At 37.3% G+C, this 288,358-nt stretch overlaps 4 protein-coding genes across 5 annotated transcripts; all 4 read left to right on the plus strand.

Moving 5' to 3' along the window:
• Window positions 1-3,196: 3,196 nt before the first annotated feature.
• Window positions 3,197-107,169, plus strand: LOC105393137 (scavenger receptor class B member 1). Its single transcript, XM_038121528.2, has 14 exons — window positions 3,197-3,456; window positions 22,461-22,516; window positions 70,367-70,590; window positions 95,037-95,128; window positions 95,437-95,597; window positions 99,354-99,492; window positions 100,118-100,245; window positions 100,584-100,668; window positions 101,035-101,168; window positions 103,712-103,833; window positions 104,392-104,526; window positions 104,950-105,068; window positions 105,431-105,562; window positions 106,115-107,169. Exons 3-14 carry the CDS (start codon window positions 70,455-70,457, stop codon window positions 106,631-106,633), a joined length of 1,902 nt encoding a protein of 633 aa, XP_037977456.2. The 5' UTR covers window positions 3,197-3,456; window positions 22,461-22,516; window positions 70,367-70,454; the 3' UTR covers window positions 106,634-107,169.
• A 4,836-nt stretch (window positions 107,170-112,005) lies between these two features.
• LOC105393138 (DENN domain-containing protein 2A) lies at window positions 112,006-191,408 on the plus strand. 2 transcript variants are annotated; one of them, XM_048631966.1, is made up of 12 exons: window positions 112,006-114,198; window positions 158,561-159,016; window positions 182,036-182,141; window positions 182,472-182,938; window positions 183,513-183,652; window positions 184,175-184,271; window positions 184,793-185,217; window positions 185,668-185,842; window positions 186,724-186,861; window positions 188,754-188,903; window positions 189,520-189,660; window positions 190,159-191,408. In XM_048631966.1, the coding sequence occupies exons 1-12, from the start codon at window positions 112,471-112,473 to the stop codon at window positions 190,357-190,359; spliced, it is 4,224 nt and encodes a 1,407-aa protein (XP_048487923.1). In that variant the 5' UTR covers window positions 112,006-112,470; the 3' UTR covers window positions 190,360-191,408. The 2 variants fall into 2 exon arrangements, with proteins under 2 accessions (XP_048487923.1, XP_048487924.1); XM_048631967.1 differs by lacking the exon at window positions 112,006-114,198 and adding an exon at window positions 147,810-147,917.
• LOC125491053 lies at window positions 160,000-161,862 on the plus strand. Its single transcript, XM_048631968.1, has one exon. The coding sequence runs from the start codon at window positions 160,543-160,545 to the stop codon at window positions 161,740-161,742; it is 1,200 nt and encodes a 399-aa protein (XP_048487925.1). The 5' UTR covers window positions 160,000-160,542; the 3' UTR covers window positions 161,743-161,862.
• Window positions 191,409-235,046: 43,638 nt separating the features above from the next.
• On the plus strand, window positions 235,047-286,640 carry LOC119694658. Its single transcript, XM_038121432.2, has 14 exons — window positions 235,047-235,223; window positions 249,567-250,800; window positions 265,145-266,345; window positions 266,434-266,564; window positions 266,906-267,123; window positions 267,435-267,616; window positions 267,884-268,101; window positions 268,391-268,837; window positions 270,510-270,667; window positions 271,897-272,047; window positions 272,417-272,552; window positions 284,299-284,462; window positions 284,812-284,890; window positions 285,279-286,640. Exons 2-14 carry the CDS (start codon window positions 249,571-249,573, stop codon window positions 285,977-285,979), a joined length of 5,016 nt encoding a protein of 1,671 aa, XP_037977360.2. The 5' UTR covers window positions 235,047-235,223; window positions 249,567-249,570; the 3' UTR covers window positions 285,980-286,640.
• Window positions 286,641-288,358: the final 1,718 nt, after the last annotated feature.

A 288,358-nucleotide genomic window follows, 5' to 3' on the forward strand; every position in this document is an offset into this window, starting at 1 on the left:
CTACTGTGTAATTAATTACAATCATAGTTACATCAAATAAATTATGAAAAGTGAAGTTGATAACAAATTTACAGTGTGTGTTCTTTTGCAATCGAATGTCTCATTGGTTATGTGTTTGTGTAGGGTGACCATGTTTTTGATTAAGGTAAAACTTTCCACTTTACTTTAGACTTTAAACATAAATATTCGAGATTCAGATGTTTTTTTTTCTTAGAAACGTGCTTGGTTAGACTAATACTAACCCCCATTTCCCGCTCAAACGCATTCTAGTTAACACCCTGTATTTATATATCTCTCTTCAATCGTGCCAATTATTATACCTGGATAGCTCATCCGATAGTGTAATTTTTGCACGTACCATTGAGCTGTTATTGTAATCATAGCAAATCGCCATACTTACTACATAGTTTGCTGAAGATACAGTGCAGAAAGATCAAAGTGATATTGATATTGCAATAGCGATCGATAGCTGTGCATGTGCATATCACGTGTTTATCCGAATTGTGTAGTTAAGATGATATATATCTCATTCATTCAGAGTAAATTAATTAAACAAGGTTGTCTGGTAGAGATTTCTATAAACAATTATTATTTTTTGGTACAATTAAAGTGTATGTAAATGTATTGTGTATCTGAGTATATTTATTGATTTATTATTTAATTTTATTATACAATTTAGAAAAGAAATATGTATAATCATGTGGACAGTATTTTCTACCAGTTACAGAGCAGGAGTTCTTTAAAAAAACGCAGAGGCTGTGTCACTGAGGAGAAGAATTGACGAAAGAAATCATAATAATAAAAAAGAAAACTTCTCTAACGGCCTTTCCAGTGCGACGCGGATGACCTACGGGCCTAGAAAAAAAGAAAGAAAGAAAGAAACATTTATTTGACACACTGAACAATAAAAAGAGAAACAAGAAAGAATACTTTACAAGAAAGATACAATACAAACAAACAAGGTTGCTGTCCAGAGCGTCAAAAAGGCACCAGCTCAGCGTGTGCTGTGGCTTAAGTCTCTTGTGAAGGCAATAACATCGTGAGGAAACCTTCACATCTAGGTATGTGAACCCACCAACCCGCAGTGGACCAGCGGGAAATGGCTTGTACAGCTAACCTTGGCTTATGTTGGCAGTGTGGACCTTGGGAATATGCACAAAGGTTCCATTCAAGAGAGCCAGGTGCAGGTAGGTAGTTACACATCCACAGAGAATAGAATAGAATAGAACTCCTCTAAGAAGAGTTAACCGAAAGGCTTTTAGAGCTTTCTAAGTGTAGTGGGATGGACGACCGAATGGCGTAGTAGTTAGTGACCTGACTACTGAGCCGAAGGTCCCGGGTTCGATTCCCGGCTGGGGCAGGTATTTGTTTAAACACAGATACTTGTTCTCGGGTCTTGGATGTGCCCGTAAAATGGCAATAGGCCCGCCCCCTATTACATTGGGACTAACATAACACTCTGGCAAAAAGTGGGTGCAGCAATGCACCTCTGCCTACCCCGCAAGGGTATACATTAGTACAAGGCGTGAGTGTGTGTGTGTGTGTGTGTGGGATGGTCACTTCTGTCGAAGAACCGATGACCGACTAGGCAAACGTAGTGTGGGACGCCCTCCAGCTAGATGGGGTGATGAATTGCGAAAGGTGGCTGGATATGATTGAATGCGGAAAGCTAAAGATCGCATCCAGTGGCGTGCTTTGGGAGAGGCCTTTGTCCAGCAGTGGACTGCTGTAGGCTGATGATGAAGTGTATCTATTTCTCTGCTCGCCACTGCACCGACACTCAGACCTATACGATACGTGTAAACACGTGTGTCTATTTCGCAGTGTCACCTCAAATTATAGAGTAATATATCTCTAATCTGCGGCGGACGCATCGTTCTACTCATAATTACGATAATAATGAAATAATGTTCTTGTTCTCGTTTCCTGGATGTAATTACCTCGATGGTTATGTCGCTTTTTTATACCTAGAACTTTTTTTTTCGCTATCTTATTTTGTCGCGTCGGAAAAATAAAGTTGTTATAAGTTGGTAGCTTATATACAGGTGTTGCAAAAAGGGTATACTAAGCCGAAAGCTACATGTGCAGCATGGTATACGAGTATCTAAGCCCGAAAAGGAAATCAGAATTTCAAAATTAGTGAAAAAAAATAATTATCATTGAAACTTGTCGGTCACATGACTTTTTACTATGTAGAATGCCTTTTTTTGGTAGGTCGAAAGAAGCTAATTTTGCATAAGAAAGAAATGCCAGTATCAAAAACCTCTATTAGAGATTAGCAACATACCACCAAAAGTCTAACCAAAAAAAAAGGTGCATTTGCAAGACTAGACTCTTTTTCTTAAATTCCTAATAAGTTATTGGTACCTACATGCCGAGATTCGATCCCGCATCTCTGGAGTGCGAAGCGGGCGCTTACCGGGCTGAGCTGCCACCGCTCCTATAGCGTGGCTATTACAAATCTTTTAATCTTAAAGCTGAATTGGCCTTGGGCCCGTCCATATCTGCCGAAGAACCCAGGACCATTGAGATAGAAGTTTGCACGGATATAGACCACGAACAGGCAATCGCAGCGTGGGAGGCCCATCAGTTCACATGACCTTGGTGGCCAGTTGCTGGATGAGGAAAACCGAGGACAGTGTTCTGGCGTTCCTTGGGAGATGCCTATGTCCAGCAGTGGATAATAACGGGATGATGATGATGACACACCATCTTGTCTCGTATTACGAGTATTGTTAATCTAAGATGTTGACCTTCAGGGCTGATGATGATGACACAAGACATCTACCTTGATGGGTGTCAAAATTAAAACAAGATGGTCGGTGCACCAGTTTTAAAATTATGTAGTGGTAGAGGTAACTAAGAAAACCAAAAATGTAATAAGTACTTAAAGAATACGTTTTTTATATAATAAATTTTGAGTGAAACAGTGACTCAGCATTTATTATTGAAAAACCATAAAGTGAATATTTCTAAACCTACCGTTACTGTGAAAAAAGAAGAAAAGAATGAATAAAAACAGTGAACATCTCATAGCCAGCCAGACACTTCATTTTACAACTTTCAGCCAAGAGAAATCTTCCGCGCCACAAATTCAGAAGCTTACAATAAAAAAGAAAAAAGTGAGGTGCAATTAAAAAAAAGTGCAGTGACGTTTCGCGTATCCACTTATAATAATGATTCAGTGAATGGCCGCAGAGTTCGCTAGGCTACGCTATGCAGTCGGGCTCTAAAGCCCGAATTGGCAGTACGCATTCAACCCATAGCCACGCGCGCGTAAAAAGCATATAAAAAAAAACTAACGACCGCGAGTTTCAAAATTCGAACGCGCGTTTTCCAGTGACAGTTCATAGAGAGCAAAGTTTTTTCTTTTTTACTGTGAGTGAATAGAATTTGAGTGTCAAAGTGCCAATAGTGCAGTGATTTTTGTCGAGTTTTTTTTGGATCTTAATTCGGGTAAGTCATAATAAGATTGCGTTGTGTTATGTCAGACGTTGGTTTTTGATAATTTGCTTTCACTTGCCGGCTAGTGGTGCAATGAGAGGGAAACAGGGCCAGTGGGTCGATGGAAAGTATAGTTGAAATACTCTGGGAGGCTGCATCTTGTCATAATAGCCACCTGCCATGAATTTGTAATGGCTCTATTCAATGTTTTTTTTAATAATTCTGGAGCGGAGTTTAGAAAATGATTTATAGTATTTTTTTGTAAAAAGGAAAACTTTAGGTTTATATACGGTAATTGTAGCCAGTAAGTGCTACTTCTGACTCAGTTATTACTTATTATTAAAATAAGCACACAATATCTATAATTTAAAAATAAACTTCATAATTTTACACAGTTAATTACTGTGCTTTTATGTATAAACTTACGAATTCAAGATGCAATTGAAATAAAGGTTTTCAGATAATAAAATTAAGATAAAACCTATTATAATGTATTAAGTACTTATTAATTATCGTGGGGACATCTCACACTCTGCCGTCCGTCCCCTAACTAGGCAGAGCCTGTGATATGGGTATCGGACAGCTGATATATTAATGTTTATCTTATAGGTTTAAATAGTGAGTAACATACTTAAATGACTAATTTATAAAATTTATTTATTTTATATTTAAATAAAAATATAAATAGGTTAATTTATAACAATTTATGCGATGTCACACAATGAAAGATTTAAATGCCTAATAATGTATCTTTTTATGAAACCAGGAAAAATAAGATCTCATTGTAGATAATATGATGTACTGATAAAACATTATGCATATAGCCACTTCTACATAAATATACCTAGATGAATATTGTAAGTACTTGCCTGCAATGAAAAAGTTCCAGTGAACTGAAAAAAAACTTTATATTTAAAAAGTTAATTAGGTACGAGTATATTAATTAATTTTAGCAAATTTAACCTATAAATTTTGGAAATCCTGATTTACGGACAACCTTATAGAGTTGAATTACAGTTCAAATTCTCATAGCACTAAAATCAGAATTTGTGCCTTCAGAATCGACATAATTCTCGCTCTAAAAAATTAAGATATCTAAAGAGGATTTAACAAATACCTACAATGAGCTTTATGTGTATGTGTAGATTTCGTGCAGATGTTTGAATAGTCACGATAAATGAGAAATAAAATTATTACTGTCATTGTCTACTACAAACATTCAGACGCAACAGAATTATCAGACCATTGAAAAAATCACCCTGTATAGGCATTATTCAGCTAATCTTTTCTGACTGCAAACTTATCGCCTGTTTCCCAGTGTCTTTGTTGAGATTACCTATTTGTGGCATAATACTTAAGCAATAGGTATAAATATTTTTATGTACATAATTGCACCACAACTACCTCACAATCATATAGACTCACTCTCTTCCATTCAAAGGTTGTCTGGTAGAGATTGCTATAAGCAATAAAGATGCCTCTTTGCATTGTTTTATTTTTAAGTTTTGTTTTTTTAAAAATATTTGTTCTTGATGCAAATAAAGTGTATTGTATTGTATCGAAATCATATATGCAGTCTCTAAGTTTAGTTTAAGACGGTGACGTGACTTTTAAGGCATGATTTTTCCGGATGAAATAGTTTAAGTAGGGTGGTAACCAATAGGCTTTGTTAACTATACCTACATAGCTTACGGGCCGCTATGAAAAAAACCTTGACACTTCTATATAATATATTTTTATAAAATAAATCAGAAAGTATATAATGAGTCCATTGCTCGAAGGTTGCCAATAAAATATATTATGTAAAATTATGCAAAATTATCAGGTATTTGGTAACATGGATCGTGGGGGATTCTGTAGAACAAGTTCAACGAATAAAAACAGCTGTTTTTAAGCTTAATGAAGTAAAAAAATAAAGTTCAAATGGTATATCTTTATAGATAGGTATGTAATAATAATAGTTTAAAACATGCGAAAGCATGGCCGTCTCCACAGGCAAGAGGATCGAGACGATTTGACGTTTCGCGCGCTCTCAACCATAGACTAAAATTGCTCTCAACCACTCGGCGATAATATCGTGTCCTGACCTGACCCCTTAGCATGAATTTTCATCGTGAACGTGAAGTAGAATTCATCGAGTCATTTTGTATGAAAATATGAACAGCGCCCCAGAACTAAAATTTCCCCACAAAATTCATCGAGAAATTTCACGTCACGTTCACGATGAAAATTCATGCTAAGGGGTCTGGATTTGATTCGTGTGACGTAGTGCGACACACAGAACTATTATTTTAGAAATAAAATTGCATAATTTACAAGCGTTGGTCAGTGAACATATATTCAGTATCAATTGCCGTATGAAACTGAGAACACTTAACTGATTTTAACTCACCATCTCGAGAAGTTACCTACGCCAACATAAAGTTCTATAAGTAACTATAAGTACCTGAAAAAAACCACCCGTTACTTAGATGTCTGTAAAACTTTAAACTCAAACCAGTGCACACCAAACACAAAGATTACAAAATAGAAATCGCATTGGTGTCCTTATTACTAAAACGATTATTTCACATTTTAAAGTATCTAAACAGTGATCTAACCGCACAGGTAAGCTGATTTTCGTCATCTACCACGATAAATCGAAGGCAGTTACATATCTGATATAATTAATCTTTAAGCCAAAGCAAGAAAATCAGAGCAAAACCAAAATTAACACAGATAATTTTTGCTTTGGTTAAAATTGATTTAAAATGGGCTTTAAGCACTATGCATATCTATTTACTTTCTTAAAATATGTAGGTATAATATAAAAATAAATTTGGATTAAACACTAAAGAATAACCACAAATAAAAAAGACACGTGGACACATAATTTTTTTACCGCGAATTTCCAAAGTCACAAGCACAAAAGTTATTCATTATGACACCCTGAGTAACCTCATTTCATCTTCCTAGGTATACCCTTTTTTGGATTAACACCTTCGGTATTTATTAGAAGGAATATGTTGTGGTGTGTGTGTGTTAAATGACTATGTCACGTGTAGATAATTTTAACGTTAAATTATATTTGATCCAAGCTCTCGTGTCACATAGCTCTGTTCTAAGTTAATTATTTGAATAATTGCTTCTTAGTAGACCACTTAGGTACAGGCACTTGAAGAGATACTAACCATAGATTACATACACCTAATGGCGTTAACTACGTGACTTATGAGGTGTGGGTATTCACCATCATCATCATCAGCAGCCCGTAGTCCTTCGTCGTCACCTGCTGGACATAGGCCTTCCAAAATACACTCACGGGCAATGAAAAGGTTCCACTCACAAAATGCCCACACCAAACGACCCCATTTTTTACAGACATTTAATTTAAAAAAATAACAAAATATTACCTTTTCTAGTTGGTAATATGCTGATGCTCTGTTAAATGTACTTCAATGTTGCAAAAGGCGTCATTAAACTAGACTTTTCCGTTTAGACGTAATTTGATGTTAGACGACCGAATGGCGTAGTGGTTAGTGACCCTGACTACTGAGCCGATGGTCCCGGGTTCGATTCCCGGCTGGGGCAGATATTTGTTTAAACACAGATATTTGTTCTCGGGTCTTGGATGTGCCCGTAAAATGGCAATAGGCCCGCCCCCTATTACATTGGGACTAACATACACTCTGGCGAAAAGTGGGTGCAGCAATGCACCTCTGCCTACCCCGCAAGGGAGTACATTAGTACAAGGCGTGAGTGCGTGTTTTTTTTTTTTTTTTGATGTTTTTCTCAGTGGAACCGTTTCATTTCCCGTGAGTGTAATGTATTTACACTGAACTGGTTCATTGCCCGCAAGTGTAATTAATTACCTAGTATAGTCAAAATTATATTGTGTTTACATTAGAGAAGTCTTAAATATTTATTTGTCATTTATCTAATTGTTAAATATAGTAATAGAAAAAATAGGCACAGGTCGAGTGCCAACATCAAAGTAATACCTAGTGATTATTGTTCCAGGCACCCCGTTTAATTCTTTTGTATGAAAAAACCATTTTGAAAGGAAAATAAATAAATTCAATTACGTTACTGTACAAATACATTATTTTGTACATTTATCATTACTGCTTGATAAAGTCTCAATTAGTGTGTCCTATAGGTTATGACCTACGGGGCTGAAACGTAGACACTTGCAGTGGGACTGGTTCACAAACTGAAGGTCACTCAGCGAGCTATGGAAAGAGCTATGCTTGGAGTCTCTCTGAAAGATCGCATCCACAACGAAGTGATCGTCCAGAGAACTAAAGTCACCGACATAGCTCACCGAGTTAGTAAGCTTAAGTGGCAGTGGGCTGGTCACATCTGTCGAAGAACCGATAACCGATTGGGTAAACGTGTTCTGGAGTGGAGGCCGCGACTATAGACAAACATAGTATACCTAGGACGCCCTCCGGCTAGATGGGGTGACGACTTTCGAAAGGTGGCTGGTAATGTCATCATTGAAAGCACATGCTGATACTATAGATCTCTAATATGGACGTAGGTAAAATTTATAAGACCGTTGGCTGTGGTAGCTCAGTCGGGTAAGCGTCCGCTTCTCACGCCAGAGATGCGGGTTCAAATCTCGGCGCTGACATGTATGAGTTCTTTATTGGAATTTAAGTATAGGTATATAGGTACCATCGAAAACATCGTGAGGAAACCTGCATATCTAAATTTAGCACATAATTAGATAACTATATGAAACCACCAACCCACAGGTTAATATTATAACTGTGCTATTAATTTACTTTATAGTGCTGTACTAATTAAGCGTGTATGTCTGTTACTCTTTCACGCCAAAACTACTGAACGGATTTGAATGAAATTTGGTATGCATACGGTCTAGACCCTGGGAAAGAACATAAGCTACTTTTTATCCCGGAACCCCCACGGGAAAACTTTTTAAGGGGAAGCGAAGCTCTCGTCAACAACTTGTAGAATATAAGACCCGTATTTCTGGGAGAGTTACGAAGGTTACGTTTATGTTATTAACGATAGGAAGATGACTTTACAGAGAACGTCAAGACAAGGCAATCCACTGAAGGAAATCCCAAATTGCATACTTCACATTGCATCGTGGGGAATAAAATGTCATTACAAGTGCAGTTAGCTTGATGAAGTACCGATGTGATATGTGATAATATGAATGTAAATTGTGATTGAATTCATTGTTTTAATTCGCAAAATGTACATTCATTCGTAATTTAGAAAAATTACAAATGGTACAAAGTTTAGATTTTTACAATCGTTATTTTTATTGGAACAGTTTATGGCTTAATTAAGCATTTTAATAGTGTCATTAATTTAATAGTAATGTAATAAAAAGGCTTATACCCAGCAGTGGGCAGATACGGGCTGAAAATGATGTAATAAAAAAACAAAATATATATATTTTTTTATTGAAATTTTTAACAGCCTTACTAGGAAATTTTACAGCCTGCCTATAAGGAGTTTTGTTTCAAAGGAAGTGTGGGAAAAAATATGTGAAATTAAGACAAAACCTATCCTTACTACGTAATACAGAGACAGAGACTCAAATTACTGTCGCATATTGTTTTTTTGGGATTCAAGTGGTTTATTTTGTGGGAGTTTATCATTGAACTACCAAACTCTTTGAGATGAGCCCTTTCATACATATTTTTAAGGGAGCGTTTCTTTATTGGTACCATAATATTGATGGAAGTTATACCTAATGTTCTTTAAAGTAATTGATATAACTTATTACATACTAGCTGTTCCCGCGCGCTTCGCTTCGCCTTAAAAAGTTTTCCCGTGGGAATTCCGGGATGAAAAGTAGCCTATGTTCTTTCCCAGGGTCTAGAACGTATGTATACCAAAATTCACTCAAATCCGTTCAGTAGTTTTGGCGTGAAAGAGTAACAGACAGACAGACAGACAGACACACAGTTCTTTACTTTCGCATTTATAATATTAGTTAGGATTTCATAATCTGAAACCTAGTGCGATGGTTATAATTTATTGTTCACTACATTATTATTATATTGAAATTAAGTCGTTATAACATCAAACATACGTACTGTTTAAGTCGGCAGATATTAGATATTTTAGCTGTAAAGTGAGTTTTGCAATTATAGCTAAGTACAGTCAGCTGCATAAGTAGCTATACACTTTTGAACCTTGTCAAACTCACTAACTGCCTATTTAGTAGGTAGTTTGATACGGTACAAAAGTGTATAGCTACTTATGCAGCTGACTGTACCTACATGTACATACTCGTTGGTCTGTAAAACTTGCGAAATTTAATACAATACATGTTAATTGTAGTTTTTCAGATATTCGACAGAATACCGACTTAATTTATTTATTTTAGTAGCTAACTAACTATAGTTCCATGCTGTCGGATGGGCATGTAAAGCAGTCGGTCCTGCGCCTAGCTCTCTCCAGTCGTGTCGGTCAATCCGTCCCATTGGGTTATGAGAGTGATGGAACAGAGAGTGCTCCTGTGTACTGCGCACACACTTGAGCACTATAATCTACTCCTGCGTAGATGGCTGATCTCAATTGAGATTGGCCGCCGTAGTCGAAATTCGGCTAGGAGGACATTATTATCATTATCATTATAACTATAGTTAGACCTTAGGCGGGTGGCGGGTAGTGGTTGGATGAGGAAGGCCGAGGACCGAGTGTTGTAGCGCTCCTTGGGATAGGCCTATGTACAGCAGTGGATGATTATTGGCTGATGATGATGAACTATAGTTAGTAATGTTTTACAACAATTGCTATTACTGCTTAGGTAGACCAAAATCCAATTCCATTTCGTCAAAAAAAATTATACCTACTATTCAATACACATTAATAACTCAAGTAGAACAGTCCTAAATCCTAACTAATATTATAAATGCGAAAGTAACTGTGTCTGTCTGTCTGTCTGTCTGTCTGTTACTCTTTCACGCCAAAACTACTGAACGGATTCGAATGAAATTTGGTATACATATGGTCTAGACCCTGAGAAAGAACATAGGCTACTTTTTATCCCGGAATTCCCACGGGAAAACTTTTTAAGGCGAAGCGAAGCGCGCGGGAACAGCTAGTTAAATATAAAATTGAATAGAAAAATATCAATCAAGTTTCAACCACCGGTGGCGTTAAATGCCACTTTTTGCTAACGTGCTAAATTACAATTATTTGTTGCATGTCTAGAAGTGTGTCAGTGGTGTGCATCACAAAAACTCTTCGGTGCGAGACCGACTAGACCGTCAGAATTGAACCTTCTAACGTTATGTCAAAGTTAAATTCAATTCAATTCTAAATTTAAATAATTTATTTCAGAATAAAAGTCCATAAATTAATACAGGCACAATAAATATTCGCGATCAAATTAAAATAATACACATAAAAATATATAAGTATATAAATTTCTGAAAATAATCTACACTATATTGCTTAAATAATTAAAATAATATTTTAAATGAAAGATTTTTTTTAAAACTTTGGCTTTTTAAACAGTTACTTACACCCTGACAGAGAATAGAATAGCATATATATAATAAATAAAACTAGCTCTTAACTAGGTAATATTATTAAAATTTAATCATTAATCTGATGTGTGCACTCTAGGTGGTTATAGGAATGAAATGTAACTTCATATTTATTCATAATAATTAAAAGACATAGAAAAACATAATTATACAAATAGCCCCCCCCCCCCCCCAGGACGCACCCGACCCAAAGGTTCCCATGACGCTGGCAGCATTACCGCGCTGCACTGCGAGGGAGATCCTCTGCATCAAGTACGCCCCAGAGCGCTTGTCATGTCCTCGATCCCTAAGACGACGCCCTAACTCTTTTATGAATGCCCTGCCCTGTGTTCCCCAGACCCCAGTTGTCTCCAATGCCAGGGGAACGAATGCGTATGAGGCCATGAGTGCGTGGTATTTGCCACATTTCTGCCTTGCCGCTGCCTCCGCTGCGGCACCAGCGGTTGCTGCAGTGAAGACTACGTGTGACTGCGCAAAAGTGCAGACACATGTCGCGTCCCACAACAGAAATCGCCCTCTTTCCCACTTCATATTGTATATGTTTGGAACTCTGTATTCTTATAACTGTTTGTGTACCAATATAATAAAATTAAATTAAATAAAATGTGGTCCATTCCATGCGGTCGATCGGGAACCAACCCGAAAGACTCGGTATTGCCAATCGGCCAATCACACGATACTAAATCAGCAAAAACGTTTTGTTTGTTTGACCTAGCCTTATTATTGTAACTTGCAACTGTTCATCATTCTTGGTGCATTGCTCAAATACCAACGTAATTAAAAATAACTTAATATTTTAATAAATTGAAAAAAGGGTGACTCAGGGTTCTGATAGCCTCTTTCGGCTGACTATACCAATTTTGAACATTCTTTTTAAATACGGGAGTAAGATTTTTTTTACTTTAATAATTTTTTTGCCATTAAGTAAGACTAATGACTAAGGAATTTTAGGGTGACTTGCACAAGAAAATTATAAACGTATTTAAATCTATCGCTGTCTTGCTCTGTCACTATACTGTCAAAGCAAGCGAGCAATAGATTTAATTTGACGACCGAATGGCGTAGTGGTTAGTGCCCTGACTACTGAGCCGAAGGTCCCGGGTTCGATTCCCGGCTGGGGCAGATATTTGTTTAAAGACAGATATTTGTACTCGGGTCTTGGGTGTTGATATTTATATTTAGTATCTATCTATCTATGTATTTGTGTAGATATATCAGCTGTCCGACACCCATAACACAGGTTCCGCCTAGCTTGGGGTCGGATGGCCGTGTGTGAGATGTCCCCACATATTTATTTATACGTTTAAATTTCTTGTGCAAGTCACCCTAAAAGTGTGGTCAACTAATGACCGTTACAATTTAAAAGTCTTACCCTAATTTTGGAAGGCTCCTTTCGATCTTGTGACACGTCGCGTCGTTTAACCAATTTTTTTAATACAAATTTTGTAACATATCCTTGAGATTTGATTGTACGCGCGATCACGCAATTTCTGCATTAAAATATACAAGAATATATGGAATTATATATAGTACATACTATGTTTTTTTAGTTACAGCTGTAATGGCTACTTCTGATTGGTTCAAATAATTGGTGCTCCTATACAGGGTATAAATGTATGTACTAAATACACTCAAACACAAAAAACACGCACTCACGCCTTGTACTAATGTACTCCCTTGCGGGGTAGGCAGAGGTGCATTGCTGCACCCACTTTTCGCCAGAGTGTTATGTTAGTCCCAATGTAATAGCGGGCGGGCCTATTGCCATTTTACGGGCACATCCAAGACCTGAGAACAAATATCTGTGTTTAAACAAATATCTGCCCCAGCCGGGAATCGAACCCGGGACCATCGGCTCAGTAGTCAGGTCACTAACCACTACGCCATTCGGTCGTCTAAGTACACTCTACTAAATACACTCACGGGCAATGAAATAGTTCCACTCATAAAGTGCCGTCACCAAACGACCCCAATTTTATCAAACATTTAATTTAAAAAAATTAACAGAACGTTATTGTTTTTGTTGGTAATATCCTGATTCTCTGTTAATGTACTTCAATGTTGCAGAAGGCGTAGTTAAGCTAGCATTTTCCGTTTAGGAGTAATTTGGTGTTTTTCTCAGTGGAACCTTTTCATTGCCGTGAGTGTATTTATCTATTTAAGTAATAATATTATTATGTCAATGTTACATTTTAAATAAGGAAAACTATAGGTACTTAAGTGGTCACGCATACAACATAATTTATTGACAATGACAAATATTCACGGAAGAAGGTGATGACAAAGATGAAAATGATGACAAAGATGAAAATGAATAATCATCCTAGTAAGTACTAAATCATAAAACCATTATTTTTATCAGAAATGTAACTGTACATCAATTTGTTTTAAACCATTATCTGACAGATTTTAGTACACGGGCAATGAAATGGTTTCACTCAGAAAAACAACTTTGACGACCGAATGGCGTAGTGGTTAGTGACCCTGACTACTGAGCCGATGGTCCCGGGTTCGATTCCCGGCTGGGGCAGATATTTGTTTAAACACAGATATTTGGGTCTCGGGTCTTGGATGTGCCCGTAAAATGGCAATAGGCCCGCCCCCTATTACATTGGGACTAACATAACACTCTGGCGAAAAGTGGGTGCAGCAATGCACCTCTGCCTACCCCGCAAGGGAGTACATTAGTACAAGGCGTGAGTGCGTGTTTTTTTTTTTTTTCAGAAAAACACCAAATTACACCGAAACGGAAAAGGCAAGCATATGGTGCCTTCTGCAACATTGAAGTACATTTAACAGAGAATCAGGATATTACCAACTAAAAAGGATAATATTTTGGTCAAATTTTAAATTAAATGATTGAAAAAATTGGGCGAAATTTTGTGTGTGGAACTTTTTCATTACCCGTGAGTGTAATTTTTGTTAGATAGTGTAAAAAAACGAAACATTCGCGAAAAGCAAAATTTGATTCTTCATAAGACTACGTGTCGGTCACGTCACTTTTAACGATGAGGAAAAATAGCCCTCAGTGCGCCTTTCTCAGCTATTGGAACACCCAGGCTTGTTACTCCAGTTTACTCGGGAGCTAGGCTGGCTGAGCTGAAATTAGGGGGATACGTACAAAGGTTCCACTCGAGAGAGCCACGTACAGGAACTTCGCCCCATCTCGGAATAGTATAGACTAGAATATGGTATAGCCCACGGGTTTCGGCTTACTAAACCTCTGCAAATCCCAGTGTTGTATATTATAATTGTATATTTTTATATATAATTGTATATCTCTCTTTAATTTCTAAAACTTGCATAATAGACAGCAATACGTGGACTTTGGAAACAGATACTCAGAACCTTTTTCAACATACTCAGGAGTAAATCAGGGTAGCAACATGGGACCATTAGAATTTATTATAATGATCAATGACCTTCCCGAAATCCTGATGGACGCTACTTGTCTGTTGTTCGCAGATGACCTCAAACTGTTTTTAGAAATTAGAAATGAAGAAGACGCGATTAGGCTACAGCAGGATATTGACAGGGTCGTAGCATGGGGTTGCGACAATAAGCTAGAGTTTAATGGTTCGAAGTGCGTGCAGATGACGTTCAGCCGAGCTCGCGAGCCGCTGCGACACCAGTACACGCTGGGCGGCGGCGCGCTGGCGCGGGTCAGCTCCGTGCGGGACCTGGGCGTCAAGTTCACCTCTACTCTGTCATTTAGTGATCACATTGTGAATATATGTAAAGGTGCTTTTAAAACTTTAGGTTTTGTGCTCCGTAGCTGCCAGGGCTTTACAGACATACGTACTGTGAAAGCCCTGTATAATGCGCTAGTTAGGAGTAAATTAGAAAGCAACGCAGTCATCTGGGCTCCGCATGAAATTAAATATAATCTCATGTTGGAGCGTATTCAAAATAAATTTTTAAGGTATCTTTACCTAAAAATGTACGGGGTGTATCCGGGCTATCCTTTGCTGTACCCATCTTTATTTATACTAGGTATGGTTGGATACAGCAAGATTGAAGTTAGGAGAGACCTGGCTTTGACCAAAATGGTATTTATGGTGTTTAGAGGATGGTTGTGCAATCCCACTGTGCTGGAGAGCATCGGGCTCGCGGTGCCGGCGGGCGGGCGCGGGCTGCGGCGGCGCGCGGGCCGGCTGCTCGCGGTGCCCACCGCCCGCACCAACCTGCTACATGACGCTCCACTCACTAGGGCTATTAGGCTAAACAACAAGGCATCTGAGAGGACTGACATTCTCACATGTTCTTTGGGTGAGTTCGCAAAGGTTATGTTTCATATGTTATGTGTTGATTAGTTTATTGTTTTTTTATTTTTAGTTGTTTGTGTCTTTTTAAGAAAGTTTTTTGTTGTGTTTGTTATTTTTCTTTATTATTGTGTTAGGTTTATCCTGTAAGATAATATAAGTAGTTAATAAATAAATAAATAAATAAATAAAAAAAATAGCTCCTAAGTATCTGTGAATAGTCTTATTCAATTCAAGTGTGATGAAGTGTGTATTGTATGTGTAAGGAACCGCTCTGTGACTGTTATTATGACATAACTTATGAAAATGATTGCACAGTACTCTTCGTGTACATCATAATCATAATAACTATAAAATATAGACGACCGAATGGCGTAGTGGTTAGTGACCCTGACTACTGAGTCGATGGTCCCGGGTTCGATTCCCGGCTGGGGCAGATATTTGTTTAAACACAGATATTTGTTCTCGGGTCTTGGATGTGCCCGTAAAATGGCAATAGGCCCGCCCCCTATTACATTGGGACTAACATAACACTCTGGCGAAAAGTGGGTGCAGCAATGCACCTCTGCCTACCCCGCAAGGGAGTAAAATAGTACAAGGCGTGAGTGCGTGTTTTTTTTTTTATATAAAATATAATACACTCGCAACCAATGATAAAGTTCCACCCAAAAAATGACGACATTACTTAAATGGCCATTATTTAAAATATTATATTTATTTGAACACAATTTTAATGTTCTGTATTGGTAGCCTTTTCGGCCAAAATCTAAAATAAATTCTTCATTCTGGGTACTTCATTCTTAGTGCTAGGTTCTAAAAAAAGGCTGTATCTTGATGAACATTTCGGCTGTCCAATTTCAAAACACAGTAAGCGCCAACTTAAAAAAAAAACGGGTCTTTGATTTATACATTATTTTAGGCGATTCCGCACATTCCTGCATTGTCAGAATATCAAAAAACGGCTTAGAAACGAAAATAAAATTTCTAAAAACCTAGTAACTCCACCCTGCGAAATCAAAAATGCCACGAAAACCATTTTAAAACACAGTAAGAGCCACCAACCATTTTAAAACACAGTAAGTGAAAATTACTTACTAGGTTTTAAAATTGTCAATGGCGCTTACTAGGTTTTGAAATGGTCAGCAAAGGTCAATTTTTGCCCGTTAATTTTAGTAAGTCACAAATGGCATACATTATTACAAACACTTTTTTCGAAAAAATATCAGATATTTCAGAACCTGTATCTTTGAACCAATGAGACCTAGAGAGGTGAATTAAAAGTAGAACATAAGGAAATTTTGTGTTCTTTATAAAAGCCATAGAGACCTTTCTCGTCAGAACCTTTCTACTAGCCCTATTTTGCATAAACCAAAAAAAACTCAAACATTGTAAACTAATTTTAGCTCAAAATTTAGGAAATATAGTCTAATTTAAGGCAGCCATAAATAATGTTCGTGTCAGACATGCCTTCTTAATATGGCTATTTGGTTCATTTAGATAAAACTTAAAAATATGCCGGTATTTCAGCTATTACTTGGTGCGGTCGTGTAAAAGTGCTGCAAAATTTGATTTATACTATGTGAAGGATCCAAATCATATAAAAAAATAAAAAACATATAAATTATTACGTTATTATTGCAATTTCAATATACTTTACTTGTCTTAAATTACACAATAATGGCTCTTACTAGGTTATAAAATGGTCAGTGAGGGCGGTTTTAGGGTGAGAAAACCATTTAAAACCTAGTTAGTGTTTTCTTTTGTGCATTACAGCAACAATATTAGTCAAATTTAAATGAAATAGTATTATATGTAAAGCCTAGGTTCTGCCGGTTATTTTAAGCTTACATTCGTTTAGATATGTATCATAGTTTTACCAGGGCATTGAAATGAAGGGACAAAAACGTTTTTTGGCTCTCCTGAACATTTTGTCTCTTGGCTGTTACTGTGTTTTGAAATTGGACAGCCGATTTATGTATTATTACTTTTTGTAGAGAAGTTATGATTTTTTCATGTTGAGCACGCAAGACACCCGCAATACATTACCTACCTACCTTTCAAGAGTAGGGGGGCATAATTATAGGTATATCGTGGTTAAACTATAAGTAATTACCTAAGTAAAATCATTGCAAACTAAGAACTCGGCGAGTTTCCTAATTACCAAATTATTTTAATTTATGATAAGCGTATTTTAAATATTGTTATTTTAACGAGGTAATAGAAAAACGTGTGATCTTTGCAATTAAATTAAGTTATCTTTATACGAAATCTATTCGCCTTCATTATATAGTACCTATTTGTAAGAACTAGGTAAATAGACATATTTTTCTGGAAGTCAAAAGTGGTTAAGTCGAGAAGGGGGGACTCCGGGGTACCTAACTCCCAACAACTTTTGTTATACGACTGTTAACAATTAGGTTTAGGAGTAATTTTATGATATTGTCACAACTATTTCATTGCTCGTGAGTGTTTAAAGAAGAAAACGGATTGAGTAATGGGAAATTTTAAAAAGCGATTGTAATTTACCAACGCATTTTGCGTTTTTTTTAATCATATATATAATAAGTGTACAACTGTAATATTTTTCCCAGTCTGCAGTGAATAACCACTTTTCTTGCTGACACTGCCCAGCCTGCATATAATGTACTATGTACCCTACTTAACCCGACCAGTTCAATATAAACATCGATTCACTTTCGTCGAGGTGGTTGTGGCGCAACACTTAGGTATGCTCGATAGAGTAATGGTTCCAAGCAAATTATCGATATTTTATGTCGATTTTTATATTAATATACGCTCTAAAATGTTACGATTCCCCCGTTAAGTAATCCATTAAATTTGCTATTATTGTTATTTCAATCAATGGTTTTTAATAGCAGCTGCAGCACTGCACTATTACATGCAGCATGTCTAAATCCTAACTAATATTATAAATGCGAAAGAAACTGTGTCTGTCTGTCTGTCTGTTACTCTTTCACGCGAAAACTACTGAACGGATTTGAATGAAATTTGGTATACATACGGTCTAGACCCTGGGAAAGAACATAGGCTACTTTTTATCCCGGAATTCCCACGGGAAAACTTTTTATGGCGAAGCGAAGCGCGCGGGAACAGCTAGTGAACCTATATGTCTTTCAGAATCGATAATTTCGATACGTCCGTGCGTATCGAGTACCTATGCAGTTGAAGATGAAACCTTAATACTCGATACTAAAATATCGATACTACCCCTACACTAGTCGTCCACAAGAGATATGACATACGGCGATTAATACTTCTCTATAGGTGCGAATTATTTCGCATTTAGTATACACTCGGTACATACAAGAAGCGTCCGTAGTCGAGCGGGCCTCAGTGATCGTAACTGATCACTCAATTCAATGGAAGGAGACCCGTGCCCCAGCAGTGGGGACGTTATGGGTCGTGATGATAAATGTTTTAAAAGGGTCCTCTTGGAGTCGTCACGAGTTTTTTAAGTGGATCAACAGTTAAATTTTACGTTGCTTAAATGAGATTCTATTCTATTCTATTTCTGAAGGGGAAGTCAAAATTATGTTATTAATATCGTACCTGTTAGGATGTGTAAACCCGATTGGTCACTGCGGGGTCATTCTATATGACGAAAATTGAAGTTTTGGAGCGTTGCTGCGCGAGCCACGACTCTATCTCGTTGTATTAAACGTGCCGATTGCACGACAGATCTTGTTGTTTTGTTTTTTGCCAGTAGGTATAGAGTAACCCCCTGGTTCCGTGGCAGTGTTACATGTTACATGGTAACCTCGCCACGCGGACGATCTTGAAATGGCGAGGCTAACTAGTTATTTTGTCAAATATGATTATTATGTTAACGTTCCGATTTTATTCGAAAGTGAAATAGGTGAGGTCAGAAATGCGTCTTTTCGGTTTTTTTTCCTTTGTGTACGTTTTCAAGGTGTATACCGGAAGAATCGGTTTAGAAGAACACCAGATGAAAAATTCCGTCGTAACTTTAAATCGATGGGAGTTTACTTTGAGTGAGTCGAGTTTCATGTATAACTATGGGACCTGTGCCTGAAATAAAATGATTTTATTTTATTTATTTTTTTTTATTTTTTTTTAAAAGCTTCGCTTCGTCTTATAACGCCCCGTGGGGAATTCAGAGAGATAATCTCAAACACACATTTTTGAAGTTAGTTTCTTGCAAAGACTTTTGAGTTTTTGACACACGCCTCTAAAAGTGAGTGGCTACGAGAATAGGAGCAGAGAGGGTCAGGAACTCATAAAATTCCATAAGAATCGATAATATGAGTACTAGTATATATTATGTATTATAAAATATAATGTGATAAATTAATATTATTCATGCTCACTAATTCTAAAAGAGTATTAATTAAATGTGCTTAAATTAGGCCTAAAATCTAAATATTAAAATGTCAACGCTATATATTTTATTAATAGGTAAATATATATTCATTTCATGGAAATTATTGCCTGGAGAAATTTTACAAGGTTAAGCTATTTTTAGATGCATTTCAAACCGTGTTTTTATTCAATTGAATGACGTGTTTATTATTAATTATTACTTTAGTCGGTAGACCGCCGACCCGTTGGTCCGATGACATTAGGAGAGTGACTGGACCAAACTGGATGAGAGTAGCACAGGACCGTGGGACTTGGCATAACATGGCGGAGGCCTATACCCTGCAGTGGGTTGACATAGGCTGATGATGATGATGATGATTACTTTAGTAAGTAGGTATTTACTCAAAAACTATTATAGCTAGGTAAGGTATATACATATTGGTAGTAATAGGTATCTAAAAATCCGTTAAACACTTCCTTCCTTTTCACTTTTTGACGCTCTGGACAGCAACCTTATTTGTTTGTATTGTATTATTTTCTGTTTTTTTTTTCATATATATTTTTTGTAGTATTTTTTTTCTTTTTTGTTTCTGTTTTTATTGTTCAGTGTGTCAAATAAATGTTTCTTTTCTTTTCTTTTCTTTCTTTCCCGACATCATAACTACACTCACGTGCAAAGAAACAGTTCCACATACAAAATACAGACTCCAAATACATTTTTTTAAAACTTTTTTATAAAAATTGAAAAAAAATGTTCTTTATATTTTTTGTTGTTTATTTTTATTTTATTATTCTGATGCACCGTTAAATGTACATACATATTACACAAGGCGTCATTAAGTTAGTTTTTTTCCGTTCAGGAGTTATTTGATGCTTTTCTGAATGGAACTTTTTCTTTGCCCGTGAGTGTATATAATGGCCAGTTAGACTCTCATGAATGCCTAAAAATCAGACTTAAACTCAGATACCTACAGCTCTGTCCAGTACGATTGCAAAACCAAATGCCAGCGTTTAGCGGTTTGCCGCCTGTCTTTATGCAATAGCGGGACCGGTTATAGCATTTTTGTATGTCTATTTCAGCACACTTCACACTCGTGGGTTAGCAGGTCGCGGGGGTATCTAGGTGGCTTCTTACTCGTAATAGACATGATTTTGGAAGTGTCAAGGTCGATATTTGATAATAATATATAATATAATAATATAAACACTCACACCTTGTACTAATGTACTCCCTTGCGGGGTAGGCAGAGATTGCAGAGATTGGCTGCACCCATTTTTCGCCCGTGTTTATGTTAGTCCCAATGTAATTGGGGGCGGGCCTATTGATTATAATAATACTTAATAACTATATGGGGACATTTCAGACACGACCATACGACCCCAAGCTAGGCAGAGCCTGTGATATGTCGACGTACGTACTTGAGGATAAATATCTGTCTTTAAAAAAATATCTGCCCCAGCTGGGAATGGAACCCGGGACCTTCGGCATAGCATTCAGGGATTTTGACGAAACTTTAACCTTCAGAAAAACGGGGTGTTGCGAGTTTTACGTATTTTGGTATCTGTTAAGTGAACCAGGGTAGTGGGAAATGGACCATGAGTATTTATGTCACATGTTAATGGCCACAGCTTATCATCATCATCTGCCTTCCTCATCCAGCCACTACCGTCATCAACATCATCATCAGCATATAGCAGTCCACTGCTGGACATAGGCCTCTCCCAAAGCTCGCCACTGGATGCGATCTTTAGCTTTCCGCATCCAATCATAACCAGCCACATTTCGCAAGTCGTCACCCCATCTAGCCGGAGGGCGTCCCACACTACGTTTGCCTAGTCGCACCTATCTATTAGGTCGCATACAAAATAATAGCAACAACTACAATAAATAATTCTCCACATCAATCTAGAATGTAAATGCGTTAGAAAAACGAACCTTAAAGTGAACATTCTAAAATGAAATAGCAGAATTTCCCAACGGCTTGGCGCAGTGGCGCATGTCCGGTATTTCAGAACCTCCGACAAGCCACCTCTGCAGCGATTACAAGATTCGAAACCTCCGTTTACGTTGCGTATCGTCAACTGTCACAGACAAAATGTAAGGCAAATTTGTTATAGTGCCACAAACTTATCTGTTCCGGTGACAGCTCAAATAAATGTCTAATATTTCATAATTCTATAAGATTTTATGTTTGTTCGTATTGTTAATTCGCTCTTGCGGTGTTAATAAACCCATCTAATCTTTATATACAATTCATTAGTAAGTAATGAGATATGGATAAATTTAGTTCGCTCTCACCGGAACAGATAAGTTTGTGGCACTGTAGTTCCAAAAGTAACATTTGTTTTTCCATGTTAGGTCTAATTTCGCCAAACTTACTTACTTACTTACTTATAAGTCTATATCCTGTGATCGCACCTCTGTTGGCACAGATGGCCACTCTAGCTAACGAATAAACTAACCAACGTTAAAACATTCCGACATTCAACACTCAAAGTAGCATAACTTTTGAACGGCTAAGCCGATTTTGATAAAATATGGCTCCAGTAGTAGACAGTAGGTACAATATGTTTTTTTATTATGCTGCCTCTCGTTAATTCATAATGATGTTGTACTTATGTGGGAGCTGAAACTTGATATTTTTATTATTGTTTAAATGGACAAACCCAAGGTATACACTCACGAGCAATGAATAGAATATAATAGAATAGAATAAATCTTTATTCAAAGAAAACAACTTATGCTATGAAAAAGTATGTGACTGATTTCCAAAATTCTTTCACCGTTATAATGCTACTTACATTATTTCTGAAAGGTTTAGGTTGTTTTTATCCCAAAATTCCCACGGGCAAGCATTTGCTCGTATATTAATCTGTTTGTCTTCTTTTTCAGATTCACATTTCGGATTTGGTGTTACACTACATTTTGTGGCCTGGTTGGACGAAAACGTGAGTTACTTACCTACTTATATATTTTTCACAAGTACGCATTTTATAAATTTAGGTTATAAACATAATAATACTTAAATTCTTACCTAAGCAAATATTTGCTATTGTATTAAATTATTAAAATAGTGTCCAATATAGTTTTTTGTTACCTACGTCATCGGTAGTGTAAATCAGTGTCAATATTTGTCAAACGTATCACGTATCCTAACTAATATTATAAATGCGAAAGTAACTGTGTCTGTCTGTCTGTCCGTCTGTCTGTCTGTCTGTCTGTCTGTCTGTTACTCTTTCACGCCAAAACTACTGAACGGATTTGAATGAAATTTGGTATACATACGGTCTAGACCTTGGGAAAGAACATAGGCTACTTTTTATCTCGAAATTCCCACGGGAAAACTTTTTAAGGCGAAGCGAAGCGCGCGGGAACAGCTAGTTATGTATAAATCGCAGGTACTTGTATAATTATTTATATAAAACACAGAATGCTGTGTTCAAAAATCTTCTCATAAGCTCGTGGGAATTTATCCCATTTAACTATGTCGTGTGATTTTCTAATTGAACTTTCTAACTTTTATCCCTACACACACACACACACACACACTCACGCCTTGTACTAATTTACTCCCTTGCGGGGTAGGCAGAGGTGCATAGCTGCACCCACTTTTCGCCAGAGTGTTATGTTAGTCCCAATGTAATAGGGGGCGGGCCTATTGCCATTTTACGGGCACATCCAAGACCCGAGAACAAATATCTGTGTTTAAACAAATATCTGCCCCAGCCGGGAATCGAACCCGGGACCATCGGCTCAGTAGTCACTTTTATCCCTAATCCCTAGAAATACCAAAGGTACCTTTATTTTTTGGCAATAAAGCATATTTTACTTTTACTTTACCTTTATAATGCACCTTTTGACAACAAAGCGGAATATATTTTATTTTATTTATTATAGATAAACCAACAGCATACTTTATTATTACAAATTTAAAAGATACATTGAAAGAATGTCTTACATCTAATACGTTGATAATAAAAAAAAAAGTATAAAAGTTTTTTCCCAACAAGATATTTTTGGAGTTAGTAAGAATAGATTTATTTTAACATTCAGCAACATGCATCACTTAACTATTCAATTACTCAATGTAATAATAAGTGTCCGAATAGTATTGGTGAAACGTGATGAGAATTTAATTGTAAGTCTATTGCCAGTTTCCAAATAATAATTTACCTAGTCCGAAGTTAAACCATTAAAAGTAAGTGTCCACCTGAGACAGCGGTGGTAGCTCAGTCGGGTAAGCGCCCGCTTCTCACGCCAGAGATGCGGGTTCGAATCCCGGCGCTGACATGTACCATGAGTTCTATGAATTTAAGTACAATGTATACCATCGCTCTTACGGTGGAGGAAAACATCGTGAGGAAACCTGCATATCTAGCACATCTAGATATGTGAACCCACCAACCCGCAGTGGACCAGCGTGGTGGGAAATGGTCCAAGCTTAGGAAGGCAGTTTAGACCTTGGGGATATGCACAAAGGTTCCACTCGAGAGAGCCAGCTGCAGGTACTTACACCCCCACTGAGAATATAATAGAATAGAATAGATAGGTGGACGCTTTCGTTAAAGCTGCGAGCCAGAAAGCTAAAAGTATCAATTATTTATCCATGCATTTGCACTATCATCAAAACCGAATGTTTTAAAAGATTCAATGATTTTACTTTGCTAGGCAATGTAAAAATTAGTGAAAAAACATTTATTCTCTCCACTTAAAGATGTAGAAAGACCAATTAAAACTTAACATATTCCACCTGTTTTCAAAAGTATTGCAAGTGCTGTTGCAAGATGTAATTAATTGCAACATTTTGCCCGCTTTTCGAGAATCAGAGTCCAATTTTGTTTATAAGACTACTTTCTAAAATTATAGTGACGGTTTATTTATTTATTTATTTATTTATGCTTTTATTGCACAATTTACAAAAGTAGATGTACAATGAGGTGGACTTAATGCTAAGAGCATTCTCTACCAGTCAACCTGCAGGAGGTTCAGGAGCAGAAAGTAGGGAAGTGCAAAAAAATAACAAAAATCACAATCAATCAATGAATCTCACAAAAAAACCTACACAAAATCTACCATAATTATACCTACATATATAAAAAAAATATATATAAACCTATACCTATACGGTTTCGTATAAAGGATTAATTTGACAACCGAATGGTGTAGTGGTTAGTGACCCTGACTGCTATTCCAAAGGTCCTGGGTACAATCCCCGTTCGGGGCAGATATTTGTTTAAAAACAGATATTTTTTTGGTCTTGGGTGTAAATAGTCATAGCTACTATAGGTACATAGCTGTTAATATTATTTTATCAGCTGTAAATAAATAAGTAAACAAATAAGGTATCCGATACCCAAACCCATAATACAGGCTCTGCCTTGCTTTGGGTCGAATGGCTGTGTGTGAGAGATAATGTCCCTTTTGTTGTTTATTCTTCTTATAGTGCTTCTCCATCATTGGAGGTTGGCAGTCAGCTCTTTGCAGCGCTCTCTATTCCTGGCTGTTTTAAATAATTCTTCCACGGTTTTTACACCGGTCCACTCTTTGATGTTGCACAGCCACGTCAATTTTCTCCTTCCAGGCCTTCTTTTGTTGTTTATTTATTTATAATTATTATTTACATTGCCTGACTTACTCTCAGGTACAGAATTATAATTAGATTTTTTGTAGGTACATATAATTAATATATTATGTTGTACAAGCAAATACAATTTTCTTGAATGGAAAAATACAAAGAGCAGCCAGGTATGGTATAAAATAATATAGTTTATTGAATTATAGTCTTCCTCGGTCTAATAAGTGTAATATACTTTAAGTATTGTAATTTTCTATGGTGTGAATTGATGCGCTGTTAAACATGATTTTATTATCTATTGTCTATTACTAAATAATATGTATTATTATGTTATTCACATTTAATATTCTCTTAGATATGAGTAGTAAGTACCAAATTTATCTTCGCTTTTACACAATTTATGTGAGTTCTTTTTCTTTCTTTATCGAAAAAGTGCAAAGTTCTTACCTGTAAGAGGGTGATACAAAAGTGGAATAAATCAGGGTCACCCCCTTTTGGCTTACGAATATCCTTTTTGTAACAACATGTATATATATCAAATGCCGTCCCCATACACTAAATAAAAATCTATATCTATTAACTATGTATAATTTTATTTTAGGCATGTCTTAAAAAGCTTGGAACTAGGTTTAAACTGCTATACCCAGGCCCCTTCACACGGTTTCTCACAAGTGTAAAAATGACAGATACCTAGTGACAAAACTTTGAATTGCCCGTTTTTGATAGTGTTATCTGGCGGATTTCATTATGTTTTTGTCGACAAACTTTTTTGGTCACTGCCAAAAACTTAAAAAAAACCGTCTGCAGATTATTTTATCCAATGCAAGATCTGTAAAAATGTATTTTTTTTGGTCTGACGGGTTTTTTTAATTTGTCAGTCTGTCAACAATTTATCTTTGTGGAGTGCCTCTCAAGATTTGAATCTAGAATAATTTAAGAGCATACCTCGTTGCTTAAGTACTAAGTAGGCACTGCGGCAAAATTATTTAAATATCTACGTTAGGTAACTGTTTCGGCAGCAGTCGTAAAGCCTATATAGTCATATACCTACATATTATTATAATATTCATCATCATATCATCACGACCCATTACGTCCCACTGCTGGGGCACGGGTCTCCTTCCAATGAAGGAAGGGTTATAATATTATCATATTATTATTATAAGAATTGTAAACCAACTAGTTATAAGTCTTTTTTTGAAAAGATGGCTCAGGAGTTTCTTGCCTCCGTTCTTCTCCTAAGATGAATGTGTGGATAATTGTTGCTATTTCACGGGAAAACGACTGGAAAAAAATGATCTATTTTTGGTATATATGAAAAGCCCCTGGATAGGTTACTTTTTATCCCGTAATTCACACGGAAACACTTTATAAATCGCTTATCAGTTCGCGGGCTACAGCTAATCATTAATAAATACCTATATTATAAAAATTACAAATTATTTATTTCAGAAGATGATATTATTATGTAAAATACAACATCCAGGCTTACTGCTCCAGTTTACTCGGGAGCTAGGCTGGCTGAGCTGAAATCAAGGGGATATGTACAAAGGTTCCACTCGAGAGAGCCACGTACAGGAAATTCGCCCCCTCAATACAATAGAAATTTTCTATGTCTTTTAATTGATAAAGTTAAAAGAATAGAATATGTAAAATAAATAATCTTAAAATAACCAGTGTAAGTATATATTACATACATGTTTAGTAGGTATAACAACCCGTAAATTCCTAAACTAATAAAAAAGTAGGTACCTATACTTAGGTACCTACGTAACGAATCCGAAAATTTTCCTTCCTATTTTTAAATGACCGGTTAATACCTACCTACTAAAGAAATTCTGTCAACGTAACATTTTGAAGTTCAAGTTCGAGCGTTCGATAACGACTTCAAATTGGAGGGGTCACTTTACCTTCGAAGTAACTTGTTTCACAGAACTGCTGCGCCTACCACGATTCTATCTCATTGTGTAAAGTAATCAAATAACCATGGAAGTAGAAAAAAAAAAAAAACACGCACTCACGCCTTGTACTAATGTACTCCCTTGCGGGGTAGGCAGAGGTGCATTGCTGCACCCACTTTTCGCCAGAGTGTTACGAGATGTTAGTCCCAATGTAATAGGGGGCGGGCCTATTGCTATTTTTCGGGCACATCCAAGACCCGAGAATAAATATCTGTGTTTTAAACAAATATCTGCCCCAGCCGGGAATCGAACCCGGGACCATCGGCTCAGTAGTCAGGTCACTAACCACTACGCCATTCGGTCGTCAAGTAGAAAAAAGACGGAAGGAATCTCTCGAAAACTAAAAATGAGGCACAGCAATGGCGGCGACATCAGACTGTGTAGGTGCGACGTGATTGGCGCACGGCGGCCGACTGACTTACTTTGAGTGTGAACGTGTGTGGGGCGGGCTCGTCGCAACAATTAAATCGACTTACTTTGGGTGCCTCACTTTTTATTTTTAGCGAGATTCCTTTCGTCTTTTTTTCTACTTCCAAGAAAATAACATACTGATTGCAATATAGAGGTGAGATATTGGTGGTGGACGTCCAATCGTCCATAGATAACCTAACTAGGTAACATTAAGAACCCCCGACATTCAACACTAAAAGTCGCATAACTTTTGAACGGCTGAACCGATTTTCATGAAACATGTCTAAGTAAGAGTGACCCTCTAGGACCATTTCGCCTCATCTGTTCTCAGAGCACGTTTGACGATCTCAATTTATTATGGAGCTACTAACACATTTATTATCTACAATAGGGAATATGCACGTATTTTTTTATATTCTTATTGGATAGTTCTACATCGCTTTATTATAGTAAAAAAAAATCAACGCCTAATAAAATAATTAAGTCATTTTATATTTGACCTTTATTTGATTCACATGAATATTCCCTATTCCTTACTTAAGCTGCAAGCGTGACATGCATAGTTTCGGATTACAGACAAACAGCTGGGAAACACGCGCCGAAATGAGACCTGAATGGCGCCGCGATATTCAAGCTGGCATGGCGAAGCATGATGAAGACTGGCTTGAAAATCTAAAGCAGAAAAGAATTCGCCGTGCTATGTCTCCTCCGTTGGAATCGCGTTACGTCTGCAACCATTGTGGCAAAAAATGTCGTGCTGCTATTGGACTATACAGCCATCAACGACGGTGCGGCCGTCGTAACCCATAACCCACGAGCGCTGCAACAATCATCTATATAGATGCTGTGGCCAATGATGATGATGATGATTACTTAAAAGTGTATTTATACCGCGTTTCAGCTAATATGATTCCTGTGACGTTATAGTGACGCGTTTTGAGTTTACGGCTTTATAGATGGGATCATAATGAATTTTAATAAGTTTGTCTTGTTGTATGACTTATCGTATGAGTCATATCTAATGAAATATAATTAATTGACACAGATTTCATATTCAGATACATACAAAATTGTATACTGTCACAGGAATCATCTTATTTAAAACGACGTAAGTGTGAACGTCTTAATGATAATAAACGGTGGTGATATTGCAGCGACGTTAGACGTTTGGAATTGTAAGTAAATAGTACTTATTTACTAGAATCTATAAAAAATATTAATTATTCATTCATGTATCGATTTGTTATTGTGTGTGCGTTTTTTTTCCGGCTTAAGAAGACGAATTCAAGGCAAACTAATTTAATGGAGGCTTACAGGCCTTCTGAGGTTTCCCTGTTCACTATAAAACTAGTAGAATATCATGGAGATCTTCTATTAATAGAATTTTAATTAAAATGTTGTGCATTCCATTCACTAGCTGTTCCGCGAGCTTCGTTTCGCCTTAAAAAGTTTTCCCGTGGGAATTCCGCGATTAAGAGCATATTTGTTAATCCAGGGTATCAGCTTACTCCATACCGAATTTAATTGAAATCGGTTCAGCCGTTTTGCCGAGAAGAAGTAACAAACATGCACATACACACACACACACACATACTCAGTAACTCAGTAAGTATTTATAATATTAGTAGGATTTGTTTCCCTAACAAACATGTTTCTGCTGTAAAGTTAGCTTTGTCAGACTCTACTCTCCTTTACATAGAAACTAGGTAAATAAGATTAGTAGCGATGTAACTAATCATTGTCTAATCTCAGACAGTAAAGGATATCGCAACCTCGAATTATGTAAGAATATACCAAGGGCTGATTTCACAATCAAACTGACTTCCTCTACAAGCAATCACTAGGGGGCGTTCTGGTAATCCATATTGAAAAGGGCATTTTTTGCACATGCTGATTAAAGGTAATCAAACACCGTCTACCTATCGGTATCGTACGTATCGGAAAAAACGGATTTAGGTACATAAATAGGATGAAGAAACGTCGTCGGCAATGCCGATGGAGTGGACGCACTTGTGTGATTTTTCTATACCAAGAATACTGAATGCGATGCGTCCGTTGCATACGATCCCGAAAGATGGACGCTTACTTTTAACAACACCGATACTTTTTAAGTAGGCCTTACACACTTCGGTGTATTGGAGAGGTATGTCTGTGCATCGATGCGTCGACCAAATGGTCAGTGTCCGTGGCTGCTACGCCGAAGGTCCTGGATTCGGTCCCCGGCCGGGGCAGACATGGCAAGTCAGATGGTTCTGTTTGTGCACCTATAAAATGATGCACTCACCCCCGTGAAGGTGGTAATGAATAGCAGAATTGTGCCATGATTACAAAGGCATTTGACCGTGATATAGTTACAGTAATTTTTTTTATAGTTTCTGGTCTACTACTTCAAGATTATGGCTATTTTACACTTCTTCAGGGTCAGTTAGGGAAAAATATTAAGTATATTAAATTTTGGAGATGCAATACTAATGAATCGTCTTCTTTATAAAGTTCTGACTTAAGGCCTGTTTCACAGTGTCTGGATAACGGCTACCTTTGGGATAAAAGACATGCTGTCAGTTTCTAAGACATAATTTACAGACAGGTGTATTTTAGGTTTTATCCCACAAAAGTAGCCATTAGCCAGACATTGTGAATTTCCAATGTTCGGTGGTGGTACCCCACAAGTGTACTTGCTAAAAATAGAGGCCAAATATAATAATCTTTTTAAAAAATCGGTGAAGGTTAATCTAAATAGGTGATACTGATTGATAATTGCGCTGAATTCATTATAATTAAGGGGCATTCTTGCGTAAAGATTCAGACATGCAAGCTTTAAACATAAGACTGACTGAAGAAACTCTGAAAATATAGATATATGTGAATCATCACGACCCATTATGTCCCCACTGCTGGGGCACGGGTCTCCTTCCAATGATGGAAGAGTGTAGGCCAAGTCCACCACGCGGGCCTAGTGCGGGTTGAATGGGCTCTAGTGCGGGTTGGTGGACCCTAGTGCGGGTTGGTGGACATATATGTGAATATGGAAATGAAATGGAATACCTTTACATGTAAAGGTATCCCACCTTTCGGCATCGTACACAACGGACGCCTCGCATTCAGTTATTCATTGTATGTATTCTTTTCATTCAGTATTCTTCGTATAGAAATTCACACAAGTGCGTCCACGTCGTTTCTTCATACATTTATGACAATCCGTTTGGTCTGATACGTACGATACCTTGGTGGACCTTTATCCGACACATTAGCAATTATCAATCCCTAATCTATTAAACAGTCTGTCAGATCGATACAATTTATTTCAGCTTTGACTGACAGTTCCTATTGTTAATGTGCGTTATCCTGTACAGACAGTATCAGACAACTTATCCTGTGGGTTGACTGGTAGAAAATGCTTTTAGCATTAAGTTTACTCTTTGTACACTGATTTATATATTTGTGCAACAAAGGATTAAATAAATAAATAAATAAACTAATCGTGTGACCACGGTGACAAACCCTAAAAAAGAAAACAATTACCAAATTTTGAAAAAAAATAAAATTTTGTTTCTTTGTGTTTAATGAAATTTGCACAATATTATTTATTTGATATTTGCCTGGCCGATGCTGTGCGTAAAATAGGGATGGGAATCTTTTAGCAGTGATGAATCGATGCTTTCACTAAAGGATGAAGTCATAAATATCAAGAAGGTATCATCAGCAAGCGAATTAAATATAAAATCGTTCACTGAAAGATATAAATACTATGCCTCTTCTTCTAATGAGTGGCAACTTTGTCTGTCCTCGGCCTTCCTCAACGAGCCACTACCTACATACTTATTTGGTGTCACTTTCAAATGCCGTAACTATTTTATTTATTTTTTATTAATGCACAAAATGACTTCCTAGAATCATAAATAGAGGCCATCATGTTTTTTTTAAATTCATACGTAAGTACAGACAAAAAATGTCTAGCATATGGATGACATAGGTAGGTATTTACTGTCAAGGTATAATTTTGTAAGTGTCAATAAAGTCAGTCAAAACTGGATTTTGTAAAAAACTAGTTTAGTGAAATATCTACAAAAAGTGCAATTGTTTTGTTACGTTGATAAAACAGGTTCCATTAGTTTTAAAGACCGGACAGGAGGGCAGTTTTAAAGTACGGGTTGGACTCGAGCATGTAAGGTTCCGTATAATTCATTATATCTATAACTATTCTATTCTATTATTCTCTATGGGGGTGTAAATACCTGGCTCTCTCGAGTGGAACATTTTTGTGCATATCCCCAAGGTCTAAACTGGCTTCCTAAGCTTGGACCATTTCCCAACACGCTGGTCCACTGCGGGTTGGTGGGTTCACATATCTAGATGTGCTAAATCTAGATATAACTTGGTTTCCTTACGATGTTTTCCATATTATATCCATATATTTACCTTAAACTTGAAAAGATATAGAAAGTTATGCCACTAGAAATCATATGAGGGATACATGTTTTTATCTTTTTAACCCTAAAAATGTCAAAGAATTTAAAGTTATGCCAATTATAATATGTTATTCATGATCGCGATCTTCAAATAACTTGTTTTATTCGGCTCATTAACCCCAGTTTCCTTAAAACACGTGTATATACATATATTCGTCATCCCCAAAGTTAAAAATAAAGATTAGATTATTGCATCGAAAACATTATATAATGTACATTATATAATATTTAAAACAAAGTATTCTCCATCAATACCTTACCGACCTTACCTTGTCCAAATTCTATATTAAACACTCCTTCTATTTTTGGTCGAAAGCAAACTTTCAAAAGCGATAGTTTTTATTTTCTCGACTGTCGACTAGTCGGAAACTACCCCATCACTAGCAATAATGCCACCGGCAGCTATGGGCATTGCGTGGAGACTGCTCAACCGGGTCAAGGCCGGCGCACAGGCCTGCGATTGGCCGAGCTCCTCCCATATTTGCGTTCAATATTGCATTGCCGGTTTTTTTTTCAACATCGAGAAAGTGGCCAGTGTCATTTGGCGGGATTTTTGTCTCGTCACGTTGGCGGCATGCGTTTTTTGACAGGTTGTGTTTTTTAAGGATACAACATTGGTAACTCCGCGAAATAATAATAAAAAAACTGTTACTTCAGTTAATTGTTAATTAGTCTTCAATTAATTCCGTATTCAAATACCCAGTTCCTCACTTCAGTAAAGTCCTGCTCAACTACAATTCAGCCAATCACACCGCTGCATTCCATAATCAAAATGCGCTAAACTTGAAGTTCTCAGGTGTGAAACTGATAGTAAGAATATACTGGGCTGAGTTAATTATGTTTCGTAACATAACCTTAGTCTAACGGAATTATAATTGAATCTACGCGAGAATGTGATTTAATATCTTTTGGACAAACTTAGGCTCTGGTAGGAACCGTCATAATATTTATTTTTGAATAGTAAGTGACATACATACATAAGTACCTACATATGCTCACGACTGTAATAATCCCTGAAGGAGTAGTCAGAGGTAACTCGCAAGCGAGTCACCCGCTTTTCGCTGTAAATTTGTACTCACGTGATAGGTCGCGAGCCGTATAGCCGTTTTTGAATGAGTGCAATACATTGAAATTGTCGGGTAAGTGGGCAACCCGACTCTGTCAGATGTTTTCAAGCCGCCCGAAGGCCTCTGACTAAGCTTAACGACTGCTGCCGAAGCAGCAACCGGAACCCACGGCTTAACGTGCCGTCCGAAGCACGGAAGCGTCCAGAAAAGAACCACTTAAAATCGGTCACCCATCCAATGGCTGACCGATTTTAAGTGGTTCATTTCTGGACGCTTCCGTGCCAGTTGTTGCTTAACCTAAGTTACGATCACTGAAGCTAACTCGACTACGGACGCTTCAATAGTAAGTTATTAGGGGAAAATTGCTTACGCGCTGTCTTGCTTATTCTTTTTTCAGGGTTTTCCAAAGGTCGTAGATTAAAATGTGTTCAGAATGATGAACTGAATCACCCCCTATCAGCTTACTATACCATTTATGCAACAGCCTGTACTTATTTATGTTGGTTAAAGGTAAACGTCCACCTTTCGGTATCGTATGTAACGGACGCATCGCATTCAGTATTCTTTGTATAGACATTCACACAAGTGCGTCCACTTTTCATTGGCATTGTCGACGCCGTTTATCTATACATTTACTGATCCGTTTGGTGCGATACGTACGATACCGATGCACGGGGGGACGCTTAGCTTTGAAATACAATAAAATTATGCATAATATGCAGTAAGAAGAAGAAGATGTGTTTAATTGTAATGCCACAGCGAATTCGATGCAATAAAACTTTCAAATATTTAATTGTTAAAGTATCTACTATTGCTATTGTATAAACTATAAAGTAATAAAATTGTAATCATTTGCATGTATTGCCATACGAAAATGCTACAAACTTACAACTAAGCATTATAAATATGAAAGTTTGAGAGTTTACTATGTTGCATGTCTGATAGTTATTATAACTATACTGTAATTTTATCTCTGTTCTCTCATGATCTTACAATCACACGATTTTGGCATAGACAAAAGTGTGGCGTGGGACGCCCTCCGGCAGGACCGACGAGCTTAGACAGGTCGCCCAAGTGGTCACCCAGCCACTACCGGCTACCTGTCTAAGGTTGTCGCAAGGCTGAGAATGATTGCGGGCAGTTGACGATAAGGACACGCTTTTACTGATGGTAACTGTGGGGTTAACACACACACACACACGCACTCACGCCTTGTACTACTGTACTCCCTTGCGGGGTAGGCAGAGGTGCATTGCTGCACCCACTTTTCGCCAGTGTTATGTTTAGTCCCAATGTAATAGGGGGCGAGCCTATTGCCATTTTACGGGCACATCCAAGACCCGAGAACAAATATCTATGTTTAAACAAATATCTGCCCCAGCCGGGAATCGAACCCGGGACCTTCGGCTCAGTAGTCAGAGTCACTAACCACTACGCCATTCGGCCGTGGGGTTACCACCACCGAATACTAGCAATTTACAATCCATAAGCAGCGTCGTTCCCGTGTCAACATCTATCAGAGTCGCGAGCACAAGTTTCGATCCTCCGTTAACGTTGCGTATCGGCAACTGTCACTGTCAAAATGTAAGGCAAATTTAGTTCCAAAAGTGACATTTGTTTTTTTCCATGTGTTAGGTGGAATTTCACCAAACGCTTAACGTATTTAGTAGCATGTCATACGTCTGTCAGTTAGTACAAAATGTATTTAAAATTTGATTTAAATACGTTTAGCGTTTGGTAAAAGTGCCCCTTCGTGTAGATTCGAAAATAGTATCGAATCCTATGCTCGCTGCACTGATTCAAGTTACTTACGTCAGATTTGACAAGCTATTGTAAATTGCTAATGTTCGGTGGTGCAAACCCCACTGGTCCATTTTTTTTGTGATACAAACATGCTCGTGAAAGTTTCAGAAACACTACACTATGAATATAGTTATCGATATACAGGGTGTTGCAAAAAGGGTATACTAAGCCGAAACCAGCTTGTGCAGCATGTTATATTTAAGCCCGAAACTGAAATATGAATATATTTTTTCGCGATATTTGATTCATTCAGATTAGTATACCCTTTTTGCAACACCCTGTAGATATCGCCCATTATAGTTTGTGTTTGCTATAGCATTCTATCTCAGTGCTGCCATCTATATAATTAGAGGCTGTGATAGAACTTTCGTATAAATTAATGGAACATCGTATCTGCAGATGAGTCATTTTGATACAGCTTTTATATTATTGTATACTTTTAATAAGTATAAAATGCTACTTTCTAACCTGTAGGAAATTCAGGGTCATAATTATATACTTACCGATGTTTTGAGTGATTTTAAAAGTCAGTTTCATTTTACTGTTATAACTATAAAGTTATAATTGTATTATACTGTTAATTTGCAAAAAAAAATATACATACAGAGTATACAGACAAATTGAAAACCTTATAATTTTACTCCTATTTTTTGTTTAAAACGGCGAGTGTCTTTACGTTTTTTTTATCAAAAATTAATGATAGGGCTGAAGACAAAATACATACTTTGATCCATCTGTCCTGTACTCTGTGAGTAATCTCGTCATTTGCTAAAGAAACCGATAACTTTCTCAATCCACCGCTCTACAACAACTATTAGCTGTATACGAGTGTTATATTAGATTTAATTGAGCGAAAGTGATCCCGAGGTACAAGGTCACTGAACTTGAAATGCCGAGACCACTATTATGTTTGCGTAATGTCTTAGATCATCGGAACCAGTACCTATATCATTTTATGATAGACACTAGCTGTCCCCGCGCGCTTCGCTTCGCCTTAAAAAGTTTTCCCGTGGGAATTCTGGGATAAAAAGTAGCCTATGTTCTTTCTCGGGGTCTAGACCATATGTATACCAAATTTCATTCAAATCCGTCCAGTAGTTTTGGCGTGAAAGAGTAACAGACAGACAGACAGACAGACATACAGACAGACACAGTTACTTTCGCATTTATAAATAATATTAGTTAGGATTAGGATATATTATATATAGTAAGGAAGTAAGGATCAACCGTTTGAAACGAGATATACGGTGACGTTTTATCAGTGCGCTTGCCCATCGGCATTTATCTATTCTATACAATTGAAGCGTCCGCGAGCGGGCTTCAGTGATCGTAACTGATCACTGAAGAATATTTTATGAATACGGAGGTATACAGTGCCACAAACTTATCTGTTCCGGTGACAGCTCACATAAATGTCTAATATTTCTTAATTTTATAAGATTTTAAGTTTGCTCGTATTGTTAATTCGCTCTTGCGGTGTTAATAAACCCATCTAATCTTTTACAACATACAATTCATTAGTAAGTAATGAGATATGGATCAATTTAGTTAGCACTCACCGGTACAGATAAGTTTGTCACACTATAGTTACCCTGTATTTACCTCTACAGTCATACAGGCTCAAATGTCAACAGATTAATGATTTTACACAGCCAAGCGTAGTTTTACGAAAGCTTACTCAACTATTTCGTTCCACGGCCGTCGCTCACGCGATCAGCTGACCGCAAATATTTGATCTAACGGGCCGTAGTTGACTGGTAATGTTTTAGGCAAATATTATTTTTATAGTCGGTTTTCGCAAGTATATTTTGATTTATCTCTACGTGGTTCAGTGATCTGAGGCGCGATCACAGGATTCGATTCTATTTTCGAATCTACACAAACATATGGAAAAAGAACAGTATCGTCAACTGTCATTGACAAAATGTAAGGCAAATTTGTCAGTTCCAAAAGTGACATTTGTTTTTTCCATATAATGTGTAGATTGAAAAATATTATAGAATCCTGTGATAACTGCACAGTATGTTTATACTTACTGTGGGTGAGTGTGTGATAGTGTAGGATACAGGCTTTTCCCACGGATACCAAATGGCTTTTGCCATAGCTTTCCTAACTCAGCCAAAACAGAACTCTGTTGAAGGAGGTTGTTGATGGTACAAGTCAGCGCCGAGATTCGAACCAGTAGAACGCGAGCTCGCGATCATGATTATTGACAGAAGAACGAATAGGCGATCCCTTTACGTTACGCTTATAATATGTGCTGAGACCCTTACCCGAGTGAGTTACTACCACTCTAGAGGTGATAGGTGGTCCGCTCCGCTTACAGTCGTCGAAATATAATAGGCCTGTTTGGACAGCTACAAATTGTATACGATGACAGCTGGTGTCAAATCAAAATCATTAAAAATCTAAACAATAAGTAACTTTTGGTGGATCAAAAGTTCTGTTTTCCTTTCGACCGTTAAATAATAAGCCAGATTATGTGTCTTTTTATGTATTTCATCAAGTAAATCAAGAGTAAATAGCAAATTTGTGTAGCTGTCCAAACAGGCCTTTTATATTTTTCGACGACTCGAATGTAGAGACAAGATACATTTCTGCATGACTTCGATTGTTGCATTCCCAACAGATCTATCACCTGCTCAGGTTTAACGTTTAAATGGGAGTGCTGAACATTACTTTCGTCCCGTTATCATTAACTGCAGACTAATTTTATTGCATCGATCTAATTACACTTTAGATTAACAATGTACGAAACTAGATGGTGTGTTATAATCAAAACAAAGCAAAAAACTGTTCGCATTTTGTTTAGGGTAAACTACCCAATTATTGACACTTTAAGACGAGTCGTCTGCAAAACTGGCCATAAATACGCATAAAATATTAGTATTGTGGTATTTTTTCCGTAGCGGTCTCAGGTGTATATTCATTTATAATATTTTTGACAAAACAAAGACCCTATAGTCTTAGTTTTTTATTATCAGCTATAAATTTGAAAGAACCCCTATTTCCCAATTATTGACACGGGTTTTCCAATTTATGACACCTCCTGTACCAATTATTGACATGCTTGATATTAGGTAATAAAAACCGTTTTAAACAGGAATTAAACCTTTGGGAGGGTACCATGGGTCCGGTTCTCTATTTGGTATATCACGGTGATATATTGAAACACCATAAGTGTCACATACCATAAGTCATCAGCTAGTTATCTGACATACCATATATACTGCATCTAATGCTTATGCTAGCAGACTAGTCCCACTGAGTTAGGCTGCTTCGCCTCATGATCTCCTGGGCATTTCTCAAAGGTTCCAGCTAGTGCGTCCTGCTGCTGGTGCCATATGGTTCAGAAACGTGGTCACAGCTGGGCTAACAGGTCCACCGATATAAAGTCATAATGCGGACTGAACTGGTGTAATCAATCCATCAGAGATCCAATGTGAGATGCCAATAGGCCTGCCACCCAAGAAGAAAGACAGTTGGAGTAATCGAGTTCTCGAGTGGAGGTAACGAACAGGCAAGCGTGACATAGCATGCTTTTTGGCCGTCAGGACCGAGGCTGATCTTAGACCTGGTAAGTACTTGCTGAAAGAGAAAGGCCAAAGAAAAAGTGTGGTGTAGCTGTGTCGCATCTTTATTTTGATGAAGAATCATGAATATGCCTCTGATATCTCCAGTTTATGCTCGCAGAACTACACGTAGCATCCTTGAGGGTTGGCCTGTAGATAAACATGTTCAAAACTAAGGTAATGTCCAGTGTCCCAATCGAAACGAACGATACAGCTGGATATCATTAAATTTTGTGAATCTTAACACCTATCTTGATAATTGTTTACCCGCCGGGTCAGAATCCCAGTTTAAACAGATTACGAGGTGGATTCAGCTGGGTGGGAAGTGTGCAGGACACTTTTGGCCAGGCAAAATGATGACAGGTGGACGTAGAGCAGTTGGCAGGCCACGTGATAGTCAGACGACTTCATATAGGTTGCAGAAAGGCAATGAGAAGTGAAGCAGAAAAATTTTTTTCACCATAAAAATGGTAAGCTCCCATAAAAATATTTATCGTTTATGAGCGTAATTATTGACACTTTGCCTATATATAGACATGTCAATAATAGGGAAATAGATTACTGACACTATGTCGATAATTGGATTTCACTGTATTGACACTGTGTCATGAATTGGAAATTCGTGTGGGATAAATGATTAAATAGTGTCAACGTGATCATTATAGGATATACTACCGGAAAAAGCTAAAATATTAGCATGAAATCAAAAAACATTCCTTCCAATTATTGACCCAATATGTCAATATTAGGAAAATATACCAAAAGTGCTACCTATAATTGACACCACCTAAATTCGAAGTTAAAACCGAAAATAAGTGGTTTTTGAGGTAAGAAATGGAAAAGGAATTTTGTTCCCTTTTCAGTCCAAATAACAAATTTAACAATTTTTTTTAAGAAATACTAGCAAATTTATTCCTAAAGTAGCCACTGTCCTTTGCAAAAAGCGATCCAAGATGGCGGAATTTAAAGAAGCAACGGAGAGGCACGAATTGTCTATGTTTTATTGGTCAGCCATTGCTGTAAAAATGACTGCCGAGTGTTACCATTACAGAATAACTATTACTGCTGCATTCAAAGATAAATATAACTAAATAGAACGAAGCGTTGTCTTGTTTTCTTTAATTATTCCGCGCTGTGTCAATAAATGGAGGGGTGTCAACAATAGGGTAGTTTACCCTACTTCTTCTTCGTGTCAGCGAACATGCGAATTAAATTTGTCCAGACCAAAACGAAGCAGCTTTGATAGCATTCTGGTTGGCCTGGAGCAAGTCATCCCGAGTGCAGTTGAAAGGGCACAGAGGACAGTAAATGCTCCATAGTCTGGGGCGCGGTACCACAGTCGCATAGGTTGGTACCAACGGTATAGGCCCACTTGCAGAGATTGACCTTGCAGCAGCCTTTTTTGTTTACTGTTAAAACATTTCAAGTTCAGCCTTATGACAACAATTGTTGCAATGAATAAAGTCACAAATCTACTAACCGAACGGCATCCTAACTAATCCTAACTAATATTATAAATGCGAAAGTAACTGTGTCTGTCTGTCTGTTACTCTTTCACGCCAAAACTACTGAACGGATTTGAATGAAATTTGGTATACATATGGTCTAGACCCTGGGAAAGAACATAGGCTACTTTTTATCCCGGAATTCCCACGGGAAAACTTTTTAAGGCGAAGCGAAGCGCGCGGGAACAGCTAGTTTAAAATAAGAGCTCGGTGGTAGAAGACGAGGGGTATTATTTGTCGAGACTTTTCTTTTGCACTGACACCCCATCTTCTTTGTATTAAAATATAGTTTTTAACTTAAAGAAAGAAAGAAACATTTATTTGACACACTGAACAATAAAAAACAGAAACAAAGAAAAAGAATACTACAAAAAATTTATATGAAAAAAAAACCAGAAAATAATACAAACAAACACGGTTGCTGTCCAGAGCGTCAAAAAGGCACCAGCTCAGCGTGTGCTGTGCCCAGAGAGGCCACAGCGCTGGTTTTCAGCTGGCCCTTAGAGTTGTGACCTCAGTCACGAACGCGAGGTATATTAACTGTAGACTTACTTTATCGCTAAACCGAATCGATATAATTATACAGTGTGTTGTTTTTCGGACCCGACAAACTTTAAGGGTAACGAGTAATTTCATTGAGAACGCCCCCGATTTTTTCTCGATGAAATTACTTGTAGAATCCACCCTTAAAGTTAGTCGGGTCCGAAAAACAACACACTGTACCTATATTCTTGCATTCACTGTAAAAAATAAGTAGGTACTAACCTAAAGATTGATGCGATTATCATAACTGTATTGTACCCTTTTTTTCATTTCCCAGCTACGGAAGTAGGTACCTAGATACAATCAAACACTCATCAATCATTTGGAGAGTCATCAAAAGATGTTCGTCAAAAACACTATAGGTACTTATCATTTTTTTGTTCAGTTTTTAGCTTAACTGTACATTGCATATAATTCTCTAGTGCCGTGCAACAGGTCTCATTGAAGAGTCATTTTGAGGTTGTTGCCCGTTGGACCTTGCCATTGTGACAATTATTTGGATAGATTTAAAAATCCAATAACAAAAAACAAAACCAATAAGTAAAGTTTCCTGAGTTTTATAAATATATTTTTTGTTGAAATACTCAAGTAATCGCTTTAGAAAGGAGAAAAGCGCCCAAATATATTAGGTTCTGTAAAACATCGTTAGGTAAGGTTAGGTTAGGTTCTTCACGACCCATCACGTCCCCACTGCTGGGGCACGGGTCTCCTTCCAATGAAGGAAGGGTTTAGTCCTAGTTCACCACGCTGGCCTAGTGCGGGTTGGTGGACCCCAACACAAGCAAGCTTGTACTAAGAGAGTTGTCAGGTAAGTGGGCAACCCGACTGTCAGATGTTTTAAAGGCGCCCGAAGGCCTCTTAGGTTAGGTTAACCTAACCTATTAGGGTATGTAGGTACCTAATATTATATTATAGTAATATTTTTGAATGTTGGTTACAGCTGATTGGATAAATACCTATTTAAAAAATACTTTATAATTTAAAAAAAACCGGCCAAGTGCGAGTCGGGCTCGCGCACAAAGGGTTCCGTAGCAGCAAAATTACAGTTAAATCAACCTATCTCAAAAACTATAAGAGATACTTTGATCAAACCAAAAATCGTTGAAAGAGTTAATTAGCATGCATCACCTCTATTTTTTTTAGAATTTTATACCCCGTAGTTATAAAAATAGAGGGGGGGGGACATACTTTTTACGACTTTGAGAGCTGATATCTCAAAAACCGTTCACTTTAAGAAAAATGTTTTTTAGAAAACTTTATATCATTTTAAAAGACCTTTCCATTGATACCCCACACGGGTATGTACATCGAAAAAAAAAATTTCATCCCTCAGTTACATGTATGGGGGGCCCCACCCCCAATTCTTTTTTTTACTATTTAGTGTCATATTTTTGTAGCGGTTCATACAACACATATTCCCATCAAATTTCATCACTGTAGTACTTATAGTTTCCGAGTAAATCGGCTGTGACAGACGGACAGACGGACAGACGGACAGACGGACATGACGAAACTATAAGGGTTCCGTTTTTGCCATTTTGGCTACGGAACCCTAAAAAGGGTAAACAGTACCTACATGTAGTTTACCCGTACTACCAATCTTTCAAAATAAGTATAAGTATTTTTTAGAAAGAAAAGCGCTAAAAACTAGCTTTCAATATCATAAAAGAAGTGAAACACCAAGTTTTCGGGTTCAAACCCAAAGGCTCGGCGGTCATCCGCCGTGTTCCCACCTCCGCGACCCACATTCACATCCCATGCTCTCTACTCACTCAATTGACCAGACAAACTGTCTATCCACATCCACTCTTCAATGACAACGCTATGTTGGACTCTAAAATCACAGCCATAAAGGTCACGCGACAGTGCTGCTACAAAGTGAGTGGACGGACATTAGTTGACAAAAGACAGCTCAAAACGATGCATTAGAAATCTCTTGTACATTGTTGACATGCGACTATGTTTACATATGACTGGGAGGAAAAGTATCTTTTTTTTTAGTTGAAGTGATAGTAAAAGTGAACTGAGGTCTTTTGAAGTGGTGACATCTAGTGGCCACCATAATACTGTTTATTTTTATGTTGGTGTGGTGTATTTTTTTACTTGCTAGATCACTGATTTCAGGCACTAGACTCCGACTCAGTAGTCACAAAATACCAATGTGCTTTCAATAATTATATTTACTACTGTACTTACATGAAATACTTTCACTATGAAAAACCACAGTACTTAACTATTACTAAGCAGAATTATTTATCGTAAACTGATTTTTATAAACTTATACGCATGCCACTTCATAGAAATACATAATTATGCTCACGACTGTAATCCCCGATGGGTAATCGAAGATGTCTCACAAGCTAGTCACCCACTTTTCACTGAAAAATTTGCATTCGCGTGATAGGTCGCGAGCCGTATCGCCGTTTTTGAATGAGTAATATGCACTTAGGGTACACATCTAGAATCCTGATGAGGTTTCCTTACGATGTCGTCTTCTTAAATTTCTTATCTTTAAAGAATTCATTGGCAGGATTCGAACCCACAGCCTCGAGAATGAGAGCCGAGAGTTTATCCGTTACTACACCACGACTCTTCATTCCATTTCATAGATCCACCTAAATAATAACAATTCAACTACACAGATTTCGATGGGCAGTTATCTGTACATCAATCATAGACACAATAAAAAGACAACCGGCCGTCTTGTACTGTAAGTGTGTCATTCGGTAAAAAACGCTGAGTTCACCGCAAGGCAGTGTCTTGGGACCCAATTTTTTTCTCATACCTCTTACAATACATAAGTACAAAAAGGGTGATGGTGAATTGATCATTGAAAAAGTGTTAGTGGAAATGTAAATATGTTTTGTTGTAGGAGGTTCAATGCACGCTGTCCCAGTTTTATTTATAGTGTCATGAATTTGCTTTTTGGAGTTTTATAAATAGAATGTTATCATTTTTCCTGTACAAAGTCAATTTCAAATTGATAATAAATATTATGTTTTTAGGTAATGTAATTTTTAGGTATAAATAAATTGCGCTTATGTAGGAATGTAGTGAGGCAAATTGTTTTGTTTAAAAAAACAGTTAGATTTTACGATCACCATTCACCTTGCAACGAATAGAGGCTTTAATTGAGTGTCGAAACGCACCTTTCTTCGATGTATTTATTGATCAAATTGATTTATCGCTTCATCTTCGAAGATGGCACTTGCATTGTGCTTGGAAATGACAGCTATTTTGATTTTCAAGGTTAGTAGGCGCTGCGTACTTTCTCAAGTTTACTGTAGATATTATTATGAACTTTCATACTATGTAGGTACCTATTATATTCATACATGTTATTTGTTTAACTAAAGTGTTCTTCACAGACACTAAAAGTGATAAAAACACTGATTAGTACGAGTGTATAGTGCCTGTTTAGTACGAGTGAATAATAAATTTATTAATACACATAAATAGCTCGTAATTATATAGATAGCATCAAAAGTTAAACTTACTCGTACTATACTAACTTCGCTGTCACAGCAACCCGAAGTGGATCTCCGCCTCTGGAATTAAAGAACGACATTCAAAGGTTACGCAAATCCTTAAACGATTTAAAAAAAAATGCTTTGATTTTTAATTTAAATATGTTGTATGTAAATATTATACTTATGATGACACACACAGCTGTATAATCGTCATAATTTCATCTTATTACAAAATACACAGTTATAAATTTGACGCTATCAGGCAGAAAGTGTTAATTGTATAACTTCCATATTGACAGGTGATTGTCAATAAATTGTATTTACTATCGACAGCAGCATTGTATTGTGATATTTTAATAACGGAACGTTACCAATTCGTACATTGGTTATATGATATTTTTTTGTATAACTACTATACAGGGTATACTAAGCCGAAACCTACATGTGCATGGTATATCTAAGCCCGAAACTGAAATCAGAATTTCAAACTTCGCGAAAAAAAATATACAATACAATAATATACCTACATATAGAAAGAAAGAAAGAAAAGAAAGAAGGAAAAACTTTATTTGGCTTAGACAGCAATATTAATTTACAAAGAAAGATGCAATGAAATATAAATATAGGTACTTAATCTAATCAATCTAAATATATATAAGTATATAAATCTAATACTGAGAAATATATATAAGTATTGGTGATAGGCAATAAATAATATGCTGTCGTCGTCAAAACGGTGTCCACTCAGCTACTGCAGCGCCTTTGGTTGGTTTAAAGGACACTGCGCTGGTTTTCAGTGGAAGCCTATATATACAATAATATATACCATGTCATTGTGTATTTTTCAGTTTCTATAATAAACGGTGTCTTTGTCCGTCTTTCACTCAGATTACTTACTTACCAACAAGATGGTGTGTTACATACAAAACCAAAGCGAAAACTGTCGACATTTGATACCTAACTGTCAAACGGTTTTAAGTTCAACCTAATGACAATCATTGTACCAATGAATAAGGTTACAAATCTTCTACCCGAAGAAATCCTAACTAATATTATAAATGCGAAAGTAACTGTGTCTGTCTGTCTGTCTGTCTGTCTGTCTGTTACTCTTTCACGCCAAAACTACTGAACGGATTTGAATGAAATTTGGTATACATACGGCCTAGATCCTGGGAAAGAACATAGGCTACTTTTTATCCCGGAATTCCCACGGGAAAACTTTTTAAGGCGAAGCGAAGCGCGCGGGAACAGCTAGTTTTTTTTATAAAAGCTCAGTGGTAGAAGTGGGTATAATATTTGTCGAGGCGTTTCTTTTGTACTAACGCTCCATCTATTCTGTATTAAAATATCATTGGAATTAAGGACCAATGGGACGTCCCAACGGGCAACTACCCTCAAGGCCACGACCAATCAATGCCCTGTAAAATTGAAAAAATACGATAACCATTCTGCCCTTTTTCTTCGTAATAATAAAGATTATTTTAGCATGAAAATATATAGCGAGAGAAAGTTTATTTTATACAGTTTTAGTCATTGTGTCGGGTGACAGTGTTACGTTTTTATTAAGCATTTATTTAACGAAGATAAGTACATCTGTTTTGAACAAAACAAATGAATATACTTACTTATAACTTTATTCTCTGTAACAATTTTAGCGTCCCCAGTATTATGTATCACATACCTACATACTTATACCTACTTATATTTATTAAAAAATTGCCCTACAAAATGATTTTAGTCAATAAATTTATCTTAAAATAAACACTTGAAACAATTAAATTCACTCGCAAGCTATGAAAAAGTTCCATTGAAATTAGCACCAAACACACACACACACTCACGCCTTGTACTAATGTACTCCCTTGCGGGGTAGGCAGAGGTGCATTGCTACACCCACTTTTCGCCAGAGTGTTATGTTAGTCCCAATGTAATAGGGGGCGGGCCTATTGCCATTTTACGAGCACATCCAAGACCCGAGAACAAATATCTGTGTTTAAACAAATATCTGCCCCAGCCGGGAATCGAACCCGGGACCATCGGCTTAGTAGTCAGAGTCACTAACCACTACGCCATTCGGTCGTCAGTATACCTATATCGTATAAGTTTATCAGAATAATACCAACGAAAACGTAACTGTTTCATTAATATAATTCTAAATGAAATGGAGACAGGCGTGAGTATATGAACGAGTATATGTATGTAAATTAAATGCTTTAAAAATTTGCTGTGCTACCACAAAAAACTTTAAACACTGTTTAACTAGTGTTTAAAACGAAATTTGACAGATTTTGTAGGCGTTTGACAGCGCTAAACACCTGTTAAATACTGTCTAAGTTTTTGTGGTAAGGCCCTTGGTGTCTACGTTTTGTAAGTGGATCTTTTTCATTGCTCGTGAGTGTATAAAAATATTCGATTCGATGTCAATCCATTATTAAAATTATCAGTTTGTTATGTATTTATTAGAATGTATTTTGTTGTATGTATATTATTTTATATTATTATATTCCTATATATACCTTTTGTGACTACAAATATAAATGAATATTTATTTGTGATGGAAAATATCAATTAAAATCTATGTGAAGGATATTTATGTTAATTGGTGTGTGCTTTTAATACTTACATAAAATGTTTTCTTTCATCAAGATCAACTCTATGGTAAGTATTTTTTACTATAATATAATAACTTTCTTAACCGTAAAGTGTTTGTGTATCTGTGTGTATTGTATCTATCTGTGGTGGCGTAAATTCCAAACGGCTAAACAGACTAGATTTGTTTTTTTTGGGCCATAGCTAATGTTAACCCGAAATCGGCTTAGTCGTTCAAAACCCCACCACACTGTTTTTTTTTATAATTTACTACCATATGCGAAAACTATTAAATGGCTCTTAGATGCATCATATAAATGTAAACTGGTTAAGATAGCTGTAAGTTTTCCGAATACAATAAAATAAAACACGTTCACCCCAGTGCACAAAGTTTACACCCGTTATCTGGGTTTGATCACAAACAGCCACAACCGGCCACCTATCCAAGATCATCGGTCCAGCCGGAGGGCGTCCCACCTTTGCTGCTCCACTCGAGAATTCTCGGAATGCATCTCTAGAATGTAACATTGCAGCAACGCAACAGCAACTGTTATGTATTACATAAAGCTGTTACATAAGCGATCTACCCACTGACACACAGACACACAGAAGCCAGTTCTTATGAGACTTCCACGTTTTGTAATGATCTATAGAAAGGTCATTATCAAGAGAAGTTGTTTGTTTTGGCGGTGTCAATAGATGAGGTTACAAAATGGTTGCGAAAGTGTTGTAAAGTCTGTTTTTTAATCTCAGATACTAAATTGGCGGATTCTGATTGGTTCATCAACATTATGCCGCGATTAAGTGACGTATCGTTCTATTAGCGGGACAATCGATCATGTGACCTTCGAAAATGGGCGTTTTTTTTTGTCTTTTTTGTACAAATTAATATAACTAATTCAAAGAGCTGAGTGGTAGACGTTGGGTGTGATTTGTGGAGACTTTTCTTTTGCACTGACGCTCCATTTATTTATTTGATACTTTATTGCACAAATATGAAATATAAGTGTACAAAAGGTGGACTTAATGCTAAAAGCATTTTCTACCAGCCAACCTACAGGAGGTACAGAAAAACTAGTAGAAAGGTGCAACAAAAAAAAAAGTAGTTACTAAATTGGAAAAGCAAAAACAAAATAAAGTCACTTGATAATTAACTTAATAGATATACATAAAATATACATAATATACTATAAATTCGCTCCATCTAGTTCGTATTAAAATATCGTTGGAGTCAAAACGAAAATACATTCACGAAATAATTAGTGTCAAATTCAATACATTTTGGATCAGAAAATCGTTGTCAAAACAATTTCTGGATAGGTACAGTGCGACAAACTTATCTGTTCCGGTGAGAGCGAACTAAATTGATCCATATCTCATTACTTACTAATGAATTGTATAGTGTAAAAGATTAGATGGGTTTATTAACACCGCAAGAGCGAATTAACAACACGAGCAAACTTAAAATCTTATAGAATTAAGATATATTACACATTCATGTGAGCTGTCACCGGAACAGATAAGTTTGTGGCACTGTACTTACAAGTTATACATCGGATTTGACAAGCGAGCGAACTTTTACTATATAGGTACGGTGGTGGTAACCCCACTGGTGGCGCCTCCTAGTAACAGCCAGCTAGGTTGTGTTCCGTGCAAATGGCAACATAGGATGTTGCGATACCAGTCACATTAGAGTGGCACGGCCAGTTTCCGAAGGGACTAAATAATATCCTTTCATTTAGTTTGTCGGTTGTCTTTCGACATAAGGAATTAGCTAAGTGAATGGAAGTTAATTTATATGTTTTTCCTGCAGTTTGATACTAATACAGGTGGTAAATGCTATACGGAGACTGTCAAACCTATCAAGTATAAATATGATAAAAAAAAAAAACAAGCACTCACGCCTTGTACTAATGTACTCCCTTGCGGGGTAGGCAGAGGTGCATTGCTGCACCCACTTTTCGCCAGAGTGTTATGTTAGTCCCAATGTAATAGGGGGCGGGCCTATTGCCATTTTACGGGCACATCCAAGACCCGAGAACAAATATCTGTGTTTAAACAAATATCTGCCCCAGCCGGGAATCGAACCCGGGACCATCGGCTCAGTAGTCAGGGTCACTAACCACTACGCCATTCGGTCGTCATAAATATGATGTAGGTACTTAAGTCCAATCCCGTTCAAAAATTGGTCATTATAATCCTTAGATTAACAATATTAAACAAACAACAAAACTTACTTATGGATGCAATAAAAGATTGAGTATTGAGTATTGAGTATGTCGCATACAAAAACTGTTAAAGGAAAAAAACTGTTTGCATATTTGAAACCATTTTATCTTTAACTAGCTGTTCCCGCAAGCTTTGCTTCGCCTTAAAAAGTTTCCCCGTAGGAATTCCGGGATAAAAAGTAGCCTATGTTCTTTCTCAGGATATATATACTTACCAAATTTCATTCAAATCCTTTCAGTAGTTTTGGCGTGAAAGAGTAATAGACAGACAGACACAGTTACTTTCGCATTTATAATATTAGTTAGGATAATGACAACCATATTGTATCAATAAATAAAGTCATAAATCTTGTAACGTAACTAATTCACAATAAGAGTTCAGTGGCAGAAGTAAGGTGTTATTAAGGGTCAGCAATAGGCAATCGAGGGTTGGCATTGTCATAGAATTATGTAGTAAATGATGCTCTACAGCCTTGAAAAAAATCACACCGGTAGTCGAAGAGTCTAGCTAGGTGCTGAATCATTCGAATTTAAGTAAATGATTATGGATAACTGTAAATTAAATTCAGAATATGACGAAAAACCAGTAAATGACACTCCCGTATTGTAACAACTGTGTCGTAATCATCATGAATTTTCATATGATTTTTATCATATTATAAAGTTAAAGGCTTGGACTAGGCGCTTAATACCTTGTTTTTTAATAAACACACACTTATTTTGTGTAAATTAATCCCAAACTTGAGCAATTTTTTTCCCTCAAATCTTCATACAAATATCTATGGCGGTTTTCTGTGTTATAAAATAATAAACACAAGTGACGTTTGACTCAGTTGGCCGCTGGCCTCCAAAGAAGGGTCACGTCGGTTTAGGCAGCACTGACAGCTCGCGATCTTATCGTGTACAGATACAAAATCACTGCACATTGGTTGTCATTGCACTTTTTCAACTTTTATGACACCAACATAATTTGATTTGAAATTGAGGAAGCATAATTCTTCCAGTATATTCAATACATTAAATTAAATTAGATAGTGTGCAATATTCTCGTGACATTACAGTCTCGTAAAGGTCTGATGAGGAGCAGGAATATAGCGAATGGATCTAAGTGATGACAATACGCACGAACATTAGGTTAGGGATCAAAAATACAGTCTCTTGGTGCTGGTTGAGGTATGGTCTCGTGAGGATCTGATGAGGGCAGTAACACGGTGGTGGCTCAATTTTATTTCAAAGATGTTAATAGCTAAAAGCATCGAGTTTGGGCTATTAAGTATGTTTTTCAGAGAGAGAGAAAGAGATTTTATTTTTCCTCTGGATGTGTTAGGTTTACTGGGTTTACTAAGTTCATTCTGTTAATGGCATCAAGTTGTTATGTGTTCATAAGTAATAATTATTTATTAACAAAATGCTGTTGGTTCTCCACGAAAATGTAAAAATAAAAATAAAATAAATAAAAATAAATTCGTAACGTAAAATTGTCAATGACGGAATTTCTTCTATAGACAGTAGCCACAAAAAAAACAAACGATAGATGGCGAGATATGAAGATAAAGATACATTTATTCGACACATAGACAGCAACAACAAAAAAAATACAGATTTAAAGAAAACAAACACATACTTATACAAAACAACAAAGAAAAAAAAGGATACACATCTAACTGGAAAAAATATAAGCCCCAATTTACTTGTGTGGGACAGGGAGTACCATAATATTTTTTTGGGTTACTCCCCATCTATGCGAAATATCAGCTTGATATCTTTACCCGTTTCTGAGAAAAAGGGCGGTGACAGACGGACAACAAAGAGATCCTATAACGGTTGCTTTTTTTCTTTTGACGTTCGAAACCTTAAATTTAAGTAAAAATATTATGCTGCTACCAAAAAATGTACTTACAGGTATTGAAAAAGCGGTATATAGTACTAAACAAATTATAAACAAACAAAAAACCCGACTGCCCGCTAAAAATATGAAAACAAGTCCCAATGTTAATGGAAAGTATCGTAGGCGGGGACCAGCAGAGGGTTCACCATTTAGCTGAATGTTACTTAGAAAACGGCCTTGAGTGGCGGTCAAGTTGGTCCCCGCCTGCGATACTTTCCATTAACATTGGGACTTGTTTTCATGTTTTTAGCGTACAGTCGGGTTTTTCGTTTGTTTATAATTGTATTTTTTATTTGTAACTTTTTAGTTGTTTTTATTTTATGAAATTTTACGTCAGTATTTCATGATCATTTTTTATTTCAATAATTTTGGTGTTGTTATTTAAATACCTTCAATATGTATATTTTTATAATGTGAAAATCAAGCCCTTTCATTTGATACCTTACACGGCAAAGTTGAATTATTATTTTTTCGATCATCACGTTATGTCCTCTAGAGGGCGCTATGTACATTTTAATGGAACGTCACATAGCCTATAACTATCGCGCCATCAATACGCTTCTAACAATACCTCATACATCAAAATCTATCAAGCCGTTTAGGCTACAGGAGGGAACAAAGAAACAGACAAACATACATACTATACAATCAAAAAACATTACCCTCCTCTTTCGGCAGTCCGGTAAAAAGGAGTAAGACAGGCGGTCATTCTGAACTTTTGCTCTACGAGTTTTGGAAATTAACTTTGTTGGACATGTGACTTTTTACCATGGAAAACGAATATTTTTTTTCGCGAATTTGCAAATCTCGTAGAACAAAAGTGGTTCAGAATGACCCCTTTTTTTTTTTTTTTTTTTTTTTTTTAAAGATTTTATTATCACTCCACAGACTTTATGTCCGTGCCTTTTTGAGAGATCAATATATTGTGAGAGTTTGGTTGTTTTTTGTCTTCATCTTTTAACTACTCACTACTCAATGTGGAAGCTTATAATATATATATTTTATCTTTTATATATATATGTATACCTATATATTATTAATAATTTTTTTTTTTTGCACTCCTGGAGGAAAATCTACACAGACACCTGGGAAGGGGACCCAGGTAGTGTCGGCCTTTAACCGACTAAAAACCCCCAGTTGTGCATTTCTTGTTTTTTTTTTTTTTTTTCTTTTTTTTTTTCTTTGTTTCACACAGTCACACTTACAATTATAATGGCAACAAACATTTGAAGGGTAGGGCCAGTGTCAGCTGTCTTCAGAGAACTTAACAGACGCCTGTCAGTGGCCACACACTCCTTTTGTCATCGCTGTTGTTTTGCCTGGTGTTAATGTGTGACAGTGTTCTTAAAACTATCTTAATTTTATTGGTTAGTTCTTATACAGATAATATTAATTCATGATATACTATACAATACCTACATATCAAAACTATACAATACATGCTATATACTATACATAACAAAACTATAAAATACATGCAATACTGTTTGGCCGTCAATATAAAATTAAAATCAAAATTCTCCTATTCCGCTCCATTTTGCGTTGCCAAAAGCCTTGATTGCTGGGCAACGACCTCTTTGTCCCGATTTTTTATTGCCATCTTTAGGTTGTACTCGAGGATCCGTTTCTTCGGTGCTGTTATTGCCGTTTTAGCGAGGTTGCCGATAGCGTCCTCGGTGTCATCCGCATAGTAGGTGCAGGCGGAGGTGTGCCTCGACAGCGCCACTACTGCGTGAGGTATGCTATCGTGCAACTTTATTTTATCTTTTGTTTTTATGATAATGACGGATTCGTACGTCAATCCCTGTGCTTCGTGTATGGTGATCGTGATCCCGTTCCTTCTCCAAACCCTTGGCTGGTCAGGGTCTCTTTTTCTTCCTGTGTATGCGTCAGGAATAGAGTGTTGGTTTGGGATTTTGGAATTGCTGCGTCTGTAAACCTTTTCAGCTGCAGAGATTGGATACGCGCTGTGGCTGGGTATATGCCTGAGTATACTTCTCTTAGGGCGTATGCAACATCCATGGGGTTTCTGTATGAGCACAACAGCTCCTGGGTGATGTTTGCTACCAGTGTTGGGCGACTGTACCTTAGTTCGAATAGGTTCTCTCTGTCTATGTACGGTAGCTGGTTGATGGCTCCGATTAGAGCAATATCACTGGCACGGGACAGGCGGGCGGCAATTACGATTGCCCCGAAATGGTTCATCAGGGCCTCGTCAATTATCAGGCGTTGGCATCCGACATGTTCTCTAAAGCCGTTTACTAGGACTGATGCCATCGTACGTACCCTAGTTCTAACCATGTCCCCTATCCTATGCGCTAGCCTGTTTCGTATATCGACGGCCGCCTCAGTTGTCGTGGTGATAATGGTGTCTTTGCTCACATCGAAGTTATTTACCACCCAGGTTGTCTTCCCACATCCAGGTACCCCGTTCACCCAAGCGATGGTGGGCATCGTCCAGCTATTCCAGGTAGCGTTAATGGTTTCCGCTTTTGCTAGGATTTTGTCCTCTAGCATAATCCTGGTACACTGAGCTACGACCACCATTTGGTTGTTGTGTGGGAGAGTGAGTTTCGGGATGTTGCGTTCCCAGGGCACGAATCCGCATTCCTCGCTATAAGCCGCCATATACGCTCCAGTCATTTTGCCTCTGAGGACTTGGCAACTACTGTTATCGTATATGCAGGCTTCGGCCTCCTCGAGTAAAACTTTTAGCCGGCTTTCGTTCTCTTGCCTGTAGGTCTGCATGATGGTTTTGCAGGACAAGAGATTTACCTGCTTTGTGGCGGTTGTAATTGCCATAAATTCGATGGCGGCATTCTCTAGATGGTCGTTTGAGGTGGTAGCTGTTTTCAGCTTCGGTGGGACCACCTGGCCCATATCCGCTCGAGTAATTTTCCTCTGGGCAAGCCTTATTCCAGTTTTAGGTTCTCTGGAGATTTGGCGCCTCTCGGGTGTCCTCTGTGGTTTTCCTATAAGGCTTGAGGCAGACGGAAGGCAGAAGAGAATGACCCCTTGAGTCATCCCCTTTTGGCTTAGTATAGCCCTTTTGCGACACTATGTATTTACTTTGCTTTGTCGTCGGGGTTCAGTTGGCTGGAGGATGCCCGAAACTTATTATCTACACTTTAATAGGTACTTGTAGTTACCTTTCTACAAGTAAATACCACATTTGTTTGAGAAAGCTAATCGGGTTCCGAGTATAGAGTAAAGTGGCACCCCTATTAATTTCTACTCTTTCCTGGTGCCTACCAGTGTAAGTAAGAATTATACTTACTTACCCTAAAATCACCCAAAAAGCCCAAAATGTACTTGAACATAATTGTCAATAAAGTTGGCGAGTAAAAGTTTATCGACCCACTGTGCAAACTTACATGTGTGCGTGTCACTGCGTGTGCTGTGTGAAGAGCATTGAAAACCCAAAATTGGCGCGGCACGTCACCCTGTACGGGCCCTTAAATTACTTTTATACATACAGTTGTTATTAAAATGCCGAGAGGGTGGTAATTCAATGGGTCAGTCTAAACTTTTGTTCTTTCAACCTTTAAAAAGACTCTGAAAACTACTATTGGTAGTAAAATTTTCACTACATTTAAATAGCAGAGGTCAATTATTTCACTAGGAATGTTGTAGGTACATAGATTTAAAAAAACTTTATTCACTAGAATATTCTAGATACCTACTAAGTAACTCAAAGTCATAATCTAAGTTCTAGTATGTTCCTAATTTTATATTGTTTTTGTAGTTTTTGCCCACAAACGTATTCGACCTGACCTAAAGAGTGTCAAATAAAAGTTATTCAGTAAACAAAACGGAAAAAGGGGCGTGCCTCGTGTTAGGTACAACATAATTATTAAATAATGGTGTTATTATGTAACAAATTAGGTATTTACACGTGTTACTAGATACATACCTACTTTAAGGTAGCTACAGGCTGTTGTAAGATTAAATTCGTGACAAAAGTAGCTGCTCCCTACAGTAAAAGTTCACGTAATCAATCAAAAAAGGTTCTACCAAATTCGTAAAACAATATAAGTAAGTAACTAGCTGTTCCCGCGAGCTTCGCTTCGCCTTAAAGAGTTTTCCCGTGGGAATTCCGGGATAAAAGTAGCCTATGTTCTTTCTTAGGGTCTACACCATATGTATACTAAATTTCATTAAAATCCGTCCATTAGTTTTGGCGTGAAAGAGTAACAGACAGACCGACAGACACAGTTACTTTCGCATTTATAATATTAGTTAGGATTAAGCCTGAGTCACACCCTTTCAGCTTATTCTTACCTTTTTAACACCCTATACAAGTAAGAAGGTAATTACTTATAAAAACAGCATTGGTTAGAATATTATATAAGAGAGAGAAAAACACCTTAACTGAAAAATATGTTTAAGTACCTACATTTAACGGCGCATCAGAATATTACCTACCAATTAAAAACATAGAGATTTTGGTCAAATTTCCTTTAAAATGTTATAAAATTGGGGTTATTTGGTGTCAGTATTTTTTAAGTAGAACTGTTTCTTCGCCCGTGAGTGTATTATAGAGTTAGATTTTCTTTTTCGGTTTTTAGATGTCCCCGAATAATAATATAATCTATTTTTGATGACGTTGAATATCTTTTTGACTTTGCAATAATCACTGTATACTTACTTCTTAAAAAAACGTTAAGTATCAGTGATTAGATTAATTTATGAGTATGGAATCTTTTGAAACAATGCCCGGACTAACCACAATTCAAATTGAATTTAAAAAACGAAATAACATCACGACTTTGTAATCAAATGTCCAAATTTTAAACAAATATTTTTGACATTAGTGGTGTAAAAAAATGTTGTTTAAAATTCAGAATACCTATTAGCTAGGATATAAAATATAAAAAAAAAACTGACACTTTTCTACAGAGACATACGTATGTACCTGATGTCCTCCGGCCGATACGGCTACGGCGACTGCTGCTGGTTGGGGTTGCGCCTTAGATGCGCACGGAAATGGCTGATGTAGCCAATCTTCTTGGAGAAAGGTCGTCCTCACTCAGGACATGTTAGTGTTCCGTTCACATAGTTGTACGGTATGTCCACGGTTGGTCGGGACTTCAGATGTCACGTTTGCTATCAAGCTCTGCTCTCCGCTCAGCCTCAAAACCATAAATGTTTGCCTGGACAAGACGCCTCCATTCTGATCGATTTGTGGCACGCTCCTCCCATGTGTCCGGGGCTATGTTGCAGCGTTTCATATGCCTTTTCAGCACGTCCTTGCAACGGAGAAACTGGCCACCTTGCTTTCGTTTACCCTCACTGAGTTCGGAGTATACATTATGCGTTTCGCCAGTTTCTCATCAGACTTACGGAAAACGTGGCCACACCATCTTAGCTGTCGGCTCATCAGATAGGCTTCAATACCAGCAACACCAGCACGGCGCAGTACCTCAGTGTTACGAACGCGGTCGGTCCACTTGATGTTTAGGATAGACCTTAGGCATTTTAGGTGGGACCTATCTAGTGTTCGTATGTGTTTACCTACTACCTACCTAAGTACTTACATTATTTGACATACACATTAGTTTTAAGTTATAGATATTTTTGTTCTTTATTGTTATGACTCCCAATACACTATTCTCTAATACCTAATAAATTCTAGTTGTGTACCCTAAGTGCATTGTTTTCATATAAAAAGGGTGATACGGCTCGCAACCTATCACGTGAGTAAAAAAATTACAGCGAAAACGCTTGTAAGTCACCCGTGACTACCCCTTCGGGGATTACAGTAATTACGAGTATGTTATAGTGTGATTTTTTTATACATACATATACTTACATATGCACTCACGACTGTAATCCCCATAGGGGTAGTCAGAGATTTGGACCCACGGCCTCTCGATTGAGAGGACGAGGCCTTAACCATTACGCCACCACCGCTCCTATTATTTTTTATTGTATTATTAAGTTAATTCATTTTGAGGTTACAAAGCGAAAATCTGTTCGATAATTTTGTGTCTCATTATTTTTCCTATTACTATTTTTATTCTTTGACCTATTGAGGTGAACAATATTATCTATTATATAAATAATTGTTAGGTACATGCATCCACGCACTGTGACATTGACCGAATAAAGCTGAACTGGTTTATGTATATAATTTACACCTGTTTATGCCTTTTATAGGAAAACATGGATGCTAAAACAAATCTTAGGATAAGCCGTTTTCGATTAATTTTGAAGGGACACGTACAAAAACGTAAATCGGATCAGCTGTTTGGGAGCTATCCCGCAGACAGTCGCGTCGGCGGTTAAAAGGCCTATTTTGAAGACAATCATTATAATTTTAGCTCTTTTAAAAATATTTTATTTATGGATTATGAAACGTGAGATTTACATACACTTTGACAGTACTAATCATTATTAAATAAAATTTTAAGTGCCAATTTCTCCATAATCAGTTAGAGCTTAACCAGGAAGTAGTGGTTGACTATTGACACATCTGTCATGAATTTTATGTGGAGATTACGTTTAATTTATAAATCAATCCCTGTTGGTTAGATAACCGACTATGGAGAAATTGGCACTAAAGCGGTGCCTTCAGAATCGCTACAATTTAAAAATGTTGATTAGAATAGAATTCAAATCTGTGATTGAACTTTGCCCTGTCACCCCTTTATGTACAAAAGACAGTCTTATCACTTAAAGCGATTTCTTCCAAACAAACTTTTAAAGGCCATAAAAATAATGTCATATGCATAAAAACTATGCCATATCTATACAAACCCGGAGACCTACATCGCAATATATCAATGAAAATCCACCTAAGCTTTTCAATGTCACTCCAATTGACACATCAACTAGTTATAGACTTGCTAATCTATAAATTGCAATCTTGTAACCGTTTGAACTAATGTAACACCTAGACCTAACCGACCTTGACCCCGACCTAGCCATTTAGGGTTTTTAACCGTTTAGAACACGTGAAGCAAACGCGCCATATAAATATGAACGGACTAAAAACTCGCACTCCTTCTCCATATAAGGCTTTACACGGGGCGCAAGAGACGTAAGTATATGTCAAGACGTGACAAAAGTTTTCCGTCGCGATCGCTTTCAAAGTCGTGTGATGTGAGTGAACGCCACGCAAAACTTTTGTCACGTCTTGACATGCGCGTCTTGAGCCCCGTGCTAACCCTTCTGATGACGATAAACTGAAGGATGTCAATATAAATGAAGAATAAAAATCCAAGGCAGATATCATTGCTAAGTCATAAATTTTATAGCCCATAATAAGTTATAAATGTTATAATAATGTGAGATTCTAAATTGTTGTTAGTGTTCCGGTATTGAAAAAAATACAATTCAATTGCAAATTGTGTGAGAAAAAAATACTAACTTTGTTTACTTATTAAGTACTTAAGTAGATATTTTATAACGAGAAATCTTCTCTTTCCTTGAAATGGTATGAAATACATACTTCTATTTAGTCATATTTAAATACACTCACGAGCAATGAAAAAGTACCATTTACAAAATGACCCCAAATGGAACCAATTTGTAAATAAGAACATTTCATTAAAAATTCAACTATTCTATTCTATTCTCTGTGGGGGTGTCAGTACCTGCACCTGGCTCTCTCGAATGGAACCTTTGTGCATATCCCCAAGGTCTAAACTGCCTTCCTAAGCTTGGACCATTGCCCACCACGCTGGTCCACTGCGGGTTGGTGGGTTCACATATCTAGATGTGCTAAATCTAGATATGCAGGTTTCCTCACGATGTTTTCCTTCACCGTAAGAGCGATGGTATACATTGTACTTAAATTCAGAAAAGAACTCATTGGTACATGTCAGCGCCGGGATTCGAACCCGCATCTCTGGCGTGAGAAGCGGGCGCTTACCCGACTGAGCTACCACCGCTCCCAAAAATTCAACTAATTTTTGCTTGATAATATTCTATGCGATTTTAAATGTACCTACCTCAATATTGCAGACGGCGGCGGCGTCATTAAAATTTTCCGTTTATGAGTAACTAGCTGTTCCCGCGAGCTTCGCTTCACCTTAAAAGGTTTTCCCGTGGGAATTCCGGGATAAAAAGTAGCCTATGTTCTTTCTCAGGGTCTAGACTATCTGTATACCAAATTTCATTTAAATCCGTCCAGTAGTTTTGGCGTGAAAGAGTAACAGACAGACACAGTTACTTTCGCATTTATAATCCTAATCCTAACTAATCCTAACTAATATTATAAATGCGAAAGTAACTGTGTCTGTCTGTCTGTCTGTTACTCTTTCACGCCAAAACTACTGAACGGATTTGAATGAAATTTGGTACACATACAGTCTAGACCCTGGGAAAGAACATAGGCTACTTTTTATCCCGGAATTCCCACGGGAAAACCTTTTAAGGTGAAGCGAAGCTCGCGGGAACAGCTAGTATTATATAAGTTAGGATATGTTCTGCAGTGGATTACTACAGGCTGTTCGTTCGCCTTTTTTCACACTAGACCTTCAGTATTCTGCATTATGATGACATGATGACATGGCCGTTCGTATAATAACGTTGCATGATACTATTTTTTTGCATTTAATATTTTTCCACTGCATTCTTAAATGTGCAGAGTAAATGATTTACATAATATAATGTCTCAGGGTCTAAGGTCGTCTGGTCGAGGGGGAAAACCGACTGTCGCAATTATTACTTCTGTGATCACGTTCAGCACCCCGATCCGGAAAAAACAGAACAAACGTATATAGAATCGAGTGCGAGTGTCAAACACTCGCATTCTATTCGAAAGTACTGTCAACTAGGGCATGCAATACCGCAATACCGGTATTCGAAATACCGGTATTAGGGACAAAGTTAACGCTTTTTTCAATACCGGTATTGAAGTAATACCGGAATCGGACTTTTTTAGGCTATAATAAAGCGATTAAGATATAGTATTCCTATGTACTGTGAAAGCGCACTTGTTTCCAACCGTTTGATGCAGTTTTCGGCCGTTTGATATCTACTGTTGTCCATGCGTAAACGGACACTGGATGTAAAAATAATAATTTATTGTAAAATTTAAACTCTAATACTCAATTCTCGTAAAATCTATTACAAAAAACTGAATTTCATTGCTTTTTCTCGTTTTATTTTGACCTATACGACCTTTAATCCCAATATATGTCATATATTACAATACTGGTATTGAAAATAGTTCCGGTATTGCATGCCCAACTGTCAACCCATTTGGTAGCACGAACACCGGCATAATTGTATGAGCGAATGAGTCACATTCGATCCTAGATTTGACAGGACACATTCTATACCATTGTCGCATGCGTTCGGGATCGCGATTTTTTAGTTCCAAACGTGAACACGGTGGCACTATTTTTTTCCATAAATTTCTATAGAATCGACTATTGAATAGAATGTGCTGCGTTTTTTCCGGATCGGGGTGCAGGTGTATACCTAATCTATGGTTCAGTCAACGTTCAGAAGGGCTAGCACGGGGCGCATTTAAGACGTGATGAAAGTTCTCCGAATCGCTCTCGAGGCTGGGCGATGTGAGTGAGCGCGGTGCAAAACTTTTGTCACGTCATTCTGAACAACTTTTGTTCTACGAGTTTTGGGAAATTCACGAAAAAAAATATTCGTTCTCTGTAGTAAAAAGTCTGTATGCATATCAAACACCTGTCTACGTAGTAGTAGGTATAGTAGGCATATACCATGAGATCACGAAATTAATTATAATTCGTAAATCGTGGATATTATTCGTATAATCGTGTACAGTCAGTTGCAGAAGTGGTTCTAGAAAAATGTAAAAAAAACATTTCGAAACATCAATGATTAGAATAGCATCATCATCTGCTGGGCCACGGGTCTCCTTCCAATGAAGGAAGGGTTTTGGCCTAGTCCACCACGCTGGCCTACTGTGTATCTATCTATGTATTTGTGTAGATAGGATATCAGCTGTCCGATACCCATACAGGCTCTGACTAGCTTGGGGTCGGATGGACGTGTGTGAGATGTACCCACATATTATTATTATATTACTGTGGGTTAGGTTATAAGTTAGGCAGTATAAGTGAAAATAAGTATTACGAAAACAACATTTATAAATAAAACTATACAGAAAGGCGGTCTTAATGCCCAAAAACCCTTAACCTTATCAAATCGTTTTTACAGTGCCTGATTTCATGATCAACAACGGAGATGAGTACAATTTACTTAAGAAATCAAATTTATTAGGAATTTAAAATTATAAATAGAACTAGACACATAGAGATTAAAAAAAAACATAACCCTCCTCCTTCGGCAGTTGGATAAAAAGCTTCTAAACTAAAAAATTACTTATAGCTAACTAATACCTATATACATTGTGTAATACCTACATGTTTATCGGTCCAATGTTAATTAGAAAATAATTTACTTAAGATACAGATCGATTCAAGTGTCAAGACAAACCGTATGTTTATTGGCATTTTTATATAGCTAATCAATAAATGTATTGTATTATAAAAAAATAAAAAAAGTTGATAAAAGCAGCATAAATATATTAATTTGTGGTTGACTGTACGAAGGGAAATACCCGTGACGTTTTTTTTTCTCATCGGATGAGTCCAAGACTATTATTAATAGCTCCCTCCACGTTAACTGGTAAAATCAATTCATATCCTGTTTAGGTAAATTTGCATAATATTTATTACAACATACCTTATACCTACCTATATTTTACATAGAAATTATGTACTACACACACACACACTCACGCCTTGTACTAACGTACTCCCTTGCGGGGTAGGCAGAGGTGCATTGTTGCACCCACTTTTCGCCAGAGTGTTATGTTAGTCCCAATGTAATAGGGGGCGGGCCTATTGCCATTTTACGGGCACATCCAAGACCCGAGAACAAATATCTGTGTTTAAACAAATATCTGCCCCAGCCGGGAATCGAACCCGGGACCTTCGGCTCAGTAGTCAGGTACTACTACTACTACTACTTATTGGGTAACTGCCAGTTTCAATAACTCTATCTTTCGATGACTACTGTACTTCTAGTACAGGTTTGATAGATTGTCGAAAACTATAAAAGTTTCCGTTTTTTCGCATACAATCTGGCGCCTCTAGCGGAATCTATCATGAAACTTTTGACAGATAATGTATGCAGGTGACAGAAGAAAACCAGAACTTTTTTCGTTTACGTAAATTGCAAAACTCGTACTAGAGGCCCAGTAAACAAAATGCGGCCAGTTTTTTTTCTTTGTTTTTGTATTTTGTATGTGAATTATGTGATACTCCATATTGTTCGTAAGTATATTGTTAATACGACTACTGAGCCGATGGTCCCGGGTTCGATTCCCGGCTGGGGCAGATATTTGTTTAAACACAGATATTTGTTCTCGGGTCTTGGATGTGCCCGTAAAATGGCAATAGGCCCGCCCCCTATTACATTGGGACTAACATACACTCTGGCGAAAAGTGGGTGCAGCAATGCACCTCTGCCTACCCCGCAAGGGAGTACATTAGTACAAGGCGTGAGTGCGTGTTTTTTTTTTTTATATTGTTAATCTAAGGGAACGCTAGTACTCAATAGATACTGAATTGTCCTTCCAACAAAAACCTGTCTTAGGTTACTTGACCTGCGATTAAGTTTTTTGAATCATAAAAAAGAACGTAAGTAAGATTAACCGAAGCAAAAACATGACACTAACTTGCCAAAAAAAATCTAGATATTCAGGTTTGCGATCTAGATAACCTGAACGGATTAAAACTTCGTGAACCTGCGTTGTTCCTCATATTTTTTAATGTGGTTATACAAGGCAGTTAAGTTATGTAATTTTATAAGAGGTAATAAATTACATTGCAAAGTTTAATAACTGAAATTTCCGGTATGCAGAGGAGTGTATGTATGTTTATACCTATTATTATTTAAAACTAGCTGCCCATACGAGCTTGGCTTCGCCTTTAAATGTTTTCCTGTGATAGATCTCCCGGACCTAAAATATTTTTTTCCGTCCCTTATATGTATAGCAATAAAGTTAAAACTCTACTTTTTAGTTAAAAAAAATTTACATCGGAAAAAGCGGCTGTTGTCTCCGTAAAAACCATCCTAAGACTTTTTACCCCCATTTTACTCTTTTACATGTAAAATTTCGCAAAATATTTTCTTAGCGGGTTTCTATTATGTCATACAGGAACAATTCCTGAAAGTTTCAGTAGGATACGTTCAGTAGTATCAGCTGTGCATTGATTTTCAATCATTCAGACCTACAGTCCAACTATAAAGTCTTGAAAACGGAAGTGGATCCAAACTAACCCCCTTATTCAAAGATAAGTTACAGAACGTTTTTACTAATAAACTGTTTTGTCCCTCTCCGACTAAGTACAATTTGTTCTTTGACAGAGAGGGACAAAACAGTTTATTAGTTAAAACGTATTGTAACTTTTCTATGAATAAGGGGGTAATTGTTTAAGATCGTATTTAATCGATCTGCTATAAGTATTTATTAAAGGACAAATCCGTTAAAATCTATAATAAATCGGTATTTTATTTTTAAAATGTACCTATGTAAAAGTATGTCAATAACTGATGATCATCAAAAGTCTTAGCAAAATCTCATCTTTGATGTCGGGACTTAAAGGTTTGACTGTAAGGAAATTTATAATTATAGATTATTGATGATATAAAATATTGTAATTATATGCTGCAGGTTAAGGAACTCATAATAATATTTATTTAAACACCTATTTTACATAGAAGATGACAGGTAAACCTAAATCAATAACTAATAAAAACTTGCAAAACTAGTGATCTTTTAAAACAAAGGATTGTTCATTTCTATTTTACACACACGCATACACACAATAAATGGAGACCCATTTAAGTATGACACACCTATTTTTCGGTGATTAAAAAAATATATTAAATATTGTAAATATTATTAAGTCTAGAAGCATGTTTTCGCAAAACTTAAATGATGGGTGTATTGATGTCATTATATTTTTTCCTCAGTTTGACGTCAAAATATGATGCGTTGTTTATGCCGTTTTTCTATGGGATTAATTATATTTAATAGGAATTTATGTAATAAAACAAATTACCTATCGTTAACACCTTGATATTTGCAACGCACTGTGAAAAACAAAGTGCGTACCTGTCAAGGTTTTTTTCAATTTAAATATCATCATTGTAGGCTTCGTAATCGTAATATGCTCACGACTGTTATCCCCAAAGTCTTACGTCGTAGCCTACGTCTAGTACAGGTTTCATAGTTTGTCGAAAACTATAAAAGTTTACGTTTTCTCGCACACTAAGTGGCGCCCCTAATGGGAACTATCATGAAACTTTTGCATCAGATAATGCATGCAGATGACAGGAGAAAACGTAAACTTTTTCGTTTTCATAAATAGCAAAACCCGTACTAGAGGGTCTGGTTTGATGGTTTATCGAAAACTATAGAAATTTACGTCTCGCATACAAAGTGGGGAAAAAACATGAAAATTTTTGACTGGTAATGTATGCAGATGATAGAAGAAAACCTAATCTTTTTCATTTTCGTAAATTTCTAAACGCGTACCTACTACATAGTAGGTACCTGAGATGAATGAAAAGCATTGGGTGATAGTTAGACGGTCGAATGGCGTAGTGGTTAGTGGCCCTGACTGGTATGCCGAAGGTCCCGGGTTCAATTCCCGGCTGGGGCAGATATTTGTTTAAAGACAGATATTTGTACTCGGGTCTTGGATGTTGATATTTATATTTAATTTGTATCTATGTATTTGTGTAGATATATCAGCTAGGATGTCCGATACCCATAACACAGGCTCTGCCTAGCTTGGGGTCGGATGGCCGTGTGGAAGATGTCCCCAAATGTTTTTATTATAGCTAGCCGGACGGTCTCTGGCCATCTTAGCTGAAACGAAGTATATGTGAGAGTTATTGAGATAGGTCATGTCATCCATACTACCGCAATAAATTGTTTAGTCGTACCCTTTTCCATCCAAAGCGGTCATTTTGTACTGTTTTTTTGGTCATGGGGAAAGACGGCATATTCTAATTCATTATTATATATACCTATTGGCAGGTCCATCTAAACAGAATATATACCTGAGTAATTTTACAATTAAATATCTCAATATGCATTTTTTTATAAACAACATTACACTTTTTCGGTCGTAAAATGGGTTGAAATTGTTAAACTTTTCATTTAACGGAAAAACTAACTATGTATGTACTTAGATAGTTTTAATTCACCTATTTTTTGTAAATAAATTTTAAAAAGTCCAAGACACTCGTCTCCTTTATTCGATCAGGTAAAAACCTGACAGTAAAAAGTCTGTTACCAACTGGACCTTTGATTTATCCCAGTCATCCTTCATAGCGTGACTTCTAGCCGTATCTCAACACCTAGGTGGCTATCAAGCACTATAATACTAGATCTAGTCTACAATTCTAGGCCATTACACAACAAAGATACGTTTAAACGAATGACTCAGTTTTTACTGGAGAATATATCTATGCCTAGTTAATTATGTGTCAATTAAATTGTACACTTGAAGTACTTGAACCCGTAAGTATGTTATGCAGAATTGATTATAAAAAGCTGAATTATAAATTATGTATGGTATAGGATGTTACAAATGGTTTATCACAACTTTTAATGGTAGACTAATACTAACCTTTGCGAGCCGTATTCGCGATACCGACCGAAAAACTTATTTTTATTGTTACTACTTTTTATGGGATTCAGCCGATTAATAGGCTCATATAAAAAGTAGAGGTAGACCTAAAAACTGCTAAAAGAACATAGGGAAATTCTGATATTTATTTCAAGTTTTTGCAACAAAATTCAAAAAATAAGGATTACAAAATACAACAATATAACAATATTTTACCTAAACCACGTAACAACGCAGAAGGAAAAACAGTATATTTTTTTTCTAAACCGAATTGAAAATTAGTTTTTTTGTATAAATTGCACCAGTTAAACTAAGGGGTATTCTTATTATTTTGAAAGATGAACTTAGAGATTAGAACTTTGTCGGGTTAACCCGTTTAAGAGGAAATAAAAAAACAAAAAAAAGTTGTCCCATTTGCGTCATAGGTTAAGGGGATCCCTAAAGCTAAAATGCTAAAGTCGGCTTGATATACTTGATTAGATTGGAAAAACGGTGGCTTCTATCACATTGATAAAAATATATTTTGTAGCAGAGGGTATACTCAACATGTTAGTTGCTTATAAATTGGTGCAGGATTATAATAAGTATGTTAAAAAAAATTGCAAACACACCATGTCTTTTGCAATTTTTTGACTTATTATGAAAAAACCCTTGAAATCAGAGGGCCCATTTTCATGGAATCTTATATGTATGTGTAGGTAATTAAATTCTTAACAAAGTTACCTTAAAGAGTTGGATTTAATGGACCAGAAGTCAACTTTTTTTGCAAAAAACTAATAAATTCCGGTTTAAAAATGATGACACCGTGACAGATTTCAGATTTCTTCAGTCGTCGCCCTGGTGGCGGCCTGTTAGGAGCGATACCCACGCCATTTTATTTTTTATCAAATATTTCACAAAAACTGATTAAATCAACAAATTATGACTACAAGCATTATAATACATATGCATTTGCTATGGAAAGTTAATTTTCTAATCATTTTAGATGCAGAAAAGCCGAAAATTCTTAGAAAACATTTCGCCTTTTCGATTTGTTTACATTTTTTACTATAGAGTTACAGATGCATAGATAAAGGTAAACATTGCACATAATGACATTTATTAGATTCTCCGAATAAGAACTATACGGTCAATGCAGTATGCCAAAGCGCGAGCCTGTTTATATTCTGAGGGGTAATTTATTTTATTTTAACGGTTGTGTATGGTAGGTAAGCTACACAATATACAGGGTGTTGAAAAGTAAGTTCATAATTTGTTTTATTTGAAACCAAAAACCGTAGTTAATTAAAAATATATATATTTTAAGATGTGGTAGTCTGTACACTACAGGTTGTTAAAAATAAGTAAGTATTTTTAAAAATTGAAGATCTAAAATTTACATAATTTTTTAAATCTATTTAACAAGCTTTGCAAAAAAGCGGTTAAGTGCGACTGTATCTCGCCATGAAAAAAATGAAATGTTTACTGTAGCTATGAATTTTATGCGTTACAAGTGGAATAAAATACCGCATAATATTATGTATAACTATGTAAGAGCCTAGTTTTTAAAAAAAAACTCATAAGAAAATATTAAATACACAGGTTTTTTAACCCCTGAAGGAAATAGAGGGGTGTTATAAGTTTAAAGTAAGGGCTGAATTTTTAAATTAGGGTGATAGGTAATGTATATTTTTAATGATTTTTTCAAATAGATAAATGTTATACCATTTTTAAATTGCCATAAAATTACCTATAGTTATAGTTATAGAAAAGGGCAGGGCTACCAGTGCCCATTCGCCACTGCAACCTAAAAGATCTATAAATTATGACTCCCCATGCCGAGTCTCACTCTACAGGCCCAGGTCTTTTATAAACCTGATATTACCTATACAGGATACCTGTGCCGAAAGGGTTTGACTCAGGGGTTATTCTGAACAACTTTTGTTCTCCAAGTTTTGGAAATTCTCGAAAAATAAATTCGGTCTCTATAGTAAAAAGTCACGTGATCGAATAAGTTTCTATGTAAAAGGTTTTGTTACGTGAATTTTCAAAATTGTAGAAGAAAAGTGGATCAGAATGGCACCTAAATCCACTTTTGGCTAAGCTTTATACCCTTTTTTCAATACCTTGTATAAAATATCGTCAGCGTCACCTTAGATCGTAATCATCGTAACTCCTCGTGACCAAATTTTAGAGGAGACAAAAATACTGTTTTATTTGTCGTTCTAGTTGGCATACTACCCACCTAAAGTTTTTTTTAACTAGCCTAAAAATGATTTGTTTAGACAGTCTATCTTCCTGTTCAACCGCAGCCTGAGTGCCAGTGACTCAATGACTGAAAGGAGGCCATTAGTGCTCCTAAATAAATAAAGCAGGCCTGTAGATTATCTTTCAGTGTACCGACACATCTGATTGCTGTAAGAGCCTGATAAGCTCTTCGAACGAGTCATACCTCTGTGGTGGTACGGTTTCGACCTTTCGGACAGTCAGTTTGGCATCCGAAATGCGGATTCGAATAGTGGGTACAATACTTTGCGTTCGTTCACTGTCGGAGCAGGATAAGAACCACGGGCGAGTTGTTGCGCTGGCTGTTTGCTTAAAAATAGTAACCGCGTTCAACTCTATCCCCTAGAGGGCGAACCTTTAGGGCGGCTCTTGTATACCATCACTTGTCTTCTTATCTGCAGAAAATTGACAGAGGTCATAGGTGTCTAACAAGTACATTAAGGATGCGAAAAGAGAGGGTTTGTTTTCACTGAAGAAGTTCAGTTGCGGAGTTCCACAGCGGTAGGTCTTGGACCCCTCTGCTGTGGAACTTGGCATACAACGCGGTCCTGCAAATCAAGCTCGCAAACGGCGTTAGCACAGTGCATTTTTCTAATGTCACACAGGTCGTGAGGTAGGCTGAGAGCCTCCTTCGGGGATGACATCCCAATGATTCATTACGAAAAAATTGCTGCAGCTGTGCTCGCCATGCAGTGCATGGGCTACTTCCGAATCTGGGGGGCTGTTGCAAAGGAGTCCGTTGCCTCTATACGGTACGGGTTCCGTGCGATCTATGATCCTTCCGGGAGCACCTGTCTTGTCAAGTCGAAGAGAATGGCTCGTATTCGACGCAACCTGCAGTACTGGTGGGATTGGTTGGAGGACAGGACAGCAGGAAGCTGCAGCAGCCGTCATGCTGTGATTCGACGCATAGATGCAAAAAAAAGTTGAAAGTAACTTCATGTTAATAAAATATTAGATCTTAATTTAACAACATAACATTGAAAAAAAAATTAACATTGTTGAGTATGTTATTGTAATTTACTAAAGTAGTAATAAAAACAAAGGCTCGCACGTTGTATATGAGAATAAAGGGTATAATTACTAAGTTTTCTTGTTTAAAAATCACGGTTTGGGGTTTAGAGGAAAACAAATGGTAAAATGCGGAATACAGTTTTTTTTTCGAATAAAGAGGAAAACATGTGAATTCAAAAAACGTTTCTATTGACACCAAAGAGTACTTTTCGCCGAGAAAAGTGGAGTTACAATGTTTGCGATCTAAAGTGATGATAGAACTAGAACTTATTTTTTCAGTTCACCTGCTGTTGAGTGAAATCGTAATTAGGTAAATGACTCCTTGACATGAAAATAACTTTTTTTTTATAATCGTTATAACAAAACCGTTTTTTTTAATACAGCAATATTTGTAGGTGTACTTACAGTGAGCAAAAGAGCGCAGCAAGGTGTAAATTTTTTGGTTTTTAAGAAACAAAAATATATTTTCTATCATATCCCAAATACACATAAGTACTTAAAAAAAAATACACACTCTCGCCTTGTACTAATGTACTCCCTTGCGGGGGTACTTACATGTTATTATTTTTCTGGTGACCTCCCCATATCCCTTTGCCAGCTACGTAACCTTTTGTGACACCCTGTATATGCAGAGTTCTGCAAACTACTGTTCTGCTTTTGAAACACCAAAAAAAAAACAGGTCGTCTAACTAAAAGGTCACGTGACCAAAAAAAAATTATATGAAGAAGCGTTTTTTTCATGAATATAAAAAATTACGTAGGATAAAAGTTTTTCAGAGTGACGCCTGAGTAACGCCCTTTCGGCTAACTATACTTTTTTTATTACACGGGGGCAGAGTTTAATACAACACCCTGAACTATTAAACTCTGATAATATTTTCGCGATTTTTTTACATTCTGATTTCATTTCCTGGCTTAGAAATAACATCAATAACATGCTGCACACGTAGGTTTCGGCATAGTATTAAACCCTTTTTGCAACAACCTGTATAAATATCGGCACGGGTACGACTTTATATATAATTAATTATTAAATATTAAAAATACTTTCAAATAAAAATAAATATTTTCGTATCACAAAACAATATTACTTACTTAGTATATTTTTAACAAAGTGGCATGTCTTCACTTTTATGTTTTCGAGTACTATGTTAAAATTTCATGTCATTGTCCGTAGAACGCCCCGCATACCTCAACCCCCCCTCACTAGATTTGACAGATTCTGATTTTCTTCCAGCTTTAGTGACAGCCTTAAGTGCGACCACTCCATAATGGCATACGAAAAATTTAAGATGGCGAGCCGTGCATAATTTATTTAATACATAGTCTCTGCAAAAAAATATATTTAATTTTGCGCAGTAAATCAAAATTTAAGTTTTTTTATAGCAGACTGGACTACAACGTGTGATTAATTATTAATGTTTAATTTAGCGTAGCTTCTAAACGGATGAACCAATTTTCGATTTTCGTTTCATTTTTGTTAGTAAGTATCCTTGCTTGGCAGTGGAACACAAAATAAACCAAAGACCTTCTTATATATGAACCTGGTCATGGTCAGTTTATATATAAACTGACCAGGTCGAAACAAAACAACCAAACGAAATGCCTAGTAGAAATTGCTTTAAGCAATAAGGTCGCCTTATTGTGCTGTTTTATTTACAAATTGTTATATTATGCACTCACGACTGTAATCCCCGTAGGGGTAGTCAGAGGTGGCTCACAAGTGAGCTACCCACTTTTCGTAGCACATTGTTATATTATTGTAAAATTCTAATATCTCTTCTCCTTTGTTCCAGAACACCACAAATGCTTTCCCAACGGCTCCATCGAAATTAGCGTCAAAGGCGCATCTTCTTCGCTATCCCGGATAAAAAAGCCTCCACCATGGGGCACAAACAGTACCTGGCGGTAGGGCAGTCGGCCCGGAACCGGCTGTTCGGCCTCGCTCCACGGATCTCTGGCGATAAGCCCGCCGTCCCGCTGAATATGCTTATATCGCAGCAGGGGAAAATCAACCATGGTGAGTGTTTACTTTATTTACAGAGTGTGTTAAGTGCAGGGAAGTGAAAGAGAGTTTTTACTAATATCCGAAAGTCGTAGAAAAATAATGTACAGAATGACCCGCTGAATGAATTTTCGCTATTGCAACACCATTGTAAACACATTGTAAAGCTGTACATTGCCTAGAGTGAGTGCAAAACCAACACCGAAAGCCGCTATCTAGGGAATGCAAATCTTGCGAGATTGGGGCGCGATCTCGCAAGATCATGAATACAATACCGCTAGATCTCGTCGATTTCGAGATCTCGCGAGATTGGTAGTTTTGTGTGGTTTTTTTTCAAATCTTAGTCAAAGGCAGCAAACAGTTTGCCCACTGGGAACGCAGTGAATGTTTTGAACACAAATTGGTTGTAGAAAAAACCTCTTAAATTAGGTATCATCAAAAAGGTTGAAAAATGTTTATGATCGTATAAATTATATTTCCATAATAGATCGAAAAACTAATATTTATATAACTCAACGTAGTATGAGGAGCAAACACTCCGTGTTTTTTAATAATAACAACAAAAAGTTTATGCCTATTATAAGTTTTTTCTACACTCGTAACATTTAGTGGCATCGATCACCTTTTAATTTGTGTGCTCCTCAAATCCTAACTAATATTATAAATGCGAAAGTAACTGTGTCTGTCTGTCTGTCTGTCTGTCTGTTACTCTTTCACGCCAAAACTACTGAACGGATTTGGATGAAATTTGGTATACATATGGCCTAGACCCTGAGAAAGAACATAGGCTACTTTTTATCCCGGAATTCCCACGGGAAAACTTTTTAAGGCGAAGCGAAGCTCGCGGGAACAGCTAGTACTATTTAAATATGAATTAAACCTAGATAATACCTAACAATAAGCTAATAAGCGAATAAATAAGTAAGTAAGCACTTCACAAGTATGTGCTGTACATGTTTGCGTGTTTGGTTCATGTAATTCGACCTACTAATACATGCTAACTCAATAATTCTACTCAGGTTTGTCCCCGTTTCACCTAAGACTTAAGCCCCGACTTTTTTTTAATATTTTCATTCTTCTTCTTCTTCTTCTGGTGCCGTCTCCTATCGAAGGTTGGCAATCATCCTGCTGATTTCCGTCCTGGAGGCCGCCGCACGGAACAATTCTCCAGTGCTCAGCTGGAACCACTGGCGTAGATTTTGCATTTTAATATTTTCATACAGGGGTGGAATTATATATCAGTAATATACACTATGCAACTTTAATGCTGAGAATCATTCTGAAATCGCAATAAATGACTGTTCCATTCAATCTGTTTACTAGAATAGGTATTTAACTTTAAGTACTAACAAACAGCCGTTTTTTGTGTCTACTACATAATATCGATTAACATCAACATTAGCTTCAATAGTTAGCAGAAGATACAAATTGTTATTTTAATAGATACAGACGAGAAATTTAAAAAGTTACACCAGGCGTTCGCGAGATTGCGACAGTCAGATGGTCGGCTCTATGAAACCCGATCCGTTTACGTTTCGTTTATGTTTTCTGCGACCTTTAGCCGTTCAAAAGTTATGCGACTTTTAGTATTGAATGTCGGTGATTTTATCGTTGGTTAGGTTATATGTATTCCTAATAAGTGCTAGCAGCAGGGTCAAACGGGACCCCGCCCTACCAACTAATCCAGTTTCATCAAAATTGTAACGTGTGGTTGGTAATAGTAATTTTTGTTGCATTTCATTTCAACATATTCGGGTTTTGATTACAAAATATACCTATACGTGGAGTGGTATTTCTTAATTATTCATGCAATTTTGTCTAATGCATAATAATAATATAATACATGGGGACATCTCATACACGGTCATCCAATCCTAAGCTTGGCAGAGTCTGTAATGTGGGTATTGGACAGTTGATTTATTTACATATAATATTATATACTTACATATTGACACCCAAGACCCGAGTTCAAATTCATGTCTTTAAATTAATATCTGTTTCGGTTGGGATTCCTACCCGGGACCTTTGGCATCACTAAGCAAATAAACTATATAAAATATATATAACTACGTTTTGGCATAGCAGTCAGGGTCACTAACAACTTCACTACACTAGCATAGGGCCGTTGTGAGCATTTTATACTATGTATCATACACATGACAAAATCATAGAATAGAATACTACTTTATTGACTAAACAGGACACAAATAACAATTTATAATACAGTGGATACAACGCAATATATAGGCGGCCTTATCGCTAAAAGCGATCTTACCCAGGCAACCTTTCATATTTAGAGCTTGGCAGATAAATTAATCAAAAACTAAATAAACCAGAAACAAGCAATTCAATTTAATGTGTTAAAATGTGTTTGTATGATTTTATGGTGTTTACTGAATTTAAAATTTGCCACTAACCTTTACCGTTTTTGTATCATTTTTGTTTTCTATATTTTTCGCAAATCATAAATCTTTTATAGCACGAACCTTTTCAACTTGCAAAAATAAAAGGGCAAATATTACCATTAAATCATAAATTACAAAAATCAAATAGGAGGAAATATACAGTGCCACAAACTTATCTGTTCCGGTGACAGCTCACGTAAATGTGTAATATTTCTTCATTCTATAAGATTTTAAGTTTGCCAGTAGTGGTAATTCGCTCTTGTGGTTTCAATACACCCATCTAATCTATATCAATACATAATTCATTAGTAAATAATGAGATATGGATCAATTTAGTTCGCTCTCACAGGAACAGATAAGTTTGTCGCACTATACCTTTAGGTAACCAACCTAGCGCCGCCATCGTCAATGAAAAAATTACAAACAACAAATTGTTCTCTGTCAGAGAGTCACAGAACAGTTCAATAGCTAAAGCGTCCAGTAACTTTTTTATGAATAAGGGGATTAGTATCTTGTACATTTATAGCAGAAACATAAATTATACTACACATTTTATTAATTAAGTGTGCAAAACAACATTTTTAACACTGTTCAAAAAATATTTATGTCAGAGTACATAATTTATGTAGTCAACGTTAAAACCTATGACGACATTATTATTTATATGCATGTACCTACTTAGGTAGTATTTTTTAGATCCTAACTAAATTTAAATAATTTTTTTTGCAAACTCCGTGTTAGGTTTCGAGAATAACAGGTAAACTTAATAACCGAATATCATAAAATTATTTTGAACTAGCTGTTCCCGCCTTAAAAAGTTTTCCCGTGGCAATTCCGGGATAAAAAGTAGCCTTTGTTCTTTCCCAGGGTCTAGAGTCTAGACCGTATGTATACCAAATTTCATTCAAATCCCTTCAGTAGTTTTGGCGTGAAAGAGTAACAGACAGACAGACACAGAAGTTACTTTCGCATTTATAATATTAGTTAGGATATCAATGGTTGAATACGATGCTGCCTGACCGAATTATTATCATATTATGTTGGTATAGGAAGTAAACCAGTAGTCGGTTGCCTTGACACACATTATAAATGCTAGTATTAATAAGTAACGCGTGTTACAAAATATTGACACAGCTCCCGTACCACCACCGACACATTAGCAATCATTAAGCAGCGTCGAGTTCTCGAGTGGAGACCACGAACAGGCAAACGCAGCGTGGGACGCCCTCCTGCCCGCTGGACTGACGACCTTAGGCGGGTGGCGGGTAGTGGTTGGATGAGGAAGGCCGAGGACCGAGTGTTGTGGCGCTCCTTGGGAGAGGCCTATGTCCAGCAGTGGATGATTATTGGCTGATGATGATGATGATGAAGCAGCGTCGCTCGCTTATCAAACCTCTGTCAGATCCATACAAGTGACGTCAGATTTTCACAGCAAGCGATGGTTAACTGCTTATATGCTCGGTGGTGGTAACCCCACAGAATCACTAAGGTAGGTATACAATAACGAAACTTGCGAGCAATGAAAAAGTACCACTCACAAAATGCCGACACCAAAATGGGTCTCAATGTTTTTCAATAAAAAGAAAAAAAAATCTTTAACATTTTTTCTTAACAAACTATAAGTTGAAGCCTATGCATAACTTTTTTTTATATTAATAAAAATAATAAAAACAAATATTAATTATAAACATCTAATGCCATAAAAAATTGGGTAGTACCTAGCTAACATCTTCACAACAGTAAAAGAAGAATGGTAAAATTGGTGAACAAAAAACGAAACTTACTTAACCCAATTAGTGGCCAGCTAGACATTATTAGCAACAAGCCACCGGGCGTAAAACTGCTTATGTCATGCTGTACACACAGACTCATGATAGACTAGAATTTAAATAAATAAATAAACTCACGGGCAATGAAAAGGTTCTACTAAGAAAAATACCAATTTACTTCTAAACGAAAAAGGCTAGCTTAATGACGCCTTCTGCAACATTGAAGTACATTTCACAGAGCATCAGGATATTACCAACTGAAAACAAATATAATATATTGATCAAATTATTAATTAAATGTTTGAAAAAATAGGGGTCATTTGGCATCGGCATTTTGTGAGTGGAACTTTTTCATTGCCCGTGAGTGTAAATAAATTCTAGAATAGAATACTCTTTATTCGTACACAAAAAAGAATAATAAAATTAGCAAATGGTTACCTAATTAGTGTAGATTGGGTGTTATCGATCTCTGCCAGACATACCTTTTTACACTATAAGTTACAAGGCAATCCTGTATAATAAATACGTAGGTATTCTATTGTATTTTCCTTACTATGTTTTCGTTCACCATTATAAACGTCCTCCTGTACTAGTATTGTGCAGCGCTAAGTTATACTAAATATTAATATGTTACAGATTTTAAAACAACAACTTTTATGCAAAATCGCGAATATATACAGAAAAATAAAAGTGACGCCACCTGTACTTTCAAATCTGACAAGCCGTATCGTTGTTAATTGTTACAGAAGTTGCAAGGTAATTTAATGATCTAAATAAAACGGTTTTTTCTTTGTAGGTACTAATATTTTAAAAGTTTTCGAAATAAATTGTTCATTGATCATTGAATGCCATCTTTTGAGTTTTTCTAGATCAGAAACGTGTTCTAAATCTACTAACGCTATTTCTACTACTTTCTGTTCGTAAAAGGGATCTTTGTCTTAGGAGAAGAATGGAAGAAAGAACTTTCTGAGCCGTCTTATCAAAGTAGGTAGCTATACATACAGGGTGTTGCAAAAAGGGTATACTAAGCCGAAACCAGCATGTGCAGTATATATCTAAGCCCGAATTTGAAATCAGAGTAGGTATCTTAGGAGTAATTTGGTGTTTTTCTTAATTGATCTTTTTCATTGCCCGTGAGTGTAAATAAACAAACAAAAAACGTATTTTGACAGTGCCAGACAGCCATACATTTAAATACTTTTTAATGTTTCGTGTAAATCGTCCTCAGAAACGGCACACAGTCGCTATGTGTCGTAACTGTTACGGAGCAAATAAAGTGTAACTTTTTTTAAAAATTGCGTCTTATATTGGTTAGTCTGATTCGGAATGCGCCTAGAACGGAACGTACCTCGTTCAGTACGATACTGCCACCAAACCATACAAAAAACGCCAAATTTGAACACAAACTTGAAACAAAACGCATTCGCGAATGTCCAAAAACACACATTCGTTACATCACTATTACCTACCATCGATCAACCATCTCTTCCAGGCAACCTTGCTTGCAGCAATATGACACCTGCTATAACTGTTCAATCTTGACCGATGCTAATGGTATAATACCAGGTCAGTTTTAATATTATTAAAGATATCTATCTATCTATCTATCATGGCGAGCTGATTTTCCGCATTTAGCCTCCAAGGTGGGCCATTATGCGTGAAATACCTATGGGGTGACTAGCTATTAAGCCACCCAAGCTCACGCCAGAAAGCCAGTAGACGACCTAGGTTGCTCATGACTTCCCGGAGGGACCCCGGAGATCCGAGGATTTTTGATCGTAGTGTCTCCACGCCTTTGCAATGTAACAAGACATGGGAAGCTGTTTCATCTTCCTCCATGCAACTTCTGCAAAGAGGATTATTAAAGATATAACAGAACAAGGAACTTAGACTTGAGGCCGCAAGTTTGAGGACAGGTTAAGGAAAAACTTAGTTTAGATTAAGTACAAACAGACGTTTTAATTCAATTATTAAACCACTTTTTCTGCTGTACCTCTACACACCTACTTATGTTCGTGTATGTGCCTTTAGGTAAACATACAGGGTGTTGCAAAAAGAGTATACTAAGCCGAAACCAGCATGTGCAGCATGTTATATCTAAGCCCGAAACTGAAATCAGAATTTGAAAATTCGCGAAAAAAAAAATCATTTTCCAGAGAAACTTTGTTGGTGGCGTGACTTTTTACTATGGAAAAAAAATATTTTTTTTTCGCGAATTTTCAAATTCTGATTTCAGTTTCGGGCTTAGATATAACATGCTGCACATGTAGGTTCCGGCTTAGTATACCAATTTTGCAACACCCTGTATAGGGCTGTAATATGTAATACACTCACGAGCAATGAAAATGTTCCAGTGACATACCACCAAATTACTCCTAAACGGAAAAGGCTAGCTTAGTGACACCGTCTACAATATTGAAGTACATTTAACAGCGCATCAGAATATTACCAACTAATCGTTAATATATTTTCATCAAATTCTAAATTACACCTTTTAAACACAACCAAGTACATCCTACTAAGTACATTTGATGTTTATTACATGTTTTTAAAAGTAAACGATAGCTAAATAAAGTTAACATATTTTTTAACTACTGTACGTGTACCTACATAAATCCTAACTAATATTATAAATGCGAAAGTAACTGTGTCTGTCTGTCTGTCTGTCTGTCTATTACTCTTTCACGCCAAAACTACTGAACGGATTTGAATGAAATTTGGTATACATAGGGTCTAGACCCTGGGAAAGAACATAGGCTACTTTTTATCCCGGAATTCCCACGGGAAAACTTTTTAAGGCGAAGCGAAGCGCGCGGGAACAGCTAGTCGTTAATATATTTTCATCAAATTCTAAATTACACCTTTTAAACACAACCAAGTACATCCTACTAAGTACATTTGATGTTTATTACATGTTTTTAAAAGTAAACGATAGCTAAATAAAGTTAATATATTTATAACTACTGTACGTGTACCTACATAAATAATTTAATATTTTATACTTACGGACATAAAGTTAAAACATAGTTCATATAAAGTTACACCTTTTCCTTGAATACCTAAGTACTTTATTAAAACCATTAAAATAGTCGGATTCATAACTATATTTTTACCGCATTATTGCAAAGTGTAAAATATTTTATACTGGACAAAGAAACTCATCCTTCTGTGTTCCTTTGTAGTATTTGCTCACAATTATCAAACATTTTGTTTTTATTCATCGAGTACTATTTTTTTATAAGTAGGTATTCTTCGTTAGAATAAAAGGACCTTTGTCTTTGGAGAAGAACACAGGAGTGAAATCCCTGGACTGTCTTTTCTAAATACAACTTTAAACTAGTTTTACCCAATAAGTTAGGTAGGTATATTATACATTATATTATTATACATATTTATAGCTACTGACTATTTTAATTTAGGTTCATTTGTTTTAGAGCTCATTATATAATTTTATTTCTGTTTTATTAATAATTTTTATAATACTTATATAAAACTCAGTTAGTACTTACATTATTTATCTCAATGGGAGATTTTCAACCATAGACAAGCAACCATAGATTATAGATGACTTCATACTCAACAGCACTGCATTTTTTTTTAGCCGGCATCTAAATTCGTGGTCGAAATTCGGCCGTTATTATTATTATTTATAACTGATTCGAAAAAAGGAGGACGTTATTAGATAGATAGATAGATAGAGTACTCTTTATTTGTACACCAATAAATGATTAACAATTTTACATAGACAATTAACTAGGGTACAAAAGGCGGTCTTATCGCTTATAGCGATCTCTTCCAGACAACCTTTGGATGGATGGACTAGAGACATAAAAGGGGTATTAATTCGTTTACTATGTACCTACCTACCTATGTATTTTAATTTGGTTTGGCTTGGGGGATGATTTTGAAGCATAAGAGTTAGGTGATTCGTCACTACTCGTTTCAAGCACCCCAGGAAAAGGTAAGTCATACATAAGTGACACAACACAATGGTAGAACATTACGAAAATCACTTCCATTATACCATTTATACCCATCTTAGGCCCGGATCTCCTATTTACGCCGTAGTTCGCGTCCAGCGATACGCCGTAGGCCGCGTCACGATGCTCACTATAGAAATGTACTGATGCGGTCTCCCTCACACGCCGACGTTCGTTGGCGCGTAGACGCCGTAGGACGTTGATCGAAACGTTTACGCCAAAGTAGGACACCGCATATAGCATAAAATAGGAGACCCAGGCCTTAGTGACACGCACACACTACATCCTGGTGTCCTTGACGTCGGCATCTTCTGTACAAGCAATGATAATAAGTATTTTCTATAATTTCTTCCTCGTTATAAACCAGTGCCACTTTTAATATTAAAATTATGACTGACATGTCACATTGCGTTAAAAAAGTTGCAAAAATGCGGTAATAAAATGTATCCTATATAGATAGCCATAATTGAATTGGGTAAATAATGTAAATTTTCATATTTACAGCTTCTTATGGCTTTTTGCTGATTAAGAAAGGTTTTTTTTATGTAAAAAGTTGTTTTCTGACCTTATGCGAAATGCGAAAGAAATTCAATTAAGCTACTACTTTAGGTTGGCAAATTAACTTCGTACCTACTATCCATTATAGTTTCCGGTTGAATATACTTACACTTACGAGCAATGGAAAAGTTCAACTTACAAAATGTCGACACCAAATGATCCCAATTTCTATTTATTGTATAAGATTTAAATACTTATAATAAAACAGATCTATTTAATTTAATTTAATTTTAATTTTCTTTATTATGGGTATAATCTATTAGGAGTTATTGCGTAAAATATCCTACAAAAAAGTTTTAAAATTCGTATAATTTGTCAACCTGCTGCTGCATAGTTCCAGATTATTATTATTAGGGTCACTTTTACGATAAAAAAATTAATACCTACCTACATTTCGTGCTAATTGATAGTAACTTTTTGACAGGCGACTAAATACGTTTAGCGTTTGGTGAAATTCGTCGAAAATTCAAGTATACTCATTAAATCAAGCTCTTGTACTCGTATCTCGTATGTTAATGGGTTACCACCAGCGAATATTGGCACCAAATAACCTGACAAATTTTAGAGATGCATGGATGGTTAATTGATTGGTATGTAAATTTTTATGGCAAACGTACTAAAGAATACCTAACACCGACTATATTTAATAACTTACCACCTAATTTATTAAAACTAAGATGTTCTAAAAAAACTATAAAAAATAAAATAAAATATCATTTATTACAAGATGAGACCTGCAATGAGTATTATAAGTACACTAAATGCATATGTTCATTAAGTAAATCTATGTAATCTTTAATAATAACTTGTAATAGCATAAGTTACTAAATTTACACTAGTAATAGATATATATACCTATTAGTTGTGTAACTTACCTAATTTGTTTGTATAAATGCGAGTGGACGACCGAATGGCGTAGTGGTTAGTGACCTGACTACTGAGCCGATGGTCCCGGATTTGATTCCCGGCTGGGGCAGATATTTGTTTAAACACAGATATTTGTTCTCGGGTCTTGGATGTGCCCGTAAAATGGCAATAGGCCCGCCCCCTATTACATTGGGACTAACATAACACTCTGGCGAAAAGTGGGTGCAGCAATGCACCTCTGCCTACCCCGCAAGGGAGTACATTAGTACAAGGCGTGAGTGCGTGTGTGTGTGTGTGTGTGCCGGTGGTGATACGGTAGCTGTAGACATAAATGACCGTAGGTTCAACTCCTGCGCAAATTAATCGGTAGTGCGAATGGCCGCCATTGGTCAATATTTAATAAGGTGACTGCGTGTATTTCTGAACTCACTCCTTCCAGGAAATTCGACTCACAGACTAGCTTGTTTTCAATAATAACCTGTGGGGTTTTTTCCCAATCACCTTGTTAACGTAAACGATTGACCTTTGACATGTCACTCAAGCGAGATCGTAATTTAAAGTGAACTTTATAACTTATGTAGGCACTGTAAAGTACCTGATCAATTTCACATTGCATTCATTATGTATTTATTAAGGAGTTAAGTATATAGGAACCATAATTAAAGTATAGTGCAATAATAGCAGCCTGGTTCTGGGTTATTATTATTATTATTAAATTATTTATTGCACAAAATAAATTGGTACAAAGGCGAACTTAATGCTAGCAGCATTTTCTACCAGTTAACCTTTGGTGATGTTGAAAAAGTTAGACTCCGATTTGGAATCATTTTTATGGATTTTTTGGGTCAATTATTAAAATTATTATAGTTAACTAGCTGTATCCGCGAGCTTCGCTTCGCCTTAAAAAGTTTTCCTGTGGGAATTCCGGGATAAAAAGTAGCCTATGTTCTTTCTCAGGGTCTAGACCATATGTATACCAAATTTCATTAAAATCCGTTCAGTAATTTTGGCGTGAAAGATTAACAGACAGACACAGTTACTTTAGCATTTATAATATTAGTTAGGATTGTGCCATCTTTACTATCTTTATCATCTTTACTATCAAACAAACCCTTCCTTCAATGGAAGGAACCCGTGCCCCAGCAGTGGGGACCTGATGGGTAGTAATGATACTATCATACACAGAATGTCCCGTTAATAGTGAACCAAAGACAAAACGTTGGATACATTTTCAGGAATCCGAAACTCCAATTTAAATAAAATTATACCTAAAGCAGTTTGCATCCTGTTAACCCTTCATCTGTCTTATCTAACCCAAGACTATCTAAAAGCTAACAAAAACTGCAGATCCCTAAAAAGGGATATGGATCTGACCTTCTCAGAGCAGACAAAGTTCAGTGGATGCCCGTGACATTGTTTTATCATACTATTACAGTTCATTTGTCAATCCCTAGATGGCGTTGTATCATCATTTCGCGATTACCGTACACATATATTATTATACTCAACTCGTTTATAATTTATAATTAACAAGATGGATAATCAAGGTAAGGGGTTAACGACTGGCGTTGAAGGCGAATTGGATGATTAATCATGTGGCTGATAGTATTGTTGTTAACTGTTACCCGGCACGGAAGAGCCCTTATCGGTCACTTTACAGTATAAGTATATGTTATTATTGTTATTATTAACTTTTTACTAAAGATAAAATACTCTTTATTGCACACAAACAGAAACAGAGTTACAAAAAAGAAAAGAAAATAAATAGCACAATCGGCGGCCTTATTACTAAAAGTAATCTCTTCCAGACAACCAAATTGATAGGAAATAGAAAGAAAGAAAATGGGTATAATGTGAAAACCAGAGATATTTATAAACTACATTAAGGGCCCGTACAGGGTGACGTGCCGCGCCAATTTTGGGTTTTCAATGCTCTTCACACAGCACACGCAGTGACACGCACACATGTAAGTTTGCACAGTGGGTCGATAAACTTTTACTCGCCAACTTTATTGACAATTATGTTCAAGTACATTTTGGGTGATTTTAGGGTAAGTAAGTATAATTCTTACTTACACTGGTAGGCACCAGGAAAGAGTAGAAATTAATAGGGGTGCCACTTTACTCTATACTCGGAACCCGATTAGCTTTCTCAAACAAATGTGGTATTTACTTGTAGAAAGGTAACTAAAACTATTAAAGTGTAGATAATAAGTTTCGGGCATCCTCCAGCCAACTGAACCCCGACGACAAAGCAAAGTAAATACATAGTGTCGCAAAAGGGCTATACTAAGCCAAAAGGGGATGACTCAAGGGGTCATTCTGAACAACTTTTGTTCTACAAGATTTGCAAATTCGCGAAAAAAAATATTCGTTTTCCATGGTAAAAAGTCACATGTCCAACAAAGTTTCTATGAAAAAGGTTTTTTTTTGTTAATTTCCAAAACTCGTAGAGCAAAAGTTCAGAATGACCCCCTGTCTTACTCCTTTTTACCCGACTGCCAAAGGAGGAGGGTAATGTTTTTTGATTGTATGTATGTATGTTTGTCTGTTTCTTTGTTCCCTCCTGTAGCCTAAACGGCTTGATAGATTTTGATGTATGAGGTATTGTTAGAAGCGTATTGATGGCGCGATGGCTATAGGCTATGAGACGTTCCATTAAAATGTACATAGCGCCCTCTTGAGGACATAACGTGATGATCGAAAAAATAATAATTCAACTTTGCCGTGTAAGGTATCAAATGAATGGACTTGATTTTCACATTACAAAAATATGCATATTGAAGGTATTTAAATAACAACACCAAAATTATTGAAATAAAAAATGATCATGAACTACCTACCGACGTAAAATTTCATAAAATAAAAACAACGAAAAAGTTACAAATAAAAAAATACAATTATAAAAAACTAAAAACCTGACTGTACGCTAAAAACATGAAAACGAGTCCCAATGTTAATGGAAAGTATCGCAGGCGGGGACCAACTTGACCGCCACTCAAGGCCGTTTTATAAGTAACATTAAGGTAAATGGTGAACCCTCTGCTGGTATAATTTGTTTATATACCGCTTTTTCAATACCTGTAAGTACATTTTTTGGCAGCATAATACTATTTTTACTTAATTTTAGGGTTTCGAACGTCAAAAGAAAAAAAGCAACCGTTATAGGATCTCTTTGTTGTCCGCTGTCTGACTGACTGTCTGTCACCGCCCTTTTTCTCAGAAACGGGTAAAGATATCAAGCTTATATTTCGCATAAATGGGGAGTACCCCAAAAAAAATATTATGGTACTCCCTGTCCCACACAAGTAAATTGGGGCTTATATTTTTTCCAGTTATTTTGATGTGTATCCTTTTTTTTCTTTGTTGTTTTGTATAAGTATGTGTTTCTTTTCTTTAAATCTGTATTTTTTTTTGTTTGTTGCTGTCTATGTGTCGAAAAAATGTATCTTTATCTTCAAATCACGCCATCTATCGTTTATTTTTTTTGTGGCTACTGTCTATAGAAGAAATTCCGTCATTGACAATTTTACGTTACGAATTTATTTTTATTTATTTTATTTTTATTTTTACATTTTCGTGGAGAATCAACAGCATTTTGTTAATAAATAATTATTACTTATGAACACATAACAACTTGATGCCATTAACAGAATGAACTTAGTAAACCCAGTAAACCTAACACATCCAGAGGAAAAACAAAATCTCTTTCTCTCTCTCTGAAAAACATACTTAATAGCCCAAACTCGATGCTTTTAGCTATTAACATCTTTGAAATAAAATTGAGCCACCACCGTGTTACTGCCCTCATCAGATCCTCACGAGACCATACCTCAACCAGCACCAAGAGACTGTATTTTTGATCCCTAACCTAATGTTCGTGCGTATTGTCATCACTTAGATCCATTCGCTATATTCCTGCTCCTCATCAGACCTTTACGAGACTGTAATATCACGAGAATATTGCACACTATCTAATTTAATTTAATGTATTGAATATACTGGAAGAATTATGCTTCCTCAATTTCAAATCAAATTATGTTGGTGTCATAAAAGTTGAAAAAGTGCAATGACAACCAATGTGCAGTGATTTTGTATCTGTACACGATAAGATCGCGAGCTGTCAGTGCTGCCTAAACCGACGTGACCCTTCTTTGGAGGCCAGCGGCCAACTGAGTCAAACGTCACTTGTGTTTATGATTTTATAACACAGAAAGCCGCCATAGATATTTGTATGAAGATTTGAGGGAAAAAAATTGCTCAAGTTTGGGATTAATTTACACAAAATAAGTGTGTGTTTATTAAAAAACAAGGTATTTAGCGCCTAGTCCAAGCCTTTAACTTTATAATATGATAAAAATCATATGAAAATTCTTAATAATTACGACACAGTTGTTACAATACGGGAGTGTGATTGACTGGTTTTTCTTGATATTCTGAAATTAATTTACAGTTATCCATAGTCATTTACTTAAATTCGAATGATTCAGCACCTAGCTAGACTCTTCAACTACCTGTGTGATTTTTTTCAAGGCTGTAGAGCATCATTTACTACATAATTCTATGACAATGCCAACCCTCGATTCCCTATTGCAGACCCTTAATATAAAGTATAAACGATATGTAAATACCTACATAATTATAATAATACATAAAACCTACATAGTTAATAATAAATATATACCTATATGTCCTATAATAATACATAAATATTATTATAAATAAATAACTTTTTACTAAATACTTTCTCAAAAGGTGACTCTGATCAGACTTTGTCTCAATGATAACCTTAGCATCGTTTTTTTTTTGTTACAAATCTCCGACATTCAACACTAAAAGTCGCATAACTTTTGAACAGCTAATCCCAATTTGATAAAACATGGCTAAGAACACTCGGGATAACATTACCTATAGTATAAAAAAATATTTAAAAAAATTGGCTCAGCCGTTTGGGTGTTACGCTACTACAGACAGATACACCGACACATTAAAATTATAACAACCCTCATTTATATCGAAGGTTATAAATTAACATAACAATTTTATTCCGAACAGACAAATATAATGTAATATAAATATTTATAAACACTCACACCTTGTACTTGTACTCCCTTGCGGGGTAGGCAGAGGTGCATTGCTGCACCGACAGACACATAAACAGACGCAAATTTCACATTTCCAAAGCAAAAAAAGTACGAAACAATAGCGCAATTAGTACCTACAAAACAGAGCTTTCTATTTTTCCACGGAGACAAATGGAGATTACAATAATAAGGTCAAATTAAGTAACTTAATACACCTATCGATCTTAGATTGAATGTCGCAAGATAGTGGATCAAGAACACACATAAATACATACACACATACATAAAATCTGTGACGTTGAGAACTATGTCATACAATGGGAACATCTGTAGAGTAAGCAGAATATAGTGGGTTCGGTGCTGTGTTATTTAGTTTTAAGCATATTTTTTAAACATTTATTGAATTAGTACTTACCTACCTATTTTTTTATTGCTGAGACAACCAACTGGGGAGACAGACAAATATTTCCTATGACTTTGTCCCGGGAGACAGCTTACAAAATGACAAATTTCATAAAAAATGGTCCAGCTGTTTTGCCGTGAAAGAGAAACGAACATAAAATATCCATAAACATCCACTTACATACATCTTTAACGTTTTATTATCATCAGAACCTAGAAGGAAGGGTTTAGGCCTAGTCCACCAAGCTGGCCTAGTGCGGGTTGGTGGACCCCAACACAAACAAGCTTTAGCTGAGAGAGTTGTCGATATTTTCAATACCCTGTTCCTATACTGATGATAATTATCATAAATTATGTAACCGCGGCATCATAATATTGTATCAAATCTAGATTAGTAAGTATATGATTGTTATAAAAATAACTTGATATCTCTCCGCTTTGATTAACCCTGAATTTAAATTTGAATCTATCACGTTTTGTCACGTGAACTTTTAGTAGTATACAGGGTGTTGCAAAAAAAAAAAAAACACGCACTCACGCCTTGTACTAATTTACTCCCTTGCGGGGTAGGCAGAGGTGCATTGCTGCACCCACTTTTCGCCAGAGTGTTATGTTAGTCCCAATGTAATAGGGGGCGGGCCTATTGCCATTTTACGGGCACATCCAAGCCGAAACCAGCATGTGCAGCATGTTAAATCTAAGCCCACTAGATATAACATGCTACACATAATGCTGGTTTCGGCTTAGTATACCCTTTTTGCAACATCCTGTATAGATTTTATTTACGAATTTTCAAAAGCTCTACAAAATAAGTTTGTTCAGAATGACAAGTTGAGTTGGTTTGCTATTCCACAGTTACAACACTCTGTATAATATTAAAGATTGGCAATTCATCAACTATTCCTTATAAAATATTGAATAGGCGAATAGACAATGGGAGTTCTCAAGCTTCCTACTTATTTGTAGATAATATTGACTTTATATGTTATAACTATGTACTTATTGGTAGTGTTGTAAGAATTAGGAAAACTGTTTTTTTTATACAGTATGTTAAAAGAATACGTTACCCCCTATCGGCTTAGAATACCAGTTTTGTAACACCCTGTATAACAGACCCCTTAGCATGAATTTTCATCGAGAACGTGAAGTAGAATTCATCGAGTAATTTTGTATGAAAATATGAACAGCGCCCCTGGCGGTCGGTAGCAGAACTAAAATTTCCCTACAAAATTCATCGACTAATTTCACGTCACGTTCACGATGTAAATTCATGCTAAGGGGTCAGTTTTATCTCAGTGGAAAGCTTAGGTTTGTGGTTTTCTGACGTCACAATTTAAATTTATACTCAAAATTATGTATACGTAACATTCACAACTAACACATTAAAACTTAAACCAGATGACACAGTCATGGTTAAATCGTAAGCTACTCGTAATGTGGGAAAACCCATAACAATAAGCGTCACGTTTCTAAAGAAAATAAACTACTTATTTGATGTTTTATTTAAAACTAACACAGTTTTCTTGTAAATAAGGAAACAGGTATTAATTTTTCATCGTCAGGATTATCTGTTCAGTAAGGACGATGATTAATTCGTAATTTTCCTAATAGCTTGTCAACTAATTATTGAGGTTATTATGTTTATAGGTACTTATTACTTCAGAAACATAATTTTCATCATAATCTAATAAAGGCTATATAAAATTCTGAATCATAAAGTCATAATGAACAAATAATCGTGCATTATTTATATTCCTATCATGAACAATGAACATCTATTCTCTGGAATTGTCATTGGTACAACGTGTCCGCGGCGGGATTCGAACCCGCATCTCTGGCGTGAGAAGCGGGCGCTTACCCGACTGAGCTACCACCGCTCTGCTCTTTAGTTTAATAGGCGGCCTTTCAGTTAAAAGCGACCTCTTCCAGGCAACCTGTGTTTACCCCAGCACCTGGTCATCGGTTCTGCATCATATACGACCTGCCTATTACATTAAAACTATGTCGTTTACTTGAGTTATTTAGGGTGAAGCCCCATTGGTGCTTTGCGTCGTCGTCGCTATCACCTATTTTTATTGACCGTTCCTTTGATATGACGCGACACGACGCAACCCACCGCAACGCACCAATGGGGCATCACCCTTACGAATAACCTCAAATTGCGTCAGAGTTTTGTTTACAACTCCAAGATGCGGAAAACAATTTCTCCCAAATAACCTTAGTTAAATACCGGTAATGTTTGTTTTTTTTATTATTGAAATGTGTCTCAAGGCAGTCCACATTTTGAGTTTAAGTAAATATTGATACCTACGGATTTTTCCTAAGGTTAACTTTTTGGGTTTGACGTCAAAACTTTTTAATTCTGACCTTCGTAGTGTCAAGTTCTAGGTTACAGGCTGAAAGCTATGCTTGTTTTTGTTTTTTTAACATAACTATTATAGTGCCACAAACTTATCTGTTCCGGTGACAGCGAACTAAATTGATCCATATCTCATTATTTACTAATGAATTGTATATTTTAAAACATTAGATGGGTTTATTATAACCGCAAGAGCGAAATAACAATACGAACAAACTTAAAATCTTATAGAATTAAGAAATATTAGAGATTTATTTGAGCTGTCACCGGAACAGATAAGTTTGTGGCACTATATTTGTAAAATATATCGTCAATGGAAATATAGCATTAGGGTGCTTACAGCTTACATAGAGATTCGGGTTCCCCGTATCTACTATCAAGGAGCATTTCCCGGATTTTTTAATCTCATGAGCGCTTTCGCATAATCAGGTTAGGTAGATACAGGGAATCCGATTCTCTATATTGTAAGCACCCTTAGTCCGATGACAGCTCTCAGATCCATACATTTTATTTCTAATTTGTTTGTTTCCAAAGGAAAAATAAATATTAATGGAATTGTCTATGTTCAACCAAGATCGGAAAAGAAAGGTAGATATTTGTTCAAATAATGTACCCGGTCGGGATTCAAACCAGAGACTTGGCCACATTAACCGCTGCACCGTTTTGTCATCTCAATTGACTGTGTCAATTGGTATTAAGATACTAGTTAACCTCTAAACTAAGTTATTCCAAGTTAACTAGTCAACGTATGAAGGACGCATGAGTGGTCAATATTTGATACTAAACTATTGTTGATAACTTCCTAGTGGATGACTATGAGGAATATTAATTAGTATGATATAATGTTGCCTTTGCAAGATGTCATACTTCATAGGTATTGGTATTTTTTTATTTATTACACTCGCAAGCAATGAAATCTGACAGTCGGGTGGCCCACTTACCCGACAACTCTCTCAGCACAAGCTTGCTTGTGTTGGGGTCCACCAACCCGCACTAGGCCAGCGTGGGGGACTAGGCCTAAACCCTTCCTTCATTGGAAGGAGACCCGTGCCCCAGCAGTGGGGACGTAATGGGTCGTGATGAAGCAATGAAATGTTCCAGTGACAAAAGCTCAAAATTACTTCTAAACGGAAAAGGCTAGCCTAATGACGCCGTCTGCAATATTGAAGTACATTTAACAGCGCATCAGCATATTACCAGCTAAAAACGTAGATATTGATGTCGATTCTGAAGGCAGAAATTCTAAATTTAGAGCTGTCAAAACCTTAATTTCTTTGTTTAAAATTCGACTCTGTGATTGTTTCCGTAAATGTCATTTTATGCTAGCAAATTTTTTAGTTTGACAGCGTTAAAATTAGAATTTCTGCCTTCAGAATCGACATCATTGTGTTCGAATTTAAAATGAAATGTTTAAAAAAATTGGGTGTCGGCATTTTGTCAGTGGTTTCTTTTAATTGCTCGTAAGTGTACTTTAGGTACTCATGGGATCTCCTATACATATTTATGTGGTCGACTGTACCAGATAGTTATTCTATTCATGAATAAAATGTTTGTTTTAGTAATACACTTATTATCTTTTTTTATAAAGCGAAGTTAGAATGTCAGAGTGTGCGGGGTTCTACAGAAATTACTTAGCAACGACTATAAACTGCTTTCCCTTTTTATACCTGCATGTATGTATTTTTTACTTTCTAAGTATTGTATGTAGGTATACTTAAAATATTATGAATGTGGTATGTGCTTTCTCTAGTTAAGTAAGTATAAACCAAGTCTGTTTAGGTAGGTTCAAAGTATTATTACACTATAAAAAACTTGCCTACGTATTTCAAAACTACAACGCGCAAACTTAGTCCAAAATTTAATATAATACTCACCTTATATATTTTATAAAACGTATAAGACTAGGTCGTTCCAGGCCCTAGTCATAATTTAATTATTTAACGAAAGGTTGAGTGACATTATCAACTGTCCTTTTGCCTGTCATTTTTATCCGTAAAAAAAATAAAATAGTTTTTTTGTGTTAAATGATTACCTAGATAAGAACCTAGTACATAAATGAGGTAAGGATTAATCTGAGACCTAGGTACACCTAAGCGCTTATGTTTGATATCTAATCAGTCATTAAATACTATTTTCCTGCTGTCTGACGACAATTATTAGAAAAGTGTAGACACGTGAAAATGTCAAGGAAAAGTCAATGCTGTGGCTAAGGCCTTGGTCTCCTATTTACGCCGCAGGTCGAGTCCAGCGTCACGCCGTAGGCCGCGTCACGATGCTCACTATAGTAATGTACTGATGCGGTCTCCCTCACACGCCGACGTTGGCGCGTAGACGTAGTGAGCATCGTGACGCGGCCTACGGCGTGACGCTGGACGCGACCTGCGGCATAAATAGGAGACCCGGGCCTAAGCTAAAATAGGACACTAGACTTTTAGGCCTCATACCATACTCGGGAAACTAAGGTCCGGAGTGAATTTTATCAGTGTTAGTGGCACGCTATTTAAGCCTACTTGCTGAAATCCTAAAATAATTAAAACAATGGAACTACAAAAATAATATGCTTACCTTAAAATACAGGGAGTGGCAAACATCCTAACTTATAACTGTGTCTGTCTGTCTGTCTGTCTGTCTGTCTGTTACTCTTTCACGCCAAAACTACTGAACGGATTTGAATGAAATTTGGTATACATACGGTCTAGACCCTGGGAAAGAACATAGGCTACTTTTTATCCCGGAATTCCCACGGGAAAACTTTTTAAGGCGAAGCGAAGCTCGCGGGAACAGCTATCCTAACTAATATTATAAATGCGAAAGTAACTGTGTCTGTCTGTCTGTCTGTCTGTCTGTCTGTTACTCTTTCACGCCAAAACTACTGAACGGATTTGAATGAAATTTGGTATACATATGGTCTAGACCCTGGGAAAGAACATAGGCTACTTTTTATCCCGGAATTCCCACGGGAAAACTTTTTAAGGCGAAGCGAAGCGCGCGGGGACAGCTAGTATTATTATAAATGCGAAAGTAACTGTGTCTGTCTGTCTGTTACTCTTTCACGCCAAAACTACTGAACGGATTTGAATGAAATTTGGTATACATACGGTCTAGACCCTGGGAAAGAACATAGGCTACTTTTTATCCCGGAATTCCCACGGGAAAACTTTTTAAGGCGAAGCGAAGCGCGCGGGGCCAGCTAGTACCTTATAAAGGTGTTGCAAAATGTTATACTAAGCCGAAAGGGGGTGACCCAGGCAGGGAGTCATCCTGAGCAACATTGACTTTTGGAAACTCGCAAAAAATACTATTTTGCTTCTCCATAGCTCGCAACCTATCACGTGGGTACAAATTATGTACAGTGAAAAGCTGATGTCTCGTTTGGCATCTCTGACTACCCCTTCCGGGATTACAGTCGTGAGTATATTATGTATGTTTGTAAGTACCTACGTATGTTGTATTTTTTCTCTAAGTTCACGGATTTTTCTAACGGAACTCTAGATTTTTTCCAACGCGTTTTTCTGATACGAAACCGCAGGCGGCCATTATTGCGGCGCGTTTCTGCAATCATAATCATGATCAGTGTAATAATGTTAACCGCTAAACGACCCGTATACGACTCTCGAGGGTTACTCTATACTGACGAAAAACGAACGAACGAGAGCTGTCGTGCAATCGGCACGTTTAATACAACGAGATAGAGTCGTGGCTCGTGCAGCACCGCTCCGAAACTTCGTCATGTAGAATGACCCCCCTGTACAGACGAGGGACATTAGGATTTTGGAACTAGCGTTTTTCTCACATTTAAAAAAACACACGCACTCACGCCTTGTACTAATGTACTCCCTTGCGGGGTAGGCAGAGGTGCATTGCTGCACCCACTTTTCGCCAGAGTGTTATGATAGTCCCAATGTAATAACATTTTACGGGCACATCCAAGACCCGAGAACAAATAACTGTGTTTAAACAAATATCTGCCCCAGCCGGGAATCGAACCCGGGACCATCGGCTAAGTAGTCAGCTTCACTAACCACTACGCCATTCGGCCGTCTAGACATCTATAATGTCTGAAAATTACTTACTTACTACTAATTACTACGCCAACTACACTCGCGAACAATGAGAAAGTCCTGACTGATACGGACACCGAAAATGACTAAATTTTTTAAGCATTTCATTTCAAATTTGAACATTATTTTTACGTTTTTATTTGGTTTTGATGCGCTGTTAAATGTATACTTTTCAATATTGCAGACGTTGGCGCTAGCTTTCCAAAGTAATTTAGGCCCGGGTCTCCTATTTACGCCGTAGGTCGCGTCCAGCGTCACGCCGTAGGCCGCGTCACGATGCTCACTACATCTACGCGCCAACGTCGGCGTGTGAGGGAGACCGCATCAGTACATTTCTATAGTGAGCATCGTGACGCGGCCTACGGCGTGACGCTGGACGCGATCTACGGCGTAAATAGGAGACCCGGGCCTTAGTGCTATTGTCACTGGAACTTTTACCTTACTCGCGAGTTTATCAAAAATTCCTTAAAGTGTCAAAAGACTTGACTTTCTCAACATCTTGGACATTCTAACAACATCAATGCGTGTTTGCAAAATGGCGGAAAAGAAAATGAGCACAATCTCACTAAAATTAACGGAAATTACTCATCAGAACCACTTGGGGACTGACCAACTGTCACTGCCATTATTGCACAAGTACACTGAGTAAATCTTCACTTGCAAACCATGGATAAACGCATCACACTTATAGCACCCCTTCTTTCGATGGAGGTTAAATAACACCGTGAGTTTTGGCACGCTTACCTACAGTCAAACTAAATTGTAGATACCAAAACGTTTTAACCCAATTATTGTTCAAAAGTGTGGTCTTATCAAACGATCTCGTGCGAGTTTTTTCACCTATCGAGAAGTGAAATCGAAAACGCATATTTGTATGGCGCGGAGCTAGTACAGCTACTTACCGCTAGGTGGCGTGTCTCCCGCGCCATACAAATTTGCGTTTCGATTTCACTTCTCGATAGGTGAAAAAACTCGCACTCAGGGCCCTGAAAACAACTAGATTCTAGGTATTTTAAGTATAAGGTGGTGGTGTCTAAAAATATGAATTGGCATGACGAACATATTTACGTAGCAGTTTTGAGAAAAACGCTTTTAAACATAAATTACGATTATTTTTTAAATGGTGGTGCTAGTTAGCCCTATTATTTATTTATTATACTTTATTGCCTCTGTGGTCTAGTGGTAGAAGCTTCGCTTCATGACCCAGAGGTCCCGGGTTCGATTCCCGGGTGGAACCATCAATTTGTGTTTCTAAATTGTGGTTCTAAGTTTGGTTAGGACATAGAAGGCTGATCACCTGATGTCCGAAACAGTGAAACGATCCATGCTGTCGGATGGGCATGTAAAGCAGTCAGTCCTGCGCCTAGCTCTCTCCAGTCGTGTCGGTCAATCCGTCCCATTGGGCTATGAGAGTGATGGAACAGAGAGTGCTCCTGTGTACTGCGCACACACTTGGGCACTATAATCTACTCCTGCGTAGATGGCTGATCTCAATTGAGATTGGCCGCCGTGGTCGAAATTCGGCTAGGAGGACATTATACTTTATTGCACAAATATAACATAACTGTACAAAAGGTGAACTTAATGCAAAAAGCATTTTCTACCAGCCAGCCTACAGGAGGTACAAGAAATCAAGTAAAAAGGTGCAAAAAAATTGAAACAGGAAGAACTAAATATAGAGTCCTATTTGTAGTATATTTACAGTATAGCAAGCTCCGACATATTAAAATAGCAAAATGTCACAGGAAAATGTTTCACGTTACACAAATTGAGGTCTAACAAACGTACCTTGTATTGTACAGGCCTTTATTAACATTAAACTACTAATTTTATTTATTAATCAATAATTTATAACCCTTATAACACAACTATTCTTGTCATAGCATAAATATGAATGTCGTTTTTAATTGTTATAGCGAAACTGTATCGACATAGTTGTAGTGTGGTAATTATATTTTTTCCTTATACTTAACCAAGTAGTTACTACAGATCTTAGGATAAAAATAGAGGCTTGATTATAGAACACGTGACAAATATAATGCAATGGGTTAAAACGTGACAATCTAGTAGGCATTTTCATCCAATTAACGAATTATCCCTTTTAAGGTAAGCGTCTATCTATCGGTATCGCATATGTTAGACCAAACGGATTGTGCTAAATGTATGGAGAAACAGCGTCGGCAATGCTGATGAAGATGAATTTGTGAATTTCTATACAAATAATAGAAAGAAGAAAGAAAGAAAGAAAATACATTTATTTCACACACACACGGAAACAACACAAAAAAAATAATAAAACAAATAATAAAACAAATACTAATAAAAAAATAAAAAGAGGTGGTGCCGAGAGGTGGACGCTTATCTGAAAAGCGTTTATTAATATGTATTATATATATGTTATATTGTATTGTATATGTATTATATTTGTTATTTATTTATTTATAATAAAATTTGGTCCACCAAACCGCACTGGGCCAGCGCGGTGGACTAGGCCAAGTTTCCCTACGTTGAAAGGAGACCCGAGATGTGACGTGACTGTGATGATGAGAATTAAACTCTATAATGCACACTTATAAATGTGTACCTACGTAGACGAACTTAATGATTTATATCATTCTCTTCCAGTTAACCTTTGGTGTTGTGTAGAGAGTTACAAGACTTATTCGGTAGTGCAATAAGCTCGGATAGAATAGGTGCAGAGAAGTCAGGATTTGGCCAAATTTATACCTATAAGGTACTTACATAAGACTATTTTATTGTTTTAGGTGCATTACAACTACTTACTGTTAAGAAACCGAATTAATAGATTGAATGGCTCAGTTGGTATGATACAAGAAACCGAATTTTGGCAAATAAACCGTTTAGCGCCATCTACCGTCGAGTAGCAAAACCAACTTTTTGTTATATTCACAAAATTTACAGGAATCAAAACTTAATAAAATTAATATTAAAAAAAAAAATTTTTGTTTGTTTCAGGTCGATTAGCGGTGATCATGTTCAGCGTGTGTACGGTGGTGCTAGGCATCATCCTGTCATTTGTGCCATGGCTCGATTATATTATATTTAGGGTAAGTTCAACCAGTTTTTCAGTACCATTTAGGTTTATTCTATTCTATGCTCCTGGCTCGCTCGACTGGAACCTTTATACTTATAAGTACTCCTAATGTCAGACTACCTAACTAAAAATCTAAAGCTATGGTTCGATTAAAATTATTTTAGGATCTTCTCCAGCTTATCTCAAAATTATATTCTCGTCCCCACAAATTAAAGTTATTGAACAGAATATCTTAAAATCATATTATTATATCCTGATCCCCAGCTTATTCTCAAAATTATATTCTCTTCCCCATCTTATCTCATTCTATCCCCTCCCCAGGAACTTAAACTCTGGAACGGCTCTCTAAGCTACAGCTACTGGCAGCGGCCCGGCGTGACGCGGCTGACGAAGGTGTACATCTTCAACGTGACGAACCCCCAGGGCTTCATGGAGCACGGGGAGCGGCCGCGGCTGCAGGAGGTCGGCCCGTTTGTGTACAGGTGAGTAGAGATTATATGGGTTTTTTAAATATACCTACCGGATCCATCATCACGACCCATTACGTCCCCAGGGGGCACGGGTCTCCTTCCAATGAAAGAAGGGTTTTAGGCCTAGTCCACCACGCTGGCCTAGTGCGGGTTGGTGAACCCCAACACAAGCAAGCTTGTGCTGAGAGAGTTGTTGTTGTTGTGGTTCCGGCAATCCGACTGTCAGATGTTTTTAAGCCGCCCGAAGGCCTCTGACTAGGCTTAACGACTGCTGCCGAAGCTACAACCGGGACCCACGGCTTAACGTGCCGTCCGAAGCACGGAAGCGTCCAGAAAGGCACCACTTGAAATTGGTCACCCATCCAATGGCTGACCGTGTCAGTTATTGCTTAACCTCAGCGATCAGTTACGATCACTGAGGCCCGCTCGACTACGGACGCTCGACTACCGGCACTTTAGGAATTAACAATCCTAAACAGCTAGCCTGTCAAATATCAGTCAGATCTATTCAAGTTACGTCAGATTTAACAGGCAGGCAACTGCTTATGGATTGTGAATTGCTCATGTTCGGTGTTTATAACTCCAACGGAGGAAGTAGTGGTAGGCAGATTGCATTGATTTTTTATCCTTGCCGTTACCGATGGTTATATAGGCCTAAACACCACCAATGCGTAGATATGTCCAAGGCGGAAACGAGAAGAATATTCCAGTTCGGGTGATTATCTACCTTAAAAATGTTATATTATAGGTTTATCGTGTAGTGATTATAATGTGCGTGTGTGACTGTAGTCACGTATACCTTATTCCATTGGTAAGGTCCCAATCATAGAACAACGCAGATTCGGGATAAGCCGATTTTGATAAAATATGGCTAAGAACTCTCGGGGTACTGGGTTACCTATGATCCAAAAAACACATCGAAAATCAGTGCAGTTGTTTGGAAGCTACTTTACCAGGTTACCTTAGACAAATTAAACTTAGAAAACCCTTATTTTTCGTAGGGGATTATAACATGTGGATTACAGCATTTTGGCACACCTTGGAAATGCCTGATGATAATGACGATGATGCATCATAAAACCACTAAGAGAGACATATTTTATACCCAAGCCTTGCGTTGCGTTGCGTGTTGACAATAACGCGGTATAAAACCCAGCGAGGCTGTGTGTTCTGGCCTTATAACTTATGACCTAGGCTGTGGCAAGGTCTAGGTCGCAGCGGATTAGGTCATAACTGCTACAGTTTTATCTAATTGCTTTATCTTACGCTGCAATTGCACACTTTGATATGGGAAATCCACTCTGACATACAGAAGGGCAGGAGTCATTTTGTTTATGCACGTATTTTCTTAGAAGCCCTATGGATGATGGTCATCTTAACATGTTGGTGACAAACACTGTGTGAGTTTTTTCACCTATCGAGAAGTGAAATCGAAAACGCAGATTTGTATGGCGCGGAGCTAGTACAGCTACTTACCGCTAGGTGGCGTGTCTCCCGCGCCATATAAATTTGCGTTTCGATTTCACTTCTCGATAGGTGAAAAAACTCACACTCAGGGCGCAGAGCTGGGGTTAGCACCTTCACTCACTTGTCAAACATCTGTCAGATCCATTCCAATTGCGTCAGATTTGATAAGCCACCGACGCTGCCTTTGGATTGTTAATTGCTAATGTGTCGGTGGTGGTATGGTAGCTGAACTAGCGTTTTTCACCGTAGTGATAGCAGTAGTAGTGTAGCCAGTTATCAATTATGTTATGAGTTGCCCGAGCACAGGATTCGAAACCTCCGTTTACGTTGCGTATCGTCAAATGTCACTGTCAAAATGTAAGGCAAATTTGTTAGTTCCAAAAGTGGCATTTGTTTTGTCCATGTTAGGTGGAATTTCACCAAACGCTAAACGTATTTAGTAGCCTGTCATACGTCTGTCAGTTAGTACAAAATGTATTTACAATTTGATTTAAATACGTTTTGTGTTTGGTAAAATTAAGCGACCCTTCGTGTAGATTCGAAAATAATATCGAATCCTATGCTCGCCCCTCTGTTGTGAATTTTCAGGGATGCCATTTAACGATGGCATTAAAATTAAGTATAGCTTGTTACTACATTATTATTATTATTATGTATACTGGCTGAACCGGCTTATATTGTGCCTAGCTACTTTAAGTCACCTCGTCTACAAAAACTCATTCGAATTGGTTCATCATTAGCTACACTAGCTGTTCCCGCGCGCTTCGCTTCGCCTTAAAAAGTTTTCCCGTGGGAATTCCGGGATAAAAAGTAGCCTATGTTTTTTCCCAGGGTCTAGACCGTATGTCTACCAAATTTCATTCAAATCCGTTCAGTAGTTTTGGCGTGAAAGAGTAACAGACAGACAGACAGACAGACAGACAGACACAGTTACTTTCACATTTATAATATTAGTTAGGATTAGGATTAGGATTAGGATAACAGTTATACTTACATACATAAGTACATATCATAGTACATATAAGTATATTGTGTAACTAATTAAACATACAACTAACTCGTCTCTAGAACCTTTCAATGGGGGCTTAAAATGCCATTTAAGAAAGAGACTTCCTTTCATTCAATGGCCAAGACATCTATTTATAATCGTTACATTATATCATACATAAATACTGGTTTACCCTACTTAAGATTCATATATATCTGATTAATTTAGGGTCAAGTTCACACAGGGTAGATCCGCTATTGGTAGAAACCGTTTCACCGAATAATGTATCTGTCAAAACCCTTATTACATTGGAGTAAGGTTAGATTTTATTTGTTTCTTATGTTTTATTTGATGAAACGCTCTTTATAGCCAAAGCCAGGTCAATTTCTATTAATTTAATTATCTAGTGACTATATTTAGTTTTTCCTGTTTAATTTTTTTTTTTTTTTTTTTGCACCTTTCTACTTGTTTTCTTGTACCTCCTGTAGGTTGGCTGGTAGAAAATGCTTTTAGCATTAAGTCCACCTTTTGTACACTTATGTTATATTTGTGCAATAAAGTATTAAATAAATAAATAAATAAATAAATATACTACCATATACTTACTGGTATTTATAACACCAAAAACTCGTAATACTAGATTTTCTTTCTATGCGAATGTAACTATAAATCAAATAATAATATGTACTTAAATATAAAGGTAACCTTTCACCTTTCGGCATCGTACGCGTCATTAAGGTCGCCTTTTCCGTTTAGGACTAATAAATAAATATGTGGGGACATCTCACACACGGCCATCCGACCCCAAGCTAGGCAGAACCTGTGTTATGGGTGTCGGACAGCTGATATATCTACACAAATACATAGATAGATAGATACTAAATATAAATATCAACACCCAAGACCCGAGGACAAATATCTGTGTTTAAACAAATATCTGTCCCAGCCGGGAATCGAACCCGGGACCTTCGGCTCAGTAGTCAGGGTCACTAACCACTACGCCATTCGGTCGTCAACTACTAATTTGATGCTATTTTCACTGAAACTTTAACATTGCTCGTGAAGGTATATCAGCCTTCGGGTCCGATGGTCGTGTGTGAGATATCCCTACTCCCTACGATCTATAATGTATGGTGACTTTTGACGCTCTGGACAGCAACCTTTGTTTGTTTCGTTTACTTAGTTCGTTTTGTACTGTATTATTTTGTGTGTTTTGTTGTTGTTTTGTATCATTTTCAGATTTTTTGTTGTTGTCAGTGTATCCATCAAACGTTTTCTTCTTTATATTTATTTATTTAACCCGTTTGTTCCAGAGAGGACATGGAGAAAGTAAACATAAAGTTCCACGACAACGACACGGTGACCTACCAGCACAACAAGATCCTGCGCTTCGTGCCAGAGATGTCTGTTGACAAGAACCAGAAGCTGATCGTGCCTAATATTCCTTTATTGGTAACTATATACTATTGATAAAGTTATATAAGGGCGTTTGTAGGGCTAGCTAGCGCAGCTAACTGAAAAAAAAACTTACTTAAGGGTCAACGCAAGAACAACTAGCGCTACCAATTGAAAAAAACCATAACTTCCGTTTCAAAGCGGTTTTATTTTTCAGAACTGTCACGTTTTACGCCATCTTCTTATTAATTTCATTTTATTAGAACCTACGTCCCAATTACCCACTGGTAGGTACCTACTTACCATGAATCCAAAATCCACATTTGCTTTTACATTCCAGTACGTCTATCACAGGATTTGATACTATTTTCGAAACTAAACAAACATATGGAAAAAACAAATATTATCACTTTTGGAACTAACAAATTTGCCTTACATTTTGACAGTGACAGTTAACGATACTGTTCTTTTTCCATATTTATGTTTGTGTAGTTTCAAAAATAGTATCGAATCCTGTGTTAGACGTACAGGTAGTGGGTATTGGGAGGTTAGTTCAAAAAAATTAAGAAGAGTATTGCAAGTTTTTGGGTGTGCGTAAGGCCTGCTGAAACTCAAAGCTGTGAACTTTAACCGCATCTTCATTGTACCGTTTTCGTCTCACATGTACCTATGTATTTTTCAGACGGTAACATCGTTCTCCCCGAACCTGGCCGGCTTCCTGTTCAACTTGCTGGTGTCGGGGCTGGCGCTCACGTACCGGGACCGAGCCAAGCCCTTCGTCTCCGTCACCGCTGAGGAACTGGTGTTTGGGTAAGGATCTGGAAGATTCTAGATACAAGTAGTTTCAAAAGTGGTTTTACTATAGTAAGCAAAAATTCAGAATTCAAGTCATTCTGAAAGCCTAGCACGGTGTGCAAGACGTGAAAAAAATTGCTATGCACTCGGAAAACTTTTGTCACGTCTTACGCCCCGTGCCAGACCTTCAAAACAACTTTTGTTCCACGAGAAAAAACTGATTAGAATGACCGATCCCCATAGTTTACCTTACTATGCCACTTTTGAAACACCAGCCTAAAATAATAACTTCAGCTTGCAGATTTTTGTTTTTTTATAGACTTAACTAACTAAATTTTTTATTTATTTTTCAGTTACAACGACCCCCTAGTTTCGTTGGCGCATATTTTCTATCCTAAAGGGAAACGGCCGAACAGCCAAATGGGACTTCTTCTTGCTGTAAGTTTGTACATTAAGTATATTTATCAAATAACTATTATTTTTGACGATTGTGCGGTATTACTTAGCTGAGGCAGAGTAATTATAGATCGCCAAAATATTAACATCCTGTAGATATAGATTTATAAGCACTTATTTCATGCCGGTAAATAATGTATGTACTAATAATATTTCATAGTATTTTTAAGCATACAAAAAACTGGTAAGAATCTGTTATATTTTCAGAAAATGTAACTATTAGGAACAGAAGAGGCGATAACATGCCACCTTGTGGAACACCACCGGAGATATCGCTGAAAATATGACTCATCAATGTCACATGCACGCAATATGAATACTTAGGTACTATTTTCATTCCATTTTCAGAGAAACGGCACCTTAGATGAAGTCTCAACGATCTACTCTGGACAGAAATCCATGGAGCGGTTCGGCTACATCGACAAGATCAACGGCATGGACCACCTCCCCCATTGGAAGGACAGCCCTTGCAACGACATTCGGTATGTTTGAATTCTTCTAACGTAACGAGTAACGAGTCAAAAGTTTTGAATCGCGCTCACTCACATCGCGCAGCCTCAAGAGCGAGCGCGACGGGGAACTTTTGTCACGTGTTCAATGCGCTCCGTGCTAGCCCTTCTCAAGGCAGTATAAAATGGTAAAAAGTTGCCTTAGGTACAGTCTGAGGTATAGAAAGCTGGGCTCTGTCAGGTATCATGGTTACTCTATATAGGGGTCATGTAACTTTGCCCCAGTCTATAATTAATATACACCAATATGAAATGACATGGTTAATTTATTTAAAAAAAAGTACGTCATACTTTTTCGATTCTAAAAATAAGCTGCTTTGATGTTTGTTTAGGTATAAGGGTCCGTAAATAACCTCTGCAGTAGTCTGCAGTATTAAATTTCGTATTACACAAAAAAAAACATCATAATCCAATAACAATCGGTATTGACGGAGTAAGTAACACACACAAAAAAAATATAGGTATAAAAACTTCCCTGAGGCCAAGATCCACTTCGGGTCGCTGAGCCAGCGGAGTAAGTAAGTTTATGCCCAAGTGAAAGGAAAGTTCAATATTGAATTAACGAGTTCAAAAGTCATTGAATACAACTCATTTAGGTTCAAGGTGACTGAAGGGTAAGTCCCTTAAACTGGTTAAGAGTAGGTCTGAATACAGCCTTGCCAGTTCTTTTCCTGTGTTTAAGGTAACAATTGGCCTCGCAACTTCACTATAATAACACTCGTGAGCAATGAAAAAGTAGCTTAATGGCGCTGTCTGCAATATTTAAGTTCACTTTCATTTAGAATACTACCAACTAAAAAAGTAAATATTTTAATAAAATTTTCAATTAAGTACCTAGGTACTTACGTTTGAAAAAAATTAAGTTCGTTTGGGGCCGGTATTTTATGGGTAGACCTTTTTCATTGCACGCGAGTGTATTTTTATGACATTACTTTGCAAGATGCGACATAACGCTCGGTGATATCGAAATACATAGAAATGGAAACCAATAGTGACGTTGCGACACCTCGAGTCGTCTGCTGCAACTCCTGCAACGACTTGTCGTTGGCGGCCAATTGGCACCTTTATCGTTACACAGACATCCGTCAACAAACTTTCCGATGCACTGTGAAAACTTGGAATAACCATCATCATGACTCATTTAAAATACCTGAACTTAAAGGACTTGACATTTTAAGTGTTTATAAAAGGTATAATAATCCATCCTCTGCAAAACGGTGAGATTTTATTGTGCCTTGTTAAATTATTTTGGAGTTTTTAAGTGGTTAATCATTCAAAAATCAGATTTAAAAACCACTTATAATAAGTTCCTTCCGTTTAAACAGGAGTTATTTATTAAAATAACTTTAAGGAAGAGCATGATAACTTGAGTGTTTACTGCTTATAAGTTTAAATTTTAATATACTTACTTAGGTACTGAGGACTTTTTATTAGGTAGAGTACTAATGCAAATAATATTTTGCGTGTCATCATTATATTCATTATCATACTCTGAAGGACTGTGATGACAATGACAACACACTATTTTTGTCAATCTTTGTCTAGTCTCATGCGCAATGAATTAGTTCCAGTGACATAGCATCACATTACTCCTAAACGGAAAAGACTAGCTTAATGATGCAATATACTAGAGTACTAACATTTAATGGCGCATCAGGATACTAGTTACCAACTAAAAGCGTTATAAAATATAATGTTTGAAAAATGGGGGCTATTTTGACGTATCGTTATTTTAATGAGTGGAAATTTTTCGTTATTTTTATCTATCAGCCCGCCACTGCCAGATATAATCTCTGAAGCGATTTCTGAAGTGATTATTAACCCTCTTATTCATAAAAAAGTTACTGGACGCTTTTGCTAGTGAACTGTTCTGTCACTCTCTGACAGAGAACAATTTGTTCTTCGACAGAGAGTGACAAAACAGTGCAATAGCTAAAGCGTCCAGTAACTTTTTTATGAATAAGGGGGTAAGCTTTTACACTCGGCGGTAAAAAAGCTGACCCCTCTCTGTAACATTGTCACTCTTGTCAGGTTTCTTCTAAAGTAATTCTACAATTAGCTGTTTTAACTAATTATAATAAAAAAACTATATTTATATCACATTTAAACTTTAACTGATACATCCCACAAAACACAAAACCAAGTACATAATTGGTTTATCTGTGGGAAGAGAGTCGCACTTATTTTTCTACTCGTATCAAATGAAATATATATTTATTGCAATAAATGACATGTTACAGTAAGATGTTACACAGCACATTATGGACACAATGTTATTTTACCCATCAACCCATGGGTGGTGGGTAAAATCTCTAACTAACTCGGTGGAGAGAAACTCGTGGCATCCGCAACGCAGTTTCTAACTACTGCGGATGCTTAGAGCAATCTTACTTTTTTTCGAACAATTATTATCGTAAGTGACCATCATAATTGTACTTAAACTGTAACCTTTTATTTGATAAATATATATTTTTATTATTATTATTATAATTACCTATCTTACGTGTTTGTTCCAGTGCCTCCGAGGGTTCGTTCTTCCCTCCGCGCTCCATCACCAAGTCGGACCTGGTCTACGTGTATGACAAGGACCTCTGCAGGATCTTGCCGCTACAGTACCGCAAGGATATATACAAAGACGGTAAGCATGATAAAGCAAGAATAATAGTGATTATCAGCCCGTAATTATCCTCTGCTGGGCGATAGGTCTCTCCCAAGGAATCCCACGCCTCTCAAGACTCGCATTCCTAGAGAAGACAAAATAACATCATTTTCTTTCTTTCTTTCCTTCCTTATTCATATACTACTGGATACCTGTCTAAGGTCGTTGAACCAGCCAACTGGAAGGTGCTCCAAAAAGTAACTATGGTCATACCATAGACTAGTCATACCAAAAAGTTTGAACTCCACTTCAATATAACAAGTAGGTATACTCTAACCAGTAATCCTCATCTTAATTGTAAAGGTAACTCTTGAAGTAAGCGTCCACCTTTCAGCGACTCATCGCATTCAGTATTTTTTGTATAGAAATTCACACAAGTGCGTCCACTTCATAGGCATTTTCGACGCAGTTTCCCCATACATTGATGACAATCCGTTTGCTGCGATACGTACGATACCGATTGGTAACTTAATTACCTTTAAAACCCCCTCTTCACTTGCCACTTAAGTTTAGCTACCTCTACTTCACTGTCTGCAGGTATCCAAACAGGACTGTACACGCCTCCAAGTTCAACGTTCGATGATGCTGCAGTGAATCCTGACAACAAGTGCTACTGTCAGGGAGAGAAATGCCCTCCCCGAGGACTACAGAACATCAGCCCGTGTCAATATAGTAAGTACCTAAATAATACAATATACCTGATTCATCATCATCTCAGCCATAGGACGTCCATGCTGAACACAATCCTCCCCTAATATTTGCACCTTGCCCGATTGGAGGCGGCCCGCATCCAGCGTTTCACCTTGAACTTGACTAGATCGTCCGTCCATCTCACGGGGGGCCGCCCAACGCTGCGCTTGCCGTGGTTTCCACTCGTGAATGACATTATAAGAAGATTAGAGGTTCTAAGTTTGAACCTCGGGTGTATCTATATGCCGTTAAGTTTTAAGAGTGAACTCTAAACGCAATTTTATGATGCCTCTTATCCTTCATTCCATCACTTTAATAAATCTTTGAAACATTATGTAACAGTCACGTCAAACCAGAACGAAAATAACGACCCGTCTTCTGACAATATTTTTGATGTTATTCCAGATGCCCCAGTGTACCTGTCATTCCCGCACTTCTACGACGCTGATCCGTCGCTGCTGACCCCGTTTGAGGGTCTTAAACCAGAGAAGAAGAAGCACGAAACATACTTCATGATTCAACCTGTAAGTGTTACGATAACGTCTTTCGAACAACACTATTGGTCCAGGAAACGAATCCAGGAATGCCTATCATAAGCATCGCTCGCTTATCAAATCTGACGTAACTTGTATGGACCTGACATAAATTTGACAGGCGAGCGATGCTGCTATCGATTTTAATTGCTAATGTGTCGGTGGTGGGTGGTACGGTATATGTATCTGGACCTCGGTCTTCTACATTTAAAGTCCTTAGCCCACGGTCGTAGAGCATCATCTACGCTTACCGGTCCTTCGGTTCTTCGGCATATAAATACCTACTTACCCACTTATTATGGCCGACCAACTGCCATCTTCAAAACTATTCTTTATCTAAAATTTTGCTCCAGAAACTCGGGGTCCCTCTGGAAGGCTTCGTGCGGGTCCAACTCAACCTGAAGGTGGACCAGGCGCCCAACATCCGCGTCAACAACATCAACAAGTTCCCCAGCATCGTGTTCCCTGTCATGTGGGTGGAAGAGGTGAGGAATAAATAATAAATAAATATGTGGGGACATCTCACACACGGCCATCCGACCCCAAGCTAGGCAGAGCCTGTGTTATGGGTATCGGACAGCTGATATATCTACACTACACAATTACATAGATAGATACATATTAAATATAAATACCTATCAACACCCAAGACCCGAGTACAAATATCTGTCTTTAAACAAATATCTGCCCCAGTCGGGAATCGAACCCGGGACTTTCGGCATAGCAGTCAGGGCCACTAACCACTACGCCATTCGACCGTCAAATCTCATGTTAGATCTGATTAAGTTTCCATAAGTAACAGGGATTTCAGATTCTTGGCCATGATGTCCTTAGTCGATCACGTCTTCAACGGACTTAAAATCGTTATGCAAGCACCTACACTCTTTGTTTTTGTTGGTTTTTCTGATGACATAATTTGGCTTACACTATCCTTTTACCTATAAGTACATAACATATCCCTAAGAATATTACGCTACTAGTCCCAAAAATATCCTATGCCACTTGCGTTTTTTGACTTTATCAAACTTCTGTCCCAGGGTATCCACGAAGTGACACCGTCAATCTGGCGCTGGATGTACCTGGCCACAGCCATCGGGCCTGTCGCCGGTCCCCTGCTCACATACGGCATGATAGTCTTCGGGCTATTCCTGCTAACCATCGTCTTCTTGAGGGCCTACAAGAACTTCGTCATCGGCCAGAACTGCCCGAGGTCCATCGAGATTGTAGAGATCGGGAAGGAAACCTTACGCAGAGGATCTACTCTAATCGTCCATGGGTCCCATAAGCTTCTGCCGAACAGGACTGAGTCGATATACCAGCCATTGAGCCAGGAGTCAGTCCCACCGACCCCCTTGCCGCAAAGGGAGGTGAAAATGGATGATATGCGACTGCCTTCGTTTGAGACCCCCATGTCAAGAAGTCTGGACAATTTGCAAGGGCGGTTTTTGAGAAGCGAGGCGTTTTTCACCGCGGCTGACGAAAGCGAGTCCCTGATCCATTCTGACAATACGTTCATTCAATCAGAATTGCGGCGGTGTAGTTTAATTTTTAAATAGACAATCAAGATTGCGTTTGAAAATCGATATTTGACTGAGTGTTTTACGGGAGTGTACGTACATAGTTAGTTTGTAAGGTGAATATTTGCTCATAGTTTTTGTACCTATGTGTTTAGTGTGTAAAGTGCCTTAACAGGTGAATCTGTTTTTATGAACAAACTGAAACATATCTAAAATATACATATCTTTTATAATGTACTTCAGGGTAAAGCAAATGAAAATATTGAAGGTGCCTACTATAAAATTTAATAATACTTAAATGTTTCTTAAAGTATATACCGTTTAGAAACATTTAGATTTTACTAGAGTTTATCTACTTAGATAGAATGTTTGGAAATAAAACTTACGAAGAGTTGATATAGGTAGATAGTATACCTGCCCCTGAATCCATGAACATACCAACTATCATTTTATAAGAGACTTAAAAGGGTCATCGTGATACTGAAATCTTTACTTTCTGTCTAACACAGGGAGTTGAATTTTGGGTTTCACCATGACGTAACTCACAGTTCAGTCTATGAATTCGGGGTTATAAATTATATGTATTATACTGGTAACTACTGACCTCCCCATCTGAAGAGAACTGGTATGCTATTTTCTATAATAATTTCCTTAGCGTTTTATTTATTATTTAATTGGGATAAAACAACAGGGTTGAAACTAAATGTTATAAACATTGATTCCAATTATTGTTTAAATATTTTTTTTTAAATGTTACCAACTAAAATTGTAATTGTTATTTTCTATACATTCCTAAGAGTATTTTAAAATTAAAATTAAAATTACCGTCCAGTCTGTGAAATCAAATTTGTCATTTTATAACATTTTTGAAATTATTAATCATTGACGAAATTTTCTCAATTTTGCGTTGTAGCAAAATTTATATACTTATTACTTTTTGGTTTTGTTTTTTTAATATCTTTATTCATACTTGACAAACCTCTATTTTTACTAAATGTTGCTCTTAATATTAAACTAGTCTTAAATCAGTGTAGGTACATTAACTCAAAGATAGGGACGTAGTTAGGTAACATTACCTTAACTACTTAAAATTACTATTTTATCGATATTTAAAGCCTCGAGGGTAAAAGTGGTTACTTAAAAGAAAAAAAATCGTTACTTCGCATCCCAATCGTCAAGCTTGTGGATTATTTGTTTTCGCTACTCACCGCAAGGGGCGCGCGAGTCGTTTTTTTTTTCTCACAAGAGATTGAATCGAATTCACAAATTGTGAAATTATTAGTTAGTTACCTTGTGGCTGATTGATGTGAATTATCTTCTTATTTCAATACCTGTATGTACCGATACCGATGACTAATGTCTGGAGCAAAGAAATTTAACGAAAACGCAGATTTGTATGGCGCGGAGCTAGTATAGCTACTTACCGCTAGGAGGCGTGTCTCCCGCGCCATACTAATTTGCGTTTCGATTTCACTTCTCGATAGGTTAAAAAACTCGCACTCAGTAAGCTGACCCCGTCTCAGAATGACAATGCTACCCTGACGGTTAGGTCTCTTTGATCCAGACTGTGTAATTGAATTACCTACTTTGAAACTATATTAAGGTTTGTATTTTGTTTAAAAGTAATAGTCATCGGTAGCTAGTAGGTAAATAATTGAAACATTAGCAGTAAATAAATAATAAAAGTTGACTATTTAAGGCTGAAAAAGTCATTATAACCGTCAATATTCGATTAAACGGAAAATTGAAAAGGTATAGTGTGCGTCAATAAAGGAACAAATTTAAAATGGCGGTTAGGTATAGAGTTCGCCCGGTTTGCAAGATAGAGTTGCTACATAAGAAATGACTACGGTGTAGTAAAAACAGAAAATACAGGGTGTTGAAAATTCATGCTAAGGGGTCTCTGTTTTCTGTTTTGGGCTTAGATATAAACATGCTGCACATGCTGATGGTTTCGGCTTAGTAGACCCTTTTTGCAACAGCCTGTATAATTAATATTACATATACACCATTTATGATACATAAATTACGTAGTCCTGTCAATTTAGATAAGTTAGGTTCCTTTTTTATCGGAGCGTATGTCGTAAAAATCTTATTTTTAGAAGGTTTTTGTACGAATTTTCGTTGTAGGTTGTATACCATACTAACCCTGTGTGGGGAACCTGTGAATAGATCTAGGTATAACTAAGTTTATATCCAGCTCATGAAAAGGCTTTAAAGATCAAGACTTTTTTGAATTTATTGTATAAAGGAGGAGACAAATGTACATAGAAACTTTATTCTAATTTGATTAGATTAACGGCATTTTTTTTTATAATTGGCATTTTGTCGAAAAATCTCATTTATACTTAATAGAGATAAGTTTTAGGATTTTCGCGTTAACTGGCTTTGTCAGTACCTTTTTATTTATTTTTTACAAAATTGATTTTTTTAAAGCGACACTGCCAATTATAAAAATCTTGCACTAAATATAGCTACTTAAGTAGTCACTTATTCAGTAAATTTATGTCTTGGGGCCATTTAGTTTAAATTGGTTAGCCACTGTCATGAGTGCACCGAAAAAATAATATGTATTAATGATTTACTAAAGGCCTTTAAAGTTATTTTTAACAATTTGATATAGGTAAGTAGGTTATTATTTACCTACAGACTTAATGGAAAAAATGTTTAATTACCATGCTAATAGGAGGAAATACATTGTTATAAACTTTAATAGCATTTAGTCATGCCAAAGTATCTTACTACAAGGCCTAAAGATAAGAAATTACTGAATATGTATAATTATGTATACCTACTGTGTTAAAAAGGTAGATAAGGTTTATCTTTTACCCACCCTAAACCCTAAAATATGTCATAAATACCCTTATAAAAAAGCTACTTTTGGAAACAATGACTATTGTGCCGGGTTCAATCCAGCTGGAAGAATATAGTTGTTATAAGTTATTTTTTTCTGTCATTCTTATCTCCAGATCGCCTACCAAGCTTGGATATTATGGCAATAAGTATAGTGAACTGTTAACAGACTGTGTATTTTTGTACTTGCCGACAACAAAAACCATGTCACAAACACCTTATAAAACCCTTCCTTTTCTTCGGGGGGCAAAGAATAAAAGTACTTGTATTCTCTATAATGCAATTAGCGTTACCATTTGAAATAATGATTACTTTATCTACCTTTTTCTATAATATCCGATTCAAATGCTAACAACAAACTGTCGGATATACGCTTCGTACGTGAATTTTCTAAGGTAACAGATTGGAATTATGTATCGTTGATTTGAAACCTAATAGTATTTGAACCGGGTAATAAACTAATTATTGCCCGAGGTAGGCGGGTACACCTACAAATAGTAGGTTTAATAGATATTCCATAAGTTCCGGGGTTGCATAAGGACTTTTACATTTTAAGAACTGTACATAGAAAAAAATATTATAGACATGTATTTTTTGTATTGGATTATTGTTCATAATAAAAACATAAGAAAGATACCAGCTGTTTGAATCCTACTAATATTATAAAGGCGAAAGTTAAGTGAGTGTGTGTGTGTGTGTGTGTGTGTGTGTGTGTGTGTATGTTTGTTACTTCTTCACGTTAAACCGATTGTAATGAAATTTGGTATGGAGTTATCTGACACCCTGGATTAATGAACCGGCTACCGCAGATTTTTATCTTAAAATTCCCACGGGAAAACTTTTTAAGTCGAAGCGTAGCTTGCGGAAACTGCTAGTGTTTAGATATTTCCTTACCCGGTGACGTTTTCAACTACCAGCCTCTAAAAAGTCACTTCTCAAAATAGGGATGAGGTATGCAAGAGGCCTTCGGGCAGCTTGAAAACATCTGGCAGTCGGGTTGCCCACTTACCCGACCTCTCTCTCAGCACAAGCTTGCTTGTGTTGGGGTCCACCAACCCGCACTAGGCCAGCGTGGTTGACTAGGCCTAAAACCCTTCCTTCATTGAAAGACACCCGGGCTCCAGCAGTAGGCATGTGGTGGCTTATGATCATGATGATGCAATGAATTTTAGCGCTAAATTAAAAGGCGCCTAGGCACCTAAAGTATTTAAAAAGGGGAGGCTCATTCATCATCATACCACATGTAACAAGGCTCACAATGGCATAAGATAAAGGTAGACAATACCTACAATAAGAGAAAGAAGTGGACTCAGTCTAATATTTTTGTTCTACGACTGTTGGAAAATCATGTAATTCTTTCATGTTTGTTAGTTAAATAATTTGATGTTGCTATTCGACACTAGATGTCGCAAGCTATGCGAATTATGTAAAAAAACTAATTTATTTACTTTTGTTCAATTAAATAACATTTCATTTATTTTTTTAATATACCTACAATATTTTTAATTGCATCTAAGTACCTAATTATCATATTTTACTCCCTTGATTATAAAACACTGGTCTTATTATCAAGGGAATAACTGGTGGTTCACCACACTGGTGGTTCGTACTACTGGACACTAGATGTCGTGTTACTATTACTACCCTACTAAATTAAATAGGTAGGTTTTTATTTGCTTGTCTTTTTTTGTAGTCGGGTAACGTTGCACCTGTCAATCCTGTCAAACTGGAAGTTACATAAAGTGTTGCTAGAGTAAAATAATATAACTTTACAATGGGTAAGTGAACAATATTGAACAAACATGTAAATAAATTAAATTTATAGTTTACAGTTCATCTAAAAATCCATGAAAATAAAAACAGCGATTTAATTTAAAATTGTTTTATATCCACAACATTTATTAAGATAACTTTTGGTTAAATATAAACATTTTTTCATATATTTTTTATCCAGTCCTGTAAAAAAATTTAAAAAAAGTGGATGGATACATTTATGAACAGATTTGTGCGTAAAGGTCAAAAATCAAGCCAGCAGTATAAAATCATCATCATTATCATCCAATAATAATCCACATAGAAATGATAGATAATGGACATAGACCTCTCCCAAGAGCCGCTACAACACACTTCGGCGTCCAGCGGGCAGAAGAGCGTCCCACGCTACGTTTTCCTGTTCGTGGTCTCCACTCGAGAACTCGTCTACCCCAACGGTTATCGGTTCTTCGGCAGATATGACCTTGGCACTTCAGCTTGCGTATTTTGCAGCTATGTCGGTAACCTTAGTCCTCTTCTAGTTAGTATAAAATATTACTTTAAATAATTAATTGAGATCCATTTCCGTTTTTATGACTTTATAGATGGATTGTATGGTATCAGTTTTACTATAGATATTGATAGACATTTTCGCTAAAATGCTGATGAATAAGTGTTAGGTATATTATAATAATGTTTTTCTTATATACATGTAGCGCTACTTGTACACAAAAAAAATATATTTTTTTAATTAGCTATTTTATTTCAGCGAATTTTAGGAATTTTTGAATTGAAAATGGCAACACGGTTAGTTAGTGCCTGCCATGCCCTTCTCTGCAACGGAAACTTTTGATTGTTTACCAAAACTTTCTGCTGAACAAAAACAGTGATTTGATTTCATTCTAATGGTGCTAAATCTGGGATGCTTGGAGTTCGTGAAAAACTATGAACTTTAGAAGTCTTTAAAAGTGTTTACAAACCTCAGTGGAAGTTATAACATCTTGCGTTCTGTAAAAAAAACAAAAGCAGGTTCCTTCGGTGCAATTTGAAAACAGAACGATTATTTTTCGTTTTCATTGTGAATCGTGTGTCATTAATCTATTCAGCCAGCAGTTATTTAGATTTTTACCTTTTTCGGTCTTGTGTTTGTGTTTTACGAAGAAGAAAATTAATAAATTGCATTGCATTTATTCAGCTGTTGTTGACCGAACCTCTTTCTTTTAAGTAATTTCGGTTGCTGATCGCAAAATGCCTTCTGTTTTCTTGGAAAGATGATCTCGAGGTCAACAAATCGAGTGCAAGCCATAAAAAGTAAATTCGAAAACTTGAATTCAGATACTGAAGAACTAATCACTCGAACCAAGAGTGTAAAAGTGCCGATCAAACAGCTGAGCAAACAAGGCGAAGCGCCAGGCAGTTTCTTATACAAAAATGTGGTCAAAGATTACAACGACAAGGAAAACTCATCTCAAAACTTGGACATTTCACTTGAAGAGGAGAAAAAATGCTCTGACTCCGATACCAGTGACGATGCACTGAACCCTAACACAAGCTATTTACACACGAAATCTGATGTAAGAAGGAGTTTGTATGATGTAAAAAAGTCTTTATCGAGGCAGACCAGTGATCCAGGTAAGAAGCTTCACAGGAGTCATGCGTTCCGCTGTGATAGAACGCAGAAACTCAGCCCTAGCCCTAAGAGGCATGACAGCTGCAACGGACGGTCAGAAACCAGTGATTTCACATTGAGAGGAGAGAAACGGCTTAGCAAAGACAGACTTAGAAGACTTGGCAATGTGCTTGAAGGACAAATGAAGAAGGAAAATTTCAGTATCAGCGGGTGTTCGCAGAACACCGGTACACCTGAAAATGATGAGTCAAATGTCTCCATGCCGTATTGCTCAATATCTGACAAAGATGTGCCACAACACATTCTAGATCAGTATGCTAAAGTGATAAAGTCGAAAAATAAATCAGACTCTCCCATTGAAAATAAACAGGATGCGTTGAGCGACTCCGGTGTAAGTTCAGAAACAGAAAACTTAGATGAAGACCGATATCGGTTAAGAAAACTAAAGGAAAATGATTTCAGTTCAGATTCTAACTTGCCAGCAAAACTATTACAGCCACAATTGATTAATAAAGAGAATGAAGTGAATGTATCCAGTGAGACTATTCGTCTAGAGAAGAAAAACCCACATCTTGTGTTGACGGACACCCTGAAAAAGGCATTAAAGCAACCATTGCCCCCGGGGCCTCCTCCAAAAAAGCCACCTAGAGTGTTCGCCAACTCGCCAATACCGGAGGGGAATGAGAATGTGACTCCGGTAAAAAAAGACCCAAAGAAAATGCTAGAAAAGCTAGAGCAAGTTCTGCAGCAAAGGGAGAGCCTGCAGTCACTACAGAAGCCAGCCTCTTCTCTACATGAGGCCAAAAGTCCAACTCCTGATCATACAAAACCACCGCAAAACAAAAATATCAATGTATATGACATAGCAGAGACAAACCTTAGGCCTAAACCCAGTGAAATCCACTACTTATGCACCAACATCATAGACATAACTCAAAGAACTTTGCTACTGTCTAATGATAGTGCATCAAAGAACACTACAGATGCGCTAAAAAATTGTTTCACATCTTTAAATTGTGCCATGAATGCTAAGCATATTTCTACAGCGAGCTTACCATACACCAAATTATCAGATTCATCCCTAAATACCAATTCTCTTAGCAGTTGCTTTGGTAATACTGTAGACAAGAAGCCACCGTTAAGTTCGTTTTCAAGTGCAGTGAATAAAAGTGAATTTAATGTTCCAAAAGAGGAGCATATTTATGATGTTCCATTTGTGGGCAATGATGAGAAAAGTGAGGGTTTCAAAAGTGCAACTAGTGAGAAGCAGTTTCGTCACAGCAGTGTGAACTATGGTGTGGTGAAATGTGAAGTGAATGGGATGCTCAGTCGGAGTATGGATAACCTGAAGCTTGGCAGTTTTACAGAGGTAAGACATGAACTTAATAACAACTATTTTGTTTACAACATTTGATTGTAGGTATTATGTGTCCCCAAATACGTAGTCAGAGATGACAAGCAAGCGAGTCACCCGCTTTTCGCTGTACATTTGTACTCACGTCGCGAGCCGTATCGCCATATTTCCGTTAGTGAATGAGTACTTTTTACTGATGACCTTGGACAGGTAGCCGGTAGTGTCTGGATGAGGAAGGCCGAGGGCAGCCATTTTGGCGCTCTATGGCAGGTCAATATCCAGCGGTGGACGATTACAGGCTGATGATAAGGTGCATGATCAGACAGTACCGCCCACATGTTTAAGGTCGTCCAACCCGGCTGTAAGGCCTCCCGCGCTACGAATTTAATTTATCTGGTTCTGACGAATCGGACTGTAATTAGGTATAACGATGATGATAACGATAATTTTCTACTGACTCGACAAAACATAAGATCCAAAATCCCATCGTATAATTTAGCTAGGTACATAATGTACAGTAGAATAGAATAATATGCCAAGCATGAAAAAATATAAATATAAATGCCAACTATGAAAAAATGCAGTAAGTATATATATTTATATATACGATTTACGCACCAAAATTTAGTTCTAAAAGTGTGAAGTACAGTTTAAGTTATATGAAATAATGGTAATTTTGGTCATTTTTATCGAACTATTAGTGCGCCTATAGCGTCGGGTATTAACTATCCAAAAGGCCTAGCACGGGGCGCAAGACGCGCACGTCCATACGTGATAAAAGTTTTCCGTCGCACACGCTCCAGAAGCCGCGCGATGTGAGTGAGCGCGACGGAAAACTTTTATCACGTCTTGACCTGCGTGAAGTTAGCAGCCTAAAGTTAGCAGCCTATGAATATGCGACCAAATTAAGATGGTCACTTCACTCATCCTGTTCTTATTCAATTAAAACGTATGCAAAGGCTTACGTTGTGTATAGTAGTAGTACTATATGCAAATAAAAATGTAATACAAACCAATATTGTCAAAATTACCATAATTCTAACTTATTTAAATTAAAGTCAGCAGCATAAATCGTCCATTTGTATGGAGACACCTGGAAGTTGTCCAGATGCCAGCATTTCACCTAGTTTATTTTGTGTGTTGTTTCATAAGAAAAGGCCGACAGAAGTTTCATCAACATTGAAAGAGGATAGCAGGGGTAGCCGGGCCACTTTATAACTGATTTTGGTGAAAAATCGTCATTTTGTATGGAGACACCTGGAAGTTGTCCAGATGCCAGCATCTCACCTAGTTTATTTTGTGTGTTGTTTTATAAGAAAAGGCTGACAGAAGTTTCATCAACATTGAAAGAGGATAACATGGGTAACGGGACGAAAGAATGAAATAAAAAGTTAGCAGCCTAAATGGTGAATTTGTATGGGGGCACCTGGAAGTCGTCCAGATGCCAGCATCTCACCTAGTTTATTTTGTGTATATTCCCATAAACAAAGGCTGACAGAAGTTTCATCAACATTGAAAGAGGATAGCAGGGGTAGCCGGGCCACTTTATAACTGATTTTGGTGGAAAAACGACATTTTGTATGGAGACACCTGGAAGTTGTCCAGATGCCAGCATCTCACCTAGTTTATTTTGTGTGTTGTTTCATAAGAAAAGGTTGACAGAAGTTTCATCAACATTGAAAGAGGATAACAGGGGTAACGGGACGAAAGAATGAAATAAAAAGTTAGCAGCCTAAATGGTGACTTTGTATGGGGGCACCTGGAAGTCGTCCAGATGCCAGCATCTCACCTAGTTTATTTTGTGTATATTCCCAAAAACAAAGGCTGACAGAAGTTTCATCAACATTGAAAGAGGATAGCAGGGGTAGCCGGGCCATTTTATAACTGATTTTGGTGGAAAATCATCATTTTGTATGGAGACACCTGGAAGTTGTCCAGATGCCAGCATCTCACCTAGTTTATTTTGTGTGTTGTTTCATAAGAAAAGGCTGACAGAAGTTTCATCAACATGGAAAGAGAATAACAGGGGATACGGGACGAAAGAATGAAATATAAAGTTAGCAGCCTAAATGGTGACTTTGTATGGGGGCACCTAGAAGTCGTCCAGATGCCAGCATCTCACCTAGTTTATTTTGTGTATATTCCCATGAACAAAGGCTGACAGAAGTTTCATCAACATTGAAAGAGGATAGCAGGGGTAGCCGGGCCACTTTATAACTGATTTTGGTGGAAAAACGACATTTTGTATGGAGACACCTGGAAGTTGTCCAGATGCCAGCATCTCACCTAGTTTATTTTGTGTGTTGTTTCATAAGAAAAGGCTGACAGAAGTTTCATCAACATTGAAAGAGGATAACAGGGGTAACGGGACGAAAGAATGAAATATAAAGTTAGCAGCCTAAATGGTGACTTTGTATATGATTTGTATTTGTATTTGTATTGTATGGGGGCACCTGGAAGTCGTCCAGATGCCAACATCTCACCTAATTTATTTTGTGTATATTCCCATAAACAAAGGCTCACAGAAGTTTCATCAACATTTAAAGAGGATAGCAGGGGTAGCCGGGCCATTTTATAACTGATTTTGGTGGAAAATCGTCATTTTGTATGGAGACACCTGGAAGTTGTCCAGATGCCAGCATCTCACCTAGTTAATTTTGTGTGTCGTTTAATAAGAAAAGGCTGACAGAAGTTTCATCAACATTGAAAGAGGATAACAGGGCTAACGGGACGAAAGAATGAAATAAAAAGTTAGCAGCCTAAATGGTGAATTTGTATGGGGGCACCTGGAAGTCGTCCAGATGCCAGCATCTCACCTAGTTTATTTTGTGTATTTTCCCATAAAAAAGGCTGACAGAAGTTTTATCAACATTGAAAGAGGATAGCAGGGGTAGCCGGGCCACTTTATAACTGATTTTGGTGGAAAAACGACATTTTGTATGGAGACACCTGGAAGTTGTCCAGATGCCAGCATCTCATCTAGTTTATTTTGTGTGTTGTTGCATAAGAAAAGGCTGACAGAAGTTTCAACAACATTGAAAGAGGAGAACAGGGGCAACGGGAAGAAAGAATGAAATATAAAGTTAGCAGCCTAAATGGTGACTTTGTATGGGAGCACCTGGAAGTCGTCCAGATGCCAGCATCTCTCTAGTTTATTTTGTGTTTATTCCCAAAAACAAAGGCTGACAGAAGTTTCATCAACATTGAAAGAGGATAGAAGGGGTAGCCGGGCCATTTTATAACTAATTTTGGTAGAAAATCGTCATTTTGTATGGAGACACCTGGAAGTTGTCCAGATGCCAGCATCTCACCTAGTTGATTTTGTGTGTTGTTTTAAAAGAAAAGGCTGACAGAAGTTTCATCAACATTGAAAGAGGATAACAGGGGTAACGGGACGAAAGAATGAAATATAAAGTTAGCAGCCTAAATGGTGACTTTGTATGGGGGCACCTGGAAGTCGTCCAGATGCCAGCATCTCATCTAGTTTATTTTGTGTATATTCCCATAAACAAAGGCTGACAGAAGTTTCATCAACATTGAAAGAGGATAGCAGGGGTAGCCGGGCCACTTTATAACTGATTTTGGTGAAAAATCGTCATTTTGTATGGAGACACCTGGAAGTTGTCCAGATGCCAGCATCTCACCTAGTTTATTTTGTGTGTTGTTTCATAAGAAAAGGCTGACAGAAGTTTCATCAACATTAAAAGAGGATAACAGGGGTAACGGGACGAAAGAATGAAATAAAAAGTTAGCAGCCTAAATGGTGAATTTGTATGGGGGCACCTGGAAGTCGTCCAGATGCCAGCATCTTACCTTGTTTATTTTGTGTGTTGTTTCATAAGAAAAGGCTGACAGAAGTTTCATCAACATTGAAAGAGGATAACAGGGGCAACGGGAAGAAAGAATGAAATAAAAAGTTAGCAGCCTAAATGGTTAATTTGTATGGGGGCACCTGGAAGTCGTCCAGATGCCAGCATCTCACCTAGTTTATTTTGTGTATATTCCCATAAACAAAGGCTGACAGAAGTTTCATCAACATTGAAAGAGGATAGCAGGGGTAGCCGGGCCACTTTATAACTGATTTTTGTGAAAAATCGTCATTTTGTATGGAGACACCTGGAAGTTGTCCAGATGCCAGCATCTCACCTAGTTTATTTTGTGTGTTGTTTCATAAGTCTTCCAGGTGCCCCCATACAAATTCACCATTTAGGCTGCTAACTTTTTATTTCATTCTTTCGTCCCGTTACCCCTGTTATCCTCTCTCAATGTTGATGAAACTTCTGTCAGCCTTTTCTTATGAAACAACACACAAAATGAACTAGGTGAGATGCTGGCATCTGGACAACTTCCAGGTGTCTCCATACAAAATGACGATTTTTCATCAAAATCAGTTATAAAGTGGCCCGGCTACCCCTGCTATCCTCTTTCAATGTTGATGAAACTTCTGTCAGCCTTTGTTTTTGGGAATATACACAAAATAAACTAGGTGAGATGCTGGCATCAGGACGACTTCCAGGTGCCCCCATACAAAGTCACCATTTAGGCTGCTAACTTTTTATTTCATTCTTTCGTCCTGTTACCCCTGTTATCCTCTTTCAATGTTGATGAAACTTCTGTCAGCCTTTTCTTATGAAACAACACACAAAATAAACTAGGTGAGATGCTGGCATCTGGACAACTTCCAGGTGTCTCCATACAAAATGACGATTTTTCACAAAAATCAGTTATAAAGTGGCCCGGCTACCCCTGCTATCCTCTTTCAATGTTGATGAAACTTCTGTCAGCCTTTGTTTATGGGAATATACACAAAATAAACTAGGTGAGATGCTGGCATCTGGACGACTTCCAGGTGCCCCCATACAAATTAACCATTTAGGCTGCTAACTTTTTATTTCATTCTTTCTTCCCGTTGCCCCTGTTATCCTCTTTCAATGTTGATGAAACTTCTGTCAGCCTTTTCTTATGAAACAACACACAAAATAAACAAGGTGAGATGCTGGCATCTGGATGACTTCCAAGTGCCCTCATACAAATTCACCATTTAGGCTGCTAACTTTTTATTTCATTCTTTCGTCCCGTTACCCCTGTTATCCTCTTTCAATGTTGATGAAACTTCTGTCAGCCTTTTTTTATGCAACAACACACAAAATCAACTAGGTGAGATGCTGGCATCTGGACAACTTCCAGGTGTCTCCATACAAAATGACGATTTTTCACCAAAATCAGTTATAAAGTGGCCCGGCTACCCCTGCTATCCTCTTTCAATGTTGATGAAACTTCTGTCGGCCTTTTCTTATGAAACAACACACAAAATAAACTAGGTGAGATGCTGGCATCTGGACGACTTCCAGGTGCCCCCATACAAATTCACCATTTAGGCTGCTAACTTTTTATTTCATTCTTTCGTCCCGTTACCCCTGTTATCCTCTTTCAATGTTGATGAAACTTCTGTCAGCCTTTTTTTATGCAACAACACACAAAATCAACCAGGTGAGATGCTGGCATCTGGACAACTTCCAGGTGTCTCCAAACAAAATGACGATTTTCCACCAAAATCAGTTATAAAGTGGCCCGGCTACCCCTGCTATCCTCTTTCAATGTTGATGAAACTTCTTTCGGCCTTTTCTTATGAAACAACACACAAAATAAACTAGGTGAGATGCTGGCATCTGGACGACCTCCAGGTGCTCCCATACAAATTCACCATTTAGGCTGCTAACTTTTTATTTCATTCTTTCGTCCCGTTACCCCTCTTATCCTCTTTCAATGTTGATGAAACTTCTGTCAGCCTTTTCTTATGCAACAACACACAAAATCAACTAGGTGAGATGCTGGCATCTGGACAACTTCCAGGTGTCTCCATACAAAATGACGATTTTCCACCAAAATCAGTTATAAAATGGCCCGGCTACCCCTGCTATCCTCTTTCAATGTTGATGAAACTTCTGTCAGCCTTTGTTTATGGGAATAAACACAAAATAAAAAAGGTGAGATGCTGGCATCTGGACGACTTCCAGGTGCCCCCATACAAAGTCACCATTTAGGCTGCTAACTTTATATTTCATTCTTTCTTCCCGTTGCCCCTGTTCTCCTCTTTCAATGTTGTTGAAACTTCTGTCAGCCTTTTCTTATGAAACAACACACAAAATAAACTAGGTGAGATGCTGGCATCTGGACAACTTCCAGGTGTCTCCATACAAAATGACGATTTTTCACCAAAATCAGTTATAAAGTGGCCCGGCTACCCCTGCTATCCTCTTTCAATGTTGATGAAACTTCTTTCGGCCTTTTCTTATGAAACAACACACAAAATAAACTAGGTGAGATGCTGGCATCTGGACGACTTCCAGGTGCCCCCATACAAATTCACCATTTAGGCTGCTAACTTTTTATTTCATTCTTTCGTCCCGTTACCCCTGTTATCCTCTTTCAATGTTGATGAAACTTCTGTCAGCCTTTTCTTATGCAACATTACACAAAATAAACTAGATGAGATGCTGGCATCTGGACAACTTCCAGGTGTCTCCATACAAAATGACGATTTTCCACCAAAATCAGTTATAAAATGGCCCGGCTACCCCTGCTATCCTCTTTCAATGTTGATGAAACTTCTGTCAGCCTTTGTTTATGGGAATATACACAAAATAAACTAAGTGAGATGCTGGCATCTGTACGACTTCCAGGTGCCCCCATACAAAGTCACCATTTAGGCTGCTAACTTTATATTTCATTCTTTCTTCCCGTTGCCCCTGTTCTCCTCTTTCAATGTTGTTGAAACTTCTGTCAGCCTTTTCTTATGCAACATTACACAAAATAAACTAGATGAGATGCTGGCATCTGGACAACTTCCAGGTGTCTCCATACAAAATGACGTATTTCCACCAAAATCTGTTATAAAGTGGCCCGGCTACCCCTGCTATCCTCTTTCAATGTCGATGAAACTTCTGTCAGCCTTTGTTTATGGGAATATACACAAAATAAACTAGGTGAGATGCTGGCATCTGGACAACTTCCAGGTGTCTCCATACAAAATGACGATTTTCCACCAAAATCAGTTATAAAATGGCCCGGCTACCCCTGCTATTCTCTTTCAATGTTGATGAAACTTCTGTGAGCCTTTGTTTATGGGAATATACACAAAATAAACTAGGTGAGATGCTGGCATCTGGACGACTTCCAGGTGCCCCCATACAAAGTCACCATTTAGGCTGCTAACTTTATATTTCATTCTTTCTTTCCGTTGCCCCTGTTCTCCTCTTTCAATGTTGTTGAAACTTCTGTCAGCCTTTTTTAATGCAACAATACACAAAATCAACTAGGTGAGATGCTGGCATCTGGACAACTTCCAGGTGTCTCCATACAAAATGACGATTTTTCACCAAAATCAGTTATAAAGTGGCCCGGCTACCCCTGCTATCCTCTTTCAATGTTGATGAAACTTCTGTGAGCCTTTGTTTATGGGAATATACACAAAATAAACTAGGTGAGATGCTGGCATCTGGACGACTTCCAGGTGCCCCCATACAAATTCACCATTTAGGCTGCTAACTTTTTATTTCATTCTTTCGTCCCGTTAGCCCTGTTATCCTCTTTCAATGTTGATTAAACTTCTGTCAGCCTTTTCTTATGAAACAACACACAAAATTAACTAGGTGAGATGCTGCATCTGGACAACTTCCAGGTGTCTCCATACAAAATGACGATTTTCCACCAAAATCAGTTATAAAGTGGCCCGGCTACCCCTGCTATCCTCTTTCAATGTTGATGAAACTTCTGTCGGCCTTTTCTTATGAAACAACACACAAAATAAACTAGGTGAAATGCTGGCATCTGGACGACTTCCAGGTGCCCCCATACAAAGTCACCATTTAGGCTGCTAACTTTATATTTCATTCTTTCTTCCCGTTGCCCCTGTTCTCCTCTTTCAATGTTGTTGAAACTTCTGTCAGCCTTTTCTTATGAAATAACACACAAAATAAACTAGGTTAGATGCTGGCATCTGGACAACTTCCAGGTGTCTCCATACAAAATGACGATTTTTCACCAAAATCAGTTATAAAGTGGCCCGGCTACCCCTGCTATCCTCTTTCAATGTTGATGAAACTTCTGTCAGCCTTTGTTTATGGGAATAAACACAAAATAAAAAAGGTGAGATGCTGGCATCTGGACGACTTCCAGGTGCCCCCATACAAAGTCACCATTTAGGCTGCTAACTTTATATTTCATTCTTTCTTCCCGTTGCCCCTGTTCTCCTCTTTCAATGTTGTTGAAACTTCTGTCAGCCTTTTCTTATGAAATAACACACAAAATAAACTAGGTTAGATGCTGGCATCTGGACAACTTCCAGGTGTCTCCATACAAAATGACGATTTTTTACCAAAATCAGTTATAAAGTGGCCCGGCTACCCCTGCTATCCTCTTTCAATGTTGATGAAACTTCTTTCGGCTATTTCTTATGAAACAACACACAAAATAAACTAGGTGAGATGCTGGCATCTGGACGACTTCCAGGTGCCCCCATACAAATTCACCATTTAGGCTGCTAACTTTTTATTTCATTCTTTCGTCCCGTTACCCCTGTTATCCTCTTTCAATGTTGATGAAACTTCTGTCAGCCTTTTCTTATGCAACATTACACAAAATAAACTAGATGAGATGCTGGCATCTGGACAACTTCCAGGTGTCTCCATACAAAATGACGATTTTCCACCAAAATCAGTTATAAAATGGCCCGGCTACCCCTGCTATCCTCTTTCAATGTTGATGAAACTTCTGTCAGCCTTTGTTTATGGGAATATACACAAAATAAACTAAGTGAGATGCTGGCATCTGGACGACTTCCAGGTGCCCCCATACAAAGTCACCATTTAGGCTGCTAACTTTATATTTCATTCTTTCTTCCCGTTGCCCCTGTTCTCCTCTTTCAATGTTGTTGAAACTTCTGTCAGCCTTTTCTTATGCAACATTTCACAAAATAAACTAGATGAGATGCTGGCATCTGGACAACTTCCAGGTGTCTCCATACAAAATGACGTATTTCCACCAAAATCTGTTATAAAGTGGCCCGGCTACCCCTGCTATCCTCTTTCAATGTCGATGAAACTTCTGTCAGCCTTTGTTTATGGGAATATACACAAAATAAACTAGGTGAGATGCTGGCATCTGGACAACTTCCAGGTGTCTCCATACAAAATGACGATTTTCCACCAAAATCAGTTATAAAATGGCCCGGCTACCCCTGCTATCCTCTTTCAATGTTGATGAAACTTCTGTGAGCCTTTGTTTATGGGAATATACACAAAATAAACTAGGTGAGATGCTGGCATCTGGACGACTTCCAGGTGCCCCCATACAAAGTCACCATTTAGGCTGCTAACTTTATATTTCATTCTTTCTTCCCGTTGCCCCTGTTCTCCTCTTTCAATGTTGTTGAAACTTCTGTCAGCCTTTTCTTATGAAACAACACACAAAATAAACTAGGTGAGATGCTGGCATCTGGACAACTTCCAGGTGTCTCTATACAAAATGACGATTTTTCACCAAAATCAGTTATAAAGTGGCCCGGCTACCCCTGCTATCCTCTTTCAATGTTGATGAAACTTCTTTCGGCCTTTTCTTATGAAACAACACACAAAATAAACTAGGTGAGATGCTGGCATCTGGACGACTTCCAGGTGCCCCCATACAAATTCACCATTTAGGCTGCTAACTTTTTATTTCATTCCTTCGTCCCGTTACCCCTGTTATCCTCTTTCAATGTTGATGAAACTTCTGTCAGCCTTTTCTTATGCAACATTACACAAAATAAACTAGATGAGATGCTGGCATCTGGACAACTTCCAGGTGTCTCCATACAAAATGACGATTTTCCACCAAAATCAGTTATAAAATGGCCCGGCTACCCCTGCTATCCTCTTTCAATGTTGATGAAACTTCTGTGAGCCTTTGTTTATGGGAATATACACAAAATAAACTAGGTGAGATGCTGGCATCTGGACGACTTCCAGGTGCCCCCATACAAATTCACCATTTAGGCTGCTAACTTTTTATTTCATTCTTTCGTCCCGTTAGCCCTGTTATCCTCTTTCAATGTTGATTAAACTTCTGTCAGCCTTTTCTTATGAAACAACACACAAAATTAACTAGGTGAGATGCTGCATCTGGACAACTTCCAGGTGTCTCCATACAAAATGACGATTTTCCACCAAAATCAGTTATAAAATGGCCCGGCTACCCCTGCTATCCTCTTTCAATGTTGATGAAACTTCTGTCAGCCTTTGTTTATGGGAATAAACACAAAATAAAAAAGGTGAGATGCTGGCATCTGGACGACTTCCAGGTGCCCCCATACAAAGTCACCATTTAGGCTGCTAACTTTATATTTCATTTTTTCCTCCCGTTGCCCCTGTTCTCCTCTTTCAATGTTGTTGAAACTTCTGTCAGCCTTTTCTTATGAAATAACACACAAAATAAACTAGGTTAGATGCTGGCATCTGGACAACTTCCAGGTGTCTCCATACAAAATGACGATTTTTCACCAAAATCAGTTATAAAGTGGCCCGGCTACCCCTGCTATCCTCTTTCAATGTTGATGAAACTTCTGTCAGCCTTTGTTTATGGGAATAAACACAAAATAAAAAAGGTGAGATGCTGGCATCTGGACGACTTCCAGGTGCCCCCATACAAAGTCACCATTTAGGCTGCTAACTTTATATTTCATTCTTTCTTCCCGTTGCCCCTGTTCTCCTCTTTCAATGTTGTTGAAACTTCTGTCAGCCTTTTCTTATGAAATAACACACAAAATAAACTAGGTTAGATGCTGGCATCTGGACAACTTCCAGGTGTCTCCATACAAAATGACGATTTTTCACCAAAATCAGTTATAAAGTGGCCCGGCTACCCCTGCTATCCTCTTTCAATGTTGATGAAACTTCTTTCGGCCTTTTCTTATGAAACAACACACAAAATAAACTAGGTGAGATGCTGGCATCTGGACGACTTCCAGGTGCCCCCATACAAATTCACCATTTAGGCTGCTAACTTTTTATTTCATTCTTTCGTCCCGTTACCCCTGTTATCCTCTTTCAATGTTGATGAAACTTCTGTCAGCCTTTTCTTATGCAACATTACACAAAATAAACTAGATGAGATGCTGGCATCTGAACAACTTCCAGGTGTCTCCATACAAAATGACGATTTTCCACCAAAATCAGTTATAAAATGGCCCGGCTACCCCTGCTATCCTCTTTCAATGTTGATGAAACTTCTGTCAGCCTTTGTTTATGGGAATATACACAAAATAAACTAAGTGAGATGCTGGCATCTGGACGACTTCCAGGTGCCCCCATACAAAGTCACCATTTAGGCTGCTAACTTTATATTTCATTCTTTCTTCCCGTTGCCCCTGTTCTCCTCTTTCAATGTTGTTGAAACTTCTGTCAGCCTTTTCTTATGCAACATTTCACAAAATAAACAAGATGAGATGCTGGCATCTGGACAACTTCCAGGTGTCTCCATACAAAATGACGTATTTCCACCAAAATCTGTTATAAAGTGGCCCGGCTACCCCTGCTATCCTCTTTCAATGTCGATGAAACTTCTGTCAGCCTTTGTTTATGGGAATATACACAAAATAAACTAGGTGAGATGCTGGCATCTGGACAACTTCCAGGTGTCTCCATATAAAATGTCGTTTTTCCACCAAAATCAGTTATAAAGTGGCCCGGCTACCCCTGCTATCCTCTTTCAATGTTGATGAAACTTCTGTCAGCCTTTGTTTATGGGAATATACACAAAATAAACTAGGTGAGATGCTGGCATCTGGACGACTTCCAGGTGCCCCCATACAAATTCACCATTTAGGCTGCTAACTTTTTTTTTCATTCTTTCGTCCCGTTACCCCTGTTATCCTCTTTCAATGTTGATGAAACTTCTGTCAGCCTTTTCTTATGAAACAACACACAAAATAAACTAGGTGAGATGCTGGCATCTGGACAACTTCCAGGTGTCTCCATACAAAATGTCGTTTTTCCACCAAAATCAGTTATAAAGTGGCCCGGCTACCCCTGCTATCCTCTTTCAATGTTGATGAAACTTCTGTCAGCCTTTGTTTATGGGAATATACACAAAATAAACTAGGTGTGATGCTGGCATCTGGACGACTTCTAGGTGCCCCTATACAAATTCACCATTTAGGCTGCTAACTTTTTATTTCATTCTTTCGTCCCGTTACCCCTGTTATCCTCTTTCAATGTTGATGAAACTTCTGTCAGCCTTTTCTTATGAAACAACACACAAAATTAACTAGGTGAGATGCTGGCATCTGGACAACTTCCAGGTGTCTCCATACAAAATGACGATTTTTTACCAAAATCAGTTATAAAGTGGCCCGGCTACCCCTGCTATCCTCTTTCAATGTTGATGAAACTTCTGTCGGCCTTTTCTTATGAAACAACACACAAAATAAACTAGGTGAAATGCTGGCATCTGGACAACTTCCAGGTGTCTCCATACAAATGGACGATTTAGGCTGCTGACTTTAATTTAAATAAGTTATAATTATGGTAATTTTGACAATATTGGTTTGTATTACATTTTTATTAGCATATAGTACTACTACTATACACAACGTAAGCCTTTGCATACGTTTTAATTGAATAAGAACAGGATGAGTGAAGTGACCATCTTAATTTGGTCGCATATTCATAGGCTGCTAACTTTAGGCTGCTAACTTCACGCAGGTCACGTCTTGGCGTGTGCGTCTAGGCCTTCAATTATCAATTATCAATTAAAATACGCAACTTTAGTGCATTGTCCTCTCGAGAAGTCTGCTCTTTTCTAGATCAAAACAATGCAATCATAACTTATACGCCATCTTACTTTAACATGAATAATGAGCTCAGAGTGACTCACATATCTAAGTATAAACAAAGTAGGGTGAAGTTTTAGTATCGCTCCCTATTTGAATACAGCTGTGGATGAGACATACATTCCTCAAGAAATTGCTTTTATTTATAAGACTATGTTTCTTTAAATGCGTCGCGAATTGAAGCTGTTGTGGGGAAAGTTCGATTCCCGGCCGGATCCGATATTTATTTGGTAAACACTTTATTGTAACACACATTAAAGTATGCACAAGAAACAGAATGAAAGCAAATTCCATTAAGCAATTTCTTCCTGACAAAATTTTATTAAACATCCCGTAGTCGCAATATCGCGGCAAAAACAATAGATTTGTATTGTGTCTGACTTCATGGTATTCAACCGGTGCTCGAAAGATAAGCATTTAGGACTATGTAGGTCCATTCGCTTTTTAGGTGTCTATGTAGGTGTTTGTTCTCGGGTCTCGTATATTGTTTTGCGTTCCAACCAGCCTTCCAAGCGTGGTTATTAACCCTCCAGTCTTGGACTGCCTCCCATATCCTAATTGTTTACGGGCTGTGTGCTCCATATCTGGTTTCGTCTCGGGGGTCCAGGGTTCTATTCCCACGCAGCCACGCGTGAAGGCTTCCGCTGGTTGCGCGCCACTGACCCGCCACCGTAGAACTTGTACTTGCACTCACGCCTTGTACTAATGTACTCCCTTGCGGGGTAGGCAGAGGTGCATTGCTGCACCCACTTTTCGCCAGAGTGTTATGTTAGTACCATGTAATAGGGGGCGGGCCTATTGCCATTTTACGGGCACATCCAAGACCCGAGAACAAATATCTGTGTTTAAACAAATATCTGCCCCAGCCGGGAATCGAACCCGGGACCATCGGCTCAGTAGTCAGGGTCACTAACCACTAGGGCATGCAATACCGGTAATATTTTCAATACCGGTATTGAGTTCCGGTATTAGAACTCAATACCGGGATCCCGGTATTAATACCGGTATTAGACTTCCTTGTTATAAATGGCATATATTTTGATTAAAGGTCGTATAGGGCAAATACGGTTCTACCTTTTTTGGCATAAGATTTATTTGCCTAATCTCGTATTGCATAGTAACGTTTCGTCAAAGTCTCGTTACGCCGAAAATCGTATGGCATAAATCTCGTTTAGTAAAAAGTTATTTCACATAACATTGTTTAGCCTAATAATGGTATGGCCAAATCTTGAATAGCCTAATAATGCTATGGCATAGGTTTATACAAAGTAATAATATTCGTTTGGCTTTAACTTTGACGGAGCGTCTCCCTAAATAGCGCAAACTGGTGCCTTGTATTGTTTCCGCTGTTTGGAAAACGCTCCGCTCCGCTTCGCTGCGCTCCGCTTTGGTTTTGATGAACATGTGCACCTAACACGCTCCTCCTCGCTTTGCTCGTCGTCGCACCTATTTTTAGGTTTCGATCTCACGGGGTTTGTAATAATTATATTGGTCGTTAACTTTCGATTTTTTGATCATACAATATCGTGATTTTCGGGATGTAGGAGAAAAATACCACAATTTGTACATTTACTACATACTTAATTTATTATTTATTAAGATAACATTAGGAGAAACAAGATTATACATAGGTATAGACAAACATAAATTTGAGCAAACGAAACTTAGGTGTTCAAAGATTGTGCCTAAAGAGTTTTAGACGAAACGAGCCTTATGCCACATAAGTCTTGGCAAAGTGATGGTTCGGCCAAAAAAGTTTAGACCATACGAGTTATGCGAAATGAGTTTTGGTCAATAAAGATTATGCGAAATGAGCGGAACCCGGCAAATACAACAAGAAAAAGCAATCAAATTCTGTATTATGTAATATTCTTTACGAGAATTGAGTATTAGAGTTAAAATTTTAGAACGCATGGACAACAAGTAGGTTTCCAAAGGCCAAAAACCGCATGTAACGGTTGAAAACAAGTGCACTTTCATAGTATATAGGAGCACAAGGCTAACTATATCTTAATCGCTTGATTTATAGGCAAAAAAATGACCGATTCCGGTATTACTTCAATACCGGTATTAACTTTCAATACCGGTATTGAAAAAGCGTGGATTTTGTCCGGGATCCCGGTATTACGCAATACCGGTATTGCGGTATTGCATGCCCTACTAACCACTACGCCATTCGGTCAACTTTAAAACTATGCCATCTTATTATAAAACTTTAAATTAAACAAACAATAAATTGAAATACTAAGCTCTAAAACTAATTAACAACCTAAACTTAAAGATAACCTATAAATATAATACCTACTATTATAAAACTGCCTATCTTAATAAATATAGTTCTGGTTTTTTTAATGCACATTTTCCCGAGATTTAATATAAAGCAGTTGTACAAATCCGTGTTTAAACCAGAACTAGATTTAGTCTTGGTTTTAAAATAAGGGTGCAGTTTATGTTCAACTATCCCGCGCACGGGTCCGTTACCGACGTCGATAAACTCGTTTAATGCATGGCGAATCGGGATACTGAAGACTTCATCATCAACTCTCTGACCTTAGCACCAACACTATTAAACTACTAAGCAAGCATAGGCACGTTTACTTGAATCGTATATCATCATCATCATCATGATCAGACTACTATCGTTTACTGTCGGGTATAGGCCTCCTTTTTGTACGCCAATTCTTCCTATTTAAGGTCCTGTGCCATTCTGGTCCACAGCTTATATTACAATACCATTTCTCTAAATCCTACATCCTTCATGTATACATAGATTGGTAACTACTTAACAATCCTAACTAATATTATAAATGCGAAAGTAACTGTGTCTGTCTGTCTGTCTGTTACTCTTTCACGCCAAAACTACTGAACGGATTTGAATGAAATTTGGTATACATACGGTCTAGACCGTGGGAAAGAACATAGGCTACTTTTTATCCCGGTATTCCCACGGGAAAACTTTTTAAGGCGAAGCGAAGCGCGCGGGAACAGCTAGTAATATTATAATTCCAGTCACATCCGTAGCACCTCAATCTTACTGCCATAATAAGTAGCCTAACTTTCACAATTACTAAACATATATTTCACTGACTTTTACTACTTACTGTATGTGTATGTGTTCGAAACGACAAAGACATGATTGATAGTCTCTTGTGTGTACTACTGCTTTTATCGTGTGTCAATAATAATAATTTATTTATTTAAATTCACAACTTAGGCCTAATGTGTTAGTAACAATGTTCTTAAGCCGCGTACAGATCGGCCCAACGAACGCCAACGAACGGTTTTCATTGACCTTCGTTGCTGCAATCTGCGCTGTATTATGTATGATAAATATCCATCGTTGGGATAACCGTTGGCGTTCGTTGGCCCGGTCTGTACGCAGCTTTATTCTATGTTAGTATCCTAATTGCTTATACCCAGCAGTGGGCAGATACGGGCTGAAAATGATGATGATGATCCTAATTGCAATGTACAAAGATTGTTTTCTTCTTAGCATACCGGTGACTTAGACTTAGCAATTAGCTATATAGGGCGGAATTTTTTATTGCGTTGGAGAGCTCGAGAGTCGCTACATATACACACACACGCACTCACGCCTTGTACTAATGTACTCCCTTGCGGGGTAGGCAGAGGTGCATTGCTGCACCCACTTTTCGCCAGTGTTATGTTAGTCCCGATGTAATAGGGGGCGGGCCTATTGCCATTTTACGGGCACATCCAAGACCCGAGAATAAATATCTGTGTTTAAACAAATATCTGCCCCAGCCGGGAATCGAACCCGGGACCATCGGCTCAGTAGTCAGGTCACTAACCACTACGCCATTCGGTCGTCGTATATATGTCGCAGGCATCTGGTTTAATCTCCTGTTTGATTGAACCGCTAGCCCGTTCATTGGATGACGCTGTTTAGTTGTATGACTAGGCCGAACGTTGATTGCACAAGCGTCACAAAACGTCCAACTAGTTAGCTGACTTAAAATCAGTCAGGTGGTGAACAAAACAAATATGGCGTCTAACAGCTAACAGCTGACAAAAAAGCACCTATATTGTTAGTTTTTTATAAATAAATTAGCTTTAAAGTGCGTTATTTGTGTTAAAATAGTGTGACAACATGGATTTACCTATTATTACGCCGCGGGTGGATAGTTTCAAAGAAAAAATTGTGGCGTAACTGGATAATTATAAACAACAATATGAAGGTAGGTTTATTGTTATTGTTTAGTTAATTTGTGAGATAAGAGCTTTGTAACATAGTCTTTTTGTTGACTCTTGTCTGGTCATGTTCACCCTAACCAGGCATTACAAAGTTGCTATACTATATCCCATTCAACGACTCCGCTGAATGACGTTCAGTCAAGACGTCGAACGTTACAATCAACGACTTGACGAGTTGTCCTTTAGTCATACAACTGAATAGCGCCATCCAATGAACGGGCTAGTGGTTCAATCAAACAGGAGATTAAACCAAATGCCTGCGACATATATATACCTAGCTGCATACGCGCTGCACTAGATCCGCGCACTATAAATTTGAGTCGATTTTCGGTTAGTCGGTAAAGAAAAAACTACACTTGGCTCTCTGGACTAGGGTCTGACGTCGTGGTGAGAGGATTAGTGTCAATTTCTCCATATTCGGTTAAACCATAACCAGGTATTAATGGATGACTTTTGACACGTCTGTCAAGAATTTTATATGGAGATGACGTATAATTGATTAACCAATCCCTGGTCGGTTAGATAACCGACTATGGAGAAATTGGGTCTTAGCCAGTCAGATTAGTTGTCAGTTGCTGACTGCCCAGAAGCCAGATTCTCATTAGGGGTCACTATAATGATCATCCTAACTAATATTATAAATGCGAAAGTAACTGTGTCTGTCTGTCTGTTACTCTTTCACGCCAAAACTACTGAACGGATTTGAATGAAATTTGGTATACATACGGTCTAGAGTCTAGACCCTGGGAAAGAACATAGGCTACTTTTTATCCCGGAATTCCCACGGGAAAAGTTTTTAAGGCGAAGCGAAGCGCGCGGGAACAGCTAGTCTACAATATAGGTAATACAGTCGTTACTTTGTTTGTACCGTACATGTAGAAGATACGAGTAAATAAACTTTAATAAACTAATAAACTTTTGATTCTATCCCCAGAGCTTACATTGCTTTTTCAATGTCTTCCACAAGTGTTGTTACACAAAGAACAATGCTGCAACGATATAACTAACATTAAGAATAGTCTTGCCCTCTTCATTCTGCACAGAATAAGCAAAACTCAAACGAATATGAGCGTTATTGTGTAACTCGTAAGATTCCAGCTGAATTTCTTCCATTCGACACAGATGAACGTTTAGTTCTGAATTTATGTTAAACTAGCTGTTCCCGCGAGCTTCGCTTCGCCTTAAAAAGTTTTCCCGTGGGAATTCCGGGATAAAAAGTAGCCTATGTTCTTTCCCAGGGTCTATACCATATGTATACCAAATTTCATTCAAATCCGTTCAGTAGTTTTGGCGTGGAAGAGTAACAGACAGACAGACAGACAGACACAGTTACTTTCGCATTTATAATATTAGTTAGGATAAAACAGAGATGTTTATCGTTTTCTTAGTAGGTATGTTCTATAATTATAATAGTAGTACCTAATTAACTACAAAGCAGTGATAAATTAATAATGGGAGGAGCCAAAGTAATTGTAACTAGTAATTATAACAGTTTAAGTTTGTGACGGTGAGATTCAATTTTAAATAACATAATCGAAAGTTTCCCACCGAGTGGGTGCCCAGTGATGGACGTCGACGTCGCGGAAGACCCAGACGGAGATGGCGGGACGACCTCGACAGGTTTTTGCCTCAATGGCCGAAAGAAGCACAGGATCGGGAACGGTGGTCATCATCTAAGGAGGCCTTTGCCCAGCAGTGGGACACGATGCAGGCTACATAAAAAAAATTAAAAAAAAACGAAAGTTTTCAAAGTTTGTACACTCTAGGTAGATTCGCTCTTGGCACGCAACAACGTATTTTAACGTAAGTGTCAACGCAACGGACGCATCACATTCAGTTTTCTTTGTATAGAAATTGACACAAGTGCGTCCACTTCATCGGCATTGCCGACGCCGTTTCTCCATACATTTATATGACCATTCGAAAGATCGGTAGATCGGTTTTGCGTAGTTCGGTGCGATATGTACGATACCGATAGTATACAAATAATACTTACCTTAAAGTAGACAAAACTCTTTTTATCGTGATCCGCAGTTTACATCACATTCAGTAATGTTAGTGATATTAAAGACCATGGCATTAAACAGTATTGAACTTTTCCAGATAACCTCATTTCATACAGGATATAACTAATAAGCGTGAGTGTTATTTTCCTTGAGTTTCCAATCATTAATCACTATCAGGTTCTTGGTTGATCATTATTGTTAGTCATGTAATTCACGAGGAAAATATAGATCTAGAATAATACCAATGTTAGTGGATTAGACTAGTTTTAGATGAATAGATTATAGATACGTCACTAACAGTAGACTTTAAAGGTTGTCAATTTAGTCGAATAGCTACCTGCAGGGCAGATCTCATCCTTTAAGTCCTGTTAGGGCAGCTCACATTCAAAACACAATAAAATTTGTGGCCATTGTGAAGCGACTTTGCAATAAATTGTAATAATACCTCTAGACACGAAAGGCAAAAGGTTAAGAATTGAGGTCCTGCTCCCTTGCCACCACCGACACAGAGACAGACATATGAAATTGATTGTTGATTTCACGTATGACATCATGACATGTGCGATAATGCTACGGTGCGGTCCAATATCTAAGGGTGCTTACATAGAGAGACTGGGTTCCCTGTATCTACCCGTACCTACCGGTAACCTGCTGTTTATCTTTCTGTGAGTGCGCTAGAGGCTAGAGCATTTCCCGGTTTTAAATCTCTCACTTTCGCATACCTAATCAAGTTACCGGTACGGGTAGGTACAGAGAACCCGATTCTTTATGTAAGCACCCTTAGTGCCAAATCTCACACTACAATCAAACGAATCATAAAACCATAGCGGAAATTAAAGTGAGTTTCTGGATGAGTCAAATCAGAGTCTTCATTGTCTCGCAACGGCATGGGAAAGTCTAAATTATGACAAACACTTGTTATACATAATTGCTCTTTTAACACCCGTGTGAAGTAGATTTTTGTTACGCTCAAGTCTTTTAAATTATATATCTGGTTGGGCTGGTCTTTCGCTCAATTTAACTTATTGTAATGTTATTGTCACCTTCTTCGCTTGTTTTCTGAGTTGGACCATGTGTTATTTTAAAATGTTGAAAAGTACCTACCCATTTTGGGTTTAACCCTTTACCACGTTAGGCGTGGCTACTGGCTACTTATACCTACATACTGTCTTGTATATAAAACATTATTTCTAAACTTTAAATGGCTCTCCTAAACATTTTGGTATTGCTTAATTAATGCCCTTTTTTACCTTTCAACCGTGTCGTCAGTATAAATAGGTCATAATGAAAAAGTGTGGAGGTAATAATATGTGCCTTATATTATACTAGCTGTTCCCGCGAGCTTCGCTTCGCCTTAAAAAGTTTTCCCGTGGGAATTCCGGGATAAAAAGTAGCCTATGTTCTTTCCCAGAGTCTAGACCGTATGTATACCAAATTTCATTCAAATCCGTTCAGTAGTTTTGGCGTGAAAGAGTAACAGACAGACAGACACAGTTACTTTCGCATTTATAATATTAGTTAGGATAGTTAGGATTATATTCGCTTATATGTGCCTGTAGGTACATGGCCTGCCTAAGGGTTAATATTATTATACTCTCGTTTAACTTGTACTTTAACTATAGTAACATTATTGAAAATGATCCATTATTGCAACATTATACATATATTTGTTCCAAACGGATGTTTTGCCGCCGACTAAATGCATTTTTGAAATCCTATACGACTTTACTAACAAATGTTTTGCCAAACATAACTGGCCCTGTAGCACAGGGCGCTGTTAAGACGTGGTGACAAGAGTTCTCCGTCGCGCTCGCTCTTGAGGCTGCGCGATGTGAGTGAGCGCGATGCGAAACTCTTGTCGCATCTAAAATGCGCCCCGTACTAGCCCTTCTGATCGAGATATTGACATTAGCATGGCATTGCTAATATAATTCAATGATTATTCAATTGAGATTAAGTATCAAGAAGTTTCCTGTTTGACCTGAGATTACAACAAGATCATCGCGAAAAGTATTACATAATGTTATGATCGTAACAAACCAGATTTTAAACCACTATTCTTAAACCGGTAATGCTAAATAATATTTATTTTTAAGTAAGTATCAATAAGTATAATTTACATATTTTATTGGTAGGTATTTCTTTTATCTTATATACCAATGCGAATGTAATTTCAGTATACAGGATGTCCCATGCACATGAATATTTTATTATGCCAATCGAATATTTTTCTTCCAAGTAGCGTATTGACCGATTACAGGCTGATGATGATTAAAGCGTTACTGTCCGATGCCCTCATCTCCCAACCTAACAAGGGTTGGCTGGAAGAAAATGCTTTTTTGCAATAAGCCCCGCCCCGCCTTTGTACATTGTTAGTTTTCTTTTAATGTTCAATCTCCTTTTTTGATTGTAACTTTATAATGTACAATAAAGTGTTTTTATAAATAAATGATTTGCATCGATGTAAAATGGAAAAATTTCTTACTTGAGTCGTATCGTCAGCGTCAGTCGCTGACTAGGCGCGATGCGATGGACGTATTAGGTATTATAACGACAATCAGGTTACGGGAAGACTTCGTGCGGGGTAGGCAGAGGTGCATTGCTGCACCCACTTTTCGCCAGTGTTATGTTAGTCCCAATGAAATAGGGGGCGGGCCTATTGCCATTTTACGGGCACATCCAACACCCGAGAACAAATATCTGCGTTTAAACAAATATCTGCCCCAGCCGGGAATCGAACCCGGGACCTTCGTAGTCAGGGTCACTAACCTCTACGCCATTCGGTCGTCTACTTCGTGCACCCCGTGGAAATGTCATCTTATTTACTAAATACATATCGTTACTATGAATTGCTCAAGAAACCTCGGTGACGGAACCACTGCACTGCGTATCGGGCAGCCAATCGTTACGGGAAGGCATTCCTTCCGTCATAGTATTTATTATATGAGAGCCTTATTCTGGTATTATTATTATAAATTCTTTATTGCACATTCAAAAAAACGTACAAAGGCGAACTTAATGCTACTAGGCATTCTCTACCAGTTAACCTTTGGTGATGTCGAGAAAGTGATTGGTAGTGCGATAGGCTGAGAAAAGTTTTAAAATATAAAAATCAAGACACAGAGATATTATACTTACTTATGGACGTACTATGAATATATACAGGGTGTTGCAAAAAGGGGTTTACTAAGCCGAAACCTACATGTGCAGCATGTTATATCTAAGCCCGAAACTGAAATCAGAATTTAAAAATTCGCGATTTTTTTTTTCCATAGTAAAAAGTCACGTGACCAACAAAGTTTCTATGGAAAATTAAATATATATATATATATATATATATATATAAAATCTGTTTAAAATCAATCGTGGTATCGTACCACAACCGACACATTAGCAATCAAGTACCATTTAGCAGCATTGCTTATCTGTCAAACGCCTAGATCTGTACAAGTCACTTCAAATTTGACAAATAAGCACTGCTAAAATCGAGGCGGCGTAGAGGCGAAAGGTTGTCTGATAGAGATTACTTTAAGCAATAAGTCAGCCTTTTTGTACCTACTGTTTTATTGTATTATTTTATATGAGGGTACAAATAAAGCTTATTATATTATTGTAAATTGGCCAGAATAAGGTCCCTTATCATGTTTCATGCGGTCATGCAGGCGCCTGATGGTGCAGTGGTTAGCACACTAACTTAAAGCGTTATAGGTCTCATGTTCGAATCCCGGCGGCTGATGTGTCTAAATAATTTTGATGACATTAGACTGTACCTACATGTAGGAAGCTGACACCCGAGATTAGCATTTACCTGTATACAGTAAAAAATATAAAAATAAAATAAACACTTGTACTAATGTACTCCCTTGCGGGGTAGGCAGAGGTGCATTGCTGCACCAACTTTTTGCCAGTGTTTATGTTAGTCCCAATGTAATAGGGGCGGGCCTATTGCCATTTTACGGGCACATCCAAGACCCGAGAACAAATATCTGTGTTTAAACAAATGTCTGTCCCAGCCGGGAATCGAACCCGGGACCTTCGGCTCAGTAGTCAGGGTCACTAACCACTACGCCATTCGGTCGTCATAATTTACCTTTATACAAAAATTTTGACTAAACCTTTTAAGGCACAAAGCTCGCGGGCAAAAGCTAGTTCTTACTCGTTAAGGCGAGGATCGGATGTATAAAATGGAGATGTAATCATAATTAACTACAACCATATGGCCGCCCACTTTCTATTTAAAGATCAAACATTCAGAGAAACCAAATATGGCGAGAGAACTTCCTCATTATTCAGTTATTTTGGCCTAACAAGGTCTTAAAATACAAATTAAATTCGTGTCTACATAGTGATAGAAATTGGCCATGCTACCAATTTATGATATGTATTTTTTATAATTTATTTTGAAAATATAGACCATTTTAAGAAACTAATTTCGTTATTTTTGATTTTTATTCATTACAACTATTTTTAATATAATTTTAAAATTTGGCCGGCTGAATGGTTGTATGACGTCACAGAACGTACTAAAATATTGGTGCCTTTGCCTGCGCCACAAAAAAAGCAAGTGTCACTTAACGTCAGTGAGGTAGAATGTCATTGTCATCTGTCATCTAACTCTTAACCTACAAATAATACTCTGTGAAGCAATAATACTCACTGAAGAAATACTATCTCTTTTCTTGTTGTCATCGTAGTATCCACTGGTTATTATTTATTCGTAGTAGAGATTCAAAACAAGGTAGAAAATAAATAAATAAAATCAATAAAGAGAAATAAACACACGGGCACCTACTCTGTGCACACGGGTGACACGGGCTGTGAGGTTCACAGAGTACATGAGGTTTGCGTTTATTGACGTTTGACGTTTACTTTTGTTTTGTAGGCAAATGCATTTTGTGCATATATCCTAATCAGTATGTATATTATACTCTATGATCCTAATGTGACGTCATAGAAAGGACAAGTTAAGGTTATTAGTTTTTATTGAATAATTAAAAAAATAGAGATTTAATTTAAAATCTGATGACCAGAAATTGTACTGGAAGCATATTCCTCGAAACGGTTTTAAGCATTTCATTCTTGTTCAAAAAGTTAGCATGGCCAATTGAGATCATTTTTATTTTTATTTATTTATTACAAAATACCTACACCACTATTACAGAATTATTCTAATGCAGTAGTGCAGTGAAACAAACAACTAGGTATAAACTATAAAAACTTAACTAATTACATAATACAGCCAATGTTACTTTTGTGAACTCATTCAGGGAAACGGTGAATATATCGACAATATCCGCGGTGTCGTTTAGCAGGCGCAGGGCGCGCGTGATAATACCAGTACGTCTAGTACGGGTTTTGCAATTTACGAAAACGAAAACAGTTTACGTATACATTATCTGTCAAAAGTTTCAAGATAGTTTCCGCTAGAGGCGCCACTTTGTATGTACGAGAAAACTAAAAGTTTCTACCCAAACTATCAAACCCAGACCCCAGACGTACACTTAAAGATCAAAATGTGGTGTATTTGTGTAGCTCTAAATAAATGTCTTCTTTCTTTCTTTCAAAATAATCTGTCTGAATCTTTTACCCGGTGCGAAGTTAGCACTTTCGGACTCTAGCGTGGTAGGTAATCGATGACTTGCCATTATAAGAATATTGTGTAGTCTTCTCACATTGTGAAGAATGTCAGTAACTGTAAATAATGCGAATTACAGCTACCTGTATTTGCAGTCAGCAAAATATTCTTAGACTAGCTGTTCCCGCGAGCTTCGCTTCGCCTGAAAAAAAATCCCGTGGGAATTTCGGGATAAATAAGTAGCATATATATGATGTTTCCCAGGGTCTATACCATATGTATTACAAAATTTCATTCAAATCCGTTCAGTAGTTTTGGCGTGAAAGAGTAACAGACGGACAGACAGACACAGTTACTTTCGCATTTATAATATTAGTTAGGATATACCTACGATCAAACCAAACCAGCTTGGTTTGTCATACAAAATCAAAGCAAAAGACTGTCCGCATTTTGTTTGCTGTCAAACGGTTTTAAGTTTATTTATTTTATTTATTTGGTACACAAAACAGAATAAAATCATTAAAAATTAAGAATATAAGCATTGAAGTACATAGATCTAGATTTCATTTCAAAGCATGCACATAATTTGTGTAATTTAAATTTAATTAAAAATTTAAGTCGATATAAAATTAAAAAAAGTAATAATACTGACAATATTCTATTCAATTCAGTTCACAATCATTAAACCGAACTACTAGTCCGAGTCGGCGTTGTTCTATGACTAATTAATAATAAGATGTTATTTATCGAGACGTGACACTCCATCAAGTTTGTTTTAAAATTAAAAAAAAAAAAAAACACCCACTCACGCCTTGTACTAATGTACTCCCTTGCGGGGTAGGCAGAGGTGCATTGCTGCACCCACTTTTCGCCAGAGTGTTATGTTAGTCCCAATGTAATAGGGGGCGGGCCTATCGCCATTTTACGGGCACATCCAAGACCCGAGAACAAATATCTGTGTTTAAACAAATATCTGCCCCAGCCGGGAATCGAACCCGGGACCATCGGCTCAGTAGTCAGGGTCACTAACCACTACGCCATTCGGTCGTCCGAGTACAGTCATATTTAGGTTTATTCCAATGCCTACTGTTAGTGTTATATAACAATAGTATTTGGATTTCTTTCGTGAGATCAAGACGTCACTTTTTCAACACACTGACTGATGATTTCAATCAAAATTATTGACATTCCGAATCACACGTTTGAATATTACGATTGCTTCGATCATTTAAAATATCATCGTTGTATGATTGATGGTCGTTTAGCGTCAACTCATTGTTTTCCCCATAGACTTAGGCCCTGTTTCACAATGTCTGGTTAGGGGCTACCTGTGGGATAAAATACATGCTGTCACTGTCAAAAAAATAATATCAGACAGTGACAGCATGTATTTTATCTCACAGGTAGCCACTAACCAGACATTGTGAAACAGGGCCTTAGTATCTCAGACCCACTACAAACTTATCGATGGTCCTCCAAAGTAAAGAGGTACATCACTAGCTAATGCTCACACTGAAAAATCAGAATTGGTCACGCTTTATCGAGCTGTCAGTTCGTCTATACGCTAGTATATACTAACCCCCTTATTCATAGAGAAGTTACAAAACGTTTTAACTAATAAACTGTTTTGTCCCTCTCCAACAAAGAACAATTTGTTCTTTGACAGAGAGGGACAAAACAGTTTATTAGTTAAAACGTATTGTAACTTTTCTATGAATAAGGGGGTTAGTCTATGGTTTTCCCTAAAGTCTGTTTTTTTTTATCTCAGATAGGTTCGTAAACAGTCGATTGTTCCTCTAATAGAACGCGATATCACGATGTCAATAGATTGTTGATGAATCGTTCAGAAACTGCCAATTTATTATCTGAGATTTAAAAACAGACTTTAAAGGTGTAAGTTAGCAGCTCTCTGACACGACATGTCGTAACGACACTACCTACTGTTTACTGTATTTTTAACCACCGGCGGAAAAAGAGGGGTTTTGTAAGTTTAACAAACTGTGCCCTGTCGTTAGCCGCCGGATGTGTCCAACACAAATACAATAGAAACTGTTGCCACCTTATGTCGACCTTAACATAATCCGTAGCTTAGGTGGTATAATGCGGCAAGTTACTTGGCGACCCTCCTTGCGGGGTGAAAGAAGTGGCGGGGGCGAGGTAGCACGACATGCTTCACACGTAGAAAAGTGTGCCCGGATTAATCTCGCGATAGCTTGTAACTATTTCTGACGTAAGTAAAATTTTATTCTATGAGTGTTCCCGTAAATGTCATATTTACTTAGCTTAAAATTTATAGTTTGACAGCATTATATTCTATTCTATTCTATTCTCTGTGGGGGTGTAAGTACCTGCACCTGGCTCTCTCGAGTGGAACCTTTGTGCATATCCCCAAGGTCTAAACTGCCTTCCTAAGCTTGGACCATTTCCCACCACGCTGGTCCACTGCGGGTTGGTGGGTTCACATATCTAGATGTGCTAGATCTTGATATGCAGGTTTCCTCACGATGTTTTCCTTCACCGTAAGAGCGATGGTATACATTGTACTTAAGTTAAAAGAACTCATTGGTACATGTCAGCGCCGGGATTCGAACCCGCATCTCTTGATTGAGAAGCGGGCGCTCACCCGACTGAGCTACCACCGCTCCGACAGCATTAAAATTTGGATGTTTACCTTCAGAATATCTACCAATTTGAATTTATTTATGTAAAAGTGTTTTATTTTATCAATCAATTTCCATGTCACTTTCATGTTCACTCTCTGTTTGAACTTGTTCATCGTCGTCGTCATCCTCATCTTCATCATCGTTTTCATTAACTTCAATTATAAATCTAAGACAAAAACCAATTTATGTTTAATTTACAATAAATTATAAATAAACAATAACATACCTGTCCAATACATCGTCAAATACTCTATCAGATTTATAATATTCGTCTTAATTTTTTATGACATGGTCGTCACAATTTCTCCACTTTTTAGGCGAATAATTAGAGAAAAGCAACTCTAAGTCTTCTATCTCTTTATCTAAGTTAGAGTCAATCGACGTTCTTGCGAGCTCGCCTTTCACGTACCGCCACACAAGTTCAATAGGATTTAATTCCGGGTGGTATGGGGGTAGGCGAAGCACGATATGACCATTTTCTTTCAAAATTTCATCAATTTTGTATTTTTCTCTGTGTTTTGCTCATTAATTACTTTCATTAAATCACATAAATTTTGGTTGCTTTCCTAGTTACAAGAACTGACAACTGACGCACTGTCATATGGACTCTTCGTCTTTGTTGTTTACTTTTTCGTATCTGACTGCGCAGTACTAACCTTTAGCCGCGTAGCATGACTGATCCGGTACGCTGTTCTACAAGAAGCCCCTATATTGAGACATTATACGATTTCTTGTTTTTAACGTTATTTTGTTGACGAATTATAGATACCTAATAATAATATAATGATAATATTAAAAAGGCCTCAACACTCATCCTAAGACTAATGGTCTCAGGATCAATGATCTCATGTGGGTCGCACTCAAATTATGACAGACTATATAAGACATGTGGCCGCCTCGGCTGCGCGGCCGAGACTGCCGTAACAATGACATGCAGTGCACGCGTTGCCCTTCCCCGCTACCCTCCCGCTACCCGCTGTCGTCTTGGGTACCTCGTCCCCTCCGCGTCTTTCACCCCGCAAGGAGGGTCGCCAAGCAACTTGCCAATCTATAGTGAAGCTGCTTCCGAAGCTTTGGGCCGCGGGTTCGAATCCCGCCCAGGGCAAACATTTGTGTGATGAGCATTTGTGTTTGCCTTGTGTCTGGTTGTCGTATATCTATTTAATATTTAATATGTATCTATGTATCTGTGTAGATATATCAGCTGTCCGACACCCTTAACACAGGTTCTGCCTAGCTTGGGGTCGGATGGCCGTGTGTGATATGTCCCCACATATTTATTTATTTATAATCTAATATTTTAATATCAATAAGAGAATACGACTTCTAAGAGGAATTTCCATGCAATATTGTTTTATTTACTTTTCATTAAGACTAAACAACAGACAATATCATACGCTAGAATAAAGAATTTTGAATTTGAAAGAAAACAATACAGACAAACGTATCATGTTTTCAAAAGAGTTTGGACTTAGCATAATGCTTGTAAAAAATCCTTTCGATCTCTGCTGTAGATTCCAATATAATACAATAATCTTTATTTGCACACCATAAAAAAAACTTAAATCTAACTTAAATAACAATGATGCACAAATGGCGGTCTTATCGCTAAAAACGATCTCTTCCAGACAACCGTTGCAGGAAAAGAACTATTATGTTTAAAAGGGCATTTAGGTGTACTTACTAATAAATTTAAAAAGAAAAATACCTACATTAATGATTAATAAATATTTAACTTACTTTACTTTAACTATTAAAAATTTAATACCTACGCCTTTCACTCTCATCTTCATTCACTCATTGATTTAGCCTCAATTACACTAACTCATCATCATCAGCTCAGCTAATTGCTGATCAAGTGTGCAATTTTTCTAATTAGATAAGCGAAAGCGTACCTCTCAATATCTATTGTGTTGTGTGGGTAGTGAGGGAAAGTAATCGTGTTACATGTGTGTTCGAGGTAGTGATGCCGAAACATCGATGGTTTTGAATCACTCACAGTTGTGCTCAGTGTGACAGGGTGTTCAAGACGAATTTCGGACTTGCCAGCCACATAAGAGCACATAACAGAGTGTAGCAAGAGTCGCTGTTGTCGGATACGACGAAGAGGACATCATCATCATCATCAACAGTTTTGAATCTATTTTCGACCGCCAAAACGTGAACGAATACGAATACTAATAAACTGTTTTGTCCCTCTCCGACAAAGAACAATTTCTTCTTTGACAGAGAGGGACAAAACAGTTTATTAGTTAAAATGTTCTGTAACTTCTCTATCAATAAAAGGGTTAGTTTGTAGGGACTTATATAATAACAAAATAATTATTTTAATTATTCCTTACTATTCTTTAGTACACTTTGACCCCTCTTTGATCATAAAATAAATATCCTTCCACCCTAAGGTTGTCTTGAAAAAATCGCTTTAAGCGATAAGACCGCCAATTTTGTACATGTGTTAGTATTTATGTTAAGTAGTTAAGTTTATTTTATGTATGTGAACAAATAAATAATATTCTATGTATCTCACATCACGACCCATTACGTCCCCACTGCTGGGGCACGGGTCTCCTTCCAATGAAGGAAGGGTTTAGGCCTAGTCCACCACGCTGGCCAAGTGCGGGTTGGTGGACCCCAACACAAGCAAGCTTGTGCTGAGCGAGTTGTCGGGTAAGTGGGCAACCCGACTGTCAGATGTTTTCAAGCCGCCCGAAGGCCTCTGACTAGGCTTAACGACTGCTGCCGAAGCAGCAACCGGGACCCACGGCTTAACGTGCCGTCCGAAGCACGGAAGCGTCCAGAAAAGCACCACTTGAAATTGGTCACCCATCCAATGGCTGACCGTGTCAGTTGTTGCTTAACCTCAGCGATCAGTTACGATCACTGAGGCCCGCTCGACTACTGACGCTTCTATGTATCTATCGATAGACAAATTGGCCAATCGAGCGACAGCACTAGGTGGAGCATCGCCGTAACAAGTAGATTTTTTTGTTATTTCCAATGACTTGTTACGTTACGATGCCAAATAGATACGTTTCCGAGTGCAATCTATGACTAGTATGACAAGACTAGAACGTATATAAATCAAATAATTGCTAAAATGTTAGTAGATCTCAATCTGAAATATTTTTTTTAAACAAAATCGCATTGGAGTAGTCCATAAAATGTCGACATCAAATGGCCCCATAATTTAAACACAATATCTGATGCGATGTATAACTTGTTAAATATACTTCAATGTTCCATTTTGGAGTATAACTGTCGAAAGCATCTGGTTGAATCTCCTTTTTGATTGAACCACCAGCCCGTTCATTGGATGGCGTAGTGGTTCGTGACCCTGACTACTGAGCCGAAGGTCCTGGTTTCGATTCCCAGCTGGGGCAGATATTTGTTTAAAACACAGATATTTGTTCTCGGGTCTTGGATGTGCCCGTAAAATGGCAATATGCCCGCCCCCTATTACATTGGGACTAACATAACACCGGCAAAAGTGGGTGCAGCAATGCACCTCTGCCTACTCCGCAAGGGAGTACATTAGTACAAGGTGTGAGTGTTCATAAACAGCGTTCGCTCGCCTGTCATACATCAGTCAGATCAGTCAGCTCAACAATTGTTAATGGCTTATGTTCGGCGGTGATAACCCCACAGCAATGCACCTCTGCTCTGCCTCTCATATGTACAAAGAACCTTGCACCTTTGTGCAAAAGTTTAAAAGTGTGTTTTGGCGCAAATCCTAATCCTAACTAATATTATAAATGCGAAAGTAGGTAGGTAGGTAGTAACCTAACCTAACTGTGTCTGTCTGTCTGTCTGTTACTCTTTCACGCCAAAACTACTGGAAGGATTTGAACGAAATTTGGTATACATTTGGTGTAGACCCTGATAAAAAACATAGGTTACTTTTTATCCCGGAATTCCCACGGGAAAACTTTTTAAGGTGAAGTGAAGCTCGCGGAAACAGCTATGTATATTTTATAAATCAGTTATAACACTTATTCTTTCCACCAAGGTTATTGGGGCTGTGAATGAGTGCCCTAAAAAGTACATGAAAGAGAACGGGTCGCTATTTTTAGACTGCAGTGACGTAGGTGGCTTATTATAATTACTAGCAGCCCTTAAACAAGTTACTTTCAAGTCAGCTGTTTCAAAATAGAATGAATGAAAACGGGATTGAAATTTACTGTTGAATGCTTAGATTAACAATATAAAGAACAAAATGGAGTGTCAGTGCAAAAGAAATACCCACTTGTGGCACTGAGCTCTTATTTTGAATGAGTTGGGTTAGACTAGTTGTGTTTTTCTTGGTACAATGGTTGTCATTGGGTTGAACTTAAAACGGTTTGACAGTAAACAAAATAAGGACAGTGTTTGCTGAGATATTTGTTCTAGGGTCTTGGATGTGCCCGTAAAATGGCAATAGGCCTGCCCCCTATTACATATGGACCAACATAACACTGGCGAAAAGTAGGTACGGCAATGCACCTCTGCCTACCCCGCAAGGGAGTACATTAGTACAAGGTGTGAGTGTGTGTGTGTTTTTTTTTGCTTTGTTTTTGTATGTGACTCATCATGTTGTTCGTATATTGTTAATCTAAGGTATTAATCAAAGAATGTAGTGTTCTTATGTGCCTAGCCGTTAAAACGTCTAGGTTTAATTGGCCTTTAACAGTTTAAAATGTCCAAAGGAAATGTCGCAAAATACCAGTAAGTACAGTTCACGCCACGTTAAATAACAATTGCTGTTCAAATTTAACTCTTAAGACGGATGAATTAAGCACGGCTTACAGTGAAATAGTATTGCGATTGCAGGATGCAGGTAATCCCACTGTACAGTCACCAAAACAGATGCAAACTACTTGATCCTAAAACTCATGGGTGTAAGTTATGATTTTTAAATTTGGGGCACGCAAGACAGACGCAATAAGGCCGCCTCTTTGTACTGTTTTATTTTTAAGTTTTGTTTTTTATAATTTTTCTTCTTGGTGCAAGTAAGTGTATTGTATTGTATGTAATTGTCTTGCTGACTGTACTTGAAGTTTAGTTGTGCAATGTCGTCGTTATTGCGATACAGAGCTGTTTATTAGCAAGGATAAAACCTTCCATCCAGGGCCCAATTCTGTTGGACGGGCGGGCGTCGATGACGAAATACATTGCGATATGGACACATTGGGTAGACGAGTTCTCGAGTGGATACCACGAACAGGCAAACGCAGCGTGGGACGCCCTCCTGTCCGCTGGACTGACTGACTTAGGCGGGTAGCCGGTAGTGGTTGGATGAGGAAGGCCGAGGACCGAGTGTTGTGGCGACTTGGGAGAGGCCTATGTCCAGCAGTGGATGATTATTGGCTGATGATGATGATGATGATGGACACATTTTTTATTAATAAAGAAAAGTTAACAAGCAGATGGTAGAAAAAAAAAACATTAAATAGGTAGGTATTTACTTTTATGTCACAAAAAGAGACGATGGCAGACCCGAGTTCGCATTTATCGATGATGGTCCCATCGTTTCCAGAACATAAACTAAATGCATTTTTTTAAAATATTTTAACTTACAAAATAATATTACCTGCTACTACTGTACCACCACTACCACCGACACATTAGCCATAGCCATTAACAATCCTTAAGAGCGTCGCTTGCCTGTCAAACTACTGTCAGGTTCATTCAAATTATGTCAGATTTGACAGAGAAGGACGCTGCCATGCTATATTATGGTTGTTAATGTTTTATGATCGGTGGTGGTAATCCCACAGGTAACTTTAACTACTGTACTGTAGGAATTGTTGAAACAATGCAGAGCAATCTAATTTTAAAACAATGTTGTCACGAGTTTATCCTGTTGGTTTTTCCTTACATATTAATAACTAGTTTTTGTACGCGAGGTTCACTTCGGCTTAAATGATTTCCCCTTGGAAATATGAAAACATCCAGCAATACACTTACAAGAAACGAAAAAGTACATTTAACAGAAAACATCCAGTAGGAAACGCGAATTACCTACTCCTAAACGGAAAAGGCTAGCTTAATGACGCCATCTGCAATACTGAAGTACATTTAACACGCATTAGGATATTACTATCTAAAAAAGTTTATATATATATATGTTATAGGTAGTGTTATATGTTTAATTAAATGTTTAAAAAAATTAGGACCATTTGGTGTCGCCAATTCGTAAGTGAAACGTTTTTGAGTTTACTCATTACAAACATACCCACAAAAATACAAACGTTTCGTTTAGTGTAGTGTCTATAAAACACGTATACCTACAAAATACAAGCGAGTAATGTCATTAGCCTGTCAATTAGTGCCCGACCATGTCGTATTGTAGTAGGAAACTGTTCGCCGCGTGTGAATCTAAGAACGAATACTCGAAAACTGTTTGGTATCAAGAGCGATATGTTAAACAAGTACGTATTACGTTTTTAATATTATATATGATATAAGCAATAAGGCCGCCTTTTTGTACTGTTTTTATTTTTAAGTTTTTATTTTGTATGTTGTTCTATTTTGGTGCAAATAAAGAGTATTGTATTGTATTGTATTGTATGATACGCGATTGGAACCTATACATTATACAGAATGTCACAAAAGTGGTAGAGTTACCCCATAGTAAAAAAAGTCACGTGACCAACGCAGATTCTATAGGGAAGACAATTTCATTTATTCATTATAAAAAATTTAAACTAACACTACGAAGTGTATTTCGCGAATTGTTAAAAGTCGTAGGACAAAATATATTCAGAATGACCGCCTTGGTTTAGCTTTACGATTAGTGTATAAGTGTACCACTTTCGAATTCGTATTATACCACTTTTGCAACTGTATGTACCTACCTACATAAACAACAATCAGATAAATTGCTCTCAATTATGAATAATTGTCTTGTGACAGGCCAGCTATGCTAAGAATAAATAGCAGTACCATACTGGCCTGATTTATAATATTAATACAATATTCTGTGTGCAACTGTTTGTAAAAAAAAAAAAAACACGCACTCACGCCTTGTACTAATGTACTCCCTTGCGGGGTAGGCAGAGGTGCATTGCTGCACCCACTTTTCGCCAGAGTGTATGTTAGTCCCAATGTAATAGGGGGCGGGCCTATTGCCATTTTACGGGCACATCCAAGACCCGAGAACAAATATCTGTGTTTAAACAATCTGCCCCAGCCGGGAATCGAACCCGGGACCACCGGCTCAGTAGTGAGGGTCACTAACCACTACGCCATTCGGTCTTCATTTTTGTAGATATAGATTTATAATCATCATCATTATCAGCCATAATGTATGTATTAGTCGAAATGTCTGCGGTGCGGCGCTGACCTGGGAGTTCACTCTATAAGACCAAAAACTATTGCACGACAATTGTCGTCCGATCGATCGTGGATTTAGAAAGTAACCCCCGTGGTCCTTAGCAGTGCCGGACGCTAATACAAAAAAATATATACTCTAAAAATGAAGTAAAAAATCCACTACCACCCAATGACACATCATCATCATCATTAGCCTATAGCAGTCCACTGCTGGACGTAGGCCTCTCCCAAAGCACGCCACGGATGCGATCTTTAGCTTTCCGCATCCAATCATAACCAGCCACCTTTCGCAAGTCGGAGGGCGTCCCACACTACGTTTGCCTAGTCACGGCCTACACATCCACACCCAATGACACACATAACAGAATAAAATCCACATCTATGAAATAATTGTGTCACTACACTATCACGTGAAAAAAACCCAAACAAAAGACGGTGCATTGCAGTTTTGCAACCGTTACGTCTCTTTGTTTTTTTTGTTGTCGGCAGAATGCGACGCAATCTTTGCCGCGTGACTTCCGTCGATTAAAAAAAAAATATTTCCGCCGGTTCTGTGCAGCGATTATAAGATTTGAAACCTCCGTTTACTGTCACTGTCAAAAAGGAAGGCAAATTTGGAATTTAACATGGAAAAATTACACTTTTGGAACTAACAAATTTGCCTAACATGGAAAAATGACACTTTTGGAACTAACTAATTTACCTTACATTTTGACAGTGACAGTTGACGATACGCAACGTAAACGGAGGTTTCGAATCCTGTGATCATACCTCTGAACTATCATGTTGTTTGTACCGAACTGTAGCATAGAAAGTGAATATCCGTCGACCGGTTACCCCAACACCGGTTCTAGCGACGTAATATCTACCAGTCTAGAACTAGATAATGATCATCGGGATAAAAAACATCTCGATTCTGGTATAATGCTGATATAATCTACGATAGCGGATATATACACATATATTACGATGCGATTAAGTTTTTAACGTTTCTCAGGCTAAGTGCCAATTTCTCCATTGTCGGTTATCTAACCGACAGGGATTGATGTATAAATTAAACGTCATCTCCATATTAAATTCTTGACAGATGTGTCAAATGTCAACCACTAATACCTGTTTATGCTCTAACCGACTATGGAGAAATTGGCACTAAGATAGAGCTTGTGATTTCCTTTAGCCATTAAGTATTCACTTGCACCAAATATTATATCTGATTTAGTGTTTCGTTTGTTAAATAAATAGACTACAGACTGTAGACTATAGACGGTCGAATGGCGTAGTGGTTAGTGACCCTGACTACTGAGCCGAAGGTCCCGGGTTCGATTCCCGGCTGGGGCAGGTATTTGTTTAAAGACAGATATTTGTACTCGGGTCTTGGGTGTAGATATTTATATTTAATATGTATCTTTCAATTAATTTGTCCGATACCCATAACACAGGCTCTGCCTAGCTTGGGGTCGAATGGCCCTGTGTGGGATGTCCCCACATATTATTATTATAACAGATCTATACGAGTAGGTATTGATTCATTGCATCTTGGCTACTGCAGTCTCCAATCTTGGGCCCCATCCAGGCCTGCGCACTATAAACCTCGTTTCTTAAGACAAACATAAAGAATCATTCATTTGTCACAGACAAAACAACCAAAAATACAGTAATATTTATTAATTAAGTAATAGTCAAGGTCTAAACTGCCCTCCTTAACTTGAACCATTTCCCACCACGCTGGTCCACTGCGGGTTGGTGGGTTCACACATCTAGATGTGCTAAACTCATAGAACTCATCGGTACATGTCAGCGCCGGGATTCAAACCCGCATCTCTGGTGTGAGAAGCGACTTCCCGACTGAGCTACCACCGCTCCTCAACTAATATTTTTATGTCTATTTTTAAGTTCTTTGTAGTACCCACATTCAAGTGTACGGTATTAAATTTATATTAGGTTAATCAGTTAGTTGATAATACAGGTGTAATGGCCTTTAAATGGAATGATTAGATAAAGTAAGATAAAATATGATTAGATAGCTACATGTGTGCATACCCTACATTTTTATTAGTTACCTAGTTTAATTTTACCACTTATATATTACTTTTCACCTATGTAAGATGATTCCTGTGACTTTATGGAGAGTTTTGAGTTTTACGGATCTAGTGAATATATCCCATTTATTTGGTTCTACCTTTTTGGCATAAGATTTATTTGCCTAATCTCGTATTGCATAGTAACGTTTGGTCAAAGTCTCGTTACGCCGAAAATCGTATGGCATAAATCTCGTTTAGTAAAAAGTTATTTCGCATAACATTGTTTAGCCTAATAATGGTATGGCCAAATCTTGAATAGCCTAATAATGCTATGGCATAGGTTTATACAAAGTAATAATATTTGTTTGGCTTTAACTTTGACGGAGCGTCTCTCTATAGCGCAAACTGGTGCCTTGTATTGTTTTCGCTGTTTGGAAAACGCTCCGCTCCGCTTCGCTGCGCTCCGCTTTGGTTTTGATGAACATGTGCACCTAACACGCTCCTCCTCGCTTTGCTCGTCGTCGCACCTATCTTTAGGTTTCAAAGGGGTTTGTAATAATTATATTGCTCGTTAACTTTAGATTTTTTAATCATTCAATATCGTGATTTTCGGTATGTATGAGAAAAATACCCAGTTTGTACATTTACTCCATACTTAATATATTATTTATTAAGATAATATTAGGAGAAACAAGATTATACATAGGTATAGACGAACATAAATTTGAGCAAACGAAACTTAGGTGTTTAAAGATTGTGCCTAAAGAGTTTTAGACGAAACGAGCCTTATGCCACATAAGTCTTGGCAAAGTGATGGTTCGGCCAAAAAAGTTTAGACCATACGAGTTATGCGAAATGAGTTTTGGTCAATAAAGATTATGCGAGATGAGCGGAACCCCATTTATTTATTTATTTACTATCACACTACATAGCATTACAGTTAAAAAGAAAACCCTTAGAGCTACATAGAGGCACAATCATAATAATACTTAGTTAATCATAATATTCTCATATTTATCCATCAGACTCACAATTTTTTTACCCATAATCCATATTTAGATTCTATCGATTTCGTCCATCGAATAAATTTTCGTTAGATGCGAAATTCGCGACAGTGTTACTGTTAGTTCTTATTTGTTTACTTTTTGAATAATATTTTATGTCAAGTCAGTCCGTGACTTCACCCAGGGTTCTAGCTGAAAACCAGCGCTATGGTTTATCATAGCACCAAGCTGAGCTAGAACCCGTTTCTGCACCGGGAAGCAACACCCTTGCTCATTTTACTTTACCTTTTTTTTATTATTTGTTTTATTATTTATTTTTTGTGTTGTTTCCGTGTGTGTGTGTGTGAAATAAATGTATTTTCTTTCTTCTTCTTTCTTTCTTTGTTAATAATACACTCACGAGCAATGAAAAAGTTTCATTGGTAATATTTTGACGCGCCGTTAATGTACTCCAATGTTGCTGACGGCGTCATTAGTGCCAATTTCTCCATTTTCGGTTATCTAACCGACCAGGGATTGGTTATCAATTATACGTCATCGCCACATAAAATTATTGACAGATGTGTCAAAAGTCAACCACTAATACCTGGTTATGCTCTAACCGACTATGGAGAAATTGGCACTTAAGCTAGCATTTTACAATGCGACAAACTTATCTGTTCCGGTGATAGCGAACTAAATTTATCCATATCTCATTACTTATGAATTGTATATTGTAAAAAATTGGATGGGTTTATTAACACCGCAAGAGCGAGCAAACTTAAAATCTTATAGTATTAAGAAATATTAGACATTTATGTGAGCTGTCACCGAAACAAATAAGGCTGGGTTGCACCTTTTAACTTTAACTATTACAGACGTCAAATCTCTTGAAGATTGATCTGTCTCGCCAAGAGATTTGACGTTTGTAATAGTTAAAGTTAAATGGTGCAACCCACCCTAAGGGTTGAACACTTGTCCAAAATTAATAATGCACATGCAGATCTTCACATCCGAATCATTAAATCGTAAGAGCTTTAAAAATAACACTTGCATTTTGCACCTTGTTCGAAAGAAATAGGACTCAATATCATGTGTCACATAAATGAAAACAACCGATCTGTCAAAGATTCCTATGCGCATTATCAATTTTGGAGCACTGTAAGTTTGTGGCACTGTAGGTTTTAATTTGGTGCTATGTCACTCCAACTTTTTCACTGCGCGAGTGTATAAAGTTTCCGAGTTGCGACCGCAAACCGAGGCATAGGTTGTGACCTCCTTGCATAGATCGTCGGCCTTTTTGGTGAAGTTATGAAATTTATGTTGTCTATGATATGCCAATGCCTCCCAATGTTTTGTGGTTACAACTTTAGCATGTTAGGAATAGGATGAAATAAGTAAGTAAAATGGTTTGTGAAAAGTGACACTTTTTACTTGTTTTTTTTTAAGTTCAACCTATTTATAACGTTTTTGAAGTAAAACCTACCTATTTATAACCTTTTTGAAGAAAAATTGTGACATTATTCATTGGTATGAATAAAGTCACAATTTTTCTAACCGATCTCACCCTTACTAATATTATAAATTCGAAAGTAACTGTGTCTGTCTGTCTGTCTGTCTGTCTGTTACTCTTTCACGCCAAAACTACTGAACGGATTTGAATGAAATTTGGTATGCATATGGTCTAGACCTTCAGAAAGAACATAGGCTTTTTATCCCGGAATTCCCACGGGAAAACTTTTTAAGGCGAAGCGAAGCTCGCGGGAACAGCTAGTTCAAAATAAGAGCTCAGTGGTCGAAGAAAAGTGTTATTTGTTAAGAAGCTTCTTTTTACTGACACTCCATCGTATGGTTGACATAATAGACTGTATTAAAATATCGTTTAGAGCCTAAACTTTGACTGAAGGTTAACTGGTAGAGAATGCTACTAGCATTGAGTTCGCCTTTGTACAATGTTTTTTATTTGCAATAAAGAATTTATAATAATAACAATAAACTTTGAGAGCCGCTGGTTTACGTTAGATCGCGTGCTCTCGTATCTCGGAACAATAACTTACGGTAAAAAGTTTCAACTGGACATTAGCATGACCTCTGACTCTGACCTAGACATGGTCGGTCATTTCCTAGGTCGATTTTAGTTTACGTAGAGTTTTGAGGATGCCGCTGATTATTATTATTATTTCGTTTATTTTCCAAAACATATTATAATAGGTAAGTACAGTGGTCTGTGAAGTAGTAGTAAGCCGGGTAAGCGCCCGCCTCTCACACCAGAGATGCGGGCGATCCCAGCGCTGACTACAATGTAAACCATCGCAAAAAATCGTCGAAAAGTTCTCACCTAAATTCACTTTTACCAACTCCCCATATACCTATTTTACAAGTGCAACGAACTTCTAATAAGAAAACTCCCACGATAGTACTCTTACATCTCGCCTCTACCACAACGCAATAAGGTGTACGATGACCGTTGAGTGAATAATGGACCCTATTTCGTTGTTATAAAGAGTTAATGAATGGGTGCCATTGTGACCGTTACGATCGGTCAAGTAACAGGGCATAGGCTGTGATAGTTGTTGCTACTGTTGAAGATTAGTCAGACTTAGGCAGAAGAATGTCTACAGAGTGTAGATTTACAGGGTGTTGCAAAAAGGGTATACTATGTATTTTTATATTTGTGCAATAAAGAATTAAATAAATAAATATACTAAGCCGAAACCAGCATGTGCACTGTGCAGCATGTTATATCTAAGCCAGCTACGTCTTCGGAATTCCCTATATACTTACCGGTAGTTATTTTAAATATTAATCAAAACCGTATACTAAACAGAAAGAAATAATTATTTTTCTACAAAATGAGGACAATTCTATCAGTGGCATCTAGCGTCAAGTAGTGAAACTAATTTTCAACCTCAATCATTTACTAATAAATTACTTAATAATCATGAGTACTAAGTAATTAACGATACTAAAGCAGCGTTCTGCTAATAATTTTGAATTAAATATGTTTCAGAGCACATGCATTGATTTATTTGAATTAGCGGCCTTATCATTAAGAGCAAAATCTCTTACAGGCAACCTTCTGTGCACCTAAATGTTATCTTCCGAATCATGCAGCGCGTTTCTTAGTCGCAATGACTGTAGTTCTCCATCTTTTTTATCTGCTTCTGTCATGTCATGATACCAGAAATTAAAACGGTTCAATCTACGGTTTCCAAAGGCTTAATAAAAGAAGCTTCAATGATGTTTTGTCACGGACCATTAATTAAATAGCGTTCGTTGACCGGGTCCATTGAAGACTCTGGTCTCATTCTGAAATGATATTTTAATATACCTACTTATGTACTTAATAATTATGAAAGGCAAGAGCAGCATAAGGATTTTTATTTATTTATGAACACTTTATTGTACGTACATCTAAAAACAAAAAAATAAAATTAGAAGAAAATACAGACAATTTACATATAAACACTCACACCTTGTACTAATGTACTCCCTTACGGGGTAGGCAGAGGTGCATTGCTGCACCCACTTTTCGGCAGTTTATGTTAGTCCCAATGTAATAGGGGGCGGGCCTATTGCCATTCTACGAGCACATCCAAGACCCGAGAACAAATATCTATGTTTAAACAAATATCTGCCCCAGCCGGGAATCGAACTGGCTCAGTAGTCAGGGTCACTAACCACTACGCCAATCGGCCGTCAATTTACGAAGGCGGGCTTATTGCCAATACGCATTTTCTTCCAGCCAACCTGTTAGGTTAGGCTTTTGAATGTGGTGCTCGTCTCGTAGAATATTTAAAATAGAAGCTCATTTCATATCGCTGTGTGATAAAATCATTAAAATTATTTTATAAAAAAATAAGGTTTTCTCTGCATCATTTCTTAATTAATATGCCTCATGGGTCTATGTAATTAAATCCGATGAGTTTAGTTTTCTTGTTTGAGAAACCTGTGAAAGTCGTAAGGCTTATTGATATAACATTTCTGTCTTATCGGAATTAACCAACCAATTAATTACTTCGTGTGAACTGTAAATTCTGTATAACTGTACCTCTTTTTATGGAACCGGGAGGATAAAACGGAAAAGTCATCATACATCCATTGTGGCATACCAACCCCTGCACTCTTACTTTTTGGTCGTCAGAAACCGTTGATATTGATAGGGATCAATTGAGCGACAAATTAAACAAAAATAGGGTAAATCGTGGTATAACTGGCATGCGTCAGTAACTGGCACTATGACTATAAAAGTAAATATATTAAGCTTTTGGATATAGTAAGGCCATCTTTGATCTATCTACAGCAATCTCCAATCATTCATTGATATTACAGTTTAATTTTACACCGCTAGGTGGGTATTTTCCGGGGCTAGAAATTATCTCAGTCAAAGCGGCGAAGATCGCCAAAAAAATGCTCGTGTGTTAAGTTTTTATTAAGGAGACACCAACATTTGTATGGCCTGTTTTTGTGAAAATAAATAAGTTTTTTATAAAGTGACAATAATAAGGAAGTAGGGAAAGGTCTAAACAATATCATAATAGCCTGATTCACTGTGATTTTGGTTGCTTTCGAGTTATATTTGAGGGTGCTAGTTACTGAAATGTAATTTATATCTTCACTTAGTAACTGGCACCCCCCTGCCAGTTACTAAAATTTTGGGTTTTGTAATTTTAAGCTATTTTATGCCTTCTATCGACAGAAAATACGATTTAAAGTGCACTGTAAAAACCCCCAGTGTCTAGTTAGCTTTGTTTCAATAACTGGCACGGGGCTGCCAGTTACTTATTTGCATAGATTTTTCTATCGCACCAGTAACTGGCACTTACTGGTGCGGTAAACATTTATTTCATGTTTCTTTTCAGAAAAATCACTAAAATCAAGGCAATCATCATCAGCAGTCTGTAATTGTCCACTGCTGGACCTCTCCCAAGCAGTGACACTGCACTCTGTCCTTGATCTTCCTCATCTAGCCACCGGCCAGCTGTATAAGGTCGTTGGTCCAGCTAAAGGTATCCCCCACTACGCTAGCCTGTTTGTGATCTCCACTCTAGAGCTGGTTTGCCCCACTGGTCATCGGTTCTTCAGCAGCTATGGCCGGCCCACTGCCACTTGAGCATACTGATTCTAAGAGCTATATCGGTCACTCGAGTTTTCTTACGGATTACCTCATTTCTGATATGGTCCTTCAAAGAACCACCAAGCTTAGGTCTTTCTAATGCCCACTGATCGGTTTTGAATCGGACCAATCCAACCACGTCTTACCAGTAAGACGCACTGACTGAAGACCTTAGCCTTCAGGTTTTGTTGTGAAAATTTGTCAAAACTTGCCCTATCATATCAGTCCAATCCAGTAACATGTTGAATGCACCTTGCAGCTTAGACGAATAGTTTGTCAAATGTAGACATAATAATATTGTTGCTGCACTAAGGCCACAAAGCATTTTACTGAGTTTCTGCAGATTGCCACTGTGAAATGGCGATGTGAAAGGTGTTGAAGACATTTCCAATGCATTGGTAAACAGCTTCGGGATATAATTTAACACCCCCCTGTCTCCTCTTGTTTTGTGGTCCTGGACTTGGAAGGCATCTCATCCCAACACCTAGATATAACGAGGGGATTCCAGAACTGCCCAGGTTTCGATGTAATCAAAGGCTTTCTCATAGTCCTTGAAGAGCTTGATAGAAAGACGGTTCGTGATGACCTTATTCAATAACTTATACATGACTTATAAACAAAATCGGTCTATTCTTCTTTAATAAGGTCTTATCATCCTTCTTGAAGAACAACACCAAGTTCTTGCTCCACGCCTCCAGTGTTGTGCCAGTATGAAAAAGCGAATTGAAGAGCTTCTGAGGCTGTTCAAGGATAGTAATAGCTTTTAAAAGCGCTGTACTATCTATGTCTTTACCCAGAGCTTTGTCCTTTTTGAGCTGTTTGAGGACTATCTTAATCTTACCTCTGTCGACGTCTAGAAAATCGTTAGTGTGGTGGCGTGTTAATGGAGCTCTGTAATCAGTGAGCAAGTGAAGCTAAAAGCCGTAGAAACCTTAAATTTCCCCATGAAATTTCAGATTACAGGCAATTATACTACCGTCAGCAGTCTTCAACTTAGCCAGGTCACTTCTCCCAAGCTGCTGAATGAACACATCAAGGTCAACAAGCATTTGCTGTCTCCATTTCCTTTTCCAAATCCAAGGGTTTCTCGATTTGTTGCATCCATATGGACCCACGATTCGTCGCATACTTGTACTGTCATTTTGTCGTAGAAGTCGACCATTACACCGGTGATTTTGAGTCTTACCGGTACAGAACCTAGACAGGTAGTTGTACATTACCTAATATCAAATATATTATTGATTTTAGAGTACTTATTGACCTAATTGCATGATTTTTTAAAAGGTGCCAGTTACTGAAACATCATGTGACAGTTACTAATTTTTACTGCCAGTTACTAGGTTTTTTGGGGGTAGTGGATATAAACTTCATTAAAATCGAATATTAATCTTATATCTTTACAATTTATGCCTATAATTGTTCGTCGTCTTATTGCCAGTAATTCAAGCCTACCAGAGCTTAAATCAGGCCAATACTTTATTTTTTAAATATTTTTTTGTGTTGCAAATCGCTTAAAGTGCCAGTTACTAGTACTTTTACCCTACTACAAATCTTAGTGAAACTAAATAATAATTATAACCTGTGTAGGTACTAAAATGTATGTTTTGTCTTTGTTTCAGGACGAAAAGATATACGACATTCCGTGCAACTCGTCCCCAGAACCTGAAACGATAAGCAAACCAAAATTCGAATTCGACAAACTCCGTTCTAACTTTGAAACCGGTTTTCAGAACAGCGATACCGAAAAAACCGTTACCCAGAACAATGACTTCCAAACTATTGATAAAGGTATCAATACAAAGCAAACCGAGACCAACGAAACACTAGTAAAACCGGTACCGTTGAAGCCGAAACCGGTATTAGTGAAAATGGCGAGCGATTCGAAAATGTGCAAGTCATCGGAGAATTTGAGCGAAGAGTTTCGGACGGCGAGGAGGAATATTGAGAGGAAAATCGCTACCGAATCGAGAAGGTACCAGAAGAAGGAACGAAATGCAACCGCTTTGAATAGCGGTATTGGACTGTGCATCGCTAAAAGGGACAGGAAAGATCAGCTTGACGTGGACAGAGAAAATGTGAGTAATTTTTTTTTATTTAAAAATATATTGGATGGCCTAGGTACTTATTTACTTTTAGGAAAGAAACAGAACCAGTGGGGAAACAGACCCCTTAGCATGAATTTTCATCGTGAACGTGACGTGAAATTACTTGATGAATTTTGTAGGGAAAATTTAATTTTTGCCACAGACCGGCATGGGGCGCTGTTCATATTTTCATACAAAATTACTCAATGAATTCTACTTCACGTTCACGATGAAAATTCATGCTAAGGGGTTTGATCTGACGTAACAGGCAAACGACGCTGTCAGGATTGTTAATGTGTCAGTGGTGGTAGGGTAGCTGGAGGCATACTAAGGGTCAATTCAGACGTACCACAACCATACCACAGCCACAACCACACCACAACCACGCCGTGTTGTCGGGCGTTTGTATTGAAAATGAATAATCTAATTCACACGTCCCACATTGCCGTTGTCATCGACCACCTGTGTAATACGACCACATCGCAACCACATCGAGTCGGCAACGCTGCCACGCGGCGGCGGCACCGCGGCGACCTCCTCTCCCTATTAACTGCATACGACCACGTGGTTACCACATCGCAACGACAGAGACAACACAACCACATCGACATTTTGTTGCTGCCACAACGCAACTGCAAAAAGCCGCTGTCACACAATTCACACGTAACCACAGCTTGACCACTGAAGTAGCATAATTTATTAAACACTACTTCCATTTATTACTGCAACATCTCCACTTTAACTGCAACGTGACGCACGCAACTTGTGCCTAGTAAGCACCAATTGTTATTTATAAGATTATGTTAGATTTTGTACTGGGTTCACTTCTAATTATGGATTAAACACATCAAGACCAATCAGTCTCTTTTACTCGTGCGTCGGCCTTTATTAGATGGCGACCCTGCCTATCGAACCGAAGACGATACAAGGCAATTGTTCAAGACAATCTGAAGAACGAAAATAATCATGGAAAAACTCAATCAAAAGAAGAAGTTATCATTGCACAAAACGCGAATGGAGCAGCTTCTGCCTCGACAATCCAGCACCACACCCAGAAACTAGAAATAATCGAAATCCTGATTGGCGTAGCTGTATTTCTATTGATGGTGGCCCTCATCTACCACATCATTAAAAAGTGTAATAAACACTTCGTCCGTACAATTCAACGGGAGCTGAACCGAAACAACATCGCGACCATGTCCCGCACTGAACTAACCACCAGTGCCGTCTGAAGAAAGAAGGATAAGCAAGAGGAGTCCAGGGTATAGCCCGGCCCACTGGAGTCCAGGGTATAGCCCGGCCCACCCAGCAGCAGCCAAGCAGCCAAGCAGCCACGTAGATGTCCACCTCCAGCCGCCAGCCCGTGCGAGTGCGACGACCGAGGACCCGCCAACACGTGTTCCGGCCTACATAACAACGTCAGCGACCGACCGAAGGTATCGAAACTAACATGATACATTAATTTTCAGATATTTAATTTAATTTGTGTAAAAGTAGACTAGGCATAATGTTATAGTATGTCCCAGCAATTAAAAGAATTGCATCATAACATTAATTTAATCAAAGAATATCTAGTTAAAATTGGGCCTGAGCGCCGTAAGCAACAAATAGCTTATAAAAAATTACAAGAGGCTAATGACCAGTATAGTAAACTCGATAATATTTTAGTTCGGGTGAACCAAGAAATTAAGGAGAAACAACTTGGTAAGGAGTGCTGTGAATTACTCCATAAATTAATTAGTGACGTACATATAACTTATCGTAAGATAAAAGGTCTTCTATCCAGTTTAGATAGTTCTAGCCAAACTGAAGATATTGAACATAGGATACAGCATAAATTATACAAAATGGCCGATTCTTTTGATATCAAAACTGCAATTTCCCTATTGCCTGTAATGACCGGACAGGAACAAGTGACCAATCAATTAATCGATGGTATTTTACTATATAGCTCACTTATAAATGATAGTAGTAAAAATACTTTGATAGATTTTGTTCTAAAAACGAGACTTTCAGCCAGTGCAAAACTGCGTCTGAAAAGTACCTACAGCAATGTCCAAAGTCTGGTCGATGACATTCGAAAATATCTTTTGCCGAAAAAATCAACAGTAGCGTTACAAACTCAGTTGTTTTCAACTACTCAAGGTCGAAGATCAATAGAGAATTTTGGAACAGAAATTGAGGAACTATTTGTAAATTTGACCATAGCCCAGGCAGATGGAGATTCTACAAAATATGACGTACTTCGCCCCTTAAATGAAAAAACCGCAATAAAGCGGTTCTCAGACGGTCTTTCCGACCAACGGCTGAGTACCATTATTGCCTCGCGACAGTTCGAGTCACTTCCCGATGCTATTAGAGCAGCACTAGACGAACAATCTATGTGCAACCAGCACCAAAATCAATCATTGCACTTCCAGGACCCTCGCCATACATCGGCTGTACCACAAAGTTATTATAATAATAGAGGTTTTCGTGGCCGAGGTAACTATCATAACACAAAATACAATAAATTTAATAATTCACAAGACAATAAGCCAGGTCAAAGAACTTTCTACCGAAATGTAGGTCGAGGCAATAGGTACACAAACAGCTGGCGTGGCCAGGCGCAGGGCGCACGCGGCGACCACTCGCGATTTCAGCGAGTTCAGCACAACGACTCCGATGACGTGCCAAATTCCGAAGAAGTAGAATTTTTTCGTGACCAAACAGAATAAAACACATTCAATTTTAAGTTTTAATAATTTTTTTGAGATTAGATGTGGGCTAAATTCAGATGATGAATTAAAATTATTAGTCGATAGTGGAGCGAGTCTATGTGTACTAAAATATGAATGGTTATTAAACAGTAGTATTTTCAGTAGCTAGGTCCTTTGTAAATAATTTTATTTTAAAGTACGGAATAGTAAAAGAGGTCATAACCGACCTTGGTTCTGAGTTTATGTCATCAGTTTTCAAGGAAGTCTGTAATCTACTGAATATTTCTAAACTACACTCTACCGCATACCACCATGAAACGTTGGGAGCCTTAGAGAACTCTCATAAAAACCTAGGAGCTTACCTTAGGATACAGTGTGATAATAACAATACTGATTGGAGCAGTTGGCTTCCGTTTTGGTGTTTCTCCTATAATACCTCGGTTCATACCGAAACTAAATATACCCCATTTGAGTTAGTATTTGGAAAAGTTTGTAACCTACCTAGTAATTTAAAAAATACAGTTGTGGAACCATTGTATAATCCTGACAGTTACCCATTGGAACTTAAATATAGACTCGAAAAAGCTCAATGTGACGCTAGAAATAACTTGTTACACAGCAAAGAAATTAGAAAGTTATATTTTGATAAAAAATCAAACCCTGTTAATTATAAAAGTGGTGATTTAGTTTTAATAAAAAATCAAGTAGGTGATAAGTTAGATAGGATTTATATAGGACCTTTCAAGGTCATAAAGGTTATAGAACCTAATGTTGTAATTTTAAGAGACAATAAAGAATATGTTATTCATAAAAATAATACTAAACTATATTTTATGTAACATGAATTAATTACTGTAGAATAGTCACTTAGAAAATATATTATGTTATGATATAGTTATAAGTACCTATATAATATACTTAGTTAAAGTCCTTTTAATACTTAGAAAATATATTATGTTATGATATACTTACTTGTTATGTACTTAGTTAATTTTTTTTAATACTTATTATATTTAGATAAAAATGTGAGCCAAGTAGTATGCCTCACATTTTTTTTTGCAGAACCCCGGGGATGAAGGGTCTTTAAGGGGGAGATGAAGTAGCATAATTTATTAAACACTACTTCCATTTATTACTGCAACATCTCCACTTTAACTGCAACGTGACGCACGCAACTTGTGCCTAGTAAGCACCAATTGTTATTTATAAGATTATGTTAGATTTTGTACTGGGTTCACTTCTAATTATGGATTAAACACATCAAGACCAATCAGTCTCTTTTACTCGTGCGTCGGCCTTTATTAGACCACATTATGTCGCTGCGACGTGGTGTGGTTGTGGTACGTGTGAATTGACGCTAAAACATAGGTACAGCCTAATTCTCATGGGATTAGTAGTGGTCCGAGACACACAGAAACAAATGTTGATGTTAAGTTCCGTATAACATAAACTCGTACAGTTGATGTCCAATAGTGTATTCTTGAAGGCGAATAAACTATTTCTTTCTTTCTTTCAATATAAATATGCTGTGACAACCAACAATAACAACTATCGCGATCCAAATAAATGAAAATTTATTTATTTACAAAACTCATGCAACATATTTTACGCATAATTATGTTAGTTTACATATATTACCTTATACTGCGTTATTAACATAATTTAAAACAATTAAGAATCTATAGGTAGGTACTTACTAACAAAATTTTATTAAACGCTTATAAGTACACAATTTAAGACTTAACTTAACCCTAGAGTAGTCGTGCCTTTTTTTTGTGACGCGAGTGCTCGCGTGGCGGCATTTTGCCGCCGATATTAAAATGTATTTTTTGGACACTTAATAATTACGAAAACTTATAAATGTATATAATTTGAATAATATGTATCATATGGTATTAGAAAAAGTAATATTTATAGTTTTTTATATTATAATTGTTCATTATATGAGCTATCGTTCATGCTTTGGAAAAAATTCTGATCTTTTAGGAATAAATTTGTCTTAAGCCACACAAAATCAACAAATCTCAAAATTATTAAAAAAATTGACCTTATCGTCATCTACAGCATTTATTTCAGCAACACAGTCCTGAAACATGAACACATAGTGTTCGTTGCACAGTAACTTTCTTCATGTATTGCACCCTTTTTTGACCCGCTATTTTTCTTATATGGACATAGTTATAGGCATGTACCCTCTCTTCTTTAGGGTGTTTTTTGTTGGTCCCGTGGTACAAAACGGGAGATTTGTACCACCGGACCAATAAAAAATACTTATGTACTGTCCATATGTAAGATTTTATTGTTATACGTGGTGTAGTTATGGGCAGAGCTATTTTTTCCAGGTAAATTCATCGTAAAATTAACTTACGAACTAACTAACTTTAAATTAACTAACGTTAGTAAATTAACAAAGTCATATCGTAAATCAAATGTAAACTGAAATAGATACATACCTATATTATATTTACATTAATATTACCAAAAAAACTGAAAAATCAACAATATTTCATAACAATTGTAAAAAAAAATAACTTTAATTTTACTGACGCGAGTGCTCGCGCTGTGAGCGTTGGCCGCCCCGTGCGACACACTCTCTTCAATTCTCTCTTCCTGCTGTAACCTGTGCACTGAATTTCTCCAAATTTACGTAACATGTAGGAGAGAAGACCGAAAGGGCAGCTACATAGGCGCTGGACCTTGAGGAGTGCATAGTTAGAAAAATAATAAACATTCTAACAGACTAAGTACCTATTTCCATGTAAGTATATTTTTTTCTAACGGGTAATGGGCGCTGCATGCTGAAACACAGGTTATACCTAGTTTAGCGGCAGATGCTAATTTACTTGTCACTGATTTAATATCATAATTTATGTTTAGGTTTAATTAGAGATTTAAGTGACAAATGTGTAACAACTTTTTGGAAATAAATTATCATTATTCTTTGCTGAGGGCGGCAAAATGCTCATAACGAGAGCATTCGAGGGTTAAGTAAAGTAGGTACGGGCAATGGTAAGAATATGTTGGATACAATTTTTATTCCACCTAAACTAGGTCTAGCCTGTACTATAGGAAATATTTTTTTAGTCCAGTCAGGTTACAATGACATGTAGTCTTGACAATAAATATTATTATGTGAGGTACGAGTAGTATCACTTGATTATATTAGATGATAAGTTTTGATATTTATAAAAGCCTCATGACATAACGACGTAATGGCAAAAAAATTATCGCTTTATTACCTGACATTATGATTAAAAAATTTACCGTTATTATATTACTTATCTCGATACCAAAAATTTCGTGGAATCGAAAAGGACGAAAAATAAAAGGCGGCCTCGAGAATAACCTTAAATAACCCCGAAGCGGAAATAACGGTATGAACTTGACTCGAATATCGGTTCCCGCAATTATAAACTTCCTTGACTCACAGAGTACAGCGATTGCAAATGTCACAGAATAATATTATGACAGTTTACCGATCGATCAATTAGTTTAAATGAAGCTTAAGGCTACGCTTTTTAGTATTTTGTAATAAATAGCTGTGTGGTTTACCGAAATAGACACCGATTTTAGGTTCAACGTATCTATTTAGCTCTAAAATTACCTATTGGGCTATTTAATGCAAAAAAATATATTGTAGTTATAGTAGTTAAAATGAAAACCTTGACAAAGTAAGATAATTTTGACAACACATTTTAATTTAAGCACGCTCAAAACATTAACCCCCTTATTCATAGAAAAGTTACAATACGTTTTAACTAATAAACTGTTTTGTCCCTCTCTGTCAAAGAACAAATTGTTCTTTGTCGGAGAGGGACAAAACAGTTTATTAGTTAAAACGTTTTGTAACTTCTCTATGAATAAGGGGGTAAGTATGTAAAAGTACTTATTTTTCGATATATTTAAATGTAGAGTACAAGTTTTTCGCGAATTTTGAAATTCTGATTTCATTTTCGGGTTTAGATATGCTGCACATGTAGGTTTCGGCTTAGTATACCCTTTCTGCAACACCCTGTAGTATTTTATAACTCTAGTATTTTATATACTTAAGTATCTATATAATTTACAGCCTTATCCACCACAGTCATGTTCATGAATGTTGTTCCTAGTAGTTTATTAGTTCCTATTTATTAATATTAACAATAGTTGTCTATGTCGTGTGTTTGTTTTTGTACATGTATTACTAACACTTTGATCCATGTTGGTTGAAAAATAAATAAATTATTAATTATTATATCATTCATATTTCGTAAAAATTTATTAATTTGATCATAAACCTCCTTAACTTATTGTCTTTGACCTACCGAACTTTCGCGTTGCAGTAAATTGAATCATAATATAAATAAACTAAGTTTATCTATTAACTCATTTTTACATGTTTATTAGCCTTGTTATTGCGTTTAATTAAATTATAGGACACGGCTTTTACATGCAAAACAAAATAAGGGTTATCGTCTAATTGATTTATCATTGAATGCCTAATAATAATATTGATAGATATTAAATGTATTATTCAATTTTCAATTGCAATCTGTATTGTGATTTGTAATGTGATACGAGAAAAATCTTATATTAAATAATAAAAGAAAGGTAGGGTAGTGTAGGGTAGTGTAGGGCGTAGGGTAGTGTAGAGTAGTGTAGTGTAGTGTAGGGTAGGATAGGGTAAGAGGCGGTATGAAGTTCGCCGGGTCAGCTAGTACTCTATAAATATAAAACACTAGCTGTGCCCGCGCCCTTCGCTTCACCTTAAAAAGTTTTCCCGTGGGCATTCCGGGATAAAAAGTAGCCTATGTTCTTTCCCAGGGTCTAGACCGTATGTATACCAAATTTCATTCAAATCCGTTCAGTAGTTTTGGCGTGAAAGAGTAACAGACAGACAGACAGACACAGTTACTTTGGCATTTATAATATTAGTTAGGATTAGGATTAGTTAGGATTTATTGCATAGTAACGCCATCTATGAGTCATTTGTTGAAAGTCATAAAAACGCCATCTCTTAGCTTTTACCTGAACTAGGGTTAAAAATATGTGTTTGTTGATGGTAGTGTTATCGGACATTATCATTCATGTTCAGTAAAGTGCGTACCAAACTTTAATTATGTACGCCTATTGTACATTAGTAAAGTTCTACCCCCTTATTCATAGAGAAGTTACAAAACGTTTTAACTGATAAACTGTTTTGTCCCTCTCTGTCAAAGAACAAATTGTTCTTTGTTGGAGAGGGACAAAACAGTTTATTAGTTAAAACGTTTTGTAACTTCTCTATGAATAAGGGGGTTAGTCTATAATTATGTTTTTTGTATGTCTGATTTATGTAGTGTTCAAAATCTCTTCTATTCTATGTGGAAGGTTCGGTATTTACCTGTTTAGCAGATTGTATCGGGCGTGCTGAATCTTATAATACCGAATTTAGATGATCAAATATATTATTACTAGCTGTTCCCGCGCTCTTCGCTTTGCCTTAATAAGTTTTCCCGTGGGAAAACCGGGATAAAAAGTAGCCTACGTGCTTTCCCATTGTCTAGACCGTATGTATACCAAATTTCATTGTAATCCGTTCAGTAGTTTTGCCGTGAAAGAGTAACAGACAGCTGTTCCCGCGCGCTTCGCTTCGCCTTAAAAAGTTTTCCCGTGGAGATTCCGGGATAAAAAGTAGCCTATGTTCTTTCCCAGGGTCTAGCTAGACCGTATGTATACCAAATTTCATTTAAATCCGTTCAGTAGTTTTGGCGTGAAAGAGTAACAGACAGACAGTCAGGCAGACAGACAGACACAGTTACTTTCGCATTTATAATATCAGTCACGATATAAGATACCAAATAAACAGATTTGACTCGTATTTTTCGCTGTAATTAACAAAGTTTTTACCACACTACTGCATTCGTTTATTGGCCCTAATATGTGTAACAGAAAGAACAACGAATTCCAACCATTCACAGCTCGTTTCTCATTAGCCCCTATTATATTGTTGCTAAGTGCTAAAATACACCGTATCTTATCGCCAGAAGACCGTAGTACGAGCGAACGCTAATGATATTGTACGTTTTTAGCATAATAGTAGACCTTATCATCAGCTGACTCACTGACAGGATGGAAAAATCATGGCGGAGTAAACTTGGTTTACATGGCGCCGAAAAATAGTGAGGTAGGTACAGTTAGTTGGTTGATTCAGAAAAAAGAGAATTTTATGAAATAGTAATGAAAAGTTAGTTTTTGGTCGCAATTTTTTTTTTAGTTGGTCACAGATGATTTGTAATTATAATTTGAAAGTCAACGTTTACATAATACCATAGTCAAATTTGGATATTAAAACTTATTAAATTAATAGCTACCAGGTTTTTATCCAGCTTTTGTATTGAGATACTATTATGGAATGTCATTTATCAAAAAGTGCATAAATACTTTCGACAATCTAAAAATAAACAAACAACACCCTTTCTGCCAAACCAATTAAGTACCTATCTAATTACCATTTCATTTAATGACACACATACCTATGCATTCCACTATCCTTAAACGATTCACAGACAAAACAAAGTGATCAAAACAAAAGCCGCATGTAAATCTAATTTACAACACAAGCCACGGTTTCTAAGACCACGCTACACTAGTCATGACCCGGCTGTTTGGCATACAGCACGCAATGGTATTCGGCCGCACGTAAAAAAAACAAAAGTTAATCTGTGAAAAAGGACGGAAAATTAAAAACAAAGAACCAAACGCGCCAATTTATTTTGACAGTTTTGTGTAGTGTTTTGTTTTTTATTTAGTAATTATTCTAAAAACTGAAAGTGTTAAAGTGTAAATAAAGTTAAATAAACAAAGGAAATGGGATGCAACTTTAGTACAGTGATCATTTTGTAGAGTGCAGTGATTATAATTAACTTTTATGGGTTTTCTAATAGGATTGCCGATTCGCAATCTATTTTTGTCGTTTTGTGAGTAATGTATGTTTTGGCAGCCATACAAAGTGATCGCAAATCTGTTGGGCAAAATTAACATAAAATGGATTGTGTTTTGTTTGCCAGAAAACTTTTGATATAGTAAGTGTATTGTTGTTACAAATTAATAATTATTATTGTCGCTAGTTACATAAGTGGGTGCAGCAATGCACCTCTGCCTACCCCGCAAGGGAGTACATTAGTACAAGGTGTAAGTGTTTGTATTGTTGTTGTATATTGTAGTTACATAATAGGTAGGTAATTTTATAAGTATACACACCACATTGTAGGTACAAAATTTTAAGTTCTATATTTGAAAAAATTGGCTGTGCAGTTTTTTTTCCCCGTTCTTCTTCAAAATATCATCATCATTTATGAGAGCCCTTTTTGTTTCAAATGTAGTGTGTGTAATTTAGTTAGTTGACTTTAGTCAAGAATGTATTCATTACGACGAATAAAAATATTTTCTTTCTTTATATCTACAGGTTGTTGCAAAATTGGTATACTAAGCCGAATCCTACATGTGCAGCATGTTATATCTAAGCCCGAAACTGAAATCAGAATTTGGAAATTCGAGAAAAAAAAAATCCATAGTAAAAGTCACGTGACTAACAAAGTTTCTATGGAAAATGAAATTTTTTTTTCGCGAATTTTCAAATTCTGATTTCAGTTTTGGGCTTAGATATACCATGCTGCACATGTAGGTTTCGGCTTAGTATACCCTTTTTGCAACACCCTGTAGATCGAGTCAGCTTCAGAAGTGGCTTTACACTTTTGTATCTCTGAATTGTCAAACTCACGAACTGCCTTTTACACTCACGGGCAATGAAAAATTAAATTCAAACACAATTTGTTAGTTTGACAAGGTACAAAAGTACTTCTAAAGCAGACCACGTGTGAAACTCGAGATAAAAACTTAATGGTCTCATAAAAATTGTCGCAATCTTGATATGACATAACTGAAACAGTGACGCATGGATGCTAAGATAATGTAGAGATAAGCGGTATGAACTTCGTGATTCAGTATTATACTCGGATTTAAAACCAATTGTGATAAAATATGGTAGTAACTACAAAGCTCTCAAATTTATCGCTGCGTATACGACTGTGCCAAAAAGCGTAGTCACTACTGCGTGTTTTGAAACTATACAAGGCCAGAACGCAGAGGTTGGGACTGCTCGCGTATATTTTCAAATTAAAATGGTGCCATGATTTACTTGAAAGTATACAAGGCCATTACGCACTAATCGCGTATATTTTCAAGTAAGTTGGGCCAAAATTATGGCTTGAAAATATACTGCAGCAGTTACCACTGCGTACTAATCGTGTATATTTTCAAGCGCCAAGCGGCAATGCGAGCACTTGAAACTATACGTGATTAGTTACCAGGTAGCCCTTCTGAATTGTTGCTCTCTCTTTCTTTCATGCGAAATAGTAATAAGTCGATTGCTTTCTAAACATTGCATCATCATTCCGCACTTGGCATTAATTTCGTAACGTGTTTTTTGTTTACACCGTAAGTTAAAAAGTAAATTGATATTAAACTGTAGAACTGTTGTTAATAGTAAAATTATCTCATAAGAAGGTGTACAACAATTCATAAAAGACAATTACGGTGAATTCAAAACTTGATGAAAAATATGTCTATTTAAAAAAAGATTAAAAAAAAAAGATTTAAAGATTTATTTATTTCACCAAAAACATACGTACAAAGTATATTGAGCACTGTTTTCCGAACTAGATATAAATCTGTATTTCAGAAGACAGTTCTCTTCATAATAAACAAACAAAAATAGAACTCAAAATCAAGTAATAATTTAAATAACCAGTGTGTGGGTGTCTGTGGGCGCGTGTGTGTGTATGTGTGCATGTGTGTGTGTGTGTATGTGTGTGTGTGTGTGTGTGTGTGTGTGTGTGTCCTACCTACCTACATACCTACTACACTCACGAGCAATGAATAAGTCCAAGTAGCAAAAAGTCAACATTAAATGACCAAATTTTTTAAAACCATTCAATTTAAAATTTGATCAAAATTTACTATTTAAGTATGTTATAATAATATTTTGATGCGCTGTTAAATGCACTTTAATATTGCCGACGGTGTCATTAAGCTAGTCTAATCCGTTCAGGAGTGTAGTAGGTATTACTCTTAATTCATTTAAATAATAAGATATTAGTAGGTATGCTTTCTTGCAAGTATGATTGCTATAAATATCAATTTATCAATAAAATTAGAGCTTGTTCGTCTTCATTTATTATCATTTTATAGGTATGACAGGCAGAACAAGTCAATTGTAGTCATTTACATTTACCGAAATAGTTAAGTAAATTAGAATCAGCATGCAGGTATAAATTATATGCGACAAGTACGCCAATCAAGCAATGTGCGTAATAGCAATGTACATTTTCAAGTACGATTCAGTAAATCCCAAATTGAAAGTATACGCGATTAGTACGCACAAATCGTGTATATTTTCAAGTTAAATATTTATTTTTTTTACTTGAAACTATACAGTGCTAGTACACTATGGGTGCGTTCTGACCTTGTATAGTTTCAAAACACGCGTCACTACTAGCTATCTAGAAATGTAATACCTACATACAGTGTAAAATCCATGTAACGTCACTCGATTTAAAGAAAAACTCTCTAAAGCGTCGAAATAAATTGGTTTTGTTTGGTTTAGCTTGTTTTCCATACATTGATACACTCTACATAACATTACACACACTCTCAATAACGACAACAATTGAGTAATAATCAGTACTTTTTTAATTAAAACTGTGCAGCTTTGTACTTTTTTTGTCGCTTTATTATCGCAGCCTGCAATAAACACGACTGTGGGCATCCCACATACCGAATTTTCAAAGAAATTCGTTATTTTGTTTACAAATTGGGATTGCTTGCACGTGTAGATTGATCTTGCTTGACCATGACTAATAAGAAGGGATCATGGATTGTCTGTAGGTACGTTATTATATTCTTAGTTGTTCACAAACTTTCAAACTGAAAACATGGCTGGTAAAAGAAAAAGTTTTACTGATACGCGCAATAGAAACGGGAGAGAAGATAAGTGATGTTAGCAAAAGCTTTGGATTAGTCGTTCTACCTTTACACAATATGGAAAAACAAACTCTCCATTTAACGGCAACTCTCTATAACGCCATAAAATGCACAGTCCCTTCAGTGTCGTTATATAGAGTTTACACTGAACTTACATTCGCGACTCTCGAATTCAAAACCAAAGTTGGTTTGTCAGCCTCGCGTTTGGATTAACCGATTTTGATGTGGTTTTTGAAGTTGGACCAGCATGGATATCACTATAGAGCATATTTTGATCTACAGGGTGTTGCAAAAAGGGTATACTAAGCTGAAACCTACATGTGCAGCATGATATATCTAAGCCTGAAACTGAAATCAGAATTTGAAAATTCGCGAAAAAAAAATTCATTTTCCATAGAAACTGTGTTGGTCACTTGACTTTTTTACTATGGAAAATGAAATTTTTTTTTCGCGAATTTCCAAATTCTGATTTCAGTTTTGGGCTTAGACATACCATGCTGCACATGTAGGTTTCGGCTTGGTATACCAATTTTGCAACACCCTGTATAATATATATTGTTGACATCATATCTTTAACTAACGATGATGACAATGAATCATTAGCTGCATCTGTGATGTTTCTCATTATTTTGTTAATAATAATACAGATCTAGTAGGATGCTGGGATAATTAATTAGATATTATTATGCACTGCGTATGCGATGGAGATCTACAGATTGTAGAGTTATCCATCTAATTATTGGGAGATTCATAGCACGTCCGCTAAAGCAGTATACAGGGTATTGCAAAAAGGGTATACTAAGCCGAAACCAGCATGTGCAGCATGTTATATCTAAGCCCGAATCTAAAATCAAAATTTAAAAATTCGCGAAAAAAAAACATTCTACATAGTAAAAAGTCACGTGACCAACTAAGTTTCTACCTAAACCTACCGTACTTATATTTATTTATGTATTTAATTCGTATTGCAAATATATATAAATAAGAGTACAAAGGGTATTTACACGATATAGTTAAATAAAGTTAGTTAGACCATAATATATCTGATCTTGTTCTAGTTTTATATGACCAATGAAAATAATAATTTCGAAATATGAAAATAGCTTTGAACTAATTTGAAATCCCCCAGTTACCTACTTTAGAGCAGATTTACATGAGTTTATGTCGCTATTACACAGGTAGGTCCCAATTTTAGTCATACACTTTCTCTGTGGCTAACTGGCTACGACACAGAATAACGGTTTTTAGTCTGTTGTCCTTATTGTTTGGTGTGTCGGTTTTGCTTTCATTGTTTACCTCACGTAGGTATGTAAAATTGGGGAAATCCGTACTAGCCTGATCTAAGCGTCCACCGTATCGAACGTATCGGCTCTAACGGATTGTCAAAAATGTATGGAGAAATGCCGATGAAGTGGACGCACTTGTGTGAATTTTTATAAGTACAAAGAATATACAGGGTGTTGCAAAATAGGTATACTAAATACTAGTAAAAAGTCACGTGACTAACAAAGTTTCTATGGAAAATGTTTTTTTTTTCGCGAATTTTCAAATTCTGATTTCAGTTTCGGGCTTAGATATACCATGCTGCACATGTAGGTTTCGGCTTAGCCATATACCCTTTTTGCAACACCCTGTATAATATTATAGCCTGATCCAAGCGTCCACCTATCGGTATCGTAGGTATCGGCCCTAACGGATTGTCAAAAATGTATGAAGAAATGCCGATGAAGTGGACGCACTTATGTGAATTTTTATAAGTACAGAATGCGATGCGTCCGTGCCGAAAGCTGGACGCTTATTTTTAAAACAATATCCCGTGCACAGCCGCCGATCCGTTTTAGTTTTCTAACCTTTTTTGTCTGGGTTTAGTGTACCTAGAGTGACTCTTCAGTTCAAGAGCCCCAACAAATAATGGAATAGATAGGTTCAACCTTATCCTGCTAAATTGGATGACACACCCTTACACCCAAGGCAGGGCTAGCCTCAGCTACTAAGGTACCTCAAGTATCGATCTATCCATTAGGTTAATAAAGGTAGTCTTTGCTTGAGTCACGCCTCAAATGTATGGATCGCTATGACGCAAGCGTCTGATGAAAACTGATCTATTTTTAGGCGTGCTCCCCAACGGAATAGCGGGGTTTATGATGTGAAATGAAGCAAAATGTATTTGAATGATGACCAATGATAGTTATTATAAACACACACACTCACGCCTTGTACTTATGTACTCCCTTGCGGGGTAGGCAGAGGTGCATTGCTGCACCCACTTTTCGCCAGTGTTATGTTTAGTCCCAATGTAATAGGGGGCGAGCCTATTGCCATTTTACGGGCACATCCAAGACCCGAGAACAAATATCTGTGTTTAAACAAATATCTGCCCCAGCCGGGAATCGAACCCGGGACCTTCGGCTCAGTAGTCATGGTCACTAACCACTACGCCATTCGCCGTCACCGTTATTATAAAAGTTATTAAATTGTCCATTATGGTCACAAAACGACAAAAATACTTTCCATTTTTCTATCTGAAATAGTGAAAGGATGAAGTATTTTATCATAGAACTAGAATCTAACTATTAAAATCCAGATTACAAAATGGTACTTCCGGTAAGTAAGTACTAAATAATGTTAGCATTGTTGAACTTGACCGCTTGAGACCATTTGTCCGAACGGAAAATACCCATTGGTCCAGTTGTTAACGGCGTCGCACAGTCTGAAAGTCAATGAATCAAATATGCTTGTGTGTGCGGACATTTTTATACAAAAGATAATATTATCAGTGTTTGCTAGTGATGTACAGACAGTATGTTATTCCAATTTTTTTATCGATGACACTGGATCTCTTATGATGGCACTGGACCCCTTAGCATGAATTTTCATCGTGAACGTGACGTGAAATTATTCATGAATTTTGTAGGGAAATTTTAGTTCTGCTACCGACCGCCAGGGGCGCTGTTCATATTTTCATAAAAAAATACTCGATGAATTTTACTTCACGTTCACGATGAAAATTTATGCTACGGGCTCAGGCATATACGATACAAATAAACTCAATTCTGATGACGACTGTTATGGATAGGTGAGTACCTCGGAGGAGAGAAACTGTACAAGAAAAGGGGAAAGTGCAAAAAATTATATGTGATGTTGAAAAAGTGATTGGTAGTGCTTAAGGCTTTGAAGATAGAAGATGGTCTATATTGAGTACTTAACCGAAATATAAATATATACCTACCTAATAATGATAATAATGAAAATGATAGAAACCGACACTCTCGGAAAATACTTTATCTATTTACAAACTGATTATAATACCTACTCATAATCTTAAACTTTCATTAGAACATAAAAACTTAACACGCCATGCATAGTTTTCGGAAGATAAAATAAAAACAATATTGTCTATGATCAATTATAGAACTCGCCGTCACGGCGTTTAACTTCCTCATATCGCGTTTTTTTGCGTTTTATTGTTTTTAAATTGTTCGCGGCCATTTCAATTCGTTTTTAATAGATTGCATTCACGAACAGTAGGGCTGAATATTACAATGCAATAAGATTCTAGAAACTGTATTTTTGTCAGAAGCGTGTACCTTGTGTCCACCAACCCGCACTAGGCCAGCGTGGGGAACTAGGCCTAAACTCTTCCTTCATTGGAAGGAGATCCCGTGCCCCAGCAGTGGGGACGTGATAGGTCGTGATGATGTGTATACTGTGACAAACTCTAGACCTATTTCCCATCACATTTTAGACTAGTTAGCAAATTATTATTATCTACGAGTGATCTACACAACACACAACCCAAAGCTGAAACTTTAATTTTATCATCCACCTACGGGTGACATGAAAAAAAACCTAAATTTAGTAATTACCTATATCTTTCGAAAAAATATATTTGATTAATCTATTTTACACACATGAGTCTTAGGATAAGACCGGTTTCGCTAGGGTGCCATATATTATCTCTTTGGTTAACTGAAGATACTTTAAGGTACAGAGTTACCTATGTATTTTATAGGAATTAATAATGTATAGAAGGATTTTTCATTATTTGTTACTACTGAACCGAAGACGACTGAATGGCGAGACGACCGAATGGCGTAGTGGTTAGTGACCCTGACTACTGAGCCGAAGGTCCCGGGTTCGATTCCCGGCTGGGGCAGATATTTGTTTAAAACACAGATATTTGTTCTCGGGTCTTGGATGTGCCCGTAAAATGGCAATAGGCCCGCCCCCTATTACATTGGGACTAACATAACACTCTGGCGAAAAGTGGGTGCAGCAATGCACCTCTGCCTACCCCGCAAGGGAGTACATTACTACAAGGCGTGAGTGTGTGTTTTTTGTTACTACTGACGTTTTTTAATCGATACCTATCTCAGTTAGTTTAATAGGCAACATGAGTACATCGGGGTGATTCTCCAAAAATGGCTCGAAAAGCATAATTTCTTTGGCGCATTTTTTTTTTCACGTTGTTTGATTATTATACCCCACATATTGTAGAGGCTTTCGACCTCTTTAGTTATCTCTTATTGGCCCTGAAATCTATCGAGCCGATTCAAAGTTACAGCGATTTTAAACAATTTTGGGCCAATGAAATTAGATTGGCACCAATGAAATTAGAAAACACACCAAAGAAATTATAAAAGGTCCCAAAGAAGTTAGTTTTAAGAACAAAGAAATTAGAAATTATTTTAAAGAAATTAGTTTTATACGTAGATTGCAAATAATACACAACAAACAAAAAATCACGCATATCTTTATTTGTTTTTAACATAATTACCTGATCACGTAAGGGTGCAAGGGTTCTAAACATCCGAATGAACCAATTGCCAACCTCACCTGCCCGTGGTGCACTCTGCTAAATAACAGACGAGGCTCTGGCGACCGGATGATGGCGGTATAACCATCCAAAAACAGCTACTCTAAATCCCATAGGCCGGCGATGGGCCGCAGCGTCACCGGTATAAAAAAGTGTAAAGAGGACACGATGACCCTGGAGTCCGGCCACATGTTCTACCATCAGGAGGGCGACCAACTGTCCCAAGGTGGCGTAGGATTCCTCCCTTGGACCCTTGTCAACAACGTAGTGGAGATCAGCAGTGTGTCAAATCGGGTAGCGTACCTAGTACTTAAACTAACCGAGAGGTATTCCTTGAAGGTCGTACAGTTATGCACCAACCTCGGCACACTCTGACAGAAGTCGAAGCAGTATACGAGGATATCTCTAGGGCATCAAGTGTACTGCTAGGACCCAATACACCGTTGTGATGGGGGACTTCAACGCCAAAGTGGGAGTACAAGAATGCGACGAATCGAGGGTAGGAAATCATGGCTTTGGTAGCAAAAACCAGAGAGGGCAAATGCTTGTAGACTTCGTCGAAAGGGAGGGGCTTTCTTTCTGATGAATTCTTTCTTTGAGAATCGGCCCCAGAGAAGTGGACATGGGCAAGCCCCGATGGTAGGACGAAAAACGAAAAAGACTTATTATGACTGACAAGCTGCACATTTTCAGATATGTCCCAGTGATCAATAGTGGGAGTGATCACCGACTTCTCCGAGGCACTCTGAATATCAACTTCAAGCTGGAGAGGAGATGTCTGGTGAAGTCGACCCTTCGTCCCACACTGCACCAAATTGGAGCTGTCAACACCAGCTTCTAGAGAGGACTACAGTTCTTCAGAAGGGTGACCAAACCCTTCTGAAGAACTATAGACCGATCTCGCTTTTAAACCATGTATACAAGCTGTTCTCAAGGGTTATCACGAATGGTCTTGCCCAAAAGTTAGACGATTTTCAGCACCCGGAGCAGGCTGGGTTTCAAAAAGGATTTAGTACAATAGACCACATCCACACAGTAAGGTAGATTATACAGAAGACCGAAGAGTGTAATCAGCCTCTGTATCTAGCCTTTGTGGACTATGAAAAAGCCTTCGACTACATCGAGGCCTAAGCAGTTTTGGGGGATGTGATATCTCCGAAACTGTTCACCAATTCACTGGATGTCTTTAAGACGTTGGACTGGAAAGGACATGGCATATGTATAAATGGCGAGTACATGTCACACCTCCGCTTCGCGGACGACATCGTTATTATGGCAGAATCTCTGCAGGAACTTAGCTGGATGCTAAGTGGCCTAAATGCTGCTTCCCGACGTGTAGGCCTCGGTATGAACTTGGACAAGACGAAAGTCATGTACAATGCTCACATGAAACCGGAGCCGGTCGTCGTTGGTGAGGCAACAATCGAAGTTGTGCATGAATATGTCTACCTCGGGCAGACTATTCGGCTAGGCAGAAGCAACTTGGACAAGGAGGCTGCAAGGTGCATCCAACTGGGTTGGGCTGCATTCGGGATACTTCGTCACATATTCTCCTCGTCCATTCCTCAGAGCACGAAGACAAAAGTCTTCAACCAGTGCGTCCTGCTAGTGATTACGTATGGTGCTGAGACGTGGACACTGACGGTAGGACTGGTCCACCGAATTAAAGTCGCTCAGCGTGCTATGGCTCTCCATAGAAACCCCAAGCATAACTCTCTAGTTATGCTTGGGGTTTCTCTGATGGACCGTATCAGAAATGAGGTTATCCGTCAGAGGACTAAGGTTACCAACATAGCTGTCAAAATATGCAAACAGAAGTGGCAGTGGGCTGGTCATATCTGCCGAAGAACCGATAACCGTTGGGGTAGACGAGTTCTCGAGTGGAGACCACGAACCGGCAACCGCAGCGTGGGACGCCCTCCTGCCCGCTGGACTGACGACCTTAGGCGGGTAGCCGGTAGTAGTTGGATGAGGAAGGCCGAGAACCGAGTGTTGTGGCGCTCCTTGGGAGACGCCTATGTCCAGTGGATGATTATTGGCTGATGATGATGATGAGAGAATTAACCATAATAGACATTGAATGCATAAAGTTAGCGTTATTAATGGTGTTTCATACTCAATACTAATTTCTTTGTATCAAAACTAATTTCGTTGGCGCAGAATGCCAAAGAAATCCAAAGAAATTATTGCCAACGAAATTAGAAATCATCACTTAAAATTTATTTTTACAGAAAGCTGATGTACAATTGGAACCTCTTATTGACACGTACATACTGTTTGAATAGACATACGTGGACAAAAATATGTATGCAACAAAAACAAATCATAGCATGAAAGTAACAATCGAAGAAATTAGGCACTTACCTGACCAAAACCCGTTATGGCGCAAAAAAAAAATTTGTTCGTCATACTCCGTAAACTTACGCTCCTCTGCTCTTGGTCGAAGATAGTGGGGGACTGAAGGGTGAGGGACGCATGGTGATTATGTCCGGTGATCGTTTAAACGCAGAGTAGGAAGACGGTATCGTTACGCCAAAGAAGTTAGTTTTTTTTCTCGGACAAAATTGAATGCATTATATTTTTGAAAACTAAACGTAATAGTGAATAGAAACCTTATTTACAATTACAATAAGTATCTGTTATAATGATAACATATAAATCATAAGCTTATTTTACTTTAAAAAGTGAGTTTTTCTTGACCTAAAAATAAAATCAAGTGAAGGACGCGCCAAAGAACTTATGATATTGAGTTTTAAAAAATCATTGTCGCTTTCTTTATAAATTTATGCATTACATTACTAATGTATAAAAACGGTCACAAGATACATTATTTAAAAAAAAATACATCCTGGTATAAAACTATCAATTTCATGTATTTTATGGCTTGGACATACCTAAATCGCGTCATTTGAGAATCACCCATCGACACGAATTTATCTTTTAACACAATTACGTAGTCTTAATAAACTATATAACTATGTGAGGTTGGATGAGGTAATGCTAGAGTGAACCAATATTATTAAAATTAGATTTCAAAGGTAATAATTATTTTCGACCGACTTTGTAAAAAAATAGGTATATGCTCTCAATTTGTCTGCATGTATTTTTTTGCAGTGCATATTTTAGTTTGAAACATGATAATCTGTGTGCGAATCACGAATATTGTCGACTCAAGTCGGTAGCAATTTATATCACATCTTGATCAGTGGATGTATCGTTAGAAATTAGTTAATTACACAAGAGTATGTAAACAGCAAAAATTAAAAACAGCTTCAGAGCCTGTAGCATAAATTTTCATCGTGAACGTGAAGTAAAATTACTCGATGAATTTTGTAGGAGTATTTTTGGTCTGCTACCGACCGCCAGGGGCGCTATTAATATTTTCATACAAAAATACTCGACGAATTTTACTTCACTTTCACGATGAAAATTTATGCTAAGGCCGCAGGTATAAAATAAAAACCAATTAAAAAATTATGGCGTATGGTATAATGCGTTTTGCTATTTACAAATATACCGACAAAACGTTATCTCGTTCATATCACTACAAGAAAACTAAGCGATTTACATAAATTGTAATTTGTATATAAATTAGACCATTCGTTTCTGTGGCGTTATTCGGAGCTGACATCATAGTTATTATTTGTTTCCGATAAAAAATAACACATTTATCAATGGTCATATTTTTTCTTAATTCTTTTGTGCCAGTGACTTCAAAAGTTTAGTGATTTGTTGAAAATAGTTAAAAATCAATAAAAACTTTGTGACTTGGGTTCTTTGGTATAACACCGATCAAAATGGCGTTCAAAGGTAAATGCTGAACCAATTTCGATCGTAGGAGTCGATTTTAAGAGTGGTTTTTGCCTGCGAGTGTGCTTTTTGACATTTGTAGAAGACATTATAATGACGGTCAGTACGTTCTATAACTTTATCTGTCATTTGATTGGTCCGCTTTGTTAGTAAACAAATGCTATCGAGTGAATATTATGTGAATTTGAAATTATTTAATAGGGGTAGGCAAGTCAGTGATCAAGGCTATACATATACATAGTTACATACTATTAGGTACTTAGCATACTCCCATAGCTATTTCACTAAACTTAATCTAGTAATATAAGTATATCACTAAACTTTTACCGTTTTATAGCTATATTCCTAGTGTGATAGTAATGAATCGCTTTCGTATTACTATGTTACGGTATAGAATTATATCCCTAGGGATATAACTATATTACGGCTTCAACTATCTTACTGCGACATAGATCTACATATTCATAATATAGCGCCTTTTTATGCTGAGTGACGACCGAATGGCGTAGTGGTTAGTGACCCTGACTACTGAGCCGATGGTCCCGGGTTCGATTCCCGGCCGGGGCAGATATTTGTTTAAACACATATATTTGTTCTCGGGTCTTGGATGTGCCCGTAAAATGGCAATAGGCCCGCCCCCTATTACATTGGGACTAACATACACTCTGGCGAAAAGTGGGTGCAGCAATGCACCTCTGCCTACCCCGCAAGGGAGTACATTAGTACAAGGCGTGAGTGCGTGTTTTTTTTTTTTTTTTAATGCTGATTTGGTGTCTTTTTGACGCTCTGGACAGCAAACTGTTGTGTTATTGTTTGTTTTGTATTTTATATTGCCTGTATTTTTTGTTGTTGTGGTCATTGTGTCAAATAAACGTTTATTATTCTGTAGGTTTAAGAAAAATGTGTGGCTTGGTGGCAGATAGATCGATTATAATTTGCGTTTTTTTTGTAAATTTAAGACGCCAGTCGACCTTTTGATTTTATTATAGTTATTTGCAATACCTCCCAATTATTGCGTGCTACTGTTATCTAATATTTGGTATTCATACTTAAAAATAATAATTGTAAGTTTACCAAGCATAATACATAAATACCTACTGCATTTACATAAGTGTTTATTTTTTTTAACTATGCAATTTAGGTATTAATGAAAGGTTTTATAATGTAATGCTTAGGATACACGGCGATACCAAACACACGGCACTTAGTCTACATCTAAATTATATCAAATCCTCAATCTATCTTCTTTTTCTTACTATATCAGTATCCCGCCGGCCTTTCCAAAGCCACCAGAAGGGATAGCACGGGGAACAATTTTATTAAGACGTGACAAAAGTTCTTGGTCTTGATATGAGTGAGAGCAAAACTTTTCTCACATCTTAAATGCGCTCCGTGCTAGCCTTTCTGTTGTATTATTGTCTGTTATTGAACATGAATGTTTACTACATCGTTTTGTACACCTTCCTCATTTATTCTTTAAGTCTCTCCTCCACCCAAAGGTTGCCTGGAAGAGATCGCTTTTAGCGATAAGGCCGCCTATTGCGTTGTATCCACTGTATTATAAATTGTTATTTGTGTCCTGTTAAGTCAATAAAGTAGTATTCTATTCTATTGTCTGTATTTTTCTCAGTGTGTCAAACAAAAGTTTCTTTTTTTTCAAATTGTAATTGTATTTGTTTCCAGTTGAACCGCCTCATGAACGAGATCTACGAGACGGTGTCAGCCGCGTGCAGGATGGACGAGCAGCGGCCTAGCAAATTCCCCACTGAGGCCGACAGCACTAGCGAAGGTACATGACATACATACATACAATACTTATCTACATTCATACCTAACTCACGACTGTAGTCCCCGAAAACTCTTTGGTCAGCCGGAGGTGATTCACAAGCAAGCTACTCGCGTTTCACTGTATATTATTGTACTTACGTGATAGTTCGCAAGCTGCCCGACGGCATCTGGCTAGGCTTAATGACTGCTGCCGAGACAGCAACCGGGAGCCACGGCTTAACGTGCACGAAAGCGCCCAGAAAACAAGTAATAAGCTCTCAATCCTTCTAAACTCCCAAAACTGTGTTTTAATCAAGAATGAATCCTAACAATTTCCTTTTCCATTCCACAGACTCAATAAAACTCACGCGCAGCCTTACCGAAAAGCGCAAGAACTACGTGCGACGAGTCTCGTCCCGGGCAGCCTGTCTAGACCCCAAATCTAGAACTAGGTTCCGCCACCAGACCTCCATATGTTCCTATAAATCAGAAACACTCGAGAACAATCCGTATTCTACTTTTCGTTCGTGGAAAAGTTTCCGAACGTCACAGAACAACGTAAACAAAATGGCGGACGTTGACAGAAGAGACTCCACAGATTCCAAATTCAATTTGACAGATTCGAGCGGGAATCTCTTGTCTATGAAAGGGGATTTGGACTTGTCTATGGATAACCTGAGCTTGGACGATAAGGCTGGCTGTTTGGATATACAGTTGCCGTTTGAGCCGAGAGAAAGAGGGTTGTTTGATGTCTGTCTGCTGGTCGGTCTCAATTATATGACTGGGCAGGCGTACGTGAAAAGTGTTTTTCCTAGTCAGGTGAGATATTATTCGTTTGTGAACAATTTATTGTACACAAAATGTCACAGTTAAATACATTACGAATGAAAACACAGTAATAAAAGCATGTATGGGCGGACTTATTGCCAAAAAACAATTTCTCCCATCCAACTTTTGTTGATGGATAAAAGAGTTACTTACATTATTATTATAAGCTTCTTTCCTGTACACTTTTCACACATTATAATAAGAGAAAGGATGGTAGTCTTCCAATGGATCCATCCGAATTTCTCTGTAAATAAATAATTAGTTACTTGGTCGTCTGCCCGCTGGACTGACGACCTTAGGCGGGTGGCGGGTAGTGGCTGGATGAGGAAGGCCGAGGACCGAGTGTTGTGGCACTCCTTGGGAGAGGCCTATGTCAAGCAATGGGTGATTATTGGCTGATGATGATGAAATAATTTGTAACTACACGCACTGTTTTTGTTGTTTTGATTGCTATATCGGTGTATGTCTAGAAGGATATTAAGTTCCCACCACCGTCAGATAGCCACAGCCACCTCCTTGCCTACGCAGATCACTAACCTATCTCTCCCCCCCCCACCATTCCCAGGTGTCAGTGCCCCCCCACATCGAGAACCTGATATTCCCTGAGACGCTGAACGCGGAGGCAACAGACTACGAGCAGGCGGCGGAGCACAACCAGACTTACTCACTTGTACTCACCGACGAAAAAGGAGAACGAAATTATGGGTAATAGCTGTTCCCGCGCGCTTCGCTTCGCCTTAAAAAGTTTTTCCCGTGGGAATTCCGGGATAAAAAGTAGCCTATGTTCTTTCCCAGGGTCTAAACCGTATGTATACCAAATTTCATTCAAATCCGTTCAGTAGTTTTGGCGTGAAAGAGTAACAGACAGACAGACAGACACAGTTACTTTCGAATTTATAATATTAGTTAGGATTATTTCTAGACTCGTAGCGCCATCTGTTGTTGAGTAGCGAAACTAAATTACAAATGAAACTCTGGACTATAACCGGTTCTAAACCAGAACTATCTCTTTTCTTAGTTTTATAATAAGGGGGGATAATAATTATATCCCACAAGACTATATGCGAAACATTATCAGAAAGAGCCTCTTCTTGTTTCGTTAACAAGACTAGTAGCGTCATCTGTTGCTGAGTAACAGAACTAAATGGGAACCGACAACTAGTAGTAGTGTATACTTAAGTTTATCATTGATTTTGTTAAACATGTCTATGTCGTTATGAATTCCAGGTACTGCCGTCGCGTGCTGCCAGAGGGCGCGGCGTGCTGTCTGCCGCTGTGCTACTGCATCATCGGACGGTACCGAGCGCCGGGGTTCTATTATAAGGTAAAATATTAACTACTAAAGTCAGTTTTTAAATTTAAATCTCATATACTAAATTGACAGATTCTGAACGGTTAATCAACAGTCGATTGTCCAACGATTAAGTGACGTATCGTTCTATTGGCGGGACGATCGACTGCTGATGATCAGATGCTAAACATCTGTCAAGAAACAAACTTTAGCTTTACGCACAAGCTACGTCATAAAAGTTTCCCCCGCTTTAAATAGAAGCCTTTATCTACCTATCCACCGTATCAGACTACCATTAAACTAGGTGGATTGTCTCTAAAAGGTTTCTTCCCTGCATGCTTTGGGTGTTAGAATGAATTTTATTGGATAAATGGGAAAAAATATTGTATGTAATGTTATGTATTCAGCAGTCAGTGACACATTTTCCCCACCACGGCCTAAGAAGTCGTTTATGAGTCAGTAACTAATCAGTGAAAAAAGCCATATGATAAATAAATAAATGTTTTACGAAACTTTACACAATTATCATTAATTAAGTACGTTAAAAATTTCAGGTGCTGAAAGAAATCGAATCTCACCACGGGAGCTCCGAAATCGAAATGAACGTAGTACTACAACAGCTATTCGAAACAGACTTCCCTAACCCTGGCGAAGAAATAACCCTCCAGTACACCCCGAAAAACCTAACCCTAACAGACCTAACCCGCTCTAAAACATTACCCGACCAGAGACGAAGCGAAAGTGTTAAAACGAACAGTGTATCAGAGTGTTACGATGTGGAAAACAATAATAGTGTCAAAAAAGTGTTAGTGAGTGTGCAAAGTGTAAGAATGAATTTGCTGAAAAGGCCTATTGAACCGAGGGTCGATGAGGGTGGTTTGTCGGTGTTGTTGGATACTTTAGGGGCTGGGTTGTTGATTAAAGTGTTTGGTAGTTTGCTGTTGGAACGAAAAGTGGTTTTGATCAGTGATAGTTTGAGGTGAGTTAATGTATGTATTTTATTTATATAAGGTAATGATATTAAAAATTTACATGTGCTTCTAAATCTATGCACTACAACCTTACATGAAGCGCACTACAGGGTTCTAGGTGGTAGTAAACCTTCTTCCGAAGCTTGGGGCCGCGGGTTCGAATCCTGCCCAGGGTAAAGATTCATGTGATTAGCACTTTTTTATTTGTGAGCGGATGATCGTATGCTCGAGATATCCGCACGCATATTATACCTTACCTTGTTGGCCTCTTTATCGACAGTACATGCAGCGCTGGTGTCTCTTTGACGCTCTAGCTAGACAATCTTTCATGTTATTATTTTTGTTTTGTTTTTTATAACTTCCTGAAGTTTTTCTTATTGTCAGTCTGGCAAATAAATGTTTCTTTATCTTCAACTCCCTTTATTATATTATTATTACAACATCTGTGCCACCCACAGCCAACTCTCCGGCTGCATGGAAGGTCTCCAACAGATCCTATACCCCTTCGTCTGGCAACAGCCGCTCATCTCCGTGGTGCCAGAGGAACTCAGGAGGGAGGTGCTGGAAGCGCCACTGCCCATACTGGCCGGCTGTCTGAGAGGCGGGAATAATGAAGATCTGGGCTTTGAAGAGGTATTATTACTTATTACCAACACGGATAGTCCGTTAAAAGTCTACTACAGCTGCACGGGTTCGTTATCGACGTAGACAAACGTGACTCGCGTTCGCTATAATTACGGCGCTGTGATTGGTAGAACGCGCATTAAACAATGGGTCGATAACAAACCCGTGGCCGCAGTTAGACTAGTAGATAGCTGGACTAGCATCATTGGTTAGTTAGCCAGTCAGATTATTGACGACCGAATGGCGTAGTGGTTAGTGACCCTGACTACTGAGCCGAAGGTCCCGGGTTCGATTCCCGGCTGGGGCAGATATTTGTTTAAAGGCAAATATTTGTACTCGGGTCTTGGGTGTTGATATTTATATTTAGTATCTATCTATCTATGTATTTGTGTAGATATATCAGCTGTCGGACACCCATAACACAGGTTCTGCCTAGCTTGGGGTCGGATGGCCGTGTGTGAGATGTCCCCACATATTTATTTATTTATTTGTCTGTCGGTGACTGCCCAGAGTTTGCCGGACGTAAACGGTACAGTAATGCATTTAAGTAAATAGTAAATATTTCCACCCTAAAAGAAGTCAACGATGAGAATGATGGTGTAGTGGTTGTCTGATTGAACCGATTAATTAATATGATCAGGATTATTGCATCACTATCTCTGTGTTACCTTATTTTTCTTCAAACTCTTACCCTCTTATTCATAGAAAAGTTATAGGACGTTTTAGCTATTGAACTATTTGGTCCCTCTCTAACTCAGAACAAATTGTTCTTTGAAAGAGATGGACAAAACAATTTTATAGCTAAAACGTCCCATAACTTTTCTATGAATAAGGGGGTTACTATCTACATATTATCTTCGATCTAAACTCAACATCCACCTTACCCACAGGGCATGCTAATCGACATAACCGGCGACTCTGCCAAGGTGCTCTGCTTCCAAGGCGACGAGGCGACCATCCTGCCGGCCGGCTGCTACAAGACGCTCAAGACCACGCTGCAGATGGAGTCCAGCAGGAATATGCAGAAGGTATGGGTAGAAAGTTGCTATTTATGATTAAGAGCAACTTGCACCAAAAATTTAAACGTATTTAAATATATTGCTCGCTTGCTTTGACAGTAAATTATTATGAGAACAAGACAGCAATAGATTTAAATATGTTTCAATATTTGGCGCAAGCATCCATTAACCACTATACTACAGATGGAGTCTTGCAGGAATATGCAGAAGGTATGAATTAAACACACTAGTAAAGATTCAAACACTAGACTTTATCAGTAGAAAAGGAAGTGTTATAATGTATGGTGGTCGATAAACACAACCGTGCCGCAATGTAAAATCTAACCGGCAGCGCCATCTTGTGAGAATCACAGTAAACAAATTCTTACAGAAGGTATGGGTTAACAGTTGTTATTTATGACTGAAAGTTGTTGTTTAGCTACACTCAGCTTCATAAGTAGCTAAAATATCATAATTCTGAGAAAAAAAAACCCGTTTTGATTGATAAAAAAAAACCGGTTTGTTTGGTTGTTGGAAAACTTGCAGCACACTTTTATAACTTAACAATAGAATGAGCAATATAAAGCCAGCACACTATAGCAGACGGCTGGTAGTATAGTAGACTCGCCTTGGTAGCAGACCACTATACAGGCGACTCCGCCAAGGTGCTCTGCTTCCAAGGCGACGAGGCGACCATCCTGCCGGCCGGCTGCTACAAGACGCTCAAGACCACGCTGCAGATGGAGTCTAGCAGGAATATGCAGAAGGTATGGGTTGAAAGTTAAAAAGATAAAGATAAAATACTCTTTACTAGCTATTCCCGCGAGCTTCGCTTCGCCTTAAAAAGGTTTCCCGTGGGTATACTACGATAAAAAGTAGCCAATGTGTTAATAAAGGGTCTCAGCTAACTATAACAAATTTCGTTAAAATTGGATCAGCCGTTTCGGCGTAAAGAAGTAACAAACATACACATATACATAGTAACAAACTTTCGCCTTTATAATATTAGTAGGATTACCGGTTTGTTTGGTTGTAAATTTGGAAAACAGCACAATTTTATAACTTAACAATTGAAGGCCAAGGACTAAGGCCAGAACATTACAGCATTATACAGGGTGTTGCAAAAAGGGTATACTAAGCCGATTCAGTTTTCGGCTTAGATATACCATGCTGCACATGTAGCTTTCGGCTTAGTATACCCTTTTTGCAACACCCTGTATAGCAGACGGCCGGTACTATAGTGGGCTCGCCTTGGTAGCAGACCACTACACAGGCGACTCCGCCAAGGTGCTCTGCTTCCAAGGCGACGAGGCGACCATCCTGCCGGCCGGCTGCTACAAGACGCTCAAGACCACGCTGCAGATGGAGTCTAGCAGGAATATGCAGAAGGTATGAACAAAAAGTTAAAAAGATAAAGATAAAATACTCTTTATTGGACACAAACAGGATTCACGTACCTACACATTGCACACAAATAGGGGAAAATAAATGGTAGAATCGGCGGCCTTGATATAGATGCGGCGGCATGACAGGAGTCAAATCCATACATTTTATTGGTCATTTGTTCCATTTCAAGGTAAAACTAACTTTATTTACCGGGCATAAGGATCTGAGCCCGTAGCATACAATTTTTTAGTTCTGCTGCCGACCGCCAGGGGCGCTGTTCATATTTTCATACAAAATTACTCGATGAATATTACTTCACGTTCACGATGAAATTTTATGCTACGGATTCTGGCAATCAAACGTCATGGCCTCATGCTACATTTTGCAAAGTACCTATAAAAGTTCTAATGTTTGTTACTGACACGCTAGGAAGTTTTTTTGTGATGTATTTCACCTCCGCCGCAAAAATAGTGGTGTTATACGATTCACTTGCTTGTGTATTTGTGTTCGTTACAATTATTTTTTCCCGTCCCCAGGTGGACAGAGAAGACGTCCGCACTCGCAACGTGTTCATCTCCGAAGCTTTTCTCCGCTTCTTCATGTCCGTACTGGCGCAGTTCCACCGACACTTCGTAGAGAGAGAGATACTAGAAGGGGAGCTGGGCAAAGCGGGCGTGGTTTTTGAGGTACGTTCTGTTACTAATAACAAGTGGCAAGTGGCGCCACCTAGCGACAAGTATCGCTATCCAGCGACATGTAGCGGCCAGTGGTGCTATTAGCGCCATCTAGCGTGACATTTTGTTATCTTGGCGCTAGAGCGTACGATTTGGGCTCGGCATTCTTCACAACGCATTAATAGGGCCTCATATTAACAATGAGGGTGTGACTAGGGCCGGCTTTTGTGCTACATATAATGAATACATACATAGATAATCTTGGTGAATGCATGACTCGGCCGAAGCGCTAGGATATTATTATTCCACGGCGTGTTGGTAAGGTATCTAGATGTGCTAGAATGTAGTTCATCGGCGTTGAGGTAAACTGGATGTCAATGTCATCATCATCAGCCGGTAATTGTTAGTATCGTCACTACCGACCAACTTACTAAGAAAGGTGACATTACCTTGAAAGACTACTTAAGCTGTTAGCGGCTGGACAAGAAAGGCTGGATATGTCAGTGTTGAGGAGTTGCTTGAAAGATCCAGCAAGCAAAAAAAGTTACGTGACCGTTACGTATGTTAATGTTATTTCAATGATTCCATTTCATGTGTAAATCAACACTTTCTCTTTCTTTAATTACAGAAAGAAGCATTCCTGAAGAGCGCTTCATCGAAACAGCAGCAATACTTTCTGGAGTGGTTCACGGAGACGGCCATGTTCAACCACTTCATACAGAACATGGCCGTGTGTTATAAATACAGGGACGCGCCATCTAGCGGCCAGGTGAGAAAAACTTATAAAGAGCTATGGGAGTATGCTTAGCATATTTAAAGGCTTCGTCGAACAGGACGCGTTACAAGCGCGCGTCAGATTGATAACTTGACACAAAGATATGTTGTACTACTATTTTTGAGAAATACAAAATGCTACAATCATAACGTCAGCGCCATTTAGTGGCCAGGTGAGGAACTATTACCCAAAAAATACCAGCTTTGACAATATGGACGTAATAGATATAGCTACGATACCTAAGCTAATATTGGAATAGAGCAAGTTAGAATAAGTTCGTTCGCCATTTTAGATTCATTTCTTTATTGACGCAGCTTAGATGTAGGTCTAACAATTCAATTCACATTTTAACGATGTGTATTTATTAGTTGGAACATAAGTTGTTCAGAATGACCGCTGAGTCTCTCTAGGGTTACTAAACCACCCTGCATATTATAACCCTATTTATGATCCTTACAAACTTTCCGTAATAATAATATTTTTCTTTCTCAGCCGCTAGACTACTCCACAATAGAAGGCATAGTTGACGCGCCTCTACCAAACTTCTACGAACTGTTCGAGGAGAGACTGACCAGAAACACCAAGAAGAACTCAACCAAATCTCTGGAAAACAACTCTAAGAGTAATTACAAAAGTGCTATGAACAAGAAAGTGAAGTTGTTGAAAAGCAAACTCAGGGACTTAGTTACTTAAGAGGTAGGTCTAGTTTATTGTTTTGGGTAGTAAATTATGAGTAATACAATTCGGGGATTACAGTCGTGAGCCTATGTATGTAATTAACCCTTAATAAGGCAAAGGGACAATAGTTCCCACCTTATTTTTAACTCTAGTACCTTGAGTTACGGGCGAAATGTTTTTTTTATTGCCATGCCTTATTAAGGCTTAAAGGGTAGGTAATGATTCATTCATATGTACATTGTGTAATCCTAGACAAATCCTATACGACATCACGTTTAGATACTTTTTATAGATATAAGCAAAGAAAGCTAGATAAGTCTTAGAAAGCTAGCCATACAGTTAGTTTCCCAGAGCCTGTTCAAAGTTAACCTTCGATTAAATACATAGGTAAATTACGAAAAATTTCTATATTCAGCCATATACAATTTTAATTATTAAAATCTATAATTACCATCGCAATAGAAGCTAATTTAGTAAGTAATTTAAACAGTAACTTTCTTTTCCTTATTCTGTATAAAACTCGGTGTTGTTGTCTAAACATAAATTCAATTAGACAATAACAGCCATACTAAGTGACAATTTCTACATTGTCGGTTACAGCATAACCAGGGAGTAGTGGTTTATTTTTGACACATCTGTCATGAATTTTATATGGATATGACGTTTACTTTATAAATCAATCGGTTAGATAACCGACTATGGAGAAATTGGCACTAAACAAAACTAGACACTTTTAAAAGAGATGTTCAGTGCTGTCAAATACCTTAAATGCATCTGCTACTGTGTCTAACCTCCGTTAAACTGGGTTTAAAGTTTTTCGGTAGTTTATGAAGTATGTAAATAGTTTATTATGTGATAATAAAACTAATCTCATGTATTTTTTTAAAGATTTTATGTCGAAATGTATGTCTCGATATACTTAGGAGTTAAGTTTATTTAAAGACTGCTATTTTTATGTTTAAGTTTAACTTTCGTTTAAGTTTTCTGTAGGATTACCTAATTAAAATATTTTTGAATGTTAAAAAGTAACGTTTGTCAATCCGGCCAATGTCTAACTAACTAATGGAAAATCAGCCCTAGTTAAGCTCGAAATCACTATAAAAAGAGACATTCCATAATTTATTTCTGCAGGGTAGAAAGTTATCAGTGAAGTTCCCTTTCCAACCTACCCATCTTTCTCATTGTTTACACACTTGCAAAAGTCCACGCTCAGTTATAAGTTTCGAAATGTAGGTAAATTGACCTGCCTCGTGTATATCACTGATAAAATTGCAAACTGTATAGGTGCTTAGTGAAGTTGGGGGTCACTAAAGCTAAATGGGTGTTGCAAAAAGACATATGGACCATGGTATATCTAAGCCCGAAACTGAAATCAGGATTTCAAAATTAACGAAAAAAAATATCATTTTCCATAGAAACTTTGTTGGTCACGTGACTTTTTTACTATGGAGAATGTTTTTGTTTTCGCGAATTTTGAAATTTTGATTTCAGTTTCGGGCTTAGATATACCATGCTGCACATGTAGGTTTCGGCTTAGTATACCCTTTTTGCAACACCCTGTATACATAATGGTTGACTGAAATATTAATCAATGCTGCATAATATTGTTAAAATGGTAGAAAAGCAGCTATAATTATGTTATTAACCAGTGACTTGTTATTTAGGTTATATGTATTCAGATTATAGTACTGAGTTAGAAGCATTTTAGTTAGACAACGGGGTCATAATAAAATTTATCCTCTTTTTACCCAATTTTAAAAAAATGGGAGGTATAGAGATATTTTTTAATTAGTTCTATACGATCAGTGCCTCGAGTGGGAGTTTTTTCACCTATCGAGAAGAGAAATCGAAAATGTAGATTTGTATGGCACGGAGCTAGTAGTAGCTACCTACCGCTAGGTGGCGTGTATCCCGCGCCATACAAATTTGCGTTTCAATTTCACTTCTCGATAGGTGAAATCGAAAACGCAGATTTGTATGGCGCGGAGCTAGTAGTAGCTACCTACCGCTAGGTGGCGTGTCTCCCGCGCCATACAAATTTGCGTTTCAATTTCACTTCTCGATAGGTTAAAAAACTCGCACTCAGGGCCCTGACCGCGATACTTGTTTAAACACAAAATATTACTTTCAGGATCTACTAATCAGATTTTGTGAGAACTTTACGAATAGAAAGCCATGTTTAAAGGATTACCTAATTGTACCTAATTTTAGACCCTGTTTTTATTTTTTTATCCGTGCCTTATCATTAATTGTACATAGTTATTTAAGTTTTAATATCATGCCTATTATTTCTAACTAAAATATGTTAAACATGTAATAAAGAAAATTTGTATGAAACCCACTATCTCTTTGTTTTATTTGGCTTTACTTCGAAATACGTACTAAAGTCTGTTTTTTAATCTCAGATACTAAATTGACTGATCATAGTTTTTATAAATAGTTTCCATTATAGTCAAACGTTTTTTGCCTCAAGACGTATTGACTTTTCCTTCTTCATACATTTTGGCACAATAATATTAAAGGAAATCATATTTTACCAGCAGCAAAGTTATTCTGATATTCTGACTCTAGAACCTAATAGGCTTGAGCGCATAATATGTGTTATAATGGTTATTAACGTAGACCCTGGATTTTAATGCAATCCAAAATCTATGCCGTGCGTAGCATGATTATAAATTCATTAGGTTTTTATCTCCCCATTAATTTATTAATTAGTAAAATCTATGAATATTTGATAAGTTTTAAGGAATGTTTTTGCAAGGTGTCACCGAACGTAATAAAACAAAATGTTACCTGTTTACGTAGGATGTATAGTAGTGTTAGGCAGTAAACAAGGACACCTAGGCATTAATTAGGTACTAATGTTGCTAAGACATGATGAAACGTGTGAATTTTGAGCAGTTGGTATACTAATAACGTCTCCTAGAAAAGGGTTTTAGACCTAATCCACCACGCTGGCCTAGTGCGGGTTGGTGGACCCCAACACAAGCAAGCTTGTGCTGAGAGAGTTGTCGGGTAAGTGGGCAACCCGACTGTCAGATGTTTTGAATCATGGAAGTAGACCCGTGCCCCAGCAGTGAGGACGTGATGATATTTACAAAGGTAGGTTCCTCGTTATTGTGTATGTGTTAATATACATATATGGACAGTAAAGTAAAAATACTTAATTACTGTACATATGTATCGATAAAATATAATTTATTAAGTACCTAACATCTATCTTCCACAGAAGAGTCTTATGATCAAATTGTTTGCACAATGTTGGCTCAATAGTTTATACATTTATATTAAGTCTAAAGTGATTTTAGGTTTAAATTGCTAACATAAAGCGCCAAATTCACCACATTCTTTATAAGTAAAGGCAATGTTATAAATTATAAACAACGTTATAACTACATTTATACCTACCGTTGCTCAACTAGAACAGTCCAATAAGTTATTAGCATAATATTAAAAAGCCCCAAAACTAAGTCAATGTCAGAATCTGTCGCAACCTGTAGCGCCACTGTTAGTTTTTACGACAATAATATAGAGATAAAGTTTATTAACACATAATTTTATGACGAGATTCTAATATACGATGTCACTGTTTCAATGACGTGCCGCGATGATTGGCTTTGACTGACGTAGGTATAATACAGTCACGGGCAACGAAAAAGTTTGACTGAGAACACAAAAACACCAAATTACTCCCTAACGGAAAAAGCCAGCTTTATGAAGCCTTCTGCATCAGTGAAGTACATTTAAAAGAGCATCAGGATATTAAAAATTAAAAACAATCAAGTTTTGTTAACATTTTAAATGAAATGTTTGAAAAAATTGGGGTGGTAGGTATGGCTTTTTGTGAGTGGAACTATTTCATTGCCCGTGAGTGTATTATGTGGGGACATCACAAACACGGCCATCCGACCCCAAACTGGGCAGGTCTGTAATAAGGGTATCTGGCTGGTGATATATCTACGCTGTTAAAAGTAGAAGTATTTTTTTAAATACATAAGAGATACAACGTTAAATGCTGTCAGAAAAGGAATCAGTTAAGTACCTACTTAGTAGGTATAATATATATTTTTTAAAGACTGAAATACATAACCGTATTAAATATAATATCTAACGGATACTGGTGCCAAAGAACTTTAATTTCTTTGTTTAAAAAAACAAAGCCAGGTTATTAAACTCCTTGGTCAGATATATTTAACTGTAAGAAAAACCCTTTTGGTAAGTCCGGACTGTGAAGGCTATCAAACCATGCCATAATTTATGCTCTAAGGTTTAAAAGTTCAAATAAATTACTATAATAAACCATTAACCAACAGTTTTTTTGTACCTACCTACTCTTCACGTAACTTTGCAAATGTAAGCATTGTTCAGAGAGTAAATACTTTTGAATATAATACAGGGTGATGTTAAAAAATGGACATAATTTACAATTATGGCAGTCTGATTGGACACGCGCCACTTGGCTGCTGACGTCACTGCGGCCAGGTTCTGCTCTTCTGTAGACGTACAGGAGCATCTCGTCCACTTTCCTACTCCGGCTAGTTTATTACGTTGTCTACTTTAATTCCTAATCTGTCTACTTTATTACGTTGTCTACTTTCCTAATCCGTCTACTTTCCTACTTCGTCTACTTTTATACTTTGTCTACTTCGTCTAGTTTCCTACTTTGTCTTCTTTCCTACTTTGTCTACTTTTCTAAGTTGTCTATTTTCCAACTTTTGGCCCGAAAATGATATCAGTTATAGATCTGATCTGTCATTCCCATAGAAGGACCTAGTTAAATAAACAAAATGGCCATTCCAATCCATATATTCCTATCAATTTTTTTACAGATCTACGTTTTGTGACTTATGAAACTTCATACCCACCCTGCCTGAAATACCTAAGTCTTTCTGACGACATTTCACTATCCAAAATTGATTAGTGGAATCGCCCCGCTCCCTGTAAGCGGAGCTTACCGGGATCCGGTTGTGAAACTCAGCCGAGTGACGCGATTTTGGTAAAATCTGTTTGCAAAAAGTACAGCGCTTGGTTTTGACCGCGGGTTCTCAATATTCATGTAAAGTCTGTTTTTTAATCTTAGTTACTAAATTGATAGATTCTGAATGGTTCATCAACAGTCGATTAGAACGATATCGCAGGAAAATTGGCCGTTCAGGATCTGCCGAATTAGTATCTAAGATTAAAAAACGGACTTTAGAGGAAATTAAGGTGTTATGCGAAAAAGATACAATGATATAGATTTTGGTTCGCGTATTGGGGTCAACGGAGGTAGGTAACTTAAATTGTTCTTTCAAATACCATAACATAAACTTAAGTACTTACCCATTACATAGGTACCATTTTTTTTTCTTTTTACCTTCCGTCTCAACTCTCAGTTAGGTACTATATTGTAAAGAGCAAATTTCAAAAGTTCTTACAGTGCCACAAACTTATCTGTTCCGGTGACAGCTCACGTAAATGTGTAATATTTCTTCATTATTTGATTTTAAGTTTGCCAGTAGTGGTGATTCGCTCTTGTGGATTCAATAAACCCATCTTATCTATATCAATTTGATATCAATGTATAATTCATTAGTAAACAATGAGATATGGATCTATTTAGTTCGCTCTCATCGGAACAGATAAGTTTTTCGCACTGTACCAGAATTTTCTTCAACTTGACATTTGCAATTGTCATTTTAGTATCGGAGATAAAAGAAAAGACTTTACATAAGTACTTCTTTTAGGGCTAGTAACTAGTAGGAAGAGGTACAGTCAACTGCTTTAGTAGCTATACACTTTTGAACCTTGTCAAACTCACTAACTGTCTATTCATTCATTCAAACATTGACGTTTTGTTTAGTAGGTATTTTGACAAGGTACAAAAGTGTATAGCTACTAAAGCAGCTGAATGTAGATACATTGCCGCATCCGATTTTAACAATTGACAATATGTTAGTAGGTATAGCTATGCCGGCTACATAAACAAAACTGAAAAAAACTGGGTCTTTAATCTACAGAACCCTAAGATTCAAACAATGGGACACAGACACAGTAAGCTTGCCTAAAAAGTCAAACATTCGCATTAATGCTTTATGTAAAAAATAAGATTTTGCACACATTTAAATAATATTAATAAAATTCATTTTGGAACCTTCATAAGTGTTTTTTGACACATTAGCGAGCTAATTCACTCTTAGACAATGCCCACGCCCGGATTAAAATGTGCTAACGACCTATTTTAAATAATAAATACTTATAGAGGAAAAAATTATAAAATATCTAAGCTACAAAAAACTCGAAAAATAAGTTACCTAGTTAGTTTATAAGTTCTCTTTTCTGACTATTGAACTTATTTGACTGAGACTGTCAGAATGTATGAAAAAGCAACCAACCCGCACTAGGCCAGCGTAGTGGACTAGGCCTAAACCCTTCCTTCATTGGAAGGAGACCCGTGCCCCAGCAGTGGGGACGTGATGGGTCGTGATGATGATGATGATATGAAAAAGTTAGCTTGCTTGTGTGTGGATCCACCAACCCGCACTAAGCCAGTGTGGTGGACTAGGCCTAAAACCCTCATTCGAAGGATACCTGTGCCCCAGCAGTGGGGACATGATGGGTTGTGATGATGATGACATTGGGTTCCATTATGTGAACTCGCATTCCTTACAAAAACACTTATCATCATACCTACTTCTTATCCGAATAGGGGTCATTCATCGTCAAATTGATTTGAAATCGTGTACCCATGATTTAAAGTAACCTATTATGTTCTTAGCATGACATCAGCCTGACATAATATTATGATAATGTCTCTGAGCGCGGCACGAGTGATAAATTGGCCCCACCCTGGGCTAATATATCATCAAATAACCGTTTTTTTATATTAAAAAGACGAACAATACATTTCCGGGCTCACCACACACATACACTCATGCTAGGCACAAATACTGTCGGGTTACGGTTGTAAACTAAACATTAGCAATTAACAAAAACTAAGCAGCGTTACCGACATAGCTGTCAAAATATGCAAGCTGAAGTGTGAGTGGGCTGGTCATATCTGCCGAAGAACCGATAACCGTTGGGGTAGACGAGTTCTCGAGTGGAGACCACGAACAGGCAAACGCAGCGTGGGACGCCCTCCTGCCCGCTGCCCTGACAACCTTAGGCGGGTGGCTGGTAGTGGTTGGATGAGGAAGGCCGAGGACCGAGTGTTGTGGCGCTCCTTGGAAGAGGCCTATGTCCAGCAGTGGATGATTATTGGCTGATGATGATGAAGTAGCGTCGCTCACTTGTACAATCTGTCACTTTTTTGCATCCTGAATCCTGACAGATGTTTGAGAGGCGATCGACACTGCATATGCATAGTTAATTGATATTTTTTTAAGTCACCTCTTTTGAGCTACCGTACCTCCACAATAGCAATTAACAATCCATAAGCAGGGTCACTCGTCTGTCAAATCCATACAGGTTACGTCGGATTTGGCCGGCGAGCCATGCTGTTAATGGATTGTTAATTGCTATTGTTCGGTGATAACCCCACAGCTAACTAAACCATTTTTGCAACAACCAGAAGGCCTAGTACGGGGCGCATTTAGACGTGACAAGAGTTTTGCATGGCGCTCACTCACATCGGGCAGCCTCAAGATCGAGCGCGAGGGAAGACTCTTGTCATGTCTTAATAGCGCCCTGTGCTACAGGGCCTTTATATTGTAAAAACTGAACCTAAAGGAAGTTATTAAACTTGAAAGTATTCCAATAAAACCATCTTAGTAACTACAACTATGCACAACAGGCACAAATGGGGCAATTCAAACCCGGATCCCATTTCTTTAACCACACAGCGCTTGGGTATTCCCAACTATACAAAAATAAAAGTATACCTACCTACATAGATAATAAACCCATGTCCTTATTTGTAAGATGAGTAAGTTTGTAATAATACTTTATATAATGAGATGGTTTGTATGTTTGTCCCGGTTTTACAGACCTCTTTTTTGACCAGATAGAAAATAAAAAAATATTTAAGTAAGTACTCCTTAGGCGCCGTCCATTAATCACGTGAGGCTCAAAGGAGGGGGGAGGGGGTACGGAAATCCTCACGAAACATCACAATTCTCGTTAGATATCACGTGTATTAATTGTTAGTCAAAAAGCGCTATGTATTTCTGAACCGAAATTTTTAACAGCGCAAAAATTTTAACTATTTGTAGTATGACCTATATTTTTTTCTAATCAAATAGCCTTTATATAGACTTCCAAAAAATACACGTGATCCAGGGAGGGGGAGGGGGGTGGTGGTCCCAAACATCACCAAATATCACCAGGGGGGAGGGGGGGTGTAACTAATTACACTCACGAGCAATCAAAAAGTTCCAGTGACAATAGCACCAAATTTATCTTAAACGGAAAAGACTATACTTTAGTGACGCCGTCTGCAACATTGAAGAACATTTAACGGCGCATCAGAATATTATCAACTAAAACGTATTTTGTTGCAATTTGTAATTCCTATGATTCTTTGTTGGTGTGCAAATAAAGAGTATTCTATCTATCTATCTATCTATGTTCTTTCCCAGGATCTATACCATATGTACATCAAATTTCATTCAAATCCGTTCAGTAGTTTTGACGTGAAAGAGTAACAGACAGACAGACATACACAGTTGCTTTCGCATTTATAATATTAGTTAGGATAGTTAGGATACTCAAGCAAAGCCATACGCGAAAGCTACTGAAGGCGCCTACCAATGCGGATCTAGTAAAAAAAAGAATTTATTTACGAGCCTCGATTATAAAATATATTTTATCATCATTATTGGGTTGATAAAAAGTGTAGCGTTAAAAATTTAAATTGAATGACTCTTGTTGTGTCTTTGTAAAAAAGAAAAGTGGAGAGTTCGGGTTGTTTGGGTCAAAAACTTTTTATTTATTATATATTCACTTAAGGTTACTTAAACATAACCCTATATTTTGCGATGATAACTAAGTATACAGATATATATTATAAGGGGTGTATGTTGGGCTAGGCAGTAATACTGTACAATTTTCATCATAGGTAGGCTGAACTCGTGAAAAGAATCAATTTTTCAATACCACCGAATGAGCAGGTTTAAAAATAAGCAACTTTAAATAAGAAGAAAACGCTGTTGTTTCAATAATTAAAATTTTATAATATAAAGGGGCTTTATACTCGTAAGGGTACACATACGTTAAGCACAATTTGTAAATGCACCTGTGGGTACATGGTTTGTAACCTAACTAGATCAGAGTCTGTGATTTTATTAACAACTAACGTATGAACTAACGTGTACCGTTTTGTATAGATAGGTACCTAAATAAATAAAATAAAAATAAATACCTAAATTCCAAAATGTCCCCGACTTCCCCTACTGCTATTAAGAACTCATAAAAATACTTGTGGGCACATAAAATCGTCCTACTCACACAGTTATAATGTTGGTTTATGGTTGCTATCTTGTTGCTATACTTATAGATATTGGCAAGTTATAAAGGTCTTAAATTTCATTGATTTTTGTCTATGGTAACCGTGAGAAATTTAACTTATTTTTTGTTGTTGGTCCCATATCATTATGGCCAGTACCAGTTTGGCAACATCCTCTTACCATTGGCGTTCCTGTTTCCAGTTCATACGAGTATATAATATATATAATAAAATAAAATATAAATATAAACTCTCACACCTTGTACTAATGTACTCCCTTGCGGGGTAGGCAGGGGTGCCTTGCTGCACCCAATTTTCGCCAGTGTTTATGTTAGTCCCAATGTAATAGGGGCGGGCCTATTGAACTAGAAACAAAACGGGAAAAATATTAGTTGATGTACTTCCAAACATCTACTACTGAGTGTATTTTTTTTTAGTGGTATCCAAAAACGTCGCGTATGCTTAAAAAGAAAATTACAGTTTGTCATATGGTTGCGACTGTTTCTTAAGGAGAAGAATAGACCATCACATAATAAAGGAACAAAAACAATGATTAAAAAAGTATTAGGTATTTATATGTACATCTATTATAAGAGTAAACAATCTAATCCTATTTAATTGCTAAAATTCATCAATGTCACTAATTATTTCCGATATACCGGAAACACAGTCAAATATCAATGATATTTACTATTTTTTCATTTAATAACAATGATAGAGACTAATTTGTATCTAAGAAAGGTCAAACACATCCTATAATTGCCAATATACATTGCAATAAATTATGATTCATCCCAACATCATCTTTTTAATTTGGCTAGATAACTATTGTGCCTAATTTTTTATACGGAAACATATTTATATTCTTGTGACCTATAGACAAACTAACTATTATGTTTAATTATAATTAGACATAGTCAGAATGCAGTCATAACAATGAAGTACTAACAGTGATACGTCATTTTCGTATACAGGTTGGACCAAAAAGGATATTGGTCATTCTAAGCACTTTTGCTGTAAAACTATAGACAAATATTAGTGACCCAAAAATATTTTCAATAATATAAAGGCAATTAATCGAGATGTTTGTACACAGTTTGTTTATTGACGCCTGCTCTTGACTTTTGCAAATAAAATAACATCCTGTTTATAAATGCATATTACGGAGTGATCTAAATGTGAATTAAAAATTATAGTAATAATACCCTTCAGGCTTCAAATTTAGGATCTAAGAAGAAGGTTATCTACTCTATAAACAAACGTACATCACAAGTATGTACATGTACAAGTTACAGTCACCAAAAGAGATATATGTAGGCCACTCCAGCACATATATTTTAAGTTTTAAGTTTATGATCAAGTTACGGGTGATAGTGACGACATAAAAAATACAAAATGATTTGATTTATCTATCTTCCAACCGTGACTCTTAGGACCAAACTGAGTACACTTGTCCAAAATTAATAATGCACATGCAGCTCTTCACACCCGAATCATTAAATCGTAAGAGCCTTAAAAAAACACTTGCATTTTGCACCTTGTTCGAAAGAAATAGGAGTCAATATCATGTGTCACATAATCGAAAACAACCGATCTGTCAAAGATTTCTATGCGCATTATCAATTTCTCCTAAATAAAGACAGCCCCAATCAAATCGGAAAATGACATTTTTGATTTATACCTCAAACATATACGCGAAGTTTTCGAGGGTTCGTTAAAAAACGTACATATAGAATTCATGTAAATGATTGACTGGTAGAAAATGATTTCAGCAATAAATAAGTCCATTATTCTTTTGTATAAGAATAATGAAATAAGTGTATTCAGAATATTGTTCGGAATTAGTTTTTAATACAATACTTACGCCTTTTTGTTAAATTTTCTATGTTGAGAACTGCAACATATAAATTTATTTGCTATAAAATGGCGTGAGATGCATAATGTTCGCACAACGGTGTTTATGACATGAGAATCCAAGCTCTGGTTATATTGATACATTGAGTATGTATGGTCACCCGAGTTCGCGTTGTTCTATGTATTGATATGATCAAAATTGCCAAATTCAACCTTTTTTTTATTTCTACTCTTATTTTCCAGATACTATGTAGGATATTATAGGTAGTTGGCAATGTCAGAAAGTCAGAAGGTCATACAGCGTAAGGCAGTAAACCGAATATTATAATGATTATAACCACTATCGATAAATATTCGATCGCATCGTTATTATAATATTTCCTCCTGAAGTTTTCCTTTTAAACTAAAACCAGTTTGAGAATTGTCTACATAATTGAATAAGAAATACAGGATGTTGCAAAAAGGGTTTGCTAAGCCGAAACCTACTTTTAGGGCTTAGATATACCATGCTGCACATGTAGGTTTCGGCTTAGTATACCCTTTTTGCATCACCCTGTATAAGGAAATATATTACATCCCTTCATAAACCCTAATTCACTATGGATGTTATATCTGAAAATAAATGTTTAATATTATTAAACATAATATAATTAATAAAAATCTGCATAGGTTAAGCGTTCACCTTTCGGCACCGCACTCAAAGGACGCATCGCATTCAGCTCCTTAGCATGAATTTTCATCGTGAACGTGAAGTAAAATTACTCGATGAATTTTATAGGAAAATTTCAGTTCTGCTACCGACCGCCAGGGGCGCTGCTCATATTTTCATAAAAAATTGCTCGATGAATAGAATTCATTCACGTTCACGATGAAAATTCATGCTAAGGGGTGAGTTCTTTATGTAGAAATTCACACAAGTGCGTCCACTTTATCGGCTTTGTCGACACCGTTCTCCACACATTTGTGACAATCCGTTTGGTCCGATACGTACGATACCGATTGGTGGACGCTTATCCTAGAAATTAAGCCACTGCCAATGTGAGAAATCAAAATGATTTACAGATTCTTGCAAAAATTATAATCTTTGAATATAAAGTTTTGCATTTTATCCTCCTGACCCCGAGAGGTATAAATGTATACATTGTTAATACATTTAAAAAAAAATAATGTTTTGTCACTTTGTCAAAGAACAAATTGTTTAAGGGATAGGTAGATTTATAAAACTTTAAAGGAATAACAGGGATACTCCATAAAACTTTTAATATAGGTATTTTTAAACTATATATTATATTTTTTTTCAATGTCCTACTCATAGCACGCCAGGTGTCAGGAGGTTATAACTCGCCTCGGTTTAGCTGATCCGCTGTTATTGAGCAAAAGAGTTCAAATTGAGGTTAGAAGTTGCATTTTATTTTGGAATGGGAGTTTTTGGGTCTAAGTGCACTTAAAAACTAGTAAGTATTCGTTTTCCTAATATTGGTATGATAGTTTGATGTGTTATAGATTAATATTATTAAGTAAGTACTTATACATTGCAAACAGGAGCAATACAATACAATAAACTTTATTTGCACACCATAAAAAAATTAAATCTAACTTAAATACTTAACAGAAATGCACAAATGGTGGTCTTATCGCTAAAAGCGATCTCTTCCAGACAACCGTTGTAACTAAGAAAAGATAAAACATAAAAAAGGGCATTTAGGTGTACCTACTTACTTACAAATATTGTTTTAAAATGAAAAATGAAAAAGTTAAACGAAAAAGACTAGATTAATTACGCCGTCTGCAATATTGAAGTACAACAGCGTATCTGAGTATTATTATGAACAGCTAAAGATGTAAATATTTTAATGTATTTTTTTTAATTGGCGTTATTTGCTATGTAGTGCGACTCCTTACCCACAGTCAAACCATATTAACATTTGGTTTTGTGGGATGTATGTAATAGCATAAGTTGTTTTCTTTGAATAAAGATTTATTCTATTCTATTCTATTCTATCTACATTTTGTAAGTGTAATCTTTTAATTGCTCGTGGGTGTATTATTTGTGTTATTCATACCTGGGCATTTTTTCACCAGTATTCTCTAGAGAAAATCTTAATTATGAGATTAGACGATCACTGGTAATTACCAGGTACTACTAGTTTTTATTTATTTTATTTGTGTAATGTCTCAAAACATTATCCTTAAACATTTTATCTGATTATGTTTAAACTTAAAAGCCGTCTCATTATATTTTATTGGTAAAAAAAACTCATCTTATTTTAGATTGAACAATATTTTTGACAAAGCTCAGCCATTTATAATTTGAGCTGACCCGTTCAATTAAGTTTCAAAATGGCGGGCAACCCATTACAAAATGGCTCTTATGGCTCTTGACCTATGATCTAATCTGGACATTTGCATTTTGATCACATTTCGCACTTTTTATCAGTGTTGCCAGCTCGAGTAAAAATAACTTTTTTTCTATATATAATATAATATAAATACTCACACCTTGTACTATTGTACTCCCTAGCGGGGTAGGCAGAGGTGCATTTTTTTCCACCTAAACATATTAAGGTTTATCGTAAACAAGCGTAAGAAAAAATACGTCAACTGCACGAAAAGCAAGGTTCATTTACTTATGTTGGCTAGCAACATTAATTGTCTATAGATCATCTATATTTTTATATAATTGTCTATGTACAACTTCCTCTTCCGTTTCTGCTCTTCACAAAAAAATACACGGATCAATTAAAATTCCCGTTTATTATTACTCCCACGAGCTTCAAGCACCCCCAGAGCCTACAAACCATACAAATACAGTCCATTCCGCTACATAGTATAATTATATAGTATTACTTATATACCCGTATAAGAACGCGGACTCGGGTGTACCCTCGGGAAGCGTCGAAATATTACCTTTATCATTAAAAAAAAAACATAACTTCTATTTGAAGCCGTTTATACAAAAAATTACAGCACAATCTGTTCGTCATGCTAATTTTAGAACCTAATAGGTACCTAAAATCTATATAAAAGTTAATTTTAAATCCACCAGGACATATTGTTTTAGGTGTTTTTTAAAATTACTCCTAAGACTAGATTCTAGATTCTAGTTACTAGGAGCTATGTTAGGAGGAGATTGCCTCTCCTTTACTTTATTTTAAAAGAAACAAAACTACATAAACCCTTATAAGCTGGCAACCCCAATCTTTGAGCAACATTCTTAGTCGTGTTGAACAAATTTCGCTCCATAAATCATACGAGACTTTATCATTTTACACAATAAATACAGAGATAACAGACATACCGTGTTTTGAAACCATTCGCAAGACATCTCTTAACTTGTTTTCGTTGCTAATCGTTGATTAAGATACTTAGATTGTTGATTATTAGGTTGGTGATTAGACTATGCATTATGTTTCGGTGGACCGGCCATATACCACTCTCTGTCTCCAAGATAGATGAGACCACAAACAGGCAAACATAGCGTGAGACCTTACACAGGTAGCCGATAGTGGCTGGATGAGAAAGACCGAGGTTCTATTTTATTATCTGTGGGGGTGTAAATATATCCACCTGGCTCTCTCGAATGGAACCAAATTCTCGAATGGAAATGGGCATAACCCCAAGGTCTAATCTACCTAGGCTTGGACCATTTCCCACCACGCTGGTCCACTGCGGGCTGGTGGGTTCACATATCTAGATGTGCTAAATCTAGATATATAGGTTTCCTCACGACGTTTAAGGAAGACCGAAGTTAAAGTGTTGTGTTGTGACGCTACTTGAAAGAGGCCTATGTCCATAGTGGACTGATAACTAATAAATCGGATTTCTTGGGTATTCATTACTATTCATGCAGGTATTTTAAAGTAAACAAAAACGTTGTTTTATTACTCATACATCATACCTCTATGTGTGCAGTTTCAAAGATGATATATTTTATGTTAATTATGTAGGTGCGAAACGAAAAACCCATTTATTCTTAATATTATTAAGGTTAAGAGGTTTTTCCTGCATTTTATGTTGGTTGGTTAAGTAGGTACCTGTAACTTATTGCTAGGGTTATCTGGAAGAATTTACACACATTACAATTTTATTTTAGTAAGACCACTAGTAAGACTAGTAAGACACTTATGTCGTTAAGTAATTGTGTCATGTGTAAAAAAAGTGACTTTGAAAAGTGCAATAAATACTATTTTGATTTGTATTGTACACGTACAATTATAATTAAAAACTACGCCAATAGATTGGATTAGTGAAAAATTATGGTACAAATGGCGGCTTTGTTACTAATACTAAGAGTATTTTTTACCAGACAACCCTTACAGTAAGTTGTACTTATCTAAGAATCTTGGCCTTAACTCCTCAAGCAGAATAGCCAAATTTGGCAATTCTATGCAGATTATTTATGATTAAATGACTCATTGTTTAGAAACGGCTTTACTTAATAAACTTAGCTATTTCCATATTCAGGAAAGCCTGGATGCCTAATATAAACCAAAGCCCTTTATAAGAAAAACTATATTACTACACACAAACAGAAACAGTATCAAACATACTCGTATAACAGAAAATAAATTGCACGATCGGCAGCCTTATTACTAAAAAGTTATCTCTTCCAGACAACCACATAGATAGGAAATTTATAGTTAGCTATGATGGTACTCATAGAAGATGGCGGAAAGATAATGTTACTTTAGGGTGGATTTCAACAAGTCCTAAAAAATCTTCATTTCCGTGGACTTTTTTATCTTAAGGTTTTTTATATTAGAAAAACGCTTTTATTAAAGTTTTTGATAATGTTAGTGTTCTTACTAAATGGGTAGCAGATAAGTTAAAAACTTAACGAGATACGGATGATTAAAAATTTCGTGCCACGGCGATGAAACATGCGTTCACGGCAATGAAACAAGCGTCCACGGCAATGAAACAAAGGCCCACGGCAATGAAACAAACTTCCACGGCAATGAAAGAACTGTATACAATGGAAATGAAAGAATCAATCCTCTGCAATTTTTTAAAAAGACTGTGAGGGAAACGCAAACTTAGACAGGCATGTATGGCAGAAATATTTGGATAGATATTGGAACGAAAGAAAGAACGACAGTATGTATAAAAAAATAAGAATATAGTATGGAATTCTCTAAGTAGCATTGTGGGGTCCGTATTGCGACGTATAAAACAAAATGTTTCATTTCACACTAATAACGTTCACAACATATAATAAACCTTACCTATAACATCTATATTTTTATAAGGTATAATACCAAATATGTATACTGTTCATTTTATGTAGAATTCATAAAATATACTATAATATGACATATATTCTCTGTGCTGAATTACACAACACCGGCAAAACACCTAGCACCAAAATATAAACATAGGCGTGTGCGGTTAGGTGCACATGTTGGTCAGCTAAGCGTCTCCCTACATAGCGCCAATAATAATAACGCAGTCAAAACTCCTTGCACCAAAACCTTAACATAGAGCGTCTCCCCATGTAGCCCTGCTTCGCTTTTGCTGAACATGTGCACTTAACCGCTCCTCCTCGCTTTTCTCGTCATCGCACCTATCTTTAGGTTGTGGTGCTAGAGGTTTTGATGGTGTTGTGTAATTTAACACACATTATGTGATATGATAGAATATTTTATGAACTTTATGCTAAATCATAGTATATTTTAATTGGTATAATAATATGAAATGTACATGTTGTCATCATCAGCCTATAATCATCCAATGCTGGACATAGGCCTCTCCCAAGGAGCGCCACAACACTCGGTTCTCGGTCTTCCGAATCCAGCCACTACCGGCTGCCTGCCTATACTTGCATATTTTGACAGCTATGTTGGTAACCTTAGTCCTCTGACATATAACTTCTTTTCTGATACCATCCATTAGAGAAACCCCAAGCATAGCTCTCTCCATAGCACGCTGAGTGACTTTAAATCGGTGGACCAGTCCCACCATCAGTGTCCAGGTCTCTGCACCGGGTTCCACTCATCTCGCCTAATCTTTATTATCCTAAACTCATTTCGCATAACTCGTAAGGTCTAAACTTTTTTGGTAGAATCATCACTTTGCCAAGACTTATGTGGCATAAGACTCGTTTCGTCTAAAACTCTTTTGGCACAAACTTGAAACATCTAAGTCTCGTTTGCTCAAATTGTTCGTATTGGTATAATCTTGTTTCTCCTAATATTATCTTAATAAATATGTACTATATTCAGTATGTTTTAAATGTACAAATTGTGGTATTTTTCTCCTACATCCCGAAAATCACGATATTGAATGATCAAAATATCGAAAGTGAATGACCATTATAATTATTACAATCGCCATTAAACCCCATGGGATCGAAACCTAAAGGTAGGTGCGACGACGAGCAAAGCGAGGAGGAGCGTGTTAGGTGCACATGTTCGTCGAAAGCAAAGCGGAGCGCAGCGAAGCGTTACCCACATAGCGGAAAATTTAATATCTAATGCAAGGCACCAGTTTGCGCTATATAGGGAGACGCTTCGTCAAAGTTAAAGCCAAATGAATATTAGTAGTTTTTATAAGCTATGTTAGGCTATTTGAGATTTGACCATACCGTTATTAGGCTAAATAAGATTATGCGAAATAACTTTTTACTAAACGAGATTTATGCCATACAATTTTCGGCGAAACGAGACTTTGACCAAACGTTACTATGCAATACGAGATTAGGCAAATAAATCTTAGGCCAAAAAAGGTATAGAACCCTCTGCACCATATGTCATAACTGGCAGGGCGCAATGGTTGAAGACTGTTGGATGCGCCTTTCAGTCTCCTTGTCGAAGTTGCTTCTGCCTAGCCGAATAGTCTGCCTCAGGTAGTCATATTATTGCACAACTTCGATAGTTGTCTCACGAACGATCACCGGCTCTGGTTTTATGTGAACATTCTACATGACTTTTGTCTTGCCCAAGTTCATACGGAGGCCTACACGTTGCAAGCAGCATTAAGGCCACTTAGCATCCAGATGAGTTCCTGCAGAGATGTATGTTCTATTATATTCTATTCTACTATCTGTGGGAGGTGTAAGTACCTGCACCTGGCTCTCTCGAATGGGACCTTTGTGCAATGTGCAGTGTATCCCCCAGGTCTAAGCTGCTGCCTTTCTAAGCTTGGACCATTTCCCACCACGCTGGTCCACAGCGAGTTGGTGGGTTCGCATATTATCTAGATGTGCTAAATCTATAGGTAGATATGCAGGGTTCTTCACGATGTTTTCCTTCACCGTAAGAGCGATGGTATACATTATATTTAAATTCAAAGGAACACATTGGTACATGTCAGCGCCGGAATTCGCACCCGCATTATTGGAGTGGGAAGCGGGCGCTTACCCGACTGAGCTACCACCGGTCTTATTTATACATAAAGTTCATTATAATTATGTTGTGATTGTTATTATTAATGTAATATTATATATTTCGTTTTTATACATCGCGATACGCACCCGTTTTAACGCACTGCAAAAAGAGGTAATTTGACTAGTTCTGTAGGTAATGTCAGTGATCTGTATTAGCTGTATTACAGGTAAAAGATATGTTATTTTGCCTAATCATACATACCACGGCGATGAAAACATAAGTCACGGAAATGAATAACCTGGCCACGGAAATGAATAACATAACCACGGCAATGAATACAAATTATTTTACAAGACATGGCAATGAAATTTTTTTCATTGCCGTGGCTTTTTTTTCATTGCCATAGCAAATATTGGCCACGGAAGCCACGGAAATGAAAGCATGGCGATGAAAACCAAGGCATTAAATATAAATAACTAAAAAAGTATTAACTATTCGAAGAAATAAACACTTTATAAGGTAAATATATTCAAAAAGCATTCTTTTGAATGCTTACTCTAGAAGACAAACTTAATTTAATAGAAGTTATATCTATCCACGGCAATGAAAGAAAAAATGTCCAGTCCCCAAAATTTTTACTGATTTTCACTATAGCGCAAAAACGCGGGCACCGATGTACCTCCTTCCACGTCGAGCAGTTAGGCGACACTTGTAAGAAACGATTAGCGCACTGAGGGGGGCACCCAAGTTCATAGGTAAAACAATAGCCTTGATCATGTTTAGGACACGGCAATGAACAGAAGTTCTGGGACACATGAATTTTCACTTACCGTTCGTTATATTCTTTATATATTCCAATAAATGTATTCCGTGACAATACTTTAACTATTAATGTATCAAATGAAACTAAGTTTAACTATCAATACTCAATATTTTTTCATCAATGAAGAATAATACAAAACGTGGTAACGTGGGGACAGACACGGCAATGAAAGATTTGGGGGTTTAATATTTTTTTTTAAAATATCGATTAATCCTATTAATAAAATATTTAGTGCTACACATAGATAACTATTTCACTTAACCGGAAAAAAATATTAGAAAATTGTAACTTTGTTTTTTAGTACCGATTTCATTGATGCCACGCAATTTTTGGCCGCGGGAAATTCACCCTTTAGCTATTTATGTTAATTTGGCATTTATTTATGTTATGTTTTACTTTAACCATACACGTGTTTATTTAAAAGTATTATACTTTAAATGTTTTATTGTTATCCGGCGCGGGGAAACCCGATGTTCTATATCCTTGTGTTTTTGCGGATCTTGGTTAGCGTAATTTTGTAATTGGTATCAAATCCGGTAAGTACAAATATGCTATTGTTATTATTTCCGCGTAAGTTTACGAGAATCAAAGCATATGGGCGAGGTACATCGTAGCAGAACGTCATTTATTTACTTATTAATCATAACATGATTAAGGGTCAGCAATAGGTAATCGAGGGTTGGCATTGTCATAGAATTATGTAGTAAATGATGCTCTACAGCCTTGAAAAAAATCACACCGGTAGTCGAAGAGTCTAGCTAGGTGCTGAATCATTCGAATTTAAGTAAATGCTTATGGATAACTGTAAATTAAATTCAGAATATGACGAAAAACCACTCCCGTATTGTAACAACTGTGTCGTAATCATCAAGAATTTTCATATGATTCTTATCAAATTATAAAGTTAAAGGCTTGGACTAGGCGCTAAATACCTTGTTTTTTAATAAACATACACTTATTTTGTGTAAATTAATCCCAAACTTGAGCAATTTTTTTCCCTCAAATCTTCATACAAATATCTATGGCGGCTTTCTGTGTTATAAAATCATAAACACAAGTGACGTTTGACTCAGTTGGCCGCTGGCCTCCAAAGAAGGGTCACGTCGGTTTAGGCAGCACTGACAGCTCGCGATCTTATCGTGTACAGATACAAAATCACTGCACATTGGTTGTCATTGCACTTTTTCAACTTTTATGACACCAACATAATTTGATTTGAAATTGAGGAAGCATAATTCTTCCAGTATATTCAATACATTAAATTAAATTAGATAGTGTGCAATATTCTCGTGACATTACAGTCTCGTAAAGGTCTGATGAGGAGCAGGAATATAGCGAATGGATCTAAGTGATGACAATACGCACGAACATTAGGTTAGGGATCAAAAATACAGTCTCTTGGTGCTGGTTGAGGTATAGTCTCGTGAGGATCTGATGAGGGCAGTAACACGGTGGTGGCTCAATTTTATTTCAAAGATGTTAATAGCTAAAAGCAGTAACAGTTTGGGCTATTAAGTATGTTTTTCAGAGAGAGAGAAAGAGATTTTATTTTTCCTCTGGATGTGTTAGGTTTACTGGGTTTACTAAGTTCATTTTGTTAATGGCATCAAGTTGTTATGTGTTCATAAGTAATAATTATTTATTAACAAAATGCTGTTGGTTCTCCACGAAAATGTAAAAATAAAAATAAAATAAATAAAAATAAATTCGTAACGTAAAATTGTCAATGACGGAATTTCTTCTATAGACAGTAGCCACAAAAAAAACAAACGATAGATAGCGTGACTTGAAGATAAAGATACATTTATTCGACACACAGCAACAACAAAAAAAATACAGATTTAAAGAAAACAAACACATACTTATCAAAACAACAAAGAAAAAAAAGGATACACATCAAAATAACTGGAAAAAATATACGCCCCAATTTACTTGTGTGGGACAGGGAGTACCATAATATTTTTTTTGGGTTACTCCCCATCTATGTGAAATATCAGCTTGATATCTTTACCCGTTTCTGGGAAAAAGGGCGGTGACAGACGGACAACAAAGAGATCCTATAGCGGTTGCTTTTTTTCTTTTGACGTTCGAAACCCTAAAATTAATTAAAAATATTATGCTGCTACCAAAAAATATTACTTACTTACAGGTATTGAAAAAGCGGTATATAGTACAAAACAAATTATAAACAAACAAAAAACCCGACTGCACGCTAAAAATATGAAAACAAGTCCCAATGTTAATGGAAAGTATCGTAGGCGGGGACCAGCAGAGGGTTCACCATTTAGCTGAATGTTACTTAGAAAACGGCCTTGAGTGGCGGTCAAGTTGGTCCCCGCCTGCGATACTTTCCATTAACATTGGGACTTGTTTTCATGTTTTTAGCGTACAGTCGGGTTTTTCGTTTGTTTATAATTGTATTTTTTTATTTGTAACTTTTTAGTTGTTTTTATTTTATGAAATTTTACGTCAGTAGTTCATGATCATTTTTTATTTCAATAATTTTGGTGTTGTTATTTAAATACCTTCAATATGCATATTTTTATAATGTGAAAATCAAGCCCTTTCATTTGATACCTTACACGGCAAAGTTGAATTATTATTTTTTCGATCATCACGTTATGTCCTCTAGAGGACGCTATGTACATTTTAATAGAACGTCACATAGCCTATAACCATTGCGCCATCAATACGCTTCTAACAATACCTCATACATCAAAATCTATCAAGCCGTTTAGGCTACAGGAGGGAACAAAGAAACAGACAAACATACATACATTACATACAATCAAAAAACATTTCGGCAGTCCGGTAAAAAGGAGTAAGACAGGGGGTCATTCTGAACTTTTGCTCTACGAGTTTTGGAAATTAACTTTGTTGGACATGTGACTTTTTACCATGGAAAACGAATATTTTTTTTCGCGAATTTGCAAATCTCGTAGAACAAAAGTTGTTCAGAATGACCCCTTGAGTCATCCCCTTTTGGCTTAGTATAGCCCTTTTGCGACACTATGTATTTACTTTGCTTTGTCGTCGGGGTTCAGTTGGCTGGAGGATGCCCGAAACTTATTATCTACACTTTCATACTTGTAGTTACCTTTCTACAAGTAAATACCACATTTGTTTGAGAAAGCTAATCGGGTTCCGAGTATAGAGTAAAGTGGCACCCCTATTAATTTCTACTCTTTCCTGGTGCCTACCAGTGTAAGTAAGAATTATACTTACTTACCCTAAAATCACCCAAAATGTACTTGAACATAATTGTCAATAAAGTTGGCGAGTAAAAGTTTATCGACCCACTGTGCAAACTTACATGTGTGCGTGTCACTGCGTGTGCTGTGTGAAGAGCATTGAAAACCCAAAATTGGCGCGGCACGTCACCCTGTACGGGCCCTTAATAAGTAAATAAATGACGTTCGAAGGGGTTGGTTGAGTTTTGTTACTTTGCAATATACTCTTCCACATGCTGTGTTTATTCCGATCACGCAGCATGGCGAAGCTGGGTTATGGACTGGTGATAGTCTCTGATTGTGAGGTCAGAACTGTCTAAAAAATACCAGAATTCCTTCTGCTGTGTCAGTGGCGGGACACAATTACCAACTAGCAGAACCCAGCCAGTCCGTTCTATCCACGTCCGCGCCGTGCACCCTGGATACTGCTACAGCCGCACTTCGGTGCGACCGCCACCTAGTGCTGTAGTTGCCGAGGATAGAAGGGCAAAGGGCGAGTATCCTGCGCCTTAAAACAGGATCTACTCACAGGGAAGGTTACCCGTACTAAACCAAGCCGGTCTTAAGGCTTTGAGGTGGCAGCCCCACCAATAGACTAGGGTACGACGGGCTGATAACTCATCTACCTGAAACACCATTATCACAGAAACCGAAGACGAAGAAAAAAACCGGACCGCTAAAAAAACGACGACCTTTGGCATGAAAACGGACACCCGAATTGGATGCTGGAATGTTAGGACAATGCACAGAGATGGAAAACTTGAAGAAGTTCTTCGGGAGGCCAGACGGTACAGTCTTGACATTCTCGGCATCAGCGAAGCTCGTTGGAATGGTTTTGGTGAAGAAACTGTGGGCGATGGCTATACACTGCTATACTCTGGAAAACCAAATGAAGAGGATAAGCACGAATATGGAGTAGCCCTTCTCCTAAACAAGTCTGCAAAGCAGTGCCTTCTCAACTGGAAACCAATCAACGAGCGTATACTTACCGCGCGTTTCAAAACAAGAGCTAGGAATGTCTCCATTATACAATGCTACGCCCCAACAGAAGATACTGAGTGCGAAAAGAAAGACCACTTCTACCTGCAACTCGACGAGATCCTTCGCGAAATAAAGAGGAAAGACATTGTAGTACTGATGGGAGACTTAAATGCCAAAGTAGGGAGCCAGAATAGCAGCTTAGAAATGATCATGGGCAAACACGGTGTTGGAACCATGAATGACAATGGCGAGCGTTTCATTGAAACTTGCGGGATGCATGGCCTAGTCATCGGCGGAACTTTGTTTCCTCACAAGGAGTGCCACAAGGTAACTTGGGTATCACCAGACGGACGCACACAAAACCAGATCGACCACATCACGATCAGCAAGACCTGGAGGAGCTCACTACTAGATGTACGGAACAAGAGAGGGGCTGACGTTGGCAGTGACCACCATCTAGTAGTGGGCAAAATCAGACTGAAGCTTGCCGCTGTTCATAGAAGAGTTGAAACTCAACCCAGAAGATATGACGTAGCGAAACTTCAGGATGATGAGACCCGGGAACGATTCGGCGAAGCGGTGCGAGAAAACCTGAGGAACCTCAACTTCGATGAAGAGGATTCTCTAGATGTTATGTGGGGCAAGGTCAAGGAGGGATATCTCGAAGCCGGACACACTATTCTTGGCACTACAAGGAAAACTACCAAACCTTGGATCACAGCTGAAACATGGCAACTAATAGATGCGCGAAAAGAAGCCAAATCTCTGCTGCACGGGAACACGTCTGCGGCGCAGTACAGGGTCATGGAGAGAAAAGTGAAACGGGGAGTACGACGTGATAAAAGAAAGTGGGGAGATGACTTGGCCAGAAAAGCCGAAGATGCAGCGTACAAGGGAGATACCCGTACACTCTACCAAGTCATAAAAGAAATCACGCGGAAACCAAGAAAACCTTCTCGCCCTGTTAAAGATAAGACAGGAAAGCTACTGTGTGAGCCTGGCGAAGTATTGCGAAGATGGAAGGAGTACTTTCAGGAGTTACTCAGAGTCGACCAACACGATGGGGTAGAAGCCGAGCTGAACTGCGCGAGGCACACTCAGAATATAGAGTTCGACGCTAGTCCACCTTCCATAGCTGAAATATTAGCTGCGGTCAAGAAGCTCAAGAGTCACAAGGCACCAGGACTCGATAATATTTCAGCGGAAATGCTCAAAGCCGATCCGCTTGCAACAGTAGGCATTCTGAAACCAGTCCTCGAAAAGATTTGGGAGACAGAGAAGATACCCGAGGAGTGGAAGAAGGGGGCAATCGTCAAACTCCCAAAGAAGGGTGACCTAAGTGACTGCAAAAACTGGCGAGGGATCACTTTACTGCCTATAGTGTCCAAGATACTGAATGCCATCATCCTCTACAGAATCCAAAACCGGGTAGATGCACATCTTAGGAGTGAACAGGCAGGATTCCGCAGGGGAAGAAATTGCACGGACCAAATAAACACACTCCGCATAATTCTGGAAGCATCAACAGAGTGGCAAAAGGCCCTTTTCCTGACATTTGTGGATTTTGAGAAGGCCTTTGATAGGGTACACCAGTCAGCGATTTGGGATACGCTGAAATATTTTCACGTTCCGAATAAAATGCGAAACCTTATTAAGGAAGCCTACAATGGCTACACTTGCCAAGTAATCCACGAAGGGAAGCTGAGCGAACCAATAAGCCCCAATATTGGCGTCAAGCAGGGCTGCATGTTATCCCCACTACTCTTCATCATGATTACCGAGGTAATTTTGGATATGATGGAGCAGAATGGCAAAGGAGGTCTGGATTGGTCCGATGGAACATCTCTGGAGTATCTCGCTTTTGCGGACGATCTTTGTCTTTTCTCCGAAAATAGCGCTGATATGCAAAGGAAACTCAATGACCTCGTCCATTTGGGTAACCGAGTGGGCATGCATGTCAACAGAGAAAAGACCAAGTCAATGCGAGTAATGACTGCGGACCGTACTCCATTTAAAATCAACGGCCAACCAATTGAAGATGTTGACACCTTCACCTACCTGGGAAGCAAAATCACACCAAATGGTGGAACTGACGAGGATATCGGGAACCGCATTAACAAAGCCCGTGGAGCTTTTGCCATGTTAAGCCCAGTGTGGAGGTCTTCCGCATTCCGTCTCCAAACCAAGATCCGCCTGTTCAACGCGTGCGTAAAGACCGTTCTCCTCTACGGTTGCGAAACTTGGAAGAAAACGGTTCAAACCACGAACAAGCTACAGGTTTTCGTAAACAGATGCTTACGCAATATCCTAGGGATTCGCTGGTTCGACTTTGTCTCCAACGAGGAACTTTGGCGCAGAACACATCAAAAACCTGTAGCAGAAACCGTAAAAGAACGCAAATAGAGATGGATAGGACACGTTCTCAGGCGTACTGAAGACGTCCCAAAGGAAGCACTGACATGGCACCCCGAGGGCGGTAAACGAAGACTCGGCAGACCGCGAGAGACATGGCAGCGCTCTGTGAAAAAAGAAATGGGCCAGGCGGGGATGTCTTGGGAGGATGTCTCTGAGCTGGCCCAAGATCGTAAAGAATGGCGGCGCTTCACTTCGGCCCTTTGCTCCCCAGCGGAGATTGGGAATAAGTAAGTAAGTAAGTAATCATAACATGCCCACATTGTGCGAGGGGGTTCGCCGCAAAGATCGGCTATATAAGCCATCCTCGGGCGCACGCGCGCCAACAGAACTAGGGGTCGAAGTGGTCGCCATGGCCGAAATCGGTCGGACAAATCATCATCATCATCATCATCATCATCATCATCATCATCATCATCATCATCATCATCATCATCATCATCATCATCATCATCATCATCATCATCATCATCATCATCATCATCATCATCATCATCATCATCATCATCATACTACATAGCGTTACAGTGAAAATAGTGATGGTTCTCACCTTAACTTAAAACGTCACTCATCCTATTTAACCCCTGACGCAAAAAGAGGGTTGTTGTAACTTTAAGGTCTCTGTGTATTTGTGTACATCGTTTAGTGTCTATGGTTGAACGGGTTAGATTAACCGTCGTTTCACGTTTTTGGAATAAATAAGTTGTGTTTGGTTTTAAACCCGATTTACTTTTATATTTATTAAATATTGGCAATAGGCATTCTCGTTTATTTCATATATCTTCCAATTTTCATTAAATATATCGACTAATGAAGTTGACCCTACAGCCTTAATAACAGATCAAATATTTCTTAGTTTTATTTCGTTTATTGTATCCCTGTGTAGAGCCTTCTGACTTTTGACCTTGACATTAAGAACAATAAAATTGTCTGCCGAGAACTTAACATAACTTGATGTGGCACTCAGTTTTTTTTTCTTCCGTTGGAAGAACCACTTCATGTCATTTTTCTAACATGTATTCTAAGATCCTACCTAGATATAAACGCCTAAATCTATGACCAAGTTTATTTAAATCTATACATACATAATGCATATTAAAAAACTTTGCTTGTATGTAAGTACAGTATACAGTGTCAGAATATAAACTACTATAGATAGGTATTTTTCATAGAATATTAAATGTTCAAATCCGGAAAGTAATTCAACATCTTTGTACCATTGAAATGAATTCAAGCATAACTAGACAGCTATTTAAACAATTTAACAAATGACTAATGACCTAATGATGATGATTGAAGAATTATGTAGCTTCAAAAAGCGTTTGTAATAGTCTAGCGACCTTGCATCTGGTATCATTTTGATATATGCGATGTTAATAGAATGCTCAAACGGAAAAGGGCAAATATATACCTACATTAAAAAAAGGTCAGAGTCAATGAATTTGGCTAGTCACGGGGCCACTCTAGGCCCACTATCGCTTGAAACAAAAACATAACTTCCGTTTAAAAGCGTTTTTCCGTAAAATGTCTAATTAAATTTTTTTGAGCCTACCTCTCAATACCCAGTACCTAGAATTAAAAAAAAACACGCACTCACGCCTTGTACTAATGTACTCCCTTGCGGGGTAGGCAGAGGTGCATTGCTGCACCCACTTTTCGCCAGAGTGTTATGTTAGTCCCAATGTAATAGGGGGCGGGCCTATTGCCATTTTACGGGCACATCCAAGACCCGAGAACAAATATCTGTGTTTAAACAAATATCTGCCCCAGCCGGGAATCGAACCCGGGACCATCGGCTCAGTAGTCAGGGTCACTAACCACTACGCCATTCGGTCGTCTAGAATATAGAATTATAAGTAAACAATGCTTTGTATATAAAACTATATATAGCCGTTTGTGATATGAATGAACGCAATAGGTACCAGTAAATACGTACACAAGTCCGATACATTGTGTAAGACCTGTCAACCATTGTCTTACACTTTGAAAAACTCTATTAATGGCTAATTATGTTTAATTAAATTTTTAAATTGACTTATAATTGCTAATTGAAAGTGAGTTGCGGAGTTAATCAGAGTATCCTGACGTTTTCCTTGCTGAAAAGTTATAATAATTGTTATAAAAATATATACTCTATCGGTCTTACCTCAAAAACAAGTTATACATACAGGTACGGTCAGATTCATAAGTGGTAATATGCTTTTGTAATTTGTCAAAATCGCGAACCACCTTTTAGATATATATTCAAAATACCCGAGACTGCGTTGCTCTATGGGGTACCCATATAATGGGTCCAGCCAAGTCAATGAGAAGGGTAAACTACCTCTCTCTGTTACTGAGGTCAAACTTAGGCCAGTTATACTATTTTATAAAATAATAATCATTTTAGTCAACATATTTCTTAAATTTAAGTGATAATCACTTTATATGCAATCAATTAAGAAATCCATAAACATTTTCTGTCGACTGTACTTTGAGATAAGAAAAAAAATACAAACAAAAATGAACCTTATCGAAATTATGAAATTCGGGTCGGGTATGGCCGGGTCGAGTGTGGAATGGGACGAATCTGGCTGGCCACCTCTATGGGGTCTATGTATTCAAACATTGATGGTAGGTATTTTTTTAATTTGACAAGGTGCAAAACCGTACAAGTAAAATGCCTGGCTGTCTAGAACTTTCATTTTAGGCACGCCGTTGAATTCTTTAGTATGAAGAAAAAGGCTACAGAATTTGGAATTTATATCATGTTTTTTTATTATGTGCATATTGAAAAACTTACTATATTAAGGTTTATAAGTTAAAAAAATAGATATAAAATCGATTGATTCCTGGAGAGGAAAGTATACAATAAAAGGTGTTGCTAAAGTTGTGTAGTGATTAAAAATAACTGTAGCGATCATTCTAAAAAAGTAATGCAAAAGTTTTAAAAAAATGCGTCTTCTTACTTACTAAATTAAATGACGTACACGGTATTCCGTTACAATTAGGCTTGTTATTACTTCAATAAACATTTTAGTTTATTTTTCATGGTTCTATTCATAGTAGTTAAATATACATAGAATATTAAACGTTACTCCCTCAGAACTCAACTCTTAGCCAATTCCTCTCATTGGTTTCTCTCATATCTTCACATGTAGCTGTGAAATGTCATCACCGGTTATGTGAAAACGGCATAATAGCGTATACTCAGTAAAATAATGGAGACAAATTGACGTAAAACTTACAAGATTGCAAAAAAGTAGGTGTTTGCTAGAGAAATGTCCTTGAGTTTTTGGTTGGTAACCTAGTAGATATACACGTATAAGGTAACATAACCTAACCAACGCGTTAAACATCTCCGACATTCAATACTAAATGACGCATAACTTTTGAACTGCTGAACCGATTTTCATGGAACATGGCTAACACTTGGGGGTAAACCTACGACTCCTCCTTTTCAGAAGACATTTGTCTTGAGACTATGTGATATGGGTTTAAGGAACACACACACTCACACTTTGTACTAATGTACTCCCTTGCGGGGTAGGCAGAGGTGCATTGCTGCACCCACTTTTCGCCAGAGCGTTATGTTAGTCCCAATGTAATAGGGGGCGGGCCTATTGCCATTTTACGTGCACATCCAAGACCCGAGAACAAATATCTGTATTTAAACAAATATCTGCCCCAGCCGGGAATCAAACCCGGGACCATCGGCTCAGTAGTCAGGGTCATTAACCACTACGCCATTCGGCCGTCGGTTTAAGGAATATACATAATAAGTTCTATTATATTGTGCATAGCAAGAATTTTGTATACACTTATGGTTATATTATTAAAGTTGTAATAAAGCGAGCTAGTAATGTGTCGCCTATGCAAGGTCACTAAACACGTTTTCAAGAAGACTCATGTTGTCAACTCATATGAGCTATAACTTCATATCATTTAAATATATTTTTGACGTAATCTTTCCTACAGTCAAACTAGTTTTATGTATTTAAATATATTTTTCGTATTTACAAATGAATTTATTCGTAAGAAAACTGCTATCGTAACGCCACCGACATATTAGCAATTATCAATCGATAAGGATCGCCGCTCACTTGTCAAACATTTGTCAGATCTGGCCCTGTAGCACGGGGCGCTATTAAGACGTGACAAAAGTTTTCCGTCGCGTTCGCTCTTGGAGCTGCGCGATGGGAGTGAGCGTGATGCAAAACTCTTGTCACGTCTTAAATGCGCCCCGTACTAGCCCTTCAGATCCATACAAGTTACGTCAGATTTGACAAGCGAGCGACGATGTTAAAGAATTGATGATTGCTAATGTTCGGTGGTGGTAACCCAACTATATATATATTGTTAAAATCTGCAAGCTTAAACTCGATAACTAAGTTCAGACTGGGTTCACAAGAACACAAACAGGCTGATGTAGAGTGGGACGCCCTTCAGCTCGCTGGTTTATAGCATTACTAACAGTTAGTCGTTACATACGTTTACCATAGTTTTCTACCAAAGGTCTTTTCTCAAGCTATGCACAATTTAATCTCAGATACTAAATTGGCAGATTCTGAACAGTTCATCAACAGTCGGTTGTCCCGCCAATAGAACGATATGTCACTTACTGCCAGATTCAATAACTCTATCTATCGATAGCGGACAGTTACTTTCATACGATTTTGACAGATTGTAACTTTTCATATGTCAAAATAGTATGAAAGTAACTACCAGTTATCGATAGATAGAGATCGCGGGACGATTGACTGCATATATCTTATGTTCTGTTACTGTTACTTAAATAATAATTATGTAAAAAAACCCCAATTTTTTGAGGAAATCCACGTCCCACTGTAGACTACCCGTGTTACGATTGTGTGTAAACACTGTTATTATTATATATTATGGATGTTCATCGATTTTTTAAAAGAATATATTTTCTTCAAGGATTTTTGAAAATTCGCGAATATTTTTTAGAAACTATGTTGGTAAAATTACTAAACAATTAAAAAAAAATACTTTAAAATGCTAAATTATCTCAACATAAATATTCTTCCACAAAATGTCTTGAAAAAATCGCTTTTAGTGATAAGACCGCCTTTTTTGTACCTATGTGTTTGTATTTAAGCTTTGTATAATCTATTCTTGTGTACAAAAAAAACACACACACTTTTTTTTTCTCAATGTTACATAAGTTATTCACTCAAAAAACTTCATCTATGCTAATGAAAGGATCTGAGTTTTCCAATTGACTCATCATAATATTACAGAAGGTCGCATCTGACACATTCCCCAAGGTGAAGGCATTCTGCGTAACAACTTGCCTACACGCTGCCTGCCTTTAAAAGAGGTAACTATAGTATGATTATGTAGTGGGAAATGTTGAGCATTTGAGTTTTTCACTTGGAAGAATGTCGTGATATTGTATATATGTATAATTGTATAAAAATATTGGAATTACAAGCGTCCGTAGTCGAATTAGCTTCTGTGATCATAACTGATCACTGAGGTTAAGCAACACATGGCACGGTTAGCATTTGGATGGGTGAACACGTGCGGGCAGGGACGTGATGGGTTGTGATGATAAGCAGCGTAGAAGTATTAAGAAAGTTTCCTGTATATTGTGTAAGAAAGTAACCTGTATATTGTGAAGATAATTTTAGACCTCAAAAACAGGATGAAGTTCTCAATTCGTCTGTTATTTTACAGTTCAGAATCCTTTAATTTTATCCATCTATTGTGTCTGTTTCATAATAATATGTAAGTAAAAAACATCCTGTCATTGTCTAAAACAAAATTGCAGCGAGTAACAGCATGTCTTTTATCCCACAGGTAGCCATTACCCAGACATTGTGAAACAGGCCTTTTATTTTAAAACTACTCAACTGCAATCGAAGAGGTGGATTGAGGCATTAAGTTCTCCCCCGTTAACGTTTTATAAAAATAGGTCTATTACCCTTTAGCTATGCGCGTGTGTAGAGGCGTATCAGCTGTTGATGATGATGTCTACGCGTGACCTAATACATAACAAAATTACTGTAATGTAAGTTTGTCTAAAACAATGCCGTGACAAGTGGGCGTATGTGTAAATGGTTGTATGACTAACTGTATTTAATTGACAAACTCAAGGCTCTATGACGAAGAAAGGATTGAACACTGTCATTGTATAGGTAATGTTAAGTTTATGAAAAACAAAAGCTATCGAAAGTGTAACTTCTTAGCGTATTGGTGACATATCACTAAAGTCTGTTTTTTAATCTCAGATACTAAATTGTCAGATTCTGATTGATTCGCGGTTAAGTGGCGTATCGTTCTATTGGTGGGACAATCGACTGTTGATGAACCGTTCAAAATCTATAAATTTAACATCTGAGATTAAATACAGACTTTAGAGCTGGACTAGCGTATGTAACCGTGGTTAAAGGATTAGCCATTTGGTCTATTCTCCTGGTCATTTTTCATAACCGTTTTTAGTTCAACCTAATTACAAACATTGCACCAATTAATTAAATAACAAAATCTTCTAACCGAACTAATTCAAAGTAAGAGAAATAATGTCGAGATGTTCCTTTTGCACTGACACTCCATCTAGTTCCTACTATTAAATATCGTGGACCATACTGCTTAAAAACTATTTAACGAAGTTAATTCATACATTTAATATTACTGAGGCTTGTAACATCACCTTTACATAAAAAATTAGCATAAAAATGCACCTTATTATAACCTTGCCCAGGTGAGAAGAACAAAAGGCGGTCTTACAGCCCACAGCTGCGTACTCCAGACGCCTATCGGTCAAGGTTTCATTACATCCGAGAGTGCGTCACACACGGTGATTACCCTGTGTCAGGTAAAATTGGTGCAGTCGCATTCAAAACGGTTTAGCATTTTGTATTTTTTTTATTTCAGATTTGCGAATATATAATTATGTAGCAGGATAATTTACAGGAAATTTATGGTACACAATTATGTTTATTTTGTATTTTTTATACTTAATCTATTATTAAGTCTATCGTACAGCTGTAGAGGAAAAATATCAGTGTTTTTTTACTTCAATAAAATATTCAAATAAAATTAGCGCCGACCAGACACTGGTTTTAATCAAAAGCTAATGGAATGTTTTAATAAACTCTTTTTTCACTTTTGATAACAGTTGCTATGGAGTCTTTTAAATAGGACGAAGGAAAATTTGTATGTTTTTTATTAGGTCTTCAAGGCGCTTATAAAATTATACATACCCTTGTTATAAAACATATTATTTCACTTTAAAGCTACTAAAAAGTTTTGACTACTGATTTGTATGAAAGCTCTGGACTACAAACGGTTCTAAACCAATACTATAATTTAGCCTACGTTTCATAGTATAGGATAGATCTTACTCGATAAGTGACAATTATTCGGGATACGACCACTGATCTTTTCTTACTACTGTACCTACTTACATGAGGAAGTTATCAATAACTAATGCTCATTACACCATAGAAGTCACCGTCACAACCTTGTTATAACAGCGTTTTACAACTTGCAATAAAGCGACTATATAAAATCAAACAATTTTTATTAATATTTGATTAATAATGTTTTATGTATTGCTTATCTTGTTATCTTGTAGGTAAATATATAATAGGTATTACTAGACTAGCGTTCTATTGACATTTTGAATACGTATTGAGAGTAATAATAATATAATAATAATAATATATCTTTATTTCAGGTGTAAAAAGCCCATATCATATCCTAATTACATTTACATTTATAAAATTAAAATTAAAAGATACAAAAGAAAATATCCTTATATATATAATTATGTATATAATAAGATTTCACTTTGGATAAAGTTCATGTCATTTAACGTTCCCACCACGATGCACAGCTAGCCAGTGCCTAGAGAAAGAATTCAAGTTGTCACTCACCACTTGCAGTATGGTATTGCTGGAGGAGCGCACTCTGTCCCAGAAGCCCGCAACACGTGACCTGATTATTGCAAAAAAGTCAGGGACCCCAGCCTCCGCAAACATGCCTGACGCACTGCAGAAACGAGGATGCTTTAGAAGTATACGGAATGCATCGTTGTACTGAACCCTAAGAGTCGAGTATGCGCGTTTCGTGTAGTTTAGCCAGAGCTGACAAGTATAAAAGCTCTGGCAGTACGCTCTAAACAGAGTTACTTTTACTTGCTCAGTACAACGAGCAAACCGCCTCGCGAGCATGTTGCAGCGGACGGCCAGGGCCCTGCGCTCCCTCTCCAGGTCTGCATCATCACGTAGATCTGACGTGAGCACGTGTCCCAAGTATCTGAATGACTCCACAACCCGAACTGGCGCCCCCCTTAAAAAGAGTGGAAGTACTCTCTCAGGACCCTTCCCCGATCTGAATACCATCATCTCCGTTTTCTTCTCGTTATACTTTAGACCATGCGCTTCAGCATAACGAGCACATGTGTCCAAAAGCCTACGAAGACCCTCGATTGAGGGGCTGAGGAGCACCATATCATCAGCATAACTCAGGTTGTTTATGTAAACATCACCTATGTGGCAGCCAATTCTGGTGCTCCTCAGCTCCACAATCAAGTCATTCACATAAAGGTTGAACAGATCGGGAGAAGTAAGTCCACCCTGACGCACACCACATTCTAGCCTATACTCGCTAGACATGGTGTCGCCCCATCTAATGTGATTCGTTTGGTTTCCGTACCAGTATCTCAACAGATCCACCACCTGGCTGTTGACATTTGCCTCGTAAAGTTTTCTCCATAGTAAATTGTAATTTACTAAGTCGAAAGCCCGGCTTAGGTCCAGAAAACATGCGTAGACGGTTGTTTCACGTTCCGTATAGTATTTTACTGTATGTTTTAATGCCAGGATGGCAGAATCCGTTGAGAGACCGGGACGGAAACCAAACTGAGAATCATCTATTCTTAACTGGCCCACCAGCTCAGGCTGCAGCAGCCGCTCCAGCACCTTGCCGAGGATAGTACCTAGTGATATCGGCCTGTAGTTACTGATACTTGAAAGGTCTCCAGTTTTATTTTTAGGCACCGGCACTACGACAGTTTTCATCAACTGCTCCGGGAGATAGCCGTTGGCAATGCATCTGTTGAACAGCGCACTCAGTACAGTGTAGATGTGATCACCTGCGTAGAGGATGTGCTCAACACTGAGCCCGTCGATCCCGGGTGATTTCCCACGGACCATGTTCCTTACCACTAGTGCTATCTCCAATGATCAAAAAATGTTTAAAACAAGAAGCATTCCTACTACACTAACGGACAATGAAAAGGTTTAACTGACAAAAACACACATTTACTCCTAAACGGAAAAAGGTAGCTTTATGACGCCTTCTGCAACATTGAAGTACTATCGAACAAAAAAGTGAGTTGCCACTTTTAAAACAAATTCTTTGCAATCCCAAATTTGCCTTTGCCTGTCTTTTTAACCAACCCCATTATTTTAAATTTCTCCCTTTGTATTATTTATTGCTTTCGGACTTTCGCACCTTTAAGACAATGCAATGTTGTTTTGTGTTTACACATCTGGTGGCAATAGAGACAGTAACTTTTGTTCAACTTGTACCCCATTGGTCAAGAGCGAATCATTGATTGCTGATGCCTGCAAAGGAAAATGATCCTTAAGGGGGTCCACACTTTTTTGTTCGATAGTACATTTAACGGAGCATCAGGATTTTACCAACTACATCATAAATTACAACACAGTCATATTTTGTTCAAATTTTAAATTGAATAGTAGAAAAAATTGGGGTTGTTTGGTGTCGGTTTTTTGTGAGTGGAACTATTTCATTGCCCGTGAGTGTAGGTACTTCTCTACCGAGAAAGTAAATGTACTTCAATATTGCAGACGGTGTAATTTAAAAACCTAGCCTTTTCCGTTTAGGAGTAATTTGGTGCTATGTCACTGAAACTTTTACACTGCACGCGAGTGTATTTTATTTATTTATTTAATTCTTTATTGCACAAATATAAAATAAATGTATTTTTATGTTTGTGAAAAGTCCAATGACCAGTAGTAAACGTGACTTTTCTGATGATGATGAGGAATAATTAAGAAGCTAATTCCTCGTTTATTTATTACTGACAAATCACTTTTTTAAAACTGATGGGATCTTGCAGTATTAAAATAAAATTTAAAACTAACATTCTTTGTTTTACTGTCAACATATTTTTTTTTCGAATTACCCAAGGTTGTTTAGTCACCCCTCTTTCACCTATTATTTATTAACACTCTGTAGAATAAGCTCCAATGTTGACCAGCCAATTAAAAATAAATGGGGGCCAAAACAATAAAAACATGACGTTTTGACCAATGTAGACATTTTCGGTCGTTTTCTAAATACTTTTATGTATATTTGGAACAAGTTCGCTGGGTCAATCACATGACATAATAACTAAAACACTGGGTAAATATCAAGCTTGTCAAATGATTGTTTTTGACCAAAATAAGACACACCTTGTGATATTGTGGGAGGCACACGGATATAATATCAAAGTAGCTGTTCCTGCGACCTTCGCTTCGCCTTAAAAAGTTTTCCCATGGGAATTTCGGGATAAAAAGTAGCCTATGTTCTTTCTCAGGGTCTAGACCATATACGAAAACCGACCATAAACCGTATACCAAATTTCATTCAAATCCGTTCAGGTGTTTTGGCGTGAAAGAGTAACAAACAGACAGACACACACATTTACTTTCGCATTTATAATATTAGTTAGGATTATTTGAAGTTGACGATTCAAAAGGTTTACTCTATCTTGACTAAAATGAATGAATGGGAGCTGTCATGCAATCTCCTTCCAATGAAGGAAGGGTTTAGGCCTAGTCCACCACGCTGGCCTAGTGCGGGTTGGTGTATCCCAAGACAAGCAAGCTTGTGCTGAGAGAGTTGTCGGGTAAGTGGGCAATCCGACTGTCAGATGTGTTCAAGCTGCCCGAAGGCCTCTGACTACGCTTAACGACTGCTGCCGAAACAGCAACCGGGACCTGGGTTTTGTATAATCAGGTAGATACAGGGAACCCGAATGGCGTAGTGGTTAGTGACCCTGACTACTGAGCCGATGGTCCCGGGTTCGATTCCCGGCTGGGGCAGATATTTGTTTAAACACAGATATTTGTTCTCGGGTCTTGGATGTGCCCGTAAAATGGCAATAGGCCCGCCCCCTATTACATTGGGACTAACATAACACTCTGGCGAAAAGTGGGTGCAGCAATGCACCTCTGCCTACCCCGCAAGGGAGTACATTAGTACAAGGCGTGAGTGCGTGTTTTTTTTTTTTATACAGGGAATCCGATTCTGTATGTAAGCACCCTCATGCAATAGGTAGGTTAGTGTTCAGCTTCGAAAGCTTAGTTTTCTGTAAGCTACATGGTTACTGACCCCTAAATGAAGGCTTTGAAGGGCTACTATTGCTTGAGAAAAAACAATTAAAAGTCTCTGCAGACATTAAATCTACATTTAAATAATTCAGTTAGTGTTCTGTCGTCATGTCTTTATTGTGTTTTCGGGCGGTAAGAGAATCATGTTACATGACTTTTAACTTTTATCCAAAAGCAGGAAATAAATACAGGGTGTTGGGGGTGACTAAGGTCGTCTTAACAAGGTTATGGTTCATCATCATCAGCCAATAATCATCCACTGCTGGACATAGGCCTCTCCCAAGGAGCGCCACAACACTCGGTCCTCGGCCTTCCTCATCCAACCACTACCCGCCACCCGCCTAAGGTCGTCAGTCCAGCGGGCAGGAGGGCGTTCCACGCTGCGTTTGCCTGTTCGTGGTCTCCACTCGAGAACTCGTCTAAGGTTATGGTTACAACTAGGTTAATAAATGACTGGAATTTTAGATTCGTGAGTGTACATTGGTATTTCATAAATAATTCAAGTGAACTTTTTTTCCTTTACATCCCATTCAATTCAAAGATCAGCTATTCGGGCGTGTTTCCACTGCCGCCGGCCTGACGTTGCTATGACGGTTCTTCTTATTTTTCTTATCGTATCGTTGAAAAACTAAAAAAGTCACTAAATACCATTGCGAGCGACGAAAAAGTTTCACTTAAAAAATATCAACACTAAATGACTTAAATTTTTTAATACTTTAAATTTGAACATAATATTTTCGTGTTTGATTGGCAATATTCTGATACGCCGTTAAATGTACTTCAATATTGTAGACGGTGTCACTAAGCTAGACTTTTCCGTTTAGGAGTATTTTGGTGCTATTGTCACTGAAAATTTTTCATTGTACTACTATCTCGGTCAGACCAGTATACTTCTAAAGCAGCTAAGAAGTGGACAAACGCCCTTTCTATCTATCCGATACCTATTCAATATTGTCCATCATAAAATAGGAATCTTAATTATGTGGCAAAAAACAGGTGACTCACAGACACATCCTTGTCTTTATGTCGTTAATAATGACATAATGCCACATAACAGAACACAAACACTAGACTAGGGTTAGGTGAGCTTGATTAGACGACCGAATGGCGTAGTGGTTAGTGACCCTGACTACTGAGCCGATGGTCCCGGGTTCGATTCCCGGCTGGGGCAGATATTTGTTTAAACACAGATATTTGTTCTCGGGTCTTGGATGTGCCCGTAAAATGGCAATAGGCCCGCCCCCTATTACATTGGGACTAACATAACACTCTGGCGAAAAGTGGGTGCAGCAATGCACCTCTGCCTACCCCGCAAGGGAGTACATTAGTACAAGGCGTGAGTGCGTGTGTGTGTGTGTGTGATTAGGTGTCAGTCGCTGACTGCCAGGGTGCACTGGACATAGGGTTTACGGGGGTCACTCTTTAAATTCATGAATGAACAAACAAAAATATTCACGCAATTGTCAGGCTTAATACAACGAGATAGAGTCGTAGCGCAACACAATCATCATGACCCATCACGTCCCGACTGCTGGGGCACGGGTCTCCTTCCAGTGTAGGAAGAATGTATTAATACAAGAAACAAAAACAAACTCTATCTGCCACCTTCTAGAATAAAAATGCTTAACGAGAGTCCATATTATATGGCTATCAAAATATACAACAATCTTCCCATAGAAATCACATCCGAAACCAATAGCTCAAAATTCCACAGTAGACTTAAAACTTTTCTCTTAGACCGTTGCTTCTACTCGATCCAAGATTACATAAGATATAAAAGTTCAGATAAATATGATGTACTCTCCTAATAAGTTGATTAGCGAAATTTATTATATGTTTTATTATTGTGTTTACATTAAATTGTTTCTTTTTTTTAGTTAGATTGTAAATGCTAAGTATAACTATCTTCTTTAGATATAAGGACAGACAACACTGTCACTTTGCAGTGCCCAATATGGGTAATCAAGTATTAAGCACATCCCATATTGAAGATCTAATGTACACTTGATTGCAATAAATATTTTGATTTTGATTTTGAATGGTCTAGTCCTAGTCCACCACGCTGGCCTAGTGCGGGTTGGTGGACACAACAAAATGAATCGTCATAAAATTATCCTCTATACAGGGTATTTCACTAGTTGTATACGAAGCAAAAAGAGTTACTCAACTCAACTATAACAGTCTCAATAACATTTGTTATATACGATCTCTGAAACTGGCACTCATTGAACATCCAAGATCCGAGTGTTATCTTTAGACAAATGTCGATCCCGGCCGGGGATCGAACCCGCGACCTTCGGCATAGCAGTCAGGGTTACTAACCACTACATCATCCAGTCGACACCCGCTACAGAATGATTGCATATAATAATTACTATAAATAAGATATTTATTAATTACCCGTAAAATAATAATGAAAAGGAAGTTGCAAATTTTAAATAACCACTAATCACCAAAAAAACCGCTAAAATACACGAGGAAAAAGATGGGTCAAACTGTGACTAAATGTCCACAAAATACTGGGCAAACCTTGGTCTAAATGGAGTGTGAATCAGAGATACATTAGTGCTTAAATTAATCTCAAGGGTCAATGGAACATATTTATGACGTTTATTATTTGTTTTCCGGATGTATTTTTAACTAAGAAACAAAAATTTGGTAAAAACCAACGAAAACTATTTACCTCCTCACTATCTGTACTTAATAGTTTTTTTTATAAATATTCTTACTGTATTAGACCCAAGCCTCTTTCTTACAGTAGCAGCGTTTTTAATTATAACAATTATTAATAAAAGTGGGAAAAGTTGCAATATTTTGGAAAAACCCCACAATTCGTTAATTTCGATTCCTCATTTTTTACAATCCGACATAAAAACCCAAGTGTTTCGAAACTACCGAACCGAATCTAACTGGGTATTCTTATCTGTGTTATGTTATTTATATTTTATCTTATTATTAAACTTATTTAAAATTTTGCGATGACAATAAATGCATTATTATGTTATTATCTACTAGATTTATTATTATTGTTTAAACTCAGTCATATTTACGATTTTCTAAGCAAATAAAATGAATATTAAATAGCATTAAGACGACCGTGTGGACCGAATAGTAGCAATTATATTGATTAAACCACCAACAGAGCTAGGTTCGATTCCCGGGAAGGACAGATATTATTTTGTTTAGTTAACTATAATTATAAGTTCTTGGGTCTTGAATGTGCAATCAAAATGTTGATCTCGCCAGATTTATTTTAGCGACTGACGCTAATCTAACTATCTAATCATTTCACCACGGAGACAAATAGTATACTATATCCTGACTCTAAATTATATTATTTAATGATGTTAGTGTCAAAGAAGATGAAACCAATGTTATTCTTATTTAATGAACAAAGACATATGTATGCTAATTCTATAGATAAAGGAGGAAGAAAATCATAGGCTGTATTTTATAAATCGATTATTATTAGTGCAATAAGTATGCAATTAAAGTTTTATGACCTATTCTATTCTATTCTATTCTCTGTGGGGGTGTAAGTACCTGCACCTGGGTCTCTCGAGTGGAACCTTTGTGCATATCCCCAAGGTCTAAACTGCCTTCCTAAGCTTGGACCATTTCCCACCACGCTGGTCCACTGCGGGTTGGTGGGTTCACATATCTAGATGTGCTAAATCTAGATATGCAGGTTTCCTCACGATGTTTTCCTTCGCCGTAAGAGCGATGGTATACATTGTACTTAAGTTAAAAGAACTCATTGGTACAAGTCAGCGCCGGGATTCGAACCCGCATCTCTTGCGTGAGAAGCGGGCGCTTACCCGATTGAGCTACCACCGCTCGCTCAAGCATCAAAATCAGCTCATTATATCTCCCAACAAAGTCAAAAAGTTTGCTTCTTTACAACCTAGTTAATATATGATAATCTAAATAGTATAGATAAAATATATCACACGAAAGTGGCCTAGCTTTGTCTTGTTAAATTGAGGTATTATGATAAGTTTCATTTTATTAACTTATTAAGTGCAGATTAGCTACAAATATCATGTGAGAATGCCCTTGATCTAAATCTCGAATTAGGTAAAAAATCTGTTTAGAAAAATATGAACACACACATAATACGTGGGTTGACTAGTAGAAAATGCTATTAGCATTAAGTTCGCACTTTGTATTTGTGTCATTATTAGTGGTAATTCCACACACGTTTAGACATAGCCTTTTTCAAGATTAATTGAAAGGTAGGTAATGCCATGATCACAGAAATGCCGGTTAAAAAACACAGATTTGAATGCATTTGTTCTCTGAAGTAAAAAAAATTAACTGTTTATTTCATAAAAAAAAGGCTAATTGGATAAATTAGTAATTCCCGGGTTTAATCTTTACATATTTGAGATTTTTATCCCTGGGAAGGTTGCCCTCATTTACATAACTATGTGGTTATAATTAAGTGCCTAATCAATACAAACATAGTACAATTATCATTTTGGATGTGAATTATCTGCACGTACATCCCCTTCTTTCTTATATCTGTCATATACAGGGTTTTTGGTAAGTAGATCTGATCCTTTCAGGAGGTGATAGAGGAAGGCATTTCCAGTCGATTATACCCTTATAGGGTATAATGAGATATTTCAATATCAAATCGATTTAGGTATCACGTATCACCAAGATATGGCCAAAACAATCAGAGAAGGCGGACAAAATTCAACAGAAAAACTAACAAAATTAGCGCAATTTAAAGGTAAAAAGTGTGATGGTTTTCAGTCCTGTTAACTTTAGTATGGAAACCCCTGTTGAGTTTTCTCCGCCTTCTCTGATTGTTTTGGCCATATCTTGGTAAGTAAACCTAAATCGATTTGTTATTGAAATATCTCATTTGAAAGCTTATAAGTTGACAATGTTTAGCTGAAGTGCACAAAAAATTGTTATATGAAATTCTTTTTTAATTTAACTTATTTGTTTTAATAAAGGTTTTGAATATTTTTTTAAAATGTTTATCTATTTTGAGGTATTGTGTCTAATTTAAGTCGAATAATGCACATTTGATTATTTTAATTAGTTTATAAGATGTTACTAATGCTAAACAAACAAAAAAGGTTTTGAAATGTGTCTATTTTTTTTATTTTCGGTATTAAACATGAAATTTTGGCAAAAATCCAAAAAATCTTTAAATATTAAATATCTTAGAAATGGTTAAGTTTCGGATAATGCATTATAGGGTATAATCGACTGGAAATGCCTTACTCTATCACCACCTGAAAGGATCAGTTCTACTTGCAAATAACCCTGTATATAGTAACGTTTTAGTAAACTTCGAACTTGCATCTCTTACATTATTTATTAAGGTTTTTGGCAGTGAGTTTAATATATGGGGTAGGCTGTACGTCCAAATTCTTCTTCCGTATTCGTTATTACAATTAGGTATATTAAATGTGGGTGTTTTTGGCAGAGTTCGTAGGCTACCATATCTCTTCTTTATATTAAGTGACTGTATCTTATTCTGATTATCACATACAATTGCAAGTTTTACTTTATCATATACATTACTTTACAATATTGGAACAAGTTTTTATAATTATTTAGAATAGAATAGAATACTACTTTATTGACTTAAAAACAATTTACACAGATAACAATTTACAATATAACGCAATAGGCGGCCTTATCGCTAAAAGCGATCTCTTCCAGGCAACCTTTGGGTGGAGGAGAGACTTAAAGAATAAATGAGGAAGGTGTACAAAATGTAGTAAACATTCATGTTTAGTAATAAATACTTAAATACATACATACATAATGTAATCAAAGTTATATAGATTTATATAATATAGGTAGGTACTATTAATAATATGTAATGTCCTCCTAGCCGAATTTCGGCCACGGCGGCCAATCTCAATTGAGATCAGCCATCTACGCAGGAGTAGATTATAGTGCCCAAGTGTGTGCGCAGTACACAGGAGCACTCTCTGTTCCATCACTCTCATAGCCCAATGGGACGGATTGACCGACACGACTGGAGAGAGCTAGGCGCAGGACCGACTGCTTTACATGCCCATCCGACAGCATGGATCGTTTCACTGTTTCGGACATCAGGTGATCAGCCTTCTATGTCCTAACCAAACTTAGAACCACAATTTAGAAACACAAATTGATGGTCCCACCCGGGAATCGAACCCGGGACCTCTGGGTCATGAAGCAAAGCTTCTACCACTAGACCACAGAGGCAGTTAGGTACTATTGCAAGATGGAGGAAAGATAATGTTCTTTTATTATTTATATGTTCATATTTAATCTTTAATGGTACTATTGTTTTAAAAAGTCTGATTTGGATTGGTTTGAAGCCTGAGAGCCAATTTCTCCATAGTCGGTTATCTAACCGACAGGGATTGATTTATAAATCAAACTTCATCTCCATATAAAATTCATGACAGAGGTGTCAAAAGTTAACCACTACTCCCTGGTTGTGCTCTAACCGAGAATGGAGAAATTTAGTCTAAGTCTGAAGACCTGATGAAAAAACCCTATATTTTAAACTGTTTTTTAGCGTTGCCGTACCTATAACCTTATTTGCGCTACAAGATCTTATGTTCAATATTATTGTATTTTGACGGAATTCCTGAAGGCGTTTGACGGAACCTCTTTGTTTTGCTGTTGTTGAGACTTGTTAGCATAAATTCTCATTTTTCGGGAAGTGTTACTACTCATCCTAAGACACAGGGTTCACCCTACTTTAGGGAGTAGAGACATACTCAATTGTTGTATAACAAGTTACTGTAACATTTTTATGGAAATAAAATTATTCTTATTCTTATTCTTATCCTATTCTTTTCCGCACAACATTGGGAAACACACTCACGATCAATGAAAAAGTTCCACGCACAAAAGTCCAAGTGGCTCAAAATCCTTTTAGGGGCCACTTGCACCATATTAAATATAGATTTAACACCAAAACCTATATTTAATATGTTAAATCTAGATTAAACTTTTTGGCGCATGTCACCCTAAATGATTTAATTCAAAATTGGGACACGATCAATACTAAAGTTGGTAGGACTCTGATACCTTAAATGTACTTCAATATTGTAAGAGTCATTAAACTAGCCTTTTCCGTTTAGGAGTAAATTAATGCTTTTCCAACTGGACCTTTTCCATTGCCTATTTTTTCATTGAGTGTACTAGGGAACCTACCGGATGTGTTATTGAAGCGATCGCCAACTCCTTAGGGTGGCAATACACTGAGGTCACATGCCAAAGACATGATTCGGAGTTCGGCGGAGCGCTTAAAAATGGCCGCTCGTTTATAAGTAGGCTTGTTCAGCGAAGCCTGCGTACGTGAGATAACGCCTGTTGAGAACGGCGGCAGGAAACCGTTTTTTTTTTTTAATTCGAGATTTGAAATAAGGACTTTGTTTTTCGCAGTGTGTTCTTGTGTCTGACAGTGTGTGGTGGTGTTTGAAGGAGCTGAAAATATTTTTTTAAGTGAGTTTTTTTTTTATTTTTAAATATTATTGTGAAAAGTAGCTTTTTTTTTAATTTCATATTTATATTTATAATGATAGCGACAAATTAAATAAAAATCTGTAGATTTTAAGTAGGAACAGTAAGTAACAGGTAGAGTTTGATTTTAATTATCAAGTGAAAAAAGTTCGGGTAACGCGTTGATGTCTTTTGTATGGAAAAAAATTAAGGAATGAATTTTTGAGATTATTATACAACATATTGTTGATTCGGAAATTCATTTAAATCTAGGGTTTAGTTATACTGCAGTAAATAGTAAAATACTTAAATTTATTTTATTAATTATCAATATAATTATAATTTGTTCCTATTTATGAAATAATACCATATCGAAAGCCAAACATTAAAATAATATAGTGATTATGTACTTTTACTTAACATCAGATCATACTTAGCAATTATAAATAAAAAAAATTTTTTTAGATAACTTATACTTAGACCTAGGTATTACTACATAATTTTTAATTTTAACTTAACAACTGAACACAGGATGTTTAAAAGGATAATAAGAGGGAAGAAGTCACTCAGTATCATTTAAAAAAAATCACATCCCTATTTTAAATTTTGCACAACAAATAATGTATATGTAAATCTGTAAATAATTTAATATGAATATACTTAGTAAACAATATTATATTAAACGATAACTTATATACTATTACAAAATAATTGCAATAGTTATCACAACCAATCACATGCACCACCAAATTTATTCTCTAGCAGATGCAGCAACATATATTATTAACTAGCTGTCCCCGCGAGCTTCGCTTCGCCTTAAAAAGTTTTCCCGTGGGAATTCCGGGATAAAAAGTAGCCTATGTTCTTTCTCAGGGTCTAGACCATATGTATAACAAATTTCATTCAAATCCGTTCAGTAGTTTTGGCGTGAAAGAGTAACAGACAGACAGACAGACAGACAGACAGACAGACACAGTTACTTTCGCATTTATAATATTAAAGTTAGGATTAGGATAATGAAATGATAGAATTTCTCAACTGCTGGGAATCCCGCTGACACCAGTTTTGAATACATACGTCAGATATTGCCGAATGTGTTTACACTAAACTCCAGGCTTATACAGAGTGTTTTGAAAGCGGTATTCTAAGATAAAAGTTATTAATCAGACATTTTGATGTATGCTAGAATAGTAATACGGTTAGTTATCAGGTAATAATAATTAATAATATAATAAATTATACTAACTTTAATTTATACACAGCCTTAAATAGACGTAAAAAGATTTGAGCTTCTTCTGGAAGCTTTTCTTCGCACAACTTTTGATTTCTTTCAGTAGCTTTGAAATAATACCTAGGTACATTAATTAAACAATTAGTCCTTCCTTTTATGTATGTATATTATATACACTCATATTTTTATTTTTAACCGCCGACGGAAAAAGAGGGATGTTTTAGGTTTAACGTGTCTGTATATCTGTAGCTCCCAAACGGCAATACCTTTATTTTTTAGGGAGATTGGTAATGTTACATTGATAATAATATTTTATTTAAAAAAAAATTGGATCCATTCAAAAGTTATGAGACTTTTAGTCTTGAACTTCAGGAATTCTTAACGTTGGTTCAGGTTATTATTTTTGCATTTTGTAATAGGTACATAAAAAAATCTGTCAATTAATCAATCGACACATTGTATTTGCCAACGATAAGATCCTAATAAAAAAACGTATGCCAAAAATAATCTTACATAATCTTTTATTATTAAAAAGAATAACATGTAACTACAATACGCATACTCATTTCCAGACGAAAGATGTAGCTCTTAAATCGTTGTGAAAGAGGCTATAATGGCTAAGCAAAGGCCGACGAATATTTCTGTCGTTTTACGTAACATGTCCTTTTGAGATGATGACACACATTCGGGTATATTGGTAAACTAGGCGTTTCGCGCGGCGTCACCCGCCTTTTGAGATTATAATATAATATAATATAATATGTGGGGACATCTCACACACGGCCGTCCGACCCCAAGCTAGGTAGAACCTGTGTTATGGGTGTCGGACAGCTGATATATCTACACAAATACATAGATAGATAGATACTAAATATAAATATCAACACCCAAGACCCGAGAACAAATATCTGTGTTTAAACAAATATCTGCCCCAGCCGGGAATCGAACCCGGGACCTTCGGCTCAGTAGTCAGGGTCACTAACCACTACGCCATTCGGTCGTCAAATTCACGATTCATTCATTCGATTTTCACTAATTTTGCGTTGACCTTACAGGGTTCATGTGTCAGTGTTTTAACACATTCGTTATGAATAATGTGGCTCAGTTTCACACTAAATTAATCGACTTAAGCATGAAATAAGTACGATCTTCTTCTACGATAATTCAGCCAATCACAGAGCTGCATTCTATACACAAACTCAACATATCTTGACGTTCTCAGCTGTGAAAATGACAGTAAGAGCGTATAACTATAACACGTAAATAATTACATTAAATGAGAATATGCCTTAGATTTAATCAATCTATTTCGAACACATCTTTTCGTATCCTTATACTCAAAGATTGTCAGGTAGAGATTGCTTGAAACAATAAAGCAACATTTTTGTACTGTTTTATTTATATGTTTTCTATTCTTACAAATTAGATACAGTTAAAAGTGTCATATTTTTTTGTCTGTATAAGAATAAGGGCGGAATTCGTACCCGGTACCACAATTTTTAGTGTTCATTGTAACGACAAACTGTGAAGACATAGGAATTCATATATTTATATATATATTGTATATTTAAGTGTGGAATCTGGTAATGAAACGTGTTATTGAAATCGTCTGCCTCACCTTTGTGAGGGCGTATATATTAAATATATATTATACTATATATATATATATATATATATATATATATATATATACATATATATATATATATATATATATATATTACTATCCGTCGATATAATTAAGAGTTTCCTTTTATCTGTCTTCGCTTATTAGCGTGGATGATACGCTAATAATATCTGGTCTGGATAATGGCTACCTGTTGGATAAAAGACGTGCCGTTACTCTCTGTAATTATGTTTTAGACAGTGACAGCATGTCTTTTATTCCACAGGCAGGCATTATCCAAACATTGCGGAACAGGCAGAAGAGTTGTGTTTCTAACTTCTAATCCTAAAAACGAATAAAGGAGAGCTGTCATGCAATCGATACCTCTAACACAACGTGATAGAGTCGTATTCAGCGCAGCAGCGCTACGAAACTTCAATTTTCGTAACCTAAAGTGACCCCGATCGATTTCGCGAAATGAAACATACATAATTGAACAATGAAGTTGTTTAAGTGATGAAGGAAAATGTCACAAACAAACGAATACATTTCCTGTTCTCAAGTCATTAAAGATGTAATTAGTTTAACACGTGATAGTTTAAATGGGGCTTTAACACGAATAGGGACGGGACGTCAGAGTTTCAGAAACGGATTATTATAGGTAATAAGTAATAAAAAATCGAATCCGACAGGGGGTCTAGTACAGGTTGGCGAAAATATAAAAGTTTACGTTTTCTCGCATACTAAGTGGCGCCTCTTGCGGAAACTATCGTGAAACTTTTGATAGATAATGTATGCAGATGACAGGAAAAAACGTAAACTTTTTTAGTTTAAAAAAATAACAAATTCCATACTAGAGGCCCTGATGTTATATTATAATCATACACTCAAAAAAAAAAAACACGCACTCACGCCTTGTACTAATGTACTCCCTTGCGGGGTAGGCAGAGGTGCATTGCTGCACCCACTTTTCGCCAGAGTGTTATGTTAGTCCCAATGTAATAGGGGGCGGGCCTATTGCCATTTTACGGGCACATCCAAGACCCGAGAACAAATATCTGTGTTTTAAACAAACGGGAATCGAACCCGGGACCATCGGCTTCATCATACAATCATACACTCACAAGCAATGTAAAAGTTCTAGTGGCCAAATTACTCCTAAACGGAAACGGCTAGCTTAATGACGCTGTCTGCAACATTGAAGTAAGTACAGTGCATCAGAATATAACCAACTAAAAACGTAAATACTTCAATGAAATGGGGGACTGCGGGCTAGACATCCGCTCTGGAGCGTTTCTGATGCAGAGGATCTCTCTGGCTGTACAGCGAGGCAACGCTGCCAGCGCCTTAGGGACCTTTGCGTCGGATGCGTTCCGGAGCGAAGACACATAGTTTTATTTATTTTTATTTTTTATTTATTTTATTTTTTTCTTCTTTTTTTTGTTTATAGTTAGGCTAGGTACCTTTAGTCATAATTTTTCTTAAGCTTAGAATAAGTTATTTAGATTGTATTGTGTACATAGATATTTACAGTTTGATTAAATGAGTACCTACTTTTCAATGAAATTCTAAATTGAATGTTTTAAAAAATGGGGTCATTTGGTGGCGCTACAAATTGTAAATGGAACCTTTTAATTGGTCGTGAGTGTACTTCTGTTTTTATCTGAGGTTTATCGTTTATAAATCTTTTGTCAGATGTTTTATGATCCATCATAGCGACAGTATTATCGTTTTTGTTAACTATCAAAGCATATTTATTATTAAATAAATACTTACTTTGGCAGGTAGGTATTACTAGGTATATACAATATAAAATTACACTTTATACCTACCTAAGAACAATAGCAGCACATAACCAGCATTTTATAGTCTATAAAATATAAAACATAAATTCATTTTATAACCTACTAGCTGTTCCCGCGCGCTTCGCTTCGCCTTAAAAAGTTTTCCCGTGGGATTTCCGGGATAAACAGTAGCCTATGTTTTTTCCCAGGGTTTAGACCGTATGTATACCAAATTTCATTCAAATCCGCTCAGTAGTTTTGGCGTGAAAGAGTAACAGACAGACAGACAGACAGACACAGTTACTTTCGCATTTATAATATTAGTTAGGATAACCTAATAACCTATATAACCTATGAATTAGTCTAGACAAGCATAATAACTTCTTATTTAGTCAAACCCACTAAGTTAAATTCCGCTACCACATACATTGGGTTGTTTCATTTCTTCCAGTTTTTCCAACACAATCTTTCACCTATGGACTGTATTCGGGAAACGGAACGTTATAAAACATCCTGAAGACGAACCGTCCAATATTTTGGCGAATTGGCCATAGGAAAACACTCAGGGGGTCATTCTGAACAACTTTTGTTCTATTATTTATAGAAATTCGTTTCTTTCGGTTAACTATATTTACCCTTTCTTTACACCTTGTATTATAATCATCTTCATTTTTGTTTAACCTTGACATGAGGTCAAAAGTAGTATGAAGATGAAAAATTCATAAAGCTAATCAGGTTTTAATGAAACAATATTTTCGACCCCGAGCCAACATATTTTAAATAACTAAGTTACATAATAATATCATGAAATCGGACACTAAATTGTTGACCTGTAAAATATTTATTTCTTCCTTTTTCATATGGTCGGTCAACTTATAAGTTTTACGCTAATTCTATGCTTTATTATAATTAGAATAGGAATATACCTAATAGATGGAGATTAATAATTAAAATTAATTTCTATTGTAGCGAAAAAAAAAACACTACAGACATCTTAACTTTACTTGTTTTCTTGTACCTGTCTGTAGGTTGGCTGATAGAAAATGCTTTTAGCATTAAGTTCACCTTTTGTACACTTATGTCATATTGGTGCAATAAAGTATCAAATAAATAAACAAGTTCATATCTAACGGTAAATTGTAAAATTTTAAGTCCTTTATTTAAAAAATTACACCCTTTATTTATTTTTAATTACCACCCATTGTCTCACCCATAGCAACAGAAGCAACTCTATATATATTCAGTATACTGCGATGTTTCCATAAAAAAATATATACTTGTTTATGCTTTCATAATTTGGTCAAAACCGGTTTGGTGATGTCCCATACCCACACGCCGCGCCGAGCAAAAGGACACATTTTGCAAAAATTATCGATAGTTTTAAAATACCTACTTATTAAAACAGATACATAATAATGGGTATTAAATAAACTAATAATAGAAATCTTATATTTAACTAAATGTATATATTTACTTGTTCGTATAATGCAATTTTAAAAGGTTATCCCTGGCCATACAAAGAGGAAACGCAGCCAGCATCATGGGTAGCTTTGGGTGGGGCGCAAAAGAAGAGCGGAACCTGTAAATATACATTTTTTATAAATAGTCATAAAATCATAAACACTTTACATACATACAAAAGCATACAAAAGCGTTTTTTAACACAACATTTTTTTTTCAAACAGGAGGAAAAAAATCACAATCGATTGCAGCGTTTATCGATAAATCAAGGATTTTATATAGAAATCTCCAATTACTGTCGGATTATGTTTTAAATGTGTATTTTGTTGTTCGCTTTTCGCCGACACCCGGATCCGCCGGTTTATTGTTGGTCTAGGCATTATGTAAATAACATATGGCCTTGACTTTTGCTGAAGAGCGGTGTATACTTTGACCAGACGTTATTGTTAAGGTGTGGTGACGGTTTTGTATTTTTTTTTTCGTTAGAATTAAAATTTATTGATTAAAAATAATTTTATAATGATGGGTGGAAGCGGTTAGCAACAGCTGCCGCTTCACGGGTTCGTTATATACGTAGATAAATCTCGCTATATCGCGATTCACCATAAATACGGCGCTGTGGTTGGGGGAAAGCTCATTAAAAGAGTTTATCGACGTCGATAACAGAAGGTAGGTACTTATGAAGCTGACTGTGCAGAGGGTCCCAGGTTCGATTTCTAGGGTAGAGATTATAGCAAAACCCCCTTAGTCTTTGATGAGGTCTATGTGTATCAGGGTGATGTTACGCAGTATGTATAACAACAATTAGCCATAATGGTAAAATAGCGGCCTTATCGCTAAGAGCGATCTCTTCCATACAACCTTTGAATCGACGGAGAAGACGAAGACGTAGGATAGGATTAAAAAAAGTAAAGTATAACAACCCTTTTATCTAATTCTTTTTATTTTTTTTATAAAAGGATATTGTAGTTTTTTCCGTCGCCAAATAGATATGTGTCTATCGTCTAATTTTTTTTGCCTTTCAAGGAATCTTTGACTAGATAATATCTTGTACCTAATAGGTTTTGCGATATCAATTTGTGATGTTACTAATGTTAGTCATACCAGATGTACTTATTTACTATAATTATGTATATTGTAGACCAGTTTTTAATTTGTTTACATAAATTATATTAAGTGAAACACGTGATGAATTTGTGAAAACAAGACATTGACATCACCTTCAAATTTGTATATTCTGATACTGGTTTGAATATCTTAGTTTATATAAGTTTTTAAATTACTTATATTTTTATGAATCATCATAAAAATATAAGTAATTTAAAAATAAAAGTAATTCGAATCATTTTTAAGATATCATCGCGAGGCTAACCATAACCATCCTCTATAGATCTATCATTAGGTACCTACCTATTCTATTCTCTGTGGTACCTGCACCTGGCTCTCTCGACTCTCGAGTGGAACCTTTGTGCATATCCCTAAGGTCTAAACTGCCTTCCTAAGCTTAGACCATTTCGCATCTCTGCCGTGAGAAGCGGGCGCTTACCCGACTGAGCTACCACCGCTCCTATTTATACATTAAAATATTTACGTAGTACCTATGTACCGAGGATATTGGCATTTAATACTCGAATTATTTTCATAATTCATATTAAGCATATTAAAAAGAAAAATACTGCCAAATCCATAGTTTCATTGGCAAAAATGTCATTAAGCAGAACATAAACTCACATTTGAACAAAAGTTCTTAGTTGGTTATATCCTGATGCGCTGTTAAATGTACTTCAACTTCAATATTGCAGACGGCTATAGTATTTTCCGTTTGAAATAAATTTGAAGTAATTTGGTGCTATGTCATGGAACTTTTTCATAGTTCGCGAGTGTATTACGAGACAAGACCTTTTATTTTTAATGTGGGATGCTAATAATAATAATCAAGTTATAAACTCGTGTAACGGTGTTTTTCTTTGTTATTTTGTTTAAAAACAGGATATTGTGATATTCTAATTGATCTATTATTTAAATCAGTTTAACGAACTCTTTAATTAGGTATAAAAAATTCAGCTGCCAATCCCAATTTAATTTGGATTATGACAGAATTCTTATAAGTTCTTGTGGCTTTTATTTTATTAATTGTTATCATTTTGTACTCAGTAGGTACTAAAATGAATGAAAAAGGCAAAAATATAAGAAAATATTATTCTTATATGAATATTATAAATTACAAAAAAATAACAATTAACTATGTCAAAATGACAATACACATAAAAGCAAACGGTAAATTTTATCGCATTGACATGCAAGTTAAATTAACTAACATCTTCGTCTAAATAGTTCGAAAAATCATATTAATTACCTTTTTAAATTATCTATGTAGCTATATTTTTTTTAGATGTCGATATTTTTTCGCGTCACGACCCCATCACTAGCTGTTTGCGTAACTACTAAAGGTAAGCAAGGTCCGGTACATCATTTCCCGCCAAAACCAGTTTAAATATAGTTGTCTGGAATAAATTACATTTAAATCAAGACATTATTGTCTAATAGTGTTCAATTAAGGTGGACCTAGGATTGGACGGTCGAGGACTAAGACCCAGTTCTTACTTGAATAAGTATTAAGTATACTTAAGCATGCATCTTACTCTGCTTTTAACCCTAAATCTATGTGAATAAAGACATGGACGGAAATTACTCAATGACTCAATAAATAACTGGACCCAACACACAGATATACATATATGACACTAGATTCCCCAAGTGTACATACTGCGCGTGTCAAAAGGTTGATCATAATTATGATCAACTTTACCTCAAATTTCTCCATAGTCGGTTATCTAACCAACCAGGGATTGGTTAGGAATTATACGTCATCTGCATATAAAATTCTTGACAGATGTGTCAAAAGTCAACCACTAATAACTGGTTATGCTCTAACCGACTATGGAGAAATTTGCACTTAGCGTCATAAATTTAGTTCCATAAACTGTACTTTAAGAACTACTGTATACCTTGTTTCTGGTGAATAAATGAATTCTATTCTATTCTAGTCTATTCTGTCACTGTCAGTGTCAAAAATAATAATTCGTATACAAATTTCATAGAAATGAGTGGTGCATTTGTGGCATAGTCATAATGTCCTCCTAGCCGAATTCCGACCACGGCGGCCAATCTCATTTGAGATCAGCCATCTACGCAGGAGTAGATTATAGTGCCCAAGTGTGTGCGCAGTACACAGGAGCACTCTCTGTTCCATCACTCTCATAGCCCAATGGGACGGATTGACCGACACGACTGGAGAGAGCTAGGCGCAGGACCGACTGCTTTACATGCCCATCCGACAACATGGATCGTTTCACTGTTTCGGACATCAGGTGATCAGCCTTCTATGTCCTAACCAAACTTAGAACCACAATTTAGAAACACAAATTGATGGTCCCACCCGGGAATCGAACCCGGGACCTCTGGGTCATGAAGCGAAGAATCTACCACTATACCACAGAGGCAGTTAAATAGGGGCATAGTCATATACTTAGGTCTGTAACATTGAGTTAGACGTAAACTAATGAAAATAATCAAGTACCCAGGAGTTAGTGTGGATGTAGATTATAATATAATATCTTGACCTCTCAATGTTCTTGTAGAAATGACTCTATTATTCGTCCGCCCACTAAAGACCTGCATATAATATACAAATGTGCAGTATCCTAACTATATAATATTATAAATGCGAAAGTAACTGTGTCTGTCTGTCTGTCTGTCTGTCTGTCTGTCTGTTACTCTTTCACGCCAAAACTACTGAACGGATTTGGATGAAATTTGGTATACATATGGTCTAGACCCTGAGAAAGAACATAGGCTACTTTTTATCCCGGGATTCCCACGGGAAAACTTTTTTAAGGCGAAGCGAAGCTCGCGGGCAACAGCTAGTGAGTAATAAATATGACGTCCCATTTCAAGCCTTTCCTTGACTTCAACAAAAAATATTAAAATCCCAAATTTGCCAAATCGATCGAGTAGTTTTAGAAATAGTTTTAATACTCAATCTTACTTATTTATTGTTAACACATTTATTCTGGTAAGTACCTACTTTGGTACACATTTAGTTCTAGAGGTCCTATATCCTAAAAATTTATGTTTATTTATAGTTTGTGAATATATCTTTAGAGCTAAGACAAACGTATGCTATTCGTATTATTAACAGTAACTATTACACGTTTTATCTACGACTTGGCTTGCAACTCGCCTTGGGCCCACGCAAACGCTTTATAGGCGAGACAGAATAAGAAATGCCAACCTCTGATTCATATAAAATACTATACAGGATGTTGCAAAAAAGTTATACTAAGCCGAAACCTACATGTGCAGCATGGTATATCAAAGCTCGAAAATGAAATCAGAATTTCAAAATTAGCGAAAAAAAACATTCTCCCTTTTTGCAACATCCTGTATACACTCTGGATGTCATATTTCAGTTCTGTATCCTATTTTTAACCTTCGTCTAAAAAAGAGGAGTGTTGTAAGCTTATGCATCTGTGTAATTTTCTGTGTGTGACAGCGTAGCTCACATAATAATTAAACAATGTTCGTTCGTTTTTAGGGTCATAGGCAATACTACCCCGGGTGTTTTCAGCCATGTTTCATGAAAATCGGTGCAGCCGTTCAAAAGTTATGCGACTTTTATTATTGAATGTCGGAGCTTTTTAATTATTATACTTATTTTATTTATCACTAGCTGTTCCCGCGCGCTTCGCTTCGCCTTAAAAAGTTTTCCCGTGGGAATTCCGGGATAAAAAGTAGCCTATGTTCTTTCCCAGGGTCTAGGCCGTATGTATAATTTCATTTAAATCCGTTCAGTAGTTTTGGCGTGAAAGAGTAACAGACAGACAGACAGACACAGTTACTTTCGCATTTATAATATTAGTAGGATTATCACTCGACTGATAAGGGAAGGCCGATGACAGAGTTTTGTGGCTTTCCTTTTGAGAGGCCTATGTCCAGCTGTGGACGATAATAGGCTGATGATGATGATAACAGTGAACTCTTTATGTTAAAGCTCATACCATCTAATAAAATTTGGTCAGTATGTCGGTTACATTGACCTATCTTCAGCATGTTTATTGATAAAATTCAAAGAAATAAGGAAAGAAGGAAAAGGGCATTTATTTCGTCCAAGACACAAGACATATACTTAAAGATACACTAGGTTACAAAGTGTCTCAAACAAAATGGTCACCGTCTCAACAAAATGTCACAGAAGCCTGTGACGCTGATTTTCATCAGGTGGCCGCGAGTCGTGCTCGGTGCAGTGTAAAAAATTATAATACTTAATTTATATTTTAGAACAAAACAGGATGGCTTAACATACATAATTAGGTAAACACACACAGTTAAGTACCATACCAAAAAATAGTAATGCATAACAACAATATAAAAATAAAAAATAGACATACAGTTTACAAATTATTAAAACGACAGTTTTAGACGGGGTACTTCAACTTTGCGCTTGCGTCTTATAAGTATCAATTTTATTGAAAAGAGAAAGAAACGAGTGGCTATATCAATTAGATTAGCTTTTAGTGATAAGGCCGTCTATTGTACATAATATAATACATGATATTATGTAAATAATGTACATGATAAAGTTTAGTGTTTTGTCAATAAAGTTACAATTGTATTGTGTTGTGATATCAATGAATCCAAATTAACATATTTAGCACGATCACGTACACCTCCTAGAGTCCGATAGCTATATCTTGGCAACACAAAAAAGTATATTGGGTCAAAAAATATTATTTGCAACTTCTGACAGACTGACACTGACAAGGTCTCATTCTTTTTGATTCATTCAGGCCTACCGTTTAAGTAGTTATTACTTCCATGGCTTACCAGTTATTGAAAGCAAATCCTTATCTTCTGTCCATCTTTTACCTATTGCAAAGTTAGCGCGGCCAGACTCTACAACTACAATTGTTGAAAATCAATGTAACACATCCATATTGATATTTACAGATACTTTAACCGTGAATTCCACAAACACCACATGATCTAAAGTTAACGAAAAATTCTGTTGACACAATATTACCCGACCTTCGGCTAAGAGGTTACGCTCTTGTATGTATGTATGTATGTGGTGTGTGCCAACCGACCGGTTTGACATCCCAACGCAAACATCGCTACCACATTGCATACCTAGATGATTTAATATCTTATTTTTTAAAGAGCCGGTGTTGTAACGGATAAGATCTCTTTCTAGTTTGATGGGTTGTTATAATTGACTGACGACTGACGCTAATCGGACTAGCCAATTCTTTTACCACCGTGACATACCACAACCTAGCTCTTGTATCAATATACTCTCTCTCTCTCTCTCAGCCTTCTGTAGTCCACTGTTGGACATAGGCCTCTCCTAACGATCGCCACCCCAAACGGTCACCCGCCATCTGCATCCAGCGGCTTCCCGCTACCTTCCGCAGATCATCAGACCAACGGGTTGGGGGGCGACCGACACGCCGTTTGCCGACACATCAATATACAGTGTACTTAAATTCAAAGAACGTATTGGTACCTACAGGTCTGCGCTGGGATTCAAACCCGCATCTCTGGCGTGAGAAGCGGGCGCTTACCCGACTGAGCTACCACCGCTCTAACTTTACATTTAACCGACTTTCAGTAGCTTTTAAAAATATATATTTTTATTATATACCTACGTAGGCGCAGTTCACAAGAGTGATAATTTTACATGTTCTTAATGATTAATATTTACATTATCATATTTTAGTAAAGTTATTTATCAAACGCGGCCAAACTAGTTATTAAAATACCTTTATACAAATAACTAAATAACTTTGCCCCTGAACTATACTGATTGGTGTTTTACATACATAACTAAGTGTGGTCTTCATTAAGTATATAATATAATAATAAGTCTATATATTTATGGCTCAGAATAGTAAACATAGGTAATAATATGTGATGAGTATTATAAAATTCCCGGCTGGGGCAGATATTTGTTTAAACACAGATATTTGTCCTCGGGTCTTGGATGTGCCCGTAAAATGGCAATAGGCCCGCCCCCTATTACATTGGGACTAACATAACACTCTGGCAAAAAGTGGGTGCAGCAATGCACCTCTGCCTACCCCGCAAGGGAGTACATTAGTACAAGGCGTGAGTGCGTGTGTGTGTGTGTGTGTTGTATTATAAAAAGGGTGCATATCGACATTTTAACACGTGTCAGTGCACAAGCAACGTCTCGACAACTTTACTAACACCCCACTTCTCTACCACTGAGCTCTTATTTAATTAGTTCGTTTAGAAGAGTTTTATTGGAACAATGATTGTCATTAGATTGAAATTAAAACGGTTTTGCAGTAACCTTAATACCTACGAACTGTTTTTTGTTTTATTTTTCTATATGACACATCATCTTGTTTTATATCGTTAATCTAGAGCAAAGAGCCTTTGCCGGGATAAGACATATCAATTTATTTAATAAAAATTATTATATTGGTATTGTTCAGGTCAGTCGCTAAAAAGTTATTACTTAACTTTCTGATGGTACCTTAGGTTAATCAAATACCATACGATCTTCTTTATACAATAGAATCACAAGAGATTATGATGGCGGCTTTTAGGATGATAAATGATTATGTAACAATTTATATTTACAAGATAAGATTGCCAACATACTACCTACTTACTGAGTGCAAAGGTCACATGTACTATGTCACATTCATTCAGAATTATGATATTCATCACGTGAAGCAACTTTTGACCCAGTCAAATGATAGATGAGTGACCGCTCTGTGAATGCAAAACTACATAAGTATAAAAGCCATGTGAGAATAAATAGCTGGGCCTAAAAGTATTTTTACTACTGAGAAAATATGTTAAGGTATTTTTTACCAACTCGCACTGAGCCAGCGTGGTGGACTAGGCCCAACGCTCAAAACCCTAAACCCTTTCCTTGATTGAAAGGAGAACCGTGCCCCGGCAGTGGGGACGGGATGGGTTATGATGATGATGATTTTGCATCGTACATAGGTATAAATATGTATTAACTTCCTTTAAAGTATATTTTATAGAAGGAGGAAGCTTACAATACCTAATATAATAATGTAAAATCTGACTACTCTATGCCCAATCTTACTATCACGCACCGTCTTACTACTTTTTTTTGTTTCCAAAGACCGCTAGAACAAATTTCATAACCAACATTTCATGTTCCCGATCAGTCAACTAACCACCACCTTCTTTTGTTACAGAACCATGAAGCCCCTGATACGGGTGGTGGTGGCGATCTGCCTGGTAATCTCCACACGAGCGTTGCCGAACATTGCTGAAGTCAACGAACTTCAAGAGAAGAGCGCTCCAGCCATCGAGACAGAAGATGACGACTCACAGAGCAGAGCGGAGCGCTGCACCACGTGTGGACCTAACCTAAGCTTCAAATCTCCGCACCAGGTGTTAGCCGCCTTACAGGCGCTTCCTGGTGGCGAGGTTCACACGCAGTCCTCATTCGAAGGCTGTTCCTCTGACAAAGGATGCGCCGGCATCCGAGTCAAAGACGGAAAAGTCCTCGAGAAGTTTGGAAACATCGACGCGTTCAGACAAGCAGCCGCCGCTGATGTTGGCAATGAGTTCACATTCCACGCGGCGGAGTCGTTTGGAAGCGGGGTGTTGCAGGGAGGTATACCCAAAGAGGGGCCTTTCTGGTGGATGAATGAGAACTCCCCGTTCAAGGCTGGCGCTGGCGGCGCTGGCTACGAGAAGTTCAGCAGCTCCAGCTCATCATACTCCAGCAATGGAGCGGCTGGAGGCGCTAACGGTGCCGGTTTCGGCGCGAACTTAGACTTGGCGCAAAACCCCTTCCTTAATGGAGAGAGCGCAAAATTCGGGTCAGGATTCACGAGCCAGGGCGGCGCCATCAACGGAGGCTCCAGCCAGTTCCAGGAATCCTCCAGCTCGGTTGTGAAACCCTCAAACGGATACCAGCAGTCGTCTTTCGAATCCTCTTCCTTTTCCTCCTCAAGCAACAAGAACGGAGAGGTCGACATATCCAAAAACCCCTTCCTGAACGGTGGCTTTAAGAACCAGGCTGGATTCGCCGGCCAATCAGCTTTCGCCGGCCAAGGCGGTTTCGGTGGCGCCCAAAACGCTGGGTCTCAAGGCTACTCCTCCTCATCTGGCAGCAAGTACTCCAGCTCTGGCTACACCGGTTCCTCTCCATCTCCGTTCACTGCCTCCACGGCTGGTTCAAACATCAACCTGATTCAGAACACGCAGAAGGCGAGTGAGTTCGACTACGAACAGCAGCAACAGCAGCAGAACATCGACGAGATATTCCAAGAGACGGGGAATGTCCATCATGAGCACAACAACGGAGGGGAGCTGCAGCAGACCTGCGCTGGCCAGGGCTATGTCTGCGTCCACCGCGCTCAGTGCAACAACGGAGTTGTCAACACAAACGGAGCTGGCATCCTGCAAGCCAAGACTAAGGTAGGAACTTACTGTACTTTTTAACCGACTTCAAAAAAAGGAGGAGGTTCTCAATTTGTCGGGATCTTTTTTTTTATATTTTTTTTATGTGTGTTCACCGATTACTCCGCCATTTATGAACCAATTTTGAAAAATCTTTTTTTGTTGTATTGGGTTGAGCTCCCAGGTGGTCCCATTTTTTCAGAATTTTATCTCACCCCCAAGGGTGGGTAAAGGGGTAAAAACAGGGTATGAATTTCCATTTTGGACACATATTAACCGATTCTAATGAAATTAAGAACATAAATATAGTTCTTATAACAAAAAAATATTATGGTGACCTTGAGCTGATCTGATGATGGAAACGGAAGGCAGTCAGGGGAACTTCGTGTTTAGGCTTGAATGATTCGTATTGCTTAGTAGGACTTTTTGCTATCATTTGCACCTTACTTTTGATTGTAAATTATTGCAAATAAACTAAAAACTATAAAATAAAATAAATAAAAAAAAAACCGACTTCAAAAAACCACTAAAATGTAAGAAATAATTTAAGGTTTACACAAATTCTACTCGTATGTGACAGTACAAATATACCTAAGCAGGAAGTGTTCTTTTTTTTAAGTTGGTGCCATATTTCTTCAGATTACTTTGTCACCGCACCATCAAAAATTATTTCTTACTTTTTAGTGGTTTTTCTGAAGTAGGTTTTTAATTTTAAAAAAATTTATTATTATTTGTTTGGTTGGTTTTTAAAACTCTAGGCCTATAAAAAGAGGTACGTTATAAGTGTAACTTGTCTGTGTATCTCTCTGCGTGTGTATCTTTCTGTGGTTACGTAGCTCCCTAACGGCTGTACTGATTTTCGAATAGTTTTTTTGGGTCATAGGTAATGTTACTTTATTTTTTTATTTAGATAAACTGAGGTTTTAACGTTGGCTAGGTTAGGTTCTTTAAAGAGTGAAGAAAAAAAACATCCATATTCGATTCACTCACTATAAAAACGTCTGACTATATGGAATTAAATCGAATTAGATTCAAGTAACCTAACATCGCCATTTATCACTACAATTTAGGACATCTGTCAAAGAATTCACACAGAAATAGATAAATAATTATTTAAATAAATGGACGAGTACATGAGATGCATATTAAAACGCGTATAGTAGCGTGGTAGTAATAGGTTTTTTAATAATTGATTAAATTGCAGTAGCGATTGAAGTAGTAGTCAATTAAACTTTTATTACCATAGACACATGTAGTTATGTAGTTATCGTGTTAAAACTGAGGCATGAAAAGACATAGTCTTATTATGAATGTTATAAAACTAGGTACTACTTAAACTCCAATAACTTATGAAAAGATTTTATATATTTCTGTAAACTTGAATTATTTAAGTAAATATACGATTACATAAGTAATATATAATCCATTGAAAAATGATTGTATGTATGCATTTATTTATAAACACTTTATTTCAAATGTTTAAACGTTATAAACATGAATAGAACATTAAAAATACAGAAAATGCACAGGCTTATTGCCAAAAAGCTATTGCTTCCAGCCAACCCTTGATTGGTTTGATGAAATCCACATGCACTGCTGCTCAAGTACCTGAAAACTTTATCCTCAGATTTCCGCAAAATCATCCATTACTACTTAGCTATCATTCTAACTGTAAGAAACCAGCGAACTAAAACGTAATGCAAAGGCGTAACATCATTTTTGCATCATTATGTATAAGTATAAACGCTTTAGATATCGAACGATCCAAAATTTCAGATTAAAACTATCAATAGCTATTGGCTAATGTTTAGGAGCTTAGCAAACCATATTAGTCATAAACATAAATAAACAAATCCGATCATCCTTGAGAATCCTTTATTAAAATATTGAATCAAATACGGGTTACGGAACAGGTCATAAGGTCACTCTGCCAAAATGGCGAAACACGTTACGTGGTCATCTTTTTTTCTGTTCGAGATTTAAAATTTAAAAGATCAATATGACAGTCAGTTTGGGCAACGTTTATTGTGCCATGATGGTATTTAAGTTAAGCAGATAAGTTAAGATATCATTTCAAATGTCATAATCATAACGGCTTCATTGTCATGATCGTATTTGGACATGTTTCTCTAATGTTTTGATGATCTTACAGTTTGAATTATAGCTAGTAATGGATGATTTTGAGGAAATCTGAGGATAAAGTTTTGAGGTACTTACTTACTTGAGCAGCAGTGAATGTGGATTTCATCAAATCAATCAAGGGTTGGCTGGAAGGCCTGGAAGAAATTGCTTTTTTGGCAATAAGCCTGTGCATTTTCTGTATTTTTAATGTCATCTTGAAAAACTATTGTTCTACGACTTTTGGAAACTCGCCATTGTCAAAAAACTCAAAAAGTCACGTTACCAACAAATTTGTTTGAAGTAGCATTTTTTTCATAACTTGTACAGAATGAGTTTTTGAAACACGCACTTTCGGCTTACGTTATTACGTACTAGCTGTTCCCGTGGGAATTCCGGGATAAAAAGTAGCCTATGTTCTTTCTCAGGGTCTAGACCATATACAGGGTGTTGCAAAATTGGTATACTAAGCCGAAACCTACATGTGCAGCATCTAAGCCCGAAACAGAAATCAGATTTTGGAAATTCGCGAAAAAAAACATTTTCCATAGTAAAAAAGTCACGTGACTAACAAAGTTTCTATGGAAAATGAATTTTTTTTTTCGCGAACTTTCAAATTCTGATTTCAGTTTCAGGCTTAGATATACCATGCTACACATGTAGGTTTCGGCTTAGTATACCCTTTTTGCAACACCCTGTATATACCAAATTTCATTCAAATCCGTTCTGTAGTTTTGGCGTGAAAGAGTAACAGACAGACAGACAGACACAGTTACTTTCGCATTTATAATATTAGTTAGGATAATATTTAATCTGACGATTAATGTGAGAAAATATAGGTGTTTTCTTAATTGCACTTATAACTATTATAATAATGCCGGTAAATAATTAATCCATTACAGGAAAAAAAACCGTGAGATAAGATCAAAACTACCACGTGTATGCTATAGGGCCTGTTTCACAATTTCTGGATAATGGCTACCTGTCGGATATAAGACTCGCTGTCACTATCACTATAATTATGTTTTAGACAGTGACAGCATGTCTTTTATCCCACAGGTAGCCATTATCCAGACATTGTGATAGGCCCTAAGGGAGAGATAGGTATAAACTGCATTTTTTTTCGTCTAAACGTATTTTGTCAATTGCTAAATAAATGAAATGAAATACTATTTCACTCAGTAAAGAAATTATCTTTTTATTACTTGAAAATTGCATATACAGGGTGTTGCAAAATTGGTATAGTAAGCCGAAACCTACATGTGCAGCATGGTATATCTAAGCCTGAAACTGAAATCAGAATTTGAAAATTCGCGAAAAAAAAAATTATTTTCCATAGAAACTTTGTTGGTCACGTGACTTTTTACTATGGAAAAAGATTTTTTTACATGTGTTTACATGAAATATATGCACTTATTAGAAGTTTGAGGTACTAGCTATGGACCATATACATATAGGTATATAGGCAGCAGGTCCCATTTAAAAAAATACTCTGAAATCAAGTTTTTTATAGTGATATCATCTCTTGTAATTCAGTCCAATTAAATTCTAAGTGTGTTAAGAATAGTGAATATGCTATAAATTAATTTAAACTGTTTTATAGAGCATTGTGTTTCACAATCACACAAAAATTTATTGTTTTCTTAGATTTTTAGTCAAGATACGAGCCATTTGAGGTAATGATGCTATATAGCGATTTTTTAATTGTCCTGCGAACTTACGTACCTACCTTATGTGTTTACCGAGCTTCACTTCACCTTAAAAAGTTTTCCCGTAGGAATTCCGGGATAAAAAGAAGCTTATGTTCTCAGGGTCTAGACCATATGTATACCAAATTTCCAAATTACCATTCAAATCCGTTCAGTAGTTTTGGCGTGAAAGAGTAACAGACATACAGACACAGTTACTTTCGCATTTATAATATTAGTTAGGAATTTAGGATAGACACCTAATTATGGCGATAGTCATTTGTTAACAAAACCAGTTATCATTTTGTTAAAGTCTTTGTTGAAAGGGGAAAGTAACATCCCGTAAACAATTGTCTTTAAAGAGCATAATCGTTTTAAAGTCACCATAAGTTGGAGCTTACTTGAGCTTTAGACATTGCCATATGTTTTAGGTCTACGCTCAGCCACTAGATAATCTAGACTGAAAATATTAGCATAACCCACATGCGAGCTTTAAGCTTTAGTCTACGCAATGTTTACATACTCTACGATAATTTCATATGAACTAGATGGAGTGTAAAATAAATGCCTCCTCAAATAAATAAATAATAAATATAAATAAATAAATATGTGGGAACATCTCACACACGGCCATCCGACCCCAAGCTAGGCAGAGCCTGTGTTATGGGTATCGGACAGCTGATATATCTACACAAATATATAGATAGATACATGCTAAATATAAATATCAACACCCAAGACCCGAGTACAAATATTTGTCTTTAAACAAATATCTGCCCCAGTCGGGAATCGAACCCGGGACCTTCAGCATAGCAGTCAAGGTCACTAACCACTACGCCATTCAGCCGTCAACAATACCAATACCGTCCCACTTCTACCACTGAGGTGTTATTTTGAACAATTCGGCTAGAAGATTTGTGTCTTTATTTATTAGTACAATGCTTGTCGTTAGGTTGAACTTAAAAACGGTTTTACAGTAAACAACTATGACCAGTTTTTAGCTTTGTATGTGACACACCATCTTATTTTATTTATTTTTAATTATACGAAAACTTACAGCTAATTTGTCTTACATAATAATTTTGAAATAGTGATAGATAGCCAATTACAAGTTTTCACGTATGTTTCAGACAAGTAAAAAAATAATTGCTCGAGTTGCAGTTTTCACAAATTAATTAGGAATGATTAAGTATTTATTTCAATAACAGAAGAGCTGAAATGCTCCGTTATACTATAGTTAATTGATCTTACATGACTACAAAATAGATCTAAATCAAAACTATAAGTTAACTTATTGAATCCGCTTGATGCTCTCAGGAGAAATGAATTTTGCCTATAGTTTAGCCGTTTAGTTTATAGTGCCAGCAAATGGTACATACATCTTGTCCGTATATTGTTAATCTAAGGATGCACCATTGGTCTCACTATAAGTAGGTACTCACTTGTAATTTGTAAAAGATTTCCACACAATTTAGCTAGCTATGTTTATGTATGTACAATGTACATACGTTGTGTCTTTAGTAATTTAATTACAAGATAAACGGCCGTACATGACTACAATGTACCTACAAGAGTAGTAAAAAGGACATCAAGATACATTCAGCCTCGTGTTGCCAACTAGAAATAGCTTACAAAAAGTACTAAACATAATAAGATCAACATAATAATTATCATAAAAAACTCACGAGCGATGAAAAAGTTCCAGTGGCAATAGCACCTACCTAATTACTACTAAACGGAAAAGGCTAGCTTTATGGCGCCGTCTGCAATATTGAAGTACGGTGGCCTGCGCCTAAAAGTATGCAGGCGGAGTTTTTAAAATAGCGATCTCAAGCTCACATGCTGCTCAAGCACATCCACATAAACACCACTGCTACACACATCACACACAACACGTCCCACAGATGTAGCTGGTCCCTTCATCATCAGGGATCGCTATTTTAAAAACTCCGCCTGTATACTTTTAGGCGCAGGCCACCGTACATTTAACAGCGCATCAGGCTACTAGGTCCCAATTAAAAACATAACAATTGTGTTCAAATTTTAATTAAATGTTTTGAAAACGAGTGTATAAATAATGAAGTGCCATGGGGGGTGTTGAAGACGTGTCATAGACATACTTACGTTGTCAGAAAGCAAGACGTATTACTTAGTACAGTGCCACAAACATATCTGTTCCGGTGACAGCTCACATAAATGACTAATATTTCTTAATTCTATAAGATTTTAAGTTTGCTCGTATTGTTAATTCGCTCTTGCGGTGTTAATAAACCCATCTAATCATTTACAATATACAATTCATTAGTAAGTAATGAGATATGGATCAATTTAGTTCGCCCTCACCGGAACAGATAAGTTTGTCACACTATAAGTGTGAAGCTAATCTATTGACATACTATTCAACTGCCATCCATGGACCATGGACATATACAATCGGATTTAACTAGTCATGTAGACACAACGTTATTATAAGTGGTCTATGAGTCAATACTTACGCAAGACTTAAGTTTTTCATTTATAGTTCCGTTATACGTAGAAAATAATTATTATAGATATCCTTGTCTGGCAGGCATCTGTTTAGAAGACTGGAATTTCCATTCATTTTTTTTTGTTTAACGTTGTAACCCATCACGTCCACACTGCTGGGGACCGGGTTCCAATGAAGGAAGAGTTTTAGGCCTAGTCCACCACGCTGGCCTAGTGCGGGTTGGTGGACCCCAACACAAGCAAGCTTGTGCTGAGAGAGTTGTCGGGTACTTACCCCCTTGGGCAACCCGACTGTCAGATGTTTTTCAGCTATCCGAAGGCCTGTGACTAGGCTTTACGACTGCTGCCGAAACAGCAACCGGGACCCACGGCTTAACGTGCCTTACATACACCTACATAACTTGCACTCGGTTAATAATCTGTGGATTTTGGACATTTCGTGTAGCTACGACTAGACAGCCCTAGCTGATCCCAATGAGATAGATTCATTCCACATTTCTAGGTCGGCTAGAGATGCACAGTTCAGTGGAATCAGAACTAATTATCCACGTACGTACGTGAGATCCTTGATTGCGTCTGTTCCTATTGTCCATTGTCTTTTTCTAATCATTATTGCAGTTTTTTTGTCGTTTAAATGATGATTTACATAACTGAACAATCAGTTGTAGTTTGTAGTATTAACCGGCGGTGGTCGGGTTTATCTCTGTTTCCGGATTGTTACATGTTATTTACGGTTTAAGGTAAGCGTCCTGCTATCGGTATCGTATGGAAAACACTAAACCGCCTCCGGGCTGGCGTTGCCCGGACGAAGGACAATTTAAGGCGATGGGATATGCTCCCAGCCAATGCCAGCACTCTATGCAGTTGCGGAAGCCTCCAGACTACGTCACATCTTTTAGAGTGTCCTAATGCCCCAAAGTGCAGTCAAGGAGACCTGATGAAGGCCAATGATCTCGCAATAAGAGTAGCAAAACACTGGAGGAAGTTAGCTTAGTGCATTTAGTGTATTGTATTGTATTGTATTTACACGATAGAAGAAGAATCGGTATCGTACGTATCGATCAAACGGATTTTCATAAATGTATGGAGAAACAGATGCAGTGCCGATGAAGTGGACGCACTTGTGTGAATTTCTTAACAAAGAATACTGAATGCGATGCGTCCGTTGCGTACAATGGCGAAAGGTTGATGTATTTCATTCAGTCTTCTTTCTAATGCGGTTATATTACCAAATTAAAGTTACCTGGCTATTTTACGTTGTTCAATAACTTTGTCATGAGCATTTGTATTTACAATACCTTCTTTATATAGTATGTGTATGTACTGCCCTCTGACACTGGGTTTTACCGATATTAAAAAACAATAATAATTACTTTCTGTTATATCACTTTGCGAGGCGAAGCTCAGACAAAATGCGTGTCGCAATATGCCCGCGGGGTTTTTAACGACATCATAATAATAATTTTAGTCTCAGCACTTACCTACTTTCTACCATCAGAAGTGAAAAATCTGTTATCGACATACAATGTATACTGTTTTTTTTTGTATTATTACACTAGCCATCAATGATAAAGTTAGACACAAAAATCACGATTCCAAATAAATGACCTCATTATTTTAAAACATTTTAACAAAATATTTATTTTACGTTTTTACTTTTTAATTCTGATGCGACTTCAAAATTGCAGAGATAGTCTTTTCCGTTTAGGCGTAATTTGGTGTAACTTTTTCATTTCATAGACTAGACTAGTCAAAGTATGTGCGCTAGGGCTTGCATAATTGCATACATATCACTTTTTGCTTACTGTACCTATACAGGTTGTTGACAAAGAGACTAATGTATTCCTTCGCCACACACACTTTATGTCGCATGTTGCAGCCGTGTTAAACAACACTATAAATAATTTCAAAACATATAAGATCCTAGTCAAACCACGACTTTGCCTTCTTACAAAACAGGGCTTAATGCCAAATGCGATTGGCTAAGTAAAGAAAGCTATTTAGATGCAAAAGCAGGTATGACAGTTTAGGGGTCAAAGTTTTATATAAGACTAGCTGTTCCCGCGAGCTTCGCTTCGCCTTAAAAAGTTTTCCCGTGTGAATTCCGGGATAAAAAGTAGCCTATGTTCTTTTTCAGCGTCTAGACCATATTTATATTAAATTTCATTCAAATCCGTTCAGTAGTTTTGGCGTGAAAGAGTAACAGACAGACAGACAGACACAGTTACTTTCGCATTTATAATATTAGTTAGAATTAGGATTAGGATATACTTAGTTAGGAAGACAGCTCAGAAATTCATGCTTGCTTGGAAGCAATGTTAAATTTGCAAGGCTTTCGTAAAATGGTATTTATTTTTATTAAAACCTACATAAAAAATACTGATCCCGAAATTCTCAAAATCAAATTAAGGGGATTACGAAACCTAAAATGCTAAAGTCGGTTTGATATACTTGATTGGATTGGAAAAACGGTAGCTTCTATCACTTTGAGAAAAATATATATTGTAGCAGAGGGTATACTCAACATGATATTTGCTTAGAAATTGGTGCAGGATTATAATAAGTATGTTAAAAAAAATTGCAAACAGACCATGTCTTTTGCCATTTTTCGACTTATTATGAAAAAACCCTCGAAATCAGAGGGCCCATTTTCATGGAATCTTATATGTATGTGTAGGTAATTAAATTCTTAACAAAGTTACCTTAAAGAGTTGGATTTAATGGACCAGAAGTCAACTTTTTTTGCAAAAAACTAATAAATTCCGGTTTAAAAATGATGACGCCGTGACAGATTTCAGATTTCTTCAGTCGTCGCCCTGGTGGCGGCCTGTTAGGAGCGATACCCACGCCATTTTATTTTTAATCAAATATTTCACAAAAACTGATTAAATCAACAAATGATGACTGCAAATATCATAATACATATGCATTTGCTATGAAAAGTTAATTTTCTAAACATTTTAGATGGAGAAAAGCCGAAAATTCTTAGAAAACATTTCGCCTTTTCGATTTGTTTACATTTTTTACTATAGAGTTACAGATGCATAGATAAAGGTAAACATTACACATAATGACACTTATTAGATTCTCCGAATAAGAACTATACGGTCAATACAGTATGCCAAAGCGCGAGCCTGTTTATATTCTGAGGGGTAATAATTTAACTTTATTTTATTTTAACGGTTGTGTATGCTAGGTAAGCTACACAATATACAGGGTGTTGAAAATTAAGTTCTCAATTTGTATTATTTGAAACCAAAAACCGTAATTTTTTATAATATATATTTTAAGATGTGGTAGTCTGTACACTAAAGGGTGTTCAAAAGTATAAGTACTTTTAAAAATTAAAGAACTAAAATGTACATATTTTTTTAAATCTATGAAGGTATTTAACAAGCTTTGCAAAAAAAGCGGTTAAGTGCGACTTTATCTACATATCTACACACATACATACACTCTCACGCCTTGTACTAATGTACTCCCTTGCGGGGTAGGCAGAGGTGCATTGCTGCACCCACTACCTCTGTAGTACGTGGTGGTACGGTCTCGACCTTTCGGACAGTCAGTTTGGCATCCGAAATGCGTGATCGTTCGTTCACTGTCGGAGCAGGATGAGAACTAGCTCTTAGCTTAAAAATAGTAACCGCGTTCCTAGAGGGCTGACATCCCAATGGACAACATTTAATTTTTTTTACCCTACATTTTTATTAGCTATTCGGAAAGTTTATTAAAAATTAGAGGACCCGTATTTTTTTATTTTTCATGTACATTTCTTTTTCCATGTTATTTTTAACTTTAAAGTTTATTATTTTAAAACCGGAAGTGACGTCACATATTAGGCTCAATTTTGATTTAAGTCCTTTGCCTTAGTCTCGAAAAAAAAAACATAAATGACACTGACAACTGACAGGTGACATAAACTTTGTTTACGTGCCAACCAGCAAATGGGTCATTTTCAAATGACAAAAAAAGTGTGACATTGATAATTCTGATGATACAAAATACTTATCATGAAAAAATAATTTTACTAAGCATTCCAGTCAAGCATAATTGAAACACATGAATGCATAATATATTACTATTTTAAAATAAATATAATGTACTTACCCCAATTTTTTTAGCTATGTAGGCGGTGGCATGCTCTGGGACATATTATATAGCGGGTCATCTCTTAATGCGTACTAACCATTTTATATACGATCAATAAAAAAAAAGTCAAAAAGTGTCGGAACAGAATTTATGAAAATGACCCAAATAAACAACAAAACGTCACGATAAAACGTCAACGTCAATGAAAAATGACAGTGACAGTTACTTTTTTTTTTTCATCGATAGGCTTTGAGCAACAAAATTCATCGCACCGAATGCATGACGTCATCAGCACTTTTTGACTATTTTATGAATTTCTCCAAAATGATACATCCAAAAAATTCAAAAATATTTTTTTCGTGGCCTTTATAGCTAAATCTCGAAATGGTTTCCGATTTATAGCAGCTTTAGTTTTTTGAAATGTTGTCCATTGCTGGAGCTGTGCTCGCCATGCAGTGCATGGGCTACTTAGGAATCTGGGAGGCTGTTGCAAAGGAGTCTGTTGCCTCTATACGGTACGGGTGCCGTGCGATTTATGGCCCTTCCAGGAGCACCTGTTTTGTCAAGTCGAAGAGAATGGCTCGTATTCGACGCAACCTGCAGTACTGGTGGGATTGGTTGGAGGTCTGGACAGCACGTACCTGCAGCAGCCGTCATGCCGTCATTCGACGCATAGATGCAAAAAAAAGTTGAAATTCATGTTAATAATTAGATTTTAATTTTACAATATTGCAAAAAAAAATATTAACATTGTTGAGTATGTTATTTTATTTTAGTAAAGTAGTAATAAAAACAAAGGCTTATTGCATAGTTTTCGTTCACGCTCGCCTACATCGCACGTTGTATATGAGAATAAAGGGAATTACTAAATTTTCTTGTTTAAAAATCACGGTTTCTGGTTTAGAGGAAAACAAATTGTAAAATGCGGAATACAGTTTTTTTTTCGAATAAAGAGTAAAACAAAACATGTAAATTCAAAAAATGTTTCTATTGACACTAGGGCATACAATACCGCAATACCGGGAACCCGGAAAAAAAATAAGTATTTTTCAATACCAGTATTGAAAGTTAATACCGGTATTGAAGTAATACCGGAATCGGACTTTTTAGGCTATAAATAAAGCGATTAAGGTATAGTTAGCCTTGTGTTCTTATATACTATGAAAGCGCACTTGTTTCCAATAGTTTAATGTAGTTTTTGGCCGTTGGAAATCTACTGTTGCCCATGCGTAAACCGACACCAAATTTTTTTTTTCAAATCTATCATTTTAACTCTAATACTCAATTGTCGTAGAAATCTATATCTATAATTACAGAATTTGATTGCCTTTTCTTGTTTAATTTTGGCCTATAGTCCTTTAAACACAATATTTGCCATTTATAACAACAAGAAAGTCTAATACCGGTATTAGTACCGGAATCCCGAAGTAGTAATACCGAAACTCAATACCGGTATTGAAAATTATTCCGGTATTGCATGCCCTAATTGACACCAACTGACACTAATTGACTTTTCGCCGAGAAAAGTGGAGTTACAATGTTTGCGATCTAAAGTGATTATAGAATAATTAGAACTATCTATTTTTTTTCAGTTCACCTGGTGTTGACTGAAATTGTAATTAGGTACTGACTCCTTGACTTGAAAATAACTTTTTTTATAATCGTTATTACAAAACCGCAATTTTTTTAATACAGCAATATTTGTAGGTACTTACAGTGAGCAAAAGAGCGCAACAAGGTTTTATTTTTTTTTGGTTTTAAGAAACAAAAATATTATTTCTATCATATCCAAAATACACATACTTAAGTACATATTATACCTCACCCAGACCACCCCATATCACCACCTTTGCCAGCTACGTAACCTTTTGGGACACCCTGTATATGCAGAGTTCTGCAAACTACTGTTCTGCTTTTAAAACACCAAAATAAAACAGGTCGTCTAACTAAAAGGTCACGTGACCAAAAAAAATATATGGAGAAGCGTTTTTTTTTTCACGAATCTAAAAAAATACGTAGGATAAAAGTTATTCAGAGTAACGCCCTTTCGGCTAACTATACTTTTTTTAATACAACACCCTGTAGTCCCTCTTATATTAAAATCTGCCCCCAAGTGAGGCTATACTTAATTCGCGAAAAAAAAAACGCGAATTTTTACATTCTGATTTCATTTCCAGGGTTTTAGACATAACATCAATAACATGCTGCACACGTAGGTTTCGGCTTAGTTTAGTATACCCTTTTTGCAACAACCTGTATAAATATCGGCACGGGCACGACTTTTTATAATTAATGATTAAATATTAAAAATACTTTCAAATAAAAATAAATATTTTCGTATCACTTACAAAACAATATTACTTACTTAGTATATGTTTAACAAAGTGGCATGTCTTCACTTTAATGTTTTCGAGTACTATGTTAAAATTTCATGTCATTGTCCGGAGAACGCCCCGCATACCTCAACCCCCCCTCACTAGATTTGACAGATTCTGATTTTCTTCTAGCTTTAGTGACAGCCTTAAGACAAGTCTCGCAAAACAACTGAATCAGATTCTGTCAAAAAAATGTCCTTCTGAAATTTGCGTGCAAATGTTTTACTTCAATACTTAAGTAATTAAGTATTTTGATTTATTATTTTAAACTGGCCGTTCCACACGCTTGGAGTTTTTTTAGATAATTAATTTTTTTATTTAAATTGCTACCTGCTTAAGTAATAAACCATTTATTATATAAACTTGTCAACTAATTTCAAAAGAAGCGAACATTATTTGCAGGTTTTTGTAACTTTGAACTTTGCTTACATCCTAATGACCAATGACCATGCATGAAAATTAATTATTGAAGTTCAGCCAATTATTTAAAGCAATATAAAAAAAACTTTAAGTAGGTATGTACCTAATAGGTAGGTACAGTACATTTGTGTTTTATATTTTTATAATGGTTACTTAAAGGTTTTTATTTTTGAATGACTCCTAGACGGATTTTTATGGAGTATTTCGGTATGAATGAAGTGTGTTCTTTTCTTAACAACCTAGGCCCCGTAAACTAAACCTCTCTCTTTTATAGGCAAAGAGACCTCTCAGGTAGCATTTCCACTAGAGTGGTGCCTTAGAAGGGTGCTTATGTAAGCTTATGTATACGTGTATAGAGAATCGGGTTCCCTGTATCTAACTGTACCGGTAACCTGATTATGCGAAAGCGCTCACTCACGGAGCATTTCGGATTTTTAAATCTCTCAGTGAGCGCTTTCGCATTATCAGGTTACCGGTACAGCTATGTGAGCACCCTAAGAGGAGACAGATATCTCCGTCCCAGACTGTACAATGTAGCATTATTGCAAAATACTTGTCTAACACCACCAGCCTGTCAGTCAAATCTAATGATTTATTATCCAAATACTTGCTTACATATTGACAATAATTATTGTGATGACTAATGATGTCTCTAGTAGCCGTGACCCTATTTTGATTTTAAGCTCTTCGATACATCGATATTAAGATGCCCCTTTGTAAAGTTTTTGCTCAAATTATAATAGAATTATGTTCGGATTTTGATTAAGAGTATGTATATTTATTAGGTTTTTAGTGCAATTTTATTCTATTTGTAATTTTATACGTACATGGATGCAAAGTGACCATAAACGATGGGTTATCTACCAGTTCTTATGCTAACAATTTGTTGTTAAGTCCCACCGATGAATATGTATAATAAATGATAAATCCAATGACGTTACAGTACATTATACCTAATCAAATCTGTATTGTGTCAGTGTAAAATATTGACTAAGAATTACGAAATGGTACCTAATGACACTGACATTTTCCAAGCCTATGGATGGGTCGCTTCTACTTGGGTATACAGGTGTGTATTACTACACCTGCTTAGAGTGAAATAGTCACAAATCGTAATGACAGTTACCAATTTTAATTTTAATAAGTCTAACAAATGTGCTTACAATCCCCTTTCAATTGTTACAGAAGCAGTACTGCAACACAAAGACTGAAATCTGTTGCCGCATCGAGATCTCGACCCTGGCGGGAGCTGGCGGTCTACAAGGCTCGCTTGGAGTAGGCTCAGCCACCTTCTCCGGCTCAGGCTCTCAGGCGCAAGGAGGCGGCAGCATCTTCGCCACCACCGGCCAGCAAGCTGGTGCTTCAGGGTTTGAAGCCAGCGGCTCCAACCAAAGAGGCCAGGGCGCCTTCGGAGGCCAAGGACAAGGCAACTTCAACACCCAGACATCGACCTTCGAGTCTTCGTCTTTCGGGTCCAGCAACAGAGGAAACAACTTCGGCGCTGGAGCGACAGGACAAGGAGCCAATGGCTTCAACGCGCAGGGATCAGCAGCGAATGGGTTCAACGCTCAAGGACAGAATGGATTCAACAACCAGGGATCGTCGTCCTCGTCTTTCGGATCCAACACTTTCGAGTCTAGCCAGGGTTCCTTCGGCAGCAACAGCCAAGGTGCTTTCGGGACCAACAACCAAGGTCAGGGCGCTTTCGGCAACAACCAAGGCGCTGGTGCTCAGGGAGCGAATGGATTCGGTGGATCCCGGGGCGTGACCACGATTGAGACCAGCTCATTTGAATCCTCTTCCCGAGGAGGCTTCGGTGGAAACAATGCAGGAAACAACGGCAACGGCGCCGGCAACAAATTCGGAGCTGGCTCCGGATTCAACGCCAATGGTTTTGCTGCCACTGGCTCAGGAAGCACCTTCGGTGCTGGATCAAACACTAACAAGTTTGGCCAATCTGGCTTCAACAACAACAACAACGAGGTCATCAAGACAACGAACACTCAAACGAACTTCGTCGAAACCGACACTTTCTCTTCTGGAAGTGAAGTCAATGGCATCTACCGACCTGGCGCAGGGCCTGGACTCAAACCTGGAGTACCTTACCTGCCGCCTGTTGACAACAGCAACAGTGGCTCTTCAGTGATCAGCTCCACTGCGTTTGCGTCCACACCCATCCCCACTACCCCAAGGCCTATCTACACTACTCCCAGGCCGACCTACCTGCCTCCTTCCACCGCGGCTCCAGGATACCTGCCCCCGGAAGGAGAACAGACCATCAACACGGAGACCAGGGTTCCCGGACCTACTTACAATGAAGGAGAGCTGATTCTGGACGCCAACAGATTCCCCAACAGGCCGAAGAAACCAGTGACTCCACAGAACCGTAAGTTGACTACCTGATTCATCAAGTCATCAGATAGGTACACTTGAAACTATAGCCTTGTTCTTCATGATATACTCTTTGCCAACAGTTGACATCCCGTCCGGATGTGCCGCCGCTCTGAAGTGTACCCCCATTGAGTTCTGCACAGCCGAGGGAGTGATGTCCAACACTACTGTCGCCTTGACCAGGGACCAGGAAGCCTTCAGGGTGCCTTTGACTGTAAGTACCTATCTTGGATATATCACTCTAGGATGATGCCAATTGATGAAATTAGTAACAACGCCTTAGACGAACCTTTAGGCAGAAAGAAAAATTGCTCTTTCCTCCTTCCATATATATGTAGACCACTTCATCAGCGTCAAAGTTACCACCATACGTCATCTCCTGATAAAACACACTGACATTCAAGACATTTGAACAGAGAAAGTCTAGGTGTAGCTATTTCTATCGACTATAAATCGATGGACCACTTCATCAGAGCCAAAACTTCGGCACTATACGTCACCTGCTAGCAAGACCCACTGAAGTTTAAGATATGTGACCCAAAAATTCTTTCCCAGGACTGCAAAGACGTTGAGACCGGCGTCATTGGCAAGTGCTGCCGTGACCCGAACTACTCAGACCCGTGGCCAGTGAACCTCATCGGTAAATGGACCGAGGGAGTGTTCGGTGGAAACGACGGCAAATACACCCCCGACAGCCGGGGGAGCCCCAACATCGTGCGTCCGGTCACCGTCCGGCCTGCCGTCACCGGATCCGTCTTGTTGAACAACTTCAGGTGAGGAAGATGGTTGAAAGTTTTTGTTAACTTGTTACAGAATAAAAGTATTTTAGTAAACAGTAACTGTCGTATACGATACGACACATACCTACATCCTGTTGGGTATATATAACAGAGGTGTGGACCTCTAATATATATTAAGACACCATTTAAGATACGCCCAGGGTGCGAAAGGAATTGGTGCTATTCTATCTCTTCTAGACCAAACGCATTTATACTTCAGTAAATTCCAGTAGATGCTGTCAATAGCATATCCCGTCAGCGTGGCACGAGCATAAGGCAAATCCTAACCTAAAAATCGTTCCCAGAACTCCAAAACCCACAACGGTGCCGATCGGACCTAACCAGGTGACTCCGGGGTACCCCGCCACCACCGTGTCTCAAGGAGCCTACACACAGAAGGGCCAGTACGAGGTCAGGGGTCAAGGTCAATACGGACAAGGCAGCCAGGTCACTGTCGGACAGGGTGGTCAAGGACAGTTCGCTCAAGGTTAATATTTTTTATGCATAGTGATAGAAACTTAAATACTGAACCCACCTAACCTAATATTTACGACGGCACTAGAAAGCCAAATATTTTTGTAAGGTAAAAATATTTTGCTATATATTTTTTATAGTAGAGGCTATATATTGAACCTTTATGTTTCTGTTTAAAAGTATGCAACTTAACAATTTTCACTTATCACAGTAGTTTAAAAGACACAGATGTTTAAACCTGATTACCTATATACCTAATTGAAGTATTTTTGTCATGTAGGCGGTCAAGGCGCCATTGGATCCACATCCTCATTCAGCCAGAGCTCATTCAGCCAAACCCAAGGAGGAGCTCAAAAGGGCTTCAACCAGAGAGGTCAAGGCCAGCTCGTCTCTCAGGGTCAAGGCCAAATTGTGTCGCAAGGTCAAGGTCAGATTGTCTCTGGCGGCCGCGGACAGTACGCTAACGTTGGACAAGGACAGATTGAAATCCAAGAACAGGTAATTTAATTAACGTTTAACTAATGAAGCCTAACCTAACTTTCTTTATTGTAAATAAAATAATTATTAAAACTGAACTAATTTCATTCATTAATACTTAATATAGCATAAATAAAAGTGCTAACCTAGTAATCCTAGTATGTTTTTACTTACTTATTACTTGTTAAGTTAAAATTTATATTTCTTTTAATTTTTCTCGTAACGAGTGTTATTTACTATCAATAAACTAAGGCACTTGTTTGTACCCAGTATCCCCCACATGTGTGGTAACAAGTTATTTCTTTCACAGTCTGGACAATCGCAATTCACATCCGTCCAAGGACAGCGCAACCAAGGTCAACTCGTATCTAAGGGTCAAGGACAACTTGTATCTCAAGGACAGGGCCAGATTGTCTCTCAAGGACAGGGCCAGATTGTTTCCCAAGGACAAGGCCAGATTATCACTCAAGGTCAAGGCCAACGAGTATCTCAAGGACAGGGTGCGTTGATCAGCCAAGGAGGCGGAGCTATCGTCAGCCAAGGTGCTGGAGCGTCAGTAACTAGGGGTCAAGGGCAATACGTATCTCAAGGATCTGGATTCGCTGTATCCCAAGGTCAAGGTCAGGGCATCCGTCAAGGACAAGGCTTCGCAGTCTCTCAAGGACAAGGCTTCGGAGTTGAAAACGAGTACAGTGAATCCATTCAGAGGGTGTTCCTCCAGAGATACAACGGAGGTGGACAGTGTGGACTCTTAACTGTAAGTACTTGACAATATATATTTTTTTAATATAGGGTTTATTATATGATTGATGTTTATCTGTGTGTTGTGTATTTATTCTCGTCAAGACGATTTTCGGACATGAAATCACTATTCATACTTTAGTTGTAGTATTATTATTTAAAAGTAAATGTGTCGTGATTTTTTTAGGCAATCATCCAAATAACTACTTAAACTATAGGTAATCTATAATCTTATATCGATTACGCATGGTTTTGTAACTAACACGCAAGTGAAAAATTGACTGTCAACTGTGATTTGCATATGTTTGTCGTGTGAAGGTTGAATATTACCTATACAGGATGTCCAAAATTATCACGCGGAAGATTATATAAATCTTCGTTATATCGAAGACTTGTTTTTTTTTATGTGATCATTATTTAAAGTTCTTCATTAAATATAACGAAAGTTATTATTGATTTATAAATTAGTAGGTTTTGACCGCGAGCTCCGCTTCACCTTCCCGTGGGAATTCTGGGATAAAAAATATCCTATGTCCTTCGCCTGGTTCTTAGCTACCTCCCAAACAGTGTAATGTATGTTTACATACCTAATTAATCACATAAAAAATACCTGTAATACCTACTTATTTAAATTTGGATGTCTCAAGTTGCTCTCATTTGCATAGTACGATCAATAAAGTTTTAGATCTGACCGAATTTATTCAACAACTTATTATGCGAAACAAGATTCAATAAGTAAACTATGACCTACTAGCTGTTCTCGCGCGCTTCGCTTCGCCTTAAAAAGTTTTCCCGTGTGAATTCCGGGATAAAAAGTAGCCTATGTTCTTTCCCAGGGTCTAGACCGTATGTATACCAAATTTCATCCAAATCCGTTCAGTAGTTTTGGCGTGAAAGAGTAACAGACAGACAGACACAGTTACTTTCGCATTTATAATATTAGTTAGGATGTCCACATTTAGAATGGGAAGACTTATACTCACGAGCAATGAAAAAGTTCCAGTGACATCGCATCAAATTACTCCTAAACGGAAAAGACTAGCTTAATTACGCCGTCTGCAGTATTAAAGTACATTTAACAGCGCATCAGAATATTAGAAACTAAAAACGAAAATATAATATGTTGTACAAATTTTAATGGAATTGTTTAAAAAATTGGTGACATTTAGTGTCGGCATTTTGCAAGCGGAACTTTTTCATTGCCCGTGAGTGTACTTTTATAGGGTGTCCAGTAAAGATCATCGCGCTTACCATACAGTACAGTACGGTAAAGTTTACGACTATAAGCGGTGTCTTTTGGTACCCAAATTGCTCCACCAATAAATTCTAATTAAACAGAAAGGTGGCGACCAATCAAGATTAACTTGTGCAAAGGTCACGCGGGTCATAGTTCAAATACTAATGTGTAAATTATTGCGAATTTATTGATTACTAATATTAAATCTTGTGACGTTCAAAGATTCAAACTGGGTTTAGAGGACAGGTTGTTGTAAGAATAGAATATAATATATTATTAATTATCATTAAGTAAAAAATATATACCCCTATAGTTATCAGCCTTGAATGGTCCAGTGCAATCATTCAGAGAAATGCCGAGTATATCTACCTCTTGTAAAATATGTGTGAGTCATTTACCCTAAAAACCCCTACCGTCTGCGCCGAACCTAACCCCCCTCTTCCCTACCCAGGGTCAGAAGCCGTACGGAAACCGCAACGAGCTGGAGGTAGACTTCGCGGAGATCCCGTGGCAGGCCATGGTGCTGCTGCAGACCAACAAGAGCCTGTTGTGTGGAGGAGTCATCACCAGGCCTGATGTGGTGGTGACTAGCGCCGCTTGCGTTGAGGGGTGAGTTGATATTTGACTGTTATAATGTAAGCGTCCACCTTTTGGCATCTTACGCTACGGACGCATCGTATTCGGTATTCTTTTTATAGAAATTCACACAAGTGCCGACGCCGTTTCTCCATACATTTATGAAATTTTGTTTGGTGCGATACGTACGTTACCGATTGGTCGACGTTTAAATTTTTCAGAGCTTAAGAAATACCGCGGTAACGACATGGACATAAATTATCCCGGGTGACAATCTGAGCCCCTTTTTGTCACACCCTGTATATCAGTTTCTTTTTAACTTTAAATATATTTTTATGTAGGTATATACGTGAGTGATAGATATGACGGTGGCCAGTGACTCTGGCTGTTGTGCCGAGCGTCGTTGGTTCGAATCTCGGCCGGCACAAATATTTGCAATATTCATAAACCACTAGACCTTCAGAAAGCGTTTGTTTTTATACACTTGAGACATTAATATTAAGCACACAATCCAAATCAAAGCTATTAAAAACGTCTAACAAGGATTCAATATCAATCAGTATCTGTCATCTGTGATGGTGTTTAGATAATAAGTAAATAATGTATTCAAAATTAATCATTTTGTCACGCTTAAAGTTCAGTAGCATTATAAATAAGCTGGGTTTAATTTACCTTCGTAGGTATGTCATATTTAATCGTTTAATCATAATTTATGCACAAATAATTGCTTGAGTATTTCGCAAGTTCGGATATCTTTAAAGCGCCACTTAAGTGGATAAAGATTCATCATTTGTAAATGAATCGGATATACTTAAAATGATTTCTTAATTTTGTACTTTTATTCATGACTAAATCTATTTCGCTCTGACGCAACTGGCTTACCTTTGCTAAAATACAGGATTTATTGCAAACGTGTTTTCGAACATTCGTGAAAAAAATATTAGTTTCTCCATAGATACTTTATTTGTCACGTGGCTTTTTACTATGGGAAGTGTAAAACAAAATTGGTTCAGAATGACCCTCTGAGTATACATTTTCCGCATACTACATTACTTTTGCAATACCCTAGTATATGACATACGTAATAACGACCACGGCTATTATCATAAACATAGCCTAAACTAGAATATTCTTATTTCAAAGCCTTTTAATCGCAATAATTCTGTAGTCGCCTTTTGTTTTTAAAAACCATTCTCCAGATCACACGGAATTTCACGCACCAAAAAGTCCGCCCACCTCTAACCTAACCTCTTTGCTCGCAGCCTCCAAGCCAAGAATGTGCTGATCAAGGGAGGAGAGTGGAAGTTGGGCATCGATGACGAGCCTCTGCCCTTCCAAATCGTGCAAGTCAAGCACATCCTGAGACACCCCTTCTACAAGGCTGGTAGCCTCCAGTATGACGCTGCTATCCTGGTAAGTTTAGTGGCAAGATTTATTTGTTTATTGTCACTTTATTGTAGACAAAATAGACAAATTACACAACACTGATTTACAAACAGACTTGAATTATTCGCATACAAAGGCGGGGTTATTGCCAAAAAGCAATTTCTTCCAGCCAACCTGCGATTTGTGGAAAACTATTGTACTTAGGAATCTCTGTTAATTTATGTACTAAATAACTAAGATTGTCTACTGAAAATAAATGAATGAAAATTGGATTAGTGCTAAAAGAGCAGTCCACTGCTGGACGCAGTCCTCTCCCAAAGAACGCCACTGGATAAATGACTGAATATGATATAATATTTAGCTTTATTTGTCTATAAATCATGTTTTTTTTCGTAGGTCCTGACTGAAAACCTGCGTCTAGCCAAGAACATCTACCCGATCTGTCTACCAGGAGCGCAGGAGACCCTAGACGGTTTCTACAACGGAGCGGGAGAGTGCATGGTCACCGGCTGGGGGAAACAGGTGTTGCAAGGTAAGAAAAAATATTTTATTAGATACTTTTACATCTTACAGTTAGGTACACTTACATCAGCTGCCGGTTTACGGGTTCTTTGTCAACGTAAGTATACATATAAACGTTACTTTATCGCGATTTGCCATAAATACGGCGCTGTGATTCGTAGAAGGCGCATTAAACGAGTTTATCGACGTCGATAACGAACCCGTGTAGCAGTCGCTGCATGGCAATATTATGGACGTGATTAAACGGCACTATATTTGGATTCGATGATACTATTGTACGTCTATGTGATTTTTGAGACGAGTATTTAAAATAGTTATTGATATCGATAAAGACGCCAGGCCGCGGTAACTGATCAAGAAAGAAGAACATAATTATATTATATTGGTTGCTAGACACACCGAAATAAATCAAATAAGGTTGCCATATTCGCAAGTCTTCGTCCCAAAGCAAGAATTTCACACAACATTTAGCATGACATAAAAGACGATAGCTTCTGTTTTCAAAGATTTTGCAAGAATTACGGAACATTATACTAGGTACAGAATTCACACATTTAGTTTCATTCAATGGACAATTTCTAAAGTTATACTACTCGTACTCAAAGGTTAGTTTACATGCATTTTTTATATTATTACTATTTATTTTTCATCTTAGTGTGTGTGTAGTTAAAGGCCTATGTCCCGAGGCATATGTCCAGAAGTTGGATGATGTAAGTAGGTAAAAATTTCCACAAATCACAAGACAAATGAGGTAAAAATATCTTCACTAGAATATTATTAGCGTTTTCCTTGTATTGATTGGCATTCGTGGAAAATTATAATTACATGCCCTATGATGAGTGGTTTAAAAATAATCAAAAGAATGGTTTTCAATAAATAGATGAGCAGTGGCGGATTTACCTATAGGCCAAAAAGGCCAGTGCCTAGGGCGGCAGATTTAGAGGGGCGGCAAATTTAGCATTTTTTATTTTACAGATTTTTTTAATATAAATTTACGTGTACACAATCTACATATAAATAAACGCACTGTCATATAATCAGTATGTACCTATATTCTTTGAATTTAGTGGCAACTGTGGCTGCTGAATCATGCTCAGAAGGGCTAGTACGGGGCGCATTTAAGTCGTGACAAAAGTTCTACGTCGTCGCGCTCGCTCTTGAGGCTGCGCGATGTAAGTGAGCGCGATGCATAACTTATGTCACGTCTTAAACTAGCCAAGATTGACGCTTTTTCATGCTGCTACAGGAAATTTTTGTGAACTCGACACAACGCTGGATTAAATAAATGAGTGAAATCGGGAATGGCAAAACCCGGAATAGAGTGAATTTGAGACGATGGTCAGCCAGAAAAGAAGTATGTAATAATAAGTCTACCAAGAATTCGCAGTTTGAAGCTTAATATTTGGCAAACCAGTCACTGAATAAAAAAATGGTTTGAGAAGACCTTTGATATTTTTGAAAGACCTGTACAATACCTTACACCAACGAAAAAAATCATCCCCATTTTACATGTATGGAAGGTAACATTTTTTTTTTCATTAATTTATTTTACCAGTTTGTCGATGCCGTACATTTGTACAAGGTGGATCAAAAGAAGTCATCCTATCTTGCTTGGCTCTAATTTTTTTCTAAATGAAAAACTTCGATTCTTTTTTTTTATTAACTATGTTTATTTGAAAATTTAAAATAAACATAGTTAATAAAAAGTCTAGAAGATAATATTGGCCAAATGGGCGCCGTCACAATTGATTGCCCTACGGGCTTCTTTTATGGCATTTCTCATCAATTCAGCGAGACCTTCGGGCGAGAGATTCTCGCACTCGTGTCGAATGTTGTCCTTAAGGGCTTCCAGAGACACGGGCTTATTCACATTAACACGGGTCTTGAAAAAACACCCACAAAAACTGTCTGAAACGGTTAAATCGGGCGATATTGCTGGGAAAAATGACATATAAAACGAAAAAAAAGGCGACCCGTAAACTGAATATACAAAATTATTTGGCGTTCTTGGGAAGTGTGGCTTCCATTTCCATGGCTTGTCAACTTGTATTCTGCATTTCGGCTGTCCAATTTCAAAACACAGTAAGCGCCAACTTTAATAAAAAACGGGTCTTTGATTTATACATTATTTTAGGCGATTCCGCACATTCCTGCATTGTCAGAATATCAAAAAACGGCTTAGAAACGAAAATAAAATTTCTAAAAACCTAGTAACTCCACCCTGCGAAATAAAAAATGCCACGAAAACCATTTTAAAACACAGTAAGAGCCACCAACCATTTTAAAACACAGTAAGTGAAAATGACTTAGGTACTAGGTTTTAAAATTGTCAATGGCGCTTACTAGGTTTTGAAATGGTCAGCAAAGGTAAATTTTTGCCCGTTAATTTTAGTAAGTCACAAATCGCATACATTATTACAAACACTTTTTTTCGAAAAAATATCAGATATTTCAGAACCTGTATCTCTGAACCAATGAGACCTAAAGAGGTGAATTAAAAGTAGAACATAAGGAAATTTTGTCTTCTTTATAAAAGCCATAGAGACCTTTCTCGTCAGAACATTTCTACTAGCCCTATTTTGCATATACCAAAAAAAAACTCAAACATTGTAAACTAATTTTAGCTCAAAATTTAGGAAATATTGTCTAATTTAAGGCAGCCATAAATAATGTTCGTGTCAGACATGCTTTCTTAATATGGCGATTTGGTTCATTTAGATAAAACTTAAAAATATGCCGGTATTTCAGCTATTACTTAGTGCGGTCGTGTAAAAGTGCTGCAAAATTTGATTTATATTATGTGAAGGATCCAAAACATATAAAAAAATAAAAAACATATAAATTATTACGTTATTATTGCAATTTCAATATACTTTACTTGTCTTAAATTACACAATAATGGCTCTTACTAGGTTATAAAATGGTCAGTGAGGGCGGTTTTAGTGTGAGAAAACCATTTAAAACCTAGTTAGTGTTTTCTTTTGTGCATTACAGCAACAATATTAGTCATATTTAAATGAAATAGTATTGTATGTAAAGCCTAGGTTCTGCCGGTTCTTTTAAGCTTACATTCGTTTCGATATGTATCATAGTTTTACCAGGGCATTGAAATGAAGGGACAAAAACGTTTTTTGGCTCTCCTGAACATTTTGTCTCTTGGCTGTTACTGTGTTTTGAAATTGGACAGCCGATTTGTCTAGTCCACCAATATCAAAACAAATTTAAAATTGGTTGCCATTTGTACAAATGAGAGCAATTTCCAATATGGTGATTACTTTTGGCCCACCTTGTATATCTTTGCGAAATGTCACTTTGATATTTTTACCCGTTTCTGAGAAAAAGACAGCCGGACAACAAAGTGATACCTATAAGGGTTTCTTTTTTCCTTTTGAGGTACGGAACCTTAAATAAGATTTTATGAAACATTTGAAGTTGGTGACAGATACACATAGAAATATCCACATCATTAAGTTCACAATCATACTAATAACGGGATTAAACTAACAAATTGAATTTCAGAAGTCAGTAGGGGCGGCAAAAATTGAATGGCCTACGGGCGGCAAATTTGTAAATCCGCCACTGTAGATGAGAAATAATTTTCTACTTTTGTATGAAGTGAAACTTTTAAATATGACAAAATGGATGCGAATTGCCTGTAATGGGTATCGGACAACTGATATATCTACCAAGATACAATACATATTACTAACACCCAAGATACAAGTACAAAATATCTGCCTTTAAACAAATATAACTTGAGCCCCAGTCACTAACCACTATACCATTCGGTCATAAAAGAACAACAACGGTAATATACAATTACCCGTAGCGATCTATTCCAGACAACCTTAGGACGATCGATCAATACATTCAGTTTGCAAATATATTTAAACTCAACCTCATCAGCCTTGAGTTAAAAAAACTGTTTGTCGACAACATCTGGGTATGCCGTCGTCTGCTAATAAACACAAAAGTTCATGGTTAAATTTTTGAATAAAATATGGACATCATAATCTTTGCATTCCTCACAGCTAAGGTCAGTAGGAAGTCATTAATTATATTTTAACGATACACCTAATAAATATTGTTTAACAAATATCTAAGTAAACAAGTAATCTACATTATCTACTTATAACATTCTTTAAAAGGTATATAAGAAGGTAAGTATTTGTTATATTTAAAGTGTGTTAAAACTACAAATCTAAATAAATATGAAATAAATAAATTCCTGAAGAATAAATAAATAAATTAGAAGATTACAAAGTGATCTCTCTCTCAAGAAAAACAAAAATATATTTGACGTTTGACTTTATACATTCGTTGCGGATATTTAATTTAAAAAATACATTAAAGCAACCTGTATGTAATCGAACCCGGGACCTTCGGCATAGCAGTCACTAACCAAGTACACCATTCAGTCGTTATTTGAATCGTGAAAATATAAATACTACACTCACGGGCAATGAAAAGGTTCCACTGAGAAAAGCACCAAATTACTCCTAACGGAAAAGGCTAGCTTAATGACGCCTTCTGCAACATTGAAGTACATTTAACAGAGCATCAGGATATCACCAATTGAAAACGGTAATATTTTGTTCAACTTTAAAATAAAATGTTTGAAAAAAGTTATATAGGGATATTGTTTGGTGTTGGCATTTTATGAGTGGAACTTTTTCATTGCCCGTGAGTGTATAATAATATACAATGCAGTTTGCATAAAAGTTACCTGAGCATGTAAGTGTACATAAACAGTTAGTTAAACAACCTTGTTAGACATAATGCTATTTTAACTATTAACCAGATGGTACAGCCTAATGGGATAAATTGTATAATTGTATTCTCCGTTTATTTTTAAACTAAGACAATGATAAACGGACATAGCATTTGCAATGACATTGTAAAGTATATTATATTCTATAGGATAAGTAGATAGGTATCTATGGTACTTGTTAGCATACATTTATAATGTACTTAAAGATTCATGGTCATTATGGCTTTCTAGAGTTTTGTGTAATTGCGAAGACGGTTTTACAATTATTAACTACTAGCTGATCCCGCGAGCTTCGCTTCGCCTTAAAAAGTTTTCCCATGGGAATTCCGGGATAATAAGTAACCTATGTTCTTTCTCACGGTCTAGGCCATATGTATACATTTAAATCCATTCAGTAGTTTTGGTGTGAAAGAGTAACAGACAGACACAGTTACTTTCGCATTTATAATATTAGTTAGGATTAGCATAGTAGGTATATAAATTACCTCTACATTCATTCTAACACAAATTATGGTCTTTCATATTTTTTTTGACAACAAAGAAATTGGCAATCTGAAGGCACTTATTTTAATTTCAGTACTTTTAAAACTACACTCACGGGCAATAAAAAGTTTCCACTCACAAAATTCCAACGCCAAACGACCCCAATTTTTTCAAAGATTTAATTTAAATTTTTAACAATAAGTAAATTTTCAAAAAGATACCTTTACTAGAAGGGGATGCTCATCGCATCCTAACTAATATTATAAATGCGAAAGTAACTGTGTCTGTCTGTCTGTTACGCTTAGAACATAGGTTACTTTTTGTCCCGGAATTCCCACGGGAAAACTTTTTAGGGCGAAGCGAAGCTCGCGGGAACAGCTAGTATAAAATATTTTGTGTGTCCTAAGGTATAAAGATGTACACAGGTACCTACATCTATCCTGTCCACAAGTACAAACGTCTGTTGTAGCTATGGACAAACCTATCTTTTATACTGTTAAAGGTTATCGTAACTAAACTGTGTGATTTTAAAAGGCTGATTATCATGTTATAGTAAGAATAATAATCCAAATTAAAATATTTTCACATTTTTGACCCTATATATTTTGCTATGTCAAAATGTTATTTACCGAAATTCAACTTTATAATATAAATCCTTCATAAATCACATTTTCCGTAGGTAAATTCAAAATTTTAGATTTAACAGTAGCCTAGGTACTTACCTACTAAAATGTTTATTTAAAAGGGTTAACTACTGATTCGGATACGTAACAACTGGCATTTAACGAAGAATTTACGTCGATTGAAATAAATTACAGATTTAACTTTCCTGAATTTTATTTGTATAATTTTTCGATTAAATTGCGTACTTTATTGAGCACTATCTTTCGCGACATGTCTTCGCTTTTGTGGATTGCACACTGTGGCAATCTGTGATATTAAACTTAGCTGTTTCTTCTTTTACTTTTATTCATTCACGAGAATCTAAATAACATTTAACACAAAACTTATAACTAGATATATAATTAAATATGAACTACTAACTAAATTATTAAACTAAGTACGTAAATATAAACAAAAAACGCTGTACTAAATATTTATATAATATAACTTAAGAACTAAGAATTAAAATAATATTCATGTAGCTGAAAGGCGATAAGCTAAAACTGACCTATTGGGTCCGGTATATGTCTGGTGCATGTCCCTAAAATGCACGCCGCATTGCCCCTCTGAAGGGCTAGTACGGGGCGCATTTAAGACGTGACAAGAGTTTTGCATCGCGCTCACTCATATCGCGCAGCCTCAAGAGCGAGCACGATAGAGAACTTTTGTCACGTCTTAATAGCGTCCCGTGCTACGGGGCCTGGACGGCAAGGGAGAGCCTTTGTAGGAGGCATGCTCCGGACCGGGGGTCGAGCCCCTTGTCCCTCATTCTCCGTCCTATTTCTCTCATGCCTTAAATTGATGCTTTCATACTAAGAGCCTTTCCAATTTTGATACATTCACAACTAACAACGTAAAAAAACCTCTGACATTCAACACTTAACATGACGTATCGTAGCTCTCAAACGGCTGAACCGATTTTTGATTTGAGTGTTTTGGGTCATAGTTAATTTTAGCTTGAGTGTTCTTAGCCATATTTTATCAAAATCGGCTTTACCGTTCAAAAGTTATGCGACTTTTAGTGTTTTGTTTCTTTTAATCTGTCTGTTTTTAGTGTTTGTCTGTTTTTTTTAATCTCAGATACTAATTGACAGATTCTGAACGGTTCATCAACAGGCGGTGGTCCCACCAATAGAACGATATGTCACATCGCGGGACAACTCGACTCGACTGTTGATGAACAGAGGCGCGAGCACAGGATTCGATACTATTTTCGAATCTACACGAAGGGTCGCTTTTACCAAACGCTAAACGTATTTAAATCAAATTTTAAATACATTTTGTACTAACTGACAGACGTATGACAGGCTACTAAATACGATTAGCGTTTGGTGATCCACCAAACATGGAAAAAACAAATGCCACTTTTGGAACTAACAAATTTGCCTTACATTTTGACAGTGACATTTGACGATACGCAACGTAAATGGAGGTTTCGAATCCTGTGCTTGGGCAACTGTTCAGAATCTGTCAATTTAGTAACTGAGATAAAAAAACTGACTTTAGGTTATTTGTAAACTACAGTGACCCCTGAGACACCGGCCACTGTCTGACCTCAGTTTACTACAAATTGATTCAGTCAACAAGTTTCGACACCGCATACCTCGCCCAATGACGACAGCTTGGCAGTGGCTCTGCAAACAAAACGAAATCTTCTTTCTTATAACAGTTATGCCCAGGCCGTGACTGCTATGCCGAAGGTCCCGGGTTCGATTCCCGGCTGGGGCAGATATTTGTTTAAAAACAAATATTTGTACTCTTGTCTTGGGTATTGATATTTATATTTAGTATGTATCTATCTATGTATTTGTGTAGATACGAGTATATCAGTTGTCCGACACCCATAACACAGGTTCTGCCTAGCTTGGGGTCGGATGGCCGTGTGTGAGATGTCCCCACATATCATATCATATCATAACAGCTACCGTACCACCACTGACATATTAGCAATTAACAATTCTTAATCAGCGTCGCTCGCCGGTTAAACATCTGTCAGATCCATATAAGTTATGTCTTATTGCTTGATACAAGCAAGCTACGCTGCTAAAAGGTTTTTAGGGTTCCGTAGCCAAAATGGCAAAAACGGAACCCTTATAGTTTCGTCATGTCCGTCTGTCCGTCTGTCCGTCTGTCACAGCCGATTTACTCGGAAACTATAAGTACTACAGTGATGAAATTTTATGGGAATATGTGTTGTATGAACCGCTACAAAAATATGACACTAAATAGTAAAAAAAAGAATTGGGGGTGGGGCCCCCCATACATATAACTGAGGGATGAATTTTTTTTTTTCGATGTACATACCCGTGTGGGGTATCAATGGAAAGGTCTTTTAAAATGATATAAAGTTTTCTACAAAACATTTTTCTTAAAGTGAACGGTTTTTGAGATATCAGCTCTCAAAGTCGTAAAAAGTATGTCCCCCCCCTCTATTTTTATAACTACAGGGTATAAAATTCTAAAAAAAATAGAGGTGATGCATGCTAATTAACTCTTTCAACGATTTTTGGTTTGATCAAAGTATCTCTTATAGTTTTTGAGATAGGTTGATTTAAGCTACGGAACCCTTTGTGCGCGAGCCCGACTCGCACTTGGCCGGTTTTTTAATTTCTAACGTTTGGTGGTGGTAACCCCATTACAGTGATTCGTATTTTCTTTTAAATGCTGCGTTCACAGTAGGTAAATGGTTAGCCTCCTTCTAAAAATAATTTACTTTCCATACTAAAAAGTCGCGTAAAGTTAAAAGTTTGTATAGATAATCAATTATTAAGTATTTTTTGGAAATTGTCAATAGCCGTAGAATGAATATTTAGAATGCCTGAATTATTTTTTAACACTCTTTATACTGAGATTGCTTCTGAATCCATTTGAAAGTATTTTTTAATGATTTTCTATTAACACATCCTTGGCATTTAAAAATCACCAGCGTTACCCCATACTTAATTATAATTTTATTGAGATGTTAATCACTATGCATCGTATTTTAATCAAGTTTTTAAAAGGAAGATGTTAAATATGTTGCATAGCTACCTAGCATTTTTTAACCGGTATGTAATTATATTTATCTCAAATAATGATAAATTATTATATTCGAGAAAGAAACGAGACACTTTTGACTATAAAATATACAGGCTGAATAAAACTACCGACACTGGCTACTAAAACTACAAGACGACCGAATGGCGTAGTGGTTAGTGACCTGACTACTGAGCCGATGGTCCCGGGTTCGATTCCCGGCTGGGGCAGATATTTGTTTAAACACAGATATTTGTTCTCGGGTCTTGGATGTGCCCGTAAAATGGCAATAGGCCCGCCCCCTATTACATTGGGACTAACATAACACTCTGGAGAAAAGTGGGTGCAGCAATGCACCTCTGCCTACCCCGCAAGGGAGTACATTAGTACAAGGCGTGAGTGCGTGTGTGTTCACTGGCTACTAATAACTATTTAATCAGAAACAGCGACAGACAACTAATCCTGATTGGCTAGTCAGAAACAGCGACAGACAACTAATCCTGATTGGCTAGTCAGAAACAGCGACAGACAACTACGAGTAATCTGATTGGCTAGTTTGGCCTTTTATTTCACCACGGAGACAGACCCTAGTGCAGAGGGTAGGTTTTTTTTACCAATCGAGCAGTGAAAATCTGCTGTCAAATTTGTATGGCGCGGAGCGTTTCGCGTTTACTCGCCACTACTCGAACAGTGTAAAAACTCGCACTACCTATGCAGCCACAGTGTTAGTCACCATCACGCTAAAAACAACAAAAATATGAGAAAAACATAACACACTGGCGAAAAGTGGGTGCAGCAATGCACCTCTGCCTACCCCGCAAGGGAGTACATTAGTACAAGGCGTGAGTGCGTGTGTGTGTGTGTGTGTGTGTGTGAGAAAAACCCCACAATCGTACTAAGATTATTTCATTATGTTTTTGTTGATTTAAATATCTTAATATGCACATAAGAATTAGATTTCACGCCTCCGACACACCTCAACCATAAAATGGCAAACGAATATTATCTCTAACGTATCTTTAATTATACAGTTATACACATAGAGTAGGTACTTATTTACCTACTCTAACAGTTAAATTATTAAGTACTAGCTGTGCCCGCGAGCTTTGCTTCGCCTTAAAAAAGTTTTCCCGTGGGAATTCCGGGATAAAAAGTAGCCTATGTTCTTTCCCAGGGTCTAGACCCTATGTATACCAAATTTCATTCAAATCCGTTCAGTAGTTTTGGCGTGAAAGAGTAACAGACAGACAGACAGACAGACAGACAGACAGACAGACAGACAGACACAGTTACTTTCGCATTTATAATATTAGTTAGGATAATCTACACTTTTTATGATGAAATCCGCAAAGAAATAGGTAAGCATAGTTACTCATTATTTTTGTTACCGATGAGATGGCATAATTAAAATGTTCCCACAATATAGTATACCTGCTAGTAACATTATCCTTACTATCCTTACGTGAAAGTAACTGTGTCTGTCTGTCTGTCTGTCTGTTACTCTTTCACGCCAAAACTACTGAACGGATTTGAATGAAATTTGGTATACATACGGTCTAGACCCTGGGAAAGAACATAGGCTACTTTTTATCCCGGAATTCCCACGGGAAAAACTTTTTAAGGCGAAGCGAAGCGCGCGGGAACAGCTAGTAATTAATAGGATTTTATTTTATGGAATAGGCGCACGGATACTACTAAAGACATGCTGTCACTGTCTAAAACATAATTACAGAGAGCAATAGCATGTCCTTTATCCCACAGGTAGCCATCACCCAGAAATTTTGAAACTGGTACTTAAAATACATAAATTGGGTTGCAAACATTCAATCAATAATATATCAACAAAAAAGTCATATAAGTATAATGATAAAGTGATAGTAGGTACCATTTTATCACGAGTTTTTTTGCTGATTTCTCAAAATTTGGAAACGATGGACAAATTAAATTTTATCACCATTTGATTTTATGCTCCTCTAATTCCTAGCGCATAGGAAGTACTTACATAACGATAAACCTTATAAAACAATCCACTTGAACACAGTAGGTAAGGCAATTAGCGTAGTTTATGACATACTAAACGTATATTTACTCGTCACAGTTTCAGGGGATTATGAAATAATTCCACTGCGCTATCAAACACATGCGCTTCCGTGATGCTGGCAGATTAAGGACAAATGACTTTCAGTTTTAGGTGTCTAAACACAACACACTAGGCCTAAGGGCCCCCGGCCACAACCACAAAACGCCGCCACTGGCATATTTCCTGTAATTTTCGTACATTTTATATGGACTTGCCGCACACGGTTGGCGCCGGTGGCGGCCACACGCTACAAATTATTTCCCTACAAAAGCTTCTCGTATCGGCGTTTGTGGCTGTGGCCGGTGGCCCGTGTGCGGCGACACTAAAATACGCGACCGAAGTTCGCAATGTTTTAAATTACTGATGATGATGACACACTATGCCGAAATTACCGCCGCGATAATCTTAACCTAAACCTAAGATCCCGTTTTTACGAAGCAAAAAACGCCTAAGGCTGCTTACCCGGTAGGATACTGTTAACTTCAGCGGGGCGTAGCGGTTAATATGTCTAGTGTTCACAGTTTGATAGTTTTGCGCTGACTATACACAATTTGCAGCGTGCCTAGTAACAGGCGAAAAGTATTACTGTCTTTTCACAAACACACGTAAAACAGGCTGTTTGTGTTATTAGCGCTGTAAATTTCCTAATGCATTGTCTGGCAAACACCTTCTCACACTCCCTCTAAAGGTTTAATTTTTTATGGTATCAAAGTTGTACTCATAGTCCTATCTCTCTACCACCAGCTCATCTCCAAGGCAGCATCCTGCACAGCATGAACATCAGCCTGATCAACCCCGGCGAGTGCCAGGCCAAGCTGTCTCAGGATTACCCTCACCTGCTTGAGCAGTACGACCAGGACAGCTGCGCTTGTGGACAGCCCACCAACCCTATTAACAACATTTGCAGGGTAAGTTCAATCAACATCACGTTAACACCCCTAAAAGGGTGAACTCACGAATTCATAGAAGGAAATTAATCTTTATAAGACGCTTGCAAAGGGATTGTAGTAAGCTCACATTAGTGCCAGAATTTGGGCATGCCATTTGCCTCCTGACCCAACTCCTGCAGTTTTAGCTGATAATGATAACCGACCTCAATGGTAGAGACCAAAATCGCATTCAACACAATATGGACTCCAAGATTTTCAAAGTTTACCTTACCCTGGATTTACTCACTCCGTTCTGATGAATCGAAGATACTTTAAGCGCAAAAACATAATCTGTTTCATGAATTAAACATTTGGTTGTCTCTTTCAGGTGGATATCGGAAGTGCTCTGGCCTGCACCATGGGAGACGGACACTTTGTCCTCCGCGGTGTCTACTCTTGGGACTCAGGTAATTACATAGACTTATAGCTTATAGCAGAAACGTCCGTAGTCAAGCTAGCTTCAGTCGTTAAGCCTTCGGACAGCTTGATAACCTCTGACAGTTGGCTTGTCCACTTACTCTACCTACTACAACTAGGCCTAAACCTCCGTTCATTGGAAGGAGACCCGTTCCACAGCAGTGGGAACGTGATGGGTTGCAAATATAACTGAAACTAATAAACAATATATCCACCATCTACATACAAATTTATTTTAAGTTGTTAAAAAGGGAACATGGAATCCAAAACCGATTTGAGGCGTAAGCAAAGCAGATCTCTATATCTTAGCAACAACTTAATCACTGAAAGGATGTCAATGCTTTAACATTTACTCATCTCCTCATTATCTTGTTCCAGGATGCCAGCCTGGCAACCAGTTGGCCGCATTCTACAAATTCGACCTTGAATGGTACGAATGGGCCATTGGCCTGATCGAGAGTGCCAGATTCGCACAGTTCTCATCCAGCAGCCAGTCTTCCCAGGTCTCTGGCCAGCGATTCTCTGGCCAGATCAACGCTGGCACCAAGGGGTCTCAGTACTCTGGTGTTAAAGGAGGAGTTAAGGGTGGATTCTCCGCTTCAGCTTCAGCGACGGCATCGAGCTCCGGTTTGAACTCAGGTTTCGGTGGTTCAAAGACCAACTTCGGAAGCCAGTACCAAGGAGGCCAGTTCAGCCAGTTCCAGAGCAGCAAATTCTCTGAATCCAGCGGATCGGGAGGCATCAACTACCAGACCCAGATCAAGCCCATCCAGAACAGCTTCTCAGCCACCTACACCGAGAAGAAGGTTTACCAATCGGAACCCAAAATCATCACCTACACGACCAAACCGGAAATTATTACCTACACAACCAAGCCCGAGATCTTCACCTACACTACCAAGCCGAAAATTGTGACCTACACGACCAAGCCTCAAATTATTACTTACGAGACTTCGGGGTCAGGGCATAACCCTCAATATGTGGCCCCTGGGGTCACATTCAACCCTTCTTTCTCGGAGCTAGTCGGCACACACACTCACAGCGCCAAATGCAAGTGCCTAGACCAGAACAAGAAGTAAATAAAAAAAGTATTTATTTAGAAATTGGTCAAAAAAATATTGAGCAAATGTGCCATAAATTTTTGAATGTTCGATTTTTGTTTTTTGAAACACTTTTTTGTCAAGTCATAAGTAATTGCAGTTTTTAAAGGCCGTTCGATTTTTCAGGTTCTTTTCTACAAGTAAAAAAAGGTTTTACTGTAAATAGATAGGGTTATATTTAATGAATATGTAATGTAAGTTAATTGTTATATATGATTTTCTTATAACTGCCACTTCTATTTAGTACATTTCTTCAATCCAGCTAAATATTTTAGTTACTGGTTATTTTATTTGTATACTTAATTCGCTTTTTATAAGAGCTTATACTTAGTATTTTTATATAAATACCTATAAGTATATACATTGTCTTGTGATAAGTAAATTTCTACTGATAATTAGAGTTTTGACCATGTTGGGATCATTTCCCAACATGGTCGACTGTCTAATATTATTGGACTATAGTCGTTAAAGTAAATTAATAAGTATAAGTAAAAATAAGTTTTTTATGTAAAGTATGTAAGTAAATTAAGATATATCTTCAAGCACGTATTTATATATTTGAACACAATTTGAAATGTATTTGAAATAATGATATACTTTTTTATTCAGAATAAATAAAATGGAAGTATTTTATACAATAGCTCTGGTGATTTTATTAAACATCGTCCTTCTGCAGCTATAGGTAAAACAGAAAAATAAAGTATATAACACTCAAAAAATAATTAAAATAAAACGACGACGAATGGCGTAGTGGTTAGTGACCCTGACTACTGAGCCGATGGTCCCGGGTTCGATTCCCGGCTGGGGCAGATATTTGTTTAAACACAGATATTTGTTCTCGGGTCTTGGATGTGCTCGTAAAATGGCAATAGGCCCGCCCCCTATTACATTGGGACTAACATAACACTCTGGCGAAAAGTGGGTGCAGCAATGCACCTCTGCCTACCCCGCAAGGGAGTACATTAGTACAAGGCGTGAGTGCGTGTGTGTTTTTTTTTTTTTTAAATAAAACGGTAAAATTTTTGTTTAAACTTTAGGGCCTTGCCAACAACACACACAGATACTAAACACTGTCGAACGGCATAAAACATCTTAAATATGTACTAAAATGTCTGATTTCATTAAACATGGTTTAATTTTTTTTCATGACTATATCGTATGATCACAGTCCAGTCCATTGTAAAACACAATACTAAGTGCCAATTTCTCCATAGTGGGTCGGAGCATAACTAGGGATTATTGCTTCACTTTTGACACATCTGTCAAGAATTTAATATGGAGATAACGTATAATTGATCAACCATTTCCTGGTTACGATTTAACCGACTATTGTGAAATTGAATCTTAGATTTTTTATTTGTGTCTGATTTCACGGGTAACAACCGTTTAAAAAAAATCTTTTCCAGAAAAACTTTCCTTAGTAAATTTGCTGCCTGTCTTCAAAAAGACCTTGTTTCCTAAATTAATTTTCACACAAATCCATTATCAGTAGGTATAATTAATGAACGAAGTATGGTAATGAGGGAGAGAATTGTTACAAACGCCAAATATAGAATTATCTTGTATATAGGGATAGCCTAATACAGGGTTTTAAATATTTTTTTCAGGACATTTACACATCTTTATAATAATAACACCTACACCTACTTTTTTCAAGGAGCTCAAAAGTACAAAGGGTAAAGTTTCTGACATTGTTTGTTACTCGTTCACGTAAAAACTGACTGACTAAGCTAGTTCGGTTTTTATAAAATTTGATATGTAGGAAGTGACATTATCGATTAACACATAGGCTCCTCCTTTTATCCCAACATTCCCACGGGAAAACCTTTCGATCGTTTTGAAGCTCGCGTGAAAATCTATTACTTTTTAATATTTAGGTACCTACCTACTTTAATATATAGTTACCTACTAGTTCTTCACGACCTTAGACAAAAAGACAATATTATTGTTGACAATATGTGAGGAAAGCCGAGGATCGAATGTTGTGGCGCTCCTTGAGACAGGCCTATGTCCAGCTGTATGTCAAACTTGTCAAGTTGGTCATGATAAGTTATGAAAGTATGATGATCAAACTTGTGACCCGTGAACTGATGTAGATCTATTCTATTCTCCGTGGGGGGTGTAGGTGCACCTGGCTCTCTCGAATGGAACCTTTGTGCATATCCCCATGCCAAGGTCTAAACTGCCTTGATAAGCTTGGACCATTTCCCACCACGCTGGTCCACTGCGAGATGGTGGGTTCACATATCTAGACGTGCTAAATCTAGATATGCAGGTTTCCTCACGATGTTTTCCTTCACCGTAAGAGTGATGGTATACATTGTACGTACGTGGTGCGTACCTTACTGAGCTATCACC

The sequence above is a fragment of the Plutella xylostella genome, chromosome 30, assembly GCF_932276165.1.
Source record: "Plutella xylostella chromosome 30, ilPluXylo3.1, whole genome shotgun sequence".
Taxonomy (NCBI): domain Eukaryota; kingdom Metazoa; phylum Arthropoda; class Insecta; order Lepidoptera; family Plutellidae; genus Plutella; species Plutella xylostella.

Bases quoted from the DNA above. Each gene is read 5' to 3' on its own strand.
- LOC105393137 (XM_038121528.2), top strand. From the start codon at position 70,455: ATGGGGCACAAACAGTACCTGGCGGTAGGGCAGTCGGCCCGGAACCGG. The intron at 70,591-95,036 runs GTGAGTGTTTAC...TGTTTGTTTCAG, and splicing joins GCAGGGGAAAATCAACCATG to GTCGATTAGCGGTGATCATG. The intron at 101,169-103,711 runs GTATGTTTGAAT...TGTTTGTTCCAG, and splicing joins AGCCCTTGCAACGACATTCG to TGCCTCCGAGGGTTCGTTCT.
- LOC105393138 (XM_048631966.1), top strand. From the start codon at position 112,471: ATGATCTCGAGGTCAACAAATCGAGTGCAAGCCATAAAAAGTAAATTC. The intron at 182,142-182,471 runs GTACATGACATA...TCCATTCCACAG, and splicing joins GGCCGACAGCACTAGCGAAG to ACTCAATAAAACTCACGCGC. The intron at 189,661-190,158 runs GTGAGAAAAACT...TTTCTTTCTCAG, and splicing joins ACGCGCCATCTAGCGGCCAG to CCGCTAGACTACTCCACAAT.
- LOC125491053 (XM_048631968.1), top strand. From the start codon at position 160,543: ATGTCCCAGCAATTAAAAGAATTGCATCATAACATTAATTTAATCAAA.
- LOC119694658 (XM_038121432.2), top strand. From the start codon at position 249,571: ATGAAGCCCCTGATACGGGTGGTGGTGGCGATCTGCCTGGTAATCTCC. The intron at 266,346-266,433 runs GTAAGTTGACTA...CTTTGCCAACAG, and splicing joins ACCAGTGACTCCACAGAACC to TTGACATCCCGTCCGGATGT. The intron at 268,102-268,390 runs GTAATTTAATTA...TTTCTTTCACAG, and splicing joins AGATTGAAATCCAAGAACAG to TCTGGACAATCGCAATTCAC.